The sequence below is a fragment of the Amia ocellicauda genome, chromosome 4 (assembly GCF_036373705.1).
Source record: "Amia ocellicauda isolate fAmiCal2 chromosome 4, fAmiCal2.hap1, whole genome shotgun sequence".
NCBI classification, from domain to species: Eukaryota; Metazoa; Chordata; class Actinopteri; order Amiiformes; family Amiidae; genus Amia; species Amia ocellicauda.
Window position 1 is genome coordinate 14,190,759 of NC_089853.1, and position 276,041 is coordinate 14,466,799.

At 38.3% G+C, this 276,041-nt stretch overlaps 4 protein-coding genes across 8 annotated transcripts in view; 1 reads left to right on the plus strand and 3 right to left on the minus strand.

Annotated features, from left to right (window-relative positions):
• ldlrad3 (low density lipoprotein receptor class A domain containing 3) overlaps window positions 1-18,699 on the minus strand; it is a 129,262-nt gene extending 110,563 nt beyond the window's left edge. The window contains exon 1 of the mRNA XM_066701037.1: window positions 18,479-18,699. Coding sequence (XP_066557134.1) covers window positions 18,479-18,536 — 58 coding nt within the window. The 5' untranslated portion in view covers window positions 18,537-18,699. The remainder of the gene's footprint in view (window positions 1-18,478) is intronic.
• Window positions 18,700-65,331: 46,632 nt separating this feature from the next.
• trim44 (tripartite motif containing 44) lies at window positions 65,332-124,177 on the minus strand. 4 transcript variants are annotated; one of them, XM_066701043.1, is made up of 6 exons: window positions 124,019-124,164; window positions 123,037-123,521; window positions 117,349-117,426; window positions 105,891-106,130; window positions 93,313-93,335; window positions 65,335-67,366 (listed from the first exon to the last, which is right to left on the minus strand). In XM_066701043.1, the coding sequence occupies exons 2-6, from the start codon at window positions 123,514-123,516 to the stop codon at window positions 67,291-67,293; spliced, it is 897 nt and encodes a 298-aa protein (XP_066557140.1). In that variant the 5' UTR covers window positions 123,517-123,521; window positions 124,019-124,164; the 3' UTR covers window positions 65,335-67,290. The 4 variants fall into 4 exon arrangements, with proteins under 4 accessions (XP_066557139.1, XP_066557138.1, XP_066557140.1 ...); XM_066701040.1 differs by having other exon boundaries at window positions 65,336-67,366; window positions 124,009-124,177; XM_066701041.1 differs by having other exon boundaries at window positions 65,334-67,366; window positions 93,313-93,332; window positions 123,037-124,177.
• Window positions 124,178-146,063: 21,886 nt separating this feature from the next.
• On the minus strand, window positions 146,064-152,467 carry fjx1 (four-jointed box kinase 1). Its single transcript, XM_066701045.1, has one exon. It carries the CDS (start codon window positions 152,227-152,229, stop codon window positions 150,898-150,900), a length of 1,332 nt encoding a protein of 443 aa, XP_066557142.1. The 5' UTR covers window positions 152,230-152,467; the 3' UTR covers window positions 146,064-150,897.
• Window positions 152,468-230,861: 78,394 nt separating this feature from the next.
• LOC136747820 (inactive serine protease PAMR1) lies at window positions 230,862-275,560 on the plus strand. 2 transcript variants are annotated; one of them, XM_066701046.1, is made up of 14 exons: window positions 230,862-231,081; window positions 243,873-244,049; window positions 244,610-244,735; window positions 248,089-248,203; window positions 258,207-258,424; window positions 258,780-258,887; window positions 265,144-265,344; window positions 265,718-265,909; window positions 266,653-266,844; window positions 267,409-267,600; window positions 268,267-268,333; window positions 271,159-271,391; window positions 271,990-272,285; window positions 273,805-275,560. In XM_066701046.1, exons 1-14 carry the CDS (start codon window positions 230,967-230,969, stop codon window positions 274,342-274,344), a joined length of 2,772 nt encoding a protein of 923 aa, XP_066557143.1. In that variant the 5' UTR covers window positions 230,862-230,966; the 3' UTR covers window positions 274,345-275,560. The 2 variants fall into 2 exon arrangements, with proteins under 2 accessions (XP_066557143.1, XP_066557144.1); XM_066701047.1 differs by having other exon boundaries at window positions 265,174-265,344.
• Window positions 275,561-276,041: the final 481 nt, after the last annotated feature.

Here is a 276,041-nt window from a genome sequence, read left to right on the forward strand (position 1 = left end):
TGATTTATACCTCTGTAGCACAGCCAACCCCAGCTGCTTTTAAAATTCACTTGCACTTTCCAGTTTTCTATAATAAATGTTCAAAGTTGTACTTCTCAAATATAAATACAGAAATAGCCTATTAGAAGGAAAAGTCTGGATTTGGAATTAAGAATTGTCCTAACTGGAAAAATGTGCAGACGAACAGAGGATGGGGGTTATTGGCTTCACTAAATAGCTAAAGATATAAGTGTTTAAAATGTGTAAGAGCTGAAATTCTGGGAGGGGGGATGGGAGAACCAAGATATTGACTATGACAGGGATTGAGCAATGGAAAAATAAGTAGTGCTTTAAAATGATGGTATAGACTATGCATTAAATGACAACAGAAAATACTTATTGCTTATATGAGGTACATCTCCCAGCAATGTGTGTGTGTGTGTGTGCAAAATTGAGTCTAATATTTGGTTATAAGATTATTTTGAATGTGTGAATGATTCTTTTTTTTTTTTTAAGAAAAAAATACTCAATATTCACATTTTCAGACAGAGTTGTGTCCAATTCCACTCTGTATGTCAAAATGTGTGTAACTGATCCTGCAGTTATCAGAATCTGCACAGGACAGGTTTTGGTAGTCATATTCTTCTGTCCCTTCATCATGTTCTCTGTTACTCTGCTATCTGTGTAATCCCCAGAAAGACAATGGTAAATACTGTCCTGTGCATCATCACACACACCTAGAAGTTTGCTCTGAATGCATCACCATGGCACTATTATGAAGTTAGGCTGAAAGGCTTTTCTTTGTGCATTTCAGGTGGTGAGTGCTAATGTCAAATGAATGTCAAACTTATCTGGCCACAAGGGCCATTCTACTCAATATAAGTAGGTTAATATACTAGTTTAAATTACATGTTGTCTCCAGTGCACAGTTCTTACAATAATGTATGTTTCCTTGTCAGTGGTTTCAATCAATTAAAGGAAACTAATCAACATATTAGCTGATGTATTTGTAAAAGAATAGGCTCAGATCTAGCAGAAGCTGTTTTAGCATTAAGAAATATAATAGTCACAAATCATAATACTGCATTTCAATAGTAAACTAATTTAAATTGCATTTAAATAAGAATGTCTAAAATTCTTAAAAAAAACTAAATTCAATTTTCGATTGTCTGGGAACCTGGCACTTCTATTCTTGCAATTTAGTTATATCTGGCTCAAGGTTAATTTGATTTTTCTTTAGCAATAACAAGAGTTGTTTAAGATAAACACTTTGCCAACATTTCAGCCTGAGATGACCACTGTTATTGCAATAGAAAAATCTAATTACTTCATGCAGATTGTACTGGAATAAGACATTTACTATTTTCACAAACACACACTGTAACATACATTACTGTGCATTAACCAATTCATACAAACCAGCGTAGGCGATCAAAGTAAAGATAGCTGAAGATTGCATTTTTTTAAAATGTGAGATTGCTTACTTGCAATCTCCCCTGTGGATTAATCTCCTTGGTTGTTGGAGGTAAAAAAAATATTGACTGGATAATAGTAGCTGCCGTTGGGAAGACAAATTTAGTGATTTGTAGTTTTTCCGATCAAGAGGATGTTATGACAAGACACATCCACAATAACTCGAGTGAGCTTTCATGCTAAACTTTGACATCCACCATATTTGATACGTTTTCAATTTAACATTTTTAAATGTTGCTAATATGATCTGGGGGAGTGGTGTGCATCTTACTTAAAACACAAAAACATAAAGATGCATAAAAATGTGATTTTAGAACAAGTTGGACCTTTCTTTTAAAAGGGGTTTAATGTAATTTGTATGAATGTAATACTGATGTGTGTCAATAGCTAAATTTCTTATGGTGAGTGCTCAAGATTGCTGATTGGTCAAGTTTGGGAACTGGAATTAACCAATCTTGCACAAATGGTATGATGATTTGCTGAACTTTGGGTTCTTGCACCCAGTTGGCTGGAAGCCCAGAACACTGATAAGATATATACCAGGATAGGTTCTAGATGCCCTAGTACGAGGTCTGCTTAGCAATTATTGATGTGTATTTCATAGGTGAAGTTCTATGACAAATGGTATGTGTTTTATGACTGGAGAGGATTTATAAGATCAGGAAGAGCAACAGATGACTTTGAGATACTTTAGGACTTATCTCCCGGGGCTGTAGCTTTTGCAATTGATTATATTTGTATCTGTTTTCTGCTCACATAGTAAATTGTTGATTACATATTTTTCACTGCGGCTTCCAGACAGTTTTATTCCCTCATACCTTGTTTTGTTGTTAGTGTTTTGGTATTTGTAAATTTGCTACTTCAAAGTAGCTGGTGTCAGGACTGATGTTTTTATGCCCTCAACATGTAACTGTATGATTTGCTTCAACACACTAATACATTTCTCTTGCTGTTATCTGTACTTATTTCTTGTGCCATTTGATTCTATTTTTATTTTCTGTCCCTGTGAACTGTAAATGTCTTTATAAACTCTACAAACATGATAGATAGATATGCACTGTAAAAAAAAAAAATCACTTGGTTTAAAGAAGAATTTCAAGACAGTCCAGGGCATGAATATAATTTTAGAAATGAGTGGGCGGTTCACACAAAAATCAACACGTGGGTCACCTGAGACCATACATTTAATAACAGCCATACTAACACAGTACTGTACTGATGGAAGCTAAAAAGTCTTGATGCATATAACATGTGTACAAATATCAGCAATGTAAAGACAGGTACCACAGTTTCCCCACGGCGGCTTAAACCAGGTAGTAAGCAGGGCCTTTTTCAAAATGTTGTTTAGCTGTCTTGAGATTAAATTATGTATTTATGCATTTGTGGCTGCTTTTACAAGAATAAATACAAAAAATCCTAAAATGTAGGATTATATGAGAATTGTGCTTAATGTGAGGCTCTGAATTTGTTGAACCTATAACTTATAACACAGTAGTTCTTAACCTTCTACAGGCTCACACCCCCTGCAGCGAACCATGGTAACCCCAACTCCCAATCAGGCCAAGGTGTCAATCGGCGGGAAGGGGCTGGTGCTGCCGAGTTGTCGAGGGGGATCGGGGGGGTGCTTATAGCCCCTGGTTAAGAATCCCTGATATAAAAGTATCTTCGGTATGTTGATGACTTCAGTGTAATGCATATTAATTTGGATAAGAAATTAATGTCCCCAAATTAGGGAATATTATTTGAAATTGATGAGAGTGATGCACAACAGTGGTAACTTGCTACAGTGAGGGAAAAAATTATTTGATCCCCTGCTGATTTTGTACGTTTGCCCACTGACAAAGAAATGATCAGTCTATAATTTAAATGGTAGGTGTATTTTAGCAGTGAGAGACAGAATAACAACAAAAAAATCCAGAAAAACGCATTTAAAAAAAGTTATACATTGATTTGCATGTTAATGAGGGAAATAAGTATTTGATCCCCTATCAATCAGCAAGATTTCTGGCTCCCAGGTGTCTTTTATACAGGTAACGAGCTGAGATTAGGAGCACTCTCTTAAAGGGAGTGCTCCTAATCTCAGCTCGTTACCTGTATACAAGACACCTGTCCACAGAAGCAATCAATCAATCAGATTCCAAACTCTCCACCATGGCCAAGACCAAAGAGCTGTCCAAGGATGTCAGGGACTAGATTGTAGACCTACACAATGCTGGAATGGGCTACACGACCATCACCAAGCAGCTTGGTGAGAAGGTGACAACAGTTGGTGCGATTATTCGCAAATGGAAGAAACACAAAATAACTGTCAGTCTCCCTCGGTCTGGGGCTCCATGCAAGATCTCACCTCGTGGAGTTTCAATGATCATGAGAATGGTGAGGAATCAGCCCAGAACTACACGGGAGGATCTTGTTAATGATCTCAAGGCAGCTGGGACCATAGTCACCAAGAAAACAATTGGTAACACACCACGCCGTGAAGGACTGAAATCCTGCAGCGCCGGCAAGGCCCCCCTGCTCAAGAAAGCACATGTACAGGCCCGTCTGAAGTTTGCCAATGAACATCTGAATGATTCAGAGGAGAACTGGGTGAAAGTGTTGTGGTCAGATGAGACCAAAATCAAGCTCTTTGGCATCAACTCAACTCGCCGTATTTGGAGGAGGAGGAATGACCCCAAGAACACCATCCCCACCGTCAAACATGGAGGTGGAAACATTATGCTTTGGGGGTGTTTTTCTGCTAAGGGGACAGGACAACTGCACCGGATCAAAGGGACGATGGACGGGGCCATGTACCATCAAATCTTGGGTGAGAACCTCCTTCCCTCAACCAGGGCATTGAAAATGGGTCGTGGATGGGTATTCCAGCATGACAATGACCCAAAACACACAGCCAAGGCAACAAAGGAGTGGCTCAAGAAGAAGCACATTAAGGTCCTGGAGTGGCCTAGCCAGTCTCCAGACCTTAATCCCATAGAAAATCTGTGGAGGGAGCTGAAGGTTCGAGTTGCCAAACGTCAGCCTCGAAACCTTAATGACTTGGAGACGATCTGCAAAGAGCAGTGGGACAAAATCCCTCCTGAGATGTGTGCAAACCTGGTGGCCAACTACAAGAAACGTCTGACCTCTGTGATTGCCAACAAGGGTTTTGCCACCAAGTACTAAGTCGAAGGGGTCAAATACTTATTTCCCTCATTAACAAGCAAATCAATGTATAACTTTTTTGAAATGCGTTTTTCTGGATTTTTTTGCTGTTATTCTGTCTCTCACTGTTAAAATACACCTACCATTACAATTATAGACTGATCATTTCTTTGTCAGTGGGCAAACGTACAAAATCAGCAGGGGATCAAATACTTTTTTCCCTCACTGTATATATGCGTGTTTTTGGGTCACATTTTGGTCATCCTGCCATAGTGTAACAAAAATGTCCACTATAATTACACTATGGGAGGAATAGAACTAGATGAAGTAACACATGAGAAAGACCTAGGAGTCTACGTGGACTCCTCACTTTCTCCATCCAAACAATGTGGGGAAGCAATAAAAAAGCCAAACACAATGTTAGGGTATATTGTCAAAAGTGTAGAATTGAGAACAAGGGTAGTAATGTTCAGAATGTACAATGCGCTAGTTAGACCTCATCTGGATACTGTGTGCAGTTCTGGGCTCCACACTTCAAGAAAGATATCGCTGCTCTAGAGGCAGTTCAGAGGAGAGCAACCAGACTTATTCCAGGTCTGAAGGGAATGTCCTACTGAGAGACTGAGGGAACTGAACCTTTTCACCCTGGAACAGAGGAGACTGCGTGGGGACTTGATTCAAGTCTTCAAAATCATGAAGGGTATTGACCACATCAAACCAGAGGAGCTTTTCCAGATCAGCAGGGACACACACACCCGGGGACACAAATGGAAATTGAGCTTCAAGGCATTCAAAATGGAAAACAGGAGACACTTCTTCACACAGAGAGTTGTCACAATCTGGAACAAACTACACAGCAATGTGGTAGAAGCTGAAAATTTGGGAACATTTAAAAATAGACTGGATAGGATCCTTGGATCACTTACTTATTAATGGACACCAGACAAGCACCATGGTTCGAATGGCCTCCTCTTGTTTGTAAACTTTCTTATGTTCTTATACTTTGTTACAAAGGCTATCTGCCAATAAATAAATAAATACATAAATAATTATCTGGGAAAATAATGATGTCATGATGAATAATGAAAAGTCATGATGATTGCACATCATATTTTGAATCTAGGATACACTGGTATACTTGTATTAGTATCTCAATCTAATTACAAATGTCCCGTTCCTCCTCACTGTGCAACTCAAGAAGGCTGCTTTCTCCAGCACTAGCATTTCCAAGCTATTTAACACTATTAACAATATTCATGTTTTTCCAATTGGAAGCCATTATTTAGCTAACCTTGCACTCTACTGTTATTAACTGTTTCTAATAAATAGGCCAAGACTCTGCAGCAGTGCAAATGAACACTTATAATCTCTCCTAGAGACAGTCAGTCGGTGCCAGACAGGACCAAACCATATTCATATAAAAGATCCGGTGTGGATTACGTTGCCGAAATGTTTCTGAGATTATGAAATCCGTTCTTTTCAGACTTTCAGGTGTCAGGTAGGTGTCGTGTGCATAAACTTAAAATTAATCTATTTTAATTAACAAATTATTTGTGAATGGGTTTTAGGATTATATGTTGGTGTTTCAATGTCCTTTCCCATTCATTTAATCTAAGGTGTAGGTCAAGGTGCTCCTTGATATATATGTTTATGTATACTTTCGAGGCCATTTTATGTTTTATCCTATTTAAGTATACAAATTATAATTTTATATTTGCTGTGTTGGAGAGGGTCACATTCTGCCCTATAAACTGCAAATCTAAACTGGAGTAAACCATAGCCCTTCCAGAAACAGACACCCATCAATATCATCCAAAGCTTCCTGTTAAATAACCTCCCACCAGCATTTGTTATGGTTGACCCCACAGCCATATATCAAAGAATAGGCTAATTAAAATTAAATGTAGTACTAGTACATATCACGTCCATTTATCATATCTCCTTCCATGGGAATTTTAAAAGGACAAGTAAGTCTTAGTTTCTTCTATTCCATAAAAACATACTATTTTTTAAAAAGAGGGCCAGTTGTGTGGCAGAAAACAGGAAAATAATTTACGAAATATATTCTAATTAAATTGTCTATTCTGCCCAACAGATCAAGAGGGAGGTCTTTCTATCTGTCAAAATAATCCCTTATGTCATTGTTGAGCTGTGTCTTTTTAAAATAGTCAGTTTAATCTGTATTCCTTTACAGAACAAATACATTTTTTTATATATTGTAGAAATGTTTGACCCTTATATTTTTCCTATGTCAAAGTTTTAATATTTTATATATTTTTTAATATTTGGGATATAGGCAAGTTACAACATTTCTAATTATGATGATTCTTAGGCACTTGGCACTCTCTCCATGTGTCTGTATTCAAAGTACATACAACTGGTAGAGCATCATTCAAATCATGGTACTGCTACTTTTCCTGATAAATTGTACAAAAATGATATGCCTTATACAAATTTACTGAAGAATACCTTTCCCAAAAAACTCCTAATTTGTTAAACCATGTGTCAGCATTCTCCAAAAATGTACATTTGTTGTTTCTGTTTACAACTAACTATAACAAAAAACATTGCAATAGAAGAGTCTAGAAACAGTGTAAAGAACTGTATTATAGTCAACAGGACATTGTGAAACACGAAACTGTTCAGTTTGTAGATGTCACTGCAGCACATTAAGTATGTCTGCTGTGCTTCTTTTCTCCTCCATGACACATTACCACCCACATTATAGATATAGTAAATATATAGTCAAGTATTTAAGTAAGGAAATGCATACACTCAGTATTTAAACAGATATGTAGGCCGAATTGTCTTAAATATATTCCTATATCAAATCATTTGCCTGTTGTATTTTCTTTCTAAATTATGCAGAATTCTTTATTATTGTAGGGTTTATTTCAGTATTTTGTAAGAAGCAGCATTAGAAGTTAACATTGGGCCTTGCATAGGCACATAACCCCTAACTTAGGCACATCATCAACATCTGAGGGCCACTGGTGTGGTTTAGTATAAGTTTCAAAAGGTTTGCCATCACATTTTTCCAGGGTACCAACAATTTGCAGGTTACTCCTTCTCAGTCTGTCAGTTATCTCAATCGTTTGTTCAAGTGCTTATTCCTTGTTATGTCTCAGCTGTAGATGGGGTCCCTGTCTTCCTCCTATGGTGCTGGTATTGAATGAAATAAGGATCATCATGAAATATGCACCTAGTGGCCCATATTTCATAGCTGAAAATTGACCCCCTCATGAAATATTTATTATATTCATAGTTTCAGTATGGGATAAATTATTAGTAATTTTGTGTTCTTTCTCCATGCTGCTTACTTCACTTAGACCACCATGTGACACCCCCCAAGTGTGTGTTTGATATTCATAAATGAAGAAAATATACAGCTGTGCCTAGAGAAACAGACTGCCAACTACTGATAAACTGAACATTTATTTGTATTTTATTTTGATGGAGGACATGCGTTCAGACACACTGACCAGGCTCAAACCTTCCTAAGCATCTGACAAAGGATGTAGCCTATACACTGTAAAAGAGCAAAATAGCCCAATACAAACATCTAGGTACTTTGGAAACTTCAAACGTAACACAGTTCTGAGAAAAACTGTGTTATGAACAATCTATTAAATATCTACAAGTTTAATAAAGGCTTAAATTATGGAAATTCAGTATTAACCATACATATTTCAAGACCATGCTGAAAGCAGGATAAATAAATTACGTTTCAAATACTTTTTCGTTTAATGTTTCAATTCCAAACTTTAGAGCAAGCATTTAATTTCTTAATTAGAGGCCATCCCATACACATTTCACATGACAGGCGTGAGGTTTTCTCTTAAACACTCCAAGCTGACCAAACAAGTCTAGGCCAGTGCTGGCTCAATGTCACAAATGCTTCAGCTGCAAAAGCAGACGAAAGTCATTTCACTGACAGCAATTACATTGGCATAAGAATACAGATCCAATATTGTCAAACAAACCCCTATCTCCCACTACTGAAAATAAGTTTTGCAAATATAAATTCAAGGCCTTGATAGGCCTGATCACCCCCATAATAACTGTGGCCTCTCAGTCAACCAATCACATCCATTGGTTATCACATTGGCATAAAAATTGCAGGTCTTCTGGACCCTAATAAGGTCATGAATTAAATCTTCACATATGTATTTTTGTAAGCATTCAAAATTGATAGCTATATAAGCCATAGCTTTAAGTTGAATAATGCTAAATACAAGAAGGCTATCAAGGAAAGCAAAAGACTTATTGCCCTACTGAAGTCTACACTGATATTGTTTGCACAGAAGCCACCCTTATATACCACTTACTGTGCAGGCAATAACTTGGTCTTTACTTATAAACTCAAGAGTCTTTGTTCCTAAATATATTAACATATTTCCTACTTGTTCCTCTTTTTTAAACTCCAAGGTGATAAAAAAGTTTTCAAATAGTCACCCACAGATTCAGAAGTCTCAATCAAACCTGCATTATTGAGTGTAACCACTTGATCTCTCTCAATCCTGCTGAGATAAAGCACAGCTGGATGTGCCAGTTTTGCAAAATCCCCTCTAGAGTGCATCAGGGATTTACCAGTGATTATCCTGGGAAAACCTGAGGGATTGCTGTAAAGTGCTTTACGCTTTTCCTGGCACAGTACGAGAACATGAATCAACCACAGTCAGGTAGCCAACAAATCTTGTTTTTACTACACTACTAATGAACCACACTTTCATTTTAATTGCACATTAGTATATTTAGCATTGCAGATAAAAATGCACTGCCAGTGTAACACTTTATTAGGGCCTGTGTATCCAACTACATTTTGCAGCAGTCTGTTTAAGAAAGCTCGGTCAAGCCATAAATTATGCAATATAAGGTCAGGGAATTATCCAAGAAATATGGAAGCATAAAGATCTGTCTGAAATTGTAAGAGTCTTGATAAGTGGAGTGAAAGAGAAGTAAGTCTTAATGGGAAAAAATAAGATGTGCATTTTCAATATAAATTTTCTTCATATATTTAAAACAAACTCATTATACAAACTCATACAATGGAATGGATTGCTTAAGTATTCACCCCCCAAAGACTTTTAGGCAATGTATTATACAACCCCAATTCCGAAAAAGTTGGGACAGTATGGAAAATGCTAATAAAAACAAAGAGGAGTGATTTGTAATTGTACTTTGACTTGTATTTAAACAAAAAACGTATAAAGACAAGGTATTTTATGTTTTGCCTAATCAACTGCTTAGTTTTTTAAGGTAAACATTTATTTTGAAATTGATGCATGCAACACGTTCCAAAAAAGTTGGGAGGGGCAATTTAGGACTAATAGCGATGTGACAAGTTGAAATAAGAAGGTGATGTGAAACAGATGAGGCAATTGTGTAATCATAGTATATAAGGAGCCTCCAAAAAAGGCCTAGTCCTTCAAGAGCAAAGATGGGTCGAGGCTCGCCAATCTGCCAACAGATGTGTCAGCGAATAATCCAACACTTTGAGAACAACATTCCCCAAAGACAAATCGGTAGGATTTTGGGCATTTCACCTTATACATTGCACAATATAATTAAAAGATTCAAGGAATCCGGTCAAATCTCGGTGCGTAAAGGGCAAGGCCAAAAACCACTTCTGAATGCGCATGATCTCCTATCCCTCAGACGTCACTGTCTTAAAAACTGTCATGAGTCTGTAATGGATATCCTGACAATACTTTGGTAAACCTTTGTCAGTCAACACCATTCGCCGCTGCATCTACAGATGCAAGTTAAGGCTTTACTATGCAAAGCAGAAGCCATACATCAACACTGTCCAGAAGCGCCGTCGACTTCTCTGGGCTCAGTCTCATCTGAGATGGACAGTAGCACAGTGGAATCGTGTTTTGTGGTCCGACGAGTCAACATTTCAAATAGTTTTTGGACAAAACAGCCGTCGTGTTCTCCAGGCCAAAGAGGAAAAGGACCATCCAAGCTGTTATCAGTGTTAGGTCCAAAAGCCAGCGTCTGTCATGGTATAGGGGTGTGTCAGTGCCCATGGCATGGGTAACTTGCACATCTGTGAGGGCACCATTAATGCAGATATGTACACATTTTGGAGCAACATATGCTGCCATCCAGACGTCGTCTTTTCCAGGGATGTCCCTGCAATTTACAGCAGAACAACGCCAAACCACATTCTGCCCGGATTACAATCGCATGGTTGCGTGGGAAGAGTGTGCGGGTGCTAGCATGGCCTGCCTGCAGTCCTGACCTGTCTCCGATTGAGAATGTGTGGTGCATTATGAAGCGCAAAATAAGGCAACGAAGGCCCCGTACAGTTGCGCAGCTGAAGAAATGCATAATGGATGAATGGGGGAAATTCCGCTTGCTAAACTTAATCAACTGGTGTCTTCAGTGCCCAAACCCTTAATAAGTGTTATTAAAAGAAAAGGTGATGTTACACAGTGGTAAACAGTCGACTGTCCCAGCTTTTTTGGAGTGTGTTGCAGTCATTAGATTTTAAATTAGTGTATATGTTCAAAAATAAATTCAATTCAAAAAGTAGAACATCAAATAATGTGTTTTCAATATAGTACAGGGTGAATTGAATTTTCAAATTACTCTTTTTGTTTGTTTTTTTGCATTTTCCATACTGTCCCAAATTTTTCGGAATTGGGGTTGTATAATGGTGATGTTCTATTATCTTTTTTTAATTAACTACAAATAAAAAACTGAAGTCTTGATTGCATACGTATTCACCCCTTTTGTATGAGACACTTAAATACGCTGTGTTGCAGCCAATTGCCTTCTGAAGTCACATAGTTAGTTGAAAAGATTCCACCTGTGTACAATTAAAGTTTCACATGATCTCAGATTAAATACACCTGTTTCTGGAAGGCCCCAGAATATGTCAGAGAGCATATGCAAACAACCACATCATGAAGACCAAGGAGTTTTTAAAACAAGTGATAGAGAAAGTTATGGAAAATCACCAGTCAGGGTTGGGCTATAAAAAAAATATCCCAAACTTTAAAAATCCTCCAGAGCACATTATAACAAAATGGAAAAAACACAACCACACCTCTGCCTAGAGCAGGCGGTCCACCAAAACCGAGCGACCAGGCAAGGAGGTCGGTGGTGAGAGAAGCCACCTAGAGGCCAATGGTAACTCTGAAGGATGGGAGAAACTGTCCATATGTCAACTATTACCCAGGTGCTCCTTAAAGCTGGGCTATATGGAAGAGTGGTGCAGAGAAAGCCATTAATGAAAATCTATCAGGATTGAGGGCAAGATGGATGGAGTCAAATATAGGAAAATCCTAGAGAAAAACCTGCTGCAGTGTGCAAGAGACCTTGGACTGGGGTGGAGGTCCACCTTTCATCAAGACAACACTCAGCCAAGGCTACACTGGGGTGGTATAAAAACAAGAAGCTGAGTGTCCTAGAATGGCCCAGTCAAAGTCTAGACCTTGAAAGGTTGCTGTTAACCAAATGGTGCCCACATAACTTGAGAGAGCTTGAGCAATTTTGCCAAGAAGAAAGGGCACACATTACAGGAACCAGATGTGTAAAGCTGGTACAGACTTACCCCAAAATACTTGACGCTGTAATTGCTGTAATTAAGGTGGTTCTACCAAGTATTGGTTTTGGGAAGGGGGGGGGGGGGTGTAATGTATGTGGGGTTCATCACAGGGAGAAAATCCCAATTAAATCAGTTTTCATTCCAGATTGTAACATAACAAAATGTGAAAAAGTCCTTGTGGGGTGAATACTTATGCAATCTACTGTATATTGCAAAGAAATGAACAATATTTGTCACATCTGGATGTAGAAATATCAAGCAGAGCTTTCAAAAAGTGATAGGCTGCCATCAAATCAAAAGCACTATCTTTTGACTTGTCTGTGTGACAATCTTTTCTATTGTTTGTTTGTTTATTTGTTTTTTAAGGTCACTTTTGTTTGTTTTGGTGTTTTGTTATGCTTTTCTATCAGATCTGGGAAACCGTACACCTTCAAATATTCTCCATTTCCTCCCATATTTCATGTTATTTTTTTATTTGAATAGAAACAAGTTGCCAACAATAATGTGCAGGTGCATCTTAACATGAGGTTAAAGAGAAATAATTGGCTATCTATGGTTCTAGACTTGCATTTGAAAAAAAAATCACATTCACATCATGATCCCTTCCTAAAAAAAAAGTAATAAACAATTCTACAGTATTTGAAAGTCGGACCCTTAATTTCTTGAAGTCAAAATCAACAGCAACAGTTCACATGAACCAGTTGGAAAAAATGTAATCCACTGACAATCAGAACATTTTTTTTCTTTTGCCTTGAAGTTAGAAAGTACAATGAAAAAAGCTTTTGAAAGTTTACCTGCTAGTATTATGATATGTGGTTAACTTCCTCATATGAAAATTCTAGAAACTCATCTCGCTTTGAAAACGTATCTGTATATTATAAATAACAATCAATTCGTCACACATTAAAATATGTTTGACTAAAAATGACTAATCATTAATGGCAGATGATGAATGACAAGTTATTGAAATAAACATTGAAGTAATTTATAAATATCTAAATGTGGAACTCGAATTATACGGTTGGTGGTGAATGGAAGTCATATAACATTCTAGGGAAGAAACAGAAAGCCTAGGTCTTTGAAGTTTAGACACTACATGGTCACCATGTAGGTTTACAGTAAGTGAAAACTACTGTTACAGGACAATAAATATGAGCTTGTTCTTGTTTGTAATGTTTCAGAGTGCTCTATTGTTTTGTAAACTCAGAGGAGACTGCTCTCAGTACACACATTGTACATTACCGGCTCCAACTTCAGAGTTGGATTTTCAGAGCACTCAATTTAAAAATGGCTGATAATTAACAGCTAGCTTTGGTGAATGATGCTATGAAGATTAAGAACTTCAATACACCATTATTATTCCCCTTTAATGCATTATATTAAATTGTAGACTACATTAATTAATACGTGATTAGCATACAGAAATATTTTAATTATTGCCAATACTACTTAACCAGCCTGATACTACTGTCTCAGAGGCAGCTGCTAATTGTTTCCTGCTATGGCATTCAGTATGAAAAAACACCCCTGTAATATAAAGTGCTAATCCTGTCCTAAACTGACAATAAGAAAGTTTACAAATGAGAGGAGGCCATTCGACCCATCGTGCTAGTTTGGTGTCCATTAAAAAGTAAGCGAAGTGATCCAAGGATACTATGCAGTCTATTTTTGAATGTTCCCAAATTTTTTGCTTCAACCACATCGGTGGGTAGTTTGTTCCAGACTGTGACAACTTATCCGTTTTTTCTTTTGTAAAAACCTCTGGGAAATACTAATTTAGAATATTTGCCACATCTTGTTCATTTTCCAAGATACTTCCATGTTTACCCTTTATTTGTTTCACTTCCTCCTTTATTGTCCTCTTGCTGTTGTAGTATTGAAAAAAGCTCTTTTTATTAGTTTTAGCTCCAAGAGCTATGTTTCTTTCTATTTCCCTTTTTGCTTTCCTGATCCCCTTCTTAAGATCTCTTTGCAGTAACACATTCTTTGTATTTTGTTTTGTCCCTATCCCTTTTGTATGCGCTATACAACATTTTCTTTCTCTTCATATTTTTTGGCATACTTCTATTAAACCATTTTGGCCAATGTTTTTTGGTCCTTAAGTTGATACGTTTTGGGACAAATTTCTCCTGAACCTCAAGTAGTATATTCTTAAAATATACCCATCCATTTTCAACTGAATCTGTATCCAGTGTGCTCCAGTCTATCTCTTCTAAGTATTGCCTCATACCTTCAAGGTTTGCTATTCTAAAATTGTAGACCATTGTTTTAGACTTGGTCCTTGTTTTTTGAAAGAATGCCTCAAAGCTAACCATGTTGTGATCACAATTTGCCATTGGTTCTCCAACTAGTGTCCCTCTGACTGTATCTTGGTCATTTGAAAAGATCAAGTCAATGTATGCATGCTCTCTGGTTGGTTCCTTGACAAATTGAGTTAGAAAGCAGTCATTTAACATCTCAATCATTTCTAATTCTGCTTCTGTAATCCCAACTGGGCTTTCCCAGTCTATGTTTGGGAAATTGAAATCCTGCATTATAACACCCACATCCTTGCTACATGCAGTCCTGATTACATTGTACAATGCAACATCTTTCTGGATATCTGAACTCCTACCACTAATCCTTCAGATCTTTTATTCAAACGTTTAATCTACAAAGACTCTGTTTCGTTACTAGGATCTAATTTTAGTTCTTCTGCCTCAATGTCATTTCTGGCATGCTAATGCTAATAATGCTACCCCACCCCCTCTTCGATTTTGCCTGTCTCTCCTAAACTGTGTGTATCCTTCCAACTTGTATTCATCCCCATCATTTTCTGTAAGCCATGTTTCTGTCACTCCTACAACATCATAGTCACACGCCAGCACTGTGGCTTCCAAGTCTAACATCTTGTTCCTTATACTCCTGGCATTGAGGTACAAACATTTCAGGACTTTCCTACTAGCAGTTTCCCTTTGTTTTCTTTCCATGTATTTGTGTAGAATTTATCTGTATTTGTATTTAATATCAAAACTCAAAGCTGTTTTAGATCAGTCAAAAAACCAAATAAAAAAATTACATGTTGCTCCAAAAGCTGCCTGACAAATAAATCTCTTATTATTTGTTGTTTCTGTCAGTGGTAACTCCAGTAGCAAAAAGCCTGAAACACTACAATAATATAAATCTCACATTTCTGTAAACCAAAAGACAATCTCCAGCTTTGTATTTGTATGTAAGGGAAAATGTTGTTTTGAAAGTTTAAGTTAAAAAAAGAAACTACAAGTTGTTAACAATTCGGCCTACACACACAGGGCTTGATTTAAATAGCATTATCAGAATCTAAAAACAGTGGTTAGTTCCAAATATGTGCCTTTGCTTGATTATTATTTTTTACAGTGTAATTTTCCATTTTATAGCCGGCTAAGATATTTGAAAAATCAAACGCCACCACCAAACTGAAACCCAACGAAAGCCCATCATAACTCAATGGCTCGCTGTTCCACTTAAGAGTCAGAAGACCTCTAAGTAAACTGCTAATCAGAACTCGATATTCAGTGTTGATGTTGCCCACATATTACAACAATGTATACAATCCTTCTGCACCATAGGCATTTACACATATCTATGGTCTGCACTAGAAACTGATGAGAGCAAAAAAGAGACAGAATCGCTGGGAGTCTCCTGGGCTTTGGAACAAAATGGTTAGATAGAGGATCTTTGATAGGGTTCTGATATTGTTTCCCTACATCCCCTGACTGCTGCATGTGCAGTTGTGAGATTTGCATGTTCATGACTTCTTGCCAGACAGTGTACGCTTGTGTGTTAAGAAATTTGCTTCACGTCAATCTTTACTGCATAAAAAAACTTAAATTATTCGCAGTGTTTTACACAGTTTAAATATAAATCATGCACGTTTTGTCATTTGAAAATAAAGCTACATTGTGATATTTATTCAAATCCATTTTAAATTGAAGATTTCTCATTGCAGACCCAATATGTCTCTTTGTAAAACACATTTATCAGAAATATAATCAAACAGGTTTAGCACAACAGCTGATTAGAAGAGATATGCTTGGCCTGTCCATTAATGCAGTATAAATCAAGCATGCTGTAAGTGAATTGCAACAGCACCATTCCCATGAAGAGACCCCATTGACCAATTGTTTCTGCCTTGGCTGGTATGAATAGTTTCCTGCATGTTATTCAACTGAAAATGATTATAATGAAGCTGACTTCAAACAAGGACATGCCTTAAAATACTGAAATGGAACTTATTTTAACTGCCATGATAACTATGATAACTTCAATTTGTAAGTTTTCAATTTATAATGAAGAAAGATCTTTCAAGATACAGACAGGACTGTGATTAAATTCAAAGAGTTAACCCATTGCAATTTCGATACATTTGCTGAACTGAATCCTTTGACAATTTAGGGGTATGTAAAATGGAAAATAGCAACACCAGGGAAATAATACAAAAATAAGAAGCTGTATGAATTAAATGTTTCCTATGACATTAAATGATATTCCAAGAAAGATATTACAAACCTTGCAATCTGTATTATTAGATTAATATGTTGGAAGATTTTGTTCCAATTATAAATGGCTGTTGTTTTATTCAGTCACAAACAATGTCCAGTGCAGGGGATATTTTCTTAATTGAAAGTTTTGGCTAATTAAGACAATTAGCTATTGTCACTCTCGCCAAAAAGACACCTGAGCAGTATAAGATTCAATTACTTTGAGCTGGGGATAGCTTTTTTTTTATAGAACTGACTATAAAGGAGCAGAAAAAGGGATACAGGTTGATTCCCAAACTCTATTACACCTGCCTCAAAATGACCGCAAAGGAAATGACTGACCGACTGACGGGAACCTAGATTTATAATGTTTTAGTCACTTACTAAGCATATCCCTAAGGTACACATCTTTTAAGACATTTACAAGAAAACAGTTGTTTTTTAGTGGAAAGTGGATAAATTATACCCATGTGCAAAAATGCATAATACTACCGCCTAACCTTTTCCACAATTCTGTATGAAGAGAGAATTTGTCTGAAATCTTATACAAAAGCCTTTCATTGTTAATGAAAAAATATGTGTACATTTTCAAATTGAAAGGCAGATCACCAGAGTATTATCTGAGGTCTGTACAAGTATAGGTGGCACTGGTAAACACACCGAAACAAGCTTAAAATGAAAGCTAAAGAATTAGCAGTGTATCAGAATGGTGTTCGACCAGTCTGTTTAAATACTCGTCTGCAACAGGCAGATAAGTGGTTCTTTCATTCACAATATTTGAACATGGATGAAGTAGATTAAAATACTGCACTGCTGTAAAGGGTAATTAAAATCGGACATTTCTGTTCTAAATATAGCCACTTTTAAACTCTGAATTTAACCAGTGTCAGGCCTGTGACCTTCAGTAGGTTTTGAGCATGCAGACTCTGACAGACGTGTAATGCAGTTCTAATAGTTAGTATTAACGCTGAACTAGATCTAACTCAAGATGTATTTTTTCTAAACCTAAAATAGTATGGGATTAATCATTTCCTAAAAATGATTAAAATGATAAAAATCTTAAAAAGCAGGGGTAATGTGTTAAAAATTGCATTGGTGCCAAATATATTTTTGGACAGTTGTAACAACAACAACACAAATAATCGACGAAATAGCCCATGCCACCAAAATGTCCCCGGCGAGGCAGGGCGTGTGTTGTGTGTGAAGTGAGTATGGAGCGCAATCATGATTGGTTGGCAGCTCAGATGCTCGAATGTCGCATCGCACACAAGCGCGCCTGTCAGCGACACATTGTAATGCAACGGACACTCGCACACACACGTGTAATGTATACTTTCCCTTCCCCCGGGGGGACTTGTTGGCAGGTCGGGGACAGATTGAGTTGTCACCGATCTGTCCTGTCAACAATATATTTCCCTCCTCCGCCCCTACTGTTCTCTACTCTTCGACACACCACATACTATAGCCTACTCTATTGGGGCTGAAGAAGTACATGGTTTTCACACATATAACGGGGAACACATGTTCTGTGCACTTTTATTTTACATTTTAAGATTACAGGTTACTCCGATCTACGATCATAAAGAAGTCAGGAACTTACAACGAACGAGTGTAGTTTTCAAAAGCACCATCTAAACAATGAACAAAAAAGGGTCCTGTCTTGTAGCGTTATGGATAATGGATACAATGTAAAGCTCAAATAGAAATACACATATATACACACACATAAACCACGCCGTACTTTTTTCCCCTTTAAGCACTAAACGATACCATGCATGTGTTCTTTTCAAAGGACGGCGGCGCCTTTAAAGGGTCTTTGCCTTACCGACCGAGCCGGAGCCGGAGCCCGAGCCCGAACCCAGGAGCAGATACCAGATCCACATCCTCCCCGCCGGCCTGCTTCTGATCCGCCTCGCCGCGGGCCTACACTGGGGGTAGCCACTGTCCGATCCCCCGGCTCTGTGTGTATTTTACCCTTCGTTTGAAACTTTGCAAGTTTGGTGTATGGAAGCAGCGAGTCTCTCTGGGATAGACGACCGGAATCAGGGACAGCGGGGGGGGGGGGGCACTGAGATCGGGTTCGCATTCAGAGAGAGAGGCGGAGACTGGGGGGAGTAGGATGGGATCCAGCCCCAGAAAGGCCTGGCAGTGCATTTGGGGACAGACTGTGGAAATTGACTAGAGTAATAAGGAACAATGCAGGCACAATCAGACAGTAGGATTTGAAATAAGGGTCTTTGTAAAAAGTAAAAAAGCCACCCCAAGGGCATGCTATAGTCTTCTGTTGTTTCAGGGGCCTCTTAGTAAGAAAACACATCCAACAACAAACAATTAAGACTATAGAGGCTACATGTTTAAATGCCCTTGAGAAAGGCTTGATTACTGGGTATGTGATATTTAGCCTACACACAATGTGCAGCATTCGGGGTGAATGCAGGTGAGGCTTTTTTTTTATCCTCACATCGGCCTGACAATGTTTAGTATTGGTTTGCATAGATCTTTATTTAGCTGAATTTACAATACAATATATTATAGTGGTGAATTACATAAAGAAAATGCAATTAAAGTGTTATTACTATTGTATGTGCCTTAACACACACCGCTCTTTAAATCATTCAGATCACTCCCACACAAAGAAGTGAGTTTTTGGAGGCTTCATCTATGGTTACAACTGGTATACTTTGATGTATATGTTATACCCCTTTAATACTCAATTTTGACCACTTTCACCCACTTCACGGCCCCTAATATGTTAAATAATTTAGCCAATGGTTTTCACTTGCAATCAGAGCTGTGTCACACCCCCCAATAGTCTTGCCAAAAGTAAAGAGTTTAGCTTTTTTCATAATATGCTATGTTTAATTTATTCTGAATAAACCTGCTCAGAATGTCTTGAATATTATTTAGTGCTTTGAACCCCCTCAGATTGTACCCTTGAGAACAGCCTTGCTTGCAACATAACAATCAGTAGCCAAAAGATAGGCAACTCAGTTGATTGGACCTTTTTATCAACATTTAGTTGTGTAAATGGAAGACACTGTTTTAACAAAACTAAAAAAAAAAACATAATATTGTGTCAACAGGCATATCATTAGTATGATTTGAAACATTACTCCATCCTGTCTAAAATAAAGTATTTAATAATGTTCCCAACTTATCATCTGATGGATATCACTCAATATTTCATAACAAATACACAGATTGACATCATCAGGTACTTATGTGAGTGGACTTGGGATGGGAGGTAACAGGACAGGAATTCTTAATGCTTTGTTTCCATAGACAACAAACTCTAGTGTGCTTGAATGCACTTGTGTCGGCCTGAATTCTAACTGATGGAAATCTCAAGTTGGTACACACAGCAGAGTTTAAATGATTTGCATATACTCATATTTTCATGTGCCTAACAATTATGCATCAGATGTGTGTGGGTTCAAATGAGATAGTGTGAGAAAAAACAGCACTTATTCATACATTATAAAAAAAGGTTGCATTGCCATGTAAATTGTCAAATTCATTCACAATACTAATGTGTTTAAATAAAATGCACTTTGAAATATGCACTTACATTTTGATTAAAACTTGATCCCAAAATCTTCTTCCTTCAACTTCTTACTATGATGATGATGATTACAATTATTAAGTAAGTTGGAAAATACCTCCATCCAAAGTGGCATGCATTGTTTAACAAACAGTAACATACAATGCTCTTTCGATATATATATAATTAAACCAGTAACAAGACTATACAAAATAATTTACACCCTACAACTAAGGTATAATAGAAGATTTGAATAATCTAAACAGATGCTTCTTAAAACGGTGTCAAAAGATTGTGGTTCAAATGCCTGTGAGCTGCTAACTACATCTAAAACATGATGAACAGTCATTGTGATCGAACAATCTGCATGCTATTCTTCCTGATTCCCTTCAATTATTGTTTTGGATAGCAGATATGTTACCATTGTGTATTCATGTGTTTGTTTGCCAAAGCTCAAAACTCTCTATTCAATGTTTACACATGAGTGCGTGCAAGTTGAAAAGCTTAGCTAAAGGTGCACTTTTAAGTGTCATTCAACAAATCAGAGAATGGAAGGCAACTGCAAAGTTTATGTTAAACAAATGTAATAATGTTTTCCAGAAGGATTAATATGTATTGCTATCAAGATCCCTTTGCCATTGATTATTTTGGACAGATATTTGTCATCATCACAAAAATATAGAAGTATGTACATTTTCACATTGGTATTAAAATTGAATAACTTTTCTTGAAAACAAAAGTATATATTAAATAAAACATTATTTACTAATTAGTTGATTATGTAGTGTTTCTTTGATCATATTCTAGAGATCTATGTTTAATATTTAATAAAAGCCACCACTGAAGACATGTGTCTTTCACTGCCAGAATACTGTTGTTTTACATAATACTAGGGGGAACAACCCCACCACCCTAAAACAACTTTAATGATTTCTCCCTCTCCTATCTCTATGCACAATACTTCAGAAATAGTAAGCAAACAAAAAATATATTTTTAAGAGGCAGATCACACTTGTGTGAGAAAAAAATTGAGAAAGGGGGAGAACTTAGCATGATACTTTAAACAAACTACACAATTTGAATAATAATTGAATAATTTGAATTATATCTACAACAAGCTTTAAAAGTCACCAACATACCAGGGTTATTGAAGCAGAAAATATCTATAGTTCCAAGTAACTCACTTAGCTTTATTTAATTTTATGAAGGTATTGGCACAGACAACACCATTCTCAGATCAATATTTACTGTATTCACTTGCATTTCTCTTGACTTCCATTTATTTATTTATCTATTTGTTTGTTAATTTATTTATGAGATGATCACTTCCAATTTCTTTTCTTCCTGGATTTGTGATGTATAGAATATCAGTTAGGTCTGATGAATGTAGCAAAATAGCCATAATTGCTCTTAATTACAATGGGCTGTTTTATAATTAGCCTGTAACTGTTCTGAGTATTGCTTCATTATTCTTCATATGAGCTTCCTTGGAGGGCAGTGATTGACAGCATGAGGTTTCTGAATTAATACCATGGGGGTAAGAGGGGAACAATATGCCCACATTTTCAGTGAAGTAGTAATCCCATGTGAAAATGTGTTCTGACTGTTATTTCCTTATGTAAACACTAATGTTAAAAGGGAATACATTGGGTATGCTACTGTATGCCCATCTGTACTTTGCATAAGCGTAGGCTTTTATATGCATATACAAGGATAAAATATCAAGATTGTCAGGAAATCTAATAAGGAAAAACGCATCAACTGTTCCCAATCCTGTCAGTATCTGGATCATATTTAGCAGATATCATATGTATGTACTGTATACATCTGTTACAAATCTCACACATTTAATCCATTACAGTTTTGTTTTTCAATACATTCATTTGTGAAATTAATTAACTGAATATTGTGGAGATATATCACTTAGGTATTACACAACCTCCCAGGACCTATTATGCTAGTGGGGCAGGAGAAGGCCAAGAAATAGTTGACAGACCTGCTGCTCAATTCCCTAGCTGATTAGCATCAGGAATCCTTCCGAGAAACATCATCTAAAAACCATAATGATATTGTAGCGTGTCAGGGGGTACGCCTTCATCTGGTACTACATGGTGGTGTTATAGGGCGTACCGTACTGTATGTGATTAGTCCTGTTGGGGACTAGTTCCTCTTGCATAATGGTGTAGGAATACGCCATATGCAACAGGAGTGCAAGGACACTGTGCATGTGATTGTGGGAGGGTCCCTGCTAAATTGAGTCCCTATCATGCTTCAGTTATGTTTTGTAATTGGTTAATTGGGTTTGATCACGTAGGGTGAACGAACAGGGATAGGTGAACTACCGGCAGGGGGGTTGGACCTGCCGGTGAAAACGTATAGTCGGGGATATGTAGTGTACTGTTCGTTTTAGAGAGTCGGTGCCCCGGTGTGTGTGAGGAGCTGACCCGTGCTGTGGTGGTCGTGTGCCCTGCAGCATAGCTGTTAGTTAAATAAACCCTTTTTGTTTTGAGCAACACAACTGGAGTAGTCTGTGACTCATTACCCCGCCAAAATCCTTTAATATGTTTACACACCATCAACAATATTTTGAAAACCATTTGAGAAACAACACTTAAGCAAAGCATTAAACAACCAATAATGAGACTCTTGGAAATCACCTGTAACTGTATCAATTTAAACAAAATCCTAAGTCAAACAAAATGTCACACAATAAATGTGTGCTTGTTGAGGACATCCTATATTGTAAATGTTTTTATGTATGTAAATCACTTTTTTCAGGGTCTTTTCTATGAAAACAACATAATCTTTCCTTTGATTTGCTTCATGTTGTCTCCAGCAATGTGGGTGTTCCCCTGACTCTCCATGGAAACACAAAAGACTACAGGGTAAATATTTATTTGGGCCAGTCAAGATATCCTGAAAGAAAATAAAGCACACACTTAGTATTTATGAATCAAAACATTTTTTTCCCCATATACAGTAATTATTGTTTAAATGGAAAACAATACACAATGTATAGCAAAACTAAAAATAAATAATCATAACAAATGTTTGTTGATATCAAAAGAAGTTGCATTATTGTGATATTTTTAAAAACTGTGTATTGCCACTATTGACAGAATGTAATGGTTAACAGTTCTATGCATCTTACAATGTGATTATATACCACATCAAAAAAGCAAGGCGTTTAATACAGGGTTTAAATTAGAATAATGCTGAAAACTTTGACCTCACACTAATAGGACACTGCTGGAATGAACTGTAACTTTGATCAGGAATCAAATTATTTCATTGCATGAGAATCATGGCACACTATTCTGCTGGATCATCCATCAAAATGATGCCAAAAGTGGCCAAAAGTGGCCCAGCCCTCATTTTGAACAACCGTCTTAGAATTTTGTCTGTTGTCCCATTACTTCTAAAATATTAATGGAATATAGTGTATACATTCAAAATGTGTGATATATGCCACTATAATAATTTTAACAAAAAAACAATTTAATTAAATATCCAATTTGTGACATAACTAGAGGTATGTAAGGATGATGTGGATCTGTCATATTCTTAACCAGGTGTTCCTACACATAAACGGTTTAGATACAAGAGTAAAAAATTGGGTAAATTGCCGACATGTAACAAATGTATGTATTTGTGTATTATTATTTTCTGTCAATTAATTTTAATGCTACGTAAACAGAAGGCTTTAGGCTGCAATTAGCCTTTTCACATGTGACAAATGTCTTTTATGTAATTGTTGCCAGACAAATAGCCTCATTAAAACTAATTAAACTCTAATGTGAAGGTTGTTATTGAATTAATCTGTAAAGAAATGCAATTATAGCCTAACACTGGAAAATTACAGTTTTTCTCAATTGCTAATACACATTTCTTGAATTTGTACTATGTTTTCTCAAAACCCTAAACACACGTCTTGATACTCACACCGTTTTGGCCAAACCCTTGACTTTTGACCCAAAAGTAAACATTGTGGTCAAAACCATATTATCTGTAGTAGAAACAAAACTTTGCATTCAAATTACACACAAAACCATAAATATACGATCACCTTCTGAATATCCTTTACACACTGCTGGGAGGAATTGAGAAAACGTTTATAAAAAGGTTTTCATGAACCAATAACTATAACGTGTCCCTGAATTTCAGATATGTTCCACTCCATGAGTTTGATACAATGTGAATCATACAATCACACAAATACTACAATTGTCCTTCTTACAGGATGTTTACTTTCCATTCAAACATTCTACAGTACAGTACTATAATAGCTTGTTGAACACTTGTCACTGTAGTGGTCACAGCAATGTGCTGTAAGTCACCCAACACAAATTCGTCAAAATGGAATTTGCAGAAAACAAAGAAGGCTAATAAATCAAGGAAAGAAACAGCATTTTCACCTAGGTAAGAGGGGTAGAGTATGCTGCAGTACTGTAATAGCAATAACAGTTCATTCTGGGTCAGCATCCTGTCTCCAATCAGGGTCAGGCCAGTTATTTTCATCAACATTACAGGCTATCTTTTCCCTAGCCAAACAATGGGCGAGAAATGCCCTGGAATGCCTGAGCCATCCCTGACAGGACTTCACAGCAGTGTCCCACAAGCTTCCTCCATGGCTTAGAGAAGGTTGTTCTGTACATAGGGATATCTGTCATAGACCTTCCACCGCCATCCTGAGAAGAACTCCTCTTGGATTGAGGATAGGGGAGTATGGTGGGAGGAACACATTTGTGAATCTTGGATCATTCATGAACCAGTTCCGGACCAGAACAGCATAGTGGAAACATACATTGTCCCAAAAAACATCATAACAAGGCTGCACATCTCTCTGGGCATGTGGAAAAGAGCTTCCCATAGGCCATCCAGAAATGTCAGAAGACGTTGAGTGTTTTATGGGCCAAGAGTAGCATGGCGGTGAGGAATCCATGGTTGCTGATGGCTGCACAAAGTGTAACATTACCCCCACACTGGCCAGGGACGTCCACGAGAGCACGTTGGCCAATAATGTTGTGCCCTTTTTGTCTTCACTTTGTGAGGTTGAATCCTGCCTCATTCACAAAGATGAACTCATGCAAGGTGTCACTGGCATCAAGCTGGAATATTGTCTGTATGAGATTTGATTACATTACAGTTCAATACAGCCAATCCAGTATTGTTACAGTAAGACAAGAAAACTATATCACAACATGTGAGTTATCTGTAGCCACGGTACAATAGTTGATATTTCCTCTCAAATGGAACCCAGTACACTTGTTTCATGCGCATATGGTTGCACCGAAGGATGCGATAAATTGTTGAAATACTGACTCTATATTTTGGAAAATGTCATTGTCTTCAATAATTCTTGCCTGGCGTTTGAGGTTGTTTACCACAACCATGTTCACGATGACGTTGACTTGGGCCTCAGAAAAAATGCTTGGTCTACCACCAACAACTGGATGTCTTTCAATTCTGCAAACAAACAGCAGTGTTTGACATTGTCACACATTATTGACAATATGAATCCTCAACTTCATGTCATTTTCTTGTATTGTCTGCTTCTGCTACTGTAATGCATATAGTTTCATGGTATGTATGGTACAGAAAAGTACAACTTCATAGTATGGTACCTGTTTTCATCCCTGAAAGTCCGGACAATCGTTGCAACACTGAAATGGCTCAGGTTTGGCTGTACACTCAGCCCAGCTTCCCTCATTGTCATACCATGTACAACAACATGGTCCACTACAGTAACATGGATCTGATTTGAGATTGTTGTTCTTCTTCCTCTTCCTCTTCCTCTGCCTCTCCCTTGTCCACCTCCTCTCATTTTTACCATTCCTCTGCCTCGTTCTCTGATGTTTGCATTAATGATTCCGAAACACAGGTGAGCTTACCTGTTGCCCTTTTAATACATTCCAATCTCCTGATTGCTTGTTGAGTATTTTTGGTCGTTAGTGCTTACACATGGACAATTGTTTGTTAAGGGTGTTTCAATTGCGCTGGTTTGAGTTTACTTATTGAACAGCAGTGTTCTCTGAATGACAACATGGTGACAATTGTGTCAGTAAGAGGTGTGTTTAGATTTTTGCAAAGAAGTGTGAATGGACCAGAGAAATGTGTCAAAAAAGGTAAATAGTGTTTATAGACTGGGGTACATGGTCTTTCTGCTGGGAACTGGCAAAATGGTTTTGTGAGGCTTACACTACCAATTTTTGTGTGTTAGGAATCGAGAAAAACTGTAAACTGTGTATAGCTGATATGACTAGAACTGCTAAGCAAAAATAAGCAAACTTAAATGAATGCCCTACAATCTATGAATCCTATCAATGGAGACAAGTGCTGCAAGGCATTCACTGCTGTCATAAAACCTACAAATTCTGTCTCTTTCCCCTGTTTCAGGAAGGATTCTTGTCATGTACACAGTCTGTTGCTTTATTTGCAGATAAATTCAGTGTGCTTGCATCTCAGTCTCAGCAAGACCTTCTTGTTATTTGAATAACTGATGTGCTTTTGGTTTTGAAACTTGTTATGAAATTTCAGGTCCTACTGGAATTTCTCTTTTGTTTGAAGTGGTCGTATCTATCATTTCAGTGCTTACTTGTTGCACATAGTCGGAAATGTAGGAAGAGTATTTTTCTCTTCTTGTTGCTGGCAAAATTAACTTAAACACAAATTCAAAGGATGTATGCAGTGGATATAATTTTGTACTTGAAGAATTAATTTTGTGTAACACCACCATCATACTGTAATCTCCAATCACAATGTTCTTGAGCAGATCAAGACTGAGCACTTAAATTCATTAAAATACAGAGTTGTTCATGTTTTAGCTGATTTAACCAGATTGATATACCTGAATAGTTATTTCAGCATTTTGGTTAAACTTGAAAACTCCCAGAATTAGTAGAAAACATGTACACTGGTCTGCTTTAAACACTGTAAAATAATATGGCGATTCTGATGGTAAACTGAATTACGTGTATCAGAATGATGGCATTGTAGCTGTAAGATTCTACTATAATTTCTGTTTAGAGAATTAACTTAAGACAAGAACTTTAGATACAGCCCACATAATAATTTCACTTTTTAAGGTGGCATTGTCATTTTCTTTTCTGTTTATTCTACCTGAAGTTATTCATGCAAATCGTCATAATAATAATAATAACAATAATGGAATGGACAAATATGTCCCAATATGTTTTTCTACTTCTGAATTTGTCTGCTAATTATAAGTATATGCTCTACAGCTTAAATGTATTTTATAGTTGATTTTCTGATTTGGTCAAAATATTATTTAGTTACATGTTGTGGGAATAATACTGAATTAAACTTATTAGTAACAAAAGCAGGCTAATTAATGTTGGACAAAAAAGGCATTCTGTTATTCAAAATGCAGAAACACACACTAGTTGTAGAATGACTAAATTAGATTATTGTTAATAATTGCTCCATAGATGGCTTATTGATAAGCTATATCGGCCACTTGGGGATGGAGGACTGAACTACAGTTTAAAAAACTGGTTAGGAAAAACACACGGATAACACTGGTTAGGAATTAATACATTATCAAAAAGCACATAATATTTATCAACTGTACTACATATCTGTAGTACAAATGTAGGCAAATGGTACTTAACTGGGAGAAAGTGGAAACATACATCTGTTACAAAATAATTCAGCATGTCAAAGGGTATGAATTCAATCTAACACTATATAAAGTGATTTGAAGCCAGCAATGCATTATTAGTCTTGTTGGGTACTAATTCCCCTTACATACTGGAATACTCTGAATGCAACAGGAGCACTGGGGCATATCATGTTATAATTGAGGCAAGTTCCCATGAGAATGTCTACTCTATTTTTAAATGATTAGTTTTATTATGTGTTGTTGTTGTTGTTGTTAATGATTTATACACTGTATATAACCATTCACTTCTCAGATGCAAATATTTATCTCAGATTTACCAAGGTCTTTTAATCTGCCAAGGATTAAATACTAAAATATTTAGAGTGTTCTCTGCAGCTTCTGTGAAAAATCAACCATTTGACAAATTATAAAAACGTAACATGAATTTGGATTTCAGTCTTAAATGTCCTGAGGTGTTTTAATACATTCCTAACTGCCATTTTTTTAATAGAGAATAGTGACTCTGCTGCCCCATATGCCTATTTCTAACATGATTTTCAGAAGCTGTTCTTATTTTTAGATATTTTTGTCTGCATACTCAATTAAAAGTAACGTTAGACAGAATTAAAGAGAATAGTTCAGGACACATATAATAATACATGTACAACCTAAACAAATGAGTGTACCATTAAAATGGCTAGCTAGATAGCCATAATGTATATAAATATGGTTAAACCATTAGCTATCTACTATAATATGTTGGTTAAAATGTTGAATGTGTTTTCCCTGTGTTTGGAATGTCCCTAAACATTCCTGAATAATGCATTTTTTTTAATCAGCATTTTTTAGTCTTTATTTTCATCAAAGTAGACTCTTAGAAACTTTCTTTATTGGAGTGTGGGCTTAAGCACAAATATCATAACTAAGGTCAGCTAGCGATTGCTCACTTTCAGCAGCAGCAGCAGCATTCTTGCTCAACACTGTGCATTAATATGTTCACTCAGTTTAAATATACCTAAACTAAGAAAGCAAAATGTGGTCTTATCAGAAGACGTGACCTGACACTTGTCGACATTGTTATTTTAAAGAGTTCTACTTTCTGATGTCAAATAATAGTATAAGAAATGACATGTACTAGCCAAAACCAACTGACTGCCAAAGCTGTGCAAACAATTGCTGTTTTTTTTCTTTTTCTGAATAATAGAAGCCTTCTCTCTTGTTTTTCTTTTGTTTTTTAGAGCAAATTATTTCACCACACACTTATTCTTATAAAAGAGGCCATCTCACCATGGCATGTAGGGGACTAGTTTGGGAAAGTCTTTGATCATGTTAGCAGCACAATTGTGATGTAGAGAGGAATTAACAGCTCATTACTTCCTTCTTGTTCAAGGCTCCAGTGCTATGAATTGCCCTGATACACAGTCTGGGTGGCTTAGGATGGTACAAAGACTCCTTCAATTACAGATTACAGTTTTAAATTATTTTTCCCTGGTCCTGACCAGCTAGCACAACCTTTGCTCACTACAACATTTAACAGTTGAAATGGCATGTGCGCCAACAGTGCAAAGAAGTTGATTAGGTTTCTAGGTTTATTAAACAATTTTAATATTTAGTGCTGCAAGCTAAGAGAGAATATACTAGGCAAGAAAAGCTTAACATGCAATCATCTCCGGTGTTGAACTGAATTTAAACAAAATTTAAACAAAATATAAACTATAAGCAGACTACTAATATAATGTTTATGATAACAAGTTAACGGTTGAAGCAAATCACACATCAAGCTTTCACACATCAATTGTATATTTTGTCATTACAGTCACAAAGTGTTCTGTTAATCCCTTCAACTAATTTCTTTTGATGGATTTTGTTTTTCACAACCAATCTTGTGTGATAGGACTAGATGTTCCTCTGAAAAAAGGATGAAGCAGACAGGTGATGGTAAACTATGACTGGAAAAAAAGTCAGTTGTCAGCAGTCGCACCTTATGCAGTTTATTTAAGTATTTATATAAATATATGAGTTTAATTCTGAGGTTTAAACGTTTTTCTTTCAATTTTTTCATCCAGTTAAAAGTCTCACAGAACATGTTTTGTGGAAATGGGGTGTAATTAACAGATTTTTGTAACAGTAGGATACACAAGTGTGAAATTAATGTGCATTTGACCGATTAATCCTCACAAAATAAATTAATGATTGTAGTCGCAAAAGAAAGCCATTATATTTGAAACAAATTATGACGTCAATTAAGGTGGCTGCAAAGCTTGAGAGAGATATAATCTTAAGCTTCACACTCATTTTGCCCCTTCTATCATTTCCATAATTTAATTAACTGTCATGTCTCCTACCTGTATGGTGTTATGAAGCATACCATTAGAGCAATCATTTAATATGATACTACAATTAAAATCTCTATGCATCTTCAGTACAAATAAATCAATATTAAAACTTCATTGTTCTATTTCAGGAGACATAAGAACATAAGAAAGTTTACAAACGAGAGGAGGCCATTCGCCCCATTGTGCTCGTTTGGTGTCCATTAATAACTAAGTGATCCAAGGATCCTATCCAGTCTATTTTTAAATGTTCCCAAATTTTCAGGTTGCTCTCCTCTGAACTGCCTCTAGAACAGCGATATCTTTCTTGAAGTGTGGAGCCCAGAACTGTACACAGTATCCAGATGAGCTCTAACTAGTGCATTGTACAGTCTGAACATTACTGCCCTTGTTCTCAATTCTACACTTTTGACAATATACCCTAACATTGTGTTTGGCTTTTTTATTGCTTCCCCACATTGTTTGGATGGAGAAAGTGAGGAGTCCACGTAGACTCCTAGGTCTTTCTCATGTGTTACTTCATCTAGTTCTATTCCTCCCATAGTGTAATTATAGTGGACATTTTTGTTACACTATGGCAGGATGACCAAAATGTGACCCAAAAACACGCATATATACAGTGAGGGAAAAAAGTATTTGATCCCCTGCTGATTTTGTACGTTTGCCCACTGACAAAGAAATGATCAGTCTATAATTGTAATTGTACAGTCTGAACATTACTGCCCTTGTTTTAAATGGTACACTTTTGAAAATAAAATTGTTTGCCTTTTTTATTGCTACCCCACATTGTTTGGATGTAGAAAGTGAGGAGTCCACATCTTTCTCATGCGTTACTTCATCTAGTTCTATTCCTCCCATAGTGTAATTATAGTGGACATTTGTGTTACCTGCATGTAATACCTTGCACTCGTCCACATTGAATTTAATCTGCCAGGTGTCGGCCCACAACTGAATATTATCTAAGTCCCTTTGAATAACCTGTGCTGCCGAGATTGTATCTGCTGAGCCACCTATTTTGGGATCATCTGCAAATTTGACAAGTTTGCCAACTATCCCAGAGTCCAGATCACTAATAAAAACCCTCTTCCCTACACCAAGATTTCAACCATGTTCTTAAACTTTCTAATCTCTGCCTGTCTCCCTGGCCATGCATTTGATACTGGAAGTATTTAGGAGAAAACTACTGTGGAGGTTCTGCTCTTTAGTTTCTTTCCTAACTCTTTAAATTTGTCTTGCAGAACCTCTGCCCTGCCTTTTCCTATGTCATTGGTTCCAATGTGGACCATGACCAGTGGATTCCCCCCAGCTTTGGCCAGTAGCCCGTCTACTAGTTCAGGGAGATCTGCAACCTGAGCACCAGGCAGGCAAGATACCATGCGGGTCTCCTAATCACTAGAATTAGTGTGATCACTGTGTGATCTATGCCTCTAAGATGCGAGTCTCCTACTACAACTACCTCTCTGTTCTGCGGGGGAGTGGGCACCATGGTGCTCTGGTGCTCAACTGCCCTCCCATCACCATCCTGAGCTGTCGCTGTCCAACTCAGTGTCCAGCATTTGGAACCTGTTGGGCATTTCTAGCTCATTGGATGTCTGTAAGGGTTGTGTGTTCCCTTTTCTGTGGTTACAACCTACTGCAACCCAGCAGTTCAATATGCTGTCCTGTTCTAAGGTCTCAACTCTCCTAGGTTTGGCGTGCACACCATCTATCTCATGGGCTGATTGACCAATTCTTCTATATCCCTAATACAGCGCAGATCAACAAACTGAGCTTCAAGATCACAGACCTTGATCTCTAGGATTTCAACATGCCAACAACGTTCACAAATTAAATCTTGGATGAGTTAATCCAGGAAGTCGATCATTCTGCAAACCTGACACTGTAGTGGCCACATGCTTCTAAATGTTACAGTTTTTCAGTCTCTTGGTTCCTGTTCCCCAGTCAACTGCTTAACTTCTTGTGACTGTGAAACAGCACAGCTCTTTCTCAACAGCTGCTCTAAGTAGCTTTTGTCTACCTGCCTCCAATCCAACTAACTGGCTCCACCTGGAACAAAATTCCTGATCGTCGTCGACTAAATCACCTTTCTACAACCTGTTTACTTTCACCAACTCAGCAGCTGAACTGATTTGACTTCAATTAAGGTAAACGACAGACAAGATTAACTTCAATTAGAGCAATGTTAAAACAAAATGAGGAATGCTAAGACTGGTCTGAAACGAGGAAAACAACAAGATGGCTGCCTCTCACCTTTACTCTCCTGTGTCTGTTTGTGGCAACTTGTAAATACTTCTAGATATTTGTTTTTGCTACTTATCATGGGGTCGGTCCTAGCCACCACTTGCAGGAATGCAGATTGTACAACCAGCTGTTGAAATAACATTATTGCTTTGCCCAAATATTTGAGTAACAGTGAAACAAAATTTAAATGTATCATTATTGCTATTTTCTATGAAAGTTTATGTTTTGTCAAGTAAATATATATTGAGATTGTAATGGTGCGGCATATATGAAACACAACTGTAGCAGGATTTTATATATATCTTACATACAGGATTCTCCAGTTAAAAATACATTAGTCATATACTGGATTTTAAATATTAGGTCAATGTTCAGACTAAATAAAATTGCTCCAAATTAAGGGTCTGAATATATGTAACATAATTTTATGATTCATGTTGTTTAATAAATATTGTTAAATCAACTCTACTTATTGAGTAATATCATTTCACACTGATTAAACTGTATCGGTTCCAGACAGAGATTGTGTAAACTCTACCACTCCATAGAAATCAATGTCCAATCAACTGGAATCTATAACTCCCTTTACCACGCTGAATCAGAGTTCAACAAACTGAAAATATATCTGACCATCCATCCATTTTCAAAATCGTAAAAATATATAAATAAGTTTAATTTATTAAAGAAAATTATTCACCAAATAAAGTTTTTTCCAAATAAATGGTGTGAATATGTAACATGGCGAGGGCACTGACCAACTACACCACCCTGTTGATTTGTTTAAAGGGTCAGAGTCCCCTAAATCCACTTCTGCAATACCTTCCCCTGGATCTTTTAACCAGTTAAGTGGGCACAGAAATGTAATTTTTAAGTCTTTATTTTCACAAAACAATATATTTAAAAGAGGCATTCAGGTAAATACAATCAAGCAAGTGCAGAAGAGAGCAGAAAAATAAACTAGACTCTAGACTAAAATATGTTCTTTTGCATGTTTCATTAAAATACACCCTTTCTTTATAACACCACCAGTCATATATATTATTTTCCTATTTAAACGTCTACTTTGTCTTAATGTCTTCATTTCAGTCTCTCCTCATTTCCCTCACTCCTGCACTGCACCTCACACACACAATCACTCCAGGATGGCCATTCTGCAATAAACAAAAAAAAAACAAAAAAAAAACAGGAGTTTTATACTAAAGGAAAAATATGTTCCCAATTATCCAATTCATCAATTAAAATGCTATCAATCAAGTGTAAAATGCTAGTTAGAACAGACTGGGGATGTTGAGGGTGTGTAAAAGGCTTTGAATAGTTGTTTCTAGGCAACACTCCTCCAGCTGAAGGTGTGTTCAGTGAAAACTAGAGCTCAAACACAAAAGGTGCCAGAAATTACTCAATAAACGTAAAAACAAACACCAATGTAAAATAAATCAACCAATATGTCAAAAACATGCCTAAGAGTGAACAACAAATACAACAGATATAATATATATATAAAAACAAGGAAATACAAGTGATAAGGAAATTAAACCCTAACTAATTGAGCATAGTCCCCTCCCATGTCAATAGCAACATATCTCATTAATGGACACATGAATCATTGTATCCTTTCCTTGTTGTTAGAGTTCCACAACAGCTTTTGCAACTGCTTGTATTTGATAATTTTCAAAAGGTTCTTCAGGAAAGAGTGCCAATCTCTGCACTTGACAATTGATTGTGAAGAGAGACCTTTTGTGAAAATCCACTGCGATGGTTCTCGAAATGTGTTTGTTCAAGCACAGTGAACACCCACATAGAGTTAGACCTTCTTAAACTGCCAGTTTGGAATTTAATCAACTGAAAGGGGTTCTATGTGTGCACAAGCAGAACTGCCCTTCCACTAACCTTACTACATTTTGACCTTTCCAAATGGTTTGTGTTGTATCTCAGGGGTCAGTTTGTGAGAATGTTCTTATCTTTATAATACATGCTTTTAAAAAACTGTGGCTGATTTTAAAACAAAGGGACACATGACCCCAAAAAAGCCATCAGTATGGGTTGGACTTGTTCATGTTTAAACTAATACATCATAATAATGAGGGGTATGCACACTTTTAATGTCCTTGACCCCCTGTTGCATATTGATGTGAGTGATCCAAAAGAAGAGGAATAATTAACAAGTATTGAATAAAACAATTTTTGTTATTAAAGTGGTTTTCAGTTTAAACTGACATACAGTATTGAATTGTGTGTGTGAGAAGGCTTTGTTCCAATGGTTTTCATTATTTGTGCGTTTGAGTTCAGGATTGTTTTCTCCTTTCATCCTTTCATCTCCAACAGGAGATGTTCATGTGCAGTTCATTGCCCCCCTCTCTTTGCCATCTCACCCTTGTGCTCTGTTGTTTGATAAACTTCTCCCTCCTCTCTCTGCTTTGTCTGACTCATCTACCCTGATCACAAAATGTATACTATCTTTTTTGTAATATCTTGCTCTCCCAACATAGTGTGGGCATTCTTTTTCCAAGTGATAATTTACTGTTAGGTTACAGCCTGACAGCAACCCAATCTATTAGAGTGAGTACAGAACAAGGATGGGTTCAATGCACTGTTGGAGAGTATCATATTGAATGCGATGAACTAAAGTCCTCTACCTGTCCTTGTCTTGTGTGTAAGCCTGTTTCCAGGGTAACTCAGAAGCAATAAAAATCTCATGGAGTGAGGCCTTCACAGATATGACTGCTGTGAAATTTCAAGGGCAAAAAGTCCCAGCAGTTAAAAACCTTATTAGTTGGGTTTTATGTGACCAACCTTCTAATGCTGCATTTCATTCCTCCTGGTGCAAGGTGGTCATTTAGACTGGTTATTTAAACAACATTAATGATTAATAATCTCCTGATTCCTTTAATCATCTCAATTATTCGTTCTATTAAAATGTATTGGCGCATTGATTAAGCATCAGCATCTATGGACATTTATTTAGTCATGCATTATAATAATACATCGTATTTTATTTTTTGTATAGAATGTGTAAATAAATAATAGAAATGTTTCAGTTTACTACTTGTCCTGTTTCTGAGTCCCCTACTAGATGCATGCTCTTAAACCCAATTCAGGAAACCAGAGGAACTGGTGGCCACCAAGTGCTACCAAGTGTTATTGAAACCCGCCCCCTGACTCAAATTAAACGCTTCAGACTGGAGTTTAAGATGATTCATATGATTAAAAACGAATTATTCATCCACGAACTGCTATGCCCAGAAATGGAAAACTGGTAAATGAAGTTGGTGTTGCAAGATATTTCATTTCTAGCTGTCAGGGGTGTAAAGTAACGAAGTACAAATACTTCATTCCTGTACTTAAGTACGTTTTTCGACTATTTGTACTTTACTTTTACTCCACTACATTTATGAACAAAATAATGTACTTTTTACTACCTCCACTACATTTCCCACAGACGACTCCATTACTGTTACTCACTTCCAGCAGTATGTCATTAATAGCCTCGCTAAGAGACCTGCGCCTGTTAGTGATGAGAGCAGGGCTCGATCCCCCGTCTCGCCGTGACCCGAAGACCCCCAAAGTGTTACAATATAAATATTAAACTGACTATAGGCTTCATTCTGCAATTCCATAACACCATTCATACGTCAGTCACACATTTTACCATTTGGGGGAAAAACCAACGTATTTTGATTGGCCTTCACACAGTAGAAAGGCGGGGTCAATTTGACCATTTAGATTTGCTTTCAAAGTAGTATGCCCACAACGAAAAAAAAAAAAGTTTCACCGCGCAGCTGCATGAAAAAAAATCTAACGGTAATAATGGTTATGCAAAATGAATAGTTTAGCAGAGCTCACAATTGCGTGGAAAAACAGCCACGTGCCGGTGAGTTTGACGAGTATGGGAGAAACAGACGGACACGGACACCCGCTCAAGCACACGCCCAGAGGTGAGGATTGATCTGACAGCGCATGCGTACCTCCGTCCGAGCGGCAGTGTACCGGTAAGTCGTGTACTGCAGTGTAGACGTCTTCACGGGTCCACAAATGTGCGCCCGAAAACGAAGAGACCCGGAAATGTGCTATCCGGAACCGACCCAGACCCGTCTATTATTTGAAATATGGACCCGGACCCGGCCGGGACACACAGACCCAATTGAACCCGATCGGCACAGATCCCACAGCTAATCGCTATTAACAAGTTAATTCACAAGTTGTGAAAATAAAACTTTGTGGTTACCTAATGCAACGTTAGTAGCCGTCTCTCCTGTACTGGACCGTGACGCACACAGTCCCGGGACCCGAAGAACAAGAATGGGAATGGGAAACAGGCACAGTATACGCATGCGCCCCATACCAAAGAGCGTGGACAATGAGAAGTAATGAGCTCCATCAATATCCATTACTGCATCATTGTACATTAAAAGACAAAATCCATTAAAAAGACAATGTGTGGGTGAACATCACAGCATCTTTACTTTAATGACAGCTGTCCATAAAAGATACAGAATTAATAAATATGCATAATTAAATGTGATTATTATTTTACATATTAACTTTATTATTCACTTTATGATATAAATGGTACAATTGTATGTGAGAAAAGGTCCCAAAATCATGTCCATGGTGATGTTTACACTTTATATAAAACAAACCCAGTCTCCTGCACCACACTGCAATAGATTACATTATATCAAATGTGATCACTACAGAAGTACATATTTTATATTGTTTATTTTGTTTTGTGTTTTATTATACAACTCTTTGGGATATGTGTGTGTGTGTGTGTGTGTGTGTGTGTGTGTGTGTGTGTGTGTGTGTGTGTGAACAGTGAGTTTGCTAAGAAAACTCAAAATAGGCTCTTATATAAATCCCCTAATGTTACCCTTTGTTAATATTGATTACAAATTAAAGTAATTTCCAGATATTTGCCTAAATAACATTTATTTTTGTTGGACGTGGTTATCTTATACTTTGATAATTTATGGAAAATAAAATGTTGGATTAAAACATCAAATGAATCTCAGTGTTCACACACAGACACACACAATTTAATTTTACTTTTGGTACTTGAGTACTCTTGAAAGTAGCTACTTTTTTACTTTTACTCAAGTACTGTTTGAATCGGAGACTTTACTTTTACTAGAGTAAGTCTGTGATAGAATATGACTTCTGACTACTTTTTACATCTCTGCTAGCTGCACAACTTTGGTAAGGGTCTCTTCCTATTGTAAACAGAAGGTTGCATATTTTCATCTAGCTTGTAGCATTACCCTAACTTGCATGTCTTTGGACAGTGGGAGGAAACCAGAGTGCCTGGAGAAAAACCCACACAGACACAGGGAAAACATGCAAACTCCACACAGACAGGCCCCCAAGCTGGGACTCAAACCCGGGCCCCTGGAATTGTGAGGTAGTAGCACTAACCACCATGCCACCCTCTAGTAAACCCAAATATGCTATACTGTGAAAGCTGTAATACATGGTGCCTTAAAAATAAAAAAGCATAAAAACCTATGAATAGTGTTATTAAAACTATATATACAGTACACCAATCAGACATAACATTATGACCACCTGCCTAATATTGTGTAGGTCCCCCTTTTACCGCCAAAACAGCCCTGACCTGTCGTGGCATGGACTCCACTCTGAAGGTGTGCTGTGGTATCTGGCACCAAGACATTAGCAGCAGATCCTTTAAGTCCTGTAAGTTGCGAGGTGGGGCCTCCATGAATCAGACTTGTTTGTCCAGCACATCCCACAGATGCTTGATTGGATTGAGATCTGGGGAATTTGGAGGTCAAGTCAACACCTTGAACTCATTGTTGTGTTCCTCAAACCATTCCTAAACCATTTTTGCTTTGTGGCAGGGCGCATTATCCTGCTGAAAGAGGCCAATGCCATCAGGGAATACCGTTTCCATGAAAGGGTGTTCATGGTCTGCAACAATGCTTAGGTAGGTGGTACGTGTCAAAGTAACATCCACATGAATGGCAGGACCCAAGGTTTCCCAGCAGAACATTGCCCAAAGCATCACACTGCCTCCGCCAGCTAGCCTTCTTCCCATAGTGCATCCCGGTGCCATGTGTTCTCCAGGTAAGTGACGTACACGCACCCGGCCACCCACGTGATGTAAAAGAAAACGTGATTCATCAGACCAGGCCACCTTCTTCCATTGCTCCGTGGTCCAGTTCTGATGCTCAAGTGCCCATTGTAGGCGCTTTCGGCAGTGGACAGGGGTCAGCATGGGCACCCTGACTGGTCTGCGGCTACACAAACTGCGATGCACTGTGTGTTCTGACACCTTTCTATCAGAACCAGCATTAACTTTTTCAGCAATTTGAGCTACAGTAGCTTGTCTGTTGCATTGGACCACACGGGCCAGCCTTCACTCCCCACGTGCATCAGTGAGCCTTGGCTGACCATGACCCTGTCGCCGGTTCACCGCTTTTCCTTCCTTGGACCACTTTTGATAGGTACTGACCACTGCAGACCGGGAACACCCCACAAGAGCTGCAGTTTTGGAGATGCTCTGACCCAATCGTCTAGCCATCACAATTTGTCCCTTGTCAAAGTCGCTCAGATCCTTATGCTTGCCCATTTTTCCTGCTTCTAACATATCAACTTTGAGGACAAAATGTTCACTTGCTGCCTAATATATCCCACCCACTGACAGGTGTCATGATAACGAGATTATCAGTGTTATTCACTTCACCTGTCTGTGGTCATAATGTTATGGCTGATCGGTGTATATACTACATAATACATAATTTGCAGTGCCTTTTCTTTTCCAGTTCCACAGAACTATCATGAGCTATATTTTGAAAAAATAAAGTGAAAATGAAATTGCGGGGCAGATGCTGAAGATACAGAAAAGATTACAATAGTATTAAACTGATTATAAAATAACTGCATTAGTGGAATATCTTTTTATTTTACAGTTATAGTTCGACTCATATTTCAAAACATAAGTTTAACCACATTATAATGTGAAACAGGTGTTTGATTTTCATCTTCCCTTACTTTAAAATAGTTATCTTAAAAAAAAAACATGGGGAAAGATGGACAGACATATTTCCAATACAAAATTTGTCTAGTTTAATGCATTTTCTGTTTGTTGAGATCACACCAAAAAAACTAAAACCTGCTGTATTTCCCACTCATGCAATCTAAACCATTGTCTCCCAGGCTCTCATATAGCTACAGTCACAGTCACTTATTAGTACTCAACTCAAAAGCTTGTGTCTCTGTGCCTATACTCAGTCTATGAACACATGAACAATGTAAAACATGTTGTCATGACTATTATCAGCTGTTGTACATTGTACAGCAGTAGCAGAAAGGTGGGGGTTGGTTAGATTATTATTTGAGCACAATCACACTTGAAATATGTATGAAACCACCTTTCCCCCACCAAAACATTTGAATCTTAATGTTCTCTCTTGGGAATATTTCTTCTTGTTCTGTTATGCTGTCTGGGAAACACTTGAACACAAACCTCTCAATCATGCATGTTCTGAAAGAAGTTAGATCAGTGAATTTGTGTTAGACTATTTTGTGAGACACGTACTCATACACACCTGAATTATTCAGGGATCACATTTTACCTCAATGAATTAGAGCCAATAAAATGAAAGGTTGGGAATGCAACCGTGATTATCTGAAAAAGGAAGCACTGCCCAAGGGGGAGGGTTTTCTGCACACTTCCGTAGGAACCCGATCGAAAACTTCACTCTATCAAATCTGCCATTGGCCCCTGCGCACGTCACTCAGAACAGGTCCCTTCCCACTTCCTGTTCTATAAAATGTGACGTCTGCGCAGGTTCATTCTCTTTTGCTGGGAGCTAGGACTCCCATGAGACCTTGCAACCCTTAGGCAGTGCTTTCTTTTTCAGATAAGTCGGAAGCACTGCCCAAGGGGGAGGGGTTACTGTATAACAAAACTGTTGCAAGAGAGGAGACAGTGAGCCTGCCCTGAGGCGACCGCTAGGGCCACCCAGAATCGAGGACTGCAGTCACGCTCTTACTGGGAACTGTCTAGAATCAGCACATACAAAGCCGGGCTACAGAGGTTAACTCTTACACCCTCCGCGTACAATAGCAAGGCCGGCTGCTCTACTAGTGCAGCTAGGAGCGAGGCCATAATCTACTTGCACAATATCTGGCACGGGCAATCAAGCAACTTGTGTGGCCTCTGTGCCTTATCATGGCAGGGGACTCCTGATCCAACAGGAGCGGGGTCACAGACCCACTGAAACACAACATAATACACAGCCAGCTAGTCAACAGAGTAGCCGAGCTGAAAACCAACAATATATATCACGTGGCAGCAGGAACATTCATGCTGCCTCCGCACAGCACAGGAGCATCCTATTCAACTGAACAGTACAGAGCGGAGAGCTCCACTGTGCTAACAACTTAAAATGTCGTACAAACAAACTATATACACCACAGGGCACAGGAACCAACTCATGCACCACCCGTGGAACACAGGAGCAGTTGATGCCTGCTGATTAGACCAGCTAACACAGGGCAACATTACCTCTACTGTGCTGACAAATTAACTATATAAGGAACTGGTCCCATCACATCCAACATGTAGAACCAGACAAAAGTAATGGCAAAGCCCAAGCTGCAGCTGCACAAATGTCTGTCAAGGGGGCACCTTGAAAAAAGGGCCCACGATGTGGCAATGGCTGGAGTCGAGTGAGTCACCAAGTGTTCAGGCACCAGGGTCTCGGTGGACTAGTAGGCCTTGGTAATAGTGCCCACAATCCAATGCAAGAGGCGCTGCTTTGAAAGCGCCTGGCCCTGTGTCTGCGCTCCATAGGACACAAACAATTGGTCCGAGTGCCGAATGTCCCTAGTGCGGTCCAAATAGCACCTGAGGGCCCGCACAGGGCAGAGCAGGTGAAGCCGACTCTCTTCCTCCGAAGCGAAGGGAGGAGGATGAAAAGCCATCAACTCAATAGTCCAGTTGACATGGAATGGAGACAGCACTTTTGGGAGTAACGCAGGGTTAGGCCATAGCATGACCCTGGAGCCATCTCCTGCAAAACGGATACATGATGGATGTACCATCAGGCCGTGTAACTCGCTCACGAATTTTGCAGAGGTGATTTCCGGCAAAAATTCAGTCTAAAGTGGCACTATCTTCAAGGGTGAAGGGGTGAGAGGAGGCCGTTGCTGTCAAGCTCCCGTCAGAAACTGCGCAGCCTGGAAATGAGACCCAGGGGCTTGACATCAATCTGGATATTGTGGAGATGGCTGCCAGATACACTTCGAGCGTGGAGGGGGACTTACCCTGGTCCAACAGCTCTTGTTAAAATTGTAATATGACCCCAATTGGGCAATTAATTGAGTCGTGACTGCCGTCTTGACACCAGGTGCTAAATGTCCGCCAGCAGTAGGAATACTGCAACCTCGTAGAGGGAGCTCTCTCCGACTGACAGGCCCAAGGCAATCAAACACTCCTGCTCAGGGGCCAGGCCCAGAGCTGGAGGAGGCCCGGATTGGGTTGCCAAAGCATGCCCTGCACCTGGGACAACAAGTCCACTCTCACTGAGAGCTGCCAAGGCTCTCTGTTGAGGAAAGCGATCAGGTCTGCAAACCAGAATCTGCAAGGCCACCGTGGGGCTATCAGCAGAACTGTCACTCGTTCTCTCCTGACCATTTCCAGGACCACCGGGAGAAGGGGGAACGTGTAAAGGAGAAGGCGCGGCCATGTGTAGGCTAACGCGTCGATCCCTAGGGTTCCTGAGTGGTCTTAGACGGAGAGACCGGGGCTCCGGGTGCGCAGTAGCGAACACAGAATTTGCAGTCAAATCTGTGGGTGTTGGTGCCCAGACAGACGGTGCAGAGGACCTCCCCACTCCAGGCCACAAGTGGCGCGATGGCGGGGGCGAGAGGAGCTCATTGCAGAGCGTACACGCGCATGAACCAGGAACTCTGCAGTGGGGGCGCCGGGGGGCACACAACAACTGAAGCGCCGCCGCAACAAATGGAGCTCCTAGCGGGACTCGCTACTGTAAGCACGTCTCCACTCAGCGATGTTGATGGACATGGAGGCACTACAACACCAACCAGACGCAACCTTGCTGTTGCCGGACAGAACACTGTATCCAAACACCAGGTGTAGGATACAATCGCCACGTAGGTGTGACGGGGGGCTCCTGGGGGGTAGAGATAAACGCCCCCCATTAGAGCCACCTCACATCACTAAACCTCCCGACCATGCCAACTCTATTTTTATTAATGTGAGGGCAGGGACCTCACTAACACCCCCTCTTTATAAGCCCACCATCCATGTATCCCAGTAGTGCACCACAACTGTTAGACCCTGAAGTCAATTAGACCCCCAATAAGTTAAAATCACCGTCACTACACCGTCAGGCCAAAGAACACACAAATCTTTACATTGAAAGGAAAAATAAGAAACAAATTTGTAACACAGATATAACTCATTAAAACGGTCCATTAGTCCAAATCTTAATCGGGTGTCCCATTTCAGACCAAAAAGGACTTCTTCTTTAAACACTGAACCCCAGTCTTAACCCGGAGACATCCCAGTCCTCCGACTGTCCAGTTGGTTCCCCAGCACCTTTAAATCCCCCTCTCATCTCAGAGACAGCGGAAGAATACATGGCCGGCCGGCTGGACCACCTCACAGCTGCCTCCTATAAGGAACCAGCCCACCCCCAGGCTCCTACAGCCGCAGGCTTAAGAATCGGATTAGCTATCAATATTAACTAATACAAACAGATAGAGACACACACACACTATTAAAACTGTGGCGAACAACACAGCCGTGAAGCCAACAAACCAAAAAACAGTGATGATAAAAATAATAAAGTCTAGTGCACAGACAACACACAGAGAGCTCACGTTCTTGGTTCCAGCGAAATGACAAAAGAGGACGAACCTGCCACAGACGTCACTTTTTATAGAACAGGAAGTGGGAAGGGACCTGTTCTGAGTAACATGCGCAGGGGCCAATGGCAGCTTTGATAGAGTGATGTTTTTGATCGGCAGTGCTTCCGACTTGAAAGATAACTGTGACAGCAGGTATTTTATTGTCTATGCTGTGGCCAAAAAGGTGCAGCTCTCAAGGCTGACAGTAGCTCCACTGTAAAAGCTTCCACTCAGAGCACAGGTTGATCCCTATAGTTCAGACATTGCTGTTTACATCTTATGTCTCTCCTGCATTTGTTGAACCAGATAACCAAATTAATTTACAATTGATGATATCTTTCAAGTCCCAAAGGGACTATAGGACATTGCTGCACACAAGGAGGTGGGCTGAAAACTCATGACAAGACTAATAATTGGATTGTCACTGAGATGAGCCCTCCCCCTTAGCTCTGTTCATCCAGACAACACACAGACTGCTCTTCTTTTGCTCTTCAAACTCTGAGAACATGCTTGGAAGTACAGATTTTCTCTGCATTGCTATTTATCTCCATCAAAAAAGTTGCCACTCTCCTATAGGACTGGAAAGCTAGCGGCTATCCCTTTCCTGGCTGTAAGTAGAGTATTTTAGTGTTTTATCATTATTATTATTATTATTATTATTATTATTATTATTATTATTATTATTATTATTTTATTCTGTGCTGTGCTGTGGAACAGGGCTCTGTCTCCATAGCTTTCTTGTTCAGTTTTGGTTTCTCCTTCGCTTTACTGTCTATTATTGTTTTAGAAATATAATAATAATAATAATAATAATAATAATAATAATAATAATAATAATGTAATTAAATTCTATTGTTTTTGTTTATGTTGATGCTGTTAACCCCCTTTTCTTTGTTTATTTCTTCATAGCTACTGGTTTTGAGACACTACAAGTTTTCCCAGCTGACTGCGCATCATTGTACTCGATTAGCAGTGCATTGAAACCTACTGTATTCCTTGGATTCCTTGCATCTCAATGCAGGTTTTATCAAACAAAATTAAATCTGCATTGACGTTCTACTTTTATAAGTACATCTCAGTCTGTATTGTGGCCTTCCATGGCCTCCTGTTCCACAGCGGTATACATATGACGTAATACACATGTAAAATCCATTTGTCATCCATCACCCAGGGGGAAAGGCACAGAACTCACAAATGAAAAGAGACAATGATGACCTTCATAAATCAGGCAATGTATACAAAACATAGTTAAAATATACCACTTACCACTATTGGGGCAATAATTAAGAAGTTCAAAAAAGTGGAACAGTGGTAAACCTGCCTGGTAGAGGATGCAAGTCCATCTTGCCCCCATGCACAGTGAGGAAGGTGTTGCAGGAGTTTAAGTAGAATTCAAGGGCCACAGTTGGAGAATCACAGAAATTGCTTGCATTTTGTGGTGTGGAATTAGAAGTGTTGCCTTTCACACATAACTGAAGTTGTAACATGCCAATTAACAAGGACAAGAGTTGGCAATACAATGTGTGAATAACAGAATGCATAAATTATTTCTAAGTGTCTGTGAAGATATACTCTTTGATGACGAGAGCATTAATATATTTGGAAAACTAATACGAATAGGTGAGGATCTGGATAACATTTGGTGTCTACACTTTGTGGAGAAAACGTGGATGTATACTGAACAGAACTAAAATGTGTTGGTCCCATGTTTCATGAGCTGAAATTAAATTTCCCAGAAATATTGCTGTGATGAACGGTAGCTCCCATCATTACCCAACTGGAAATAATGAGCGTATATTGTGCTATGGTCTTATCTATAAAACATGTAAACACTGTCTGTTATTGCTAGCCTATTCATAATCCCTCTTTTTGTCTGATATTTTTAATTAGGTATTTAAGAGCATAAACAAATGATAATGTCCAGCATTGTTTACCCCCTGTTTTCTTTTTTCTTAATACCAGTAATGCAATCTATACTAACAATCATTGTGTCTTCCTGTATGTATCATTGAGGTGTGTGACGATCCAACTTGATGAATTTGGGAACTGGCTGTTACACAGGTTTGAAGTTAAAAGAAAAGTACCCATAGCTTACCTATCCCTTTACTCTCCAGGTTTATGCTTCTGTTTCTAATCTGGGGAGAAGCTGAAATTGCACTCTATAGCCAGGGCACAGCGTCTCCGCCCTGCTAAAGAACGTTCCAGTTGTACTATGGTACGTTAAAGTGTAAAGGGGTTTATAATTACAATAGGTAAACCCTGATTTTTAACTAATAGACTGTAACAAAAGTAATGTTATATAATTTATATATGTAAATTCAATTTGGAACTGTGGGAAAGGGTGATTACTGTTTATGATTAGTTCAATTAAAGTGTTATTTTCTTTGTTGTCTGTAACCTATCATTTTGATTTGTTCCATCAAGGGAATGGTGGGTATATAAAGCCCAGAGTTCAGAGCAGAGGGGAGGCATTTAGTAATGGAGACTCTCATACAGGAGGTTGTATGCATCTGCTGAGTTTTGATTAACTGTTTACTCCAATGGTTATTACCAAAGAGTAGAGTACATTTTTGATTACAATTAGTATTGTTTTTTGCTTTTGTTTATTTATTTTTTTGTTATGTTTGTACCTGATGCCTTGCTGGCTATATTCCAATAAACAGTTCTTGGTTTTTGGATTGACTGCCAACCTTGTCTTTTTGAATGATTACTCTACCAACTTGGCTGCTCAACCACATTGAGTGAAGATTTAATTGACCGAGGAACGTGTTTAATGTTCAGTAGGAAGTTGTTTCTTCAGAATTCCATACATAGCATAGAATGTTCATTTAGAACAATGTATAGAATTGTTCAGTACGTCCAACCAGCATTAGAACCGCAAGACCACTACACCAGCCCAGGACATCCACATCCAGCTTCTTCATCTGCAGGATCATCTGAGACCAGCCACCTGGACAGCTGATGAAACTGTGGGTTTGCATAACCAACGTATTTCTGCACAAACAGTCTGAAACTGTCTCAGGGAAGCTGAGCATCCTCATCATCCTCACCAGGGTCTTGATATGACTGCATCTCTGGTGTACAGTCCTGCAGTCAGCATGACAATTGCACACTCCCTCGAAACTTTAAACTTGAGATCCATAGATTAGGGCCTAATGAATATATTTCAGTTAACTGATTTCTTTATATGAACGTAACAGTAAAATCTTTGAAATTGTTGCATATTGCGTTTATATTTTTATATGGTATATCAACTAAGTGAATTACTTCTTAATTATTTAATGTAATGGCTTAAATAGGTAATATATTATAATGTATTGTTTATTTCCAATTTAAAGTGCTACTTTGCTTTATCTCACAATATTATTTCATATATATAAGAGCTGTATTCCTGTGCCACAGGGGAGGAGAGAGGGATAAGGTGACGTGGCTGAAACTGGGAGACACTAGCTGGGTGAAGTTCTGTCTACCCTCCGAGAGAGGGCTTATATCTTCTGACCACTTCCTATGCAGGCATTATGTACCTCCCGTTATGTATAATAAAAACTGCAAAAAGATATAGCAATTCTCTCTCTCAATCTCTAACCTCTGTGCAGATTATTCAGACATGCCCCATATATAGTAATATCTATGTGTGTACTGCTGGAGTTCCTAGTACAGTGTTTGGTAAATTCCAACAGCTATTTACATAGGTCTGCTTGTTTCCCCAAGAGAAATGTTAATAAAAAAAATAAATATTACAACAAACAACACAGCATCCTTACATAGGATTCTCAGTCTTATTATTAAGATTTTTTCATTCTTTATTTTTTTTATTTCAAAGATCCCCAGCACCCTTTTGGATGGTGGCAAAGATTAATCGACTAACTAAGTACTTACTGGTTTGTGTTTGCTAATCAAAACTTGTATCAAAAAACAATTTCAAATGTTCTATTTGTGCTCTCTAGCTGCTGATATTTTATGTGATAACATTTAATTTATTTCCAATTAAAAACAGTGTTGCTTGATCTCACAATATTATGCCATATATACAGACCTGTATTTCTGTATTGCAGGCTAATCTTCAAACAACATAAAACCATGAAAACAAAAAACAAACAAAAAAAAGGAGAGGGGGAGGGGTTGGCCAGGTGTCAGGGGGGATGGTGGAGCAAAATTTGGGAATGGGCAGAGGGTCAGGCTGCAGAGGAGGATGAATGGAGGGATCATAAATCTCCCCTCCCATTCGCTGAAATATGCTCCCTTAGGAACTGAACATTATGTTCTATTGTAATTGTGTATAAAAGTCAATTTCAGACATGAAGGTAATTGCCACATACTCTGCTATCCTCTTCAATGAAAACAGCATGTATTGGTTTTAAAACAGACAAATCTAAATGTATCCATGCTAGTTCTGTACTCATTATAAGCTACTCTCTGATTTATTCTCCTTAAAAGAAATATAAGGTTCCATTATTCATCAGCATTATTACTATACTGCAGTATACCCCCAAATGGAACACTTACTTTTTTATAATATGAATATAGTTATGACAGTATGTTGTAAGTGTATTTAAAACGGCTTCATCTAGTATAGGGGACACAGTGCCAAGGCAAGGCATACCCTGGATGTGCCTACAGTCCATTGCAGGGCAGTGCTACCACACAAACACACACCACGCTCACATGACTACAGGGCAATTTAGAGTAGCCAATCAATCGAAGATGTACGTCTTTGGGATATGGAAGGAAACTGGAGCATCCGGAGAAAATCCACTAAGCCAAGGGAGAACATGCAAATTCCACCACTGACACAAAATGCCGAAATTGAATTTGGGTCCCAGGAGCTGTGAGGTAGCAGTGCTGATGTTGCAGTTGTTGCTAGCAAAGCCAACGCAATTGACCAAGGGAACGTCTAAATCACTGTAAAACATTTACTATGGAACAAGCTTATTTACAAAACCAAAATATGCATTAGTAACCATAGTTAGCTTGCTATGTATTATATCTGAACATATTAAATTAATAATTTGTATGAAAATAGCTAACACTGACCTTAGTAGCTAAACATAAATGTATATTTTCACTGTTGGGATGTCTATAATTGCTAAAGTGTAGCTAACAATCTGTTCAAGTCACCTCAGTGTTTTGTTCAACATGGCAAAGGTGGCATCGCTAGTACCAACATTGAACACCGGCATGTCCAGAATGTGACTGGCTGCTCCATCCTTACCCAAACACTCAAAGAAGATCTTTTGTTGTCTCAATGTTAATCTGATTTGCCAATCTTAAATGTACTGCATTTCTCTACCACTGATTTGGTACATTTTCCTTATTTACCTTGTTTCAGCTTAATTTCTGTTCTTTGTAACAGGCTTACAAATAGCTGTGTTACTGTTACTGTTACTGAATTTCATCTTCATTCACTCTTTGGTCAACACACATCCTGTTGGTTAAACATACCATTGCTGTGTTAATAATCTATTTGTATACATCTAAAAAAAACAACAACAACATTGAATATGTAAAATGATTAAAACTTCCATTTGTTATTTTTGTTCTGTTTTTGTATGATTTAGTTTTTTCTTATGTGTGTTGTTTCTTTAGTGTGGGTTGTTAGAATTTGCTTATGCAGTGAATAGCCTGAGCTACAAGTTCAATAGGATTACAAATGGGAATCTGTTCAGAATCGACTACTCCGGTTAAACTACCCCTCTTCTTATTCCAGAAGCCCATGCTTTCTTTCTCTTGATACTTTCAAATGATGAAGGTCTGTCCCTGGGGATATTTATAATGCAGGTTGCTTTTTCATTTTTTTGATAAAAATGAAGATCAGCTTGTGAGGAAATTACTTGTGCTCAGCGGTTTGATATGTGGATTCAAGTGTGCACTGTGCCTCTGGGTGATTTTTATCTCAGAGAAAGAGAGAGAGAGAGAAAAGACGCTTTATGGGATCAAGTTGCAGAAGCCATGCAGAAATGATCAATGCATTTGTAAATGGAGTAGGGATTTGTTGGAGCAGCAGTGTGACTAGTTTTTAAATTGGAGAGAATCGGGTCTCCTGTTACAGAGGGGAGAGAAAGACACATGGAGGTGGGGGGGACGGGACGTGAAGAGGAATTCACATCGGCGTATTTTTTTTCAGTGTGTGAAGAAACACCTTATCCCTCCTTTAAAAATATTCAGCGAGGTACATCATCTTATTCTCTTGTACAATATGAAACGCCAGACCAAACAGTCCACAGTTGCTGAGGAAGAAGGGTCTGGTGTCATGTGAGTCAGAAGTATTTTAGCATCCAAAGCTGAAAGTGGGTCATAGTTCTTTGTCACTAGCATCTGTCAAAGTGTCAGAGAGATTCAGAAATACTATCCATGGTGAAAATAACTATCTCCTTACACCTTACAATGGAGACACACAGCTGAGGAAATGCAACTGAGGAACTTATTTTGTTTTCTGCAAGAGACAGTTACTCTTCAATCTAACAAGATCTTATTTGGAAAGAGAACAAAAGATGGCAGTAATCACAACCGCTTGTATCCCTGTCACGTTCCTAATTTAAACACAGACACACAAAGCAATTAATTTCTGTCAATATAATCATTTAGATTTTCTGCTTAACCTCAAGTGACTAATGGCAGTAATTGAATATGTGAATATTAAATCTGAGCTCCTTCACAGTAGTTTAGGATTTCCTGGTGTGAAAGAGGTTATCTTAGTCATGTTTTGTATACCATGACTTTCTGGCAATCTTGTTCCATGCAGAGCTAAGTAATACACAAGGTTTCTTATTATAATATGAGTACATGAGGAGATGAGAGTAATAGAAAAAGAGGGCAAAATGACAATAAAGATTTTGAGTTCATAAGTTCATATACAGCTACAGAGTCTGTGAATTTGATATTAAACATTCTTTACTTATGAAGCATTTTGTCAGCAAAAACCCTCAGAGGAGGTAGACTCTGCTCCTCATGAGACATTAAAGTATAAAATGCAAAAATACAAAATAAATTAAAACAAATTAAAACAAGGGCCACCACAATGCCATTATTCATCATCACTAGTTTACATCTATATGCATGAGTAATATAATACAAAAATAGAATGTATGCAAAATACAATACTGTATTCTAGGATGTATAAAAGTGTATCAGAATAAATGTCTGAGTTGAAGTGACAACAAAAGGTTGCCTTTGAATGCTGGACAAAATGACAAATAACAAATATAACATAATTGATATTATAGCCAGAGTGATAATACTAATAATACAGTGACAGAATTGAGAGATTCGTTTGATGAATAGAACTGGAATGTAATTGACTCAAAGAATCACATTGAAATATGTGCAGAATGAAAAATGAAGAAGGCATGAATTTCCTAAAAGTTGATATAGTAGTATTGTAAATATAAAATGAAATACAAAGCAGTAGATCATTCCATCATTTCCACAAATCACTTAATCCGGGTCAGGGTTGTGGAGCCTAGAAGGCACAGGGCGAAAGGCAGGATACACCCTGGACGGTATCAGATCTTTCTTAAAATGTTCAACAGCACATAAGTCACACTGGGTAATTCTGTGTGCTTTTATTGGGTGCATTATTTGCAAGTATTTATTTGAGCTAACACATGCAACAGTATACACCAGGTATTCTGTGCATTGATGGGTATTATAATTTATTAATTTATAATTTATTTTATCTTGTAATTTTTCTCTTGAGACCTCAGACATTTATCACCAGAAAAATTGTAAGACACAGAAAACAAAGGGCTGAAATTTAATAAGATTGAAAGTTATAAATGCTTACAAGATGTAATTTTAGTTTTGACAGAGGATTTTGTTTATATTAATATTCCCCTGTGAATAAAACTATAATCCCAAACTATATGCATTTTTTAACAAATATCTTATAAATGCAGGAGCAATTCATAAAGAAGGTCAATTGAAGGGAATATCTACCCCCAGTTGCCGATTTATAAACATAAGAAACATAGGAAAGTTTTCAAACAAGAGGAGGCCATTCGACCCATCATGCTTGTTTGGTGTCCATTAATATCTAAGTGATCCAAGGATCCTATCCAATCTGGTTTTAAATGTTCCCAAATTTTCAGCTTCAACCACATCGCTAGGGAGTTTGTTCCAGATTGTGACTACTCTCTGTGTGAAGAAGTGTCTCCTGTTTACCGTCTTGAATGCCTTGAAGCCCAATTTTCTTTTGTGTCCCCGGGTGCATGTGTCCCTGCTGATCTGGAAAAGCTCCTCTGGTTTGATGTGGTCAATGCCCTTCATGATTTTGAAGACTTGAATCAAGTCCCCACGTAGTCTCCTCTGTTCCAGGGTGAAAAGGTTCAGTTCCCTCAGTCTCTCAGTAGGACATTCCCTTCAGACCTGGAATAAGTCTGGTTGCTCTCCTCTGAACTGCCTCTAGAGCAGCAATATCTTTCTTGAAGTGTGGAGCCCAGAACTGTACACAGTATCCAGATGAGGTCTAACTAGTGCATTGTACAGTCTGAACATTACTGCCCTTGTTCTCAGTTCTGCACTTTTGACAATATACCCTAGCATTGTGTTTGCCTTTTTTATTGCTTCCCCACATTGTTTGGATGGAGAAAGTGAGGAGTCCACATAGACTCCTAGGTCTTTCTCATGCGTTACTTCATCTAGTTCTATTCCTCCCATAGTGTAATTATAGTGGACATTTTTATTACCTGCATGTAATACCTTGCACTTGTCCACATTGAATTTCATCTGCCAGGTGTCGGCCCACAACTGAATGTTATCTAAGTCCCTTTGAATAGCCTGTGCTGCAGAGATTGTATCTACCTATTTTAGAATCATCTGCAAATTTGACAGTTTGCTAACTATCCCAGAGTCCAGATCATTAATAAGAAAAACTATTAATTTGCACAAGAAAAACTAATAAAGATGCCTGACGGTGTATCTGTCACTGTGTGGAAGTTACTCCACTTGGACGTAAAACTAGTATGCAAGCACGACTACGCCATTATCCACAGGCGCTAGGACCTGCTGAGAGGTGGTCAATTTCCCAAATATGTCTGGTCTACACAAACTACCTCTTAACTCTCCCTTTGATTTGGGTTCTTTAAATTGGGGGTTAACAAGCCAGGAACACACCACAGATCACACAGGACAGTACCATTAATCAAATGTATTACAAAGATGTGTCAAAATCAGGCAGACTTCTTTAAACTAAAACACAAATAAAAGATTAAATACCAAAAAAAATATATATATTAAAGTTCTTGCAGGGACTGTTGGTCTCTTCAGGCAGCACCAGGAGCTGGAATGGGGCAGGCAATAGTCCACTTGTCCTAACAAAGTAAAAAGAGGGGTGGGGACAAACAAATCCAGCTTCTGCTCTCGTCCGGGGTTGATGATCCAAAGAAACCAGTGTCCATGTACAGTCCCAAGAATAAAATGGCCAAATTAAAAGGAAATAAAAACTCTAATTAAAAACTAAAAACCCAATGCCTTGTACTTTAAACAGTCCATTTGTGGCTAAAAAATACTAATAAGTCCACCAAATAGATCCCGAATAAAACTCATGCATATCAGTGATGTGAAGGGGGAAAAAGCAAAGTAAACATACATGACTTTAATAATAATAATAATAATAATAATAATAATAATAATAATAATAATAATAATAATAATAATAATAATAATAGTGATAATAAGGAAGATTTATAATGAATAAGTGAGAAAAAACAAAGCAAAAAAATAAATAAAAATAGGCTAACACGCATTATTCAATGTCCCGCTGGTGACATATCTGCAGTTACTGAAGTCTACATACTGATGTTGTGCTGATTTTGTTTATTATTTAGAGACTATTGAATACCTCAGAACTAAAAGTAATATTAGTCAATACATTTAATCTGCACTCTGAATTATCATTGGGACAGGTCATTGTGAAATTGTTAAACACATCTGACGTTAATTTTAATAATGTGGCTAGATTTGACTCTGATATTGCCAGTTACATGATCAGGAAATACAATGACATTCTTAAAGATATTATACCAAATTCAATAAATTTGACTTGCCCACATAATAGCCCTTACCAGCAATATCTGGTAAAATAATTTTCCAAAAGCAGACAAACGAGTTGCAATATATTTACACATTGTAGAAAACTACATTTTCAAGTCCACCTGACAGAAGCAATCCAACAAGATGACTATATTTTACCCACAAAGTTGCCTCCTGAGCCATGTATAACACAATGGAGCACTTGGTATTCTACTGCTGAATATCATACCAAATACATCCAATTTAATGCCGGCTTTGTTGAAAATTGCTTACAGATGTGCAGTTTAAAATGAGTTTGCATTAAAGCTGTAGAATTATTTCCCAATTTAACATGGAAGGCTAAAATATATTTGTCAGTGTTTACCAATGCTGTAGATAAAAATAAGTGTTTCTATTTATGGACATATTTTTACAGAACAATGTCAGTCTGTGACAGAAGGCAGGGGACATTTTCATTAATGATTTAAAGGCTGAGACATAAGGGGAATCTCTTACATAGGCTGGAATATCATTCCACAGTTTCAGGGCCCTATAACTGAATGCTCTGCCATTTGTCAAATTTGTCATGTATGGCTGCTATTATTATTATTCTGGGCAAAAGACAGGATTTTGTTTTAGGATTAGTTTTAGTTTTAGTTAATTTAGTTAATATAGTTTGATTAATTTGTATTTCGTTTTGTTATGGTAGGGTTTTAGTCATAGGTGGAGTTAGACATATTTTTTTGGGGGGCGGGAGGGGGATGATCATGAATTGTTGACTGTAGGGTGGAGAATCACACGCTGTATCACATTGTAATTGTAATTGTAACACATTTTTAAGAACATATCCAATAGATTACAATGCTTCAAATAATTGAGCATCATACAGTGGGTCAAGGTACATACAAATACCAGTCAATTTGGTAAAATACCGGCCAGGTGGAAAAAATAGGCAGATGGCTTATTTTTATCTTCACTTCTTGCGATGTGTATAATTTAATTTTCTATGCAATCACACTACCCCCCCACCCCACCCCACCCCACCCAGTAGACTCACACGCCACCTGGATTAGTTTTAATATATGTAGGTCTATCTTCTAAATTTACAGTTTGTTAGTATAGTTACAGTGTACAGTGTTGGAGTGTACAGCTATGGTTTATATTAATTATTTAATTACCCTTAATTTTTATTTTATTTTAGCTTAATTTTACATATTTACCAGCTATATTACCAACAGCATAACAATAAATTATTAAGTAAATAAAACTGACCAAAAATATTGCATCCAAAACAGGAATCTCTCATAATGTTGCATCACTCTATGAAAATACCATGAAACCTGTTGGGACTGAGGTGCGGAAGCAGAGTTGGGTTCCAGTTTGCTTTGCCCCTAAGATTAGAAATTGCAGGTGAATAAAATGTATTAATTTATTTTTAATCTTAATTGTAAACTACTGAAAAGACATTCATAAACATATCCAGCAAAGCCCCCCCATGCCCAAACTATGCCCATGGCTTTCCTGAGTCTTTTAATCAACCCAGTTTTATAATAAAGGTGTTTTAGTATATTTTCCCTTCTTGCCCCATGTGAGTTGTGAATAAAATTACTTGCTCTTACCTAAACTTCTCCTGTGTACATGATGGTTATCCAAGAGACCGTGGTCCAAGCCTCAGTGGGGAACTGTAGAGGGTGGTGTGAGTTTCCCCTCCTCATTAAAATATTAAGGTGGCGTAGTCGGGCATAGGTGTCACATATCACCCGTGACATTAAGCCTATACTATTGCATGCCATTTCCTTTTTAAATACACATACTTTTATTTTGTGCTAATAAAACGTGAGTCAGTGCTTTGTTTTTACTGTTTTAATCATTCCATTAACATTGAATTGCACTGGCACATTATTTTGGATATTATTATTATTATTATTATTATTATTATTATTATTATTATTATTATTATTACTTTATATGACAATTAATATTAACATTAAAATAGAGTTATTTACTGGTCAAGGTGTTTGTTCTTCAAATGGCAAAAGTTGTTGAATGATGTTCTGGGATGTTCATTTAGCATATAGTAGAATGGCAAGACGCAGACTGCTTGTTTCTCTCCCTGTCTACTCTGTAGAAATTTCAACAACATCTGTTTTTGACTTGTTGTCCATGTTTCCACGGCAGTTGTGGAAATCACTTTTCCCTCGCATTTAAGGCTTCATCCTTATTAATATTACTTCTTTTATCTCTATTTTTGGGAGATGGGTGGTGGGGGAGAATGGTGGGAAAGACAGGGTTCAATCCTCCCCCAAACCTTAATTCTGAAGGGGAAACCAAATAATGTGTTAGTAATGCGATCTATGTAATTCATTGTATTGAATCTCGTCTGCCATCTTTCCACACATTTTCAAAATTCTGTACTAAAGCTGTATAATTTTGTCAAACAGCACATACTTATCTACCAACAGGTTCCTTTCATATGTGTAACCATTAAGTTAAGGCAGAGTTTGTCAAACAATGATTTCATCTCATATGTTACATTTACATCTTCCACAAATTCTACAACTGCTAATTTGAGGCCATGGTTACTGCTGTGCCACATCATGACATCAGGAAACATGGCTAGCAACAGGGTGGCCACCCTGAGATTTGCAACAGATTTTTGTCTGTTGCAAAAGAAAAAAACATTTAATGAACAAAGCTCTCCAGTAAATCCATGATCATATAAAGCTTTCAGAAATGCAACTTGAATCTTTTATTTTTGAAAACAGAGCCTCATGTTACATTATGCAATGGTATGAAACAAATTTCCTAACACCTTTGGCAACTCTGAGAAGCTCCTTATTTAGAACTGCAGTTGAACAAATTATCACAGCTGCTAAATGTAATCCAGGTATTGACGAACTTCTGAAGAGCGAAAAATCTATAGGAAAATTGGTGTTGAGATTAAGACTTTTTAATTGACCTACTAACTAAAAAGTAGATGGAGTAACTGATTGAAATAAAATGAGTGAAGCTGATGATGTTTTTTAATCAAATTGTAATAATGTGGTAGCAATGAAATGCTATTACCAGTTTATATTTATTTATTTATTTCTAAATCTATAGGCCAAAACCATGGATAAGATAGTAAATCTGCAATAACAACTTAGAAAACAGACTAATCATCTTTTCTTCACAGGTAAGAATCTTTTTGGGCGATTTTCTATCTTAAAATGCTAATACCCTTATTGTGTTTATGCCCAAGCATAATCAGATCAAAAGTCTACACATAAATTTGAATTATTGAATTATGTACCTGTCACTTCTATACTTTACTGAAGGTAGTATATATACCAGTGTTCCTTAAATATGTCCCCACAGTGGTCTCTGTATAAAACATGCACTATGTGTTACATAATTAGTATTAACAAGGCAGTAAAACATCAATAAGACAAATAAAGAAAATGCTTGAATGTATCTCTATAGAAGTACTTACATGATATTAATAATAGTCATACAGAAACAGTGAGTGCAGTTATGGTAATTCCAAGGCTGGCAGAGACAGAGCAGAGAGATATTAGAGATAATAAGTAATTATCTGTAAAATCTATTATAATTGTAGTACTTCTTAACTCTGTCCCACCCCATGTGTTTGCAAAATCTTGAAAATTTAAGAATGACACTAATAAAATTACATCACAGGTATTCCAAATAGTATGTTCAATGTCAAGCTTAAAGTCATTGTAAGCCAGGCAGTTGTTAGCTAAACCAATTATAGCACATCATTACTTCAATTCCGTAGCAGTGCCAAAAGGAGAGAAAGTATAATGTTTTCGGAAGGACAGAAGTTGTTTGCCCCTGCACTCATAAGAGAGCATTATTCAATCAATCACTCAATTTTCATGGAATATAGACCTTTACACTGTTGCCAGAGTGCTTTGCAGGTTCAAAAAAAAACTTCACAGGTTATTAACTTAATGGTCTTTTAAAGAAGTGTGCTGAATTAATATTCTATTTTAAACAGTGCTTCACTAAGGATGTCCCACCAATCCAGGGGAATGAAATGTGTCAGTTTAACCAAGCCTGCTTTTCTATTTATATTTCCTATCATACATAAGGAAAGAGGCAATGACTCATATTTAGTCACTCTTAGGATGTAATTTCTTAGTTAATTTACAAAATAAATAATATCCATTTTATTCAATTTGAGTAAACAAAATAATTTGTATTTAGCACTTATTGTGGTGCAGTGCAAGGTGCAACACAAAATGGCCACCATGAAGGGCACTGCATCTCCCAGAAACCCTGGGGGCTGAATCAGTAGTCCTCTTGTTTATTAAGAGATTGTTTTATCTTGCTGAGATTTATTCAGTCTGCCATAATGTTACACCCGGTGGGGATGACAGTGCTGGGCTTGTGAAACAGGATACCGTGAAAGGCTTGTGAATGTATTATATATTATAAATAATCAGGCAAAATCTAAATAAAAACCTAGCTCCTTTTCAAGCCTCATTGCATATTTACACAGGTCCTTTGCTAAGTATAAATACTAATAAAAGAGACAAACACATACAACAAACCATTCCCAATCACAATCCTTAATCCCAGTCCCAGTCAATGTGCACATCTCTTTTTCATTGTCTTCATTTTCTTCTCCTCACCTCCTCATATACTCCTCGTCAGCCTCAAACTCCTCCAACATATAGGTTCTTCTCCACACGTAAAGCTATGCTGACTTCCATGCTTTATGCAGGACCTGTTAGTCAGCTGCTTCTGATTGACCAGAATCCTGCAATTCATCCACTAGGGCTTCTGGCAACATGGCAACTTTTCCGCCCCTCCTGGCACTGTGTCACATTATATATAATGTTAAACCCAGGTACAGAAATTAAGTCTTCAAGCACAGAGGATAATGTATTTATTTAACATGTCTAGCCTGGAAGCTCTCCACCTGAGAGGAGTCTCTCTGAACAGCAAAAGTTAAGCAGGATCAGTCACATGTTTCCAAGGTCTCTGGTTGTCTTCATAGGGGACAGTGTGGGATGCAGAAACTGTTAATCAATTAATACCATGTTGATGTATTATTAAATGTAAATGTTGACATTTTATTAATACATTACATTATCGTCACTTAGCAGACACCCTTATCCACTTAGCAGAGTACCCTTATGTACTCATTTAACAGCTGGGTATTTTAGTGGAGCAATCTAAGTGAAGCACCTTACTCAAGGGTATAACAGCACTGCCCTACCCGGGATTTGAACCAACAACCTTCCAGATATGAATCCAGAGCCACTACCACTACCACTACCAATATATAAAACATTATACAGTTTATACAAATTAATACCGGCTCTTCATATAATATATACAATACTATGCAAAAAGTTTTAGGCAGGTGTGAAAAAATGCTGTAAAGTAAGAAGGCTTTCAAAAATAGACATGTTAATAGATTATATTTATCAATTAACTAAATGCAAAGTGGGTGAACAGAAGATAAATCTAAATCAAATCCATATTTGGTGTGACCACCCTTTGCCTTCAATACAGCATCAATTCATCTAGGTACACTTGCACAAAGTTAGGGATTTTGTAGTCATATAGTCAGGTGTATGATTAAACAATTATACCAAACAGGTGCTCATGATCATCAATTCAATATGTAGGTTGAAACACAATAATTAACTGAAACAGAAACAGCTGTGTAGGAGGAATAAAACTGGGTGAGGAACAACCAAACTCACCTAACAAGGTGAGGCTGCTGAAGATAGTTTACTGTCAAAAGTCATACACCATGGCAAGACTGAGCACAGCAACAAGACACAAGGTAGTTATACTGCATCAGCAAGCTGTCTCCCAGGCAGACAGGGGTTTCCAGATGTGCTGTCCAAGCTCTTTTGAAGAAGCACAAAGAAACTGGCAACATTGAGGACCATAGACGCAGTGGTCGGCCAAGGAAACTTACTGCAGCAGATAAAAGACACATCATGCTTACTTCCCTTCGCAATCGGAAGATGTCCAGCAGTGCCATCAACTCAGAATTGGCAGAAAACAGTGGGACCCTGGTACACCCATCTACTGTCTGGAGAAGTCTGCTCAAAAATGGCCTTCAGAAGAAGTTGAGTTCAAGAACTAAAACAATACATAAATATCTTCTATATTTAATACACCAATTTTATTCTAGAACACTGATTCAAGTTTTTTTTTGTTTTTTTTGTATCTGTTCAGCTGATTTTTATTGTGTTGAGTTTCATATAAATGTCATTCAGAGCCTTCCGTTAATCATGATGATTGGTATACATTCTCATGTATTATACCACACACTATACTCCACACTGTTAAGTAAAGTTTTTATTGCGAAGAAAATATATATATTAAAAATACAAAATTCAAATATCATAACTGGGTAAGTATCCACCCCTTAATACTTGATGGAAGCACCTTTGGCAGCAAAGCTGTGATTCGATTGCTCTCTACCAACTTTGGACATCTAGATTTGGCAATATTTAACCATTCTTCTTTACAAAACTATTCAAGCTGTGTCAATTTCCTTGGGTAGTGTTAATCTACAGCAATTTTCAACTTATGTCACAAATTTCCAATTGGATTGATGTTTGGGCTCTGACTGGGGCACTCAAGGACATTTAGCTTTTTGTTCCTTAGCCACTCCAGTATAGATTTGGCTGTGTGCTTCGGGTCGTTGTCACGCCGAAAGGTAAACATCTGTCCCAGTTCCAGCAGCAGACTTTCTTCAAGGACTTTTCTATAGTTTGCTCCATTAATTTACCCATCTATTTCCCCAGTCCCTGCTGATGAGAAATATCCCCATAACATGATGCTGCTACCACCATGCATCACAGTAGGCATGGCGTTCTTTAGTTGATGCTCTGTGTTGGGTAACATAACGCTTTGCATTTAAGTCTAAAACTTGCGAAAGTATTCACCCCCCTTGGCATTTTTCCTATTTTGTTGCATTACAACCTGTAATTGAAATGGATTTTAATTTGGATTTCATGTAATTGACATACACAAAATAGTCCAAATTGGTGAAGTGAAATTAAAAATAACTTGTTTAAAAAAAAATCTAAAAAATAAAACCTGGAAAAGTGGTGTGTGCATATGTATTCACCCCCTTTGCTATGAAGCCCCTAAATAAGATTAATACAATTACGTTCAGAAGTCACATAATTAGTTACCTGTTAGCACCTGTGTGCACATGATCTCAGTATATATACACTCGTTCTGAAAGGCCCCAGAGTCTGCAACACCACTGAGCAAGGGGCACCACCAAGCAAGCGGCACCATGAAGACCAAGGAGCTCTCCAAACAGGTCAGGGACAACGTTGTGGAGAAGTACAGATCAGGGTTGGGTTATAAAAAATATCCAAAACTTTGAACATCCCATGGAGCACCATTAAATCCATTATTAAAAAATGGAAAGAATATGGCACCATAACAAACCTGCCAAGAGAGGGCCATCCACCAAAACTCATGGTCAAGGCAAGGAGGGCATTAATCAGAGAGGCAACAAAGAGACTAAAGCTAACCTTGAAGGAGCTGCAAAGCTCCGCAACAGAGATTGGAATATCTGTCCATAGGACCACTTTAAGCTGTACACTCTCAGAGCTGGGCTTTACGGAAGAGTGACCAGAAAAAAGCCATTGCTTAAAGAAACAAATAAGCAGACACATTTGCTGTTTGCCAAAAGGCATGTGGGAGAGTCCTCAAGCATATAGAAGGTACTCTGGTCAGATGAGACTAAAATTGAGCTTTCAAGGAAAACGCTATGTCTGGGACTTGCAGCTGTAATTGCTACAGAAGGTGGCTCTACAAGTATTGATTTTGGGGGGGTGACTAGTTATGCACGCTCAAGTTTTCTTGCTATTTCTTGTTTGTTTCACAATAAAAATATTTTGCATCTTCAAAGTGGTAGGCATGTTGTGTAAATCAAATGACACAAATCCCCCAAAAAATCAATTTTAATTCCAGGTTGTAAGGCAACAAAATAGGAAAAATGCCAAGGGGGGTGAATACTTGTAATTTTTTCATACCACAAAACTTTTTGCCGCATGGCTACACAATCTCCTGAGTATTTGCAATATATAAAAATATGTTTAAAAATGTGTGCCCTTTCATCAGGGCCGGCACTACCTATAGGCAGAGTAGGCAATTGCCTAGGGCCTCGGGCTTGGAGGCTGGGCCTCCATAACCGTAACATCCCTATACGCAAGTGTAACAGGGCTCATTCGTGTCATAATGTGCTCGTTACAAAGTGATGTAACCCCTCGGTAAAAGTAGTACAGTGTTAATCCTCCTGTGGTAGGAGGCCCAGCCTGTTAGCGTAGAGGGCTTACCACTGTACTACACCGGAGCCGCTGCGGTGCGGAGCACCGGTGTTGTGCGGCTCAAATCCCAGGTGGGGAATCCTGACCCACATCGGCCACACCAGTCCACCAATCAAGAGGGGGGCCTCCTACAAAAAATTTGCCTAGGGCCTCCAAATGTCTAGAACTGGCCCTGCCTTTCATATTATAAAAGGTTATTCAGCTGACCAATGCAAGCATATGCAAGTGAGCCCTGTACACTCTGAGAAATGGTCAGAAAAAGTCTGCAGCTCAGGCTACAAAGACCCTACATACACGAGTCCGCGATCTGCCCCATTTTTTTCGGCAATCCTAAAATAATGGGTCAGAGTGTAAAAGGTTAACATTGAATATGTGTGTATGTCTACATATCTCTGTAGGACACCGTAAATCTAGAACACCTGATTTTTTTAACAAATACATTAAATAACGTTGTTTTTTTTTGTATGTATCATAAAAAAAAAGTCTAACTCTTCCCCCCACTATGAGACTTGGACATTTAAAATACATACCGAATCAAAGATTTTATTGTAACGGCCACCAGGGGGCCAGAGCCTCCCAGGCCCTTAGTATGCACACCGCGCGCAAGGGCTGCTGGGGGACAGCCCGCTGGACATTGGAGTGGACAGTGTGGGGTGTTTGGGGTCTGGGGATGTTTGTTTGTGTGTTGCATTTTGTTCCCCTGTCTCCTCCCACTGTGTGTGTCCCTCTGCCTGATGTTCTGTTCCCTCCCCCTTAGTGCACTCATCTGGGCTGGAAACAGCCCTCCCCACCTTTCGTGTCTTAGTCAGGTCTTTCTACTGCCAGTTCCTGCCTTGCTAAAGGCGGGGTGCAAGTGCATGTAAGTCAATAGGGCCAAGAGCGAGGTCTACCTCTCCAGGGCATGGCCTGTCGGCCGGGGCTCGCCGACCGTGCTCCCTGTGAAGCCGTCCATCAAGGTTCTGGGGATCACGATCGACGGGACCAACACGGGCACCCGGAGCTGGGAGGAAGCTTTATATAAAGTCCAAAGAAAGATCCACGGCTGGAGCACAAGGACCTTGACGATGGCTGGTAAGGTGCTGGTCGTAAAGGCCATCCTCTTCCCAATACTTCTCTACGTAGGTATGAACTTCCCCCCAGACAAAGTCATCGCAAAACTAGACAAGAATTATATTTCGGTTTGTCTGGGGGAGCAAAATGGAGAGGCTGAAAAGAGTGCAGATGGTGAATGGTACCCTGGATGGAGGCAGGGGGGTCCCGGACGTTGTGCGGCTGATAAAGGCACAGGGGCTGGCCTACGTGGTCAAGAACATCCAGGCTGCTGGCAAGAAAGTGAGTTTTATGAACCGCTTTTATTTTGCCAGCAGCCTGAGACCATTCGGCCTCTGTGCCATGGATAACACCAGGCCGCACTCGTGGGATCCCCCGCCATTCTACAGGGCGCTCCATAGTAGGCCTCCATAAAGTCATGCTGGCCTCCTGGGATTATAAGACCATCTGTAGCCCGATGAGATCTACCCAGGAGACCAGCCGGATAGAAGATTTCCCTCCCGAAACCTGCCGGTTTATCTGGGCTAACGCTACGCACGTTTGCCTCACAAATACGCAGAAAGATGTCTCCTGGATGGCTGTGAGTCAGTGTCTCCCCACCGTAGTGTTCATGCACAGAAGTGGCCTGGCCCCTTATGACATATCCCCCTACAAGGCTTGCCTGGGGAAGGAGACGCAGGCTCACATCTTTAGGGATTGCCCCTCCGCCTGCAGGGTCTGCGTTCCTCCACAGGTTTGCCGTTCCTGTATGGGCGACCACCCAGCAGATCCTGTATGGACCAGCCAGGGGATTGACATCTTCCATCCTGAGGTGCTGGTGGCGTGTCGTCTGCGCAGTGAAACAGGCCCTGTGGGAGGGACGGAACATCTGCTTATTCAACAAGCAGGAGCTGGACCCAATTGTCATCGCGCAGAGGGGCATGGTACTAATTAGGGACAATGTCAATCTGGAGGTCCATCAGAGGGGCAAGGAGGAAGCCTTTAAGAACTGGCAAATACAATATCTGGGGGAGCTCAGGATCCCGTGATGGGACCCACCTCCGGGGACGGCCATCTCCCCCTGCTGGAGCCTGAGTCCAAGATCTTTTTTATTTTATAGTTTTATTTGTTTTTTGCTTTGTCCTGTGCATTTTCAGTTATTTTCAATGTATTTGACCCTTTTGTTGGTTTGCAGTTTTGCTTTAATCACAAGTTTGTTTTATTGTTTTATGCACTTGTTTATTTGAGTTCATGTATTCTGTTTACGTTAATCACTTAAGATTTTAACATTTTTAAGTGATTTTAGAATATTGATTTTAACAAATTTTAAATCACGAGTATTAAAATTTGTTTTGAATGTTTTTATCTGTATTGTAAAATACTTTACCAAATAAAAAATAGTAGCATATAAGAAATAAAGAGCATTGGATTGTTTAATGTTGTCAGTCTTGTGTTTCTGAACCCTAGCCTGACAGTGAAGTTTGAAAACTGTTACAATATGGTTTGTGCAAAAAAAAACTATTGGCTGTCATACTACAATTGAGTTAAGGATAAAGTAGAGTGGAACTGTGCAATTAAATGAATGTCAGATATTTTACCAGAGTCAGAGTCTTATTAGGATAAATCACAGTGATAACAATGGCCCTGCTCTTCCTCCGATTATAGTATGTGGCTTTACAAATTTGTATATATGTATATATATAAATATATAATTAGTAAAATTGACCGTGGAAATGGTCTCTTAGATTTGTATTTAATGCTGATAATGTTAAGAAACATAAATAAACATTACAGAGAAATTGAAAAACAGACCAACTAAGCTATAATCTTTATAATCTGGGGTTTCAAAGAATCATTATATATATATATATATATATAAGCCAATATTGAGGCAAATTAAATGGTAAGATGTGATCTGCAAAATTGTTGTTGAAGTTTTTATAGTCATTTATCTTTTATTGTATTCCAAAACCAGCTCAGCACTGTCTGGTTTCAAGTAGTGACGAATCTTTATCAAGGAGTTGAAATGCACCCTGTAGTTTCTCACCTTCTGCTGCTATATATGTGTTCCACAGTGCTGACAGCTCCATGCAGAGAGTAGATGCATTACTGACAGTGAGAAATAGAGAGTGGTGTCAAGGCTGTAAATGAATCACATTCCTTCCATTTTTATCAAGCACTCTAGCTTTTTCCAATAAATATTACTCTCTTAGTTTGTAAATCTTGTTTCAAAGGTGTAATATGTTTTGTCAAAATAACCTGATAACAAAAAATGTAGAAATGGTAGAAAATGTGTCTGTATAATGTAATCTGGTTAATTTGGTATGATTCATGGTGGTAATTTATATTTTTCTATGTAATAAATATGAGTTGCTGGGCAGCACTAATTGCAGCAAGATATTTTATGTTTATTTACTACATTAAGCATTTGTATTAATTAATTGTGTGTGAAAGCTCTTGCTTCTGAAATGAGAATCAAAGTGGGATCGATTCAAGGTCCTAACTGAAACAGACCAGGGATTTAGTCTGACCTAATTTTAATGTGGCATAATGTATGGAAGATAGGTAGAAAAGCTTGTGAGAATGGTGCTTGCGGGAACAATTAACTGCATCAGGTAAGGAGAAGGTGAATTTATTTATTTATTACGTAATTTCTATTGTCAAAACATTGAATCTGTGGAAACATTAAGTTCACATTAAAATGTTAATTAACTGATGAACGTGGGCATAGGGAGGTAAGGTCAAGAGACTGAGGGCTCAGATTAGTTTAATGTATAATGCAATGTATTATTTATAACACAGTTTTGCTGTCCAAAATGTATAATGTCTTCAGGATCAACAGCGTATTGATAATCTAAATGGATATACTAATAGTCTTTGTTTGGCAACTGGGGTTTATTCAGACCTTCGAGTTTTGTAATTCACATCTGTCCAAGCAACAGCAATCTCTGACATTTACTTGGTGCCTTTGGGACTGGACAGTGTTTCATTGACAGGTGATATTTGAGTGTGGTTGTTTCCATTTCAGAATGACAAAGTAAAAATGTATTTGCTATGTGGATGTTTGTGTGTATACAGTTCTGCTGGGTTATTTAAGGGCCATAGTTTCAGTCTATAATTAGTGATTCTAAATTCTGTAGCAGCAATTGGATGATAATTCCACCAAAAATTTCAGTTGAGTGTTTTTTCCCTCCATTTTATTATACACATAAAAATGAACATCAGTTTAAACTCTATGCCCAACAACAAAGTACATAAAAAAGCACAGACAACCTGAATAAAACATACAAATTGAATATTATTGCCGTAAAAAAAAGGAAATGCAAACATAAAGACAGGTAGTATACCATATCAAGTCCTGGTACTTTAAGAATGAAAACATTACAACTACAAAAACATTGCTTTGAGAGACAGTACATCATTACTTTACCTTTCATTAACACATATAGTCTATTGCAAATAAAATATAAATTACATAATTATGCCCAATGATGCAAGAAGTGAAAATATTAAACAAAAGAGGAGTGCCATTATCCAGTGTACTTTGTACTATATAAGAAACCCAGAATATGTACATGATTTGTGGTTTGAAATTAATGATTCCTTCGGTGTCAATGATCTTCCCAATTGGCACTGAAATATTGAATATATATATATATATATATATATATATATATATATATATATATATATAAATCAGAAGACTTTATACAACTTCAGAGCCACAAACCACAGACAAAAACCAGGCAGTATTTTACCTTTAATTTAATGAAATGTGGATGCACAGAACTCTTTCATGTGCATGCCAGAATACAATACCAGAACTCCCTATCAATGTTTTTTTAACACTTTTCTTCCATCTCAATCCTAATGTCTGACAACCAACAAATGGAGACCAATGTTATGTGGAAGTGAAGTCTAAGAAAGGTTGGGGGTGTGTTTTTTTGTTTTTGTTTTTGTTTGTGGAAAAAGATCTACAAGAAGTTGAAGCAGACAGTGACAGAACTGGCTGAAAGAGAGAGCTGGAATTTTCATTTCTACAAGAAATGCTGTACATCCGTATACACCTTAATTGTAACTGAACTGTGGGCAGGATTAAATCAAAAATGTTCATGCTGCGAGTCACTCGCAGAAGCATTAGCAGCATGTCTGCGAATGGATCTAGCACTGCTAAACTATCGTGGTATTAAGGGCCGGATTAAATCAAAACTTTGACCCACCCGCTAATAGAAAACTACAGAATAAGTTTGCTACTAATCCCTTTTCAATTGTTTCAATTTCTGACAGTAATAGAGATTTCAGGTTACATTTAGAAATCATAAATCATTAAAAATATAAAATTCTTCAGCACATAAGAACTATTTAAAATACTTAAAACAATTACTGGTTAAGGATTTAATGATGAAACTGAGAGCTCAGTTGCTAAAGAAACCTTATGCCACTGGAGTTACGAATACCTGAAATGGCAAAGCCTGCTGCAGAAAACACAGGCTCGGTAATATCACGTGGTAGATTACAGTGTCTTTGCTGCTAGAGGAAATGGTGCTGGTAGGGCATACTCAGTCCTTGCAGTGATCTACAAAACAAGGCAAGGAGAGCAGAGACTGAGGAGGTCTAGGGCAGAGGTGGGCAGGGGCTTGTGTTCATTCATCAAGGGGCATGACCGTTGAATGCACTGGCACTGCCACCTGTGTTATCTCCTGGAGGGTCTTGTCTTGGCTCAGGTCTGAGGAAGAAAGAGAAATGCTTGTGAGTTCTGGTGATCTATACATTCAAAGAAACATGAGTTGTGTAAGATATATATATATATATATATATATATATATATATTATTATAAGATCCATTATTATAATATTCATGTTCATATATTATGTTATTTTATTACTGAAGTAATCTTCAGTCCTCAAGGCCATCATTCTTGCTAGATTCCTCTACAATCACAGTGAAGTGATGTAATTCAAAGTTATATCATAGAAAAGCATGGGGAGGTATAATAAATTATGAGATAAACCATGGCAATGTACAAGCATGATGTAACCGAGGGGAAACTGTGAAATTACAATTTAAATTTACTGTGGAAAACTCTAATGCGAATCATATACTAGACAGTATACTTCAGTTGCAATTCAGAACACTAGGATGGGGTGGAGTGGTCCTTGGAGAAATAATCTTGTATTGTTGAATTTCTGACATTTACAACTGGACTGTCTTTGCCAGTAAAAATATATAATGTAAAATAACTATTGTGTTAATATAATTACTTAAACTGTATTACTTCAAATCAAGTGTGCCTGTTTTGGGAAATGAGGTCATAAACATGTATCTAACTAGATTCTGCGGTAGTGTGATCACTGTATCTTTGGGCAAGCTACATAGTCACATTTCTTTCATGAATAATGATTGAGTCCTACATATATTATAATGAGGTTAGTCCTCAAAAAAAAGAAAAAATACAGCTAAATGTACAATTTCTGTGTTTTTACGGTGAAATTTACATTCAGAAAAATTAAAGATCTCTGTATTTGCAAAACACATTTCCAACCTTCAACCCCAGCAAACAACTCCTAATTACTGTTGTTTATTACAGTGTGTATTTGCCACTATGAGATTTCTGCCCTATGGTTACAAATAAACTATTTATATTCAGACATCCTGGGTAAGCATTAGGACATATAAATGCTATAATTTATTTATTCACCCAGCAATAAGGAGGCCACTACATCATGACAGAGCAGAAATTTCAGAGTTCCGTAGATTCACTGTTCGAGTAAAAAATAAAGCTAATAAATCCTGAATAAATCCGTATCCATAGCAAATAAAACTTCAGTTTCAGAATGGTAATGATCTTTCTCCACAGCAAATCTCAGGATCATGACTTTTTAAAATATAGCCTGTATATTATTTTATATGTGTGGTTATGCCATTGTGAGTGTAGTCATTTGTTTAATATATGTGTATGTGGCTTGCTGCTATTATGTACTAATTTCACTTTATTTATTTTTATGTTTGTTTGTTTATTTATATAATAAAGTGATTTACTATATAATAGTTTAACACAGGCCTTTAATACTGATGATACTTATACATGTAAAGTGTTAGCTAAATTTGTCTTTTTGATTTTCTGAAAGTTATTTGTGCATTTTCTTTTTAAACTGAGAAAACTCAAAAGATTGAAAACTGAACTAATGTTTAATTTGTATGTAAAAGTATCTGTCCATTAAGCAATTTAAATGTGTTATTTAGTAGAACACTTACATATGTCATCCTGTTGCTTCTCAGTAAAGTTTCGGTAATAAACTAATTATACCATTTACTGACCAGCATAGGATGTTGTCCTTCCCGTATCCAGGAAGGTTGAATATAAATAAGTCTATTCACAATGCTATAAAACAATAAAAAAAAATCCCCTTGTTGGTAATAATCCTATAAACTGAAATAAAAGAAATCAAAAAAGGGCTAGGTTATGGTAAGACATTATAACAAAAAATATATTAAATATACCTCCCCATTAAAATCAGAAATATTTTGATATCTGATATACATATAGAAAATCATAAAAACAATTGATAGATCTTAATAAAATCAATATTGATCCTTGTTGTAACATGCAATGAATAAGCCTTTTAGTCTTTTGAAATAATACTTTGTTTTTATCTGAAAAAGGCAGCATGATAAATGCAATTTTCAATCACCCAGCCTGATTCCATGGACCCCTAACACTTGTGAAATTGTTAATACACAACTCAATATGTGCAACGATGATGTCATTTTGAAATACAGACTGCAGGAGATACATTGAAGGTAGACCTGGGCAGGGAGTGACACACTATAATTGGAGCTGAGCGGAATCTTAGATGAGCAGAATATTTCTTATCTATGTTGAATTCTCATGTAATGTAATTATAATGTCAGTATAATTTAATTACAAAGTACAATGTAATGTATTGCACCATATGAAATCCTTTTGTATTTCTAGTACGCCATAGTAAATGGATTGCCAACTCCAGTTCTCTAATGCTACAGGTTGTTTTCCTTCCACCTCTTAATCTCTTAAATAAGTCCTGTATTTACTTAACTGGCCTACATTATCACTAAGTATTCAATGTGTAAAGATCTACGGACATTGATCATTATAAAACTTCCAAGAGTTCTAGGACTGTGATTGGACATCCCTGCTATATTACAGTATCAAGCCTGCACTGGTCATTATATCCTGTGATTTACTGGGTCTCCACATCAGTACTGTACAGACCCATCTATACCGATAAGCACAAAGCCAGCAAAGGACCAGTCCCTTGACGCAGGGGGTTTGTGCATTAAGTCTATAGAAGTGATGTTACCATACCAGACTTACATCCACAGTGAGCCATGTTATACTTGAGCTGAGCACAGCGCATAACACATATCTACTGACACCTGTTCAGAAGCATTTTCTGTATCATATGATCTAAACATCTGATTTTACATCTAGTTTTACACTTCATGGCATAAGGAAATTTGGCCTTTGTTTAAATTAATATAATGTGATGCACACGGAGTACACATTTTTTTAATTATTATTAAGTATCATCTTAGATTATTGTATATACATTTAGAGTAAAATAAAATAAAATAAGAAAATTATTAGGTTACGTATGCTGATTTGAGGGGCACAAGGCCGCAGAGGTCACCGACGATGGGCTCACAGAGAGCTGAAGACAAAGCTCCCGCTCCTGGACAGCAGGAGGAGCTCCGACTATATGGGATCTCAGGGATCTCTAGCCAAACAGTGTCGGAGGTAGCAAACTTTGAATCTCGCTTACTCCAGTCAAAGCCTGCCTGGCGTGGTGCAGAGGACATGAGTGTCTGCTGGAGGCAGCTTGCTTTGGCATGCCTTATACCCCTCAGCGGTGGATGGCCACACCAATAATACATACAGAGTCTACATGTGTGTATATATATATATATATATATACACTCAACTAAAGGATTATTAGGAACACCATACTAATACTGTGTTTGACCCCCTTTCGCCTTCAGAACTGCCTTAATTCTACGTGGCATTGATTCAACAAGGTGCTGAAAGCATTCTTTAGAAATGTTGGCCCATATTGATAGGATAGCATCTTGCAGTTGATGGAGATTTGTGGGATGCACATCCAGGGCACGAAGCTCCCATTCCACCACATCCCAAAGATGCTCTATTGGGTTGAGATCTGGTGACTGTGGGGGCCAGTTTAGTACAGTGAACTCATTGTCATGTTCAAGAAACCAATTTGAAATGATTCGACCTTTGTGACATGGTGCATTATCCTGCTGGAAGTAGCCATCAGAGGATGGGTACATGGTGGTCATAAAGGGATGGACATGGTCAGAAACAATGCTCAGGTAGGCCGTGGCATTTAAACGATGCCCAATTGGCACTAAGGGGCCTAAAGTGTGCCAAGAAAACATCCCCCACACCATTACACCACCACCAGCAGCCTGCACAGTGGTAACAAGGCATGATGGATCCATGTTCTCATTCTGTTTACGCCAAATTCTGACTCTACCATCTGAATGTCTCAACAGAAATCGAGACTCATCAGACCAGGCAACATTTTTCCAGTCTTCAACTGTCCAATTTTGGTGAGCTTGTGCAAATTGTAGCCTCTTTTTCCTATTTGTAGTGGAGATGAGTGGTACCCGGTGGGGTCTTCTGCTGTTGTAGCCCATCCGCCTCAAGGTTGTACGTGTTGTGGCTTCACAAATGCTTTGCTGCATACCTCGGTTGTAACGAGTGGTTATTTCAGTCAAAGTTGCTCTTCTATCAGCTTGAATCAGTCGGCCCATTCTCCTCTGACCTCTAGCATCAACAAGGCATTTGCGCCCACAGGACTGCCGCATACTGGATGTTTTTCCTTTTTCACACCATTCTTTGTAAACCCTAGAAATGGTTGTGCGTGAAAATCCCAGTAACTGAGCAGATTGTGAAATACTCAGACCGGCCCGTCTGGCACCAACAACCATGCCACGCTCAAAATTGCTTAAATCACCTTTCTTTCCCATTCAGACATTCAGTTTGGAGTTCAGGAGATTGTCTTGACCAGGACCACACCCCTAAATGCATTGAAGCAACTGCCATGTGATTGGTTGGTTAGATAATTGCATTAATGAGAAATTGAACAGGTGTTCCTAATAATCCTTTAGGTGAGTGTATATATAGATAGATAGATGGATGGATAGATAAGCAATAATATATGTATGTTTGTAGATATTATGCTACACTATTAGGCTTCCAATGGGTGTTAGCACTGAGTTTTTCATCATTGATGACATTTGCATCAAGTGTCAGACCAGAATCGAGCATCAGGTGACCCTGGGAACTGTGTTAATTCAGGTGCACCGAACCCAGTGTCAAAGAGGCTGTAATATCACACTAAGTGGAGGCAAGATGAACCTGACAGGGGAAGAGGTAATGTCTTAGCACCCTGCTGAAAGGAAGTAAGCAAGACTATACCCTCAGCCATAGTGTATAGTTAATGAGGACAGTCAGGGAGAGAGTCATTTGCTTGCCTAGGTTGCAATCAAGCAATCAAGACAAGCGGCATCTCAACTCTCTCGTTGCTGTGGAAGGAAAAATGTGGAAAAACAGCAGAGCTAAACAACACAAACACAAATAAATAATAATAATCTAAGAGAGATATTGTGTAATGTGTGTTAACAAAGAGATGGTAACGAAAGAAAACAAAACTTAATAAGAAAAGCTATGGAGACAGAGTCTTACACTGTAGCAAATTATAGGCTAATATTAAGAAATATAACAACACCATAAGCAACCGGGAGAGGGGCAGCCTCCAACTCTCCAGTCTTAAAGACAGTGACCAGTAAAAAGCAATCAAGTTTTCAAAAAGAGATTCAGTAGGCAAAACAGTACTCCTGTGTCTTCCCAGAGGGTGAATCGCAAAAGAGAAAGTCTATGTGTGGGTGTGTGGGTGTGTGTGTGTCAGTGTGCTGTCTAGTTGCACTGTGGCAAGGGTCTGACAACATACTGAGGCCTATCAGCAGCTTTGTTATGAGCTCCCAGCACTACCCATCGCATGCAGCAATGTCCCATAGTCCCTATGGGAGCTATTTTGAACATAAAAGATAACTGAGGTGTTATGGTATAGATACAGAGGCACCTGGTATAGAAATACTGGAGCCACAGTATTGACATTTCTCCAAAGAAATATCAACCTCAGGCTTATGAAGGCAGGGTATATCAATGCATGAAAACGAGGAAAGTGGATTCCTTGGATTTTAAAATATGTGAGATACCACACCAAACCCACTACCACAACAAGAAGAACATTTAGAAAGGGAAATGTTGCATCTTTGTATTTGGCTGAACTTACTATGATTTGCTTACTGGCACTAGTTGAAGATGAGAGATGTATAATTGTATTTAAAAAACAAGGAGGCCGGTCATTATAAACCAGGCTTAAAAAAAAATATCGAGCAATGTGTGAAAAAAAAAAAAAAATATATATATATATATATATATATATATATATATATATATATATATAATTAAAACATCCCAGTAAGACCAATTCTAGGCTCTCCACCCAGTCATATGACAATACATTATGCATTTCTTGCCTTTTATTTTACACAATATCAATATAAGTTGGCAATGCCTGTCAGTTTTATCAGCCACCAGATGCTATTCCTCCGTTTTTCTCATTTGAATTCATGTGTGTCATTACTTTAAAGTGTTGCTGCCGCCTATTTGGAGCCTGCAGCTGGCAAATGAAGTCCCCTACAATCCCTGGTTATTTTGTTAAGCTTAGATGGCTTTTTCATAATCACTATGAAACTCACCTCAACTCAAGCTGCCTTTCTAACCCTCTATATTTTAAAATCAGCCTCCATCTCCCCTAACTGTAAAAATAAATGGCAACTCATTAAATATTTAAATAGATAATAAAGAGTATTCTCTCAAGGTCTGGTGGCCAGTACTAAATGGGAAATTAATCAGCATCCATGCCAGGGAAGGCAGTAAAACGGCACATTACAACCTGACCTAAAATACATGACCTAAAATCTCAAGGTATGTAATGTCAAGGCTATATAATTTACCTGTTTGCCTGCATCTTTATTATCTTCTGCTGTGGTTACTTATTTTCAACCAAAAAAATAATTTTGAAGAATCTGACTGGTTCAATTAGTAAATCCCTCTGCTTGAATCAAAGGATGAGCCCCATTGCTGATTTGAATCTGGGCTTTGCATAGCCATCTGTGCTGCATGCAATTGGTCAAGACAAGCTCAGATCAAACGAGCTTAAGTTGTTCCATGGTAAACACATTTAGCTATTGCTAAAGTTGCATTAACAAAAATTAATACTATTTGTTAATATTAATATTGCTTGTTGTTTTCAGTATTTGCTTTTACAAAAGGAAGCACAATACAACAATCCCACAATACCTCTGGAACCTGCAACAGCAGTCGAAGAACTTATGACATTTTTTTATGAACTTTTTTTTTTTTGCATAAAACTCAGAAATTGAGGATGGCGAGACCTGACCACCTTGGCAGTGCAAACTGTTGTCAGAGGATGTATTTTTTTGCACACATCTGTCCTGCATTCATATAGGAGTCCCAGAGATGATTTTAGCTGTATGACTCATGATTCTAAAAATAATAATTTATCCACAATACGAAGTAAAAAATACAATCTGGCATACAGCTATAATTACCACTATTTCTATTGAAAAGAATATCAAAAAAGCACAGAAAGTGACTTATATTTTGAAATAATGCAGTTTTTAAATGAGATTTGTTGCAAAAAATAAAGAAGCCACTAATGAGCAATGCCCATCTAAACAACCGAATAACATCTGTCCTACATTAGTATAAAGAATGATGTTTGCACGGTTGTTTTAAATTGCCAACAAACAAAATAATTTTAATTGAATTGCAAAACTCCATGTACATCTAGTCTTGATGAGATGTTGTGTGTTTAACAGTTGTTCAAAATATTTTTTACAATTCCTGCATAACATTTGCTGCTAGTAAATTCTCTGTGTTAAGGAGTCATTACATTTAATTTAGTTAACCATTAATCCTTAATGAATGTCTTAACACATCTGAAAAAATATTTTCACCTGATTCTTGTACTTTATACCCGCATCACTACACTAATTTACATTTATAAAGCATTTCACAGGAGAGGCACAATGATGAGGATCAATGCATCTTGAAATGTTAATTAGCTGTGGGTATTGTAATCAAGACTCAAACCAAACTAAAAAAGATACATCACAACCGTGATTACTAATGTATCGTGAAATAAAATGCTGTATTTATCCAGCGCTTTTCTTGCTGGTGCGCAAAGAGCTTTTCAAACATTTTAAACTGAGATTTTTTTTTATATACAGTTCATAGACATTATATACATTCATTGTACTGTCCTTTGTCTTGTACAACTAAATGTCATCTGATTATCCTAGTTGCCTGTTTTGTCAGATTTTATTCAAAGAGAGATTAATATTCTTCAGTTTGGAAGATGTATAATCCTTTACACAGAATATAATTGTATTGAGACACTTACTTTTAGCTGCTTTTGAGCTGCTTGGTATAGCAACTGACACACAGGAATGGTATACAAAAGCCCATCACTTAAATTCTCTAAATTGTGCTACACCCACATCAAGTATTGTCGAAACAGATTTGATAGATGAGCTATTCAATAATTTCAACAGCACACTATGCTTTACTCTAGACACAGTAACACCAATAAGAACTAGATAGAATAATGAAACACAAAATAATAATAGTCAACATAGTTTAATAACCAAACTTGCTTAAACTAGATTGCCATAAATGTTAGCGTACAGTAAAAGTCTTCTTCATGGCATGGAATGGTAGTGTTCTAAGATACTAGCAAGCCCTATCCTCGGCTAGGTCTGCCTACAATTCTTAAGACGCAAAAGAAAATTCCTGACTTTGGATTAAACACTATAGCTAAACTAACCAATCAGCAGATAGAGTTCTCAGTTCTCCCACTATCACCTGTGACAACTTTTAATATTATTTTAGCAGCAAAGTCATGGAAAGCCACTACCTGTGCAGTAGACCCCATACCTACTTAACTGCTAAAGGAATTTCTGCCATTAATTTCCCACCAAATACTTAATATTACTAACACCTCTTTGTGCTGAGGCTATGTTCTTGAGAGTTTCAATGTTGCTGTAGTTAAACCACTACTTAAAAAACCCAATGCCGAACCAAATTTACAAAAAAAATATATCTAAATTCTCCCCTTCCTGTGAAAGGCAAATTGCAACACAATTTCATAGCTTTCTTAACGCTAATAACATTTATGAAAAAAAATCAATTAGGTTTTCACTCAGGCCACAATACTGAAATGGGCCTATTGAAAGTAATAAATTATGTGTTTTAGTCATCTGATCTTCCAGCCTACATAAAAATGCCCCCTCTGTCTGAGCTTTAAAATCACAGCTGAAGACTCATTTTTTAATCTCTCTGTTTTCCTAGTCCTCAAAACCTGTAGTGCTGCCAGTGTTCCATGCACTTGTTAAGCACAATTATGCACAATTTACTGTCATCTCCTTCATCTCACCATCAGTCCACTGATTACAATCTCTTGTCGTGTCTTCCAACCACAGACGAGGCACCTCCCCCCCAAAGGCTGATGAGGTACCTCTCCCCACGTACAGATGAGGCACCTCCCTCCAGAGGACCAATAGGCCATCCGAGAGGAAAGACCAAAAACAGCAATACTATATAAGGACTTTCTGATTTTCATGCTGTTACATTACTTGCAGGGGAGGCAACCATTAGGATTAGACCTTAAACCGTAGACCACCAGAGATTATTTTTTTCTTGTAAAAGTCTGTCATTCTAAAGGAGTTTTCATTTTTCTCTCCTCTGTGCCTAGTGGTTCACTTTTACATGTTGTATTAATCATAATCTTGTATTGTTGTTTTAATCTGTGAAGCACTCTGTGAAATGCACAAAGCCAAATTAAAAAATCATGGAATTGATTGATTTATAATATATATATATATATATATATATATATATATATATATATATATATATATATATTGTATTGTATTTACAATATATATTATTGTATTGTACAACAATGTAATTATATCTGACAAGAAATGTATGTTTTGTTTTATTAGAAATTATACCTTATTCTTATTCTGTATACAGAAACAGTAATACATGTTTAATTAAAGCAGTTCTACAAATTTACATAGATGCAGTTTGGATTTTTAACAAATAATTTGTTGAGGTTTAAGATTCATTCTAAACTGAAAAATCTAAATTGAAATATCTTCAATGTCTACTATAATGGGAATGCCAAATTAAATAAAAACATACCTACCAGTACATATTCAGATTAATCTTGCATTGTTTTATTATAAACAAAATAACCTGACCAATCAGGAGGAAATACACAAGAAAATAATCCATTATGTTAAGGATTCATTTTAGAGTTACAGGGAAAAAAACGCTTTTGTACGAATGCATCAGTCCAACAACCATTTCATGATGTGGCAGTAGGTGGCAGCACTAGGACCAAGTATCTGAACACTAAAAACGTATCACGCAAGCTAAGGAAATTCATATAATGACGGGAACAATCATTCTGGAAGTAAGAAAACAGCATACCTTGCATAACTAATATTTTTAATAATAATTTAAGATTAAATTAACATACATTATACTAAGGTACAGCATAGCAGACACAGATATAGCATGATACCCATGATAGCAGATATATGACTTTTAACACTGTAATAGGAATATGAATCAGTAATTTCTCAGTCTGCAATTTGTTGTCCTTCAGGTTCAAATGAGGCAGCCGAAGTTAAAAATGTGAGGTGAGCCAAGACTGGAATAAAAACAGGCCAAGGGAAGGCTTGCAGTTCTACTCAAGATCCACGTTGGTGAATATATATATAAAAAAAATCACAGCACTGACTACCATCAGATCATCAATCTCTGCTTTCACTGGGACACATATTGTGTTCATTTGAATTCCCTGTGATGGGGTTCGTAAACAGCTGGCTCAGATCCAGGACACGTCACCAGCCAGATTGTTGTCACAGAGAGCACAGCCTGACTGCCTAGCAAAGCCCTGCTGAAATGCCAGCATCCTTCTTCTCGCTCCATTAAAGATGTTACCAGAGTGCCAGAACAAGTGGCAATACTTTGCTACAATAGAGATCCTGGGGTAGATAAAAAATCATTTAAAAATATGAGTGGTAAAGCAATATGAGCCATAGAATTTACAATGTATGCGATTGTTCGAAAATGCCAAAATCGCCATATAAACCACTTGAAGAAAAAAAATACATTACCCATTTTCAGGTAAATACATACATTTCTCTAAATTCTTGATTAGTTTACATTTGTAAGTGATACAAAAATCAAACTAAAATCTTCAGGAAATATTTATCGGGAGGATGATCATGTCAGAGTCTTTATTATTCCTACCCTGATGGGGATTCGGCCTTGAACTGAATTGTATTCACAGTAACAATTTTGCCTTTTACAGGTACAGGAAATCAAGTGTGTGCTAGAGATGTGCAATTTCACCAGACAATTTGCCTTCCTGATAGTGCTGACAGCTAATACTGGAAAACTTTGATAACAGGTTGATGCATCACCCGTTGTTTCATTTAATCATATCAGCCTGTACTATCTCCATGTATGCTGAGACAGGCCTAAAACACAGCCTTGGAAGAAGTCTGCGTGCACTTCTGTTTGTGCAACTACTTATTTAAGTGATTCAGTTTTCTATTTTTCTATTTTTGTTTCATTCTGAAATATATTAATTAGTGGTCATGTAATGGGGTGATAACACAAATGTCTTTTATCTCGAAGGTAAGGTTTGTGCTACTGGAATAACATAATATCATACTATTTTGCTGGTGTAGTTAAACCCTAACCTGTAAGCATTCTGAAATCTAAAAAATATTACGTGGCCTACCCAATCTAATCCAAAGCTCTAAATCCTATAACGGACACATATAAACACCAACAGAGCCAGACACAGTGACAATGCATACATTTCTTGGATATACTCCAAACACTATGCATGTTACAGTTTAAATGTGGTCTTGCTTATTAACCTAATATTTCAGCAGAATAAGAAAATATATAAAATATATAAGTGCCCATTCTGTGATGTTAAAGGGCATGTATTAAATGTGATTTTGGTTCTTCCTGTTATCAGAATACATGTTTTTGCCTGGGACCTTTTCAATTCTAGATGTGATTCAGTGGGAAGTGATGTTCAGTGGCAATGAGCAGCATGAGCACTAGACATCTTCACAAAGGCCTATCTCTCAGGATACTTTTTCAGAATTATTCATTATTAAAAATTGAACAGTACAGAATCTTTCCATTTAAAAACTGATATATGGAAACCATTGGGACTCCTGATAGGTAGTGTTATTTTACAGAAGCCCATGGGATTTATATCAGCCCTTTAACACTTGAATTGACTAACACCTAACAGCAAATACATTGGTTTGTAAACATGCATTATCTGCTTCTTAGGGGCTTCATGATGATCCTCAAAAAAAAAACAGAAAAAAAAAACATTACCAACAAGTGTGCAAAAGGAATGATCACTGCTCTATATCCTAACTCAAAGGGAAATAACAAGCCTGAGTTAATCATACAATTGACTGTTAAAGTCACTTTTCACTGCCACTTTCCTGTCAATTCAAGCTTGAAGACTCCTTCTGTTACCCCTCACTTTACCAGCTACTGCACTCTCAATGGATTTTCAGTTTTTCCACTGACTCCAAGTGTCTATCACAGCTTAAGATATTTTATGAAATATATATTAAGTCGATGTTTTTTCTCAGTTATTTAAAAATAATATATATAGTACCAAAAAGCAATAGTTTTATTTAAATTTTTTCCTCTGGGGGATTGTATTGTAATGCAAACAAAGGCTTATCAACTATTGTTCTTCTGAGTCTTCACTAGCAATTAATTTAAAACAATTTTTTATTTTAAATAAAGGTTTACATAAAAAGGTGTTTACATTTGATTTATTATAAGGCATTTATAGCCTCAAACGCGTGTGATAAAACATGTCAGATTAACTTTAGGTGCATCAAAAAAACAGTTACAAATGAATTTAGGTGTAAATAATCTTGAAATAATAACTATAATTTGGGGCCTTTGTTTTATGTGACCTGCTTTCTAAGGCTGCATTTCATTCCTCCCTGCACAAGGTGGCAATGTAGTCTACTTAATTAAACCGCTTGTTGATCAATAATCTCAAGATTTCTTTAATCATGTCAATTAGTCTTTCTATTAAGGCACATTTGGCAAGACATAGCAGCTATGGACATTTATTTAAAGAGGCATCCCTTTACTACTAATATATCTCCAATACTATGTCTTAGAATATGTAAATACATTATTTAATTTTTTTAATTTATTGGTGGGGATACATACTGTCAGATATTGACATTGTGCTGTCAAAACTTGGTCATATGAAGATACACTTCTTGCAGCGTCTACAGAATTGGTAACAATTGACAAATAACTTTTATCCTTTTGTGTTAAATTGGGAAATAATTCTACAGCTTTAATGCAAACTAAGTATTAACTTTGAACACCTGTAAGTCAATTTCAACAGTTTTTGTAACATTACAGTGTTTAATTAATGTACATTTAATTTTCCAAGAAACCTTGCATACAAGAAATGTATTTTGAGTCATATTCAGCAGAAGAATACCAAGTGCCCAGTGTTTGATTTGGCTCAGGTGGCAACTTTATGGGTAAAGTATAGCCTTCCTGTTGGATTGCTTCTGTCAGGTGGTCTTTGGAATGTAGTTTTCTGCAGTATATCAATATCTGTAATAAATTGCAACCAGCTTTACCCAGATATTGCTGGAATGGGCTACTATGTGGGCATTATAAGTCAAATGTATTGAATTTGGTAGTAAACCTCCAAGAATGTAATTGTATGCCTTTATTATGTAACTGGCATTAGATGGAGATAAATCCAGTCACATAAAAAATAACTTTGCTTTAATGAGTTTTAAAATTTCACAATGCCCTGTACCACCAGTAATTCACATAGTGCAGATTAACTGTATTGGCTAATATTACTTTCAGTTTGGGGTTATTCAATAATCCTTTGAGAACAAATGAAATCGAAAAACATGCTGATATTTTGCATCTGCAGACAATGTCAGACACCTTTACCAGTTGTACAATTTTCATCGTGTGCAAATCTGCAATTTGGGGTAGTTGCCTTTTTGGTTCACCTGCTGTCGAAATTGTTCCTGCATTTATCACGTTTGTTCAGAAGTGCACATAGTTTGGAATTATCATTTTTTAAGAGGAATATTAACACAAACAAATGCCTCTGAAAAATGAAAATAACATAATTTTGGCATTCATAACTTTCTTCCCCTTATTTTATTATTGGAGAAGGTTGATTAATATCCATCAATCTCAGCCTTTTGTTTTCTGTTTTTTTGGGTGATAAATGTTGATCTGTTGACTTTTGAGTTCTGCAAAATAAAGTCATCGGTGTACAACAGGTGTAGATTGTTGTGTGTATGAAATGCAATGAAATGCCTTTTGATTGTGATGTTTTGGACTACATGTTTAAGTATATCGATGTTTATTTTTATGCATGAATTTATTCAGTTACCATATACATGAATAATAATTATTTTCTATTTTTCTAATTGGTCAAAGTGCAATTTGGGGCATTTGGGGCATTGCAGTTAAATTACAATTGAAAAATACACATAAAACACAGGACCCTAATTATGATTTAATTAGATGGAATACATTAACAAAAGGGACTTCACTGCAACCTTTGTTTATTTGTTTAGGATAATGGATAATAGCAATAGTTGTGGAATATGCTGTATAATTCTATATCACATGACTTTCCTTGAAGGACATTCAGCTAGGTATTGACACAGTGCGGGCTTTGTTGGCTAAGATGTAATGAGATCGGGTTGGAAGATGACATAAGAATAGGCAGACAAATATGTGGCGGCATGTTTATTTGTTCAGGCATCAAGTACAAATACATAAGCCTACCGCTTAATAATACCATGCCATCAGGACATAACCCTCTATCCCTGACCCATATAACTGCAGTTTCAGACCATTACCCGATATTAAAACAGAAATTAGTATCCAGCACACTCAAATCGAGAATAATCCACAGGAATTAAAAACAATACAAAACAGTTGGAGTACAAGAATATACAGTACTGATTATTTAACTGAATGCCTTCTATAATGCTCGAGAGATACTGTAATGTTTTTTATTTTTGTTTCTCTTTTCTCTAGTGTAATATTACAAAATATTTAATTACAAATAGTATTCAGTAATGCTACATTCCAAACCAAAGATTATTTTGTCAAGCAGTAAAAAAAATATATATATATATATATATATATATATATATATATATATATATATATATATATATATATATATAATATGACACTTTCTTCTAATCAGAAATGTAACTGCTATGATGGGTTTGTAGTTTGTTATTAGCGGGTGGGTCAACGTTTTGATTTTTATCTGGCACTTGATTTAATCCAGCCCTTAATCCCAGCCAATGTGTGTTAGCTGGGAAGTGGACGGTGAATAAAAGATTTACATTGATCTGTTATTCACCCAAAACTTTGATCCACCCGCTAATCGAAAATTACAGAACTGTAATCAGTTGCGGCTTCATTTTTAGTAAGATGTTTGTAGTTTGCTATTAGTGGGTGGGTCAAAGTTTTGATTTAATCCGGCCCTTAGTCTTGCACATTTAATTGGAAGTTTTGACCTCTGAATTATGTGCTATTACTTCACCTAAACAGAATCTGGCACTGTATTTTCAACTTCCCCTTATTCGTATTCCCCAATTAGGACTTCCATTATGTGTGTTTTGTAAGGTTAAGGGTATCTAATGTGAAATAAATTATAATACAATTTAGCTCCTTATATATCAGAGATCTCCCATTTCTCCCAATTATTTCCTTACCCAGGGCAATAACATTTATATGGATAGGAAGGTGAGTGCTAGGGCTTTTTTTCTTTCAATCATTCAAACCTTTCAAGAAGAGATAGGGCAAATTATACTCTGTAGGCAATGGTTTGAATTACCAAAAAGTCTACATCTCTCTTTTTCACGCATCTCATTTCACAGCATTTCCTATTAATAAACACATATGTTAATAACATAAAATGATAACAGTATTTGATCCCCTGCAGATTTTGTACGTTTGCCCACTGACAAAGAAATGATTAGTCTATAATTTTAATGGTAGGTGTATTTTAACAGTGAGAGACAGAATAACAACAAAAAAATCCAGAAAAACGCATTTCAAAAAAGTTATAAATTGATTTGCATGTTAATGAGGGAAATAAGTATTTGACCCCTTCGACTTAGTACTTGGTGGCAAAACCCTTGTTGGCAATCAGAGGTCAGACATTTCTTGTAGTTGGCCACCAGGTTTGCACACATCTCAGGAGGGATTTTGTCCCACTCCTCTTTGCAGATCCTCTCCAAGTCATTAAGGTTTCGAGGCTGACGTTTGGCAACTCGAAGCTTCAGCTCCCTCCACAGATTTTCTATGGGATTAAGGTCTGGAGACTGGCTAGGCCACTCCAGGACCTTAATGTGCTTCTTCTTGAGCCACTCCTTTGTTGCCTTGGCTGTGTGTTTTGGGTCATTTTCATGCTGGAATACCCATCCACGACCCATTTTCAATGCCCTGGCTGAGGGAAGGAGGTTCTCACCCAAGATTTGACAGTACATGGCCCTGTCCATTGTTCTTTCTTGAGCAGGGGGACCTTGCGGGCGCTGCAGGATTTCAGTCCTTTCACGGCATAGCGTGTTACCAATTGTTTTCTTGGTGACTATGGTCCCAGCTGCCTTGAGATCATTAACAAGATCCTCCCATGTAGTTCTGGGCTGATTCCTCACCGTTCTCATGATCATTGAAACTCCACGAGGTGAGATCTTGTATGGAGCCCCAGACCGAGGGAGACTGACAGTTATTTTGTGTTTCTTCCATTTGCGAATAATCACACCAACTGTTGTCACCATCTCACCAAGCTGCTTGGCGATGGTCTTGTAGCCCATTCCAGCCTTGTGTACGTCTACAATCTTGTCCCTGACATCCTTGGACAGCTCTTTGGTCTTGGCCATGGTGGAGAGTTTGGAATCTGATTGATTGATTGCTTCTGTGGACAGGTGTCTTTTATACAGGTAACGAGATGAGATTAGGAGCACTCACTTTTACCTGTATAAAAGACACCTGGGATCCAGAAATCTTGCTGATTGATAGGGGATCAAATACTTATTTCCCTCATTAACATGCAAATCAATTTATAACTTTTTTGAAATGCATTTTTCTGGATTTTTTTGTTGTTATTCTGTCTCTCACTGTTAAAATACACCTACCATTTAAATTATAGACTGATCATTTGTTTGTCAGTGGGCAAACGTACAAAATCAGCAGGGGATCAAATACTTTTTTCCCTCACTCTATGTTAAGACCAAATGACTTCCTTCTCACTGATTATGAATAATATATATATATATATATATATATATATATATATATATATATATATATATATATATATATTTCCTTCTTCTGTTCGTTTTTTCATTCCTCTCTTTACGTCTAATGCTTGGTACCAATCTTTTTTTCAACTGCTATTAAATGAAAACCAGATGGGTTGAAGGAATTGCTAGCAGGAAATACAAACAATGATTATTTCACAAGAAATCAGATGTGAGGAATTGAGAGAACTATTTTAATTTAGCAGGTGCTGGGAGAAAGAGACAGGGAGAGGGAGGTGTTTGTCAGGGACAGGGGAACTTCATAAGTGTGTGTGTATGTGTATAATTAAAGTCATTTATATCATCTTTGTCTTTCTATTTTTTTACTTGGTACTTAAACCGTATTTTATTTTATTTTTTGGTTAATTGATTCTCCATTAAACAAAATGGTCTGTTAAAAGGATAAGATATTACATTATTCTTAAAAGACTATGAATGTGAGGATTGTAAACAGATCAGTGTATTTGTGTTGGTCAGGTCATACACAATTATTATGCAGTGAATGTGTGAGTACTGTGTAATTTTGCTTCCTTCTCCCATGCCTTCATGTACCATATGAATACACAGGAAATAATTAATCTCAGAGAACTGCAGTTTATATATATAAAAAAAAAAAAAAAACTGAAAAAACACCACTGACCCTATGTTCTTTTATATATAATTATTTTCAGAATTTAAACTCCTTGGCTTTCAGAAATAACGGGCAGGATTAAATCAAAAAGGTTCGTGATGGCAGTCGCTGGCAGAAGCATTAGCGCATGTCTGCGAACGGAAATCGCGCTGTTAAACTATCGTGGTATTAAATCTGACCGATCTGTGTCGCAAAAAGACCTTCTGACAGCTCCTTTCTTGCAAAATGCGAGAGAATAAAACACAACTTTCACACAGCCGCTACTAGAAACCTACACCACTGAAAATATCTGCGAGAAAACACCCTGAAAAGACTCTCGCAGGTCCCCTAGTTTTAGACACTGCGGAGTTGTCTAAAGCCTCTCGCGGTTAAGGCACAGGTTTGCGCAGGCGCTGGCGGGGGCAGAATTAAATAAAACATGTTTGTAAAGTGCAAGCGGAAGAGTTGCAGGAGGGAATCTCGCAGCTCAGCTCCTCACTGAATTACATGTAAAATGTATGAGTACAGTTCTGTAGTTTTCTATTAGTGGGAGGGTCAAAGTTTTGATTTAATCAATCCGGCCCTTTATTAAAGTTCTGTAGGGTTAAGTGAACTAATTGCAAATGGAAATGAAAAGGCAATCACATTTTATAAGACCTGATAGTATAAAAACAGAAAAAACATACTTTGTATAATTTTATTTATATTTTCAGTTAATAAGCTTTAAAATGTTTGACAGTCCTGGTATAAGAGTCTAAAGAACATGTTCTGGGTCCTTCCAAATGCAGTAAAGGGAATAGTTTTTCCTGTTTAAAATCAGATTTTCTCAATTAACTCAGTAAAATTCCTTTTCAATGTATCTGGCTCATTAACTGTGTGTGTATTAGAGTTACAGAACATTCTGTACTGTTTCCAGCTAATTATGCCCTTGTTAGCAATTGGAGTCTTATGTGTATCCCAGAATTCTCCTTCAAGCTGCATCTTTATAGGTTTTGACTTTTTTATTGAAACAGGCTGCATCATAAATCATCTGAGGATTGTTATTCTCCTCCGTTCCATAGATTGCATCAAAGACTACATAAACACATGCTTGTGTTTTGTCATTCCACTCTAAGTGTCACTGGGACTGTTTTTTTTTTTTTTTTTTTTTTGGTGGTCCCTGTACAGCTCTGTCCCAATAAGTGTATCAGCAGGAACCATAATGAGAACATCGCTATCACTATCACATTCTCGCTTTGAATGGACTGAGTGTAAAATACTTTTTTTTTAATCTTAGACCAAATAAACCAAAAAAGAAAAATGTTAATCTTCTTTAATCTCATGGTACATGTCTCTGGCTATGTATGTGTAGACAAGAAAATACAATTCTTCAATACGAAACAAAAACTAGAGACATTCTTTTTTTTTCATTGAACAAAATCTTTGCAACACCAAAATCAAAACCATGCAACCTTATTTAACTCTGCCACAGTAAGTGCTTTTTAACTAATTTAATTTATTTGTGCAGTTGATATCACTCCAGTGCTGAAATTGAATACAAGTTATGTAGCCTCTGAAAGAAATAGGATGTTTGCTTGTTTTCATCTGTGAAGCCTCTCAGCAAGGCTGTTCAAACATATTTTCAACCAAATTAGTTTAATGGGGCTAGATGTCTCCTCTCATTTGTAATCTTTGGGCCAGATTAAATCAAAACTTTGACCCACCAAACTACAGACTTATACTGAGTTGCGGCTGCATATTTAGTAAAATGCCACTTTCTTCTAATCATAAATGTAACTGCTATGATGTACAGTTCTGTAGTTTGCTATTAGTGGGTGGGACAAAGTTTTGATTTAATCTGCCCCTAAGTGTCACTGTAAACATGACATTGTAGTTTTTTAAGCTTCAGCTTGAACACATCATATTATTAAACTGAAAATGTGTAATTTAAAAGCTTACTCAAATAAGCCAAATTTAGCTTTAAGGACTAAGGGTCGGATTAAGGCTGGGATTAAATAAAAAATTTGACCCACCCGCTAATAGAAAACTACAGAACTGTACTCAGTTGCGGATTCATTTTTAGTAAGATGACACTTTCTTCTAATCATAATTGTAACCGCTATGAAGTATAGGTTTGTAGTTTGCTATTAGAAGGTGGGTCAAAGTTTTGATTTGATCCAGCCCCAAGTACAGCTTGCAAGTCATTGGTTACACAGTCCTGACCTCCAGGGTTTTACCAAGATGTGTTTTATTTTAAAAAGTTTGGTCTCTTTTCTATGATTGTTTGTACATTAAAGGAAAATATTTAATCAGCAATGTCCTGTAAAAAAGTCCTGTGGTTTACATGGTAGTCCATTCTCTGAAAATGAAAACCTGTCACCATCTGGATGAAGGGTGATAAGGTTATCAATTGAAGCTTAATCCTGCAATCTTTCTTGAAATACAACGTGCCTCTTGGGGTTCCACATTAATAACTGAACTATTAAAGGCCTGCTTTGGTGTGGCCCATAAGTCCACAAGGGACAATATTTCCATCTAGGAGCATGTTAATATTTAATTGCTGGAATGCCACTCCACAACTGCCTTGCTGCCTCAGCTCTAAGACATAACTCTTTTATATCCCCACCCCCACGTCCCCAATCCTATCTGACTGACCCTTTCAAGGACATGCTGATATAGCAAATGCAAGTGTGACAGCACCATCAGCTTCTAGGCCATGGTAAGAGAACATAAGAGGCTGCCAGAAGCTGAAAAATAATCAGATGTTAATGGCCTTGTGCCACCCACGGAGGTCAACCCTCTTTGCTTTCAGGTGTTGAACACCACAACCCATCCCAAATATCCTAAAATCTCCAGAAATAACTGTAGTAGAAAAGTACTAGAAGTGGGTGGAGGCTCCCAGTCTCTACAGAAATAGTAACTTAACTAAATTCATAATGCTATGACCTTCAGGAAAAGTCTCTTATTGTGACAAATGTATATGTCTAATCTGTATTAACCATTGAGGCTTCCATAGAGAGTAATACGTATTTCACATGTTGGTATACATGTAGTTAGTATTCAATTTAAAAATAAATAAAGTTGTGAAAGATTCCTGGCCAGTTTTGTTTTATTAAAACAATGAAACTATATAATATTTGCTTAATTGGAATCAACTGTATGACGATAGAACAGTTACTTGATGTCAGGGCATGCAAACCATCACAACATTAAAGCACGTATAACTTCTGAGGACTTTGTTTATCAGTATGTGCTGCCTCTGCTTTAATATCCTGTAACTTTAAAAAGTGTAGCCAAGCTAGCGTAGTACAGTTCAGGTCATGCTGCAATAGGTCCTGTCCTGTCTCAAATTGACACAGGGATTATGGAGCTATAATACCCAAGGTATTTTACATTCTTACTGCATGACCTACTTGAAAACCCACCACACACCACTGCTATCTCAGCATATAAAATAAAATTATAATTCAAAAAGCTTTTAGTATCTGCATTGCCATATACTTCTAAAATAGGGAGGGGAGGGGGGTATTCTAAAGATCATGTAGCAGGGTTTGTAAAAATGCACTGTTATATATTACTTTTTTGGTTACCTCCCTGACTTTTTCTTCCACGTGCTGTGAAGTTATTTTTTTTAGAACTGTACCATACTCAATATGATAGGCCACATTTGTGCAAGGGTTTGTTATTCAGACTATTATCTATTTTTAAAGGGGAAAACATACAGAGAGTGTGAATAGTTGCAACTAAAACTCTCTTAATTTTATAACAATGCTGAAAAAATAAAAACAAAAAGTGTTTAATACATATTGTCCATTAAACTATAATTAAATGACAGTTATATATTTTCAGATATATTTCATTTTCTTTCATCTGATTCAGATGAAAGAAAAGAGTAACAATTCCTTTTGACTGAACTGATTTTTAGAGTGGCAGTCGATTTATTGATTCACTTAATTAAAATTGTAATACAGATCAGACAAAACAACTTAGATTGTACATACAAGATCATTGCTTTACCCAGTACACATATCCTCCAACAATGCTCAAAAAGCCTGGCAATCTTAATGTTAGATAGGTATGTAATGTAATAAGCCCCTCAGAAAAGCTCCCTAAAGTGATAAACAGTGAAATATAATAAGTTGTAATGAGAAAGCAGCTCAGGAGGCATTCTGTAATGAATTCACTGTGATGTCCATACAGTGTCGGCACAATAAACATCAGGCACTTTATAATAATTAGAGTGCCAGACTCGGGGAGACATTATCTTATTATTCAGGCAAAAACAAAGAGAACCCGGGATCACAGGGCACAAGGACCAGCTAGAATGACTCTCCTGGAGTTTAATTATTGAGACTTGTGTGACAAAGAGGAAATCTGAGTGGACAAGCCTGTTCTACAGTGTAATCAAGGAGCTCTGTGAACCATAGTGTTTCTAAGGGCCCTTAGAATAACATATTTCAAAGATTTTGTCAGCATGGAGAACTAAATAAAAGGGTTCTTAATAAAGAAAATGTGTGTTAGCTTTATATGAATAGGAGGGAAGAAAGCCATTGTTGGTTACCATCACCATCAGCCTATATCAATCCACTGCTGGATGAAGGCTGTCAGGATCTGAGCAGAGCACAGGGGACCCAAGTGCAGACTCACTAACAGAAGTGTACCAAGACAAACTATCAAAAAGGGGCAAATCCAGAGAACAAAGAGATAACAGTCCAGGGGTCAATTGAACGTGCAAACAGACAAAACCAGGGAATCCAAGAGAGTAGTCAAAGGGGCAAAAATACAGAAGTCAGAACACAGGTAAACTAGGAATATAAGGCTCAGAGATGTCTATCCAGGATAAGGCAAAACTTCGCAATTAGTGAAGGAGACAAGGGTAGATTTATACTGGGGCAGAGGGAGGCTAGAGAAATAGGTTGGGAGTGATGCACCAATGAAGGGGAGAGAGAAGAAATAAGTACAAATGATGGTTAGGAATGTTGAAAGGGTGAATGAAACGTGTCAGTATTCAGGTGAGGATGACCTCTGGAAGCGAGTAGGGGAATATATATATATATATATATATATATATATATATATATATATATATATACATTTTACATATTTATTTTGCTTTCCTACATAACACATATACTTTTTACATTTCCAAAATCTTATTACAAATCTTCTGTCACATTCTCATCAAAAACCATCATCATAAAATGATTCTATCCTGACAGAACCTATTTTTTTATAGTCTGTTTTTAATTCTTAAGAAACTCAAGATTTTTTCACATTTCCAAAGAAAACAGAAATCAAACTTCCTGTATGGTGGAAAGGGAGAAATCACTGTCAATATTAAACACAAGTCTTTCCATTCTGTTTCCTCACAAAGATCATGGACAGCCACAAGCAATGTGGTGCCTAAGAAACCACACCATTGATCTCTTCAATGCTGGATCCCACTGCCTCCTAGATTAAAGGACTTTCTCAACCAGTCTAATCATTTTAATGAAGTACAAAAAAAGCATAAATCAATATCTTTTGTGTGGAGAATGCAACAGGAATTGGTTGGAAAGAAATCCATATCCTAAAGCTTGAAATGCATTGTTTTCTTTTCTTTCTCTCTTTTTTTGTTAATCTCTTGAATATATAGCTCAAAATTTATAACGTGTTTATCTGTTTGGTATCTCTCTGTCTATATATCCAAAACATTAAATGGTGCCCAGTTTAGCAGCATACCTGCAATTATAAGATTAGATGCAGACGATAATAGACTTAATATTGTTTTGTTTCCTGAAATAATTCCACACAAGTATGTGTTATGGGTAGTGGGGGCAGAGAGGGTCATTCAATAATGCAGTGTACTCCCCACTATAGAGGATATTGGGATGAGATGGGAGGATTAAGCTTTCAGCCTTGTAATCATTTTCCTGTATGTGATTACCACAAGCAATTGAAAGCTCCCCCTCCCTCACTTAAATGGGGAGGGAATGACGCATGGAATGGCTGGAGAGGACAAATATTTGTTGCATGTATCGTTTTCACCATTTTCATCAAATTCTTGATTTCTGGCACAAATAAAGTGTTGCATTCCATGCATTCATATATCAGCATATCAGTGATTTTAATTTGGTTATGCTAAAGTGTTACTGTGCAAATTCTGTTGGATCCTTATTCCTACTGATAACAGCCTCATATATGGATTGTGTTTTCAGGAGGGCTACTATGCTTTGAATGATGTTGAGACCCATGTTCTAGCAATAAATGTATGTACAAAGTGTATATTGTTATGTATATACACCGATCAGCCATAACATTATGACCACCTGCCTAATATTGTGTAGGTCCTCCTTTTGCCGCCAAAACAGGCATGGACTCCAATAGACCTCTGAAGGTGTGCTGTGGTATCTGGCACCAAGACATTAGCAGCAGATCCTTTAAGTCCTGTAAGTTGCGAGGTGGGTCTCCATGGATCAGATTTGTTTGTCCAGCACATCCCACAGATGCTGAATTGGATTGAGATCTAGGGAATTTGGAGCCCAAGTCAACACCTTGAACTCATGATTCATCAGACCAGGCCACCTTCTTCCATTGCTCCATGATCCAGTTCTGATGCTCATGTACCCATTGTAGGCGCTTTCGGCAGTGGACAGGGGTCAGCATGGGCACCCTGACTGGTCTGCGGCTACACAGCCCCATACGCAACAAACTGTGATGCACTGTGTGTTTTGACACCTTTCTATCAGAACCAGCATTAACTTTTTCAGCAATTTGAGCTGCAGTAGCTTGTCTGTTGGATTGGACCACACGGGCCAGCCTTCGCTCCCCATGTGCATCAATGAGCCTTGGCCATCCATGACCCTGTCGCCAGTTCAGCGCTTTTCCTTCCTTGGACCACTTTTGATAGGTACTGACCACTGCAGACTGGGAACACCCCACAAGAGCTGCAGTTTTGGAGATGCTCTGACCCAATCGTCTAGCCATCACAAGTTGGCCCTTGTCAAAGTCGCTCAGATCCTTATGCTTGCCCATTTTTCCTGCTTCTAACACATCAACTTTGAGGACAAAATGTTCACTTTCTGCCTAATATATCCCACCCACTGACAGGTGCCATGATAATGAGATTATCAATGTTATTCACTTCACCTGTCAGTGGTCATAAAGTTATGGCTGATCGGTGTATGTTTTAATACTAATAATATTGTGGCTATGGTCAGAAAAAATAGTTGCTGTTGATGTTCCCTACTCCCTGAACTCTCACGTTTTTCTGTTTGAAATTAGGCTTTAGTTTTACAGAAAAGGACTGGTGATCTCATTCACACAATCTGTAACTGCATTGCTGTGCAGCATAGCAATGTCCTAAAGTAACTCACTAATATTGGTACTTAGTACTGCTCCATAGTAAAATAATTATTCTTAACATTTGTGCAGTCATGTCTCTGCAGTGAGCCAAAATGTGTCACCTAAGACTAATCCAATATCCTTTGTATCATTAACATTGAAATAGTACATTGCATTAAAAATGATCTAAGACATAGTAACAGGCAGTAGTCAAATTATATGAAATCTGTTTTAAATTAAGAAATAAATTATACCATTAAAGTACACACCATAATTTTAAAAAATGGTCCATCATCAGAAAAGCTGAATGGTTAAAAAAGGTAAGCTGCCCATTGTTACTGCTATTACAGCCTTCCCAAAGCTATTAGCAGTACCAGAAGATCAATGACCACATTTTTCTGTCTACAAAAAAGTATTCTTGCTTTGCCTTTTATAACAAATCTCATTGAAATCCTCCTGTATTTCACACAATGTTTTTTTTTTTCTGAAAAAGCATGACTTTTTCATTTCTGTGGATATAAAGGGGACTTCACGGTCAGGTATTACAAACAACAAGTCTTGTGGGTTGTGAGAAACTCTGAGTCCTTTGAAAGCTTTGTTGTAAACACCTGATTTGACATAGGAGGTCCTCACCCACGGCAGCTGTAATCCCTTTGGACAGGGATGTGAAGCACACTAATTGCCTGCCTGAATGTCCTACATGATATGCATTCAATTAGAGATGATATTACAGCTGAAAAACATGCACAGGTGGAAACATGGACTGCTACATCGATGAAGGTCAGATATAGATAAATGAAGATATTTACTGACATACATAAATAAGTCACATATAGTACATACATGTGCAGTGATACTATAATATAGAGATTGGACAGTCATTTATATTAATATTGGGATAAAGTTGGCCACCTTGTTTAGCATTTTGAACATCAGAATAGACATAGTAAACTGTCTGATACAGAGTCTATTCTCCAGCCTTTCTATGTAAATGAAGTGTCTATGCCAAGTACTTTCTGATTGAAAGGAAACTGATATCCAGTTACAGTCTAACAGAAGTGAAGAAATATATGTATGTATGTATGTATGTATGTATGTATGTATGTATGTATGTATGTATGTATTTATTTATTTATTTATTTTTCCTTACCTTGGATTGGCCTCTTTCTCCTTCTGAAAAAAATGAAAACCTTTTTTAAACATATGCACATCTGAAGGTGTGCAAATAAGAGTATTGAGCAAGCAGGGTATTGTATATAGGTAGAACCAGGAGACACACTTAAATTCTATTAATAAGATACTTCATGTAAAACATTCTGGGCCATATTAATAAAATATGTATCATTATACTAAGTTTACAACTTTTTGTCTTAATAGGAAAACACAATGTGTGGTAAATCTTCCAGAATGCTATTATGAGAGTACCTATGGGAAGTTTAAATGTTTACTTCTGAGGAAAACAGGTTGGGGTTATAAGAATTAATTTCAAAGAGATTTTTTCTTTTTAAGTATCTACATAATGCTTTAAAACCTACATATCACCATGGAAACATGAAACAATGACATGAAACTGATTTTTAAATCCATTGTTGTAATTATGTTATGTTAAAAATGTTATGGTTATTTGGGAATTTAGGGGAGTTGGTGACAATTTGATCATTATAAAGGTGTTTCTTTGTGTGGATTTTGGATGCAACAAAAACTGAGAGGTGGAAATGTTAACAGCATAAGTAATGCACCAATGAATTATTGAAAGGACAGTAATGGTGTGCAGTCTACTTATTTGTGCTTTATATAGAATATTATGACAACACACCTTGTTAATTCTTTGAGTGAGTGCCTGCAGTACATTTTGGATTATGTTATGAATAAGAGAATGACACACTTACTAATTTAAAGTATTTAGTGTTGAAAGAAGGTAGCACAGAATAAATTAATGGAACTAAAAAATGAATTGAGTTCATGACAAAAAACAAAACAAACAAAACAAAAATAACAAAAAAACAAACAGTCTGCAAAAATACAGAACTTCAACCCAGATAAAGACTTGATCCCTATTTCTATAGAAAAGTACAGAATGTCATAATGTGTGTTTATTAAAGTGCACATTTTTGGTTATATCTACTGGCTGAGCTGCTGGTGTGGATACGTTTTCAATTTAGACCCCAAAGATATGTAGCGATGGCAATGTGTTAAGGTCCACATATCACTAACAGGGTGAGGGGGAGGGTGAAGGGTAGAGAGGGCACAATAGGGGGAAGCAAGAATGGGGTGGGAAAGGAATGTCCACTGCCAGAGTGACAGATACTGTGCCTGATTGGGGCCGTGATGCGAGCGCCTGGTGCACTGGGGCCATGGAAACAGAAAATGGGACTGAGGGTGCAGGCTTGGACTGGGTCAAGCCTGTGCCTCACCACGCACCAATGCAGGGTCCAGAGGAATGGTGGGTGGGACAACGGAGGTGGAAAAAATTCCAGTTGGACGTAACAGGTAGAGTGAACAAGGTGGCACTGATGTATCATGGAAGACCTGGGCCTACCTGCAGGAGAGGTGAACCTGGATGGTGTCCAGTCTGTGGTCAACCTGCGGGAGTGACAGTATGGGGAACTACGGGGCGGCAGTGGGTCTGACTGCTCGTACTCAGGATTGCGCCTCTTGAAAACAACATATAATCAGGAAGGAAATGCAAACAATTAATCAATCTAGGGTGTGTTTTCGTGCTAGGACCAGGTCATGAGGCTGTATGGTGTGTTTTGCGGTGTGGTCACTGGACCCAGCGGTCACAGATAATTTGAACCAGTGAACCCAGTATGAGACCTGGCTCTCGGTTCATTGTCACATAACGAGAGGCATTGTGTGGGGTGTTGACATATACTGTAACAAAGTTAAATCAACTAAAAAAAGAATGACATTACATTATGTCTATAACTATGTCCATAAAAAAAAGTCTGGGTGTGCAGTTCTGCAATTGATTGATTACTCAAAACAACTTATTTTATTTTTCATTTTTTTAAGTTTAACATTACTGCATTAAATCGAATTAAATAACTCGAAACAAAGTACAGTCAGTGTACACTGTAATGCAGTCTCATAACACGTTTGCCTGTATAGAGATATTATATTTTGCATGTATTTTTTGGTATATAACTTCTGACATATGTGTGACAATAGTTACATTACATATGTCACCAACCTGTTGGTTCATGAATAACACTCAGAATTGCTGCGACCACATTATTTTCAACTTCCGCCATTTCAAAACGACCTGGTCTATTTTTAATTACAGTCACAAGATCTTGGTCAAAGGTAGCCTACTGTGTTTGCGTGTGGTCAGAATGCCAAAATGTACCCCTATTCTGATTGGTTATGTCAGTTAGCTGACGTACTCCATCAACAACGCGAGGATGTGATGTGTCATTTGCTGGCATTAGTTTTAAAGCTCCATTCACACAGACACATTGCGAGGAAATGCCTGGTGTCGAAATGCAGGCATAAACCCATTCACACAGACAAATTGCCACCAAAAAGCCAACATTTGTTTCAGTGTAAATTTGAGTCTTAGATTGGGCTGTGTAAAATAATATTGTTGATTTTAGATACAACGTTAGAGACATCACAAATGAGAAGTATTTCATATTTAGCTTGTGTGGTCAGAATTAGTTTGGATTCAAACTGCTGTCTCAGGCCTGGTCCACAACAAACCCGTTGAAAGTGTCCAACCACATGATACAGGGGTTTTAATGATGTTAAAAATCTAGGAAATTACTATCACCATAACAGACCATAACCCAGGCCCGGCCTAGCAATGACAATCACCACACGACATCATAAAGATTGGGGATTAGGCTAAATGAGGTTTACAAACTGCAATGCAAGAACAGTAAACAGAAGGAAAGGTGCAGTACTGGGACCTTTAAAAACAGATAACCAGCACACTTAAACTGCTTTCTTTGTTAATTGTTTTCGTCTGTGTCTCACTAAAGATAACACCATGCACAGCCTGAACAAAAGGAGCCTTATTAGTGTTAGAATCTCATTTCCCACATATTTTCATTCAGCCTCTAATGGTTCCACTTGACCTATTTTTGGCACTGCTGCTTTTGTAGGCTGCTGATGTGATGTTGCAGTTTGCCTTGTCTCAATTGTGTAACCTGTTATCAGGTTCAAAGTTACTTAACCACAATAGTCCCACTGTGCCACAGCAATAGTTCAAATACAGAAAAATTATGGCTTCATGTACAAGGAAGTGTATTATTTTATTATTATTATTAATAATAATACCTGCCAAAATACAAAATCTGCTTTGTCGTATTGCGCTGCAGTCTGGTTTGTTCTGTGGCTGCATTTGTTTTAGCAAAAAACGTGATACAAGGCAATTACAAACTGCTCTAAGCATTAAATTGCATTGAGGACCCATCCAGCTTCTGCAAACTCTATTGATTCAATGACAGATCTGTGGATTAGACTTCAGAATATTAGGTAATATGTTTTAAAAATAAATCTTGAGAGTTCAAGTTCTTCAGTAAATTGATTCACAAATATTTCTTGGCAGTATATTGATTTTTAAAACTGTGAATACCTCCTGTTGTGGAGCCTGTGTTATCTTGACATCTCATAAATATCAATACAATTTTCCCACATAGTTTGCATTATTAGTCTACTGCCTCAGTGCCTAGAGGTAGGAAAGTTTTAGCTTTGCTATTTACCAACAAAATTACAGACTAAGGGCTTGATTAAATAAAAAATGTCTGTGCTGCAAATTGCTGAGAATGCAGTTAATTATTCATGAATACTCTCCGACCTCTACTATTATTAATGTAAGGTAATATACTGAGTGTTGAATATAATATTCATTGCTTTGTGTGATAATAATCAATGATAATAATCAATGTATGTGCACACATTTATAGAGAGAGCAACACATTTTGATATTCTTTATGAGAGTGATCCACATTTGTGTGTATATTTGTATACATATTTAGTTTAACCTGTACCATAATATTCACTAATCTTTCCAGGTGTCTGATTGATTATGATGTATAAAAATAAATCAAGCTGTAATATTTTGTCAATAAAATATTATATGAAGTAAAACACTAGTGTTATGGTCTGCAATCCATATTTGTGTTATTGCACATGATATGCATAGCACTGCCAACTATTCAAGCATGGAAGATGTCAGTTTTAGAAATACCAACCTCTTCACTCGCTTTGTACTGAAATTCCGACATCATGGCTAAAGGGGAGAGAAACCTGTTGATGCACACTAAATAAAACCATGACAAACCAAACAAAATTAGTCTGTTTGATTGCTGTGAGGACGTGCTGCTCTCAGGGCCTAGACATCAGATCCTACATATCAAAAATGACATTCAAAGAAAACAGAACTTCTGCAGAACCTTCTTGACAGTTATAAAAAGTAGGTGAGAACACCACTGATACAATGTATCTTGTTGCCTTACATAATGCTTTGTCACAAACAGGTTTTCTGTTTCCTTTATTCAGCCTCTTTATGAGAGACTGAGAAAGAGGGAAAAAGTATTTTTGATGAGCACTAATGAATCATTGACTGGGATTAAGAAGAAATTGTTTAGATTTAACATATTGCATTCATTTTCAGGTTGCACGGTACACATTTTGTGTATCGTCGTATCATATTTGATAATACAATAATTGTAAACGGCTAAACTTTATATCTTTGATACATCTTGCATTGCCCAGGCTTTTAACACACGTTAAATAGGCTATAAACAGCTCTAAATATATATTAGTAAACAGCACTGAATACCTTACATAGATACACCCTGAAATGCTAAGGGAGTAACAAATAAAAACAACCACTGGAGAAGGCATCTCACTGACCCTTGAAGGCAGCATTATTGACATGTATTATTAATAAGTATTATAATTACAAATACATAGGTAACACTTGTATTATGTTGCTATGCACTGTGATAATCTTTGATGTTTTCCTAGAGACTAGTAGTTGTTTTAATAAACCATATTGAAGTAGTAGTGTGGAGTAGTGGTCAGGTCTCTGGATTCAGGTCTCTGGAGGGCTGTGAGTTCAATCGCAGGTGAGGACACTGCTGTTGTACCCTTGAGCAAGGTACTTTACCTAGATTGCTCCAGTAAATGCCCAACTGTGTAAATGTGAAAAAAAAAGGTATTTTGTAACAATTATAAGTCACCCTGGATAAGGGTGTCTGCTAAAAAATTGAATAATAAAATCTGACTCTAAGGGAGTGATTTTTTGAATATTTCTTCTGTGTGGAGAGTGGAGAATTGGTTAGCCGATTTGGCTAGGCTGGGAATGGAGCTGTGGCGGACAGGATTTTTTGGGGGTGTTGTTACTGTTGTGGTTTTGCTTCATTGTTGTTTGTGTAAGTGGGTTTAGTCACAAGATATCAAGATTAAAGTCTTATGATTCTATTATCAATATGAATCATTGATATACACATGGGGTTGGTACAAGGCACGAAATTGAAAAAAATAAGATTTTCTCAAATTGAGTGGTCAGTGTCTTTTATTCCTGGTTGGCAACTCTGGGTTGACATTGTGTCCATTGTCTGAATATATGCTAAACTTTAGCTCCTTGACACTTTTTCCTTGCAAGTTGCTGCTTTTGATTAGTAAAATGAAGAGCTATAATTCTTATACTGCACTTTGTACTTTGTTTCACTGTATTTCTTCTTGGCAAAAATAACATCTCTCATGCTACACTCTCTGCCAGCTATGATTCCTAAAACTGCTACAATTCCTAAAATCTTTCCAAATTAAAAATGCACATCCATAAAGGATGGTTTATCACATTGTTTTTAATGTGAAAGTACCCACATAGATGTGCTGCATTGTTTTTTTCCCATTTAGCAAATTTGATGAGCTATTTTAAAGCACTATTAGTATATTTAGAACATTTTTAAAAACGTCCACAAATAGCTCTAGAAACTACAAATAAAACAGCAATACAGCTGACAGCCACAATACAATGTGTTTCTATATTTCTCTGCAGTGCCTGCTTGAGGATAAGAAGAAATTACTGTTTCATTACCATCATCCCTTGATCTTTTGATTACTTCTGTCTGAACCTAACACCAGTGAAATGAGTCCTAATGTAAACCGGGGGCTAAACTGCAAACACAGAACTCATTTACTTTGTAATTGGACTTGAACCTAAGTCTCTCATGGGCAAAAGCTTGAAAGACTAGGAAACTAACGCACTGTGACACACACTAATAATGTCTCCTTTAATAGACTAGCACTGGTTAGAGTATAAATGGACTAAATGTATTATATCTTTTTGAAAAGGGCATCAAGGAACATTAATACAAACACAAGTTTTTATTATGGGGGCACATCAGGTTTTATTAAATGGGCCAAGATTGTAATAAAAGGGTAATTAATGGTCCAGACCAACAATGTACAACATACAGCGCTGGCATTGATAAGCCAGGAAGTAGAAAAGATGTAGTTGTGATGGCCTTTTCGGAAAGTCTCAGTGCATGCAGAAATGATCTAAAATTGAAATAAATATTTAAAAAAAACCTAAATTATATTAAGGAGAAGATAGGAAACAAAACTAATTTCAACCACAACCAGAAAAAATTGGAATCTCTTTTCAAGATATGGCTATATATACATAGTTCATAATACATAATTCACACAATCTGATGAACATGAAGATGAACATGTTGAGTAAAGCCACTATGATAGATAACGCCAACATCTGACAAAAACATTCAATAGGACTACTATACATTGTTAAGACTAGTCCCTCTGTAATTGTTTCTTAGTTATTACTTTCTTACTGCCTTTTTCTGGCCTCATATTTTCAGTCACTGTAGGGATTAATTTGCCAGCCTATCAATTCTCAGACTTTATTTGCAGTACTGTACAGCCACTGAAATTAAAACATGCACTGTGAGTCTCCAAGAAGTTTAAATATCTCTGCTTCACTTTTATTTTACATTTTAGTTTTTTAATTACAGAATAATGTAAATAACAAATATACACAACACTAGTGTGCATTACAATGTGTTACTTTATATTTCACAGAACAATTTAGCAGGTGACTGTATATACTTTCCCCACACTTGATGTAGTGAATATGCATGAGGCATTATGGGTCCTAGAACTTAAGGTATAGCAGGAATTCACTTATATGAGAACAGATTTATTTAGTACCAATAACACCTTAAAAAGAGACTCACATCTAAGACCAGATACAATCATGGATTATACTAAGTAGTGGGAATAGTCTCTTTTCTTTATAATTTACTTCTATACATTTTCTGTTAAAACAGACTGTAACAGGAGGAAACCAGAGAGTGGTTGGATGACAAGGCAAGGAGGCACCATATCTTTAACCATAAGATAAACAGCACAGGCAAAAATCTTAAAATGCAGGTGACGAAAATATGCATTTGGACAATGATTTTACTGAACTTCTAAAGCTCTAAAGAATCCCAAACAGAACTAATAGCCAAAGTATTTCAAGTTTCTTTTTGGGGACAATCATGAAGACAATCATCAAATGTTGTGTATTCATATTATGCTCAGTCAGTCAGTGAAATTTGTAGATCTGACCTGCATTCAAATGTATGCAGACCCCAAGAAAGACCGTTTAGTATTAAATATGACCTCAATGGTGATCTGCTACATTACTCCTAAACTAGTTGCCCATTCAAAGAACCTCTGGTGTTGTTCAAGCTGCCAATTGTAACGAGACCGTAGTCCTGAATCCTAGCTGGGGTCTGAATCACTATGTGAAAAGAGCTGGTGATATCAGGTAGTGATTTAAAACCTCATTCAGGGGCGTATACAAGATTTTCATTTAGAGTCTGGGGGCCCTCCCCCTAAAAAATGCTGAGAGTGCAAATTAGAGCATTTCTGAGACTCGAACAATTCAAACTATGCATTTTTGTTAAGGATTTTTGACCTTACCTCTTCTATTAGATGGATCAAAATCACAGATTGTTTTAAAAAAAATATGCCTTTACTATGCCATTTGCAGCGTAGCATAGCAACGAAATATTTGCTCCCATATTCATAACCTTGTACTGTAGGGCAGATGATCCACAAAAATAAAAACTTAATAAAAACTATCTACACAAATCACAAATTACAAACTTGCACCCTATCATAGTTTATTTTATTATCAGAAACCATGTTCTTTTTAAATAAAATAGGATATAAATTTGTAATTTGTGATTCATGGGTAGGTGAAAGTTTTGATCTGTTTTTGATTTGGATTAATCTTGTCAGTGTTTTTTCGTTTCTCAAGTGAGAGTTTCAAATCTGGTCTGTATTTAATTATATATGTTCAGTCTTATCTGCGGACTGAGTCACTTAAAACTAGATTGGGAACCATTGCATCACACTATTGTGTGCATACTGTTTTTTAAGAACACCTGCAGATTGATGGTCTAAATATTTCCATAATCATGGATATATTAAGACTATGATAAAAAATAACAGAGAGGCTAACCTTTCTCATCTTTTTTCTTTAAACATTTACTTACATTAAATTTCCTCTGGCCTGTTCTAGGTCATGGCATATAACTCACTGACATGACTTGCATGGGCCAGAAAAGAAATTACTTCCATTCAATTAGAAAGTTAATTAAGTCCTAGAAAGAACAGATATTTTCTCATCAAGTGCATTTTCTATACAAGAACAATGTCCATTAAAGCAATTTCTAACCACCTTGAAAGGCATCTGTATTTGCAAAAGCTTATTGATAAAGTGAATGTTGATTCCTTCAATTGCTTTTAAAACCCCTGAACATACTATACCAATGAGGAACATATTGTTTAGTTGAATATATTCTATCACTTTTGTTTGTACTACGGTGATCAACTTATGTTCTTATGTTCTTATGTTCTTAACTTTTCAGGGGTGAAATTTACATGATTTGTGTTTAGCTAATCTGTTTTGATTATTTTGATTATTTTTGTTTTGTAAACTACCTAACTTTCAATAAAAGAGCTTCTCAAAATGTATGTTCAGGAAGTCTACATAGGAAATTAATGTTACCTAATGTTTTGTTTCCTACTTATAAAGCTATGTGAAGATAAGGTATTGGAACACTGATATACATATAACTGTCACTTTCTCTCATTCATATTTCAGATGTGTGCTGACAGTCTCTCTTTGGCATTTGCATAGTTTATCACTATGTCAGTTTGGCCCATCTTTCTTGTCTGTTTGTTTACTAAGTAGCTAATCAATCTCAGAATTTCATGTTGTTTTTTTACAAACTAACACATCACATCATTTGAAGCAATGTTTGAAATTCTTGCCCTAAATACACCTAGGCCTGAACTAAAACAAACCTTTGGCGAACCTGACATTTGAAAATTACAATTCCTGCGTCACAGAATGTTTCCTTCTAACTTTTTTAAACCTACCATCAAGTAATGTGTTTTGTATAATTGTTTGGGCCAATGATTTATATGGTTTGAGTCTAGGTCCTTTGGTTGTATATTCAGATTTTTTATTTATTTTTTATGTGTGTAAGTATGTGACTAGGATTGGTCACATACACACACAGTTCCTTTCAGGTCAATTTTTGAAAACTTTGAACTTTTTTCAGATAAAATCATACTTATAAATTAGTAAGCTGTGATCAGTTTGAACTTAATTCAAATTGAAATGTATCTGTTGGCCCTGGCAGTCAAAAACATGAAAATGACTGAAAACAACTTCCGTGCCAACTAATATCCAACTGAATTTATGAAATAACATTTGTGCATAATGCTTTCCCAAGGTATACCACACGATTGTACATCATGGTAGTATGGGTGTATGTTTTTTGTTTTACAATATGCAATACAATCTTCATGCCACACAGAAAAAGAGTATACAGAGTATAACATGTTAAAAAGTACAATGTGAATGAAACATGAAATACCATAGTTACTAGTACACAAGCACATATTATGTATTGCACTTGTTAGGTGCTATTGTTCCTGCTGCTTTGATGATCGTGTTGATCCATTCAACACATATGCACCAGAAGTTCACTTCCATACACAAAAGTGTGTATAGGCTGTGAACAATTATGTTTTTATCATTAAAAGTAAACAGCCATGGGCAGAAACTAACACCTGCACTATGTATGATCGGGATCCCATTTTGTCGTCTCAAAAGCCACATGTTGAACAGAAATGTATAGTTTATTAATAGTATGATTAGTCTATTATTTGTGATATTGACATCAGCTGAAGTCAACACTATATGAATGACAGCTTTAAAACTTTATATCCAAACAGATTATGTAAATTGTATATTTAACATTTGAAAAGTGTGCAGATAACCTTTAAATGAACCTATTCCAATACATTTTTTATAAACAGCAGTTAGAAACTGCTCCTTAATAATAATTGAGGCAATTAACAATCAACTAGGTAATTAATGATCTGGTTTTAAAAGCCTATAAAGGAAAGCATTAGGAAAGTCTGGTATTCTGGCACCCAGAATATTGTTACCATACAGATAATCTTCTAATTTAAGTCTAATATACATTTATATAATTTAACATATAAATAGTAAGACTAATTGGGTCTGTAGTTACTGAGTTCTTGTGGAGAACTATTACATTAGCAATTTTCCAATCAGTGGTTACAAATCTTGTCTATTGAAAGTTAATATGTAATGGTCTATGAATAGCATACCTAATTTCTTTAAATGCAACTGGAAAAATACAAGTAACTGATTTGTTTTTGTTTGAAATATTCCTGGTTTAAGTAACCCTTCAGCCTGAGCAAAGTATAAGGTATTTAATATTTCAGAGTAAGCTTGTCATCTTAACTCAAACAAACATTTTCAAACCCAAACCCTCTTCAAATGTTTAAAAGGGGACTTACAAATCAGCTTAATATTGCATACAGCCTTCATAGAATAGTAATAATATCAGCTAACACTATAAATAGAAAGAACAGTTGTTATAAACGTCCCTTGCAGTGCTACAAAGTTAAAATTCAAATCATGCCTGGACCAAATTGTACCCCCCCCCCCCCCCAGCGAGTTGGTGAACATTTTAAACGGGTCTCAGTATAGTTGCTGATGATCATGTCTGCAATCTTTATCATTGCAGACCTCAAACAATAGGGACTGGCAATGTAAAGTGGTACATTGCAAAACTTGACCTTGGTCTTGTATACTACATATGATTACATTGTGCTTTACACACTGTCATTACTCACTAACAACAATATTACTGGTATGCAACACAAATGTGGAGCATAGCATGAGTTAAACTACTGGGATCTGCATATAGGCCTAATCAACAAAGCTAACATATCGAAATGTATTTATGTATTCAAATAATACTGATGAGATTTGTAAAATACACTATATTTGCTAAAAGGTTGACTGCCTGCCTTAGTTTGTGTTAAAATAATTGATTATGTGGCATTAATAAAGCAGACAGTGAACACCAGGGTTAAAGGCTGTGGGGAATGAGGAAGTGGTAGAGACCAGATGAGATACACAGGAGAAGAATGGTCAGGGAAAGGACATCCCAAACCAGGCAGATGTTCTTAAGTCTATGAGAGGAGTACATTGTGTTTGTTTGAAACATCTGTTTTCTGAATGCATGTCTTCACATATTATATTGAATACTTAGTGTTGCTGGGTATATACTGTTACATAACAACGGTTACACTTATTTGGTATGGCTATTGAATAAAATGCAAAATGGTAGTGTAGTTGGATGTCTACAGGCATTGACTGTGCTGGATCTAATCATTAATTCTACTCATTTATCAATCATGAGTCACAGGAATAACATCCTACATACAGTAAAACTGTTTAATCAGTCATACTTTTACAATTGCTGTAGCCTTCAGCTCACTGTTAACTGCATGTTTGTCACTGTTGTCAGGTACAATAATTACAAGTGGCCGCATAATAGATTAAGGGTTGTGCTAGGCAGGTACGCATAGAGATTGTAATAATGATTCTCAAGCATTGTACTTCTGCTGGAGTAGCTCTAGGCTGTTTCTACAATGATATGTAGAGTTAGACATTGACTCTTTAATAGTTTCAGGCAGATGTGTGTGTTGATTGATGCTATGACATTATTCAGAGACATGTACAGTTCACAATTACAGCATTCACACTGATGAAGAGAACTATACAGATGTCTGTGATTTTTGGTAGAATCATGTTCTTGTTGTGTTGGTCAATCATTACTGTATTGTTCAAGGAGGGCTATATTTGTTATTTCTGGCTTCTCAGAATGTGTTTTACCTCAGTCTACTCAATCTCTGGGGCTGGGACAGATTTGTGTCTGATTGGATAAATCTGTAGCTCTTGACACACAGTACTGTCCAAGTGTTATACCATGTCATACCATATTTAGGTAAACTATTTAGCACCTATTTAAATAACTTGATTCCTGAATAGGATGCAACAAAATGAATTACAATGCACAATACCCAACTGGTCTAAATCAATCGATCACTACTACCAGTCAGGCAGCATGTGCATGTGCTCTGATCCACTAAACAGAGCAGTCCACAGCAGATTAAAGGATCAATGTTTATTGTATTACTATTATTCACTTCAGATTATTGTCAGACTGGTCAGGAAGTGTACAGGATAATAAAATGAATGTTATGCTAGCATTGGGGAAAGCACTCAGCCTTCAGGCATGGACATTACTAATAAACCTGCCCATGGTGTTTTCTTCAATTAGTTGTTGTTGAATAACGGGGGCTCACCAGTGGGTTTGCATCTTCTCCGTGGTCTAAGGCACCAAGCTGCTTCGTGATGGAGGCCATCTCTTCCTGCAATTTCTCAGTGTGAACAGTGATCTCTGCAATCTTCTCGGCTGCCTGGGCTGTCAGAAAGGCCTCCTTCAGGTCCACCAAGTGCAGAGTGCGCCGCTCCTCTTGCCGCACAAGCTGATGTAGCTCATCAAACTGCTTGTTAACATAGGCCTCTAGGTCTTCTGTTCCCATCTGAGAAACAAAGGGGAGAAGTGTTACTGTGGTGAAATGTTCTGCTGGACAAATGTGCCAAAGTGGTCCTGCTCCTCTCTTGCCAAGAAAAAGTGAAAAACAATCACTGTTGCTGATATGCAAGACTGTTAACAAAATCCTAATGTATTCCAGAGTTTCCATGCCCTGCTGGCACAGAAAAAGAGAAGCAGCACTGGTAAAGAAATTGTGAAATGCGTTGGGCTTTATTTTACAGTTTTGACACATCCCAAATCTGTGCTTATTCTGAGCTTGTGCCTAAAAGGAGGCTGAGCCACATTGATATAAAGTCGAATGCTTCTATGCTGAAACTGAGTTCATCAACAATTTGCTAATGTAGATGCATCTAGAAAAAACGTGCTTACTTTGCAACATAAGTATTAATATGTGAAGTAGGCATGTCGGCATGTATGCATGTAGGCATGTGAGTCAATAACCCATACCCCCTACTGGGATCATTTTATCATCCTTACCCTTTCATCAAAGATATCAAAAGCTAATGCCCCTATGTGGCAGTGTATACCTAGTTTACTACAATAAAGCAATTGATGCACTTGAGCAAAGATTATTTTGCTTTTACTTCAAAAATGGCTGACAGGAAATCAATAAAATTAAACTTCAACAACTGTCTTATGTTGAAATGCTTGCGTTTGCATTACTGTGTATTCATAGTTTTTCTGATGAAGGTAAATATTTTTCCAACACTAAGCAGCAGCTAAAATGAACAAGTCATAATACAATTTGTAATGGGAAATTTGCAGGGTAAGGTATTTTTCCAAATAAAAGAGCAAAATATTAAACCAAATATTTGTATTGCAAAAAAATAAAAAAATAAAAATAAGTGCTACAAAAAGAAACAACTGAATGGCTTGTGTTTTGTTTGTTGTTGAGGCAGTTTGTATTGGCAAATATACATTAAATGAATACATATATATTTTTAATGGATTCTCATTCATAAATGTATTCAGATTATTTTACCAGTTACTCATTAGATTACAATAAGTGTTCAATGAATTAATCATACAAAAATTTTGAACAATAGGTTCTCCCTATCAAATAGTGTGGAATGCCCTCAAATTTAGTGTGTTGACACTGTTGGCAATGTCAATGTATTGTCCTAGCCTTTCTTCCAGCACGCAAAGGTACTAAATCTGTTCTTAATCCTAAATGCTAGCTATATTCAGAATACACTGTCCTTAAATCACAGTATTTCACAGAAGCTGTTTCCCTTAAAAAAATGTATTGTTTTATACATCTGTTTCACATTTGATTATTTTTATTTATTTATTTATACCACATATCTCATTTAAAGAAAATAAAACAGTGCATTGGAATGTTTGCTTTTGTAGGCTGATATGAACAGTGAACCTGAAATGACACAAATGTGCTGGAAACAGTGTTCGAATTGAGGGGGGGCTGGGGGGGTCCGAGACCCCATAAGAGCGAGAACTTTGAACTTGGGGGGTCCCGGCCCGATATTTCATTGAATAAAAATATAATGTTTAGTCAAAATGAATGCCCAGACACAATACGACTATGTCGGCTTCTTCCAATTCTCATCACTGTTCCAGATTCGATTTTTTTTTTCTTCAGTGACATTCTTAACACGCGCACGTGGGGAGCACGTCAATTCGTCCCTGTCATGGACCCATGTGGGTTCGCAAACTTGCAGTTTTGTGAATCAGTTTACACTGTTTTAATCTTACCTATCTGACAATTGTAGGTAGCTATGCTAACGTTACTCTGAAAAATGCAGTAAACTTCATCATTCTGAATTAAATTATTCAAGTTATTAATTTCTTCTCATTATGATTGAAGATATGTATTATCATTGTAATGGTTGTTATATTAAAGAGAGATTATACGAGATTCATTAACGTATTTATGTATGTCTTTTCTTGAAGGATAATGTCATTACAAAGAAGATAAAACTTATTTTTTTGGCAACACACGCCCCCCCCCCCCACCACCACATAAGCTCTAGTCTAACCCAATTTGAAAACTGGCTGAAACATGTGAAAGTCTGTGGATGCAATACCCTTATTGGAATTTTGCTTTTATTTGTTCAAACAAATGCATCATATCACTGTGCAGCTTTTATACAAAAAAACTCCTAGCTGCGTAATGGTATTGAACTAATGGAAAATATTGTGTTTGCTGTAATTGTGTACATAGTATTTTGGATTCAACCCACTTGAAATGCATTGAGAAAATGTTTTTGTTTTCCTTATAAAGGACCTACTTAGGTACAGTTGATTTAAATATAGCACCTCAGTAACTATTAAGGCCAGATTAAATTCACTGGCATTATAATAGGACACCCAACTTCCTCATCAAGCGTATGAGCCCTGGTGTCCTGTTCCTCACCATTTCATGCTCTGACGGAGCAGAGTCAAAAGGCGGATTCTTGCATACATGAAAAAACTTTTATCTTTTATTTGAATTCTCTAAACTACAGTCAATAGAAGTAACAGGTAATTTGCATACTACTTCAGCAAGAAACCACTAAATTCTCTCCCTCTCTCTCTTTCTCTTTCCTCTACAAAAGCCCTAAACTCAGCAGCACAGCAGGTGATTTTTTATGTGATTTTTCTCAGTGCAAGGTGTAAATGCAAGAATATGAGCAGATGAAGGATTTGCCTACTGGCTATGGTCCTCGTGGATTAATTTCTCAAATTGAGGCAAGTTTTAACTGGAAAAACAGTTTGTTTGCCTCTCTTATCTCTGAACTAGAATGCCAGTAAACAACCCCCTCCAGCTCCCCCCTCCTCACAATGACAGATGGAGCCTGCCTTGAGCTTCTCCACCCCCCACCCCCACCCCCAACATTTTCTCTTGTCCCCACTTCTGAACGATGCACCTGTCAGAATAATTGGAAGCAATGACGCATTCCAATCTTAATTTACACTCGTGTAACTACAGGTCTCCGACACAGTCATCAGGCTGCTTCATTTACATTTTCTATGACCCATGTAGTAACAGAGAAAACTGAAGAATGCCGACAGTATCACATAGCTGTTTCCTGAACCTGGGGTGAGCAAGATGGAGAGAGGGAAACAGATGTAAAATAGTGGTAGAGAACAGATTGAACAACAGATGAGATAGAGTAGCCAGGAAAATTGTTATAAAAATATAATAAATAGACAATTGTATTTATTAATAGTTTGGGATACCAAATAAATTGCAAACCAATATGGATTCTGTTTAGTGGAATCCTTCCAAAATATACATCTTATCTTAAAGTCAGAGGCATGGGCTTAGGTCCGGATTAAATGAAATTTTTGACCCACCCGCTAATAGAAAACTACAGAACTATACTCAGTTGCGGCTTCATTTTCAGTAAGATGACACTTTCTTCTAATCATAAATGTAACCGCTATGATGTACAGGTTTGTAGTTTGCTACTAGCGGGTGGGTCAAAGTTTTGATTTAATCTGGCCCTTAGGCATAAACTGATTATGGGTTTCAGTTATCTGCAACATTGCTATATTGCTAAGTATTTATTGTATGTTCCTTACCTGGAGTTTACCACCCATAACAGTTCCATTCAAATATTAAGGTATTGCATATGTTCCCTGCAGGGCAAACTTATGAACATAATTTTACTGTAAAAATCGTTGATCGTACTTCAATATAAAATAATTAATGTTTTATATAAATGTGATTTGTTTTTCTTTATGGCTTTCAGTATAGTACACCATCTGTACCCACTGTGCTAATATGTGGGGGTGGCCAGCTGGGGCTGAAGAGTGTCAAAAATAAAGATGTGTTTAGTTGTTACATAACTGTGTTTGATTGCTGATAGCATGTCTTACCAAAAAACTAAACAAAACAAAACAAAAAACAAGAAATTATGTCCTAGGCTGCAGCATTTTTCAGTCCTGGTTGACTGCACACCCTGGGTCATAATTATAAAACTTTTATCGCTATGTTAAGATAAATCCATGTTTTTCCTAATGAGCAAAAGAACATGAAGAAGTGGGGAAATGTCACAAACAACTTCCAGAGTTTTAATTTTAGTTAACAAAAGTAAACTAAATACTTATGGGTATTTGTCTTTCATGTTTAGAAAAGGAATTATATATTTTACATGATTCTAAAGTATAATACATATGTGCATCTGTATCTTCTAATTTTGGTTCTGACTGAATTCCTAATTTCAGTGTACCTGGTTACACCTGTTTTATAACGTATCTTTTCAATAGACATATAGCTATAAAAACAATAGCTACAAACTCTATTTGTTTCTAAGCAGACTCCAACTCTAACCCTGCATCAAGTGCTGTTTGTAAGACCTGTTAATTCCTGTCTGTCACCCAGCACTTGATATTGGGTTATCAACCATACCTGGATTTTGAAAAACTGAAGGACGGTATCAAGAAAGGACCAATCAGGTACAAACTTCAATAAAAAAACATCAATTAGTAATTAGGAACTCAGTCAGAACAAAACCTCAGTCAACTCAGTCAACACAAAGTTTACAGAAATCGATTACATTGATTGATGAGTCAAAGCTTTTTTTATCTAGACTGGGCTTTAGTCTAGATAAATCTAGAATCCAGAGAAAAATATACTCATTATTTGTATATATAAAAAATTAAATACATTAAAATGTTATTTGGGACCTCTGTAACTAGATATGATGAAGTAGAACAACCTTATTCTAAACATGATGTTCCAAATAAATCTCATGCGGCACATCCATTTCAGAGTGAAAGAAGGATCAACCTGATTCAATCAGGATGAAACACTGGGAAGTAGTCAGAGACATTTACTTAGGATGAAAAAACACATGACACAAAAAGACAAACATGGAAGTAATAAAGAAACCCCAAAGAATGTTTAAGAGCTCCTAATTTAAACTCCTCTGATGCTTACTGACCTGAGTGTTTTTCCCTTTATAGGAAAAAAATAATGTATTAATGGCACTTTGAAGTGCACAGCTTTGCACATTTCCCCTGGTGATTGGCGTCTACTAATTAATAAGTTTCCTGAGAATTCTGCTAATTACTGCAACATGATTATTTGCCTGACAACACTAGTGATTCAAGGCTTCACATTGTATAGTATTCAGCAGAGAGAATGTTTTTTTTAAGAACATAAAAAAACCTAAATCTGAAACAAAATTAAAAATAGTCTAATTGACTAAGCTATTCACACACTTTTTCTGAGTCTTCAAGCTGGGGGATGGTAAGTGGGGCTTAGTCCCAGGTAGTCCCAGAAATTATGTTTTTTAATTATATTTTATGATTATTGTAGAAAGTATTACTTGTGCAATATTATGCAGGAGTGCTGATATACACACCTGGACATTTTAATAGTGCCATATTGGACAGTTGGAATCACTTAGAGAGGTGCAGTTAATTTGTAGGGCCAGTAAAACTGAGCAGCTCCTGTGCAACACGAGATTGTAATGAATCAGCATCATCTCATAACAGGTTCATCTTAGGGTGTAGTTTGATTCCAGAAAAAGCTATCCGTACAGGTAATGTTTAGAAATGTAACACCTGCTTGGTAACTTTGACAGCATAGTGAAAAATAAAGAGTCAGATTGTCCTGATCATGCAAAATAGATCCATCGTGACACACAGAATGAAACTGAAAACAAATAAGTGAGGCAGTGAAGGCAGCAGACCACTTTGCTTTGCTGGTAGATGAGCACAAAGAAGGAACAGATCGGGAAGAAGAAACAAATCTCTCTTGTTGTTTGCTGCAAAGAATTTGTACATGTTACCCCAGCAGAAAGTCTAGATGCTGACACTCTTCTAGAAAATAATCAACATACATTAAGCAAATGCAATATTGATCAAAGAGCATCCACAGGGCACTGTTATGATGTGATCAATGTATGGTCTGGTTGCAAATAAGGTGTTCATTAGAAGTTTTGCAAAGACGTCCCACACAGTTTATGTACACTGTAAAGCTCCTCAACACAACTAGTTGACCATGTTTGCAATGCACAAACAACTGGTTCAGAAGTTATTTTTGTTCTGGATGCATAGTAAGCAAATTGTTCATGCAAAAACAGAAGGAACTTGAGACCACCAAAGGGCCAGTTGAACTGAAAAAACTATTGGATACATGATGGACTTCCTTATTGGCAATACAGAAAGAACTGCCTGCCTCACATGCAAATCTAACAGAAATCACCAAGTAGTCAAACGTTCATAGAGTAACTGAAACAAAGGCACTGAACACTCAAGAATGGCAATCATTTACACTGAACCTCACTATGCCAGAGAGTCTTTTCCATCTGAAAAAAACAATGTCTGGTCATCTACAGTATCCTGAGATGCAGGGTGTGTCTATAATTAATCTTGCTCACTGTGTCATATCTGCCGTTAAAGATAAATGCAACAAGGAAAGATGGGAAGACATAAGAAGCTGAGCATATGACCTATGTGCACTGGCTGGGATCAATACTGCAGAATATTCAGGTGAGGGAAAGACCACAAAGCCACCACTGCTTTTACCAAGTTATACACAACTTGGTCAATGACCTGAATGAGTGCTTTTCACCTGACATTCTGAAAGGTTTGTTCATACTTAATCCAAAACACAAGTCCGAACTGAAACTAAACCAATAGATTAATTGTATTTGCCAAGCCAGTCCATACACCATACATACCACACATGTGTTTGTTAAATAAAAATATATACAATATGATTGTCTATGTAGTATTAACTGAAAAATCTATGCCTTTATATATCCTCAGATGTCTTGGCGCTACCAAAGCAGTCAAAGTCAGTAGGTCATCAATTAACTTGCTGATTGACGCTAGTGTGAAAAGACTGTGCCAAATAAATAAATACATACATACACAGTATGTATTATTTTGCCACAATTTATCCTCCATATTTTAAAAATGTAATTGGCAGTTAGTGACTGTCATCCCATATTACATTCACCCCTAGAAATAGTAGGCCAGTAGAAGGTCTATGGATTTACTTTACTTGTCATGTTAGGTTTTAATTTGAACGCCTTTACAGGCTCAGTTAGCTGAGTTTTGCATGATTCTTGTAGTGTTTCATATTGCTTTTTGTTGGTCTGTTTTCTTCTTTAGTGCAAGCAGTTAATTAAAATATGTATTACAGCCCTTTTACAGTATTAACTTTGTGTAATGTTTCTTTGTTTTTTCTATGAAATTATGTTACGTTGGCAAACTTCCTTAGATGAAGCTTAAAACCCATGTATACATTTTTGTTCTCCATTATAACATGAAATCTGTTTATTGTTATAAATGTGATATTGTTTAAACATATATGCACCACCAACAAGATGTATAGGGTAGCTTCCACAATTGAATCTTTAGCCCACCTTAGCCCCCCTGCTGACCATCTAGCACTGTCCCTGCCTCAAAGACAGACTGATGCTTTTAGCATGAAGAACAAATGCTATTGTTTCTAATAATCATTGCATCCTACTGGTGATGCTTTTAATAATACATTCCAGAGGCTAAATTCTATTTTCAGTGTTTTATTCAAACTGTAAACAGAGGCAATTATGCTGATCACCTAAGTCCTGTTTTTTCCCCTTCTAGCTTTTATTGTAATCCCCTAAAAATAAATAGAATGCATTCTGCTGATGCAATTATAAAAATAATTTGTATAATATAAAAATTATAAAAATAGCCCTATGGATATTTACAAATATGGATGGAATCCTAAAAAATGAAAAATAACATATCTTGTAGTTAATGTTTTAAATAAAGGTAGAGGATAGTTATTGTTATATGTTATTCCTATTTTAAAACATAATTCTGCATGTTTAAGGACTGCAGTCATGAGAGCGGCAGAACACAATCATATCTGAATTGGAGAAACAGAGCTCCAACGGGGCTCAAATATGAGCTGGGGGCTGCCTGGGCCAAACTAACAAATCAAACATCAAGAAAAGAAGGTGGCATTGTATGTTTTAAAAAATATGTTAATTTTACAGTTGTACAATTGTTAACATAATAATAATGTATAACAATTATATAGTTATAATTGATCATTTTTAGCAAGTATTCTATTAGATTTAGATTACATTTCAAATCCATTCATAAATATATAATTAAATCTAACCAGGACCAGTAGAATTTATTTTAAGTTATAAACTGCCTTATGGCAAAAATGCACTCTTAAAAATCACCTTATTTGAGGATTACCTGTATGTATACATATGCAACAGTCAGTCATGATCGACCAACATCCCACCCAATTCTGTCCCCAAAAATCTGCCAATTAAATTTTATTCTACCTTTAAATTTAAATGGTTATAAATGTTTTAGTCACATAGCAGAGGTGTAATATAAAATATTGATAAAGATTAAAAAAGGAGTACTGGTATAATATACAACAAATACATTGAAATACCAGATTTTAAATGCTTAATATTGAAGATTATTTTTCTCAGACTTTATGAAAACCCATACTGAACAATGATCAGATTGTCTGTGCAATCCTTTATGTTTACCTCCCTGTACAACACATTGTGTAGATTTGTTGACTGACTGATTGAAGAGCCCTGACACTTTCTGATACACAAGAGTTTGGGTGTTGTAAAAATAATAAAATAAATATCATCTTGCCAAACAATCATATCTTGCTTTTCTTCAAAACTGTAACAATAAATTCTTGACAAGATAATTACTTTTTTAACAAATTACCCATTTGTATTACAACGCTCCATTTAAAAGGATTTCCGTTAATAATTTTACTGACTCTGATACTGTCCAAGCAGGGATCTCAAAGTAGAACCAGCTGAAACTGAAGAAATTAAGTCAGGAAGACCTTTAGTTTAATTTGAACTAAAGGTCTAAGGCTTTAGTGAAATTATATTTTTCACTATAATCATGTGCAGGGACATAGGTATATAGGTTTCAGAACGGGATTAAAAGGTATTAACTCATCTTTACATAACAGGTTTCTTGTCATATCCTGGTAACGCTAGCCATAATATTAACATTTATCTATTATACATGGAGAATTTGTAAGGATCATATTAACTGAATTAATCTAAATAAATGATTACTTCTACTACATACACCGTTATCAGCCATAACATTATGACCCCCTGCCTAATATTGTGTAGGTCCCCCTTTTGCCACCAAAACAGCCCTGACCCGTCGTGGCATGGACTCCACTAGACCTCTGAAGGTGTGCTGTGGTATCTGGCACCAAGACGTTAGCAGCAGATCCTTTAAGTCCTGTAAGTTGCGAGGTGGGGCCTCCATGGATCGGACTTGTTTGTCCAGCACATCCCACAGATGCTCGATTGGATTGAGATCTGGGGAATTTGGAGGCCAAGTCAACATCTTGAACTCATGATTTATCAGACCAGGCCACCTAATTCCATTGCTCCGTGGTCCAGTTCTGATGCTCATGTACCCATTGTAGGCGCTTTCGGCAGTGGACAGGGGTCAACATGGGCACCCTGACTGGTCTGCAGCTACGCAGCCCTATACGCAACAAACTGCGATGCACTGTGTGTTCTGACACCTTTCTATCAGAACCAGCATTAACTTTTTCAGCAATTTGAGCTACAGTAGCTTGTCTGTTGGATTGGACCACACGGGCCAGCCTTCGCTCCCCATGTGCATCAATGAGCCTTGGCAGCCCATGACCCTGTTGCCGGTTCACCGCTTTTCCTTCCTTGGACCACTTTTGATAGGTACTGACCACTGCAGACCGGGAACACCCTACAAGAGTTGCAGATTTGGAGATGCTCTGACCCAGTCGTCTAGCCATCACAATTTGGCCCTTGTCAAAGTCGCTCAGATCCTTACGCTTGCCCATTTTTCCTGCTTCTAAGACATCAACTTTGAGGACAAAATGTTCACTTGCTGCCTAATATATCCCACACACTGACTGTCAGTGGTCATAATGTTAGGCTGATCGGTGTACACTCACCTAAAGGATTATTAGGAACACCATACTAATACTGTGTTTGACCCCCTTTCGCCTTCAGAACTGCCTTAATTCTACGTGGCATTGATTCAACAAGGTGCTGAAAGCATTCTTTAGAAATGTTGGCCCATATTGATAGGATAGCATCTTGCAGTTGATGGAGATTTGTGGGATGCACATCCAGGGCACGAAGCTCCCGTTCCACCACATCCCAAAGATGCTGTATTGGGTTGAGATCTGGTGACTGTGGGGGCCAGTTTAGTACAGTGAACTTATTTTCATGTTCAAGAAACCAATTTGAAATGATTCGACCTTTGTGACATGGTGCATTATCCTGCTGGAAGTAGCCATCAGAGGATGGGTACATGGTGGTCATAAAGGGATGGACATGGTCAGAAACAATGCTCAGGTAGGCCGTGGCATTTAAACGATGCCCAATTGGCACTAAGGGGCCTAAAGTGTGCCAAGAAAACATCCCCCACACCATTACACCACCACCACCAGCCTGCACAGTGGTAACAAGGCATGATGGATCCATGTTCTCATTCTGTTTACGCCAAATTCTGACTCTACCATCTGAATGTCTCAACAGAAATCGAGACTCATCAGACCAGGCAACATTTTTACAGTCTTCAACTGTCCAATTTTGGTGAGCTTGTGCAAATTGTAGCCTCTTTTTCCTATTTGTAGTGGAGATGAGTGGTACCCGGTGGGGTCTTCTGCTGTTGTAGCCCATCTGCCTCAAGGTTGTACGTGTTGTGGATTCACAAATGCTTTGCTGCATACCTCGGTTGTAACAAGTGGTTATTTCAGTCAAAGTTGCTCTTCTATCAGCTTGAATCAGTCGGCCCATTCTCCTCTGACCTCTAGCATCAACAAGGCATTTTCACCCACAGGACTGCCGCATACTGGATGTTTTTCCCTTTTCACACCATTCTTTGTAAACCCTAGAAATGGTTGTGCGTGAAAATCCCAGTAACTGAGCAGATTGTGAAATACTCAGACCGGCCCGTCTGGCACCAACAACCATGCCACGCTCAAAATTGCTTAAATCACCTTTCTTTCCCATTCAGACATTCAGTTTGGAGTTCAGGAGATTGTCTTGACCAGGACCACACCCCTAAATGCATTGAAGCAACTGCCATGTGATTGGTTGGTTAGATAATTGCATTAATGAGAAATTGAACAGGTGTTCCTAATAATCCTTTAGGTGAGTGTATATTACTAACTACATTTTTTGTATTTATGTATGTATGTATTCATTTTTATGTACTTTTTATTGTTTCCCCAAAGACAACTATTGACTTACATTGGGACAGCTCCATTTTGTCTTTAACCTCTCTGCCACCTCCACAGTCCGTCCCAGGATGTCCACTGGCTCCTTATTCTGCAGATAACATAATTAATGCAAAATGTGATTAGTAAAGATCAGGAGTTGTAGAACAGAGTCATTTATTCACCTTGAAATTACATTTGTGATCACAACCGACCTATTTGGGATTTTGAAGTTTGCTTTTTGATCCAAGTACTTTTGGCCATTTTGATTGGGGATCATCAATCTATCATTGATCCCATGTTCTCCTGTCAAACATTATTTAAATGCTCTGTTAATATATTATATAATATAAGCAGACTTTGCTTTAGAAAAGTCTGAAATTGGTGTCATTTGAAAAAAATAACTAAAACAGTATATTCTCACTGTCACTCATTCAAATAGAGCTTTCATTATGCTTTTTTGGATAGGAATAAAATATCAGTAGAATATGTTGTGTGTGTGTGTTTTGGTAATGGCATATGGATACAAAGAACTTGAGTGTGGCATCAGTTTCTGTGCATATTGAAATTAAATCCAAACAGTGAACAATTCAGAAGTTAACAACATACCTAATGTATCCTAAAATCAAGGACATTATCCTATATGATTCTTGTATCTTAAATCACTTTGGAGACAGATGGTTGTGAAACTTTCTCTCTCAAAACAACCAAAATAAACTTTTTCTCTATATGTGGGTGTATGTAAATATAAACAAATAAATAAATAAATAAACTGCTGCTGATTATATGTTTGTGTTTGTATGTGTGTGTGTGTGTGTGTGTGTGTGTGTGTGTGTGTGGCTTAGCAATCTGTTCCTACACTTGCACCTGCACTGCCGTTAAACATTTTTTTACTTACAAATCATAGAGCAAATCATATCTTATAAAACTCTCTATAAATCATCCAGGCCTACTTTTTTTTAACTCAGTAGTACAATTATTATAATTATTAAAAAATGTATGTTTTATTCTTCTCAGTCTACATTTTCTTTTAGTGAAATATGCTTATGCATATTGCTAATAGCTCCTTTCAAAAAGTACTAGAGAATGTGAGCTTTTTTCTTTCATTCTTTGATACGTGTACAGAGAATGAGTGCAATTAAAATACATGATACATTCACAAACATGTTTATTTTGCTTTGTTTCCTAACTACAGCAATTATTTCTTGACAAGATAATTACCTCACCCAACTCAACCGAAGATTATTACACTCCCTCCCCTAAAAGGGTTTTCTGTTGATGATATCCTATTAACACTGCTAATGGCCATGCTAACACAATATATAAGAGAAAAACAGGATTTTTGTTAGGTAGAAGCACAATGCGGGGAATATCAGTGCTGCACACACTTTCATGAATGTGTTCAGTTCAAAATGTATTGTAATGGATTAAACAGAATGTGCTCAGGGTTTACAAACTAAATCTTATAATACTAAGATTTATATAAATTCAAAGATCTATACAAATAATAATAATGTATTCTAAGATAAAATAAATAAAATTTAGAGTTAAAATGACCATCTACGATAATTTTTTTCTCTCCCCATTCAATTAAAAAATGGCAAAATAAATATACTATATACCAAAAATGTATATACCATATGGCAAAGTAATTAAGTAAGGGTAGTTCAAAAAGAAAATTAATTTAACCAGCAACTACTGCACAATGCACAAGCCAAAAGCAAGATCTATGCCACATGACTTTGATATACAGACGTACTTAAATTTGTTTGTACCCCTCCACAAAAAACGAAGAATGCACAATTTCCTCTGAAATAACTTGAAACTGACTTGAAAATAACTCGAAAAAGTAATTGGCATCCACCATTGTTTATTCCATATTTAATAGAAATCAGACTTTGCTTTTGATTTTGTTTTTCAACAAAATATTGTAAATAATAAAACAAATGAAAATGGCATGGACAAAAATGATGGGACCCTAAACCTAATATTTTGTTGCACAACCTTTAGAGGCAATCACTGCAATCAAACGTTTTCTGTAGCTCCCAATGAGATTTCTGCACTTGTTAACAGGTAGTCTGGCCCACTCTTCTTGAGCAAACTTCTCCAGCTGTCTCAGGTTTGATGGGTGCCTTCTCCAGACTGCAAGTCTCAGCTCTTTCCATAAATGTTTGATAGGATTCAGATCAGGACTCATAGAAGGCCACTTCAGAACAGTCCAAAGTTTTGTTCTTATCCATTCTTGGTTGCTTTTAGCTGTGTTTTTGTTCATTATCCTGTTGGAGGACCCATGACCTGGGACTGAGACAGAGCTTTCTGACACTGGGCAGTATGTTTCACTCCAGAATGCCTTGATAATCTTGAGATTTCATTGTGCCCTGCACAGATTCAAGGCACCCTGTGCCAGGCGCAGCAAAGCAGCCCCAAAACATAACCGAGCCTCCTCCATGTTTCACTGTAGGTATGGTGTTATTTTATTTGAAAGCTTAATTTTTTCATCTGTGAACATGTGATGTGACTTGCCAAAAAGCTCTAGTTTTTACTCATCTGTCCAAAGGACATTCTCCCAGAAGGATTGTGGCTTGTTAATATCCAGTCTGGCTTTTTTATGTTTTTCTTTCAAAAGTGGGGTCCTCCTGGGTCTTCTTCCATGGAGGCCACTTTCGCTCAAAAAGCAACGGATGGTGCAATTAGAAACTGACGTACCTTTACCTTGGAGTTCAGCTTGTATCTTTTTGGCAGTTATCCTTGGTTCTTTTTCTGCCATTCGCACTATCCTTCTGTTCAATCTGGGGTTGATTTTCCTCTTGCGGCTGCGCCCAGGGAGGTTGGCTACAGTTCTATGGACCTTGAACTTCTTAATAATATTTGCAACTGTTGTAACAGGAACATCAAGCTGCTTGGAGATGGTCTTGTAGCCTTTACCTTTACCATGCTCATCTATTATTTTCTTTCTGATTGATCTCCTCAGACAACTCTGTCCTTTGCTTTCTCTGGTCCATATTCAGTGTGGTGCACACAATGATACTAAACGGCATAGTGACTACTTTCCTGCATTTAAATAGGCTGAATGTCTGATTACAAGATTGGAGATGTGTGATACTAATTAAAGAAACTAATTAGTTTGGAATATCACTATAATCCAATTATTTATTATATTTTCTAAGGCGTACCAACAAATGTGTTCAGGCCATTTTAGAATATCTTTGTAGAATGAGCACTAATTCATCTCTTTTCACAGCTTCTTTGCTTTATTCTATGACATACCAAAGGCATGCAAGTATACATGATGCAATAGCTTTAAATTTAATCACTTTTCAGGTGGAATGAAGTATTATTTCAATGAGCTGTAAGGGTACCAACAAATATGAGCACGTCTGTATATCAATTGCACTTGATATATGGTGTATTTATTTTGCAATATGATATGGTATATATTGTATCAATTTTGATATATAATATTAATTTTGGTATATGACAGATGTACTTTGCCATATGATATATCCATTTTGATATATGACATATACACTTTGTTATATGGTATATCCATTTGTGGCATATGTTATATTTATTTTGCTTTTTGAAATTGAACAGCCTCTCATGCAAGTCATCTCTGTGATGAATGTGAGATTCTCTACACCTGCACCCAGCATCTCCTCATTGCATGCTTTGGTTTCTCATACCATTTATATGCTCAGATCCTCTTATCACCCCTCTGACCCACACAATCCCTTTATGTATCACTATGTGCATATATTCTATCTCCTCCTGCCAGTCCTCTCATCAACTTCAACTCAGCCTCTCTAAATCTATGTTCCTTTTCTTCTCCTCATCCTCCATTTCCTCTGTTCTCTCCTATCCCCATTTGTTTCTAATCTACCACACTTTCTCCCTCCTCCTCAGCTAAAAATCTTGCAGACACATCAGAACCCTGCCTTTCAAACTCCTAGCATATTTGTACTCTTACATACACCTGCTGATTCGTCCTAAGCAACCTATAATTAAACACACTTTTCCTAACCAACTGCTCCACACAACTCCTTGTCCAGGCACTTTGTATATTAAGATGCTTTGGTACCCACTGTTATACAAAGTAATTATGATATGTCGGTGCAGTCTCATAAGAACCAATGCTACTGTGCATGGACTGATACCAACAACCCAGAGCGGTCATTCTTTCTGATTTCAGTATTGTCTTAGACATCTAAGAAGTAGAAGAAAGGTAAAGGACGTTTTCCAAATTTAGAGTAGAAAATGTTAAAATGTGATGAATAATTCTTGCCAGTGTAAAATAAGTCTCAATAATTTAGTCTGCTTAGCATTTCCAGTTGTGATTTTGCGATGTGATGTGCATGTTTTTATCCATTTATGTAGCCTATACCTGATGAGACAAAGGGGGTTTAACACATCACCAATAAGGTTTGGGTTCAAAAATCAATGCCAACACATAATAGAGAAGAGTAACAAAAAACATGCTCGGTTGCATTTTCAATCATAATATTTTATATTTTTTTTTTACCAATCTGATGAGATAAATTAATGAATTACATTAAAAAATCCAACACTCTGAGGACTGTATATTATACACAACACTTGGCCTTCCCGAACAAGAAAGATTCCAATATAAGGGGTACATCACAGTGCTTTTGGGTGTATGTTAGTAAACTTAAGGACCTCATATCAGGACATGCTGTTGGTACATCCAAGAGAATTATATGGCTCATAGCAGACTGCACCGTCAGGACTGATTATGTTGGGATTGTGGCATTATGAAGATGTTTTTTAACAGTAATATTATGTAATTATTAAATACAGCCACAGCATATATATATATATATATATATATATATATATTTTTTTTTATGTAGTCTAGATACCCTTTACCCTTTCATATTTTTGTTGTTTGTTTTCTTTCGTTTACCTCCAACATTCCACAATAATCTACAGAATATATCCTTCACATTGCATATATATCACAAACTGTGATCTGAAAAATCAGCTGATCCAACCCTGTTATGTGGAGCTGCAAATGTCTATAATCAAGTGTATAGACATTTTCATTTTTAAACGTTTTCTTTTGAATTACATATAAACATCAAATTGACTACAGTAGTCAGAGAAAACCAAGTAAGTAACCAAGTAATTCTTGTTTTTCATTAATTTTTATTTATTTATTTATTTATTTATTTATTTATGTTGATTTATGTTGTTAGAATTTTACATTTTTTTGTATTATTTGGAATGGAATTCAGATTTTTTTTAAATAATATTTCCTTTTAAAGTAATAACATCCACGTGTGTTGAAGTTAAAAACAACAAAAAAGTACATGGTAGAATAATATCAAATTTCTTCCCACACTGCTGTTAGTAACTGATCTCAGTAAGCTCACAGTATCTACACAACAAAACCATGCTAATTTTACATGGCTTATTACTTCCAACCACAATTAGATGGTTAAGAGAACAGCTTTCCAGACTGTTTAGGGAATGTTGGTAGGGCTTAGGAGATGAGTGTTACATTTTAAGTAAAAAAAAAATGGTTTGGACAGTTGTTTATAAATAAGAAGTTTATAAATCATTTCCGAAGTTGACTATGCTCATTTATCGGGGAGCACACATAAACGTATGAAAATATATTTTTTAATGGAAACAACAGCTTTACACTGTTGCCCTTAGAGTTATGAAGATATTGCGCCTTGCTTGGCAAGAGGGGGACACTCACTCTTTGCCACATGTACGCCTCCCTCAGGGTTATGATCTCATGCTCCCGATGGGCCCCCTGCACAGCGCACACCACGCAGATAATCTTTTCATCCAGCTTGCAGTACAGTGTCCCCTCCTGGCCATGCTCCTTACAGCGTAGCCTCTCCACTGTCACGCTTTCTCTCACTTTGCCATTCTCTGGGATCCCAGGGGCCAGCCCTGCCCCACCTCCCGCAGCTCCCTCTTCTGGACTGCCACTCCTCTCTATCGATCCTTCGTCCCCAGGGCTGGCGTTATTTGTCCTCTGGGCTTCTTCATCTCCATATGGCTCTAGGTTGTGACGGGTGCTCTTGTGGTGTTTTTCGGCGTGGATGTCACAGAAGGCAAAGTTGCAAGAGTGGCATATTTTGGCAGCTGGCAGCGCCTCGTCTGGCTCACAGGCGTCACATGTCCCATCATTCTGCAGCTCTTCCTGCTCTGGCTCCTCCCAGGAATCCATTGGGCCTTGAGGAAAGGATTCAGGCAGCCTTTTGAAAAACGTGAAACTGTAATCCTGAAACCTGTTCTGCAGATTAGCACATTTTCCACAGTTGCAGGTTTCTCAAGTTTATCGGTCTCTAGCAGCCTGCTTACATTTTTGTGCATCTATTGACTCTACTTTCTCTCAGCAAATCAGCCCCCTTCCTGCTGCTGTGTTCACCTGGTAAATGTAGAACTGCTTTAGTGCATACACACAAGCATACAGGCATGCATACAGCTTCTCTCACTTTCGCTTTGCCTCATGCAACACAGTATTAAGCTTTGCTCTTGGTGGATACTTTTCTCTTTCTTTTTTGCCTGCTCTCTTTGTTTTACTTTTCTCCCCTCCCCCACTGCTCAGCTGGAGAAATGGGCTTAGAGCAGTGACTGCTGCTCTCAGCCTGACTGGCTGCCTCCCAGCCTGTCTCAAACAGCTCTCATTATTAGGCCTTCAGCTCAATAACTCCCCCACCTCAGCCTACCAGTCACTAGATCCTCTCCTGTTTTTCCTGGTGTTTCTGTGCAGCAACCTGTATTTTTTGCATGATGAAGGAGGACTTCTGTGGAGAGGAAAAAGCTGAGAACAGTCTGAGAAACCTGCACAGCTGCACTCACTGAAGTACTTTCACTTTAAAAGCTACATTCACTTCCTTATTGTTTTTTTTTTACTTCCTGGTTCAGCAAGTATGAGGAAAAACAAATGCAGGTGGGAATGAAACTGTTTAATAACAAACTACTAAGACCAACCCACAGACAACTGACAATGAAATACATCTAGTAGGCCAGAGTAACGTATTATCAATGTAATAAAGCAATCACAATGCACAGATATTTAGTTTCCTGTTGTAAATGTCTGAAATATCACATATTTATGCAGCCTATCAATGAATAATGCCAATTATCATTATAGTGTAACATTTACAAATAAAATGCCTCTGCATTTTGAAGTGTACTTCACAAAAAATCATAATACAAAATATGTTATATATGCTTGCAAAATATTATTGTGCTTAATATGTATTGAAATGCAAGAAATCGACTATACAGTTTTGCATACAATTTTATTGTGCAGCAATTACAAAAAGTAATATTTCAACAACAGGGTAATGTTCAGGGTAATATGTTTTTGAAACATTTTTGTCACAACATTGTGCCAGAACTAAATGTGCTTTAAATAACAGTGAACAAGTATACAATTATAACAATAAAGGTTTAAACTGTACTACATGTTTGTACAATCTAATTTAAATACTCTAGGCAAGAATGTCATCCAAGTTTAAACATGTAGCAAAAAAAGTTTTAGCAATGAATTTAAAACATGTTAAATACACCTGTCACTAGGAGGTCCTGCGGTTTGTTACATTTTCAATCAGAAACTACATAATGAAGATCGAGGAACATTCAAAGCAAATCCAGTATAAGGTTTTTCAAAAGCAATAATTAGGAAGGATATAAGGACAATTCCAAGGCATTGGATATCCCCCAGAGAACAGTAAAGTCCATTATTAAGAAATGGAGAGACTATAGCAAAACTGTGAATCTGTCTAGAACAGACCATCCTCAAAAACTGGTTGACAAGGCCACTAGTCAGATAGACCACTAAGATGCCTGTGGCAACTCAAAAGAGTTATGGTCTTCCATGGCTGAGCTGGGAGACACTGTGTGAAGAGTATAATTAATCGAGAGAGATGCATGGTCAATCAAAAGGAATTGAATACGAGCAGCTGCACGGAAGATGTCCAGGAGAAGCAATTTCGAGAACAGTCAGAGAAGTTACAAAGTACAGGCGCTTTTATGCAGACCAGACAGGAGAGAAAGATAACAGGGCCCCCATGTCTATTCTATCCCGTGATGAGTGGAAGTTTGGTTTCTGCCTGAAAACTGGTAAACAAAACCCATATATGGTTGAACCTGGGTAAAATGAATGTTTAATATAAGGGGGGTTGTATGATGTATCAAGCCCAAATTTGCTGATGAAAACTGGTTGTTATCAGACACTGTTCTTCAAGTTTCAGGGTTGAACTATAGCACACTACCTCATTTACACAGACACACGGGAAAGAAATGCAGTTCTTCACTGTGTATATGGCAACAATAGCCCAGATGTTCCTGTAAGGGAGAGCTCTAAGGGAGACCATAGAATCTTCTTCCACTTAGTCTCAGTCTCACACACATGCCTTCTGGCTTCTCTAGCTGAGATTTGATGCAGGTTTTTTTCAACCGTGGCAATGTTTGCACCTCCCCTGTCATGGTTTAATGCTACTGTACACTGCGATTTCTCCTTTTCATCCTTGGCCCCTGAGTGGCAGAACGACCTTCCCAAAGAGTTCAGGACAGCAGAGTCCCTGACCACCTTCTGTCGACAACTTAAGACACATATTTTGAGATTGTACCTGTAATGTTGTAGTTTATTCCCCTGTGTTGCTTAGCTCTCCTGTACATTTGCACTTTATATAACATTTTCATCATTTTACTTGCTTTTATATTGCTAGTACTAGTGTTGTTTATTTTGATTTCCCCAATGTCCCCTTCCTCTTAGCTCTTAACTACGAACTTCACATCTTTTCTGCATTTGGTAGCTATTACAATCTAGGATGTAGGACTTGTATTTTGTATTAAACTGTATATTTCATGTATGCACTTGTGTAATTTTGAACTTGTAATTGTATTATGTTTTGATCTGTAATTTTAAACTGTATTATTACACTTTTGTAATGCTCTTATATTTTGTAAGTCACCCTGGATAAGGGCATCTGCAAATAAATAAATAAATAAATAAACAAATAAATAAATAAATATTAATAATCCCTGACGCTGCTCAGTTTCCTTGGTGCTTTCAACTCTTCCATAGACTTCAGTGAATCTCACCATACACCTACAGGTTCTCAGGTCAGTTTGTGTTATATATACATATACACTACTAACACACATGCCACCCAACACCAAAGCACACACATCCCTCAATTGAAGGCCAAACATACCAACTATATGTATCCCTTACAAATTACACAGATAGCATCAGATTTTTTTTATGCAAGGTCAGTTCTTACAATGTGTAGATATTGGGAAACATAATGAAGAGGTTTATGTTGTTCATTATGGAAGAACATGCTCATCAGCCAGTTTAATTGTTTTAATAAGGGTAAACAGGGTTGCTCTTTTGATATTTAGCATACATTCCTTATCTCATACAGAGCTGTACCCATTTAATGTCTGCTGTTTCAGCAACTACTGCTGACTTGCAGGGTCAAAGTGTAAATAAGATGTAAATGAACAAGCTCTTTTTCCTTTTTAAAATCAATAAGTGCAGCAGGGAAATAAATAAATAAACAAATAATTAAATGTCTTCTGTTACTGGTGGTTTGGAGGTTGTGAGGGGCAGCTGGTGTAGTGTTTGCCAATAGGTTTGACCTCATGGATCTTAGGAAAAAGGATTCAAATTTAGGAGTCATTATAAACAGAGGGATGGTTCACAAGATTCAAAGGAAAAAGATAAAGTTACAAAGAAAGATGGGCAGAAGGGCACTACTACTATGCTGTGTAAAAGTATATGTTTGTTATTATAGATACAAATGTAACTCTAAACCTGAAAGCCATATTCCCTATTTGCTTTATATTCCACAACATTAATCTATTCTATCAATTGTAGTAGGTCTGTATGATGTTACACTTACTGATCAAATGCATTTTCATGGATTTTCAAAGACTCAATCTGTAAAGGGATCAAAATCACATTTGCTAGTATTTTAAAACGTCATTGTTGGAGAGAGGGAAAAATATACTGTATATATTTTCAAGCCATGCAATATTCATACTGAGAAGAATTTGCCAAAAATATTTGTGCAGTTAAACCCATGTAATAGTAATTTATTGGAACTAATATTACAAATCAGTGTTGCATAGTTTGTGTTGTTTTTTTTTTTTTTTACAAAATTACACTATTTTACTAATTAAATTTGCAATATTTAAGGACGATATTAAGCAGTGAGCCACTGGTACAGAATTTGATATCTGTCACCTGCTACAGCAACTGTAGAGAGTTAAGAAACTAAAATATATCTGTTCTGCTTTGGCAACCAAAGTGCAAAATAACAAAGACTGCAAAATGAAAATGGATTTCGATTTGACACTAAGAAGGTTTCTTTATGATGGGTGTAGGGGGGATATTTAAAAAGCATTGCTGATCTATTTGATGTGGACCTATTCTAGCTCAGCTCTTGAATCAGTTATTCACCTGAAATGTATTATGCATAGTGGAATTATGAAGAGAAAATGGCTGAGAGGGAACAATGCTGTTTTAGTTTTGTCTTTATTGCCATGCGGAGCTGACAGGTCAATAATCAATCAACACTTGCCAGACTACTTCTTAACTGCAAGACCTGCTGGGCTGATTATATAACCTTTTGTTTCTTACTTTTAAGTGAAATCAGTAAAACTTATATCATTAAGAACACTTTGGATTGCATTTTGATTATTATTTTTTATGATACAGTGGATATTGTATTTAACTGTGCTTGAAATCATTGTTTTAATCTGACAGGCACATTGGTCTGATGTTTTATAAACAAATAAAGCAGACAGCATTTCAAGGGGAAGGAGAGACTGGATTCTGTAATGAGACAAAGTCCTGAAGTGTGTCAAAAACCAACTGCAAATTGAAGAGTCAGGAGGAATGGGGGAAAGGGTGTCTTTAATGACAGAACATTCAATACACCACTTTCTGCTCTTGCAGAGAATGATTTGTGATGTTCATAAAACATTATTCTTCCATAGCTGTGATGGACGGGTGCACTTCAACAGTTGCAGATGGTTGAAAGGATTGATTTTAAGTAATCCCAGGCAGTTATCCATTTGTAACTCCATAATTGCCACAGAGAGTGTACTGTTGTTGCTGTCTGATGGAGAGGACATCGCAGAGGAAGCTGCAAAAATGAAGGTGTCCTAGTGTATGCACAGTAGTTGTTTTTCAGTCCTTCTTCTAGTTTTAACAAGAAGACAATAAGTTGTAGTGGAGTGCAGTGAAGTGAACATTGAGTGCATGGTTTGGAGACTTTATCCACAGAAAAATGAAACCATTCAAGATGAGAGTCCCCAGGGGTCATTGGAATTTCATTAGAAAAAGGTTACATGTGGGTTGGTGATATGGTAGGTGGGAGGTGTTTGAAGTGAAAACCCAGTTATATTATTTTGTAGCTTTAGGATAAACTGTCAAGAACATAATGGTTGCAGGGAATTACTGACCTGCAGTTTCACCTGAATATAAAAATTTAGGAAGGTCCTTATGGGGCGCCAAATGTTAAACAGCACACACTTTTTTAGTATGTCTTTTTTTCAAACATTTAATTAAAATCTTGTGTTTTCTTCCAGATTTAGTAAATACTTAAGCCGTTTTTTCCACATTTATAAAGATTTTGTTTTTTAAATAAATAAATAAATAAATGCTTAATCTTTGTTTTTGAAAAATAAATATTTATCGTTTGATTAAATATTTAACTAAATCCTAAATCCCTGAGTCACAAAATAAATGTATAGCTTTTACGTAAATATTTAGTCTAACTATAAATGTTAAGTATAAATGTAAATGTTAAATATAAATATAAATATAAATGTTAAATATAAATGTTAAAGCTAACATGCTAATATAGTCCCACCCCTCTAGTGCCGGTCAGCCTCTCACAGCAGTGGGCAGGGCATGATCCCTTACTTAAATGGTGGTAGTGTAGTGTGACAGCGAGTCCAATATATAATTTGTTCTGTTATTAAGAAAAGAGAGAGCCTGTCCGCACACTGCATTGAAAATTAATCAAAGTCAGACATTTTGTGTGCACTGTTTTACATTTGGTGCCCCATAGGTCCTAGTAAAAAATAGATTTGTGTAATATTCTGATTTAAAATATGTTGAAGGTTGAAGTGTTCTTACTTGTATTGATTGATTTTAGTTTAGCGTAGTAAGTCCCCTGACTGAATTATTCCTTTGCTTGATGGCGGCCTGTAAATATAATCTCATGATCCAATCTTAATCCACACCCCACAATTTTGTTAATCAGCTTTTTGAGGTTTAAAGACCAAAACATGTTTGATTTCTAACCGATTACATTGGCCTCAGCTTAACACGTTCCAGATAACTGGGAGAGTTCCACGCTAGATGATATGCTGAATATGACTGAAGTATTTTGGATGTGTCTAGCAGTCCTTCAGTCTTTGAATCTGCCTCTAATCAGCCTTAGCATATTGTAAACCCCATTGTATCTGTCATTACCAATCCCTGGGCACTAATGTACAACCAGTTATTTCCTATGAGGTTCTGCAAACTGAACCTCTCTTTTATTAGCGAAGCAGGCAGGCAGAACAAAACAAGTGAGTTCTCTTTACTTTATCCCCTGTAGGAACATCAGCTTGGTTTCTGAGGTTTTGGCTGTTGTGTGTGCATTATTGTGTGTCAGTGTTCATGTGGAACCCCAAAATATTTTTTAAGTAATCTATCAGCCTAATGCATGCAAATTGAGTTGTATCAGTTGGTAAGCTGATTAGAATATACCCAATTACAGGGCAGATCACCTTCTGTGACTCTTTGACCTATAATTATGAAGATCCTTTAAAAGGTTCCTGCTTGACTTCCATCATTAATCTGTTTAGAAAAGCATGTTTTTATTCAATTGTGAAAACTTTCACATTCCTATGTTAGAATCCTCTTTTTACTTCTCTAAGAAATGTTTTCATATACAGTACATACACTAAGAGGACTGAAAATAAATCCAGTGTTGTTGAAGTTAATAATGAATGGTTTGCAGTTGTTCTTATTATGAAGCAGTATTTTCTTTTATTTTCGGTATATAATACATATACCTATATCCATTTACAAAAAGAGAAAAGAAAACCATATGTGTTCATCATGTTGATTTTTTTTTTTTTGGTTGTTGTTCAAATATTCATTGACCAATTATTTTCCACCTTCTTTTTGGAATAGACAAATACCATTCAATCTGATTTACCACTGCAGTCACTTCCCAGGCTAGGGAAGATGAAGACAACACCCATCTTCTGAGAAATGTATGTAGACGCCCATCTGCTCTTTCTTTTACATTTCTTTTGAAATGTACTGAAAAGTACAAATGGAGCACTAGAGATTTAGCTAACCACAAAATCAATGCAGGTATTACTAATAAAATTCAGTCTAACAGCTGCACTGGTGCATATTAAGGCAAGGATTTCCCAGCCAGCTATGCATTACCTGACCCTGGCTGTGCTCAGACAAGTATGCCCAGCCATAGGGAGTTACTAGTAACATCTGCAACATGCACTCTGAGAATAGAATGGAGCACTCAGCAACCTCACCACAAAATAATTGTTGATAAAATGCAATAACCATTAGCCATTTGAGTTTAGAAAGGGCAAGACTTAAAAACATTGATCTATTTAGTACTCAAAATGGTTTAAGGCAGGGGATTTGGACATGCATTTTTAGGAAATAATAAGTGATATAATACAAACAAATTGAGGACCACACTGCAAAGGAATGAATATCAGTAAAAAAAGTTAAATAAATCCCTTCCAAAACAATGATTTATAGACCACAGTGCCAGTGCATTTCAGACTCCACTGGTGGCTACCAGCAGTACTGACAATTTTTTACACTTATCTGGCTTGCTGTGAAAACATTTTTTTTTTTTTACTTTTTGCCTTATTCCTTTGAAGTGTGTGTGTCTCCGTTTCTGTTGTTCTGTGTATCAATTACTAAGAGTTTGTACGCAGGCATTATTACTTTTTGAATGATATGAGGGTTGCCAAAAAAATCTCTCTTTCTGAATCACAGGTAGGATAAACAACATTTCATTAACTGGGGCTAACAGTTGTAAATAAATATTTTTTCTATAAAGGTTGAATTCCATTTTGAGTTTAGAATACTGCAAAATACAAATACAAAATTAAGACTACATGAATTATCATTCCAACATATATATATATATATATATATATATATATATATATATATATATATATATATATATATATATATATATATATATGTATATATATATATATATATATTGTCAGACAGTGCTGTAGCTGTATTCCACATCAATGTCCAATACTAACTTCTAAAACAATTACCAGAGAGCCTGTGGAAACATTGTACAAACTCAGCAGTTCATTGAGCAAACATTCGTTGGTCAAAAAATGCAGATTTAATGAAAGAAAGCTTCTTATTTATTTAGCTGACTGCGCACATGTGCATTTTCCAGTTGAGCTTCATCTATTGATAAGACAAAACTACTCTGGGCAAAATATTATCAGATTATGCAGCAAGAGAAGCAAACACACATTTTGCAACTAACAGTTGCCCTTGGAATTGCATAAGAGGAGAAAGTGTGACAATACAAAAGGAAGACTAAAATAGCAATTTAGAATTTGTGTAGATGTGTTGTTGAAAACAATAATACTATAGTTGTATCTGTTTTTGTTTTCTTTTTCAAAATAGGTAACATTACATTGTTCTTAATAAAGTAAAAATCTTGCAAATAACGTGTTTTTTTCTTAGTTGAAATAAACTATAGCCACACACAGTTGACTCATCTTTACCATGTTGTAGAGGCTGGAATAACCTGTAAAAAAATGAGGGTTCTACAAAATTCATGACACTGAACATCAGTTATAATGCCCAAATTATTTGATTTTAGGTCAAATATTAATCATATTAATATTAAGAAAATTGAATTGCCTTCCCATGTGATTCAGCAAGGTACTCTCTGACCCATATATTTTAGTTAAAGATTACAGTCCCCATTAACAATAGGATGTACGCAGTAAGTGCATTTATCCATATGCATAATAACTACATAATTCCAATATGTTCTGGGTTCCTCATTTTTATATGGCCAATTGGGGCACTGTACTGTATGTACAAACACAGGCTTGTAACAGTTATTCATTACAAGACGTCAAAACTGAATGACATTGTTTTCTCCCTCTTTTATACCAGACAGTTGATATAAAAGACAAAGATTAACATCTTCATCTGTCACCAGTTTATAAAAGTGACTCATACGGTTTCTACTAACTTTCCAAAATTTTCATTGTAGTTTATCCAGTGTAGTGCCTGGGTTATAACCAAGGCATTTTATAACTATGCAGTATGATAATATAATGCAAATCAGGGCTGAAGGGAAAGGCAGAAAAACTCAGCTTACCAGCTTTTTTGAACAAGAAAGACATCCACATAAAGTACAATTGTTTAAATTGAACATTTAAACTAAATCATGTATTTATTTAACCTTAGTAGGGTTACAGACAATCACGTTAAGCAGTCATTATTAATTTGGAACATAGTAAATATAATGCATAAGTAAAATTGTACCTATCTGGATTAATGCATGACTGGATGGATGGATAAGACAAAACAGATAAGATAGGAATTAATCTACAGAAGTAATATTTACTGTATTCCGTAGTCAAAAAGGAAAATGCAAAACCATTTAATGAGTTAGTTCTAGGCATGTATTAATACATAGCAGATATCACATACAACAACCTGCCCTGTACTGTGTTTATGAAGAGGTGCCATTTGATATTGAGACCTCTACATGTATTCTGATAAGGAACAGGTTATTGAAGTCTTACATAAAATACAGAGCTTGCAGAGCTTAGCATGAAAGGGGGAAGTGATATGCTTCAAGAGGCTACCAATGGCCCACTAGGTTTATGTAAAACCATTTGAGTGAAGCCTGGTTTATCAGGCTGTTATCACTTAGCTGTCTGTTAAGAAAAGAAATCACAAAAGGCCTGCTAGGCCTCTGAGAGAGACAACACAGTCTCACTTGGCTGCTTCTTTCCAGTCCAGAGACAGAGAATATGATCTTAAAACCTTATTCAACACTACCAACACTGAGGGATATCAGTGCTGGGTTACTGAAAAACACGTAAACAGAGTTAAATCAGTTTTAAAGCTGAAGGATGGTTTGCCATTTAGGTTGGTTAATTAAGTTGACTACCCTGCTTTTATTTTAAACATCTATTTTATTCATAGATAAGAAAGTATACACACCATTTTATAAAGTGTTACAACAAGCATTTGCTTACTTGTATAAATTCTGAAATGTACTGTTTGTTATCATTAAGGGCAGAGTTTTCATATATATAATTAATATTTATAGTTCTATTCACCAAAATATCAATCACAAAGGTTGAAACTACGTCAATCAAGTGAGCTTGTCAACCTTTATTGAGTGTGTAAAAAGTGAGCTATACAATTTTTCTGGGAACATTCATGTTTACATAAATTATACTGATCTTAAATCTAGTTTTCAGACATAAAACTGAGGAAATATCTTATATTAGGTATGTTATTTCTAAGCAAGAAAACAAAAAATCTAGAAATAATATGACAATATTTTGTCTCTAAAACAATTTACATTAAAATACATTGTCAATTTTTCAGTTACTGCACACAATCAACAAAAGCACAGTAAAACACAATTCTGACATAACTAATAGTTGTGTTATATTAAATAAGAATAAGTGATTCAAATGAATATATCAACACTAGTTGTAGCTGTAAGAATAGTTTTAATATAATATGTGGGGGATACTGTATATGCAAGTTTTTTCATTAAGTGATGTAAACAATACAGTGACTCTTATCTGTGTGCTGGAATGGGGATGGCCTTGATTTAAACCTCAGAAGAACAGTCTGCTTTGAAGTCATCATCCGCCATCTATAAATCTTATCTCTCATCAGCCAGCACAACATTGACGTATGGGAATGTCGGGTGAGGATCTGAGAAGTAAATCACAGGAACACCTGGACACTGGAGGGGGTCTGGTGGTGAAAGGGATCAGAAATGCCTTTGAAACCCAAGCCTGGGCACTTGATGACAGAGGAGGGAATCCCTGTGTCAGATTGATTAGCTTTGACACTTGGCTTGCTCGTTTGATCAGGACAGAGAAGCTAACTCTTGCTTACACATGGCAAGTCATTTTTGTAGAAAGGGAAAATTGAAAAAGCCTTATAAAAACAGGCAGGTCGAATCCTGCCCTTACTGTCTACACTGTGTCACGCATTCCATTATGCAAACTGATAACCATCTGTTTTCATCTGGCATCAAAGCACCTACCCATGATATCACAGACATGAAAAGTTTGAAGTCATTGAAATCAGTCACACTGATACTGGTTTACTGGAGTAAATGTATAGTATATAACCCAGCTACTGACTCCAGTCTCTTATTTACAGTCCCTTTTTATAGAATTTTGCCTATTTTTAACAAAACCATTTTAGTTTTCTGGATGGTTTCCTGATTTGTCCTTGCACTCTGATCATTGCATTACTAATTACCACCCTGAATTAAGCCTAAGAAAATAAAGGACTATCCTGCACAAAACATACACTGAGATTGTTTTATAAAGATCAGTCTCACTGTTAAGACACAAGTGAAAAATCTGTTATTGTTCAGTATAGATTACCTTAATTTGACAAACATTTCTAATATTAACAATTTTAGAAAAAAAAACATATAATTTAAATCAAACCTAATCTCTTTACTTTGTTCCAGTGACGCTTAAACATATCTTTATAACCAATGCAAACTGAAAAAATAGATAGCTTCATTAAATTGCCTCACCAAGAATATGAACATTGAGAGATTTGTTCAATTTGTCTTCTTGTTTTAACAGCTTCTCTCACAGTGAAAAAAAGTGAACCATTAAAATAATTAAGCTTTCAGTCTTCTGCTTATAGGTGGATTTCTGTAATTTGTACTGACTAGTAATTTCCCTGCCTCTCTAACAGTAATATTCACATACCTCGACAACTGCACAAAAGCTAAGGACATTTTATGATAAGAACAGGCTGCTCAGACTGCCACTTTCCTACACATTAGGTGACTCTGTGTATTAGAATTCCCAGCTGTGTACTATTCATGTATCATATTTTTTTATGTCAATGAGTGCTTTACCAACATACATATGTAACAGGGCTCAATGTGTACATGAGCTCGTTACAGGTGATATAATCCCTCTGTAAAAATCAGTGATAAACCTCCCATATTGGGATACTTGTTCTTTCGGCATAACAGGCTTATCGCTCTATAGGGTAGAGCTATGTGGTGTGGCTGTTTGAATCCTGAGTAGGGAAGGTCCGACCCACACGCTACACATAGATTAAAGAATAATTTAGAGGCAATTGGAAATTTAGTATGTAGTGCCAAAACATATTGGCCTCTCTTTATAAATATACAATATTATATTATTATCAAGACAAGTCTCACTGTGCTGGAAATGGCTTCAGTAGAAGGTCATGTGCTACAGAGTTGTCAAAATCTGGAACAAACTCCAGCAATGTGGTTGAAGCTGAAAATTTGGTGGGAACATTTAAAAATATACTGGATAGATACTTGGATCACTTAGTTATTAATTAGGACACCAAACGAGCACGATGGGTCAAATGGCCTCCTCTCATTTGTAATTTTTCTTATGTTCTTATTTTCTTTTTTATGTTCTAGGTTGTTCCGTCTTTAAAACTGTAATTATGTACTTTACTTTTACCTTCGCTGCCAGTAAGTGTTGTGATTTTAAAGATAATCTTATCATTCCAGCATGGTAATGAATGGGATTTTATGGTGTGGATCTGAATATCTGCCAACAGTATCTGTGTCATTGGCAAAGCTTGGAGTGTAACACAGTTTCAAGGGGAAAATGTTGAAAACATGTAATGGCCAGTTCAGAATACTGACTTCGATTGCAAAGGAGACCTTTGGGATGAAACGGACTGACAAATCTAAAGAGAAATGGCAGAAACTAGCGGAATTGCTGTATTGGAAATATGATGCAGACATCTATATAAAAAAATAGAATTTATTAAGGTAAATTAAAGTCTACACTCTACTAACACTATATATTGTAACCAAGAGTCTTGGAGGTACTCCAATAATTTTTTAGTAAATTAATGTGTATATACAAGGATCAGCCATAACATTATGACCACTGACAGGTGAAGTGAATACACTGATAATCTCATTATCATGGCACCTGTCAGTGGGTGGGATATATTAGGCAGCAAGTGAACATTTTGTCCTCAAAGTTGATGTGTTAGAAGCAGGAAAAATGGGCAAGAGTAAGGATCTGAGCGACTTTGACAAGGGCCAAATTGTGATGGCTAGACAACTGGGTCAGAGCATCTCCAAAACTGCAGCTCTTGTGGGGTGTTCCCGGTCTGCAGTGGTCAGTACCTATCAAAAGTGGTCCAAGGAAGGAAAAGCAGTGAACCGGCAACAGGGTCATGGGCAGCCAAGGCTCATTGATGCACGTGGGGAGCGAAGGCTGGCCAGTGTGGTCCAATCCAACAGACAAGCTACTGTAGCTCAAATTGCTGAAAAAGTGAATGCTGGTTCTGATAGAAAGGTGTCAGAACACACAGTGCATCGCAGTTTGTTGCGTATGGGGCTGCGTAGCCGAAGACCAGCCAGGGTGTCCATGCTGACCCCTGTCCACTGCTGAAAGTGCCTACAATGGGCACGAGAGCATCAGAACTGGACCACGGAGCAATGGAAAAAGGTGGCCTGGTCTGATGAATCATGAGTTCAAGGTGTTGACTTGGCCTCCAAATTCCCCAGATCTCAATCCAATCGAGCATCTGTGGGATGTGCTGGACAAACAAGTCCGATCCATGGAGGCCCCACCTCGCAACTTACAGGACTTAAAGGATCTGCTTAAGTATCTGCTTAAAGGTGGTCATAATGTTATGGCTGATCGGTGTATATCGGTATGGGACTATTTAGACATTCTAAAATAAATAGATTTTAGCATGATCTTGAAAAATTGAAATTGTATTATCCTTAATTTTATGATTTCTACCCGAATATTTATAACAACAATTCTCAAATATTACCATCACTGGTAAAACGCCTATTGGGTGTCAGGTCCTAATAACTTAAGTGTTTTCAAATGATGGTGTATCTGCTAACGAAAAAAATCCCTGTTATTATTAATCTTATTTCTTCAAATATCTTCCATCTCTTGAGAGTCTTGAGATTGAGAGTCATCCTCTCAATCACTGAATCACTGAGGATGTATCAAGATTAATATTTTATCAAACTTGCAGTGAAAAGGAAAATTAAAGTGAACAGTTCACAAAGATATAACCAACATTCTGTAATGAAGAACATTGTAAATTTCAAGCACTTTCTAATTAAAGTCTTGCATTATGTTAATTGGACTGCAATTTTTTTTTTCACAACATATAGTTTGTTTTGTGAGTCTGTATTTAAAAAACACACATTTATTTTTAATTAAACCATGTTGTCTAATGACAATTAACAAACTTATTGTGCCGATTTGTACAACATAGTCTATTATTATTATTTTTTTACAAAACTTGATACTTCGACTTCAGCAGTAATTTTGATGTAGACTCCTGTTGACAGCTTAATATGACTTCAAATTTTTGGCATTCTCGCTGTCTTCTGCTCATGTTACTGCTTGTCTTTAACTTGCCCCAGCTTGCTTAAAAACACACTGTAAAGTTACCTGCAGTATAATGCCAGTGTGATAACAGCTTCTTGAGGAATAATTATTACTAAGAATAGTTACTAGCCAGACATAATTATTGACTGTGACTTATGTTTTCATATAGTAGTAGTAGTAGTAGTAGTCATAATAATAAAACACTTGATATCTGATAGAAAGATTACTGGATAAAATGCGTTAGAGCCTTATGAATAAGTCAGCTTTGTCTGTGGAGGATAAAGTTTAAAAAGTGTGATACACTCAAGAATTTCACCTCAAAGCATTATATTTTACATTATCATACTACAAATCATTAAGTATTTAAATAACACTTTAGCACTAAAGCCAATATCTGTTGAAAGAAAATAAATTATATGGTCAAACTTTAAAATATGATGGTGTGATTACTCATGAATTAATATATGCATACCACAGCATTATCACATGAATATGTCATGCATCTCATCTGAGTTCTGTTGTTAATCACATCTATAACATGGTTAGGGTTAGGGATAATGTGCTCAAACATTAGGGTTAGCGTGGTTGAGGAGGGGTAGGGTCCACATCTTTTATTTTAGGTTGTCCAGTCAAGGTGGGGAAAATAACTCCTGCGTAAGACCCTGGCAAAGCTGACCTGAGTATAGTAATCCGTCTCCAACCATGTATTTGCCAAGTGCAGAATTCATGTGTACTTGGTTTTCCATTTGTATACCAATTTGGCAACTGCAGCATATAGATGAGCTTTCTTTCATGGAAACATATAATGTATCCGCATTTGCTTCACGCCATCTTGTGTATTGTTCTGGGCTCCCAACTTGTCAGCATCTCCCCCTTCCAGCAAATATCTTGCTTGTCTTTGTTCCTCTTGCTCTGTGTTAACATAGTGTAATTTAGATTTTGCAGTAATATTTTTGAAATCATGTCCCCTAGATGTGCGTTTTCATGTAACAACTGTGGCTAGCGAGGGATTACTATATTTCATTTTGTGTGTAAATGGTGTCTTTTGGTGTTTATTAGGGGGAAGGGGGTTCATATCTTCCCTCCACTGACTTCCACTATAGTGTTTAAATATAATAAATGGCTTGGCACTGTGCTCCAAATGAGATCAGCTGATCTTGAGCATTATTCCCTTAATTATTTGTTGAAATTGGTACTTAAGCAGAATGAAGTTGGAAGTGATAGATTAGCACAAGAAGACTAGGTATTGTTTAATTAAATCCTGAATATACTGGTGTAGCAGTGCTCAGTCAATTTTTTTCATTGTGCTGAACAAATACTCTTTACCACATACTGTGTAAAAAAGCAAGTAAACGTCTTGCTTGGATTTGTAAAAAAAATAGTTTTATCCATCCATTTTCAAAACCGCTTATCCATGTGGGTTGCAGGGGACGCCGGAGCTGATCCCGGCAAGCATAGGGCGCAAGGCAGGAATGCACCCAGGATGGGACAACAGTCCATCACTGGGCACACACACAGGGCAATTTGAGTATGGCCAATTAACCTAACCTGCATGTCTTTGGATGGTGGGAGGAAACCAGAGTACCTGGAGGAAACCCACACAGACACGGGGAGAATATGCAAACTCCACACAGACAGACACCCTAAGCCAAGACTCAAACCCAGGGCCCCTGGAGCTGTGAGGCAGCAGCGCTAACCACCGTGCCACCCAAAATAGTTTTAGTGTTCTAAAAATAAACAACATGTACCTTTAATAATTAGGCTATTTTTACTGTGAGGGTTTAAACATAGATAAATGCATTTTTTGTTTGTGTGTGCATATTTTCGTATGCGTGTGTTTTATGTCCTGTTTTGAACAGGACCCATCTCCCAGTTAAAACAAATCTCCTGGTTGATTGGTGATTATAGAGTTTATGGGTGGGGAGAGGGGAGATATATTCATTATAGTCTATATAGGGATCAAGTTAATTTCCTAATATGATGGAGATATTGGATACCAAACCCATAGGCAACTACAAAAAACAGGTGATTAGTATTATCAGTAGTAGTTGTAGTAGTAGTAGTAGGAATAGTAGTACATCTCTCCCATAAAGTACAACATTATAGTGTTAACGTCACTCAGGACTGAAAAATTGACAATAGGTGAAGCGACGCACCTGGTACGATGTGCTGGTGTGTCCTGGGCTTTAGGGTTCTGGTGGCAGGGGAGCTCACGCTGACTGAAATTCAAGAAATCACTGCAGCCTCTTGTTTATCAGCCTTGCTAGTAAGCATGAACTCAAAGACCAGAGGTTAAACCCAATTGTTTTAAATTTGTGCATTTGTGCTTTAGATAAAAATAACATCACTCTATCGATGCTCTCTTACTTACTAATCAATGTGTCAGGGTTTAAAAGTGAAAACAAAATTGATGATACTTTAAATGAAAATGGGGACATGCTATCATAATTCTCAAGACTACTGTCTGCAATAATTGTCTGGACTGAGATATTACTAAGTGACCATATTAGTATCCTTTGTGAAACTGTCCAGTACCTTGGCCAGGAAAATACTGAGTCAATGCTGTGGTTATGGAAAATAATCAGGGCTTAATTAAGGTGCCAGTCAGTACAGGTATAATCAGTTGGGGACAAGAACTAAACAACACACAGTGTTAGAAGGTGAAGCAATTGAATTGATTGCAGTAAAGAGAATAATACACTTGAATGCATCACAAACCTGGCATAACTGCTCTGTAGTGTGTTTAACCCTTTAAATGTTTGTAATTTTCAGTATAATACTTGTCCATGTCCAAATTGAAAAACCAGTACATTCATTATTTCAATGCAGCTAATTAATTTGAATAAAAACAAATATTGTGGTTAAAGCATAACATTGGGGGAGTTTACATGCAGTGTTTTTAACTCGTGACGTGATAATGCGGCCACATAGTAGGACAGGGTCAATCACACCTTACACCTTTTTTGTAATTTTCCTGCAAAAACATCACTGTACAAAGCTGTACATAGAGCTAATTTACCTATTAATTCACTTTTTTCCCTGTTGCATGACGTTGGGTAAATTCATTCCAAGTGCAAATATTTTAAACCATGTAAACCCCGAGAGGATCATTTCTTCTTTGACTCAATATTGTAAACTCCGCCATCGAAACCCTTTGTAAATGCTGTAGCTTTAATATATATTTTGACAACTAGCGTACAAACAACCAATTGAGACACTTTATTTAGGATTATCATATAATCCCCTGTACACTTTAAACCACCTTATGTTTTATTGATTTCAGAATGTAAGTGTAAATGCAGATTTGTTATAACACACAAACATAATATATTAAAGTCCATCTTCTACTGTATATGCCCCTACCGACCCCCTCCTCCTCTCTCCTCTCCACACCCACCACCGCTCTCACCCACAATCATCCTTCTCCTGCCCTCCTTCTCTCCCTCCCTCCTCTTTCCTCCCATCCCTTCCTTCTCAAACCATCAATCTTACAACCCCCGACAAAACAGATTAGACATGTTACAATAAACAAAACAAAAATAAACAGATTCATTTATTTATATGTTACACTCAGTTTACGCATTATAACAATAACACCCCTCAAAAAATAATGCAAAAAGCATGTGTACAATGTCTCTATATCATGGTAATCAACAACGCCCCCCAAACTCTATTTATTTATACAAATAAATAAATAAATACATACATACATACATACATAAATAAACATCTGCACTTTTAAATTACAGTTTGAATGGCTGTGAAATATAACCATCCTGTTCAAAATAAAACAATAGTCTGGGTTTACCTTTCTCCTCTTCCAGATCACTGCTGGACAGTTATTTGTCTGACTCTTTTCAAACTGCCTAACTGATGCAAATTGGTTAACCCTGAGCCAGATTGTTTGGCTAGGCACTGATTCAGTTCAGATATGCCAGTGGAAATAAGTAAAAATGGACACTAGATATTGTTAGCCAACACATATCACTTTTTTTTAAATATATGTAATACAAACTGTAAGAGATGAGGATGAAATTTGCCCTATCTTGTTTGGTTGGTTTAATTAAAGGTACACAGAGAGTCAGCTTCAATTACATGGCTGGGTAATTGGGTAGTTGTTTCAATGTTGAGCTAGCAGTCATTAATGTTGACTTTTTCCTTGAACAAGACTTTGAATACCTGAATTAAATCATTGCTGGGCCCTTTTTTAATTTTCCTTCAAGACAAAGTACTATACCATTTCTCGACCTTGAATTGTCTCTAGAATGGTGGTTTAACATGCAACATGTTAAATTCAACAAAATATTTTAGGTGACATTGTACTAGTGCATTGTACAATTGTAATATTATTCCCTTTGCTTACAATTAATTTCCTTTTTTCTACTACACTGTTACTAAATATACAAGACTCTAGAGCAGAAGGTTAGAAATCTACATTTAATTAATATTCTAGTCCTATACCCTAGCCCAGAAAAAACAATAATCAGATATCAAATAGTCAGAGGGTTAAATTTCTACTGGCTAACCTAAGACAGTATAGGTGCACATATGAATGTACACTCATATATTGGTGTTGGCTGTGGGTGGGTTTTTATGGGTTTTAATTATTTGTTTAGGGCTAATAGCTAAAACTCCAACCCTAGTCAACACCAATATTTGAAGCTAGGTCCAATCAGCTACCCATCCTTTTAAGACAAATCTAATTTTATGGTTGAAAATATTGATGTAAATATCGAAGAGCTGTGGCATAGAATAGGTGCATGTAGTTCTTGTAGTTCTCTACTAAAGATTATGCCACAGCTAGAAGTTTTCTTTCTTCATCATCTCTCTTTTCCACATTTCATTTTGGTACAACATGAAATCAGAATGGATTTATACAGGAGTTTTTGCCACAGATCAATACAGAAAATGTCCATAATGTCAAAGTGAAAAATATAATCTGCAAATTGTTCTAAACTAGTTACAAATACAAAACAAAAAATACCTGAATGCATAAGCAACACCCCCTTTGCTATGACACACCTGATTGAGCTGTGGTGAAACCAATTGTCTTTAGAAATCATGTAATTATATGGAGTCCACCTCTGTGCAATTCCCACAGTCCCACAGTTGGTTGGTACAATTCCTAACAAAAACTACATCATGAAGACAAAGGGACATTCAATGCAAATCCTTAATAAGTTTCTTCAAAAGCAGCAATCAGGGGTAGGATATGAGAACATGTCCAAGGCATCGAATATCCCCTGGAGCACAGTAAAGTAAAGTCCATTATTTAAAAAATGGAGAGAAAATTTCACAACTGCGAATCTGCCTAGATCAGGCCGTCCTCAAAAACTGAGTATCCAGCGAGAAGGAACTAGTCAGGGAGGCCACCAAGAGTCCTACAGCAACTCTAAAGGAGTTACAGTCTTCCATGGCTGAGCTGGGAGACACTGGGCATACTGCAACAATACCCAGGTACTTCACAAAAGTGGCATTTCCGGGAAAGAAAAAAACTCACATCAAATCTCGGCTAGAGTTTGCCAGAAGGCATGTGGGAGACTCTGAGACCAAGTGGAAGAAGATTCTATGGTCTGATGAGACCAAAATAGAGCTATGCTATGGGGATGCTTCTCTGCATCAGGGCCTAGAAACCTTTTAAAGATAGAGGGCAAAATGGATGCAGCAAAGTACAGAGAAATCTTGGAAGAAGTCTGCAAAGAGGTCTGGGACTTGGGAGAAGATTCATCTTCCAGCAGGAGAATGACCCCAAACAATCCCATTGAGAATATGTGAAAAGAGTTGAAAATTGCTGTTCACCAAAGGTCCCCATTCAATGTGATGGAGCTTGAGCAATAGTGCAACGAAGAATGTGCAGAAATTGCTGTGTCCAGATGTGCAACGCTGGTAGAGACTTATCCACATAGACTCATGGCCGTAATTGCTACCAAAGTTGCCTCTACCAAATATTGACTGAAGGGGTGATTAATTATGCATTCAGGTATTTTCTGTTTTGTATTTGTAATTAATTTAGAACAATATGCAGATTATATTTTTCACTTTGACATTATGGACATTTTCTGTGTTGATCAGTGGCAAAAAATCCTGATTATATCCATTCTGATTTAATGTGGAAAATTAAATGTGGAAAAGTCCAAGGGGGATGAATACGTTTGAGAGCCACTGTATATGTATCATACTTTTACTTTAATGGTATGCAATGCCACTGTTGCTTTGCAAATAAATCTTGCACATTACTTAAACAAGATCAGCCTTTTCTAAATGCAAAATTACTTTCCTTTAGAATTTTTATCAAATGGATAATTTTACTCTAATTGATATTTAACTCAAATTGATATTTCTATAAACTTGATAAACATAAATAGAGTAGTTACCTGCCCCATTTTGTCCCTTTTTGTGAATGGTTATAACATAAGAAAGTTTCAAACTATTGGTATAACAAGTATAACTGGAAAAAGGCCCTGAACATTGATACATTGAAAGCTATGTTCCTGTAATACTCCTGTAATATGTTAATATGTTCACATTATTCAATACTGTGGTTTTGGTTTTTTGTTCCTTTAAGAAATTCCATGTGGAGCTATGTCTGTCTTTATATAATTTCATAACTTGGATGTGGATTTCCCAAAGTTCCCTTTACTTACTAAGTTTCCTGATTTATAGGAGAAAAAAGTTTTAACAAAATAAAAAAGACTAAAATCCAGGAAATGGAATGTAGCATATAGTTAAATAAGCTTTCAAAAACCAGCCTTGTGCATTTTAGTATTCCACAGGTTCTAAGACTCAGTGTTTTGATGTTATGGATGAGTCGTTTTAAAAAACGCAGTATCTGCAAAGAATACTGATGTAATATTCATATTCACAATGCTCCTAGTATCACTGATGAGCAACAGCAGGCAACACATTATAGACTCTTACCTGAGTTAAACTGGAGAAGATTAAACGTTTCTGTGTTTATTCCAGATGCTGATAATGATGCTGTGAAATGATCAGGCAAATGGGGAATTAAGGTACACTGGCATCTGCATAAATTTGTGAATATTTGAAAAACTACAGAGGCGCATTAAGAGCAGTTATTACAGTAAGTAAATAGAACTATAGGAGATCCGTATCCAAATTATGAAATGATGGATAAAATACACAGAAATAGCTCCTAATGGGGTTTCTGAAAGGAACAAAGTGTAGCCTTTGATGATTCAAAGAAGCTTTCTGAGGATTCTAATTTCATATTTATTCTGCCTTGTCATTTACACAAAATTACAAAGTAAGTCTCCTGTAAAAAATGCATGGCAATTCGCCTGTTGACAGAAAGGAAAATTGCTGCCCCATATATCATTAGACACATTATATGCTTTTGCATGGATGAAATAGATTTCAATTAGTCTTTCATTTACAATGGTTTGAGGACACAATCATATTTAATGTAAAATGTTTTAAAAAAATGTAATGCCAAAAATCGAATTGTACTGTAACGTATGTAAAAACACATGGCTAAAAACAGGTGTGTTGTAATTGAAATTATGTTGTTTCATATTTTACCTGCACATTTTTGGATTTTGGATTTGCTACAGGCAAAATCGTTCCTTCCAAAAATGAAAAAAATAATACCCCACAATGTTTTACATATTTTGGGCCAAAGGTGTCTAAATTGTTGAAGTCGGGTAAGTATTATTTTATTTATTTATTTTTCACTGTTGAATAAAATCTAGGGGACAGATTAAATCAAATCTTTGACCCACCCGCTAATACAAAACTACAGAACTGTACTCAGTTGCGGCTTTATTTTGAGTAAGATGGTACTTTCTTCTAATCATAAATGTAACCACTATGATGTACAGGTTTGTGGTTTGCTATTAGCTGGTGGGTCAATGTTTTGATTTAATCCGGCCCTAGATCTAAGTGAAAATGTAGTATGTTATGTTTTTCATGTATGTATGTATGTATGTATGTATATATCCTGGGTGAATAAAAATATACAGAAAATAAGTTTTGTTAAACCACTTTACACTGTGTTTTGCACACAAATCTTAGATACTTTGATTTAACTTGTTTCATTTCACAATTAAAGCATTTTTATGAATATTACATTTATCTTTATTGATATCTTCTAATTGGTACAACTGTATAAACAAAGAAAATAATATAAACTGTACATGTGCTTTAAAAAAAACATAAAGTGCTTGTTTATTTTTTTAACCAGAACAACTGATGACATTGATGACATACAGCAGATAATTTGACATAAAAAAAACAATAGTTAGTTATGAAACAATAATCAATTTTCACAAAAAAATAAAATAATATTCAACTAAGTGGAATGAGGGAGGACATAAAGTGTGTGGATTTAGTTGGGTAAAAGCAGGTTGTTAGGTAAAAAAGATACCTGATTTATCTTTAGAAACATTATTAAATTTCCATTACAGTCCAAAACTGGTAGGAGGTTCAACTCATGTGGGTTCAACTCAACTGAAAAAATCTGTCACATTCTTAATTTCAGTAAAACACTGTGCCAAGCATCTTATCAGTGAAAGACAGCCAACACTAGATTTTGCCTTAGATGTGATCTTCCAAATGACAAAAAAAAATTTGAAAACGTTTCTGAAATTAAGCTTTTATATTTTGTTTTACCCAGACAAGTAAAAGTAATTGAATAAGTATTGACTGTTGTTTCTTGGAACATTTTACATTGTTGGCATTGAGGTCAAAGCCAAGCTTTGTATAGTGTATATTTGTCTTATTAAAATCTAACTGCATCAATGCAAATGCATGCCATGAACCACAATGTAGCCTTTTCTTAAGTTTACTTCCAGATACAGTTAAAATCAAAATCTTAATGTCTTACAGGTTTTCCAATAAACTTTAAGATGCTCTCCAATATATCAACTATCTTAGATTTAAGATTTTTACCTTCCGGTATACTTTTCAATATTCTGAAACTCTATTTAAGTGTCTGAACTAGAGCACTTCTACCTTGCTTTTTGTATCATCATCATTTTTTGTATTTAAATTTTTTTCTTAAAATACCACCAATAACACCAATTATCTGCAGCAGCAGTAAGACTTAGGGACAGATTACATCAAAACTTTGACCCACCCACTAATAGAAAACTACAAACTTGTTCATCATTTCTGTTACATTTCTGATTAGATGAAAGTGCCATCTTACTAAAAATGAAGCCGCAACAGAGTACAGATCTATAGTTTTCTACTAGCAGGTGGGTCAAAGTTTAGATTTAATCCCAGCCTTAGTAATGTAATCTGTTTTGTACTCCAAGCAAGTTGTAAGTGTTGAAGTTGGGACACATGCATGATTTACATATCTAGAATGCATCCAAAACAGAGTTAAACAATTACACACCACAATAGATCATAGATCCTTCCATTTTACCGTAGTTTTAAGTAACATTTGGTTAGTGATTAAACTTAAAAATGAAACCATAAGAATCTTCTAACCAAACACACAAGTGTTAGAATACAATGCATAATAGTGACGTTTACCAGTACATTCCTAATTAATGTGTTATTCTTTCATTTTATTCCAGTGCTGACCCCAAGATGGAATGAAAACAACACTTGAAAGAGGAAAACAAATTACAGAATACTGTAGAATCAATAAGTTCTTGCTTAACATTTTTACATTACACATTAATGAACCCTTAATCTTTAATAGAAATTTATATTATGAATATTTGTATATACCATGTCACATTTCCCATCAGTGTATCAGTACTATAGAGAAAATTGCACAATTGCTCTGCTTGACTGTTCTGTACATAACATTTATTATTTGATCAATTATCATCATCCACTTCTGAATGGATTTTGTTTTCCTAAGTATGAAATTATAGTGGTGAATCAAAAAATACCACACCCTTTACTTAGGATGGATTTTAATTTCACTTTAAGGCAAAATGTTGTAGCTACAACTACATCACATCTAGAAAGCTGAGTTTGTAGAACTCTTCAGAAATGTTGCAGAATGCAGAGATCCACTTTGTGACTGTGTATGAGATTTGCCAGTCATGCAGTAACTTAGATAAATGTTTAAAAGCAGATGCAAAAAGAACAGTGTTCCAAAAGCTTGTGAAAGTGGCTTTCAATGGGCAGCAGTGCATACAACGGCTGCCTATTTATTTAGCAGACTACGAACTATAGACTGCTACAGTGAAAATTCAGCTAAGTGTAGCTAAGTTGCCTTTCCATGGAATGTACTTTTAATAATGAGATCATTCACGCATAAGAGCTGCTCTCTACACCTACAAGAATGTGAAATATGTCTGTCCAATGTAATAAACAAAGATCTTCTATCTTCTAATTATAAAAATGTGGCTCATTTCTCTTGAGAATGGTAGGTTTTTTTAATCAAGACTTCTTTACACTACAAACTAACCAAACTACACCCCCTAGTCTAGTCACAATAAGAGAAATACATGTTAATTTCCAAATGTGATGTTAAGCTTTAACATATGAATTAGATTTAGTACAAGTTACATATCTGTCTGAGGTTTCCCTTTAATTATTTATAGAGCACAAACACTAAAATTAATGATTCAGAATGTTTTCTCAAGTACATAATTCTAAAAGTAAGAAACGTGTTTCTATAAAAGATTACAAACTCAAGAGGGTTTTATTTCAATAACTCATTTTTGCATATTAACCAAAGATTTATGGTTATGCAAAAATAAAAGAAAACTTTTGTGTAACTGGTCTTTGATTAAACCCCCCTGATGAGTAGGAAAGATGGAGGATGTGTGTCAAATGTTGATTATGGCCTAAAGCTGTAATGTTGTGACCAGATGGGTGAAATACACCCTCTTTTAAGAATAGGATGTAAAATAGAGGAGCAGATATAAGACCTTAAGAGGCTTGGAGGAATGCAAAGCAAAAAACTTAATTATTACTTATTTAAATTAAGGAATGGGAGGTGAAAAATGCAAGTTTCTTTCAGGCAACAAGCAATGAAAACAAAGTGTGTTTAACAGCATATGACTGAATGAGAAGTTAAGCTACAGACTGGCATGTTCATACATGTACATTTAAAAGGATCTGGCTGCAATAAGACTGATTATGATACCAAACAGAAACAGTTTCAACTAAGATTAGACCTTATATAACCTGCGGGGGGACACATAGGCGACAAAAAAAGGGTTTTAACTTTTCATCAAGATACATAACATAACACACCTTTAAAAGTCCTATCATAAATCTCATGTTGTACATGACATTAGCAGGCATACCTTAAACTGCAATCCCCAATAGAATAGAAAGCTGCTTCCTTGTGCTCTGAAAATGACCCACTTTTGCTTGCACAACACACATCCCATATTGATCCCCACCAGGCTTAATATAGGCTCCAATGCAATCATGTCGTTTGCAGGCAACTAGACCTTATCACTTGCTATTTGAAAAACTCTTATTATTCCTTGGATCCAGTACAAATTCACACCGTACACCTTTAAAAAATGCTTTTGCACATAAAGCACTTTTTAGAAAAGTCTGAAATTGCCTACTACAATCATCAGAGGCTGATAATTATAAAGGAGTTGAAAACATGTTGAGAAACCAGATACGTTTAAAGTGAAATAAAATACAGTGACATTATAAGAATGGCTGTTCGCATGCATTCAAATTTGGACCTTGAATAAGGTTTCTATTAGTCCTTATTATAGTACTTATTTCTTGCTTTTACTAATGCATTTTTTTCACTGATTCCCTTTGCTTGGAAAGTGGTTTAAAAAGCTAAATGGAAGAAAGCCTTGCTATGAAACCAGATTGTTTGTAACCTACAAAATGCATAAATTATAGGGGGTAGGTACAAGGTGTTAAATACAACTGGAATATAGGGTATGTAGCTGATCTAGAGCCGAAGACAAAGCCCTGCATGGTAATAAGCAAAGTCATCTTGTGGGGTATTAAGTCCTGTATTAACTGGCAGTGGGCACAATTACATAGGCTGGCATGTTATATTGAAAGCACTAGGTTTGGAGTAGCTCATATAGGTCTATACATTTGACAGAGATAAAAGATATTTGGATGCCTGCATTTCTACATTTTGTTAGAGATGGCTTTTTTTTCTGTGTAAAACAGAAAGTCGACCTATTTAATAACCGTTGTTTTAAGATGCGTGAAATAATGCTAATACATTCCCCACTCCGTTGTGCATAAATCTTTCTTTAAAAATAAAAATAAAAATAAACAATATCTAAATAAGTATCTTTCTAAACACTATAAAGTTGATTTAGTATAAAGTAAAAGTTTGCTAACAGGGATGCCCATTGCAATGTTAACATACACACACCATAATGCATTTTGTTTTTAAATACTTGTACTCACTTTCACAAAATGAAATTCCAGTTTCTACAGAGACCTGAACTATTCTACGTTGTATATATGAATTAAGGCTTCTATACAATCCTGTTTTCAATAAAGATTACCTAAATTGTATTTAATTATTTTGATACAACATAATAAGGCTACTATTGACGCCACGTTAATTCAGAGCATTGTCCTGATTCACCACAATCGCTTTGTTGTAACTGGTTACCCTACAGGCTACTCCATTGCCCAAGGCAGGGCGCTTCTATACACGTCTGAACAATATTCAGCACTGCATCAGAGACAATTCTGCATCTTATGATCAACGTTTCTATTTTTAAGGCTTCTTTCCATGCACAAATCGCTTTTTTCGTTGCATGAACCTACAGCACTACAGTGCCACAGGTATCCTAAAATTAGAAAAGAAACATTAAGCTTTTTTTCATAGAGGTAGCTCACTGAAATATTTAGACAGGAATATAAATTATAAACATAAAACTCGTTAGTTTGTTACAACTGTGTCTCTAAAATAACTTGTTTTCTGTAAGTGGATGGTTGGGGGGTCTAATAAGGTCAAACATTCCCCAGATTATAGCTGGCTGTAGGTTCCCTTACATTTCAGGATGTGTTTGTATAAATGGTCTATTCTGCTTTGTAGGATCCCAGCCTGCTCGTCAGAAAGAAACCCCAATTCTGCAGCCAGAGGCTCGCTGTCTCTGTAGAGATCCAGCAGCCGACTGTGTGCGTCCCGCAGGCGGTGCAGCTCTATGATGTGCTTTGCGGTCCTTCTCCTAAAAAGACACACGGAGGCTAGGAGCGAGTTGTGGTATTTCTCCCACATGTGCAACACCCGATAGCCATGGACCAGCCCTGCCTCGTTGTCTATGAACACCAAGCCGCCCCCCGGAGATCTGTGGAGGTTACTGGTGTCCCTCTCCATCACCCGTGGATCCCACTGCCGGCTAAACAGGTTGCTGACCAGCCTGTCGAAGTTGGCCGTCAGGAAATCAAACAGGACGAGGTCGGTCCACTGCATGAGCTCCAGCACTTCTGCCACAGTCCTGCTCTCCAGATCCTCCCGCCGCGGGTGCAGCCTCCTGCCTTCCTGTCGGAGGGGCGTCGGGGTGATGACGCCCGTCAGGTTGGACACCCATTCGGTGAGAGACACCACAGCGTAATCGGACCAATGCAAGTCCACAATGTCCTCTTCCACCCCGGACCACTGCTCGCCGCCGGGATTCACCTGGGAGAGGGCGAGCGGGGGGAGGTTGGCAATGCCCAGCAAACTGGCCAGATAGTAGGAGAGCGTCTCTCCCTGCACCTGGTCCGCGTTGATGCCATACCTGACACATGCCTTCGTGCCATCAGAGAAGCTAGCCAGGCGGTTAGACGTGCGACCGCAACCCGGTACGAGGGAGACAATCCGAGATGCCCGGGCTTTCTGACTCCAAGCTCGGGCATGGGCTTCACTGAAGCCTATTGGCGACAGTGCCTCCAGGCGCTCACTCCAGAAGATACCATCCTCTACCAGCTCGCTCAGTCCGGCCAGTTCCTCCTTCTCGTTTAAAACGAAATCAGGCTGTCTCCTCTGTTGGACGGTGTCAGCCGGGTGCCCACCGCCACCAGTGTAGTTATTGGCATGATCGTTGTGGGAAAAGGGCGGTCTCTGCGCCGGGGGCAGAGCGAGCAGGGCTCGGAAAGTTTTGGGAGAAAGGTCGGGCAATACAGCCGCCCTCGGGTGGCTGAAGCCGCGCTTGTGCCGATACAACCCGCTTTCCAGGGCGGTCCAGACGTAGAGGACAGACGCACAGGCGCACAGAAACAGCACCGCAAGCGAGTTCGCCAGCAAGAGCCTCATGACCACAGACCACAGCTGTCCTCCCCTGGGCTGCACTTTGAAAATGCGCCCGGCTCCTATCATGCCGTATCAGTAACCAAATGTGGGTCAAAACAGTATTCCAAGTTCCCACCTAAAAAGGCAAGTATCACTGTTCATCGTGCCTCCCGTTGTAATCCCTGTTCCTGGGACTGAGCTGCTCACAAATCACAAATCGAAAGGCTGCGTTTAGCAGACCGTCCTTCGCTCGTCGGTCTTTGTCTCGCCGCGTCCCCGCGCGCAGCTGCGTCCTCCTCTCCCGGCTCGCGGGTCACTTTGGGATGAGTTGCGCTCGAGCTGCGAGGGGCACCAGGCACCGCACCACGTGACTGGAGCGGCATGCGGGGAGGCGGGGCGCGGGGAGAGGGGGGTCCCACCGGCGGGGCTTCTTAAAAGAGCAACACAGCACACTGCGAACTGACAACTTTGCTTGGTGAATAGGAAACATGTACTATCAAGCTAGCCAGACATTTCTCCTGATTTATTTCAGATTGTGAAAACATTTATGAATCCAGAAAAAATACATTAGCAATGTTTGTAAACAACATGTATTCATTTTTGTTTTTAACTATTTTAACCAAAATAAGTATTCTTTATATATATATATATATATATATATATATATATATATATATATACACACACACCAATCAGCCATAACATTATGACCACGTGCCTAATATTGTGTAGGTCCCCCTTTTCGAGGCATGGACTCCACTAGACCTCTGAAGGTGTGCTGTGGTATCTGGCACCAAGACGTTAGCAGCAGATCCTTTAAGTCCTGTAAGTTGCGAAGTGGGGCCTCCATAGATCAGACTTGTTTGTCCAGCACATCCCACAAATGCTGAATTGGATTGAGATCTGGGGAATTTGGAGGCCAAGTCAACACCCTGAACTCGTGATTCATCAGACCAGGCCACCTTCTTCCATTGCTCCGTGGTCCACTTCTGATGCTCACGTGCCCATTGTAGGCGCTTTCGGCAGTGGACAGGGGTCAGCATGGGCACCCTGACTGGTCTGCGGCAACAAACTGGGATGCACTGTGTGTTCTGACACCTTTCTATCAGAACCAGCATTAACTTTTTCAGCAATTTGAGCTACAGTAGCTTGTCTGTTGGATCGGACCACACGGGCCAGCCTTCACTCCCCACGTGCATCAATGAGCCTTGGCCGCCCATGACCCTGTTGCCGGTTCACTGCTTTTCCTTCCTTGGACCACTTTTGATAGGTACTGACCACTGCAGACCGGGAACACCCCACAAGAGCTGCAGTTTTGGAGATGCTCTGACCCAGTCGTCTAGCCATCACAATTTGGCCCTTGTCAAAGTCGCTCAGATCCTTACGCTTGCCCGTTTTTCCTGCTTCTAACACATCAACTTTGAGGACAAAATGTTCACGTGCTGCCTAATATATCCCACCCACTGACAGGTGCCATGATAACGAGATTATCAGTGTTATTCACTTCACCTGTCAGTGGTCATAATGTTATGGCTGATCGTTGTATATACATATTCAATTACTAAAAAATTATTGGAGTACCTCCAAGACTCTTGGTTACAATATATAGTGTTAGTAGAGTGTATACTTTAATTTACCTTAATAAATTCTGTTTTTTTATATAGATGTCTTCAAGATGCTGTGCTATCAGTGGTCATAATGTTATGTCAGTGGTCATAATGTTATGGCTGATCGGTGTGTGTATATATATGTGTATATATAATTCTAAATGTTTCATACAGTATATATAAAAAAAATATTGAAACTTGCTTATTGCAGAGTTTGTATGGTAAATACACACTGCTGTATTACGTAGTTTACATGCATTCTCATTTAGAAGCTATGTGCTTTGTGAATGATACAGTAAATGTAATGTGCAAAATGAGTACATTATTGTTCTAAGCAATTGTATCCATGTAATTAGCAACTATGCATTAAATTAGTCAATTTACCAGTATAAAGGGGATACTACCCTGTCATAGCAGATTAAAATAATCTGTTTCTCTCATAATTAATGTTCTGCTATGGAATTCTGGATAATACTACATGAAAGCAATGATCTATTCACTGCTTCACTGTTCATTCCATAATCTTCAGTATCTATGATTAAGGTAATTGCTTTCTTAATTTTTCATATAAATTATATGAAAATGAAAACGGCTTACATGTAACAAACCTGGAAGTCCTAAACATCATAATTAGTTTCCTTTCATGTAGCTATAATCAATATATAGGATTTATCAAATGACATATGCAAGATTCTACAAACATTTAGTTATGTTATAACATGTAGACATGTCCAAGCACCCTTGATTGAATAAATGCTATGAATTCACACTGACACCTGTTAAAAGCAATTATTCTGCCTCAGTAGACTTTAATACATGAGTTTGGAATTTTTAACATTTTCATCAGACTTACATAGTAACACATGTCTATATTGTTACCTTTCTGTTCAGAAGTTGCAAATATATATATACATTTTAACACACAGCAATCTTACACATCCTAATGTGGCAGTGTATAGCGGAGGAGGGGCTATGGTTGCCTAATCAATCTTGACTACACAACATATTTGATTTACCTGGAGCAAGAGGAGCCCTGATTGACCAAATATAGTAAATTACACTGTCAGCAATTAAATGACATATACATCAGCCCTCAATAAGGCAATTCCCCCACACAAGCCACTTTCAAATAAATGAAAGGTAAGGAGGCATATATTATATCTAAAGAATACAGAATTTATTAAAGAGGGTTTCCCCACACAAATCAAACTAAAACAATGACTTTGCATTACATCTGGCTCCAGTAGATGCAGTACCGATGGGTTCCACTAGGTGGACACAATCTTGACACTGACAGCGGAATACGGAATCAATGCATAGTTACTGTTTAACTATCCTGATGGCTGTAGCAGCAGGAGCGCCAGGGAATCAAGTAAACATATGTAAACTAACGTAATGTAAGTAAATACAAAATAAAAAGGTGTCTTGAACAATTTAACATGCAGAACATGCAGAAATCAAGTGCAAAACCCAAATGAAATTAACCAATACCAGGTATTCTCAACAAACAAATAGAAATATATATATATGCAGAATCATCCGTTATTTACTTACTTACTTTACTTTAATTTTAATATGTGTGCGTTGGTGGGGAATTCGGGATGGAGGTGCAAGTCTTGACATTTTGCTTTATATGTGTAGCTGAAAGCCCATTCCCTTTTGAAATATATACCTATGCTTGTAAGTGATGTTTAGCTATTGCAGGTTTTTGGAATGTGTTTATCAACATAAAGTAAAATAAACAGTGAGCAAAATTAAAAGGTCATGGATTCAATCCCAGATGGGGAACACTGCTTACCCTTGAACAAAAGATTTATCCAGTAAAAACTCAGCTGTATAAATTTGTAATTATATGTAAAACATAGTATGATATACACTCACCTAAAGGATTATTAGGAACACCTGTTCAATTTCTCATTAATGCAATTATCTAACCAACCAATCACATGGCAGTTGCTTCAATGCATTTAGGGGTGTGGTCCTGGTCAAGACAATCTCCTGAACTCCAAACTGAAAGTCTGAATGGGAAAGAAAGGTGATTTAAGCAATTTTGAGCGTGGCATGGTTGTTGGTGCCAGGCGGGCCGGTCTGAGTATTTCACAATCTGCTCAGTTACTGGGATTTTCACGCACAACCATTTCTAGGGTTTACAAAGAATGGTGTGAAAAGGGAAAAACATCCAGTATGCGGCAGTCCTGTGGGCGCAAATGCCTTGTTGATGCTAGAGGTCAGAGGAGAATGGGCCGACTGATTCAAGCTGATAAAAAAGCAACTTTGACTGAAATAACCACTCGTTACAACCGAGGTATGCAGCAAAGCATTTGTGAAGCCACAACACGTACAACCTTGAGGCGGATGGGCTACAACAACAGAAGACCCCACCGGGTACCACTCATCTCCACTACAAATAGGAAAAAGAGGCTACAATTTGCACAAGCTCACCAAAATTGGACAGTTGAAGACTGTAAAAATGTTGCCTGGTCTGATGAGTCTCGATTTCTGTTGAGACATTCAGATGGTAGAGTCAGAATTTGGCGTAAACAGAATGAGAACATGGATCCATCATGCCTTGTTACCACTGTGCAGGCTGGTGGTGGTGGTGTAATGGTGTGGGGGATGTTTTCTTGGCACACTTTAGGCCCCTTAGTGCCAATTGGGCATCGTTTAAATGCCACGGCCTACCTGAGCAATTAGAAATGGAAAAACAATGCACAACTAAAATAAATGTATAGTGACAAGAGCAATAATTTCAGAGGCAAGTAAACCCTGCTTTAGAATGAACAAACAACCCAAAAAAAAGTGATGGAACTTACATTTAGGTAAAAAAAAAACAAATGTAGCTATACTTCACACTTATTGTTCAAACAGGTGTAACATTATTTGGAGCTATGAACACAATCCTAAAAAAATCTAATTTTGGGGATCCTTTAAAAAAACAATTGATTATCATTGTCTTAGCTGCTAGTCTAAAATTTTATTTCAGGTTCTACAATTGATTTGGCCATAGCTCCTACGTATTATTGTTCCTGCTTGCACCCTGCAAAATACATATTTTTAATTTGATGTAATTAACAATAATAGATACAAAATAACAACACCTACAGTGAGGGAAAAAAGTATTTGATCCCCTGCTGATTTTGTACGTTTGCCCACTGACAAAGAAATGATCAGTGTATAATTTTTATGGTAGGTGTATTTTAACAGTGAGAGACAGAATAACAACAAAAAAATCCAGAAAAACGCATTTCAAAAAAGTTATAAATTGATATGCATGTTAATGAGGGAAATAAGTATTTGACCCCTTCGACTTAGTACTTGGTGGCAAAACCCTTGTTGGCAATCACAGAGGTCAAACGTTTCTTGTAGTTGGCCACCAGGTTTGCACACATCTCAGGAGGGATTTTGTCCCACTGCTCTTTGCAGATCCTCTCCAAGTCATTAAGGTTTCGAGGCTGACGTTTGGCAACTCGAACCTTCAGCTCCCTCCACAGATTTTCTATGGGATTAAGGTCTGGAGACTGGCTAGGCCACACCAGGACCTTAATGTGCTTCTTCTTGAGCCACTCCTTTGTTGCCTTGGCTGTGTGTTTTGGGTCATTGTCATGCTGGAATACCCATCCACGACCCATTTTCAATGCCCTGGCTGAGGGAAGGAGGTTCTGACCCAAGATTTGACGGTACATGGCCCTGTCCATCGTCCCTTTGATGCGGTGCAGTTGTCCTGTCTCCTTAGCAGAAAAACACCCCCAAAGAATAATGTTTCCACCAGCATGTTTGACGGTGGGGATGGTGTTCTTGGGGTCATAGGCAGCATTCCTCCTCCTCCAAACACGGCGAGTTGAGTTGATGCCAAAGAGCTCAATTTTGGTCTCATCTGACCACAACACTTTCACCCAGTTCTCCTCTGAATCATTCAGATGTTCATTGGCAAACTTCAGACAGGCCTGTACATGTGCTTTCTTGAGCAGGGGGACCTTGCGGGCGCTGCAGGATTTCAGTCCTTCATGGCGTAGTGTGTTACCAATTGTTTTCTTGGTGACTATGGTCCCAGCTGCCTTGAGATCATTAACAAGATCCTCCCGTGTAGTTCTGGGCTGATTCCTCACCGTTCTCATGATCATTGAAACTCCACGAGGTGAGATCTTGCATGGAGCCCCAGACCGAGGGAGACTGACAGTTATTTTGTGTTTCTTCCATTTGCGAATAATTTCCCCGAGGTGAATTCCACCATCGCAGCATTGGTGTCCTTGCCCCCCCTCTCTGCAACGCCAAGGGACCTGTCCTGTCCTAACAGGCAGTGCAGGGTGACAGAGGTGATGCTCCGCCGAGAATATGTGGCTGGAGCCCAGGCGGCCTGCCTCCGCAATACGGGGTCCCTGCTGGCCCACTACATCACCCAGCTGGTGGAGGCCCTCAGGGGCCCCACAGCCTACTGGGGAGACCTCCTACTGACAGTCATACACCATGGGGCACGTGCGAATGGCCATTCCTTGGCAGCCATTGTGGTGGCATGTCAACTCTGGCTGTCCCAGGCGAGGCGAGTCCCAGATGGATGCCCCCATCTCGACCTGGGTTCATGTTTGGACCTTCCGTGGAGGACATACTGGCACACTCCCTCCAGGAGAGAGAGCAGTCGCTAAAGCTCGCCCTAGTGTTCCCCCAAGCAGCACCTCTGGGCCAGGCCAGCAGAAACCTGCAAGGCTTAGAAGGCCAGCCCCCAGGCAGCAGCAGCCCTGCCCTACTGCTGACCTGCGCCAGGGACTCACCGCCAGGCAGACGCCTACCCAGGCCCACCACGGCACAGCCATGCCAAACGCCAGGAGCCGCGGCAAGAGGACGGGCAGTGGACCCCCACTTCCCGCGCAGCGGCCCTGAAGCGTTCTAGGAGACTCTGGCCCACCCATACATCCCCCAGCAACTCTCCAATTAAGAACATAGAACATAAGAAAGTTTACAAATGAGAGGAGGCCATTCGACCCATCGTGCTTGTTTGGTCTCCATTAATAACTGAGTGATCCAAGAATCCTATCCAGCCTATTTTTAAATTTTCCCAAATTTTCAGCATCTACCACATGCTGGGGAGTTTGTTCCAGATTGTGACTACTCTCGGTGTAAGGAAGTGTCTCCTATTTTCTGTTTTGAATGCCTTGAAGCCCAATTTCCATTTGTTGTCCCCTGGTGTGTGTCTCTGCTGATCTGGAAAAGCTCTTCTGGTTTGATGTGGTCGATGCCCTTCATGATTTTGAAGACTTGGATCAAGTCCCCACGTAGTCTCCTCTGTTCCAGGGTGAAAAGGTTCAGTTCCCTCAGTCTCTCAGTAGGACATTCCCTTCAGACCTGGAATAAGTCTGTTTGCTCTCCTCTGAACTGCCTCTAGAGCAGCGATATCTTTCCTGAAGTGTGAAGCCCAGAACTGTACACAGTATTCTAGATGAGGTCTAACTAACACATTGTACAGTCTGAACATTACTGCCCTTGTTTTAAATTCTACACTTTTGACAACATACCCTATCATACTGTTTGCCTTTTTTATTGCTTCCCCACATTGTTTGGATGGAGAAAGTGATGAGTCCAGGTAGACTCCTAGGTCTACCTGGTGCATTACTTCATCTAGTACTATTCCTCCCATAGTGTAATAATAGTGGACATTTTTGTTACCTGCATGTTTTAATCAATCAATCAATCAATCAATTTTTATTTGTATAGAGCCCTTCGCAGGGTAGCCACAGAGCACTTTACAGACTGGTAAACATACAACAAATGTACAGCAAAATAAAATACATAAATACAATAAAATAAAATATAGGCCTGTAAACATTTTACATGATCTAGAATAAAGTGAGTGAGCATTTAAGTAAATAAACCATTTAGGCACGGATGAGAGAAAAACAAAAAAACTCCTATGGATGGCATGTAGAAGAAAATGAATCTCTGGGGGTCCACGGCTTAGGGCCTAGGCCTAATTGTTGCCTCCCCTCCAGGCAGTATGGTTATTACAGCATCAAGGAGATCAGAAAGTTCTTGATCAGTGCTGCTGGCTGTGCTCTTCCCTCTGGAGGACGCCTCTCGCCGGCCATCAGGGGTGGGGGGGTTGGACCATCAACAGACTTTGGGTTGCGATGGCTCGTCAGACCTTGGGTGTGGATGCCCCATTGACCCTCCGTGGTGAGGTGCCTCTGGGGTGGGTTGTGCCTCATCAGACTTCCATGGTGGGGGACAAGGTGCCTCGTTGGACCCTCAGAGGGGGCTGTTGCTGGAAGACAAGAAGGCAGTCATGCTCAGATACTGGTAATGCAGTGCAGGACATTTCCAAAGACAGTTGTGCAATTGCATGTCCATGGCACACCGTTGGCACTATGGGCTAGAAAAACAGAGACTAAACAGATGATATCCCTTTAGGTGATATCATTCGACGACATTATATTAACTTTCACAGTTACGCAGACGACACACAATTATATCTGTCAGTAAATCCTAACAATACAATATACAATGAAAAAGTCTAGCCCCTCGAACTTTCTCCAAGTGAATGGACACAATGCTGGCTGCCCAGCATGGGGGTCCGCATCCTCAATTATCTAGATGACTGGCTGGTCTGTTCGAACTCCAGGGAGCAGGTTCAAGAGCCACACGAGCCTGATCCTCGACCGCCTCTCCTTCAGGTCAACAGAGAGAAGAGCTGTCTTGTGCCAACTCAGCAGTCAATTCCATTGCCATGCTGTCCACGCTGGTGCCAGAGAGTGTTGCCTCCATACGTGCGTCTCTCCCTCTTCCGGTTGAGAGCCTGCCCCCTTCTAGCGGCTGTGTCCCAAACCCTCCCCCTCGGCCTCCTTCATCTAAGGCCTCTGCAGTGGTGGTTCAGGTCCCATGGGATGCATCCTTGCCGTGACAGAGCATGTCGAGTGACAGTCACTCAAGCATGCTCCGTTGGTGGCAGAGCCCTTAAAATTTAACTCTCTGTGTGTCCTTGGGGCCAATCTGCCACCGAGTGGTTTTGACAACAGACGCCTCCAAGCAGGGTTGGGGAGCTGTCTGCCATGGACAGAGAGTCCGGGGAAGTTGGACTCAACTGGAATTACGAGCTATGCTCCTCGGTCTCCTTCACTTCATGCTGGCCCTTCGGGGCAGTCATGTTTTAGTGCAGACAGACAACACAGCGGTGGTTGCCTACATCAACAGGCAGGGAGGTTTTCGGTTGCACACACTATTCGGCTAGTGCGTGGTCTGCTTCTATGGACGCAGCCTCAGCTGCGCTCCATCAAAGCAGCTCACCTCCCGGGCATCTCCAACACGGTGGCGGACCTCCTCTCTCGGGGAACCCCCCCGTGTCAGAATGGCACCACCAACCGCTAGTGATTCAAGCAGCTTTGAGGTGGACCTCTTCACTTCGGCAGAGTCCACACATTGTCCCCATGGTTCTCCGTTCGGGATCAGTCAGGGAACCTGGGGATGGATGCGCTAGTCCACATGTGGCCACGCGGTCTCCTCTACCCATTCCCACCGTTCCCTCTTTTCCAAGTGGTTCTGGAGAAGATCAGGCAGGAACGAGTGACAGTTCTGCTGGTAGCGCCTCGTTGGCCTGTTAGTGAGGGCAAGTGTGCCTCGCTATGTATATATGTATACAGTCTGTGGCCCCACCCTAGCTATGCTAGATGTGCTGGAGGCCACTGCTGCTGTGTCCAGCGGAAGGCACTTGAGTTGGTTCTTGTTGCCACTCTCTCTTACCAGCACGCTGCCTCCTCCCTTGCGACAGTTTGGTTATACTGTAACCCCTCCCCCTTGGGCAGTGCTTCTAACTCGAAAGATAATGATAGGTTGCGTATGCAACCGTGGTTATCTGAGAAAAGAAGCACTGCCCACGGGTTGCAAGGTCGCCCGGGAGTTCTAGCTCCCGACAAAAAGAGGAAGTCTTTGTGCAGACATCATTGAAAAGCTGAGCACCTTTTATACAAACAGGAAGCGGAAGGGTCCTGTTTGAGTTATGGGCACAAGGGCCAATGGTAGCTTTGATAGACAAATGTCTTCGATACGTTCCAGCGTGCGTGCTGGAAAACCCCTCCCCCTTGGGCAGTGCTTCTTTTCTCAGATAACCACAGTTGCATATGCAACCTATCGAGTGCTGCTAGTTGAACATAAAATGCCTGTGTTGCCACTGATATGAGAGGTGGCCGTACCCCTCTACTTTCAGTTTTTATACAGAACTAAGCCAAACTTTTGGGCTCTGTAATTCACAAGGTTTGAAATACAACATACATTGTATATTTCTGGGGGGAAAAAAAATTCAACCACGAACTGCCATTTCCCCTCAGCAAAGGGAGCGCGCGTGTATTCCAACATTCCATTCTATAATAAGCGATGATGACCGTCAGGTTTGATTGGAATTTTAATGTTGTATTTCTTATTTCCTTGTTTCGTCTTTTTAATTTAAAGTGTCAATGCATGCTCTCTGTTGTTGTTGCATGCGGGATTCATTTGAAGTGTACATTTGTATTATTGCCCATATTATGATGAAAAATGCATGAATGAATATGACAGACAGGAAACGAATAAACTGAATCCTAGTTTCACACTGCCATTTGAAACAATCATGCATGACTCTGGAGATGGCGAGGCTTCAGATACAGGTGCAGGAAGCCCGGAGAGCCATTTGCTTAATTTGCAAAATGTGGATTCTGCAGTTGATGGGATAGGAAAAGAGATGAGGAAAGTGAACGACTTGACCTCAGAATGGAAAGCTTCTGGTAGATGAAAGAGACAGAATAGACACAGAGAGGAAAGAGAGGGGGGTTCGGTTGTATGAAGCTGAGGTGAAGATAGTTAAACTGAAAAAAGAATTGAGAACCGTTTCAGACAAATTAGCCCAGATGATTGTTAGAAATGTCAATAAAAGGATTAGACGCAGAGATTACAAAAATCAAGAAATGCAGAGAGAGGTACTTCAATTTAGGGAGGAGAAAGATCAGATTGCATTGGCTAATGCTAAGTTAGAGCAGAGCATTTAGGTGCTAAAGGAAGAGATGCAGAAGCAGGTGCATAGTAGAAGAAAAGAGACCATGAAACTGAATAACTATAAAAGAAAATCTGCAATGGATGGTGAACAGAACTTAAGTGTGGCAGACAAGGTTAGAGTTAAATGAAGAGGTGCTGTTCTGGCAGGGCGAGTATGAAGAAGTGAAGGGAGAGTTGGACAAGTTCTTAGAGAACAAGACCAAAACATACATGGAAAATAGATACACGGATGCTGTAAGTGAAGTGTATATGGACTTAGTTGCTAATATGGGAATTAGCGCACATATGGCATCTCAGGTTGTTAGAGTAGTTTTTAAAAAACTGTCGTACACAGAAAGACTTCCAGGAGACACTTTCTGCAAATATATAGTCCTGGAAGATAGGAATGTATCACAGGTATGGCACTGCTGGCATCTTTTTTAAGGATGGTACAAGGATGCTTTAAGGACTCAGGGAACAGGCATCAGGCTCTGCTCAGTGTACAATTGAGACTGTCAGAGAAATGGTTCAGGACATAGTCAGAAGTGGGGGATGTGACTTGAATGTACATTTTTGTGAGTGTGAAATTATCATAAAAAATACAAATCTCATGAGGGACAGAGCTGCAACTGAGAAAAAAAATATCAATGTCATTTTGTCTCAGTACAGATCAGATATTCTTCCAGAGATCGTGGAAGACTTTGAACAGCACAGTGAGGCTGATGAGGCTAAACTTAGACTTGTAAATGAGCTTTTCTGTGAATTGCATTTAGTTGATGGTTTGGCCCACCAAGCTGATATAACACTTTTCTATCTGGGAGAGATTCATTTTTGGTGGAGACAAAGCAGGTAGTTTGTGCTTACATTGGGTACACAAAACAATAGGAGAAAGCGGGACAGTAAGATTGATCAGAACTGTATGCAAGGCAGTGCAGGAGAGAGGCTGTGAAAAAAATGGAAAACCAGTGCAATTTGAGACATTTCTGTTAGGCAAGGATACATCTGAATTTGTACCACTGGTACCAAGCAAAGGTAACATAATCAATGTTATGTTTTTCAATTCAGCTGTTTTTTTTACCTGTACTCTGATTTGCTGGAATTCAGTTGAGAAATTCAGCATGAAAACAAATTGGTGGAAGCTGTTTTTGCTGATCTAAATGTTAGACAGTACTTGACAGGATGTAGGGCACTTGGATTAATTTGTAAAATGGTGACAGAGCCTCTTTTGAGAGTTTTGTGAAGGAAGGAGCATATTATTGAGATGAATGACAGGTATCAGGAACTTGTCCGCCAACTGAAGGCATGGCAGTCAGATGGCGAGAGTTTTGTTAAAGGAGATGTTCAATTGTTTGATGATGTAGAAGTGATTGAGAAGTGCACCAAATGAGCACAATGGATCGAATGGCCTCCTCTCATTTGTAAACTTTCTTATATGTTCTTGTGAGTGTGGAGGCTGTCCTTCAGAAACTTACAGAGCAGACAACAGCAGATTATGACAGCATGACTCTGCAGGTAGTGGAGTTCATTGTGGGTAGTCTTGTTAAAGTGTGCTGCAGGATGTTAGCTGATCACCTAGAGCATGGGCGGTATGCTGAGGTATCAGCAGAGCTGCACAGAAAGCTGCAGTCAGCTGCATAAACCAATGCCAGCTGTGAGAGCTATTTTGGGTTTTTTAACTGGTTGATGAGAGAGAAGATGAGAGCCACAGGAAATGCTATTCCTTATTTTGTAATTTTACAAAAAGAGGTCAAATTACATGAAGGTAGAGCTACATTAACTTTAACAAATGTGATGTTTGTTATTCTTCTTTCAGAAAACTCTGAAATAAAGTGTTGATTAAATGAGAAGTTTCCATGGTTGATTTTTATTTTCTGGGAAGAATTTCCTGCCGTTTTTAATGTATTGTAATGAGCACCATTCGTTGTGGTTCCGCCACGCTGTGCAGAAATAACGGAGGAGGCGCAGAATGTAAACCAACAATAACTTTATTTGCGAACAGACTTCTTAAGGCTGGATCCGGACTTCGCTGACTGACTGACTGACTCGGCTCTCTAGCTCTTGTTCTCTCTAACTCTCCAACCCCCGACCCCCAGAAGTAACTAAACACCAAAGTTACATAAGCATCACAGCAACGTAACCTTAAACACATATACACATACCCCACATGACCCCCCCTCCCAGATCGCTACGTATTTGTGATTAATATTTTCTGAACTGTTTGAAATTACATTGTAAGCTATTTACAATCAATGTGTTGTCTATAAAACACTGATAAAACAGTCTTTCACTGTGCCTGCAGTTATTTGTATTAGTACTTGATCACGTTACAGTAATGTGTTGCAAACATATTGCAGTCCTACTAGGAATAGATACGCAGTTTTAACAGGACACGATGATGACCAATAGTAAACCGATTTATTGATCAGTTTAAAAAATGAACTTGCGTTTGCAGTTCACACTACATAACTGAAAGTAAATATGCACTGAATATAATATTACATATCGTCTAATTTAATTTCTATACTGTAGGAACGTTTTATTGTATTGTATAAATCTGTATTTTTGTTGCAATACTAACAACACATCGAATCAATGCTAAAGTCCACGCTTACAGGTGCATGGTCAGCGCATGCTCAGTGTGTGAATGGCGTCCGCTCTGCTGCGACACTGCAATCTGAACACTGAGCAACTGCACAGAGTTGCGTTTCAGCTATGTACTATGATAAATGTGCAGGTTATTAATATTTTTACTTTCATTAAGTTTTAAAACATATTTTTAATGACGCTAGTTAAAGAAAATCCAAGATGGCGGATTTGATAAAAACAAAACAAAACAAAAAAACATGTTTTTGGTGCATAAAAAGACACAATTTAGTGTGTTTGGTATTGCACATCTAAGTTAAACCATAATCTAACCATTTACGTGTACAACAGCTTTAATTATTTTTTAAAAAAATCAATTGACCACCCTAATATAAGGGGGCAGTGGGGGAAAGGTGTGTTAGGTGCTATCGCAAAGAGTGCGGAGCTACTCTCTCCAAAGGCTATTGCTACCTTTATAGAACAAAGTATTAAAGTATGTATAGTTTATGTGTTATTGTAATAGTACATGTGCAGACAGTGCTGGATTTAAAACCTGCGTTACTGCCATATACTGTACAGTGAGGGAAAAAAGTATTTGATCCCCTGCTGATTTTGTATGTTTGCCCACTGACAAAGAAATGATCAGTCTATAATTTTAATGGTAGGTGTATTTTAACAGTGAGAGACAGAATAACAACAAAAAAATCCAGAAAAACGCATTTCAAAAAAGTTATAAATTGATTTGCATGTTAATGAGGGAAATAAGTATTTGACCCCTTCGACTTAGTACTTGGTGGCAAAACCCTTGTTGGCAATCACAGAGGTCAGACGTTTCTTGTAGTTGGCCACCAGGTTTGCACACATCTCAGGAGGGATTTTGTCCCACTCCTCTTTGCAGATCCTCTCCAAATAATTAAGGTTTCGAGGCTGACATTTGGCAACTCGAACCTTCAGCTCCCTCCACAGATTTTCTATGGGATTAAGGTCTGGAGACTGGCTAGGCCACTCCAGGACCTTAATGTGCTTCTTCTTGAGCCACTCCTTTGTTGCCTTGGCTGTGTGTTTTGGGTCATTGTCATGCTGGAATACCCATCCACAACCCATTTTCAATGCCCTGGCTGAGGGAAGGAGGTTCTCACCCAAGATTTGACGGTACATGGCCCCGTCCATCGTCCCTTTGATGCGGTGCAGTTGTCCTGTCCCCTTAGCAGAAAAACACCCCAAAGCATAATGTTTCCACCTCCATGTTTGACGGTGGGGATGGTGTTCTTGGGGTCATTCCTCCTCCTCCAAACACGGTGAGTTGAGTTGATGCCAAAGAGCTTGATTTTGGTCTCATCTGACCACAACACTTTCACCCAGTTCTCCTCTGAATCATTCAGATGTTCATTGGCAAACTTCAGATGGGCCTGTACATGTGCTTTCTTGAGCAGGGGGACCTTGTGGGCGCTACAGGATTTCAGTCCTTTACGGCGTAGTGTGTTACCAATTGTTTTCTTGGTGATTATGGTCCCAGCTGCCTTGAGATCATTAACAAGATCCTCCCATGTAGTTCTGGGCTGATTCCTGTTCTCATGATCATTGAAACTCCACGAGGTGAGATCTTGCATGGAGCCCCAGACTGAGGGAGACTGACAGTTAATTTGTGATTCTTCCATTTGCGAATAATCGCACCAACTGTTGTCACCTTCTCACCAAGCTGCTTGGCGATGGTCTTGTAGCCCATTCCAGCCTTGTGTAGGTCTACAATCTTGTCCCTGACATCCTTGGACAGCTCTTTGGACTTGGCCATGGTGGAGAGTTTGGAATCTGATTGTTTGATTCCTTCTTTGGACAGGTGTCTTTTATACAGGTAACGAGCTGAGATTAGGAGCACTCCCTTTAAGAGAGTGCTCCTAATCTCAGCTTGTTACCTGTATAAAAGCCACCTGGGAGCCAGAAATCTTGCTGATTGATAGGGGATCAAATACTTATTTCCCTCATTAACATGCAAATCAATTTATAACTTTTTTGAAATGTGTTTTTCTGGATTTTTTTGTTGTTATTCTGTCTCTCACTGTTAAAATACACCTACCATTAAAATTATAGACTGATCATTCCTTTGTCAGTGGGCAAACGTACAAAATCAGCAGGGGATCAAATACTTTTTTCCCTCAAAGTATATCACCGTCACCATCAGCCTACATCGATCCACTGTTGAATGAAGGCCTCCCCAAAATGTTTCCACTTGCTTCGACCTACAGGTTCTCTCTTCCATGTCCAGCCTGCAAAGTTTATGATTTCATCTTTCTATCTTTTATGTGGTCATCTTCTAGGTCTCTTGTCATCTTGGTATCCATTCAATAGCTTATTTTGTCCATCTTTGATCTGTTCTTATTGCAATGTGTCTGACCCATGGCCATTTTCACTCTTTACACAATGTCAACTATTTGTTTGTACTCCATTAATTTATTTTTCTATCTCTTCTTGTTATTCCAAGTTATCATTTTTTGATGCTTCTTTGTGTCATCTGCAGTATCTGCATCATTTTTGCACTTAATTATGAGATTATTAATACCAGAGAAGGACCCTCTCTCTTTACACACACACAAAGTTATACATACTGTACAACCCCCAAAGAATACAAACATGGATCAGACTTTCATGATGACACTTCCAAATCCTCCATCACCAGCATGGCCCACACTGTGCCTCAATATTTATCGTATAGTAATGCAAATACATTTCAATATACAATTCCCTGTTTCTTATGCAGACGTATGCAGTGTGTAACAAATGAAGTCAAGAACCTCAGTGTGATATGTTATAATATCTGCATGAACCACAAAAGCAGAGCACAAAATGCACTGAGATTTTAACTCAAATAACTCTGTGAGTTTAATATTTAATGCAATTTTATTAGTCTGCTGTTGCCAGTGTCTAAGAGCTGTAGTCATTCCACATGACCAAGTCCATGGTTTTCAAACTAATTAATATGGTTCAAAACTGCTCAATCATTTTCAGTGAGCAAAAAAAAAAAAAAAAAAAAAAAAACCTGCTACACTGTGAATAAGAACTCTGCTGTTTGATATTATTGTCTTCTCCTGGTTCTCATGCAAATAAATTAATTACTATTGCAATGTGTATTCCTTTGGAACCTATCTATTTTTTTTAACTGAGTTAAAATGATAAATTCTTCAGAAGAAAACATAAATCACAAATTAAACAACAAACTGCCTGACGATTGTTTTGCAAATATCCATCCTTCAGGATTTGCCCTTGAACACCAAATAGATTTAATCACAAAATGTAATGAAGGATATATAGTTCAGAACTCTACAGAACTTTAAATATGTCCATGCTATACCACACACATAAGTCAGATAAAGAATCTACAGATTTGTTTAATACACTGGAATTAGTTTTTTAGTGTGTCACTAATAAATCACATGAGATTCAACAATGTTCAAGCTTAACTAGGGCTGAAGCAAAGCAAGCTGGTACAGGTTTCAGATAATCACTGGTCAAGCCTGGTAAAGGTGCTTATCAATTTTTCCAGCTGTTATTTGATGCCTTTCAATATTTAGTCTACAACAGTGATCAGTCTGTAAGCAAAACTACACAAGTTGCCTGCAGTGTACTGCTTTGTTTTTTCCCAATCTCTTAAGCACAAGAGGGCTTCCACAAGTTGCTAAAGAAAACCTTGGCAAAAGCAGCAGATCTTAAATAAGTAATAGACAACACTTTAAAGGATATGAACAAGAACATTGACATCAAGGAAACAGCTCTGCAAAGAAGGAAACACACATGTTGTTAAAAGTGGCGCAAGTGAGGATGTTAGTAGACTCAACAATTTAATTACAAAATTGTTCTAACTTTGTTTAGACTGGATGTTTTCTGAACTGGACCAGAGGTTCTAAGGTATCAAAGCATTTCTAAGGTAGTTCACACTTGCAAAACTTTCTCCTTAGAGAACTTAAATATGCTAGCAAACTACACATTAGAACTTAAAGCAGAAATTATCTATGCTGAAAGTCTTTTGACTCACAAATAAAGAAAATCACAACATGTGTACCAGCTGTTAAACCCCCTCATTTGTCCAAATGAAAAGAAAGTGCAACATTTTACCCTACAAATCCCAGTGCCTAGCTTCATTCAGTGCTTTAAGATGTCTGAATACCTGTCTGAGAAGCTTAATGGGACATTAGAATAGAGCACCTTGTAATTATTGTACCTTGATTGAGAAAAGTGCCCTGGAATCTACCAGAGAATGTAATCACTAACTACTTTGCCAACATACCTAACAGGAGATACACATGGATGCTTTCAGAAAAATAAAAAAGTAAGCAATTTACAAAATGTGGTTTAATTAAAGCTTGTGTGCAGTTGTGAAAGTAACACACCGGGAAGAAAACAAACTAAAATAACAGACATATCAGACAGGGCAGAATTAAACAGAAGGGTGAATAGTGCACTCCAAAGCACTCATGGATAAGGGTGATCAATGTCAATGGAGTCAAATAGCCCATCCAATGACACCACCTAATGGACAGGAGGAACACAGCATAATCCCACACGTGCCCATAACATATGGTTTCCAGTATTGTACAAAATTATAAAATACATTATTCATATCATAAAATATCAGATCCATTTACTGGTATTAAATAATGGACATAAATTATAATTTAGGAAAATGTGAACAATATGCTAGGTACAGTTCATATGTATAGAAAGCAAACAATCTCCCACAAATGGTTCTGCATTTTTATATGCAGCCACTAGAGGGAGGACCACTGCAAGCAGCAATACTTAGCTTCAGTATTTCTTCATTGCAGCACATTTCCTTGGCTCAGCATGAAACCCCTCCCTGGTTTGAATACTTTTTCTTCATTCTGACACTGTGCTCAGAATGACAGCACCCCTGTTGTTGTTTGTGCTGCTCCATATTGTGGAGAAGAACACTGCCATATGCGCAGAAGCTCCTTTTTGAAACCAGGGAGCTCAGTTACCGGAGAGTGTGTTCAGGTGTGGAAGGGCTGTGGAATGCAGTTGTTATGGCTATGCACTTCTCCAGCTACAGGTGTGCCTGTTAGATGTTGAGGCTTAATAAAACAAAACTTACAGGTAATTAAACAATTCATCAAAAGACACATGGGCACATACAACATAAAGAAAAACAACCCACACACTAAACATTAGAAACTAATTGAAATAAATAATAGAAAGTGAGAATAAGCTAATAAGAATCTCAATGATTAAGGACTAATGAGAGCCTCTAGTCATCTTCTGTGGTCATATATATATATATATATAGTTTTCTGGGGTAGTAATATGTCTTCAGTGAAGCATGATTTACTCAACAATGTGTTGAAGTGTAATGCTCTGTAAGCTGTTGGGCAACGTATTGGATTGTTATAAAACATGCAATTCTGTAAAGGTATCGTATATACAAAATATAATATTGAAAGCAACAAAGAATTTGCAGCTGAAACTCTCCCCATCATCCCAAAGATGTCTGTTTGTGCCTTCCTTTGAAATGGAGGAATGTGATGTGGAATTACAATAACCAGCAAATGCTGGTAATGTTTTGCCGGTTCATAGTGGTAACTGGATGTTAAATTCCAATAATACATATCCATTGTTACTTTTGGAAACCCTTATTATTCTCCTTTTCCCCAAAGGAAAATTAACTGTTGTTGCAAAATAAACTGAACTATGTTTTTCTTTTGGTTTTGAACCTGAAATTATACTTTATCTTTGTGTGAACTCCCTTCAGAGATATTCCCTGAGGATATCTTAAAATATGCTTCTTTTAAAAATACAGGGGGTTTAAAAACATTTGCCCACAGTGGTGGATAGGATGAAAGGGTGAGTGTGATATATGAATGACTCAGAACAGAAGACTGGTATTCAAGTGTATGAATGCTGATGGAAAAAATATGAAATATATATGCATTTTGAATTTAATTAACTTAAGCTTTGAAATACATTCTTTGAACATCAGTTTATTCTTATAAAATCCTGGCCTGATTCCTGAATCACAGAATGTCTGTCCAGCTGTGCTCAACAGATTTAAAACCCTTCAGAATAAGAGACAGTATACAGAATACCTGAAAAATACCCTAAGTTTACGTAAATTAAGTGGAAGTCTTTAATGAAAACCAATCAATTAATCAGTCAATCAATTTCACAGGGTAGCCACGGAGTGCTGTACAAATTGAAAACAGACAAACAGAAAATTAACAAATACATTAACCATAAACAATAAAATAAAATAAAGTAAATCATTAGGCACGGAGCAGAGAAAAACAAAAACTCCTATGGGACGGTAGATCGTTATAGGAGAATATAAATCTCTTGGGGTCCATGGTTTAAGCCTAGGCTTAATAGTTGCCTCCCCTCCAGATGGGGCGGTGGAACAACCGCCCTTGGGTGGCGATGACTTGTTTGCCCTCGGGTTGTGGGTGCACTATCAGTCCTTCGTGGTGGGGTGCCTTATCATCCCTCTGCGGTGGGAGGTGCCTAGTCAGCACTCCAGGTTGTGGGACAAGGTGACTTGTTGGCCTCTCATGCTCTCGGCTATGCTGGAAGAAATTTCTAAAATGTAGAAATGTAGTGCCAATGGAATCTTTAGCTTTTTCGTGGGTGTATCTATCACTATAATGATACAAAATGTCAAATATTTAGGGGGTAAACGATATATGGACTCTGGGATAGTTAGCAAACTTGTCAAATTTGCAGATAATACTAAAATACACTCACCTTAAGGATTATTAGGAACACCATACTAATACTGTGTTTGACCCCCTTTCGCCTTCAGAACTGCCTTAATTCTACGTGGCATTGATTCAACAAGGTGCTGAAAGCATTCTTTATGTTGGCCCATATTGATAGGATAGCATCTTGCAGTTGATGGAGATTTGTGGGATGCACATCCAGGGCACAAAGCTCCCGTTCCACCACATCCCAAAGATGCTCTATTGGGTTGAGATCTGGTGACTGTGGGGGCCAGTTTAGTACAGTGAACTCATTGTCATGTTCAAGAAACCAATTTGAAATGATTCGACCTTTGTGACATGGTGCATTATCCTGCTGGAAGTAGCCATCAGAGGATTGGTACATGGTGGTCATAAAGGGATGGACATGGTCAGAAACAATGCTCAGGTAGGCCATGGCATTTAAACGATGCCCAATTGGCACTAAGGGGCCTAAAGTGTGCCAAGAAAACATCCCCCACACCATTACACCACCACCACCAGCCTGCACAGTGGTAACACGGCATGATGGATCCATGTTCTCATTCTGTTTACGCCAAATTCTGACTCTACCATCTGAATGTCTCAACAGAAATCGAGACTCATCAGACCAGGCAACATTTTTCCAGTCTTCAACTGTCCAGCTTGTGCAAATTGTAGCCTCTTTTTCCTATTTGTAGTGGAGATGAGTGGTACCCGGTGGGGTCTTCTGTTGTTGTAGCCCATCCGCCTCAAGGTTGTACATGTTGTGGCTTCACAAATGCTTTGCTGCATACCTCGGTTGTAACGAGTGGTTATTTCAGTCAAAGTTGCTCTTCTATCAGCTTGAATCAGTCGGCCCATTCTCCTCTGACCTCTAGCATCAACAAGGCATTTTCGCCCACAGGACTGCCGCATACTGGATGTTTTTCCCTTTTCACACCATTCTTTGTAAACCCTAGAAATGGTTGTGCGTGAAAATCCCAGTAACTGAGCAGATTGTGAAATACTCAGACCGGCCTGTCTGGCACCAACAACCATGCCACGCTCAAAATTGCTTAAATCACCTTTCTTTCCCATTCAGACATTCAGTGTGGAGTTCAGGAGATTGTCTTGACCAGGACCACACCCCTAAATGCATTGAAGCAACTGCCATGTGATTGGTTGGTTAGATAATTGCATTAATGAGAAATTGAACAGGTGTTCCTAATAATCCTTTAGGTGAGTGTAGGTGACTCAGCAGATACAATCTTGACAGCACAGGTTATTCAAAGGGACTTAGATAATATTCAGTTGTGGGCCGACACCTGGCAGATGAATTTCAATGTGGACAAGTGCAAGGTATTACAAGCAGGTAACAAAAATGTCCACTATAATTACACTATGGGAGGAATAGAACTTGAAGAAGTAACGCATGAGAAAGACCTAGGAGTCTATGTGGATTCCTCACTCTCCCTATCCAAACAATGTGGGGAAGCAATACAAAAGGCAAACAAAATGCTAGGGTATATTGTCAAATGTGTTTAAAAAGAATTTAAAAAAGGGAAGTAATGTTAAGACAGAACAGTTCAGTAGTTGAGTAATCACCAGAAGGTGGTCAGGGACTCTGCTGTCCTGACTTCAATGTGAAGGTCATTCCACCACTTAGGGGCCAGGGATGAAAAGGAGTGGGCTCTGGAGGAAGTGAAGTCTAGAGCAGGCAAAGTTAGTCTTCTGGCACAGGAAGACCAGAGAAGTCTGGAGGGGATGTAGGGAGAGGTCAGGGTCTCAAGGTAGCTCGGTGCATTCTGGTCAAGAACGGTAGGTGAGGAACTGGATGTGAGCCAAGACCTGGAGCCAGTGGAGGGAGTACTTTGTGCGAATTGCGGCAAATAGAATACCAGACGAGCCGCAGAGTTCTGGATGAGCTGGAGCGGCGGGTAGTAGTTGCAGGCAGGCCGGTCAGGAGGGAGTTGCAGTAGTCCAGGCGGGAGAGGACCAGAGACTGGACGAGCGGCTGAGTTGAGTAGTCGGTGACAAAAGGTCGGATCCGGCATATGTCTGCCAAGAAATAATAATAATAATAATAATAATAATAATAATAATAATAATAATAATAATAATAATAATAATGTTGCTCTGGAAGAATCTGCAGGTGCGTGTCAGTGTGGTGATGTGCTGAGTGTAGGAGAGCACAGAATCGAGGATGACTCCTAGGTTATTAGCAGAAGAAGAGGGAGAGAGTGTCATAGTTGGGGTTTAGGACTGCAACAAATGACTATCTTGATAATCGCTGAATCTGACAATTACTACTACGATTAATCGAATACAAAAATCCTAGCTGTTTTACTCTTCAGTTTGAAAGGTGCTAAACTGTTTTGATAAATAATAAAAAATAACGAAAACACATAAAATTCAGTGTTTACAGGCTTTTCTACATCAAATAGCTTCAACGGCAGTCCAATACTGGACTATGGCGGTAGAATGTTTTTTTTCTGAAATGAGAGAGAGACATGCGTGAAAGAGGAAAAAAGGAGTGTGTATATTCCCTTTCCCACCTTGCATACTGACTGTGAAACAAGTTCAATTTGATCTGACTTTACGTGCGTTAAAAATGCCATCGACCAATAAAACATGCAAGGAAGATGTGGATTGGGGGAAAAGCTTATCATCTGCGTGTCTAATCACGAAGACCTATACAACAGAGCAAATAAATATAGACAAATAATATATGGCAAGCTATTGTGGGGGAGCTGGGCATGAATGATGTCTACTGCCTGGTGTAGCTAGAATTCTACAATGCAATTCTAAACAACAAAAATGTGACTTACATTATTTACAAAGATTTGCATTTTCAAATAAACAGTTTAACGTTGAAACATGCACTCTGCTTTTGTGTCTTGATGGTGAGGTGTAGTGTGTGTGTGATTATAATTTACATCTTTGTAAAAATGATGTTAAAGCACCTTATTTCTTCAGCAGCCCCGTTGCAAACTCAAAACGAAACTCAAACGTTTTTAATTCTTTTTTTTATGTACGATATATAGAGGCTCTAAGAAGTGCCCTACACATGATAGTTTAAAGACATTTCTTAAAAATCACCAATCAGTTAGTTGCAAGTTTTTAAATCCTCTTAGCCTTTGTTCATGATGACACCCTAACCCTAACCCTCCTCAGGAAGTCAGCCACAAACATTCAGAAACCTGATCTAAAGACAACAATCTGGGAAATCTGTGACTGTCCCTGCCCACAGACCCACATGTCATGTATTGTATAAAAGCTGTCCACTTCTGTAGTTCAAAGAAAAAAGTATTTGATCCCCTGCTGATTTTGTACGTTTGCCCACTAACAAATAAATGATCAGTCTATAATTTTAATGGTAGGTGTATTTTAACAGTGAGAGACAGAATAACAACAACAAAAACCAGAAAAACACATTTCAAAAAAGTTATAAATTGATTTGCATGTTAATGAGGGAAATAAGTATTTGACCCCTTTGACTTAGTACTTGGTGGCAAAACCCTTGTTGGCAATCACAGAGGTCAGACGTTTCTTGTAGTTGGCCACCAGGTTTGCACACATCTCAGGAGGGATTTTGTCCCACTCCTCTTTGCAGATCCTCTCCAAATAATTAAGGTTTCGAGGCTGACGTTTGGCAACTCGAACCTTCAGCTCCCTCCACAGATTTTCTATGGGATTAAGGTCTGGAGACTGGCTAGGCCACACCAGGACCTTAATGTGCTTCTTCTTGAGCCACTCCTTTGTTGCCTTGGCTGTGTGTTTTGGGTCATTGTCATGCTGGAATACCCATCCACGACCCATTTTCAATGCCCTGGCTGAGGGAAGGAGGTTCTCACCCAAGATTTGATGGTACATGGCCCCATCCATTGTCCCTTTGATGCGGTGCAGTTGTCCTGTCCCCTTAGCAGAAAAACACCCCCAAAACATAATGTTTCCACCTCCATGTTTGACGGTGGGGATGGTGTTCTTGGGGTCATTCCTCCTCCTCCAAAAACGGCGAGTTGAGTTGATGCCAAAGAGCTTGAATTTGGTCTCATCTGACCACAACACTTTTACCCAGTTCTCCTCTGAATCATTCAGATGTTCATTGGCAAACTTCAGACGGGCCTGTACATGTGCTTTCTTGAGCAGGGGGGCCTTGCGGGCGCTGCAGGATTTCAGTCCTTCACAGCGTAGTGTGTTACCAATTGTTTTCTTGGTGACTATGGTCCCAGCTGCCTTGAGATCATTAACAAGATCCTCTGTTGTCACCTTCTCACCAAGCTGCTTGGCGATGGTCTTGTAGCCCATTCCAGCCTTGTGTAGGTCTACAATCTTGTCCCTGACATCCTTGGACAGCTCTTTGGTCTCGGCCATGGTGGAGAGTTTGGAATCTGATTGATTGATTGCTTCTGTGGACAGGTGTCTTTTATACAGGTAACGAGCTGAGATTAGGAGCACCCAGAAATCTTGCTGATTGATAGGGGATCAAATACTTATTTCCCTCATTAACATGCAAATCAATGTATAACTTTTTTGAAATGCGTTTTTCTGGTTTTTGTTGTTGTTATTCTGTCACTCACTGTTAAAATACACCTACCATTAAAATTATACACTGATCATTTCTTTGTCAGTGGGCAAACATACAAAATCAGCAGGGGATCAAATACTTTTTTCCCTCACTGTATATATATATATATATATATATATATATATATATATATATAATTGATACTGTGTTGGTTATTGCACTCATTCTATCTGATGAATGGTGTGGTGTGGGGGTAGGTACTGCAATCTTTCTTGGCCCCTAGAAGTAATTAAAGTAATAAAACCCTTGTGCATTGCAGAGGGGGGCAGCTCTACTGTTCTACTTGTTCATCAATGTCAACATTTTCATGTAGATTTTTCTTTTACAAAATACATTTAAATATTGCAGATGTATCAAAGTAAAGTGATGGTATTTTCAATAACACAATAAGTATTAATTACTATTGAGTATTCAAAAATATATTTCCAGCATATTCAGCCACCGCCGTGTTAGATAGGACAGGAAGATTAACTGCTCTCAGGGAGTGAAGCAGAGGCTGCGCCCAGAAACAGTGGAGACCCTCTAGCCTGTTGATGTAGGTAACCACCGCTTATAAATACTTATGCATTCAATAATTTTCTGTTCATTAATTTAGATCAATTCGCAGATTCTATTTTTCACTTTGACATTTCTATATTGATCAGTGGCAAAAACTCCTGATTAAATCCATTCTGATTTCATGTTGTCCAAGGGGGGTGAATACTTTTGAGAGCCACTGTAAATGTCACCTGTTCTGATACTGACTACAGTTTTGAAGGTTAGTCCCTTCTGCTGTTGTTTTTGTGTACAGGTTGATTCAATCCTCTGTCTTGAATTATATTGTATTATTGCACTTATATTTTGTAAGTCACCCTGGAAATAATAATAATAATAATAATAATAATAATAATAATAATAATAATAATAATATTTAGGAAACTGAAAATATATCATTAAGAAACATGTATACTCTAATTAACAATATTAATTAAATTAATCACTGTATATGATTTCACATTACTTTCAATTACAAAATTCTATTGGAAAACAGAAATAAAATGTGTATTCTGGAAGATCAATCATATGTATCTATGTTTTTCGTTGACAAACCTATTACAAAATGGTTAAAATGGCCACATTAGGGAAGATGCTTGTAAATATCTCTAAATGTACAAATGTCAAAATATCTTACTGTGGTATTATTCAAAATATTCTTATTATTTTATTATTTGCTTAAAATAATTGTATAACATAATGAAAACATCTCATTCATCAAAATAAAAACACAGCACGTTTATATTAATGCAGTGTAAAATTACATTAGTAATGAATTATATAAGTTGTGGACCTGAGCAGTGTCCCCACAAACATTGTGCCAGATTAAATCAAAACTTTGACCCACTCGCTAATAGCAAATTACAAAATGTACTTACCACAACTGAGTACAGTTCTGTAGTTTTCTATTAGTGGGTGGGTCAAAGTTTTGATTTAATCCAGCCCATTGTCTAAAAACACCCTACTACAAAAGGCTCACCAGAAAAGAGATCATAAAGGCCTTATCAGTATCCCCATCTTTTTCATCCTTGATAAACCATCACTTAAAAACACATTTGTTATGTTTGTTTAATTAACATTTCATTAGGTCATGAAATAAAAGTATTTACATTTCAATACACAACAAATACTCCTCCTCCTGCTACTACTAATAAGTTTTAATAAATATTTGTAATTGTAGATAACATAACTAAATCTATGTTTTATTTTGCAAAAACATTTTTAGTAACGTTTCCAGTAAAATGTACCAGAAAACTTATGTATGTGGAAAACCTTAAAAAAGGTTTCACAGATCTTGTGGTTTGAGGACATAGCTCCCTCCAGTGGTACAAATGCATCATTGCAGGATATGTATATAAAAAGTCATTTATTTGTGATATTTCATTAATGATTAATACATATTATCACTCATTATCAAGTTTCTGTACATACAGGTATTGTAATTTAGTATACATTAATATTGTATTTTCACTTGCCCTTATTTTACTTATTTTAAATTCCGTCTCTTCAGAGATAGTGTCTTCTTTGTAATTTGCAACTTGTAGGGAAGTATTAATCAGTCATTTCAGGAACTTGGAGCAACAGTAGTCAGATGACTGTGGCCCTCTGGGAACTGAGTTTTTAAACCTTGCAAAGTTGGCTTGGCTCTTCATGAAATGAGCTTAATGTACTGGTTGTCTTCCAATTTATGACCTTACTAGAAGACATTTAAATACACTTTAAATAAACAGTCAAGTCTACAAAGCGTTGTAGCAGCAATTATTAGTAGTAACGTTTCCAAATTTGATAGACTATAGTAATAACAGTTAACAGTAAAAAAAAAGTAGTGTGGAGACCAGGGATAACTAAACTGAAAGGACTGCATACATCTTATTTGCAGGTGTGAATGATGTAAACCACGTGAAAGACAACCATTTTCTCCTAAATCCTGACTTTCAAACTATTTTTTTAATGAGCTCCTTCACTGAGATTGGAGGGTTTGTGTTGGAAAGTTAATTCTCCCGAAACAAAAAAAAGTCCTATGGTCACAATCCAGATTTAATGATTTGAATGTAGTAATTTTTACTCTACAGTTGACATCTCACCAAATACATTTGAAAATCTATTTGGGCATGAGTACCCAAAGAAATTATAAAAATAGCCATATGACATTAATAATTCACAGCTTTATAGCAGTTTCATTTATACAACAATGACTTTCTTTATGATGAGTTTAATTCGGCTCAAGCAAAATGTCTTGAGTGGAATTAAAACACACAGAAGCACCATTACTGAGTATTACAACAAAACTCAGAAACGAAGACCGCAACATCACCTCTCATGGCATTACAGCTTGGACTATTACAGCACCTCCCCTTAACAGTGCAGCAACAAATAACCAAGTGTGCAATTACATTATTATTATTATTATTATTATTATTATTATAAATGCCTGCTAGTTTTGTGACAATGTTAGCCACTGCTTACTTGTTTTGTTTAACAGCAGTTGAGTTTGAGCTGACAAGCAATTTTTAAGAAAGTTTAAAGTTTTCTTTATTCCCAAATAAGACAGCATTGACTGCTTTTCTTTTCTACCACTGTGTGATAATGGTATACTTTTACATAAATCATGAATAATGTAAATGCCTCTCTCTTTGCCCCAGTTCTACTATTCTCAGAGGATTATGATCAAGGTGCTCTTGTCCCACCCACCCCCTTCTGTATCTGGTAAGTGCATGTACATGTATATTACAATTCAGTTGTTATTCTGATTATGCCTGAGCTTGGTGTACATTTTTTGTAACTATACAAATTGCACTACCTTTAAACATATATGTGAATGTCCACCAATATGGCTGTTGTTTTATTGTATACAATAACATCAGATACATACCCTAGATCAGTGGTTTTCAAACCGGTCCTGGAGTACCCCCTTTTTGTTCCAACCGAGGTTTTAATTGCTTAATTGAATCCTTACCCTTACCCTAACAAAGCAATATACCATTCAATTAAGTAATTAAGACGTGGGTTGGAACACAAACCAGTAGGGCAGGGGGTACTCCAGGACCGGTTTGAAAACCCCTGCCCTAGATAAATTATACTTTAGGATACTCATACCTCTGGATTTGATAGTGGGGTGAAGAATTGTGGCTGTATGTTTTTTTTACCCATCATCTGTGATATTCAGACCTGCTGAAACATGGTATTTTCAGATGCAGTACAGCAGTAATACTTAAGAGTTTAAAGACAGCAGATACCAAATGTTGGGAGATTTGGTCATTGGTGTCATTTGGTCATTCTCCCTTTATCTTTTTCTGAATTGTTACATGTTACATACTCACAGTTTCACTGCCTTGGACCTCCAGGCCCATGCAATGTTACGATTAAATAGCTTTGTGGTGAATTATGCTTTACCATGGCTTGCCTGGAAAGAAGGAGATATTGGTTTGTCTGGTTCCACTGGGAAGAAAAAGATATTGGTTTGCATGGTACCCATGGGAAAGAGGATTGTTACATGCATGAAAACCTTGATCAGGATTGTATATATAGATTGTACACTTAAAGAGGCCTCTTGAAGAATCACAGATTCAGCAAACAATACCATAGTCTTTGTATGCAATTTATTTGTGTATCTCTGTTTTTATTCTGTAGAACTGCACACTTAATGAATTATTGTCGATTGTCTTTCGCTCCTGCTTCTACACAGTTTTATTTCCCTTCAGTAGTGTCGTGGAGTTATGATGAGTTTATAATAAAGGATATTAAAACACAAAATTATGGAATTTAAAACCTTATTGAAACCACATATGACATTGTTAAAATTTGATAGCACCATCTACATCGGCCGATCCCGCTTCATTTTGTAATTTCACAATTTGCGGATTATAGCACTGCACATATCGGCATGGTCTGAAAGTTGCACCCTACCACTTGCCAAATGCGGTAGGTTAATCTTTAAATTTGATACTGAAAGATAGGCGGGTTTTTCAGATGACAACAATGGAAGATCCTGAGAGTGTGGTTGTTCTCGTAATTTTTTATTTTTTACTAAATGGAAGTGAAAATCAACTGGCCTGGCTACCAAATTGTAAAAGTGTAGCTGCAAAGATATGAATTAAAACATATTCTCAAATGTGACAGAAACAACATATTTAATTTAAATTTAACCCATTTCACTCAGCCCCATTGTTTTCAACCCGCCAGCGGGTTGAGATACATCTAATAATAACTCTGGCATTATTATAGTTAGAAACATAAATTGTAAGAAAATTAAATTGTCATAATTCATAAGTGTGCTATTATTTATCTTGGACAAATAGGTGGTAGTGTTTTTCTAATCATGATCAACAATGCAGAAACTGATTCTGTAATTTGTATGCCTTCGTTTGAGTGGTCCCACATGCTTGTGTCGCTTATAACGGCACGAATTTTGTTGTACAAATCTGAACATTTTCTGCATAGCCTACATTCTTTCAAATGCACATTATTCCTTCATTTATTATGCTATTGTCACCAAACAAATTTAAATTTGAGTGGTATTTCAACACAATTAAAAAGAAAAAAACATTTCCCACAGACTATAATGAAGGGAAAAGGACAAAAAGGTCACAATTGTGAAAACAAAACTGTAGTACTGTATTATTCTGTAATAATAACAAATAGCAGTAGATTAGTTAATATTCAAAAGCCAAAATTCATTACCAGTTCACTCTCTCTGTCTGCCCAATAGGAAGCCACCCGCTTCCCTGTTTTATCAAGGGAGGGAGCCAGTGAGCGAGCAGCAGCGCATCAGTGTAGACCTGGGTCCGAGAAGGGCCAGTGCCGCACAGGGCGGTCCCTCATCGCACCGCATCACAAGGCTGCATCCTGTATTTTATTTATGGAATACAAAACAAATATCCTCATTGTAGCCCCGCTGATATTTTGTCTGTTTAAATAAAGTTACTCTAAATAGTTTGAATAGCTTGTATAGAATACACAGGCACATGTAGTCACAGCCTATCTTGCTCACTGCTGCTAGCGCTGCTCACTGGATAGGTGAAAACAATTCAGAGATTGATGATTGCGTGGTTGAAAGTGAGTAGTTTTGTGCATTGACTGATGTGTGTTGCAGTTTGCCTTAAAAGTAAGTTGTACAACTTATTTATGAATGCTGTCTACAGTCAGTTTGACCAGTCAAATAGTTATTTGTTGTACACAAGGAAGTTATTTAGTTTTTATATATCTACTCGATATAGCATTATAAAGTTATAATTGCTATTCGGGACTAGCAAGTGAGTATAACACGTGTTTGTCTAAGGTAATATTGGACCTGTTTGCACTCGCCTGTATTTTTATTTCATTAGAGATATTTAAGTTATAGTTAGTTAAACTCACTATTGATCACAAGACTGGAGGATATAATCCAGAAAGTGCTCTGGTAGCGCTTTTCCGCTGGTTTGGGAACCGAACGCTGACGTCACTGGATGTGGGCGTTTCCAAGCACGGAGTAGAAGAGAAACACACGACAATAATAATCAGCACCATGGCGCACTGCATCCTTAATTTGCAAGCTTTGCTACTGTCTTTGAAACCCTATTTAACCATCAAAATTAAACTCATTCAGCATCTACACACAGCACAAATACATTGTAAAAAACAAAACGCGAGATCACATGTAGACAAGTATATACGAAAATATAACTATACGAATATGCAAAGATAAGTCAGCCTTTCATTTTTATTTATGCATTAAGGGATTTACACCTATTCGCTATTTCAGACATTTTTACTGTTTTATTGTTAGTTAATTTAGCAACTTACTTAGCACACTCGACACGCCCTGTCTGTAACCAGAAGCGTTACGATGTAGGCTGTGAATATTTAGCATATATTTAGCATTACTACGAGCTATTGTGCAGTTTAACTGCATGTGTCTATTACTGTCTTTGTCTGTATGCAGATATTAAGCGGCCATTAATTGTGCTATTAGCAGTCCTGCGTGGGAGGGAGGGCCATCCTGACCAGCAGCCTTCAGGATCTGCAACTCCCTCCTGGCCGGCCTGCCCGCAACTACTACCCGCCGCTCCAGCTCATCCAGAACTCTGCGGCTCGTCTGGTGTCTCTCTGCCCCGATTCTCACACGCTACTCCACTGCTCCGCTCCCTCCACTGGCTCCCGATACCGGCATGCATTCAGTTCAAGACATTGACCCTCACCAACAGCTGCCTCAACCACACTGCACCAAGTTACCTTCAGACACTCGTCTCTCCATACATCCCCTCCAGACCACTGCGGTCTTCCAGTGCCAGAAGACTAACTCTACCTCCTTTCCACTCTCCTTCCTCCAGAGCCGCTCCTTCTCATCCCTGGCCCCTAAATGGTGGAACGACCTTCCCACCGAAGTCAAAACAGCAGAGTCCTTGACCTCATTCCGGCGCTTACTCAAGACGCATCTGTAAGGATTTTTATATAACATATTCATATACTAACTGTTGGGGATAATTGAGTTTGGTGGGCATAATGATTATTTAACCTACTGTAACCATGTAACTCATTGTATTGTATTCTTATTGTAGGATTAGCCTTTAACAGACGTTGCAGAGTTAACATTGTTAAAATATCTCACTGGAGGAAATGTTGTCGTGGCAAAGGGGGCTGAAATTTGTCATTGTTTCAGAAATAATATCATAAATAACATACTCGCGCATAACTATTTCTGTGAAGGTTTAGACAATTGAACTCATGGCCTTCTTGACTCTATCTTGGAAATGTCAAACCGCAAAACTCCCTATATTTAGATTATATTTTGAGGAACAGCTTAGAGCTAATAATATAAACAATATACATGCTGCTCTTCAGACAAACCAGAAATAAAATCTGTAATCCCACATCATCTACTACTAGGCAAACCGTGCAGCTGTGTCAACTGAAACTCTTGAGTGTGTTATGACTGTTATGAGATCGAACACATTTCATGTCTGCCTAGCAACTAGATCTGTAATATGTTTGTAATATCTGTATGTACCTGCCCCGGAACTCTTGGCAATCAGATTTCTGATATGTATAAAAGTGTGTGTTGTTGCAAAAATAAACTGAAGACAATCGATCTGGCATTGTGTCGGTGACTTTACTTCCTGGGCTCGTAATGCACTGAAGGGTTCCTACTGTTGCTGTGATAAATTTGGGAAGCGATCCACATGTACCTGAAGGGTTTTGACTGGCAGTCAAGTTGTACCTTAACAGCATCTTTTCAGACAGTACTTATAATATTAGTCCTTTTACTTCACAGAGTTGTATTATGCTTCTTGTGTTATTGATTGATTTCCTCCTTGCTCCCTTTCCCGTAGCCCTTGACTGTGACCCTACATCTTGACAGCACTTAGCTTTTACTGTCCAGGATGTATGGCCTCACTTACTGTACTTGCCTGTGTAAATTGGAAGTTGTAAAATGTATTATATTTTGAATTGCTCTGTTTAATGTAAATTGAATTTGTAATGATTGATGCCTTTACTTAACTGTAATTTTGCACTTTTTTTTGCACTTATGTTGTAAGTTGGCCTGGATAAGGGCGTCTGCCAAGAAATAAAAAAAAAAAAAAAATAATAATAATAATAATAATAATAATAATAATAATAATAATAATAATAATTCACCCTGTGCTAAGAAAATTGATTTATTAATAAATTATTAATCATGCGCAAACCATCCAGGGATACATGATTCGTAGGGGCACTGAATTCGGCGTAACACCGCATTTCTGACAGTGTCGGAAGAAACTGCCCGTAAGGACCAGTTAATGACCAGTTCATTAACAATACACATTTCTATCCAATCTATATCATCGCCTTAACTCTCCATCATCATAATATTGCTGTAACATGTCTTTCCTGTCATGGAAGGTGCGCTCAGTTGTCTCTCATTGCTGCCATTTGATAACTCCTAACTAGTTAGTTGACCTGGTGAGACCATATTGTTACTAAAGTGTCTCTCCTCGACAGCCCACTGTTTGCTGCTGATTTCGCTAGTTTTTAATCAAAACTCTCCTCACTGCTCGCGTCTCTACTTGCATTTAAAAAATGGCGGTTGAACTCCAGCAAATAACTTTTTGTGGAGATGACTTTACCCCATCCCTGGCCCCTGACGTCACAGGTTCCTTGGTTTCAGCCAGCAGGTTTGTGGTGCCCGAAAATGCGGCTCCGTGCGGCCAGGAACCAGTTTTTTTGCGGTGGAAAAGCGCGGAACGGTTCCAGATTAAGCAATGGCTCCTTGTCGGTGGAAAAGCGTTATTGACCGGAAAAGCCAGAGTTCATCTGGCTATGAGAGAGGAAGAGAAGCTTCTTTGAACACCCCGCAGCGGTTTTACGCCACTTCGCCGCTGTTTCACCCGGGTGTGCAGCTGAGAGGGGCTGGACTGTGAGTAGCCTACCTGGAGCACCTGTGTTATGTTAAATGAGTACTGCATTTATTTTATTTACTCTGTTGAGTGAAGGGGCCAATTTTTATTTTTTCCGGCCACCACGCACCCAAGCAATGACTCAGGCCTGCAACGGTTGTTTCTTTCTTATTATGAATGTGCGCACAGATTGTGTGTGTGTATGTGTGCGTGCATGGGCCCACTGAAAAACATATTTTATTAATTATATTTGTACTTACAGTAAAAGTGAGACTATTGCCAGCGCTATTGTGAGAATATTGTACTTTCAAATATTTTTATTTATAATTTTATAGTAAAATATTGTTTATTGGCTCCATACATATTGTAATTGTTTATTCTTATTTAGTTTAATTCTTAGTAGGGGTATTTACACCAGAGTACATTTAATTTAAGTGGAGGCACCGCCATTTATTATTTTACATTAATAACAAACACAGGAAGGTTTATTTTTATGTATCTTACCCAGGGCCCCCAGCCTGTATCTAATTTTACGCATAAAATGTATGGTCAGGCATTGCTGCATAATAACCCTTAAGACCTTTAAAAATGGTGGATAATGCTGAGGGTGAAGACAGTATTGATCGCTTTTGCCAGAAAACGCCACGATAAAAGTCACACATTGCAAATAAAACAGCAAAAGAGAGAGAACAAGATTTTCCTGGACAGGTTTTTGAAGATGGCGGTAAACTCTTTTGTAAAACGTGCAATGTTGTTCTGGACCACCAGAGAAAATCTACCATTGCAAACCACCTAATCAAGAATGGCGGTGCAATTCCAGGAGGTTACCAGCTTCAGATCTAACAGATCTAACAGATGTCTACAAAACTGAGAAATAAACTAAAGGATAAGAACGTGTCAGTTCTATTTGATTAAATGACTTACGATAAAGGCTGCTATGTACTTAACATTTTACTCACCCCACTAGTGATAGATGGTACTGGGAAGGTGTCCTCCTATCTTGCTGACACGCACTTCATGCAGAAAACAAACCACAGCACCGTGTCTCCAGCAGTCATTCAGTCTGTGCAAAGTTACGAAATTGCTTACAAAAATGTGGTTGTCTTTGACGCAGATAATGCTGCATATATGAAAAAAGCTTATAAAACAGTACTGTCTGGACTGTTTCCCGATAGCATCCATGTAACATGCCTCGATCATATAATCAACCTAGTGGGGGAAAGTTTTTGGAAGCCATTCGAGGACGTCAATGCAATGGTATGAGCTTTCTCACAAATGTTCTATATAGCAGGGGACAGGAAGATGAGGTACTTAAATTACCTGAGGCAAAAAGTTACCAGTGCAACAATGGCACCAGACCCAGTAGCAACTAGATGGAACAGCTGGTTTGCTGCTGTTCAGTACCATGCAAACCACTTTCAGCACTATCACGGCTTTGTTGAAGAAGAAATGTTTGTGTGTGGCAAATCGGCACCACACTCACTGCAGGAACTTGAAAGAATGCTGTCAGATGAAACCCAATGCTTATTGCTGAAGATTACATTGCATTTCATCAATGAAATGTGCAAGCCAATCATTGAACTAATGGATACATTTGAAAGCCAGAGACCGTGCACTCTCTTTGCTTTTGATAAAATTGAAGAACTGCTGTTTTTCATTGAGACACATATTCAGTTTTTGGAGGAAAACACTCAAAGGTTTCTCAGGGCTGAAGATGTCAACAATTTAACAACTGATCAAAGTAGCAAGTTGGTGCACCTGTTTCATTCAGCTGTAGACAACGTAGCTGAAAAGCTGAAGAAGTACATCAGTGATACTGAGAGTGGGCAGCCCGCAATTAAGTTTTTGAAATGCGTATGGATTTTCAACCCCAGAAGAGTTCCTGTAATGTCTCATGTCAAGGAGGATTATGCTTCAATTCCTGGCTTCAGTGACATTCCAGAAGAGGAGTTTGCTTTGTATACCGGGAAGGTGGCACTCGACATGATCCAGCGCGCTGAACAGTCAGAGGGAATTGACATCGCCATGTTTTGGTCAGCAACATCCGACCAACTCCTGAATATAAAAACATTAGCTTTTAGATACATACATGCTGTAACAAACACAGCTGATGCTGAGTGCAGCAACTTGTTCTCTCTGATCGAAGGCGATCTCTTTTGGAGGACAAACTAAAGCTGGTTTTCCTTTACTTCAATCTTGCAATTTAAAAACACTTCACGACACCATAAAATAATTTTGATTAGTCTTTGATGCTTTGTTTAATTTCTACCTGCTGTTCTATGGTAGTATGAGAAGTATCCAATATAACTGCATATATTTTTTTGTTACATTGCACAGTACTTTTGTTTAATTGTTTGTTTGTTTGTTTATTTTTTGCACTTGTGAGCATCTAATTCACAGCAGGATAATTTTGCTGAAAAGTCATTATTTTCCTTATTTAACAACTGCATTTAGTTTTTTAATTTACACCTAATGGGTCACTTTTTTTCTTCAAGGAATGATAAAGCAGTTGATTCTGTGATACAAATATGCTGTGTGCTATAAAAATACAAAATACCTGTACATATTTCTAAAGAAGGTTAAAATAGTGTTATATTTAATTCAATTTGTAAGCAAATATTACAAAGGATTTAATGTTGCAAAATTTTTCATAATTTTGTATTTTTCCTTGCATAATTTAGTTTTTTCCTGTGCATAATTCCCTGGGGTGTATTTAATGCAGTTAGCATTGTATATAATTTGGGGTTGGGGTGCTACATCATAACAAATAAAATAGGTAATTGCCCTTGTAACAAAAGAAAGATGTAAAACAGAAGTAGGCCGTGACTTAAATAGAGGCCCACCCGCATTAACGGACTGCAGGTGAGCTTCCATATCCATTTAGAGCTTTTGGCTCTCGACTATTGAGACTCCTGCATTCTCCAGGTTTCCTCCAGATGGAGCCATTTCCCCAGAATGTAGTGTCCTTCAAATACACAATATTACAGTATACCTGCAGTGTAATATATATATATATATATATATATATATATATATATATATATATATATATATATATATATATATATATATTACGGCTGCTTCAATTAAACGATTAATCAGGTCTATTAATCAACTAATGAATTGATCGACAATCAATATTTTCTCAATTTAATCGAGCAGAGTGTTTTTTTTCTTCTTCATTATAATAATGACTTAATTATTATTAATAATGTAAACTTAATAATGTCGATTATACGGTTAACACTAGAAGCGCCGATAGCTCTTTGAACGCTGTCGTATAATGGATGTCAAACAATCAGATAAAACTAGTACACATGTATTTAAATGGAAATATTAACATAAAACATTACAATTATTGGTATAAATAACATCAAAGCACTTGTTTTTAAACGCGTCACTGCACAATCAAAACAACGAGACAAGTGTTTATTTGCGGCGTGATTGTCCACTCAATCTGATTACAGTTGAAAGAAGACACTTCTAATGCTATACAATGCATGTGTTTTGCAAGCACATAAAATACTAGACTGTAGGTGAGGTATAGATTGTGACTTGGGCTTGATTTGCGTTTATGCAGCTAAAACGCTGTAGGCATATTTAATGCATATATTTAGGAAAAGTCAAGAACGGGTCTGCACAGTGTATTCAGGAACACAGAGTAACCCAATTAAATCGTTCAAACTGACCATCCCTGCGCTTCTATAGGAAAACTATAGCGTTGGATTCAGAAGTAAATATTGAAGACAAAGTAAAGGTTTTCGGTTTCATTTGGAAGAAATGCTTTTCTTAAAAGTTTACAGTATACTTTGCGAGCAAACACCATTTGCTGTAGCGAGTGTGGAAGGAGAATCCTCTGCCGTGTTGTGGCTAAACGGTATTTGTTTTTGCATTATAATATTGTTTTATTTAGCATAGCTCTGAAGCATTGAGGCCCCATCTCAAACTGTGAATCATTGTCGCTAAAATCTCATGCATTGGGCGGGTGATAAATAATCTGTGCCCCCCACTGTCACGCATTGTCGATAAACTCTCACTCTATGATTTAGTGTGTTGTTTTTATTTTTTAATAATATACATTTCTATTTTATTTTTGCTACCATTGCGTTAAGCATTGTTATAGCCTACTGTAATACCAATGCCTAGTATTTATTAAAGTATTACTGTGTAGCACAACCACTTAAAGACCATTACACTTATTTTAATAAGTGCCTGATTAATCTACCGATTAATCTATTGATTAACTGATCAATTTTTTTAATCGACTGACAGCCTTAATATAAGGTAGGTTTATACTGCACATATTTACTAGACATGTGGTAAGTGGATGAATAGTGGCAAAAGCAGAACAATTTTGGTGCATCAAGGGGTGTGTTTGGCAAAAACTTTATCACACGTGTTTGCTGATGTACACTAAGTGTACACGTTGTGTGGTGTTTACTGACATCACAGAGTTGCACTTCTGTGGAAGTTAAATGGTGGGTTATTGAGCTAGCCACATACCCTTTTTAAAATTGTATTATTATTATTATTTGTTTACAATTTTTTGAACAACCAAGAGAGAAATAGATCAAATTTATTTCATATAGCTACACCAAGGGCAGGATTCAATCAAAAATGTTCGCAAAGTGCGAACGCGAAAAGTCGCGGAAGAGTCGCAGAGGTGATCTGGCAGCTCAGGTCCTCTGAATTACATCTACAATGTGAAGAGCTGCGAGGGGGAAGAGCCTGTGGACGTGAGGGCGTGGCTTCCGGGATGGGCGAGCAGCGCGAGAGGCACAGCGAACCAATCACAGAGTCTGAAACTGAAGAGAAACCGGAGGCAGAAGAGCAGGACGGTCCTGCGAGAAGCAGCTGTTAATTGTAAATCAGCTGTTTCCGCCGCTACGCTGGAGTTTCTATGTGAATGCAATAAATAAGTACAGTGTTAAACCGACTGCTTCAACATATCTACCTGATTGTCCTAGCAGGTGTAACACAGTATTGGGCTGCTCTGACTGTACATAATTTTAATATCACTCGATGCCATCTACTGTAAAAAGCAATAAGTACAAACTTCATGCTCGGTGTCTCAAGGTGCAGTACTGAGAGCAGACGCTGCGTTACAGGCACTCGCCATATCTCTCCAAAGAATGGGTGCACTGTGGCCACACTGACAAAATATGTAATGAAGAAACCAGTGTTCAATGTTTAAACATACATGTTAAATATATGATCATGTTACACAGGTATATTTATACTTGTACCTTTGTCTAAATTGCATTTCCATACATAAATACTCTTTACAGTACACCTTTGTAATATGTCAGTCTGTGTGTGTGTGTGTGTGTGTGTGTGTGATCCGACCGCACAGAGCCTGTTTTGTGTAGTGTGTGTGTGTGTGTGTGTGTGTGTGTGCGTGTGTCAATGTAACGGGTATAGTTATCACTTCCAATTTGTATAATGTGCCTGGGATAAAGGCAAAACGTTGACAACCCCCTAGAAGATTATCTGTTCAGATTATTGAGCTAAGATTATATTTGTTTCCAATCCTAAATGTATCCGCTACGTTGTACAAGTTTGCCTTTAACGGTTTATTTATTTATTTATGTATTTATTTAATGAATCCATGTGCAGTGCACAAACCTCATACACTGTATGTGTTGGCTTGCAAGTTAAGCATCCATATATGCCTGTACATATTCCATAAATATCATCCAGACAACTCCATGCTTTACCTATTCATGTAAATATTAATAATTGCAAATATACTGTATGTTTACGCTATAGCCGCTTTGACAGCAGTGTCACTCCATGCAGTATTCGTCTCTTAAGAGTTGCGTTCAGTTCATTTAGAGAGAGATGCATGAATATTGGAAAGAAAGGATACTTACATGGATTTCTAGGCGGTATCTGGATGTGAGTAACAGTGAATGCTCAACTCGTGAACTGCTGTAATCCTTGTATATTTTAACAACAATATACACTGATCAGCCACAACATTATGACCACCTGCCTAATATTGTGTAGGTCCCCCTATTGCAGCCAAAACAGCTCTGACCCAGTCGAGGCATGGGCTCCACTAGACCTCTGAAGGTGTGCTGTGTTATCTAGCACCAAGACGTTAGCAGCAGATCCTTTAATCCCTGTAAGTTGCGAGATGGGTCCTCCATGGATCGGACTTGTTTGTCCAGCACATCCCACAGATGCTCGATTGGATTGAGATCTGGGGAATTTGGAGGCCAAGTCAACACCTTGAACTCGTGATTCATCAGACCAGGCCACCTTCTTCCATTGCTCCGTGGTCCAGTTCTGATGCTCACATGCCCATTGTAGGTGCTTCTGGCAGTGGACAGGGGTCAGCATGGGCACCCTGACTGGTCTGCGGCTACGCAGCCCCATATGCAACAAACTGCGATGCACTGTGTGTTCTGACACCTTTCTAGCATTAACTTTTTCAGCAATTTGAGCTACAGTAGCTCATCTGTTGGATCGGACCACACGGGCCAGCCTTCACTCCCCACGTACATCAATGAGCCTCGGCCGCCTATGACCCTGTCGCCAGTTCAGCGCTTTTCCTTCCTTGGACCACTTTTGATAGGTACTGACCACTGCAGACCGGGAACACCCCACAAGAGCTGCAGTTTTGGAGATGCTCTGACCTAGTCGTCTAGCCATCACAATTTGGCCCTTGTCAAAGTCGCTCAGATCCTTACGCTTGCCCGTTTTTCCTGCTTCTAACACATCAACTTTGAGGACAAAATGTTCACTTGCTGCCTGATATATCCCACCCACTGACAGGTGCCATGATAATGAGATTATCAGTGTTATTCACTTCACCTGTCAGTGGTCATAATGTTATGGCTGATCAGTGTATATGCTAACCTAATATAAACGGATACTGGCCGGCATTACATTTGCCCTTGTGTTGGATATACATGTCTGGAATAAGTGTTTTCTCATTTTAAAATTGAAAGGAACACAGTCCACCTTTTCTGTTCCGTGTAAAACTTTCAACTAATGCCAAATGTATCATGCATGGAAACACCCCCCTTATATATGATATAGGCTGAATATACTGTACATAATGTTGTAATGAGTATGAGTGAGGATTAATATTTGCTCGATCATAGGCACTACTCCAACAAAAGATGTGTTAAGAAGGAAACCATTTTTAAGACATCAAATAGTTTTCAGAACAACGGACAAAGCAACAGCAGAATAAACTAACGAGTGAATTAAATAAGTCATTAAATAAATATGTAAAAAACATAATCGAAACACTGACACATTGCTGAACAAAACGTATAAAATTACATTCAATAACAAAATTTTCTCTCTGTGCATGAACAATACACAATATATCGTTTATGTGGATGTTGGGTGCAATATCTAATTTGCTCTGAGTACTTTGCACCTGTATTGTAGTTACTATAGCAATAAGCAGTTATTTCCACTGGACACACACGCCGCTAATGCTTCCGCAAGCGACTTGCAGTGCAAACATTTTTGATTGAATCCTGCCCCAACCAAGCTGGTCCTGGAAATGGGGACCATTTTCCCCAAAGTTGAGTTCTTCATTCTTTTCCCTTACACGTGTGTCCATCTGGTTGTGTGGGTATGCTTTTTCTGTCTTCTATTTACCAATCACCAATACACACACTTACAGACTTGTTAGATTCGCTTTCCTCTTAGCTACTCCTTAGGAAGGGTCTGGATTTTGAGTGGGGTGGAGTAGTAACACAATTTTAACAGCAATATCTGGTAATCTTTTACACCTATTGGTGAATGTCCCACAGCCACCACATATGGAAATTGTGTCTTCCTTCTCCTGAGGTCCGACTGTGTATCGGGAGAGAGAGGCTAGAAGATCTCAGTTATCGGTACACTTTTTTATGGTAGAGATCAAAACCAGTGCTGTGATTCCAATCATACAGTAGCCTCTATTGTGCAAATCCGTATTTCTCAGGAGGCTGCTCTGAAGTTGGACTGGACCCCGGGGCTCTCGGATATCATGCCACCTGGAGGGGTTACACCAATAGGACTCTGCACTGAAAATACTTTATACTTTCCTTTCCCAAGACTGTCAGCATTGGCTATCCCAAGAGGAGAAAGGGGGCAGCAGGGAACAACAAACAGCGCAATCTCTAGAGTCCTGTTTCTCCTTCTTCTGAAATCTGATTTCAATCAACCCATTATCTGCATGAATCCAAATAGGAAAAGGCTACTTAGCTTGCAAATCTCCGCTATAATACCCCCAGCTTCCTCAGTTACTATATCCACATCAGTTCAGCTCCAGTTGTCATAACTTGAAACTTCGGCTCCACCAGTTACCACTCCCTTTTTATTCCCAGGAAGTCTCTGTTGAATGGAGTCATCCGACACCCCAATCAGCACAGAAGAGATGATGTGATCAAAAGTAATGAGAACGTCAATAAAAAATAAAAAATAAAAAAGTGAAGAATGTTGAAGATGACAAATCAAAATTGATCAGGAATTTGGTAAACTTCACAGACTTACTTTTATTCATGTTAGACTTGGTCACAATCACAACAGTAAATTCCAGACAGTAAACTTTACTGGACAGTTAATGCCATAACCAAACAAATTTGCAATCACATTTGGATGTGTTGGAGAGTGAAAATATAAACCCTTATGTCTATAACAGTCTTTCTAGCAGTCTCTCTTCAAAATGAGATGTTAATTGAATGCATTTCATGTAGGACATATGAAATCAGATATGATTGAAATGAGCACTTTCTAACATTTTTTATGATCAAATTGCTCATTTCTGGAATGGACCCAGAGCTTCAATGGATGCCTTGTGTGTCTTGATTGGAGGTACACCAAACATAAACTTTGCCTCTTCGTGTAATTAGTTGATAGATGCTTTCTTTATTGAAAGGTACTGCCATGTTTTGTGTGTTCTTAGAAGTCTGAGATGTAAAAATAAAATAAAACCTAAACTGAAAATAAAGATGAATAGAACTGTTAAAATGTACCTCATGAAACTGGGTAAGAAAATAAGTGCTAGGGCAATAGAAGCCCAAAACAAAATGTAAGACTAAACAAAGCTCCCTAAAAATATTGCAAGACTAACTACTAGCTCCAATTGGAGGGGATCAAGTAAAACATATTAAAATAAGAGAAAGAGAGAAGTCGAGAAGTCAGTGCTTATCTCAGTTCTTAGTTCGCACATGTGTCACAATGGTTTATGTGCTGCACCTATTGTGGTAACAGTGGGAAGTGCTTATCACCCCTGGCTAGCAGTTATATGAAAAGGAAAGGAAAGTGTAGACATTTTTTTCAGCCAGTACACAGCCTCTCCATGAATAAGCCCTATGGGCAGTAGTGTGGAGTAGTGGGTAGGGCTCTGGACTCTGGAGTGGAGGTTTGCGGGTTCACGTTGTAACCTTGAGTAAGGAACTTTACCTAGATTGCTCCAGTAAATGCAAATAGGGTCATCGCCTAACAAGTGGAATTAAATACCACACCAAGCAATAACATTAAGAAATTCAAGAAACCTTCCTTTTGCAAATTGGAATGTGTCCCAGCCTGTCAGAAGATCTCATGCAGATCAACAATGCCAACAGACCAATATAATCAATGAGCTCAGTAGACTCAATGTGGACATTGTAGCTGTAAGATATGCTAGTATACCATGGGAGATGCTTTCTGCATGCTAGCCTGTGTCTCCTGACTGCCTATAGTTTGACCATTTCACATCCCTATATGGTATGAACTCATGTAAGCAGCTGGAGTTTGTTGAGTTTTTGTGTTCACCTGATGACCTAAAACCTAGACAGAAAGGGGTGCATTTCCTGAAGTACCTCGCCAACTCAGCAAAACAACTAGCCCGAGAGGCCCATGGTAACACATGATGTTTTGAGCTCATAGTATTGGTGTGTTAATATGATTGGTTGCGTTAAAACCCAAAAGTCTACTATCGAACAATGAAACCAGTAGAAGAATGAGAAGAAGACCAGAGAAAGAGTGTAGAAGACACACCCGGCTGTCTCCTGCTGACCTCATGTGTCTGCGAGTGGTGGAATTTTGACAGAAATGACAGAAGCTTCATATTTCATATTTTAAGAATATAATTAAATTATATAAAAATATATAGGTTGAGAGAGTGGAAGAGGGAAATTTGGCTATGTTTCTCTCAACTGAAGAGCATTTGAACAGCATTGATGTCAAGGACATCATCTGAAGCCATTTGGAGGCTCTCCTGCAGCAATTTGAGAAGTATTTTTATCAGAGTCTGAGCCCTGGCGCTGTGACAGCAAATGGATTCTGCTACATTTCAGTAATAATGCAACAGAGAGGTCAAGTTTAACACATACTGAAGAGGATCAGTTCATTGAGTTATCCACAAACACTGTTCACAGAAACCAAAGAGAGGAGATCATTGATGAATGAGGAAGTGGTTGAAGAGACTGGTTCTGTAATTCTTATTCATATTGTTATATGCTTGTATTTTAAATATGAATCAGGGTTTTCAGAAATCGATGCTCCATTCCTTAATTAAACATCCTATTTGTGCACTACCAAAATAATGTATTATAGTACATGTCTTGGATTAGCGTTTAAAAATTGCTACTTTAAGTGAGGACAGAAGTGGAAATATCACGGGGTTGATGGGGCATAGGCATCAGGGCCCAATGCATCTAGGGGCCCCACAAGGGGATCCACGTTCCACCAGATATATCCATCCATTTTCAAATCCGCTTATCCTAGTGAGGGTTGTGGGGAAGTCAGAGCCGATCCTGGCAGGTGTAGGGCGCAATGCAGGAATACACACAGGACGGGACACCAGGCCATTGCTGGGCAACACACACATGCACACACATACATACATGGCATGGCCAATTAACCTAACCTGCATGTCTTTGGATGGTGGGAGGAAACTGGAGTACCCGGAGGAAACCCACACGGACATGGGGAGAACATGCAAACTCCACACAGACAGGCCCCTGAGCTGAGACTCGAACCCCGCCCCATCTGTGCTTAGAGTTAGTTCCGCTGCTGAGTTAGGGACTGTTATGTAATTTAGTTTTTATTGAGGTCCTATTGTGTGATGGCCCTGATTGTGATTAAACTTAAAAACTACATAAACATGCATACATGATGACCCTTTCACATAACTTATTATTTTGTTCAAATTGTATTACAGCCTTTACACCAGAGTACCCCAAGTCACTCTGATCAACCTGAAAGTACTGATACTGAGGCAAACAATCATAATCTTAAACTACTGTCAGTTTGGGTTGTGGAGATATTGACATAATTTAAATGATTTATTTACAGTAGCTAGTATATATATGTTTTTAAATTGTAGATCATACATTCAAGGAATGTATGTTTTACATAATAATGGCATATTTTAACCATAAAATATTTTATGCAATGATTGTAGTTTATTGAATAATTACAAACTTCCCAAGGGAGGAGGTCATCATAGAGGCAGATGTCTGGTCCTGTTACAGCATACAAACGGTACGATCTTGTGGTTTTCTTAACATCTTTGGCTTTGAGGGGAGAAACAGGAAATCCACACAGTCAAACCCATGGGCAATACATTTGAACCATTTCCCTTATCATAGATTAAACAGAAGTGGAAGCAGAGAGAATAATTTCAATAGGATGTATCTTTAACAACCACCTTGTTGGTTTTGCTAGGCTAGATAAAGCTAATTTGTTGAGTCTGTATACAAACAATTTCTAATGCTAACATCAATATAAAACATATACAGAGTCTTCATCATGTAATCCCAGACAGACTTGATGATGTTGAGATCAGGGCTCTGTGGGGGCCATACAATCACTTCCAGGACTCCTTGTTCTTCTTTACGCTGAAGATAGTTCTTAGTGACTTCGCTGTATGTTTGGGGTCGTTGTCATGCTGCAGAATAAATGTGGGGCCAATCAGATGCCTCCCTGATGGTATTACATGATAAGTATCTGCCTGTACTTCTCAGCATTGAGGAGACCATTCATTCTGACCAAATCCCCAACTCCATTTGCAGAAATGCAGCCCCAAACTTGCAAGGAACCTCCGCCATGTTTCACTGTTGCCTGCAGACACTCATTTGTGTACCGCTCTCCAGCCCTTCAGTGAACAAACTGACAAGTATTTCAAATTTTGATTCATCAGTCCAGAGCACCTACTGCCATTTTTCTGCACCCCAGTTCCTGCGTTTTCGTGCATAATTGAGTCGCTTGGCCTTGTTGCCACATCAGAGGTATGGCTTTTTGGCCGCAAGTCTTCCATGAAAGCCACTTCTGACAAGACTTCTCCGGACAGTAGATGGGTGTACCAGGGTCCCACTGTTTTCTGCCAACTCTGAGCTGATGGCACTGCTGGACATCTTCCGATTGTGAAGGGAAGTAAGCATGATGTGTCTTTCACCTGTGCAGTAAGTTTCCTTGGCCGACCACTGTATCTACGGTCCTCAATGTTGCCCGTTTCTCTGTGCTTCTTCAAAAGAACTTGGACAGCACATCTGGAAACCCGTGTCTGCCTTGAAATTTCTGCATGGAAGAGACCTTGCTGATGCAGGATAAATACCTTGTGTCTTGTTGCTGTGCTCTGTCTTGACATGGTGTATGACTTTTGACAGTAAACTGTCTCAGCAACCTCACCTTGTTAGCTGGGTCTGGCTGTTCCTCACCCAGTTTTATTCCTCCTATACAGCTGTTTCTGTTTCAGTTAATGATTGTGTTTCAACCTACAATTGATGATCATTAGCACCTGTTTGGTATAATTGTTTAATCATACACCTGACTATATGCCTGTAACGTCCTCAAGGACTCAGGGAAAGGATCCAAATGCAGGCTCTGTGTTGATGCAAAAAATCCGACAAGGAAAACGAGAGAGAGTAATCAGGGACAGTCCAGGGTCAGTCGATCGGGCGAACAGGCTAATGTGTAGAAGAGAAGGCTTGAACTGGGTGAAGGAGTGATTAACCAATGGTAAGAGAGGAGGACGAAACAGGTGCACCTGGAAGGAAAGAATGTGGAGAAACTGGTTGAGCTGGATACAGGAAAGGAGAAACACTGGTTTTAGTATTTGGGAGAGGGAGACCTCTGGTGGTGAACTAAGGTAGGATCAAGTGAGACCATGACAATGCCTACAAAATCCCTAACTTTGTGCAAGTGTACCTAGAAGAATTGATGCTGTTTTGAAGGCACAGGGTGGTCACACTAAATATTGATTTGATTTAGATTTTTCTTCTGTTCACTCACTTTGCTTTTAGTTAATTGATAAATATAATCTATTAACATGTCTATTTTTGAAAGCATTCTTACTTTACAGCATTTTTTCACAGCTGCCTAAAACTTTTACACAGTACTGTATAATATGTGTAAACAGCAGGACTGTGGCTCCATCCTAGCTTGTTAGTAAACTGGAGCATCACTGCTGCTGTTCCCAGCTAATGGCACACGAGCTGTTCTCGCTGCCTTGCTGTGTATATAGTTCCTTGGTCAGCAGGTCTGTGGCCCTGTCTGTGGTGCTGTCTGCTCTTTACTGTTCAGTTGAGTAAGATGCTCCGGTGCTGTGCGGAGGCAGCATGAATGTTTCTGCTGCCACGCTGTATATACTGTTGTATTCAGCTCGGCTGCTCTAATTGACTAACCGGCTGTGTATTATTTTGAATTTCAGTGGGTCTGTTTCCCCTCTCCTGCTGGATCAGCATATATTGTGCAAATAGATTACAGCCTCACTCCTAGATGCACTAGTGGAGCAGCCGGCCTTGCTATTGTAAGCGGAGGGCGTAAGAGTTGACCTTTGTAGCCCCGCTTTGTATATGCTGATTCTAGACAGTTCCCGGTAAGAGTGTGACTGTGGTCCTCACTCCTGGACGGCCTAGGTTTGGCCCCAAGGGGCCCCTGGGGCTACTGTCTGGAGTTTTGTTGCAGAGGTCCCTTAGCGGTCGCCTCGGGGCATGCTCCCTTATCAGCTCACTGCCTCCTCCCTTGCAACGATTTTGTTATACAGCAACCCTTCCCCCTTGGGCAGTGCTTCTGACTTGAAAGATGATAGGTTGCGAATTAAACCTGGGTTATCTGAAAAAGGAACCACTGCCCAAGGGTTGCAAGGCTGCACGGAAGTCCTAGCACCTGGCAAAAGAGGAAGAACCTGTGCAGAAAAATGAGAAGCACAAATCTCCCCGAAGTTTGGCATTAGTTTGTGCAGATATCCCTGGAAGCTTAGTAATTTTTTCAGACTGAATGTAGAAGCAAACGGTGGTGTGATCATCATCAACCCAGCTGAGACATGAATATTTAATTAAAGTTGTCGGTCTCATATACAGGAGATGAGGGAATTGTTGAAGTAGTCTGGCTGTGTGTCTGTAGATTTGCTGACAAATCAGCGATACCCAAGATCAGGATGTGTTACATGTGTTGTTTGTTTTGCAAGGTCTAAATGGTGAATCTGACTCAGAACTGAAAGCTGTTCTCTATCAGTGAGGACAACTTTCAGTTCTGAGTCAGGCTGTTGTGAAGTGGAGTGTCTGAATACGTTTAAAGTGGACTTTGATTATATGAGTGCATTTATTTCTGACAATGCGTCCTACATGTCCAAAGTGTACAATCAAAGTGTTTGAGGGATTACTGACAACTCAAAAAACAAAAAATGTGTACACAAAATGTATTTGTTCCTTGCATAGTCCAATTTCTAAATTTTTCATATGTATGATGCTTGCAAACAATTAATGTCAGAGGCCTCTCTGAAACACATCTGCTTCTCTGAAAAGTAACGCCACCCAGAGACAGTTGAGGAATTGCTGACAGTGAGGTTTAGTGCTGCTGGTAGCAGCAAACATGCAGTGGAAAAAAGGTTACTGGATATTGGGCAGACGACGTACTAGATGCTGAAGGTTAGAATTAAGTGTCAGACAGTGGGAAGTTTGTCTTCATTTGACTTCTATGTAAAAAATAAAAAACAAATAGAAATTGTGGATTACCAAGTAAGCAATTAATATTTTATTGCACAATTTACATAATCTATAGCAATATAGATTATTATCTGAGAAAAGAAGCACTGCCCAAGGGGGAGGGGTTTCAGCACGCATTCTCTGGAACGTATCAGAGACATTTGTCTATCAAAGCTGCCATTGGCCCCTCTGCCCATCACTTAAACAGGACCCTTCCACTTCCTATTTGTATAAAAGTATAAAAGACTTCCTCTTTTTGCTGGGAGCTTGAACTCCCGTGCGACCTTGCAACCCTTGGGCAATGGGTTGCAAGACTACACCCGGTGTTCAACACACAGCGGGCTAACCAGGCTGGATAGCCACTGCTGGATAATTAAATTAATGATAATGGAACTATATAGACAGTGGGGCAACAAGAGCCAACTCAAGTGCCTTCCGTTGGACACAGCGCAGTGGCCCTCAGCACAGCTAGCATAACTAGGGTGGGGCCACAAACTGCTGGCAAAGGAACTATATACATAGCGGGGCACAACATACCTTCACTAACAACAGGAGGAGGTGTCCACGGTCAACTTGTCCATTGAGTGGACAAGCTCAGCTGTTTTTCCAATTAACTATATACACTGCGGGATGCTGGAGCCAGTTCATGCACCACACACAGAACACAGGAGCAAGTTATACACTGCCAACCAGCAGCTAGGGGCAACAGATGCTCTACTGATGTCAATAATAAATTAACTATATACACAGCGGGGCACAAGAGTAAACTCAAAAGCCTCCCAGTGAACACAGCAGCAGCGGCCCGCAGCACAGCTAGCATAGCTAAGGAACTATGTACAATGGTGGTGTACAAGTGTAAAAAACACATGTATGCACTCCCGCCTACAGAATGAACTATATACAAGTCACAGTCCGTTAGGAAGGGAAAACGGTTCTGCATTGCTTCTCCAAGCTCGCTCAACAGGGGCAGACAGGGATAGAAAAGCCAGGAGCCAGGAGCCAGTGCCAGATAGGCTACTGAGGCTCAACTGAAGCCAACATTGGATTCCCAATAGAAGGAATCGGTCCCATCACAGCCACACAGATGTCTGCCAGTGGGGTGCCTTAAAAAAGGGCCCACGACGTGGCTACACCTTGAGTGGAGTGGACCACCAGGTGTCCAGGCACCGGGGCTCCAGCCAACTAGTAGGCCATGGTAATGGTGTCCACAATCCAGTGCGAGAGGTGCTGCTTTGAAAGTGCCTGGCCCGGCATAAGTGCTCCATAGGATACAAACGATTGGTCTTTAGTGTGCTCCCAATAGCCTGCAAAGGGCACAACAGGTGTAACCTACTCTCCTCCGAAGAGAAGGGAGGAGGATGGAATACCATCAACTCAATAGGCCTGGAAATGAGACAGAAGGATTAGGCTGCATCGTAACCCTAGAAACATCTCCCAGAAAACGGACATGTGGAGGATGAACGGACAGGGCATGTAACTCGCTCACGCGTTTTGCAGACGTGATTTCCAACAAAACCAAAGTCTTCAGTGACGCTAATCTGAGGTCAACTGATTGCAAGGGCTCAAACGGGGCCTTGGAAAGCACATCTAGCACTACATCAAGGTGCCACACGGGCAGGGAAGGTGTGCGGGATCACCGCAGCCTGCGCGCACCTTTCAGAAACTGTGCAGCCAAAAAATTAGAGCCCAGAAACTCGCCATCAATCCTGACATGACATGAGGAGATGGCGGCCAAATAAACCTTGAGCGTGGATGGGGACTTGCCCTGGTCCAACAGCTCCTGCAGAAATTGCAGAATGGCACCTATATGGCAATTAATTGGGTCATGAGACTTCTCCTGACAGTCCATGAGCGGTAGGAGTACTGCGACCTCGTAGAGGGAGCTCTCGCCGACTGAATAGTAGCCACTACCACATCCGACAGACCCCAAACCGTCAGGCGATCCCGCTCAGGAGCCAAGCCCAGAGCTGGAGCAGGCCCAGGTTGATCAGGTGCCCTGCACTTGAGATAGCAAGTCTGCCCTCAGGGGTAGCTGCCAGGGCTCTCCGTCCAAGACCAGGTCCGCAAACCACAGTCTGCGGGGCCAACAAGGTGCTACCAGCAGAATTGTCACTCATTCCTGCTTGATATTCTCCAGAACCACTGGAAGAAGAGGGAGCATTGGGAATGCATAGAGGAGACCACGTGTGGGCTAGCGCGTCAATCCTCAGGGTCCCTGACTGGTCTGAGATGTAGAACCATAATGGACTCCGCTGAAGTGAAGAGGTCCACCTCTGCCCTGCCATAGCAGCTCCAAAGCTGCTGAATCACTAGCGGGTGGAGGTGCCTTTCTGACACCGGGGGGTCTCCCTGAGAGAGGAGGTCCGCCGCCGTGTTGGAGATGCACAGAAGATGGGCTGCTCTGATGGAGCGCAGCTGAGGCTGCATCCATAGAAGCAGATGATGCACTAGACGATATAGTGTGTGTGACTGGAGACCTCCCCCACCTGTTGATGTAGGCAACCACCACTGTGTTGTCTGTCCGCACAAGAACATGACTGCCCCGAAGGGCCACCATGAAGTGACGGAGACTGAGAAGCACAGCTCGTAATTCCAGGGCGTTGATATGGAGGCTGTCCAACTGCCCCATACTCCCTGTCCATTGCAGACAGCTCCCCAACCTTGCTTAAAGGCGTCTGTTGTCAAGACCACTCGGTGGTAGATTGGCCCCAAGGTTACACCGAGGGTTAAATATGAAGGGCTCCTCCACCAACGGAATGCCTTCCAGCACACCTGAGTGACTGTCACTTGATGTGCTCTGTCGCGGCGAGGATGCATTCCATGGAACCCGAACCACCGCTGCAGAGGTCTTATATGAAGAAGGCAGAGGGGGAGAGTTTGGGACGCAGCCACTAGAAGGCCCTGTAGCCTCTGGCAAAGGGACACCGTGATGCAGGCTCTCAACCGGAAAAGGAAGAGACATGCATTTATGGAGGCAACTGTCTCTGGCACCAGCATGGACAGCATGGCGATGGAATCGAGGGGCAGTACGAAGAACTGCGCCTGCTGGGTTGGCACAAGACAGCTCTTCCCTCTGTTGACCTGAAGGCCCAACTCAGAAAGGCGGTTGAGGATCAGGCTCGTGTGGCTCTGAACCTGCTCCCTGGAGTTCGAACAGACCAGCCAGTTGTCTAGATAATTGAGGATGTGGACCCCCTTTTAATGCATGGGGGCCAACACTGCTTCCATGCACTTGGATAAAAGTGCGAGGAGCTAGAGACAGGCTGAATGGGAGAAAAGCAAACTCGTAGGCTTGGCCTTCAGACCCAGAGGTGCTGCCTGGGGGTACACTCTGGCGAGATGTAGTGACTGCTCTCTCTCCTGGAGGGAGCGTGCCAGCATGCCCTCCACGGAAGGTCAACTGGGTACACAACTGTAGTGAATTGGTGGAAGGAAAGCCCAGTATGTACTGCCAGCCAACCGAAAAACGCAGTTTTCTGGTTTTACATAAACACAGAGGCTCTCTTACACGTCTTAACGAACCAAGGCGATTGGCAAAAAGAGGAAGTCACTGTGCAGATGTCACCTTTCATACAAACAGGAAGTAGAAGGGTCCTGTTTTAGTGACATGCACAGGGGCCAATGGCAGCTTTGATAGACAAATGTCTTTGATACGTTCCAGCGAATGTGTGCTGAAACTCCTCCCCCTTGGGCAATGCTTCTAACTCGAAAGATAACATTGTTTTGTTAACTCTGAATTCGGTATGTTAAGATTATTTGAAGTATAACTCTGCTGCTTCATTTTTTTTATCTGTGTAATGTATCACAGATCTGCACAGGCTTTTCCTCCATTCCACCAGCAGGTTTTCACCCTAAGCCTTCAGTGGAATTTCATCATAGGTCACCATAACCTATTGCCAGTACATGTACAAATACAATCAAGTTACTTATTACTAATAACTATATTAATGGACTTTAATATTCTTAACTCACCAGGCTTCACTTGACCTTAGGATTGTGGCTATCAAATTGTCAGTTTATTCTTCTTCATCATTTTACCACTAAATTGATTAATGTTTCATTTTCAGTTGCTATCAGCTCTTAAAAAGCTGGAGAAACACTGCTTCCCAATTAAGGTAAAGTTTTTTAACCTTAGTAAGAACTTTTTTTATTAAATTACAAGACTACAGAAATGCTTTATTGAGAGGGATCAGAATAGGGCCGGAACGACGCGGCCCTACTCTGACATCGATTACGTAAAAGACGTCGATTTGCGTGGACTGCGTCGATGCGTCACACTGTTTATGTAGATCCCCAATGATGGCGGCTCCAGCTCCTGGGCATGCTGAAAATTATTTTTTTATTTTATTTTATTTTATCCCAAAAAGCTTGAACACGATCATCAAAAGTGTGGGAATTCATTAAACATAGACCTAATAAAATGGTGCTCTGCAACATAAACTACACCTCACCATAAAGACACAAAAGCATAGTGCATGTTTCAACGTTAAGCTATTTATTTTAAAGTGTAAATCTTTGTAAATAATGTAAGTCATGTTGTTGTTTATCTGTGCTTAACCACTTCGTAGAATTCTAGGTACACCAGACGGTAGGTACCTTTCCTGCCCAGCTCCTCCGCGATAACTTGTCATATATTGTCGGTTTATATTTATTTGCTCTGTTGTATGGTTATTCGTGGTTAGACACTCAGATTATAAGCTTTTCCAATACGTCTTCCTCTCGTGTTTCATTGTCCGATGTCATTTTTAACTCACATAATATCAGATTGAATCGAGCTTGTTTCACAGTTAGTGTGCGAGGTGGAAAGCGAATATGAACATACTCGTGTTTTTCTCTTTTCACGCACGTTATGATCGTATGCATCATCCAGTGTGCATGTAAATTTAAATATTGTGCTACTATGCATACTCGTATTGTCTCTCATTTCAGGAAAAAAAATCTACCTTCATAGTCTAGTATTGGACTGTTGTGGAAGCTATTTGATGTAGAAAAGCCTGTAAACACTGAATTTAATGTTTACTTTATTTTTCATTATTTATCAAAAGAGTTTATCACCTTTCAAACCGAAGAGTAAAACAGCTTTGTGTATTGAGATCAATGTAAAAACACCTGTTAATATATACACTATATGCAATAAAGCCCTTTATTTTTTGCACATATGTTTTCTATTGGTTTTATAACTGCCATCTCAAGTTGTTTTAAAGAGAGTGTTACGCAAGATGAGGAAAAACTCAAAACTTTAATAAAACACTTGCATTTAATGCTGGAATTATTTTTATCCAATTAATCGATTAATCAAAGTAGTAATAGACACATTAATTGATTATCAAAATAGTCGTTTGTTGCATCCCTAGATCAGAGACACTGATCCATCTCACGCACAGAATTAGCATAAACATTGACATCGTTTATTACCCCAAGGCTGTGATTCCATGTCCCTTTTCCTTATGGGTGGGGGGGCTGCCAAACAGTACTTCGAAATGAAGCACTCTCTGGTGCTGGCACAGGGTAGCCATTGTGCAGTAGGAGTTCATTCCCACCAGAAATGGCTGTTGAATTTGCTATTCCTGCATCACAGATGGGAAATGCCAATTAGAAATGGCAGTAGAACTTTTATCAAAAAATAGCCAAAAGCCTGAAATGTGTTTGAAATAATAAATAAATAAACCAATTTATTCCAATTTTGTTGGCCCTTATAGTTGCTCCAGTGTAATGGGAGTCATGCTTTAAATTCTGTGGTTTCTATTTATAGATGCTGGCAGTTGGTTTGGAGCCTGTGCTGTGGGTTATTGTTAGTTCTGGCAGAAGCCAACCCCCTGCCCCCCCTTCCTAACTCCTACCCAATTCCCAGGCCGAAGGCCCAGGTCTCAGTGTGCACTCTGTGTAATGTCTGGAAAAAACATACAACATGGAAACTCTGTATCCATGGCAAAGCATTACATAACAAAACAAGCTTTGAGAAGAAAAAGCTGTCTTCACCCATGCTCCTGGCTACCCTCCAGCTTGTGTTTAAAAACAAGGAGGCTGGTTTATTTTATATACATAAATATATATTTGTACGTGTGTACAAAAACACCCATATGAGCTTAATGCAAAACCCTTTTCCAAGGAGAAGAATTTATAGGTTCCAGTACAACAACTTGACACTTAAGTTTTAGACGTAAAATATTACAACCCACTAACATTACACATCAATGCTGTTAGTTCAGATGAGTATGCCATATTATTTGGCCGTAACAGGATTCGGATGGTATTCTTGTGGACTACCACAAATGCCATGTTAAATACCATATTTAAAATATTTTATATTTTATTTATAAGTCAAGCGTTTTATATGCTAGAGAAACAAATACATGCTAGCAAGACATTGTAATCAGATTAAATGAAAAGTATACTAACCACATTTTTTCCTAATTCATCACAGTGACCCAGAGCCCAACCCGACAAACTCCAGTTCATGTTTTTTTGTTGTTGTTGTTTTTTATACAATTCTAGGACTTCAATGGGCTGCAATGAGATACATTTGAAAATTGCCTAGTGAAGACTTTGTGACATTCCTCACGATAAAGGAAAAGCACATCCCTCAGATAGTGTGACTTTAGAGGCAGGGTCAATTGCTGTATCATGTTTAACATCAGTTTAAAATGATATGTTAAATGAAGAAAGAATCATTCTTGGGATGCACAAGTTTTTAGCAATTAAAATACCATTTACCAGGCATAATTTCTCCGGGGTAGAAGCCATGCCAAAACACCAGATGTGAAACAAACAACTGGTACTGTACTATCAGCACCCCACAAGCATATGCAGAACATATTGTTTTGTCAAGACTTCATTTTCAAATAAATAAACTAACAGTATACATACATACTCCCTTACACAGAAGACACACATTCATCAAAAGGCAATTTGCTTTCAAATGTGTTTTTCTAAATGTGCTTTGAAGCCCATTTAAAAAATCAAAACAAAACATAGAACAGCACATCATGTGCTGTACTCCAAAAGCCTATTTCAACATTCAACACAATCACCAAAGTGGCTTACTTATCTGATGAGGATGTCCCTACAATGCTAATGTACTGAAGTTTGTACATAAACAAATACGAAACACCTTGATATTAACAAAGGGTGTTGTTTGTGATGGTAGAGTATACTACCAGTATTTATAGTTTTTTTTAAATTGGGGGGTGGGGGGATACTTGGTCTGAGTAGCAATACAAAATCTCAGAAAATATTTCCACGTTTTGGTAGAAGCAACACACACCCATAGAGAGCTCAAAATGTCAAGATGGAAAACTCTGTTTACAGTGTACTAATACACAATGATTTTACATAATTGGATCTGAACTTCTGTGTGTTTCATAGAACATCAAATAATATATACTGAATTAATTGTTAGGTTGTTCTGAACAAAACAAGTGTATTTGTAAGTTAATCCTTAATTAAGTTAAAACTGAGTCATCTGTGACCATCTGAATGAGACACCCCCGCCCCTGCTGTGCAGACTGCGCGTTTACCCCCCGGGCTCTGAATGACGGCGGGCAACACGGAAACTGTATATCGGATGTGTTTGAGAATGAAACATGCTGGTAGCCAAGAGGATACGCTTTCAAACATTGTGCACATTATAGGAATACAGTGTAACTTCTATGCACAGGAGCTGCACGTAACACTGCAAAATAATGCTTGAGAGGGTGTAGTAACACAGTATATAACTACAGTGTGGTGAATTATTATTACCAGTTTTGTTGTTGTTTACAGCAATTTCAATATACAGGATTATGTTCCTCCCATTTTGAGATTTCTGCTGCCATTGGCATGTCAGTGGCTTCATGTCCATGCAGAGCATTATCAAAAGCTAAGCCACACATTTTGTATTTCTCAGCCAATAATTTCATGGCATTAAACATCAATTCCTTATGCTTTACCAAACAGAAGATAATCAATGCTGATTGTTTGACACAGTTTGATGATAATATTGTCACAATTGAAGCTTGCACTGCACACAGACAATTGGAATTTCTAACTATACTGTGCCACCTGTGCCAGGACTTCTATATTGTAGACAACAAACAACCCAATGTAGGGAATAAAGTATATGCACATGGAATAATTAAGATATTGAAAGGATCTCTGGTTAAATATTCAAGGAGGTAACAATGACATATTAAATGGTCTTTAATAAGGTGGGAGATACTGTAGAGCAATAATAAAAGACAAAGAAAAAAAAACAATATACAGATCTAATGCATCTTTAATGTACACCAACTCCTTGATATTTACTTTCTCCATATTGCATTCCTCAGGACACCGCACAGCTTTCATGCTTCTGCTGCCACCATCATGGACCATGACCTTAGAGTAGGAGACAGCACAAATCAGACCAATGACTAATAAAAAGCACTCAGGTGAGTCTCACTCTGGAAGGAGATAGGACCATTCCTACCATGATCACTGCACGTCTTTACACTCAGTTTTACAGTATCTCTTGGTCAGGATCCATGTCTGGTTTGCTACAGTGCCATGCACGCCACCTCTAGTATTAAAATATAGTGCACTAAGAAGAGTGCTTCAATCTGTAGCAGTTACACTCACACAGGAAAATACGTTCCACTGGTGAGATATGTCCCTTCCTACCATAACTAAAGTGGTTTACTTGTCTCAGGGTAGCTAGGATTTCAGGACCATGTCTGCTTAAGTGGATCAATTAATTTCCCACATTTGGCGTTGACATACATTCTGAAGAAACTGTTGAAGTTATTCAGGCCACACCATTTCTTTAGGTCCTATTTGTTGTATAAATCTGTCTTCAGTGGATCATAAAGATATCCTTAAACTGTATGCTAGTAGTTTTCCTTGTCAGATTCCAGAACTAATTTGGGAAAATATGCAAAACTCATACTAGATGCAACTTTTCCAGCATTCAACATGATGTCACAGCACCTGCACCACTTTCCTCCCCATTGTTTACTGTGTCAGTTTAAGAACTTTAAAGAATCTTAAAAGTACACAGTGAATGAAAAATACCAAAATCATTAAAGGTACCTTAACCTTTTCTTGTATAAGTATATTTTACAGTTTTAGCCCTTTATTCATTTTGACTACAGATACCTTTTAACTCCTCCTTATTCTCAGTAGATTCAGAAAACCAGTGACAGGGAGTTTGCGGTCTAGATGCTCCTTTTTTATTAAATGTATGCATCTTTATTTGGTATAGCGCACCATCACATGTTGTCACAGAGTGTTTTCTCACATTTAAGACAAAGACAGCTGTAATACAATCAATATAAAACATAAAAGCCAATATAACCATTTTGCAAATAGGAGAGAGATAAAAACTCCCTAGGAGAAAAATACATCACTGGAGGAGTTAATTTAATGTGGTTAAAGCAGATCTGCAGTCTGTTTGGGACAGGTTGCATGACTCAACCATCAGGGGTGATCAGGGATGACTCAGGTCTTGTGGTTTAGTATCCTGACGTAGTTAATGATGGGAACTGTTATCCAGGATTCAACATCTCACATCTGTTGGGGGATTTACCCTGGATATGTAGCAGGACTCTTGGGTCTAGGATCTTTGCCATATTTTCATATTTTTCCAGTATTTTCTGCAGTGCTTCTTTCAAGGTGATGGGAAGCACTTTTTATTTTATATTCAATTCTGTAGACATATAATAAATAAACACATTTCTGGAAATACCTTTTTCTCGCTGATTAACACAAATGTGAAGTTTGAAATGTGTGGTTTGTAATTCTGTGAGCTGCCATAGGCATCTGGAGTCAAACTTCCTCTTGAATTACATTACAGTTTGCATAGGGGTAAGTTTACATGCCCCTAATGTTGAGAGAACATGCAGTTGTCTGCCCAAATAATGTATGCTCAACCCCATAGGTGTAAGGGATATGCCCACCACTCCCACCACTGTGCATGCCTCCCCCCAATTCTGAAACGAAACCTATGACCCTGACTGGTTGGACGTTTTTGGAAAAATCCCTATTGATAGATCAATAATGGCTCCAGCACCTTTTATAAACCAACACATATCACTTGGTCAAATCATATGTTGGTGATGACTCACAAGAAATGCGCAATATTTAATGCATTAATTTGATTTAGTTGCATTTTCTGTGCGCTCCACACTTCAAGAAAGATATCGCTGCTCTAGAAGCAGTTCAGAGGAGAGCAACCAGACTTGGACACCCAATGAGCATGATGGGTTGAATGGCCTCCTCTCGTTTGCAAACCTTCTTATGTTTCTTATGTAATGCACTAATGCACAATGGGACATTGATTTTGGGAACAATTCAAGCTTTTTGAAATCCTGTCTTCTGTCAAAATCTACTAAAACAAAGCTCGGTAAGTTGCTATCAGCTTGAGGTGAGGGTATACAGTATAAAGCCCCATTCACACTGAAATGCTGTCAAATTGCCAGCAACATTTGCCTGCTTTTTTCCTGTTGTCCCCCATTCACACAGGCTTTGAATGCCGAAAAATTGCTGGCAAGGATGCATTCACACAGAAAACAGAAATTGCTGGCAAAAGCTCTGTGGCCCTGGGGCCAAGACGCTACAGAAGCCTGTGGAGAACAGACCCGGACCCATATTCTGGACGTGTTTGTACAAGTTCGATCATTTCCCTGTTTAAAGATATGGAAGTAGCAGTAAAATACTCCGAGATGGATATTTAGGAGACGTCACACTACTGTGTTATTGTATATTTTTATATAGGCAATCACCATTCGGCAGCGCAACACTGATTATAATATTCACAAATATAGCAGTCTATTGTTGTGTTCTGTATAACTGCATGCAGTGTTTAAATAGACAGCTGGATTCGTCACTATTCAGACTGTTGTCATACGATTGTGAAAATGAATCGCTTTGCTCGTCAGATCTGTGATCAATGTGAAAGCACCCATGTATTAATTTGTTGTATCAGAAGTAGTCAAATGTGTTAGACTACATGTAGTAACTTTATTGCCATCATTATTATTATTATTTATTTGTTGTCAGACACCCTTATCCAGGGCGACTTATTAATAAGAGCAGTACAAAGTGCAAAACGACAGTACAGTTCAAATCCTAATGCAATTTACAATTTACACACGTGTATAGGAAATATACAGTAAACAATACAATGTAGTCATATTTATTTGTTATTGTACGCGTTATGCTGCCATTTCTTATATGCATTAATCATGTAAAATGTAAATATCCAGTGTTTTATTAATATAAAAGGAACCAAGCTCACTGCTCATTGCAATATGATCTGAGTCCTGAGAAAACACGGAAGTGAATCACGAAAACGAGCGCAAGTGTCGAGCTGAGCAGTTTGTACACAAGACAGTGAGCAGCAGCGCAGTGACTGATACATTGTTTCACAGCAAATGAACCGAACCGATTTTGTTTGAAACACGTTTGCCTGTATAGAGATAATATATTTTGTATTATTTATTGGTACATAACTTCTGACGTGTGACAAAAGTTAGCATTACATACGCCAACCTGTTGGTTCATCAATAACACTAAGAATTGCTGCGACTAAATTATTTTAAACCTCCGCCATTTCTAATAACTCGGTGTGTTTCTCGTCGCGGTCACAAGTTCTTGTTCAAAGGCGGCTGAACCTTGTCGAGCTGTGGTCGCAAAAACGCGCCTCTATTCTGATTGGTTACGTCAGTTAGCTGACGCACTGCGTCCACACGCATGGACTTTATTTTATTGTATAGTGTATCAAAAGTTTTAAAGAATGCAATTGCAAATCATTTTAATAATGGTTAACGTGATTATGCTTAGAATTCAGTTGTGTAATTATCACCCATAATTGTTACATGAATTGAGTACATGTATGAAGTTTGAATGCCCAAAATATGCCCGAATCTGTTAACGGGATCCTGCTTATATCGTGATGTGATGCTTTGGACCCCAGGCACCATGTTATAAAGGGTTTCAGCTGTATTATCATCTGGTCTAGCAACTGAGAACTAGTCTTTTCTATTTTTAATTTCCCAGTTATCACATTGAATTTGTCATCAGTCTGGTCTATCATCACCTGGAATTTGTACTTGCCATTCATTATAGCAAAATTGCAAGCAGATTGAAATGTCCCAGTCTTCAGACAGCTTTTTACTCTTAACAGATTAATGTAATAATCCACAAACATTAGATTTTCTGTAATTCAAATTAAATGTTAAAACTGAGGTTCTTCAGCCAAAATACAAACTTCTTTCAGTTCACTGTTGTCAATACCGTTGTGGCTTCGGGTTCTTGATTGCATGTCTTAATTCAGCTTATGAATAGAGCTTTCCTTGTGTATATGTTATATACTCTAAATTTGTATCTCAACGTTGAGCATTAAGTGGGAAAACCTAGATAAAAAGTTGATAAGTTGATAAAAAAAAAGCATTACAAATTTGTAAGCCTACAGGTAAGTCTTTGTTAATTTATGTACTTATGTGGGAGATAATTAAGCTAATATGAAAACATCAAACCAAAAATGTTGCTGATTGTTTGTAGAGTGAAAAATTGTGAAACAATACAGTAAGTAAAAATGTACTATATGAAGAATTATGCAAGAGGAATCTGTGCATGAAAACAACAACAATGATTTGAATTTAAAATAAATAAATAAAATATCCCAACAATAATAAAACAGATTCCTGAAATAAATTGTCAAACATTTGCTTTTAATTCAGTCCATGTTTGAGAGAACTTTAAGCTTTCCACATCAACACCCTTCTGTCATGGAAGTAGCTATAATTTGATGGATTTGAGTTTGACCACATGTCTCTCCATCTGGAATATTTAAAAAGTCAAGACATTTGCTTCTGTTCCACTGGGAGAGCTTGATTACAGATAGAAAGGCTGTTAGAAAAAATACATAGGGTAGCTCCCTGATAACTGCTTCACTGAAAGCAAATATCTTGTTCAGCATACATGTCTGCACTATCAGTTTCTGTAATTTCTTCAGCTTGTCACAACATGTTTTTAAAAAAGTAGGTGATGCTATCAAGCATAAATCATTTTACTGAGCATGCAAAACAAACTTTAAATAAATGTAATACAAGGGATGATTTGGAAATTATGAGTTGTGGATTGTGTATAATTTAGTATGAAGTATATTGTTTGAAATTATTGTGTCATTTTTTATGGTATGTCTTTCATGTCACACTTCATATTAAACCTTTTAAAAAATTACAGTTTCAACTTTAATTTCAAAGAGTTCATGTCACCTTAATATGGTGTTTGAGACGACATACCTTACACCAGTAGAGATTGGTTTGAATGTCCATATGATTTATGATTCTAAATTTAATCTGACAATGTTAAATTATATCCTGAAGCCTATTATATATAATTCATAAATATATACATTTTAACAACAAGTAAAGAATACTTCCTTTTTAATTCACTCGCATAAAACAATATTTTCCACCTTCCTTTTTAATTCACGCATGCAGGTACAACAGCTATAGAGATCCAGCAGATTACATCACAATCGCCGCAGCCTTACAAGAACAGTCACCCTTTTAGCAGGCAAGCTAATTGGGTTACTTGGAAGGTAGTGTGACAAAATTAGATAGTTGTTGTGCCCTGGGTTGTCACAACAGGTGGTAGCAAGGGAAAGGAGATGTGAAAGGGACATTTTTATACACTACCTAATAGGGCTGGGTGATATAGCCTAAAAATAAAATCTAGATTTTGTCAAATCTCTCTATGTTTTTCTCTAAATAAACTAAACATGACTAAGACATATTCAAACATGTAAGTATTTTATTTATTTAAAACTTACATGTGCCTACATGTGCAATAACATTAGTGTAAGAATAACAAAAGAACAGCGCATTGCGCATACTTTTTGTTTTAAATAAAATTGAAAAAAATACCTCTAGTATGCCATCCCTAAAAAACAAAATCTCTTTCGTGATATGAAATGTCACTGCATCTGTAATTTCCTTCCGGGGCCCCTTCTTGTCATATGGGATAACATTGGAAAATGAAGCAGCTAATGTTAGTAACCTTAATCTAGCAGGGTTTTGGGAGTGGGACAGGAGCTCGCATCTGTATCTCACAGTGCCACACTTTGCTCCCATTCCGCTGCATGTCTCTGTTGCAGGTCCAGCACCTAGGTTTGTTGTGCTGCCACTTTTACTTGTGATAGACTTTCTACACATTTTACAAAGCACAGTGGTTTGCTCGACGTCAGACATTGCAAAACTGAACCACTTCCATATCACTGAGGTGACATTACTGCCTTTTTTCTGAACTATCTCGTCAGCGTTGATTGCTGTCATATTTGTAGTGTGTCTGACTGACTAGCAATGGACCTTATTCACAGTCCCAGTGGAAAACGAGGCTTATTCATAATAAATAACTTTTTATATGCCCAGTACTAATTATTATTATCAAGAGTGTGTAGAGAGTGTTATTTACTCCATTATTCTTTGATTTGGTCTGTAATGACTTGTGTGCTACATGGATGTTCTGTATATTAAATAAGGGCATTAAATTCCTATATGAAAAGCACACTACAATATATTATCTATGTAATCATAATGCCTTAAACATGAATGTGCATATTGACTGTTACAGTCAGTAAAAAAAAAAAAAATATATATATATATATATATGTGTGTGTGTGTGTGTGTGTGTGTGTGTGTGTGTGTGTTGAAAACATAGCTCTCTATGGTGGCTGTGTAGTGATCATTTCAATTCAGGTAACTTTAGATGAGAATGTGTACATTGTTATACAATAATTGAAAATCATTTGTTTCTGCGTGCATGGTATCCAGAAATCTTAGTTAACAAATTCACTTTTAACTGTTCAATGTTTCACTGTGACACCTTTTTGTGCAAGTCATTCACAGACAAATGTTGGATTACTACATGTGTGAATTTATGTGGCCTACTCATGTTGCACTTCAACAGGTTACTGCTTTTGGAGCTATTCTGCGAGACATTTGTTTATTTATCTTTTGGTTGGCCCTCGTGCCTGTATCGTTTGTTTTATTAATAAAAGTCTTGTTTTTGTACCTGCGGTCTGTCTCTGAGCCTCCATTCCTGGCCACCCCACCACATATGGTGCCAGAAGTGGGATAGTGCTTGGAGCAGTACTGCAGGGGTAGTTAAAAATAATAATAATAAAAAAATACAATATGGGAAAGCAGAACAGACAGTGACGGTTGCAAAGGCAGCAACAGCAGCTGTTACCCCCACCTCTGGAGGATCCAGCTAGCCTCTTTCCCTGGTGCTCCTGGTGTGGGGATCTGGACCACCGCTGGCGATCCTGTCCTGATCAGCCACCGGTGGAATGGTGTGTCCGCTGTGAGGTGGACGGCCACAGCTGGGAAGGATGCCCCCACAGTCAAGCCAGAAAAGAACAATGACCACCCTAGGCACCAGTAGCCACCTCTGTACCTCCGCCACGACCAAGTTCTCCATCATCCCGGGAGATTTGGGACTGGTTTGTACACCCCGAGGGCAATTGTTTTGATGACCTTCCCCTAGCCTTCCCCTGTGTCTTTTGTTTTGCTTATTTGTTGTTATTTATTTTTCTTTTGGTTGGCCCTTGTGCCTGTTTCCTTTGTTAGTAAAAGTCTTGTTTTTGTACCTGCAGTTTGTCTCTGAGCCTCCATTCCTGGCCACCCCACCACAGTGTCTTACCAAATAAAAGTCTATTGCATCAAGTTTTGATTACAGTAAATTTGGCAATGATCTCATTAAAATGTACAATATTGGTGTTTGTAAAATTACAGTGGCATGATTGATGGCGTTAGCATATTATTCCAAACAACTTGACCTACAACAAGGTTAGAACATAAGAACAAAAGAAAGTTTACAAATGAGAGGAGGCCATTCGACCCATTGTGGTCGTTTGGTGTCCATTAATAACTAAGTGATCCAAGGATCCTATCCAGTCTATTTTTAAATGTTCCCACATTTTCAGCTTCAACCACATCGCTGGGGAGTTTGTTCCAGATTGTGACAACTCTCTGTGTGAAGAAGTGTCTCCTGTTTTCTGTCTTGAATGCCTTGAAGCCCAATTTCCATTTGTGTCCCCGGGTGTGTGTGTCCCTGCTGATCTGGAAAAGCTCCTCTGGTTTGATGTGGTCTATGCCTTTCATGATTTTGAAGACTTGAATCAAGTCTCCTCTGTTCCAGGGTGAAAAGGTTCAGTTCCCTCAGTCTCTCAGTAGGACATCAACTTCAGACCTGGAATAAGTCTGGTTGCTCTCCTCTGAACTGCCTCTAGAGCAACGATATCTTTCTTGAAGTGTGGAGCACAGAACTGTACACAGTATCCAGATGAGGTCTAACTAGTGCATTGTACAGTCTGAACATTACTGCCCTTGTTTTAAATTCTACACTTTTGACAATATACCCTAGCATTCTGTTTGCCTTTTTTATTGCTGCCCCACATTGTTTGGATGGAGAAAGTGAGGAGTCCACGTAGACTCCTAGGTCTTTCTCATGCGTTACTTCATCTAGTTCTATTCCTCACACAGTGTAATTATAGTGGACATTTTTATTACCTGCACTTGCCCACATTGAATTTCATCTGCCAGGTGTCGGCCCACAACTGAATATTATCTAAGTCCCTTTGAATAGCCTGTGCTGCCGAGATTGTATCTGCTGAGCCACCTATTTTAGTATCATCTGCAAATTTGACAAGTTTGCTAACTGTCCCAGAATCCAGATCATTAATATAGATTAGTAAAAGCAAAGGCCCTAGTACTGATCCCTGTGGAACTCCACTAACAACCTCACTCCAGTTAGAAGCGACTCCTCTAATCGACACCCTCTGTTTCCTAGACATCAACCAGTTCATAATCCATTTACTTACATTACCCTGAATGCCTACAGCTTCCAATTTGAGGATCAGTCTTTGGTGTGGAACCTTATCAAAAGCTTTTTGAAAATCTAAATATATCATATATGCTTTCATGTGATCTACAGCTGCAATTGCATGTTCAAAAAATTCTAATAAATTAGATGTTTCTATCATTTTAATGAGGCCTGTTATTGCAGAAAATGTTTTGATGTCATATAGGCCCTTCAGCAAATTGTATCAAAGTATAATTTAGCTCAGGAATTGCACAGATATTGCTTTTGTGGCCTTGGCACAAGACTGATGGTCTGAATAAAATGTCAGAGTGTAATGTTTCAGATGCTTCAACAGTATGTCCCAAAATATAGTTGATCCAGAAAGACTTTTGCACAGCCAATTTACAACTTCAAAGAATTGCTTTGTTTCAGCTGAGAATTGCATGTTCGAATGAAAGATTACAATTATAAAGGCAGCATTGCATACTATCATAACATTGCCCCCCGCACTCTTCAGTTGTTTTGTCATATTTAGTCAATTGAGTAGCAATTCAGCTTAATGTGATATATCTGTGGAATACATCAACAAACTGTAGTTCTAAGTTGTTTGTCATAACCTCAGCCAAGTTTAAATAATTCATTTGGATTATCTTTAATAAGACAGTGGATGTTAAAGACATGCTGAGTGCAACACATTTAATCAGCCATGACCAGGCCATATTTGGCTCAATGAAAAAAACTATCTATTTATTGTTTGCATATAACCAGTCAGAAAAGCTAGATTCTATGAGGCCAAAAATAAAATCCATACCATCATTCCTTCTCCCTCTTAAACTTATTCTGAAACTGTTTTTCAGTTGTACAGTTGCTCAGAAGCCACATGAGCAACTGATAAGATTTGTGTTCTGACATTCTTAGAGACAACTTATGCCAAATTGAGAAACCCTTAGCCAAAACTCTTGCTGGAGAAACAGAATACAATATATTTTGATTGAGGATACTCTAATGACAGCCTGTTTATCTTTTGAGATCCCACTTTGTAATCATAATTTGCGTGTGTGATTGTCAAATAGTTGTAGCTTCCACGGTTGGTATTGCTGATGACAAGTCGCTTGGAAACCACAATAAACTCTTGTTGTGTACTTTGTTTCTGCATGTTTTTCAGCTGCCTTTTGTGCTCGTCACATTTTAAACAGCCAGATTTATGTTTCAAAAGCATTTTTGGATGCTTTTTAGTCAGACTAATTGGTTGCTAGCCTATTAAATGAACAATGTATTTTTTCTGCTTACAATGGTTACAGCCACTAACAGAAATATTATAATTGTTTATACGTAGTTACACAGGCTATGCCACTGGACACTGAGATATTCAGTTAGCGGTCTTGAGAAGTCTCACAGATATTAGTTTTGTATCTAGTCCCAAATATACATAAGCTGATTATTACTTGTAGTATAAAACACTGGTTAAGGGGAAAGCACATTTGTAAAGGAACATCAAGTCTCATAGGGATCCAGTTTTGCTTGATTGTGGGCCCCTGACAGAGTCTGGGCCCGGTTGCGATTTCCACCATTGGAACCTCTCTGAAACCAGCACCAAAGTGGAGGGATTCAATGACTGTGGGGAGGAGGATCTTGACGAAAAAACGTTGGGTTGCAGATGTAACCTTGGTTATCTGAAATGAATAAACAGTTCCCCAGAGGGGAAATAAACTTTCACCTCGGAAACAATTTAAAAGTTTTATTTCAAAGTCACCAATAGGCCCCCGTATGCAGTCAGTTACTTGGCCTGCCCCTTGCTTCAGCCCAAGTACACTGCATACTGGAGAAACACCCTCTTTGTGTAGGGGGGGGTGGGAGTCCCTGGGGGACAACAGAGGACCCCCCTTCACTGCAGTAACCTCACAATAAAAAACATTAACCTCCCGACTACACCACTCCCATATTTAATTATGGTGTGGGGGGAATCTCATGTCACCCCATTAATGTTCCCAAAGCAGGCTCGTACCCAATGCTTCTGGAAAACCACCTTGGATAGAGAGCAAGGTAAATACAATTTTTATTTGCTCAGTCAGGACAACTCATGTGATAACATGAAAGTTTATCGACAGTGTAACAAGCATATGCATAGACATTGGCATAAGTCTCACATTCAGGGGGTCCCTGCCCGCCATTAATTTTGGCAACGTTTGCTTGCCTGACTGACATGAGCATATTTGAGATGACCCTACCTCACTCAGAACGACAAGCCACCTGAGTGTAAGATCCTTGTCGGTTTCTAGAGCACGTTAGCAAACATAGTGGCCACGTGATACTGAGCTACTGCTCACATAGAACAAGCCGGGACTCCCATGACTCACTTTTCAAGACCACAGTGTCCCTGCTAGGACACGATAGCACGACTGCTATCTGCAGCTCATAGTGAGACCACCAAAGTGAGACTCAATTTGATCGGACCACCTAGACCTGACAGGGATTAACTATGTGTGGTATAGCTCCTAGAGCCTATCATAGTGCCTTGAACATATTGTACATAATAAATCAATAAATAATAAATGTGTGTGCACAAATTTGACTGAACTACCTGGGATACACGGGGGAAATGCAGTAGCCACCACCTGCAATATGCAATACAAAGTTTTAATTTAGAGCCTGCAAGCAATGAAGGAGAGAAACAAAACCTGTGGGGAAAAATAAATCTCTGGAGGTCCCAGGCCTGAAACTACCCACCCTCCAGGCATTATAAAGTAGTCCACAACAATTGGGCAATGATAATATCTTTAATGTTATGGCGTGTATGTATTGTTCATAGGTGGAAGAAGTCCAGTGTCCTAGGATTTTGATGATGTTGCTCAGGGTATGGTGTTGCACAGCTGTTGTAGCAGTGTCCAGCAGAATGTGCTGTGTGTGTATAGGTGAGAGATCACATCTCCATAGCATGTGAGTGAGATGAGCAGTAAACCAGGACCTGAATAAGGACTGCAGAACTGCTTTCAGAAAGAGGCATTCACTCAGTGTGGTACGTGGGTGGATATTGATGTATTGAGTCATGGAAGAATACGGACAAAAATATGTATTAGTGCAAGCAATGGGTACACAATAACCCATTTTGGAAGTGTTAATTTTCGAATATTTTAGATGCAGGGTATACCTGTCAGGATACATTTTTAGATCAGGTAGTGACAAATCTACTCTGTGATTGTTCTTGTTAGTGCAGGTGATGTACTCGCCACACCAGAGAGAAACGTATAAAGCCAATAAGGTGTCTGTTTATCGGTCGAAGCATCTGTTTTGGAGGAGGGTGACGAGTTTTTACAGGTCAGTGAGAGTTAAATGTTTCCTTTTGTTGATGGGAGAGGCTGTGGATTTTTTACAACCTTTGAGAAGCAAACTGATGGAGAGATGGCTAAGGAGAGTTGGGACAGAAGGATTGAGGCACTGGGCATGAAACTGAATACCAGCAACCAGTCTCCAAATGGATAAGGGGCGTTAGTAGTGATGTTCATAACAGTGGATCATGAAAGCAGTGACAACAGAAATATTAAAGGGAACTTTGGGAATCCCTAAGGATGTACAAAAAGTGCTGAATTGGATCCAGGCGAAATCCCAGGCTTGTACCATCGACAGGCTTAGAATTTCATGATTTTAGGGGCAAGGCCACTTGGCCTTAAGGGGATGCCCAATTTGCCAGGGCACCAAGGCCATCGGCCAGGGCACTACAACCAATAAGCTAAATAGCCTATTAAATTGCTTTGGAACCCGAAAAAACTATTTTGTTAAGAAAAACACTAGTACTGTAAAAGATGGATTTAAGAAAGCTTGTGTATGTTTTCCTCAGTGACACAGTGGCTAAGAATTCATAATTGATGGACATAGCCAATCACTGTCTCTTCAAACCACCCTCTCTCTTCCTACTCTTCTACCAACCCCTCTGTGTGTGTGTGTGTGTGTGTGTCAGGGTTGGTAAGACTTAAGTACTTATGTACAAGCACTATTGTTTTTTTTTTTTATAAGGACCATCAATTAAAGCTGACAGTCAAAAAGGCCAAAAAATGTGTCAATGTCCAAATACTTACGGACTGTATTGTTAGCTAGCGTTAGCACACACACTTTGATAATAATTGAACTGATTACATTTGAGTAAGCTAACGTTAGCTAAAACAGAACAACAATGAAACCACCATAACATAACTATAGTGTATATAAGATACTCTTTGCTTACCTTGTTGTTTTTAGAATTTTTTGTTAGCTGATGACGAAAATCAAAGACATGCGCTGTTCCCCGATGTGTCAGACTCAGAGCTACTGCTTTGACCAATATGAATTGGCCAATAAGAATTGAGATATCCAAGTGCCTGCCAGTAACTGGTGCCCATGCCCGTTCAGAGCGCCAGTGACTGGTGCTTCGGAGCCTGTTCAAAGCGCAGCAATTGGAAAGAGCAGTGTGAATTTCATTGGTAGCCAACCGGGAGAATTATATTTTTTACATTCAGTCAAAGGGCACAATGTGCCGCTGGGAAATTCGATTCCTGACTATTGTGCTGACTGGAGATATTTTGTTAGTCTTAGATTTAATCCCATATCAGGGTGTTGTAAGGGGGGCAAGGCAAACCTGATGGTCGGGTGTCTGGGCACAGACGATGAAATTCCTGGAAGCATAATCGAGAAAGGAAATCAGAGATTTTGCAAGCCAGGAATAAACTGAGCATGTAAAAGAAAATGACCAGTGAGGCACGACTAGGTTAGGCATCTTAGAAATTTCATTATATGGGGTGAGGAGGACCAACCTTTGGTATACACTCACCTAAAGGATTATTAGGAACACCTGTTCAATTTCTCATTAATGCAATTATCTAACCAACCTAATGTGCAGTGATGGATGCACCCACTGATTATTTGAGCTAAGACAGAATAAACTGAGGGATCTTGGGGAGATCTGCAAGCTGGCTGTGGAGTTCAAAAGGAAGTGTTAATTGGGGAAGTAATGAAGGAGATGGGAGATTCCCAGCACTTCATTGAGGACCACCCGCTGCTCACAGAGTAGGAACCCAAGCTCTTGGAGTAGCCTCGCAGTGAAAACCAGGTCACTGACACCCTATTGAGGATCAATACTGGTAAAATCCCTGGGATAGATAGTCTGTCAGTAGAGCTTTACAAACCTTTTTGTGTTCAGACTCCTGAGTGTTCAGAGGAAAGACCTGCCTCTGAGCTGTCAGAGGACAGTGATCTCATTGCTTCAAATGAAAGGGTATATATATATATACACTCACCTAAAGGATTATTAGGAACACCATACTAATACTGTGTTTGACCCCCTTTCGCCTTCAGAACTGCCTTAATTCTACGTGGCATTGATTCAACAAGGTGCTGAAAGCATTCTTTAGAAATGTTGGCCCATATTGATAGGATAGCATCTTGCAGTTGATGGAGATTTGTGGGATGCACATCCAGGGCACAAAGCTCCCGTTCCACCACATCCCAAAGATGCTCTATTGGGTTGAGATCTGGTGACTGTGGGGGCCAGTTTAGTACAGTGAACTCATTGTCATGTTCAAGAAACCAATTTGAAATGATTCGACCTTTGGGACATGGTGCATTATCCTGCTGGAAGTAGCCATCAGAGGATGGGTACATGGTGGTCATAAAGGGATGGACATGGTCAGAAACAATGCTCAGGTAGGCCGTGGCATTTAAACGATGCCCAATTGGCACTAAGGGGCCTAAAGTGTGCCAAGAAAACCCCAGTAACTGAGCAGATTGTGAAATACTCAGACCGGCCCGCCTGGCACCAACAACCATGCCACGCTCAAAATTGCTTAAATCACCTTTCTTTCCCATTCAGACATTCAGTTTGGAGTTCAGGAGATTGTCTTGACCAGGACCACACCCCTAAATGCATTGAAGCAACTGCCATGTGATTGGTTGATTAGAAAATTGCATTAATGAGAAATTGAACAGGTGTTCCTAATAATCCTTTAGGTGAGTGTATAATGGTAACAGTTGTTTCGTTGTTGCAGAAAACTTTTATTTTATTTTCCTTTGGAACCCCCAGATCAAACAAGCAATCACGATAGGGTATAGCTAAAAAAAAAACAGAAGATTTCTCAACATAAGAACATAAGAAAGTTTACAAAGTTTGGCCATTCAACCCATCATGCTCATTTGGTGTCCATTAATAACTAAGTGAACCAAGGATCTTATCTAGTCTGATTTTAAATGTTCCCAAATTTTCAGCTTCAACCACATCACTGGGGAATTTGTTCCAGATTGTCACAACTCTCTGTATAAAGTGTCTCCTGTTTTCTGTCTTGAATGTCTTGAAGCCTAATTTCCATTTGTGTCCCCTGGTGCGTGTGTCCCTGCTGATCTGGAAAAGCTCCTCTGGTTTGGTGTGGTTGATGCCTTTGCCGTCTTCCAGTCAGTTGGCACATCCCCTATTCTAAGTGTCATTTGGAATAGCTTAGTTCGAGGCCTATAAATAATTTCCCTCATTTCTTTAAGTACTGTTGAAAATATCCCATCTGGCCCAGGTGATTTGTTTGTTTTTAATTCTGCTAGTCCCTTCAGTACCTCCTCCTCATTTATCCTGATCTCTCTTAGGATTTGACTGGATTGATTGTTAACCTGTGGCATGTTATCATTTTTTTCTTCTGTAAAAACCTCTGTGAAATACTCATTTAGAATATTTGCCACATCTTGTTCGTTTTCCAAGATACTTCAATTTTTGCTCTTTTTTTGGTCCTCAGTTTGCTACGTTTTGGTACAAATTTCTTCTGAGTCTCAAGTAGTATATTCTTAAAATATAACCATCCATTTTCAACTGAATCTGTATCCAGTGTGCTCCAGTCTAACTCTTCTAAGTGCTACCTCATACCTTCAAGGTTTGCTTTTCTAAAATTTTAGACCATTGTTTTAGACTTGGTCCTTGTTTTTTGAAAGAATGCCTCAAAGCTAACCATATTGTGATCACAGTTTGCCATTGGTTCTCTAACTAGTGTCCCTTTGGCTATATTGTGCTCATTTGAAAATATCAAGTCAATGCATACACTCTCCCTGGTTGGTTCCCTGACAAATTGAGTTAGAAAGCAGTCATTTACCATCTCAACCATTTCTATTTCTGCTTCTGTAGTCCCAACTGGGCTTTCTCAGTTTATGTTTGGGAAATTGAAATCCCCCATTATAACAGCCACATCCTTGCTACATGCAGTCCTGATTACACTGTACAATGCAACATCTTTCTGAATATCTGAGTTGGGTGGTCTGTAACACATAATGGTGTAGGGCGATTTGTAAATACCTGTCAGCCATGGCGGTCAGAACTTTGGTTTGGTACCAGGCTTGAGTTTGGGAGGTTGAATTGAAGCAGGGTGAAATATCGCAAATATAGCAAAAGTCTGGTGAAAGATCGAAAGACCAGCATATGGAGCAAGACACAGGATTGTGTTCAGAAAAATGTCTATTAAACTGTTCCAAATCCAGAATGGTCCAATGGTCTTTGGTTAGGTACAAAGCTGCTGTAGATAATTATTTGTGGTAAATAAATAATAATAATCATAAAACAAGGTACCACCAAACCTGAGCGCCAAATCAGAAATGATGGCCAGATACATGTCTAATTCCTGTCTTCTCTTGGGGAAGACGTCACACAAGACATCACAATAGACACTGAAAGCAACGTTAAATTTGGTTACAGTTAAGCATTTTGTCAGATGGGGATCACTGGACTTGAGTAGCATGGACAGATTACTGCAATCAACAAAACGCTTCTCGATGACGTCAGACGACAGTAACATGGAAGATAAACAAACTTCATGAACTGGTGTGATCTGTCTGTGGAGTCTAGCGGCGTCAAATGAGCACAGCAGCAGCAGGCACAATGAACGGAGATCCTGTAGATGGGGCCAGAGCAGAAGTTGACAGTGTGTAAGATTGAAAGATGGTTGAAAAGTGGACAGGCTCCGTAGTATCTGGATAGGTGTTGTGAGATTTCAGAGCTTTAAGCCTGTTGTCAAAACTGAATATCATAGTGTGCATGTCCTTTACTTCCTACCTTAAAGACAGAATTTTTTCTGTAAAGATTGGGAACTTTTTTTCTTCCTCGACATCCATCACCTGTGGGGTACCCCAGGTTCTGTCTTGGGACCTATTTTATTTTTCTTTATATATACTCCCCCTGGGTTCTATTTGTCAGAAACAACATTTTTTACCATCGTTATGCTGATGATACACAGCTGTACCTTCTGTTGAAACCTGGTGATGATAATTTCTTGAAGTCCCTCTTTGATTGCCTTTGATTGAATGCTGGATGGCAAAAAACGTTCTCCAACTAAATGACCTCTGACTCCACCAAAGGTATAGTCCCCAAATGTACATATGCATGCCAAAAATCTTGGTGTCATCTTTGATTCTGCCCTAAAATTTGGCAAACAAATCAATGCTGTTGTTAAGGTAGCTTTTTACAGCTCAGGGACATTGCCAAATTAAAATCTTTCCTCTCTTTCAAGAATCTGAAGATAGTTATACATGCCTTAATCTCTTCCTGTCTTGATTATTGCAACTCTCTGTACATGGGAGTCTGTCAGTCATCCCTGTCTTGCCTGCAGCTAGTTCAAAACGCAGCTACTAGGCTCCTGTCTGGCACCAGGAATGATGGGCAACATTTCCCCAATACTGGCCTCTCTTCACTGGCTACCAGTTAAATGTAGAATTGATTTTAAGGTTTTATTGTTTGTTTTTAAAGCATTTAATGGATTAGCAGCACATTACATTTCTGACCTCCTCAGTCTCCATTACACTTCTAGGCCTCTTAGATCCTCAAACCAAATGCTTTTGATTACCCTATGGTCCCAGTTAAAGTTTAAGGATGATCGTGTTTTCTCTGTTGCTGCCTCAAGGCTATGGAATAGTCTTCCACTGTGCATTTGGTGTTACAATGTCTGTAATGTCGTATGTTATGTCATGTGTATAGCGTTATGTCTTTTTGTGTTCTGTGTTTTATGTACTTATTTTTTATTTGATTTTATTGTAAAGCACTTTGGTTAACATTTGTTGTTTTTAAATGTGTATGCTCTATAAATACATATGGCTTGACTTGACTTAATAGCATCAAGGACAGTACTGGAGTCACCAACCGGAGGGTCTTATGGACTCTCCATTGGAGAAGGGGAAGAAATCCTGGGGACCTTGTTTGGTCATGCAGTTTTGACGTCCTCGTTTTAGGAACAGTTGGAGAAATGGAGGGAACTGGAAGCAGAATGGAAGTGGAAACAGGGGCACTAGGAAAAGTAGGGTGCTGGCAAAACAACTGGGGTGGAGTCAGTGTAAAGCAGAGCTGCTGGCCAGTCACGGGGCATCATCATCCGACTGATGTAAGTGCGTGAAGTTAGTGCTAGCTCAAATAAAATGAAATTAAATAAACATTCCACACGTGAATATAATATAATGTGACAATAAAGCAATGTAAAGCCGATAATGTAAGTATAAATCAAACCAGAATAACACAAGAATAATGATACAGATAATAAACAAAAGCAAACCTAATATATATATATATATATATATAAACTCAATACATTTGCTTAGCTGTATAAGGTTGAAAGAGTGACCCATGAAAGTTGGGGAAAATGTTCCTCAGAGAGACTCAACCTGCTGTGTCCAGCAATGAGTCAAATCAGGCATATATAACGGATGGAGCAGAGCCTGCAACAAGGCCCTGAATTCCACCTACTTATCTATCCTTCAACGGATGTCTGCAGAGACTTAGAAAGGGGCAGTATATTATATACATTTTGAAAATACTTTTTTTAAAATACAGTAGCAGTAAGGTTCTTGTGTTGAAAAGGAAAAAGTGACTTTTCTCCTGTGTGCAGTGTACTTTGGCTGAAGCAGGGGGGCTGACTTGACAGTGACTGACTACACACAGGCATTGGTAACTTTGAAATAAGACTTTTTCAAGTGAATCACCTAACTGTTGAATTGTTTCAACAACTCAGACTAAAAGGTTATAGTCATGAACCTCATACTTCTAATAAAAAACACATGGTTCAGTGTCCCAACCACAGCTACTGACACCTAATGAACTCTTGTCAGGGTTGCTAAGTTACAAGAAGTAAATCCATAGTGTTACACTTTATAAAAACATCTGGCAGTCGAGTATAAAAGCTAAATCTCTCTCTCCTGGTTCATCAAACAGATAAACGGCCTACACATTTCTCAGTGATGATGCCTGTGCTAGTAAAACAAAACAATGACAACAAAATTGAAAACTTGAACAAAGTTTTAGTGAAAGACTTGACTGCTTGTTGAGTGTCTATTGTTTTCAGTCCCAATGCTGCACTTGTGCAGTCTAAAACAGAAATTAAATTATGCACATTATCAGAAAGCATCCTTCAAATAAAATATTGTAATTATTGCTGAAACCTGCACTAACAAAAAGTGAAAGGTCTAAATTTATAAACCTGCTTCCTTATTTAGATTGTTGGCAGTAGCAGGTAAATATAATTGATGTATTTCAAATTTGGGTTGCATAAGTCTTATCATAAAGAAGCAAATTATTAAATGTGTATAGTGTAATGTTATAATGTTATAACATGTTATCATTACATGATTACACATTACATTGCTTGACTGGAATATGTACAAATCATCTGTTCTTGGCCTTAAAGGAATGTCACACAAGGACAGATTAAAATACTATACTATCTTTAGTCCTGCACTGAAGACAACTAGGGCATTAGACTGAAGCATTAAAAAAAGCTAACCTAGGGAACACCTTCAGGGTCAACAATGAAGCAGAGACCACAGGACACTAGTTAAAACTTACACTGTGGTTTTGAGACTGAGGTCAGGGGGCTCTTCATTATACAAAGGGCTTTGGGCATATCTCAAATAAGCAGATTCCCTAGGATGCTTCAAAGAGTGACTGGAGGAGCCATTTACAAGGTTCTCCGATCAATAACCTACAAGTAATCAAACAAGCAAAGATCTTCCACCTTTTTACCTTTGTTCTCCTTTTTCTTATGTGATTGGCTGGGATCCTATGGACATGCTCTTATATTTTGTAAGTCACCCTGGCGTCTACTAAGAAATACATACATAAATTAATATTCATATTATTAATAATAATAATAACATGCCAAATTTGCTCTGTTAATCAAATTCATACCATACCATTGGGGGACAAGAAGGAAACTAGCACTGGACTTGTTTCACCTGGATCTGGCCAGCAAAATAAATAAAAATTGGGTGACCCCACTGTAATTGACCTTCCTCACCACAGCAGAAAACAGATGATCAATTGCATGTATAGTTAACTTGATCCATACTTTAGCCATACTCTCTCTAGAGAAGATTCTGGTGGTATAAAATGTTTTCTAAACATATCCAGATGGAAAAAAATATGATGGATGTTATGTAGAGTTATTTAATTTTGGTGTTATTTTAGTAAGACAAAATATACACAGGGAGTATAACATCAGAAAAACTGAGTCAACACAGAGAGCAGATCAACAGCTTAATATTTCACATAATAAACTATCCAACAACTGGAAAAACAGTGAAGAACTGAAAAGTATGCACAGCATGTATCGCAAGCTCCAAAATTCAGTCAGACTCAGATGAAGTACAACCTTGTTATTTAGTTCCTGATTATTTAGAGGGGAGTAAGGGCTTCCTTTCCACACTGTCTGAATGTCTCAAGCTGCTTGTTGTTTTTCTTATTGTGAATGATACATTTTGATTTATGCAAGCATATGCTATTTTTTATCTTGTCATTCCTCTACATTTTTTGTAGCATATTTCAAAATTTTGACAGATATTTCCATTTCTGAATAGTTCCATTTTGTAATTTTAAAACATTAAACATTTCAAAGGCTTATTCTTTCTGTGCTTGTGAGTGGATCAACCAATAAAGCCATCTGTAAGGAGTTTGAAGATGAGGCCAAGGTTTCCCACTCTGTTTTTATGAAAGAGCAATAAACCAATCATCAACTTTTAGAGTCCCTGGGATCATTGTAGAAATAGCTGTGTTTTGAAAATATACAACCAACCAAACTGGCAGAATGGAGGATTGTTTTCCTTTGTGTTTTGTATGCCATTGTGATGTCTCAGTGACACTACAGCAGCCTAGCCACTTGGTAGCCCACAGAGCATAACATTGCGGGGGGGGGGGGGGTTACCTGAGTATGGTGTATTATTATTTAATGGTTTACTAAATAAATACACAATAGTATTCATATTGTAGATAATAAATTAGATGATATCACCCAGATATTTTTCAACCTAACCATGAGATGAAGCAATGTTTTTACAGCAATGCAAAAAGGTGGATGTTAGTTGCTTATATATCTCATTAATAATTATACCTCATTACACACAAATTGTATATTTATTATAGCAGAATATTTGTTTGTCCTTATCAAACCAATCATTTTGTATATCTGTTAATCAAATTGTTTTGGTATATGTTTTGTATATTGTATTCAAGCATATAAGCAACATTCTTATATCACCAGACAGATCTAGGATAACCACGGAAAACCTGAATCTGTATATTTATTATAACCTGCCACTTCTGGAGCAGTGAGACTCAAGACCATCAGTTACTAAGTATATCAGTGTGAGGAATTGTCAAATGGATTGCAACAAAAGTCAATCTCAACAGTATTTCCAGCAGCAATTAAGATAAATCAGAGAATAATTTAAGGAGAGGAGAGTGGCTTGTGAAGTTTTAACATATGTATTTAGTAGTAAGTATAAAAAAAACATTTTAATTTAGTTTAATTTAGTTATAAGTATATTTTTCATATTTATTTGAATTTAAACTATTTTATTAATATCAATACTATTTTAAATGATACAGTATGAATAGTATTATAAAACAATTTCCAAAATTACCCATATTTAAATTTAGAGCTACCCAAATCAAACCCAGAACTACCTAAAGAAGGTAGAACGACCAGTTTAGGAGCTAACCCTGGTTCTCTCTCTCCACTAAATCTGTTTATTTATAATTTGTATATGCATATTAGAGACACCCTATGAAAACTGACATACAGTTGCAGCTCAATAGCTTTATATGTGATAAGTAGCTATTGGTAAATGAAATTATACCTACACATTTAACACAAAGAAGTCTGTGTTTTGAAATTGAAATACAGCAAAGGGGATCTCCCCAAAATGTATATAAATATAAACTTGAAAGTTTGACTTCTACAGAGTATACATTTCATTTAATTATGTGTTAAACTTGAATATTTTTTTAAGCTTCTTATTGTATAAGACTAGTGGAATAATTTGGTATAGTTTCCAGATGTTTCCCACTGAGTTGCATCTGAGGATCCCCCGGGTATCCCAGGATTGTAGAATGGAACATATTTCTTGAATCTCTTTCATGGCCAGCCGAGGTACAGGGGCTGTTACTTGTGCCTCCAGCTAAAGGCTTAGTTTTATTTTTGTTTTTGTTTTCTTGTTTTGGAGATGACCTCAACAGAGATATTGGTTGTGTCTAGAACAGTGTGAGGAATGGGTTAAGAGAAAGGAGCTTGTTGGAGCCTGGCTTCATTCAAGTGGAGTGACGTCGCGCCTGAAGCTGTTTGAGGGAGTTTTGGAAACTCGTCCGGTACAGAACACCATGTGAGGCTGGTTGTAACTTGAAGCCACTTGGAGATCGGGTCATGTCACAAACAGAACAGGCATTCGCTCCTCAGAAAGTAAACAGAGCTCAAGGCTGAACCATGCTGTCTTCGGGACGCAGACTGGCATCACCACATGAATGGACACACACACTACAAGTGACAAGCTGGAGCACTCTTGTCTTCCTTGTAGCCCAGGTGTCAGCTTTTCCACACGGTAGGAATCTTAACTTCTCCTCTGTCTCCATCCTTTGTGAAACACTGCACACAGCAGCAATACAATGTACATAAATACATCAATATGAAGCACAGTGCGGTTCAGTTTAAATGTCCTGTGATTCTGGGATTACATATTCACTCACTAGTGCTTATAAGCTTTGATGTTTCAGGGTCTTTCCAGCTGATTACTGTATCTCTGTAGTCTGTAGGAATGTGTTTCTCTAAAGTATAACTTAACTTCTGTTTTGCTCATGCTTTTAAAGATGGTCTAATGTGTACAATCAGACTCTCAGTGTGCTTTAGTTAATTAAGGCTAACATGCATTTTACTATTAGGAATATACAATTACACAATTACATGCTGTACCAATTTATAGGCTGTATATTAGGGTGTACTTAGGGTGAACTTAAGAAGTAGAGAACAAGCCAGTATTACCCAGATAAGTGTTCAGCTGGCAGCTCTAAAATGGCAAACAGATTGTTTACCAGGCAATTGTTTATTGAATACCTGGCAGTTTCAAAAGAAAGTCAAGACTTTCTCAATCAAATCAGACAAAGGCATTTGTAATAATGATATTCAGCTTGACTTAGCTGTATTTAAAAATGCTATTATATCCACAATGAAAATGTAATCTAATCACTCGTACTCTATTCTGTAGCAATTTGCATTAACCTAGTTTCTAAGACCAGTGTCATCAGAGAGGTACTTAAGAGCGTGTTGTGTTGTGTTGTGCCCTTCATGTAAGATACTGATAACTTTGTGTATGGAGATAAGCTTTAAAAGAACAACTAAACTGCATCAGATGTGATATAAATTTGTGTGACAGATGTATCAATTATACATTTGTCTGTACATTATTTGTGAACAGTATTAATTTAAAAGTCTGATAAAACTGACAAATCAGCTTCTCCAATAGCCAAAATTGTAAATATCAATAGGTTCAGTTACATGTATACACATGTGGGTTGTATGTATGTTAACATACTGTTTAAATTTTGGTTCTGTGCACTGATATACTACAAGTATAAACATTGTTTAATATTATACAGTACAGCTATCTGACCACTGTATAACCAAGATTAATATATAACAGGTTTAAACTACACCTAAATAAATAATACTTTATATATATATATTAAGATCATATGTAATATTTTGTTACAAGCAGGAAATTCTAAGAAGGTAGCACACAACTGATATGACTTTGCTCTATAAATAGGCCTGCTGGATCAGGTCAGCAATCAATATGTTTGGAACATTTAGGATACAATTAAAATGCCACAAACTAGTTTGCCACTATACAGAGGAGAGTACTGCTTTTCCATTATACTCATCATATTTATGAGAAGCTTTTGAACTCTGGAGGGGTAAAAAAACTCCCACGAGAACCCAAAGGACAGACACATCAACATTGAAACTTAATGAAACTTCTCAAAATGGAACCCAAACATAATATGGATTATCACTGTTTCTATGTATTAAAATCTAATACAATAAATATGTATAACATGAGTGAATTTGTATTGTGGAAGCTTTAGGTGTTCAGAACATTAGACATCAGAACCAGACATTACATTTTAGCATGACATTACCCCCCATGTATAACAGTGTCATACCTTACAATATGTTTAGCTATGAATAAATAAACTCGCTACCAACTATAACCATACCCTGGTCCTCCCATCAGCGTGAAACAGCAGGAACCAAGATTCATCAGACCAGATGTTTTTCCAATCCTTCCTTTCCGGTATTTGTGTTCCTTAGTCCACTGCAACCACAGTTTCTTGTTTTTCGCTGACAGGAGTAAAACTTGATTAGGTCTTCAACTGCCATACCCCATCCATGACAAGGTTCGATGAGTTGTGCATTCTGATGTGCCTTTTTCGGCACCACTCTTATACACAGTTGTTATTTGACTGACAGTACTGTACAGTCTGTTGCTCTGCACAAGTTGTGTCAGGCTCTGTCGGCCTCTTTTGTCAACGAACAGTTTCCAACCATGGACCATCGTTGGCTGGATGTTATTTGGGTAGTGGACCAATCTTGATAAAACCTGTGACACTGTAGTTCGTGAAAACCCAGCAGGGTTGCTGTTTCTGACATACTGACACCAACAACCGTACCCTGTTCAAAGTCAATTTCATTTTTTGTCTTTCCCATTTTCCCTCTGAATTGCACACACATAGGTACCTGCCTACCTGCTATATATAGCATAGTCTGAACACATGATGCTGTTCAAGTGAGACTTATTTTTTCATAATAGGAAAGATATTACAAGAAATTAAAGATGATGTAAACTATTCCTAGCACCACCCTGTAGAATGGGGTCCTGACACAGCTCTTCTAATCCATTGTAGAGCTTTGTTTCAAACAGCCCTTGAATTATTCAACTGATAGTCTGTTCTGTTAAGCAGCTGATTGTGAAAAATGTCCAGTAACGGAAGGAAATAGGAGGGTTATATAATGATTAGCTTTGCTGTTGAAAGAAAACTGATGTTTTGATGATGGAGGACACCCAGTTGATCTATGGAGTTCTGTAATAAGCTACTGCTGGACCAGAACAGAGAGAGCTTTCCAAAACCCTGAGACATTGTCTGTTCCAGAAGCATTAAATCATTCAGTACTGAGGTGCCTCAGCAATTAAAAGACCTGGCTGGAAAATCTGATTACCTAAAGAGCATTTTTTTAGTCATGTGCCTCATATAGAGAAACAGTAGAGTTGATGGAAGACAATGCTGATGTATAAAATAATCCTGTAGATCATAAACCACAAACGCAAGAACACAGAAAATCTACAAATAGTGACACAAACTGAACTTCAAAACAGGTTGTGGATCATACCGGGACAAACATACAAAAAAGACTATTGCAGTCAGCCTCATCAGAGCGCTCTGGAGCCTGGAGCCAGAGCTGAGGTCATGGAGATGCTCCATTCTCTCCCCACTCCATTAAACTCTCCCATATATTAAGTCCACTTTTCTTGAATTACATGCCTGCACCTTGACCACTAGGATTACCCCTTCTGAGATACGAAAATATCGGCCGCCTGGGGGGGTACGCTGGCGAAACCTCAACTGAGTGGGGGTGCTGGAGATTTGATGATGACAACGGCCAATAGATTACATTGTTTAACAAACTGACATCTTTCACAAATACCAGTAAGGGGATCAAAGTACATACAAATGTAGGCCGACAACCCTAATTGCCACATACATCGTTATTGTATGATTTTCTACTGTTTAAATGTTTAATCAGATGTTCATGTTGTTAATATTCTGTTTTGTTCAAACAATTATTTACACAAAGAGTAAAGAGTTAAAATACACCTACCATTAAAATTATAGACTGATCATTTCTTTTTGTCAGTGGGCAAACGCACAAAATCAGCAGGGGATCAAATACTTTTTTCCCTCACGGTATACACTCACCTAAAAGATTATTAGGAACACCTGTTCAATTTCTCATTAATGCAATTATCTAACCAACCAATCACATGGCAGTTGCTTCAATGCATTTAGGGGTGTGGTCCTGGTCAAGACAATCTCCTGAACTCCAAACTGAATGTCTGAATGGGAAAGAAAGGTGATTTAAGCAATTTTGAGCGTGGCATGGTTGTTGGTGCCAGACGGGCCGGTCTGAGTATTTCACAATCTGCTCAGTTACTGGGATTTTCACGCACAACCATTTCTAGGGTTTACAAAGAATGGTGTGAAAAGGGAAAAACATCCAGTATGCGGCAGTCCTGTGGGCGAAAATGCCTTGTTGATGCTAGAGGTCAGAGGAGAATGGGCCGACTGATTCAAGCTGATAGAAGAGCAACTTTGACTGAAATAACCACTCGTTACAACCGAGGTATGCAGCAAAGCATTTGTGAAGCCACAACACGTACAACCTTGAGGCGGATGGGCTACAACAGCAGAAGACCCCACCGGGTACCACTCATCTCCACTACAAATGGCAAAAAGAGGCTACAATTTGCACAAGCTCACCAAAATTGGACAGTTGAAGACTGGAAAAATGTTGCCTGGTCTGATGAGTCTCGATTTCTGTTGAGACATTCAGATGGTAGAGTCAGAATTTGGCGTAAACAGAAAGAGAACATGGATCCATCATGCCTTGTTACCACTGTGCAGGCTGGTGGTGGTGGTGTAATGGTGTGGGGGATGTTTTCTTGGCACACTTTAGGCCCCTTAGTGCCAATTGGGCATCGTTTAAATGCCACGGCCTACCTGAGCATTGTTTCTGACCATGTCCATCCCTTTATGACCACCATGTACCCATCCTCTGATGGCTACTTCCAGCAGGATAATGCACCATGTCACAAAGGTCGAATCATTTCAAATTGGTTTCTTGAACATGACAATGAGTTCACTGTACTAAACTGGCCCCCACAGTCACCAGATCTCAACCCAATAGAGCATCTTTGGGATGTGGTGGAACGGGAGCTTCGTGCCCTGGATGTGCATCCCACAAATCTCCATCAACTGCAAGATGCTATCCTATCAATATGGGCCAACATTTCTAAAGAATGCTTTCAGCACCTTGTTGAATCAATGCCACGTAGAATTAAGGCAGTTCTGAAGGCGAAAGGGGGTCAAACACAGTATTAGTATGGTGTTCCTAATAATCCTTTAGGTGAGTGTATATATATATTTGTACAGATAAAAACTGTTTCCATATGTATTACACTAGTCACTATTTTTACAAACTTAATTATTTTATATTGCACTTTGTTAATGTACTTTTAGATATTGTTTACTATTAAAATGAGACTATAGTCCTTTACAGATGTTGAAGACTTTTTGATTGAGGTAAACATCGAAATAATGGGCATAAATCCAAACTTACCTGGTTTGCATATATTGAGTCAGATAACTTGTACAAGCCAATGCACAGCAGTCATGATCTAAATCTTATCTAATTGTAGGTTATGCAATATCCCATACAATTCCAAAGAAGAAAATGATACTGTATAGAATAATGCAATCAATCCTGCACTGTATGAAGGATACAATTACATGTAGACACCACTGTATCTATTGGTTTATCTGTCGATCTTAATTTAGACAGATACATAGATATAAGCTTTCAAATAAGATTAAGTAATCAATTTTATTATATTTATAGAATACAAAAATCTACTTTGATCTTTCATGTCAGCACACCGACATGCTTCTCAGACCTCTCATTTTTTAAAAGATTAAAATTAACAGTTTTTTTTTTCTTCCATGTTTTCTTGTATCTATGAAAAAGGTGGACAAAATCATTACTTTGTACATCATTGTAGTCCAATGGGCTACCAAATGGTAAACAATGGTAGCCCACCACATATTTGTATAGCTCACAATTTTCATTAATGAACATTTCCAGATACAATTATAAAGTGGTAAGAAGTCTAGAAAAGATATAGACAAGCATGCCAAGTACATAAAATAGTCCATTTTGTTTCAACATTCAACAATCAAACATCTGTAAATTGACAAGTCAAGTTAAACTTTTTTGCCTTATGGCTAGAAGAAAGTACACATGTAAAACAATTTTAAATGTATGTAGAATAAATAAAATACAATACACCTACATCAAGTGAAAATAAAATGTTACACCTAGATAAAAACACGGGTACAGTTTTGTCGATCAAATCTGTTCTTTACATACATTTCTGCCAATATGATGTGAATCAAATAAACAAACCTGTGGGCATACAATATATCTGCTCTGGATGTACCACTTGACCTATAACATTTTTCAGGTAGTTGGCTAGAGCTTTTCAGAGGATCTTATAATCGGTGTAGAGTAATGATATGCACACAGCACAGACATAACATACATCTCACTCTCTCTCTCTTTCTCTCTCTCTCTCTCTCTCTCTGTATATATATATATATATATATATATATCCTTTCATTTGAAGCAATGAGATCACTGTCCTCTGACAGCTCAGAGGCAGGTCTTTCCTCTGAACACTCAGGAGTCTGAACACAAAAAGGTTTGTAAAGCTCTACTGACAGACTATCTATACCAGGGATTTTACCAGTATTGATCCTCAATAGGGTGTCAGTGACCTGGTTTTCACTGAGAGGCTACTCCAAGAGCTTGGGTTCCTACTCTGTGAGCAGCGGGTGGTCCTCAATGAAGTGCTGGGAATCTCCTTCATTACTTCCCCAATTAACACTTCCTTTTGAACTCCACAGCCAGATCTCCCCAAGCTCCCTCAGTTTATTCTGTCTTAGCTCAAATAATCAGTGGGTGCATCCATCACTGCACATTTGTGAAACCATGCTCTCAGCAGCATTGCTTGCACATTTGTTCCCAACAGACCCGATAACCCCCTGCAATAGTTCTGCAGATCAGCTAAGTCGAGCCATTGGGCAGTACACATCTCTCTGGAGATCCATAATCTCTGCCTGCAACACTCTCATGGTTTCATGATCACCTTTTGTGACAATTTTAGTGTACTTCTGACAGAAATATTGAATTTGTATTTTCCCAACATCCCACCATTGCTGCACAGAAGAGAAAGCATATGTCAGTACTTCCACCTCTGCCAAAGATAGTAAACACCTTTTTAAAATGCACATCAGGAACTAAACACAAGTTAAAATGCCAGTGGGAGCTTTCTGCCTTTCCTGGTGTGATCAGCACAGTGGCAGTATCCAAGCTAGAATCAGAGAAACCACTAGGGGTGATAACTGCAGCAGTTTGAAAAGTATAAAACCTGCTGATAACCACTACCATCTTGTCCAGTTGGAGTGCTCAAACCTACACAAAACAAAGACATTTTATTCACAAAACACACTACTACTCCAGGCTGCTTCTCCTGTCTGCACTCTGCTTCTGTTGTCAGTCTTCTGTGTCTGCTGTTATTCTCTCTCCCCTCCTGAACTCTCCTCTACCTGAGACTCCAGTCCATCACTCTCCTCAACAATATGCTCTGCCCCTCTTTCACTCCCTCCGCACCAGTGTCTGCGGCTGTTCCTCTACTAGCAGGGTGGCACAGCTGTGCACCATTCCACGAACTGGTCTGCTTTGCCAGTGCTTCATCCAATTCTTTTTCAAGACAGAATTTAAATATATGACCTTCATTCCCACAACTGATACATTTAATTATGACTTTTGGAATGTGGGTTAAACCAACAGAACATGATTAAACACCCCCAACACAAATAAATCAGGTTATATTTAATAAACACCAGAAAGCCAGAATTGTTCCATTCATTGTAATGTTAAAATCACATTAAAAATAGATGGATAGTCTTCCAAAGTAGTGTGCTCCAATGATCAAAACAGAATTACACAATTTCTCAAGAGAATACATTTTAACACGTTGCTATTTTCTAATGCTGTAGGCTACTATCAGACGTGCATAATGAAATGCATTGTACATCAGTCGTGCAGAAAAAATAACTCAGTAGCTTGTTGAATACTACAGTTACAGCGAAGTGTAAAAAATGAAAAGACTCAAAATGAATGGCCCCCACACTTTTGAAACTATGGATGCCAGGTTCCTGCATCCTCCTAATATTGGTAAGACGGCTGTACAAACAGAAAGAGGCTCCGACAATGAGCTGTTCCTCACAAGCGACGGCTCTTCTGCGTGTCGTGTATAGTCCGGCTGCGATACGGACCCTCTGCGCAAAATCAGCGGCGACGTGGGCAGCCGCACAAAAAATATAAATATGGTGACATTTGCGGATCGGTTTTCTATCGCTCATTTGCACGTCACGTCAATGATATGAGTGACCGTGTGCGACTGCGGCTCAGTCAAGCTTGTCGCAGCGGGCGCCTGACTGCCCGGCCGGGAGGGTCTCCCTCAGAGGGGCGAGTTCCCCACTGGAAACCCGAGGTATCTATCAAATAGTGCACCGCTAACTATGGACAGAACTCCTGCAATTAGTAAAATCAGTCACATTACGAAATCACACCAAATAAACCACAATTCATTCATAATACTGTGAATATATAGTTCACAGACATATTGCTGCATTTTTTCTGGTTTGTGCGAAATCGTTAAGAATAATCTAAAACCAGTCTGCACACCAGCAAGATGAATTGGTTTAGTCTTGACTCTTGGTTGACAGTGTTGGGGGATTGGTAATGGGTAATATCTAAGTGATCTAAGTGATCCTTGGATCACACCAAACGAGCACGATGGGTCGAATGGCCTCCTCTCTTTGTAAACTTTCTAATGTTCTTATTGATGTTCGAGTGGATACGATAATAATCAGGTTCTCTTCGTTATAAGTGTGTTATTCTATTTTTGTATTTGTGTGATATTTAGTTTTATTTGTGTTTATGTTAGCAATAGGGTAATAGTGTAATAATTCGATTATCTTTTGTATTTGTATTTATATACTACAATTTGTTTCTATTTGTCTTTCTTACTTTTTGATATTTATGAGTCTTATTTTTTATATATTTTTATATTTATATAGTTTTAAATGTTATGATTATTTGTGTTTTTCCAACTAATACTAATAATAATAATAATAATAATAATAATAATAATAATAATAATAATAATAATAATAATATTTACAGTTAGTGTAGAATGGTGCTTTTTTGTTGGTTTTGTTGGCAGGGGGGCGCTGAAGCTAGAAGTTCAAGCTAGAACCGCCACTGGGCAAAAAGATTGTCCGAAGACAAATCCTTTTTGACGCAGAGTGGGTAGCTGCTGGACTGAATTATTTCAATACAGTTGGACAGGGGAAGGGTGTGGGATGTGAAATTATGAATTCTAGGAGTGTGTATTAGAAAGTAGGCATTTCTGTTTTACCAAGCTGAAGTGGATGCATGTAATTGGGGTGGTTTACTCACTACATTTTATAATAAATGACAATTAATTATATATTTAGATTTATTGTTCACTATTTATTTTGTGGAAGGGTTACACTTTACTGTTTTAAGGGTGTGAATTTAGCTTTAGCTTCTATCCTCTTCCATCCAAGTGGAGGGGAAGAATTAAAATATGAATCCTATAAAATAGATTTTAAACCACATTACCTCAAAAAGGAAGCCACACATTTATTAGTGACTGTACTCTTGCAAAGTTTAAGAATGTAAAATGAACATAATGTTAATATTCACTGAACCTTTAACTGTACATGAACACCATTGAATGCTATTGAATGTAGCCTATGAACTCTCTCTCTCTCTCTCTCTCTCTCTCTCTCTCTCTCTCTCTCTCTCTCTCTCTCTCCCAATTATAAAGTTATTACTTTAAGTTGAAATAATTGCCCTTTTATTATTTATTGGAACTTCTTCAAATTAAACTCAATGTAAATTTCATGATAAGCTAGCTAGAGATTTACTTACAATGCTAAAGTTATAATGTCAAATTAATTTATAATTGAATCTTGACTCCTGAACTAATTTAGACTAATGTTTTACAGTTGAGACAGACAGTGTCTCAATGTGGTTTGGTAGTCATTACACAAATTGTTGAGGAATGCTGTTTAGAGCTTACAGGAATAGTAATTCAGTCTTGGTACATGCCTGTAATTGACTCCAGCAGTACTGCCTACCAGACAACTCATTGTCCAAGTACATAAAAGTTTAGCTTTCCTTTCCAGGATAACAATGCCTTTTTTTTTTTTTTTTTTTTGGATGTGGATCACTGTGTACATTTTTGTGGTTTATGTAGTTATACAGACCTCTTATCTCTTGGGATTTTATAAAGAGGTCACTATTGATGTCATTCATTGTAAACAGATTTTCAACATTCTGCTGTCTGTGACACATATAGGAAAGACTTCTGTAATGTGATGAACATTTTATATAAACCATTTAAAGCAGTACGATATTCTGTTCCTCCATAAAGTTGTTGCTTTGCTGTTTCTCCATCTTGGTTTTAACTTGTGCAAAGGCATATGTATGTATATCCTTGAGACTTTAACTGCAAATGTCATGATTACAAAATATATAATTTCACCCATTACTAATTGTTGCATACTTTCTAATTTCTAATCATTGTTCATGACTTGATACGTTTCTAAAATTGTCTGAATGTGATTTGTTTTTAAGCACGTTGCTCTATGTGTCTCTGGACAAACAAACACATTACAAAAATGTCACATCATAGTTTGGATGAAGGTATGTATGTAGCAGCTGCAAATGATGAATGCCAGAAAATGATTATAACTAAACTGATAAGTTAAAACATTATTAGCATTTGAAATGGGAAAATATAAATTATAGTGGTTATGTAATCTGTTCAAGAAGGAAATTTGACTTAAATGTATTACATAAATATGATACCAAAAAAATATTTTCACATCTGTAACAATCTTCAGATAAAGTTACATCTAATAAATCTAAGGAGAATTCTAAAATATGTCTTGATTGGCTGATGATGGTCTTAAGCCACTATATGCTTACAGTATAAACAACATGTAAAAGTAAAGGCACAGCAACTAACACTGATCACAATCAGATGCCTGTGGACAAGCCATGAAGAATTCTTAGATTGCTTTATAGTTTCAACCTGTTCCCAAAATCAAAAAGCCTCAAACAAGCTGTGGACAAATTATAGTGCCACCTACTGGACAATCTCTCATATTGTGCATCACCCTTTCTATTTGATTAACTGTACATGGTGCATGGGCATAATATCACCAGTGTCCTTCATATTTATTCATACTCTTGATAAATTGTAACAAGAAAGATGATTAAACAGAACAAAACAAAATTAATATATAGTCCTTTATATCACTAATAAACATCAAGAAATTCCAGGGCAATGGTTATATCCATGTACCTATCTATGCCTCTTCGTGTCTAGCAGATTAACAATCACTTTAAAAAAAAGCTTTTAATTTTCTTCAGTGATTTTCAGTAATCTGTAACTTGACTATCCCCTGACAACATTGTATGTCTCAGGTGTTCCACTGCTTGTTTATACCATAAGTATTTGTGTTCCGGCGATGATGTAATGACATGTTAAATATCACTGATATTAATTGTAGTATAATTTTTTTTATCCGTTAAGGGAGGACTACCCTCATTCACAAAGTATCCATAGTTATTAATCAAATATATCAGAAAAGCTTTAAGGAAATGTTTCAAATAAAATATTGATTATGTTACCATGGAAAAGAAATCATTACAGTTGGTTTGAATATATTATTTCAAAGTTTGTGTTTCAGACATTTCAGCAAAGGGCTTAAAGAAAAACAATATTTTCCACTTAAATGGAATACTAACATTATTAACAGGATTTCCTTATTCCATGGAATCACTTTGGCATGCTCGGATGTGTGGTGAGACAAAATACTTTGAATGCAAAGAGGAAACTTCCTTATAACTATTGGGCAGACTTAAACGTTAGTTTTTCCACTTCTCATGTCTCCTGTAGGCATATATTAACAGCAGTTGCATTTTCTGTGTTATTAAGATAATTATTGTTGCGAAGAATCCTTGTTATTGTTTTGGCAGTGTACTAATGAGTGTTAACTCACATTTCACATTTTCACATTTGTTTGTTTTAGATTTCCAAGGATTACATATGTTACCAAGGTCTTAATTCCCAACATATGCAGGCACTGAAGTAGACTATTTGCTACATAATAAAATTATTAACACATAGCATGAGCCCCCCATAAAAACAATATAATTACAAATCTTTTAATGTCAGCCCAGGTCCACGGAACGTTGATAGCCTAGGACTTCCTAGACTGTCACCAGTTTCTTCAGTGCCTTAGGTTTAACACTATTAATCTAGTAACTCTGTTACTTTAGTATGTCTCACACCCTCATTTCATTCAAACTAATTCCTCTAGTTTCCCATTGCCATGTTATGTTTATCTTATCCACTTTGCTAAAACCTGTCATTATCTACCTTTTTCTTGTCAAAGCTGATTAATCTACTTGTAAGCCAACTTCATGTTTTTAATTATTTACATTTGGTTCTGTGTTTTCATAAATAAGTATGTTTCTTATTTATTTTATTTTTATTCAGACTTCATTACCTGATTACTTTCTAACTGTACTTTAACTCTAAGTGACTTTATAAAATCAGGACTGACTGATTGATACCAAGAAGCGGCACTTCTTAACTCATCTGCCACAAGTTTTGTTGACGGTGGCCGAAGCTGATAATGTGTGGTAAAGGCAACATAAAGCTAGTGAGGTAATTCCAAGGGATATCCCTTAAAGTGAAGTAAAATCATAGACCTTTGGCAGACAAACAGAACAGGATATGGAGTCATCAGGCTATGTAAGGACAAGCTGGAGGAAATACTCCCACAGTTGCCTTAAATACACTTACCTCATTGCTTTCCTTTCATACTAGGTCTCAAAACAAAGGCCATTCCTCTGAATTGCTAAGCTTGTGGGAAAAGACTATGTTATGCAGTTTTTTATTCTCATCAAGAGATTTTTTTTTTTTATCCTTAAATTTAGTTGGTCTGTGAAGGTCATGAAATGATAAACTTCATATGACCAAAATGAATACCACCACTTCTGCTACAACCTATACTAGTATTACTATGTTGGGTTTGATTTTGTGAAGGAACAAAGCATGATTTTTCATTTATATACGGTGCCTAAGGAAAGTCTTCAACCCCTTCAAACTTTTTTGCATGTTGTGTCAGTGCCTCAGTGTTTCATGAATTTAAATTAGGATTTTTAGGGATTTAAGTTGGGGCTATGACTGGGCTACTCAAGGACATTTACTTTTTTGTTCCTTAGCCACTTCAGTGTAGTGTTGGCTGTGTCCTTCAGGTCATTGTCATGCTGAAAAGTGAACTTTTCTGGATATGATCTTTGGTTAAGCCTTATCGTTATGGGTTTCAGGATACACAGTGATCAATGAGAACTGCCCTGGTGCTGAATGGAACATCATGTGTCGGGGATGCTGTGAGTACGACCAGATCCGCTGTAAGTGCCCCAGCCAAGGGGATGTGGTCGGCTATGCTGTTCCATGCTGCCGCAATGCAGAAAATGAGTGTGATCCCTGCATTATCCACCCAGGTAATATAATGAACTGAATCATGCATCTTGTTCTAGCAATGTGTGCCTTTTCACTATAACAGAGCACCTTACTGTATTTGTCACAATACATTTCCAACCATTTCAGAGCCTCCTCTCTCAAGGATTTGAGAATTTGCACTCTCCCCAAACAATCTTAACTTCTTATATTCTTAAGTACTACATTCCTCTATATTCTGTATTGGTCCTGGACGTTTAATTTGCAGCATCATAACAAGTATAATTCCATAATTCATTTGTATCTTACTTCACTTTCACGTTTTTTAAATACATGTATTATCATCCAACTGGTCATATAACATGTCTTTGGGATTTATATTCATTATTATTATCAAAATAGGAAACCATAGCTGATTATAATGTGAGTAATTTGCTTTTTCTGAAGCCTTCCTGATGACTTTACCAGATGTCTTCTAGATTGCAGAGACCTATTATTTTTATACTTCAGGAAGCATGAATATCTAATGGCAGACTTAATATATCATGCAGCTCCTTTAGTTTCTTGACAAAGACAATCTCTCTTTTCCTTTTCCCTTTCCAAGGCTGCAGTATATTTGAAAACTGTAAGCGTTGTCACAATGGGACCTGGGGCATGCAAGATGACTTCTTTGTTAAAGGAAAGTACTGCACTGAGTGTCGTAAGGGCTGGTCTGGAGGAGACTGTATGAGTGAGTATCTTTAGCAGCTTTTCCTTCAAAACCTAGGTGAAGAACCTGAAGCATGATTCTGTTGGTCTGTAAATGGTAATTCAAAATTAGTTCTATTATATTCTCAGTCTTCAGACAATGTTGTTGAATATCTGCTTCTAATGGAGGTTCTAGTATGATTCAATGACACTCTTTTAAATAGTTTCAAAGACAGATTTCCTTAATGGAGAAAGTGTCTGGATATAAATATTTAAAATAATTCAGGACCTTGGATAGCTTTTATTAGATTCAGATATGCAAGAACAGCAAAATCCCAGGGGGTTAGTTCCATGAAAACGAGATGCTCGGTTCAAGATACAGTGCCCTCCAGATTCATCCATACCCTTGAATAAATAAGGACAAAAAACAGCATATGTCCTGCTGAACAATGTCTAAAAATGGTATACTGTAATCTTATTAGCATAATGCAAAGTAATGCTTGTCAAAATTCCAGAAAACAGGAGCATCACATTTATTCACAACTTTAAGTATTCCTTTAAATACAATTCAACAAAAACAAATATACAAAAGCATTCTGTTATTTGGAATTTCAAGAGGCCTGTGAAGGTGTCCTGTTTCCCGGGGGTATAAAGGAGGCAAAAGACATTCAGTAGCAGCAGGCACTATCATAGTTAAGGTCAGAGAGCTCTCCAGAGACTGCTGGCAAATGGTCATTGACCACCACAAGTTGGGGGATGGCCATAAAAGAATCCACAAAAGCTGAATCTACCACATTTCACTGTAGTGTCCATCATTATGAAATTTAAGGCTACTGGTACAGTGGCAACCCTGGAAGGAAGACGACACATGTGTATCTTGCCACCATGGGCACATGAATCCAAACGCAAGAGTTGGAGATCCCCAAGACAAGCTGGCATCTTCAGATTACAAAGTGTCGAAAACTACCATTTAACTTTGCCTACATTAATGAGTGATTCATAGCTGGGATGTAAGGAAGCCTCTTCTGAGGTGAACCACAAACTGTATTTGAATGAAAGTTTAGATTTTTGCACAAGCTCAGTGTTATGTTTTGGTGTAAAAAAAGTGGGGCTCATGTTAAGAAAACACTCATGCCCACAATTAAATATAATGAGGGATCTATTATGTTTTGGGGTTGCTTTGCATCTATGGGTTCTGGAGTCCTTATTAAGATGGAGGGAATCATGGACTGCAACACATATCAGGACATTTTGGCCAAATACATGGTTCCCTCTGCCAATAAGCTCACACTTGGCTGAAAATGGACATTTCAGCATAACAATGATTCAAAGTATACACCAAAATCTAGAAAGAAATGGTTAACTGCATACAAATCAATGTTCACAACAGGCCAACTCAATCTCCAGACCTCAATCCAATAGAACATTTGTGGTTTGAACTGAAGAAGGTAGTTCACATACAGAGACAAAAGGGTTTGAAAGACCTAGAGCAATTCTGCCTGGAGGAATGCTGATAAATCCCCCCTCTGAAGTGCCAGAACCTCATTGAACACTACAGGAGGGATCTTTTCAGTGTAATCCATGCCAGAAGAGGATTTACAATGTACTAACTATAAGGGGTGTGAATAAATGTGACCTCCTGTTTTCTGGAAATTAATTCTTATGACAAATATGACTTTGCTGTGTACAGTGTTAAGATTACAGTATAACTTTCTCAGACTTCTTTCCAGTAGGACATATTATCCAATCCATAAATCTTCCTTTTATAATGTTGTTTTTTATTCCTATTTATTGGATATGAATAGTGGGTGGCATGGTGGCATGGTGGCATGTACTGCTGCCTCACAGCTCCAGCATCCTGGTTTTGAATCTTGGCTTGGGGGCCTGTCTGTGTGGAGTTTGCATATTCTCCCCATGTCCATGTAGGTTTTTTCTGGGCACTCTGTTTTCCTCCCACCATCCAAAAACATGTAAGTTAGGTTAATAGGCCTCACCCTGTAGGCCTGTGCATGTGTGCTGCCCTGTGATGGACTGGCATCCCATCCTGGGTGTATTCCTGCCTTGCACCCTATGCATGATGGGATTGGCTCTGGCTTCCCTGCAACCCTCACCAGGATAAGCAGTTTCAAAAATGGATGGATGGGTATGAGTAAATTTGGAGGGTACTGTAGTTAATTGTCTAGAAATTCTTAAAGTTACAAACTAAAATGGGAAACTACAAACTGAGAAAAAGACAATAACTGTATCAGAGATTGTCTTCAGTTTGACTTTCTTAATTTTATGGAAAACACTGTCTTACTTTCAATATTAAAAACCTTAGTAGACTGTAATATATACACCGATCAGCCATAACATTATGACCACCTGCCTAATATTGTGTAGGTCCCCATTTTGCCGCCAAAACAGCCCTGACCCGTCGTGGCATGGACTCCACTAGACCTCTGAAGGTGTGCTGTGGTATCTGGCACCAAGACGTTAGCAGCAGATCCTTTAAGTCCTGTAAGTTGCGAGGTGGGGCTTCCATGGATCAGACTTGTTTGTCCTGCACATACCTTAGTATGCTAAGCTCCCCAGATGCTCGATTGGATTGAGATCTGGGGAATTTGGAGGCAGAGTCAACACCTTGAACTCGTGATTCATCAGACCAGGCCACCTTCTTCCATTGCTCCGTGGTCCAGTTCTGATGCTCACATGCCCATTGTAGGTGCTTTTGGCAGTGGACAGGGGTCAGCATGGGCACCCTGACTGGTCTGCGACTACGCAGCCCCATACGCAACAAACTGCGATGCACTGTGTGTTCTGACACCTTTCTATCAGAACCAGCATTAACTTTTTCAGCAATTTGAGCTACAGTAGCTCATCTGTTGGATCGGACCACACGGGCCAGCCTTTGCTCCCCACGTGCATCAATGAGCCTTGGCCGCCCATGACCCTGTCGCCGGTTCAGTGCTTTTCCTTCCTTGGACCACTTTTGATAGGTACTGACCACTGCAGTCCGGGAACACCCCACAAGAGCTGCAGTTTTGGAAATGCTCTGACCCAGTCGTCTAGTCATCACAATTTGGCCCTTGTCAAAGTCGGTCAGATCCTTACGCTTGCCCATTTTTCCTGCTTCTAAACACATCAACTTTGAGGACAAAATGTTCACTTGCTGCCTAATATATCCCACCCACTGACAGGTGCCATGATAACGAGATTATCAGTGTTATTCACTTCACCTGTCAGTGGTCATAATGTTATGGCTGATTGGTGTATATATATATATATATATATATATATATATATATATATTACTCTTTGAAAATATGAACCATACAGATGTTCCTGCAAACATATGCCAGGAAGGGGAACCAGTTTGAATTGATTCATAGCTGTATTCCTCCCCTATTCTTTCAGAATGTGGAGGAGTTATCAATGCATCTAGGGGTTACATTGCTATAGAAAGTTACCCCACCAATGCACACTGTGAATGGACACTGCATGTCAACCCTGCCTTCAACATTGAATTAAGGTAGGTACTGACAACTCCAAACTCAGGTCACACAATCTGCTGTGGAAGTTAACTCCCAATATACCTACTCTTGTTAGCAACAAAAAGCTCACAAAACATAAATGTTATTATGCTCTAATTAAAAACTCTATGAGCTCACCTACTTCGAATCTTTATCACACTCAAGATATCTGAAAATAAATATTTGATCCTGATGTTAATCCATTGCAAGAGGATTAGAACAATGAAAAGCTCTTTAGTGTAAGCTAACCTAATAACATGGTGGGATCCTTGTAATAAAATGGCCTAAGAATAATATTAGGCAAAACACAAATGAGTAGATTCCAGAGAATGTTGTCAAAACAATGCAAAATAACAATATAAAGTTATATTTATATACTGACAACACTTGAGTTGTGTCAGTTCAAGTTATCAGCTCCACAATTCTTGTATCACAAACTGGTGGAGGCACCATTCCGAAACCACGGATGTCCAGGAGAGGAGGATAGGCCAGGGAGGTGAACTGCTCTGATGGAGCGGAGCCTTGGCTGCGCCCACAGAAGCAGACAGCATGCTAGACAGTACAGACCTCCTTGCCTGCTGATATAGGCAAACATCGCTGTGTTATCTGTCAAATTGTGAGGGCTCTGCCACCAATGGAGTGCCTTCCAGCACGAGTGACGGCGAGGGTAAATCCTGAGAGACCTGAACCACCACTGCAGCAGCCTCAATTGGAGGAGTCCAAGGGGGAGGGTCTGTGATGCAGCCACTAGGAGGCCCAGCAGCCTCTGGCAAAGGGACACCCTGACACGAGCTCTCAGTCAGAAGAGGGAGAGACACGTGTGTATGGTGGCAACTCTCTCTGGTGCCAACGTGGCGAGCATGGCAATGGAATCGAGGCGCAGTCCGAGGAACTGAGTTGGCGTCAGGTGGCTCTTCTCTCAATTGACCCGGAGGCCCAATTTGGAGAATCTAGAACTAGAACTAGAAGGCGAAGCAGAGAAACTTCCTGTGCACCTGCGCAATGGGGATGTGAAAGTATGCATCTTTCAGATCCACCGTGGTGAACCAGTCGCTGGTATTGGTGTCCTGGGACATGGTGCGCAGGTTGAGCATCTTGAAGCGCAACTCCCTGAGCTGCTGGGGACTTCATGGATTGCTCGCTTCTCCAGGAGTGCGGTGATTTTGACACAAAGCGCCACACACTGCAATGGGTCCCTCACTCGCGCAAGCTGGTGGAGGAGCACCTCATGCGGGTGAGATCAACACCAATCAATAACAATAATAATAAGGTTTAGTGCACATACAAGACACAGAGAGCTCACGTTCTCGGGCCAGCAAAATGGCAAAAGAGGACGAACCTGGGCAGAACCTGGACGTTTTATAGAACAGGAAGTGGGATGGGACGTGTGCAGGGGCCAATGGCAGCTTTGATACAGTGATGTTTTCGATCATGTTCCTCCTTCCCCTCCCCCTTGTAAGAATACACTTGTAATCAGTGCTTAATTTGTGCCGGATCCTGCCGGAACAGGATCCGGGACCTCTCGGGTTTAGAATGTCTGTGTTCCGGTACCTATGTGTGCCGATCCAGTATTCCCCACCCACCCGTTTTCACAGTTTTTGACCGTCACCCACCCCCCCCCCCGCTCTCACAGTAAATAAACGTCAACCCACCCTCATCCCCCACCCTCCTCACAGCTCACTGGTCAAGGTTCAGGGACCTGCGCCTGCCTCCTCACCCCTCCGCTGTCATATACGCTTTGCGTTCCGGCACCTTTACAAATTTACAAATTAAGCACTGCTTGTAATGCTATACAATGCGTGTGTTTTTCAGGCACATGAAAGACTGTAGACAGTAGACAGGATTTGACTGGACAGGTTAACAATCAGTCCAGTCAAATCCCAAGAGAGATCAGGGTAAATGAGGAGGAGGTACTAAAGGGATTAGCAGAATTAAAAACAAACAAATCACCAGGGCAAGATGGTATATTTCCAACAGTACTTAAAGAAATTAGGGAAATTATTCATAGGCCGCTAACTAAAATTGTCCAAAAGACACTTAGAACAGGGGCCAACGTGCCAACTGATTGGAAAACTGCAAATGTCATACCAATCCACAAGAAAGGGGACAAAACTGAGCCAGGAAATTACAGACCAATCAGTCTCACTTGCATCACCTGCAAAATGTTGGAGAAAATGATTTGACAGAAAATAGAGGAGCATCTTAATGAAAACCATATTCTTGGAGATAGTCAACATGGGTTTAGACAAGGCAGATCATGTCTTACTAATTTATTGACATTTTTTGAACACGCAACTACAGCTGTAGATCACGTGAAAGCATATGATATGATATACTTAGATTTTCAAAAAGCTTTTGATAAGGTTCCACACCAAAGACTGATCCTCAAAGCTGTAGTCATTCAGGGTAATTTAAGTAGATGGATTATGAACTGGTTGATGTATAGGAAACAGAGGGTGTTGATTAGAGGAGTTGCTTCTAACTGGAGTGAGGTTGTTAGTTCCACAGGGATCAATACTAGGGCCTTTGCTTTTTCTAATCTATATTAATGATCTGGACACGGGGATAGTTAGCAAACTTGTCAAATTTACAGATAATACTAAAACAGGTGACTCAGCAGATACAATCTCGGCAGCACAGGTTATTCAAAGGTAATAATATTCAATTGTGGGCCGACACCTGGCAGATGAAATTCAATGTGGACAAGTGCAAAGTAATACATGCAGGTAACAAAAATGACCTAGGAGTCTACATGGACTCTTCACTTCCTCCATCAAAACAATGTGGGGAAGCAATAAAAAAGGCAAACAGAATGCTAGGGTATATTGTCAAAAGTGTAGAATTTAAAACAAGGGCAGTAAAGTTCAGACTGTACAATGCACTAGTTAGACCTCATCTGGATACTGTGTACAGTTCTGGGCACCACACTTCAAGAAAGATATCGCTGCTCTAGAGGCAGTTCAGAGGAGAGCAACCAGACTTATTCCAGGTCTGAAAGGAATGTCCTACTAAGAGACTGAGGGTACTTAACCTTTTCACCCTGGAACAGATGAGACTATGTGGGGACTTGATCCAAGTCTTCAAAATCATGAAAGGCATCGACCACATCAAACCAGAGGAGCTTTTCCAGATCAGCAGGGACACATGCACCCGGGGACACAAAAGGAAATTGGGCTTCAAGGCATTCAAAACGGAAAACAGGAGACACTTCTTTACACAATGTCTTGAACTGGATGTGTGCCAGTATCGGGAGCCAGTGGAGGGAGCGGAACAGTGGAGTAGCGTGTGCGAATTGGGGCAGAGAGAATACCAGATGAGCTGCAAAGTTCTGGATGAGCTGGAGGGCGAGTAGTAGTTGCAGGGAGGCCGGCCAGGAGGGAGTTGCAGTAGTCGAGGTGGGAGAGGACCAGTGACTGGACAAGCAGCTGAGTCGAGTAGTCAGTGAGGAAGGGACGGAATCTGTAGGTGCGTGTCAGCGTGGTGACAGCTGGGTGTAGGAGAGCGCAGGATTGAGGGTGACTCCGAGATTTTTAGTGTAAGAAGAAGGAGAGAGTGTGGTGGATTCCAAGGGGATCGAGATGGGGAGGTTAGCAGAAGGTGAGGAAGAGTGGGGGAAAAACAGGAGATCCGATTTGGAGAGGTTGAGCTTGAGGTGGTGTGAGTGCATCCAGGCGGAGATAGCAGACAAGCAGGAAGAGATACGAGAGGGGATGAGAGGGTCAGAAGAGGGAAAAGACAGGAAGATCTGGGCATCATCAGCATAGAAGTGGTAGGAGAAGCCATGGGATGCGATGAGGGGGCCCAGGGAGCAAGTGTAGAGAGAGAACAGGAGCGGGCCCAGGATGGAGCCTTGGGGTAAGCCTGTGAGGAGAGGTTGGGGGGTGGATGAGGAGCCTTGCCATGTCACTTGGTAGGTCCGGTCACTGAGGTAGGAGGAGAACCAGGTGAGAGCAGTCCCAGAGATTCCAAGGTCAGCGAGGCAGGAGAGGAGGATGGAGTGATCGATGGTGTCAAATGCTGCAGAGAGGTCAAAGAGGATGAGGACTGAGGAGAGAGAGGCCGCCCGAGCACAGCTGAGGGAGTCAGTGACAGCCAGGAGAGCCGTCTCAGTGGAGTGAGCTGTGCGGAAGCCGGATTGCAGAGGATCAAGGAGTGAGTGTTGGGACATAAAGTCAGAGAGCTGACGGTGGACCGCCTGCTCGAGAGTCTTTGAGAGGAAGAGGAGTAGGGAGACAGGGCGGTAGTTCTGAGGAGAGGTGGCGTCAAGGGTTGGTTTCTTGAGGAGTGGGATGACAGCAGCTTGTTTAAATATCGAGGGGAAACACTCGAGAGGAGTGAGGAGTTGAGGAGGGAGGAGATGAAGGGAAGAAGATCAGGAGTGGTCGCTTGGAGGAGGCGAGAAGGGAGAGGGTCCAGGGCACACGTTGTTGGTTTGTGACGTCGGAGGAGAGCGGAAACTTCAGCATCTGAGAGAAGTGAGAATAAATAAAAGGAAGCTTGATCGGTGGTAGGTTTGGGTGTGATGGGAGAGGAGGGGGTACTGTTGAAGAGCCTGCGGATGTCTGCAATCTTGGAGGAGAAGAAGGAGGTGAAATCATCAGCAGTGAGAGATGAGGGAGGAGGAGGGGGAGGGGGGCAATAATTTGTTTGTACAAAATCTACTTGTCAGCACAGTGGAGCTCTTCCACTCAATTGAGTTGGATGCTCCTGTGCTGTATGTAGGCGGCATGAATGTTGCTATTGTCACGCGATATACACTCACCTAAAGGATTATTAGGAACACCATACTAATACTGTGTTTGACCCCCTTTCGCCTTCAGAACTGCCTTAATTCATACGTGGCATTGATTCAACAAGGTGCTGAAAGCATTCTTTAGAAATGTTGGCCCATATTGATAGGATAGCATCTTGCAGTTGATGGAGATTTGTGGGATGCACATCCAGGGCACGAAGCTCCCGTTCCACCACATCCCAAAGATGCTCTATTGGGATGAGATCTGGTGACGGTGGGGGCCAGTTCAGTACAGTGAACTCATTGTCATGTTCAAGAAACCAATTTGAAATGATTCGACCTTTGTGACATGGTGCATTATCCTGCTGGAAGTAGCCATCAGAGGATGGGTACATGGTGGTCATAAAGGGATGGACATGGTCAGAAACAATGCTCAGGTAGGCCGTGGCATTTAAACGATGCCCAATTGGCACTAAGGGGCCTAAAGTGTGCCAAGAAAACATCCCCCACACCATTACACCACCACCACCAGCCTGCACAGTGGTAACAAGGCATGATGGATCCATGTTCTCATTCTGTTTACGCCAAATTCTGACTCTACCATCTGAATGTCTCAACAGAAATCGAGACTCATCAGACCAGGCAACATTTTTCCAGTCTTCAACTGTCCAATTTTGGTGAGCTTGTGCAAATTGTAGCCTCTTTTTCCTATGTGTAGTGGAGATGAGTGGTACCCGGTGGGGTCTTCTGCTGTTGTAGCCCATCCGCCTCAAGGTTGTACGTGTTGTGGCTTCACAAATGCTTTGCTGCATACCTCGGTTGTAACGAGTGGTTATTTCAGTCAAAGTTGCTCTTCTATCAGCTTGAATGAGTCGGCCCATTCTCCTCTGACCTCTAGCATCAACAAGGCATTTTCGCCCACAGGACTGCCGCAAACTGGATGTTTTTCCCTTTTCACACCATTCTTTGTAAACCCTAGAAATGGTTGTGCGTAAAAATCCCAGTAACTGAGCAGATTGTGAAATACTCAGACCGGCCCGTCTGGCACCAACAACCATGCCACGCTCAAAATTGCTTAAATCACCTTTCTTTCCCATTCAGACATTCAGTTTGGAGTTCGGGAGATTGTCTTGACCAGGACCACACCCCTAAATGCATTGAAGCAAATGCCATGTGATTGGTTGGTTAGATAATTGCATTAATGAGAAATTGAACAGGTGTTCCTAATAATCCTTTAGGTGAGTGTATATTGTTGTTCATTTGTACAACATTGTAGAGCTAGTGTGGCCTCGCTCCTAGCTGGGGTAGTGGAGCAAGCGGCCAATGTTATGCGAAGAGTGCATGAACAGTTTCCTGCACACCGCAATGTTATGGTTTGATGGTCATGGTAGAGCCTGCTGTTGTCCTGCATTAGCTGCGCTAATAGGTGACAACTGCTCCCGTGTTCGTTGTGGTGCATGATTTGCTTCCTGCACCCCGCGATGTGTTTAGTTGTTATGACAGCACAGTGGAGCTGGATGCTCTGTACCGTTCAGTGAACGTGATTTTCCTGTGCTGCGCGGAGGCAGCATGAATGTTCCTGCTGCCACACTGTGTATACTGTTATGTCCAGCTGTGGCTACTCAGTGACTAGCCAGCTGTGTCTCATTCAGTGGGTCTGTGGCCCCGCTCCTGCTGGATCAGGGGTTTACTGTCACGTTAATGCACGGAAGGCGCACAAGTTGCTTGATGGCCCGCGCCATATATTTATGATATATGGCCTCGCTCCTAGATGCAGTAGTAGAGCAGCCGGCCTTGCTGTTGTAAGTGGAAGGCATAAGAGTTGACATCTGTAGCCCCAATTTGTATATGCTGATTGCAGACTACGGTCCTCGCTCCTGGACAGCCCAGTTTAGCCCCAAGGGGCCTCTATGGCTCCTGTCTGGAGTTGTGTTGCTGAAGCCCCTAGTGGTCACCTCAGGGCAGACTCCCTTATCAGCTCGCTGCCTCCTCCCTTGTGACAGTTTTGTTATACAGTAACCCCTCCCCCTTGGGCAGTGCTTCCGACTTGAAAGATAACGATAGGTTGTGAATGCAACCCCGGTTATCTGAAAAAGGAAACACTGTCCAAGGGTTGCAAGGTTGCGCAGGAGTCCTAGCTTCCAGCAAAAGAGGACGAACCTGCGCTGACGTCACATTTTATAGAACAGGAAGTGGAAGGGACCTGTTCTGAGTGACGTGCGCAGGGGCCAATGGCAGCTTTGTAACGTTTCGATCGGGTTCCTACAGCAGTGCACAGAAACCCCTCCCCCCTTGGGCAGTGCTTCCTTTTTCAGATAACCGGGGTTGCATTTGCAACCTATCATTATCTAATGTTAAAGCATCTGAACTGGGTGTCTGGAAAATTATTATTTTTCTAGTTAAATTAGTCTGGCCAGGCTTTTTAGGATTCAAATGTTTGGCACAGTGTGTTGAACATTTGTAATTAAAAATAAAGAAATAAGAAATAAACTATTACAATTTGAAAATTATTATATGTTCTTTGTACTCAATTTAATGACTCCTAGTGGTCTCCCCAAAAACACATTTAATGTAGGATTTGTTCATTGATCTTCACAAGATTAATTGTAATACAATTTCATATTATATTGTTAAGGAAAACATACTTGTAATTTCATACATATAGTATGTTTCCTCATTAAAAGTAATTCTAGCCACCTGTTCTTTCATGGAATGATTGTATAATTTCACAAATTCTATTTGAGTTGAGTTCATATATGCCTCAGGTAAAATAATGCTATTTGTTTCACACTATAGCAACTGTGACTTGGCAGGTGGGGTTTCTTTGTTCTGTAATGCAAATGGGAATGATCTCATTGGAAAAAATTACATCCTTAATAATTTGATGTTCTTTTAATGCATTTTAAAGGATGTTGAATTCATAAAGTCCATATTAAGCATTGAAAAAACTGCCTGTATACACATTCAATCTATATACAAAATTGGTTTTCACAAAAATATGCATATTAAAAGGAAATTAATAATTTTATAATACATGTATAATTTTAGGCTTAAAATGCTGAATACATTGTCTGGTTAAAACATCTTTAAGTAATATATCAAAGATATACGAGTAAGCCCTTCAATTAATATTTCCATATATTATAAATATGCAGGCATTCTGTATTGGTGGATGGGTCAAAGTTAATTAAATGAATTACATTAAATTAAATAAAACATATTTAAATAAGGTAATTAAATTCAGGATTCAATTTTATTTTAGCAAGATTGATCTTGTTGTCTCTCTGATCATTTTGTCCTTAAGTGTAGGCAGAACATATTAGCAATGATTTATTTATTACATTTCCAGTAGTAACTGCAGGGTTCTCAATGGGGAAAGATTAGATGTATCATCTGACCCAATTATCCTGGGACAACTGATATTTTTAAGCAGGCCACACAGTAACTGACTTTAATCATTATTTTAGACGTTTTTAATCACTTGATAAATGTTTCCTTGGAGAGTTCACTCGCATCCATTTAGCTAACACAGGCTCCTGATTAGCATTCTATGTTACTATGAAGTACTGCAACATACTAAGGAATACAGACTAAATGGCAATAGTAAAACATGTTCAGATTAAGAGCTTTATAATAAAACATTTTATTTTAATAAGGATAAAGTACATTTTGAGTTAAATAGAGCCAGGCAGTATCAGCCAAGCAGAGTCCCACCCCTATGCCTGCAAAGTCTCTCCTCCTCACAGTAGCAGCCTGCCATTCCTTAGTCATTTAGCCAAGCAACCCCTGAAGGGTAATGGTTATGATAATAACTCAACGTTCCCTTTCAAATTGAAAGATAGCCATTACCGAATGGGAAGGCTATACCAGAGCTGTCGGGAAGTCCTGACACCTGATTCAAGTTCCATCCCTTCCATGGCAAGCATAGCAGAGCCTCACAGCACCTGAAGGTATGCCACCTGCAGTATGTGAATTCCCAGGGTAGGGCGCATCCGGTCTGCTACATTCAGGCAGTAGGACCTTGAGAAAGTTAATCGACCAGACCAGGTTGCAGCATTACACAGGTCTTGTGTTCAGGCATAGGAACCCCTGCAGTTTCATAGGTGAGACGGACAGCATCTGCCACCCAGTGGGCCAGTTGTTGTTTTGATACTGCCTGCCCTCTAGTGGTAGACCCATAGCAGACAAAAATCTGGTTGGATCTGTGGACATGTGCAGTGCTTTCCATATTACACTTTAGGGCCCTGACAGGACAAAGTGTGTTCAGTCTGCAGTCCTAATCTGACACATGTGGAGATTACTCCAGTACAACAGGTTGGTTAATGTGAAACGCTGACACAAACTTAGGTAGGAAGGTTGGGTACGTACTCAGAGTGACGCTGTCTTTGCTTCCTGAGAAAATCAAACAGGCCTTATCCACAGACAAGTCATGAATTTCTCCAATTCTCCTTGCTGAAGTTATCGCTACAAGGAAGGCAACCATGGTGAGAGAAAGAGAACCTCAATTGGACCCAGGTCCCACGCTGGAATTATGTCCTTCAGTGGCGGTCTGAGCCGCCTCCCTCCCTTTAGGAACTGGGTCGCCAGGAAGTGAGTCAATTGTATCATGGCACTCTCAGATAGCAACCATATAAACCTTCAGGGTGGATGTCGACTTGCCCTCCTCTATCAAACTTTGTAGGAAGCACAGTATGGTCATCATGGGGCAGGACACTGGGTCCACCTGCCTGGTCAGACACCCGTTCTGGAAGATTGGCCACAGCTTCTCCACCATGCTGTCCGACAGTCCCATTGCCCTTAGACGGAGCATTTCAGGGGCCAAACCCACAGTTGTGGGTTGGGATGCCACAGGAGTCTGTCTGCTTGACTCAGCAAGTTCTTGCTGCAAGGGAACTGTTTTTTTCAGTATAGTTCAGATACATTGCAGACAACTCAAAACATTACTGTATTACACATTTAAATATAATGTGGAACCAGTGCTCTAAATGTAGGTGTTGGAAGATTTATCTGTATCCTGAGTTATATTATTATAATATATATATATATATATATATATATATATATATATATATATATATAATTTCACAATCTCACAATCTTATTCAATACAAATAAAGAGAGAAGATGAGTGAAAAGACAGGGCAATAAAGTGAAATACATAAAGATTAGAAAATACTGGCAGACCCACACATGTATATTTAACAGAGATCTTTCCAGTTTTGTTACTAAGCCAAGCCAGTTTCCTAACTAACTTAATTCTGTTTTATTAGGTTTCTAATGCTCAGCCTGGAGTTTGACTTCAACTGTCGTTATGATTATGTGGAGGTGCGAGATGGAGACGGTGTGGACTCACGTGTGATCGGCCGTTTCTGTGGGAATGAGAGGCCGGCTACCATCAAGAGCTCCGGAAATTCCCTTCATGTTCTCTTCGTATCTGATGGTTATAAAAGCTTTGATGGGTTTTTTGCAATCTTTGAAGAAAACTCAGGTAATTGCAGTGAATTTATTTTGTTTACTTAAAAGAGCCCCTGTCTCTGTGTCAAAATATTTTAAGGGTATTTTATGGGTATTCTTCCCCATGGGGTTAGGCAAGTTGTGCTTTTATTTTATAAGAATTGCTTAGTCATTAAAAATTAGAAAATAAATACATATTATTAACACTGCCACCTGATAACAATGTTAAACACGCAAAAGAATAAGTAAAATATAAAAATGAATGCAAACCTAAATTAATATAAATAGCCATGGAGAATACATTTTCTCTCTGGTATTGCCACCAAAAGACTCTTACCTTGTCAATGTACAGGTTCAGTCTTTCAAAAATGTTTAATATTTTTTCCCAGCCTGCACCTCTTCTCCATGTCTCCATGATGGTACGTGTTTTCTGGACTCTGCAAACTCATTTCGGTGTGCCTGCCTAGCTGGCTATACTGGAAAACAATGTGAAAACAGTGAGTTACATATCTTTATTGTACAATACTGTAATTGTTGACTCCTCATACTAACAAACTGAATAGATAGTAAACAAGAAAGCCCTCAGTATATCGATTTTCTTCAAGGCACAACCTCCAGGTGTAGTTTATCTGCTATTGTTAACTGGAATAAATACCTTGTTCTACTTGTGGCCAATGCAACAACTCACAATATAAATCAATATGAAATTATAACTATTATTTCCCAGCAATGAAACATTGTTATATCGTGAACAGTGCAATATTACCCATCATAATTAAGGGCTATCAATCAAATATCAATGAATAAAGTTGGTAAGGCTTCCAAAGACATGGGCAACTCTCCAAATTCAGGGAGAAAATTGAATGTAAAAAACTAAATTCCCCCCACATTTAATTTCTTATATACTGTACTTCATTGGTAGTGCTAGACCGTATTTAGAGCCTAAAAATCTTACCACGAAAGAATCGAAAAATTAAGAAGTAACTTCGCAAAACACCGTAAAACACCGAAAAAAAACCTGTCAGCACCCTCCCCCCTTGCCCTTACACTGGCACTGTCAGCACACCCTAACCCCCCCCCCCCCCCGACATCGTAAAAAAAAAACCTCAGCCCCAAAGCCCCACTAAAACTTTAAGTCTAGAACCACCCCTGCTGTATTTTAATGAAGGGATCATCCTCTTATTTACCACTCTATCAGTCAAGTAGCTTTTCCCTGCTTCCAGCGTGTCTGCAGATTAAAAGATGCTACACCTCTGGCATATTGTTGGATCTTATAATGTAATTCGCACTACCTGCAGATAGTAGAGGGAGCTGCATCGGTGGCACCTTGAATTTGTCAGTAACTATAATGAATACTACTACACCTTAATATTATAATGATCTAATACCATAGGAGCGAGAAATCCATTTCTTTGCACATCCCTGTTTTAACAGAGACTATAACACAAATAGTAACTTTGGCCATATTAAGAAAGTTTATAAAGGAGAGGAGGCCATTCGACCCATCATGCTCGTTTGGTGTCCATTAGTAACTAAGTGATCCAAGGATCCTATCCAGTCTATTTTTAAATGTTCCCAAATTGTCAGCATCAACCACATCGCTGGGGAGTTTGTTCCAGATTGTGACGACTCTCTGTGTGAAGAAGTGTCTCCTGTTTTCTGTCTTGAATGCCTTGAAGCCCAATTTACATTTGTGTCCCCAGGTTCCAGGGTGAAAATATTCAGTTCCCTCAGTCTCTCAGTAGGACATTCCCTTCAAACTTGGAATAAGTCTGGTTGCTCTCCTCTGAACTGCCTCTAGAGCAGCGATATCTTTCTTTAAGTGTGGAGCCCAGAACTGTCCACAGTATTCTAGATGAGGTCTAACTAGTGCATTGTACAGTCTGAACATTACTGCCCTTGTTTTAAATTCTACACTTTTGACAATATACCCTAATATCCTATTTGCCTTTTTTATTGCTTCCCCACATTGTTTGGAAGGAGAAAGTGAGGAGTCCACATAGACTCCTAGGTCTTTCTCATGCAGTACTTCATCTAGTTCTATTCCTCCCATAGTGTAATTATAGTGGACATGTTTGTTACCTGCTTGTTATACCTTGCACTTTTCCACATTGACTTTCATCTGCCAGGTGTCAGCAACTGAATATTATCTAAGTCCCTTTGAATAGCCTGTTCTGCCGAGATTGTATCTGCTGAGCCACCTATTTTAGTATCATCTGCAAATTTGACAAGTTTGCTAAATATCCCCGAGTCCAGATCATTAATATAGATTCGAAAAAGCAAAGGCCCTAGTACTGATCCCTGTGGAACTCCACTAACAACCTCACTCCAGTTAGAAGCAACTCCTCTTATTGACACCCTCTGTTTCTATACATCAACCAGTTCATAATCCATCTACTTACATTACCCTGAATGCCTACAGCTTCCAATTTGAGGATCAGTCTTTGGTGTAAGTATATCATATCATATGCTTTCACCTGATCTACAGCTGCAGTTGCATGTTAAACAAATTCTAATAAATTAGTAAGACATGATCTGCCTCATCTAAACCCATGCTGACTATCTCCAAGAATATGGTTTTCATTAAGATGCTCCTCTATTTTCTGTCTAATCATTTTCTCCAACATTTTACAAGTGATTAATTCACTTGTAAAATTCAATCATGTCAGTTATGTCATGCTAAAATATTATTATACTATAAATTATTTTATACCTAAATTGATTTGTTTTTGTGACATTATGTTTTTTTTTTTTTTTGTATTTACATTTTATTTCTACACAGTGCTGAGTTTGGCGTGAAGGAATCACAATATTATTATTATTATTATTATTATTATTATTATTATTATTATTATTATTATTATTATTATTATTATTAATGATAGCACCTATAAATAATTTCCCTAATTTCTAAGTACTGTTGGAAATATACCATCTGGCCCAGGTGATTTGTCTGTTTTTAATTCTGCTAGTCCCTTTAGTACCTCCTCCTCATTTATCCTGATCTCTCTTAGGGTTTGACTGGACTGGTTTAAACCTGTGGTATGTCATCTGTTTTTTTCTTCTGTAAAAACCTCTGTGAAATACTCATTTAAAACATTTGCCACATCTTGTTCATTTTCCAAGAAACTTCAATGTTTGCCCTTTATCTGTTTCACTTCCTCTTTTATTGACCTCTTGCTGTTGTAGTATTGAAAAAAGCTCTTTGCATTAGTTTTAGCAGTCATTTACAATCTCAACCATTTCTATTTCTGCTTCTGTACTCCCAACTGGGCTTTCCCAGTCTATGTTTGGAAAATTGAAATCCCCCATTATAACAGCCACATCCTTGCTACATGCAGTCCTGATTACATTGTACAATGCAACATCTTGGGTTGTCTGTAGCACACTCCTACCACTAATCCTCCAGATCGTTTGTTCAAAAGTTTAACCCACAAAGATTCTGTTTCGTTACTGGGATCTAATTTGAGTTCTTCTTCCTCAATGTCATTTCTGACATATAATACTACCCCACCACCTCTTCGATTTTGCCTGTCCCTCCTAAACTGTGTGTATCCTTTCAACTTGTATTCATCCCCATCATTTTCTGTAAGCCATGTTTCTGTCACTCCTACAACATCATAGTCACCCACCAGCACTGTGGCTTCTAGGTCTAACATCTTGTTCTTTATACTCCTGGCATTGAGGTACAAACATTTCAGGACTTTCCTACTAGTAGTTTCCCTTGGTTTTCTTTCCTTAGTGGAACATCTCCCATTGTCAGAGCTCCCTGCCCCCCTGGTCTCTAGTTTAAGAGATTCTCAATTACTCTGTACATGTGTTCCTTATGTTCCTGGGAAGGCTTTTACTATTCACTAGTGTAACATGAGGCTTACTGGCCTGAGGAATAAAAACAGTCAGTGGCGTCTCTGTGTATCATATAAAAGTTTGGATTGCCGGCAATATTTGAGAGTCCTTATTAACTTTCACACATGTACTGTTTAGAAGAGCTCAAGCTCTCCACAATATGACGAAGGCTACTGCCTAGAGCCAGTGGAAAGCACATATTACTAAGAATGGAATATCCAGCAGTGAAATTTAATGACTTGAACAGCCACTTAAAAAATACCAAAGTGGAGAAAGAAAGATCCCTGTGAGTAAAGTTACTGTTGCCTTGCTATAGAGAGGACTCAAGTCTGACTTAAGTCATTATAATGACTTTTAACAGCCCCCATGCTTCACTTCACTTCATTTCAATTCACTATGCTTTGTGCTGACGTCTCACTAGGCATCTGTCTCCAGGCCAAATCAGCTTCCCCAAGTACTCATGGAAACAAAGCCCTTTTTCATGAACATATATGCATGTCTATACTTACTGCAATGTCAGATTGCATTTATATCTTTAAAAAGAAAACAGGTATGGATTCATTACTTAGTACATAATCTTCATTAAGTCAATCATTTTGAATTATAAGACTGCACACATTTCTGTTAATGGCTTACCAATGGCAGGCAAATTTTGATTCAATGTCAGTTATTAAAACATACATTTGATCATATTTAAAACATAAAGATATGACCATCCTCAGTAATTACTTTTGATCCAGTATTAAAGGGTTCCTTAAAAAACTTGGTTGCTAATATTATGGTTTTATACATCTTTACATGTTGCTAATAAGGAACAAGTGTATTGTGTAAGGAAGGGATGTTTTCAGTTTGATAATATATTATATAAGCAAAAGCTTATTGTTATTGTTATTGTTGTTGTTGTTATGTATTGTTATTTCAGGGTTTCAGGAAATGTTGTATCATGTTTTCCCGAATAGCTGAAACACAGTAGAAAAACTAAAGAAGCACCGGAATTGTCTTCCCCGCTGCAACTTGAGTTATTGCATTCAGTGGTGCTTTACCATTAATATCTTATCCATTATTATTATTATTATTATTATTATTATTATTATTATTATTATTATTATTAATAATAATAATAATAATAATAATATTGTGATTCCTTCACCCCAAACTCAGCACTGTGTAGAAATAAAATGTAAATACAAAAAATAAAACATAATGTCACAAAAACAAATCAATTTAGGTAATTTAGGTATAAAATAATTTATAGTATAATAATATTTTAGCACGACATAACTGACATGATTGTCTTGGCTCAGATTTTTATAATTTATACCATTTACCCTAGATGTCATATGAATCAGATTCATCAACGCTATGTCCTTGACCATTTTACACACTGAAACGTGTTTTTTCTTTCTCACTGCCTCCTCTTTTACTGGTCTGTCAAGACACCTAATACTAGATATTAGATTAAGAGCTTATAATAAAATAAAAACCAAAACACAACTTTGGTGCTTATGAGATTGTTTGTACAGTATAGTCACCCTTTTCATATTTTGTATGGAACTGAATATTTCAGCTCTCCCTTGGCTGTTTGTGCATGGAGTCAGGCACTATTTTCATTGTAGTGTGTGGCTACCAGTCATATATTAAGAATAAAATAATAATATTACTGATGAAAATATTGCCCTTGGCAAAGGTTAATATTTTTGCACATAGTTGCACAGCTCTATATACACTTTTACACATATCTCAGAGTGTGCTACAGAACAAAGAACATCTGCAAAACTAGGACTGTGAAGTGGGCATCCAAAAGAACAAACAGAACTGTGTGTTTTGGCAGTGCAGTGTTATGATGAAGTGCCACAGGTGCTTGATCTTAAATGTGTATATAAAAATACAACTTTCCTTAAAAACATTTTAAGAAAGAAAACATCTATTCCAATTATTCCTATAGGCAAACATATTACCCTGCTTCTCACATACAAGTAATATTACAAATGAATAAAGGAAGGCTGCATTAACCTTAAAATAACATTTAAATGCAAATTGCAAATGCAATTCTCCAAAAATGTTCTTTTGGCAAAATGTAGCTTTTAATCTCCCAGAGTTTGATCAATTCAGTTGCTGTATTTTGCCTTTCTCCATATATAATATGTAATCAATAATTAATTAAAGGCAGGCTTTATAATTATGAGGGGCTGTTCAATAAGAAATAACAGAAAATATATATATACCAAAGTGGATATATCATATAGTAGAAACAATATTCATATACAACAACTTCAGCAACTAAAGCTGAAGGAGTTTCAACTGACTGCAATAGGTTGTTTTTTCCTATCCCCACAGAATTTCCCAAATCTTTTCTCAAATGACACGTGCCTTACTACCTGATAAGGACATTATATATACAGTTAGACCATCAGTTACATGGGTTTAAGTTATACTGGGTCAGTTATTCATGCATTACATAATGTGACCAATATTTACACAGTACGTGGTATTGCTCTGGCACATAAAACAGAGGTACATAAGGCAATAGAGCCGATTATTGCCAATAGTGTGTTCACCAATTCAATTGAAATGAATTTAATTTAATTCACCATTAAAACAAGTTAGCACATTTTTTTACTTTTTTGGAAAACAACTCATTGTGTGTCATTGGTGACAAGAATGTGTGATTTAGATAAGGTTGAGAAACATGTTAATCTTTGTAATAATGAAATGACCAGCAGAAAGGATCAGTTGCCAATGGCTCTGCAATTAGAGCTAAAACTTTGTCTATGTAGCTGGGAGTGAAGAAAAAATATGTGACACCAAGCCATTGATTCCATTATTGTGTTTTTTAATATTCTTTTATTAGGAAAAAGGTTATCAAATGTATTGCAGTAATACTTGTCTCATGTGTGTTTAATAAAGTAGATTTTTTTGGAATATCTGAACTGTCAGTGGTGCTGTGCAGGAGCCCCCTGGTGCCAGTCCATGGATCAAAGGAAGGGGATGACCTTCGTTTTGGGGCGCACGTCACCTTCCGCTGTGACACTGGGTTCACTTTAAAGGGTGCCCACAAGGCCACCTGCCAACTGGATGGCAACTGGAGTGCCCCTACTCCTATCTGCGGTAAGAACAACAAGCCACGTGTGGAAAAAGACTATTGAAGAAGAACCTCTGGAACAAAGTTTTCACAATAGACTACTGCTTTCAAATTCTTAATATATTTCTAAAGAAAGAAAACCAAAGGCTACAAAATGTTTCTGGTAACCCTGTCAAATGATTTTCCTTGAATCATTTAGTATTTAGTATGATTTAGTTTGGCATTACAGGAGGATCCCACTTTTGGAATTCCAAACTTAATAAATTACACTACAATGAGATAGCATTGCAAAAGGTTGTGAGAACTTGCCATTTGTTTACAACAATGTAATGCAATATTTACAAAGAGATCACACTGAGTTTATGCACCTTCAAACCCTGTTTATTATCTATGTTCCAGTGCCAGCAGAGAAGCAGTGTGAAGATCTTGGGAAGCCCCTAAATGGCAATTATTTGCTGGTGTATGGTCCGGGAGATGTCCTTATAGCTGTGCAGTACTTCTGTAACACATCCTACACACTGAGAGGCATTTCCCAATTAACATGCCTGCCAAATGGCACCTGGAGTGGCACAAAGCCCCAATGTGTGAAAGGTTTGACCTCTACTCTCAGCTTTGTATTCATAATATCACTACTACTATGAATAATAATAATAATAATAATAATAATAATAATAATAATAATAATAATAATAATAATAATAATTATTATTATTATTATTATTATTATTATTATTATTATTATTATTATTATTGTGTCAAAGGTGTGTCTAACACCGAGCACGATGGTTTGAAGAGCCTCCTCTTGTTTGTAAACGTTATTATATTCTTATGTTCTTATATCAGTTTCTATTTTTTACACAAGAAACACAGTTGGAGAATTAGATCAATACAATCAATATGTTTTATTCTTGGCAGTTTGTACTCTAATGTTAAAAAAAATAATTGTGCTCAATTGCATTCATTATAAAGAATCTACACATCTTTGAGGAACACTTCTATGCATTCAATAATACCTCAGCAACCTTCTAGGAAAAGCTGTAGAAACTACATATTTACAATGAGAAACAATCCCTAATAGATATGTAGAAGAAAACACATATATAGATACACTATCTCTTTTTAATGGTTTGTGCGTTCATAAGTATACTTTTCAGTAGAGCATAAAGGATTTGTTCAAAACATTTTCTGCACCCCCACCTGTTCAACATTGCTTTTATGGGAGCCTCACATTGATTGTAATTGTTGATGCTTGGGGTTTTTACGAAATACAAAATTACTATATAAACTGGACTTTAAAATAACAAGACTTTCCTTGTTCCATTCTTTCTGCTCAGTTCCTCAGAAGACAAAGTGCAGTGAACCAGTAAGGCTCAGCAATGGCTACTATCACTTGACACCAGGTTCAGGAGATAGCCCTGATACTGTGGAGTTCTTCTGTAATAACTCTTATGCTCTGAGTGGAAATGCCAAGAGAAGCTGCCAACAGGATGGGAAATGGAGTGGCAAGCAACCCTATTGTGTCAAAGGTGTGTCTATCACCGAGCATGATGGTTTGAAGAGCCTCCTCTTGTTTGTAAACTTTCTTATTTTCTTATATCAGTTGCTATTTTTTACACAAAAAGAGAGGTGGAGAATTAGATCAATGCAATCAATATTTTGTATTTCTGGCAGTTTGTACTGTAATGTTAAAAAACTGATTTGTGGTCAATTGCATTTATTAATAAGAAACTACACACCTTTAAGGAACATTTCCATGCATATAATAATACCTCAGCAACCTTTTAGGAAAAACTGCAGAAACTACATATTTACAGTGAGTAACAATACCTAGTAGATATGTACAAGAAAACACATATATAGATACACTATTTCTTTTAAATGGTTTGTGCATTCATACGTATACTTTTCAGTAGAGAATAAACGATTTGTTCAAAACATTTTCTGCACCCCCATCTGTTCAACATTGCTTTTATGGGAGCCTCACATTGATTGTAATTGTTGATGCTTGGGGGTTTTAGGAAATACAAAATTACTATATAAACTGGACTTTAAAATAACAAGACTTTCCTTGTTCCATTCTTTCTGCTCAGTTCCTCAGAAGACAAAGTGCAGTGAACCAGTAAGGCTCAGCAATGGCTACTATCACTTGACACCAGGTTCAGGAGATAGCCCTGATACTGTGGAGTTCTTCTGTAATAACTCTTATGCTCTGAGTGGAAATGCCAAGAGAAGCTGCCAACAGGATGGGAAATGGAGTGGCAAGCAACCCTATTGTGTCAAAGGTGTGTCTATCACCGAGCATGATGGTTTGAAGAGCCTCCTCTTGTTTGTAAACTTTCTTATTTTCTTATATCAGTTGCTATTTTTTACAAACAAAAGAGAGGTGGAGAATTAGATCAATGCAATCAATATGTTTTATTCTTGGCAGTTTGTACTTTAATGTTAAAAAACTGATTTGTGGTCAATTGCATTTATTAATAAGAAACTACACACCTTTAAGGAACAGTTCCATGCATACAATAATACCTCAGCAACCTTTTAGGAAAAACTGAAGAAACTACATATTTACAGTGAGTAACAATACCTAGTAGATATGTACAAGAAAACACATATATAGATACACTATTTATTTGTAATGGTTTGTGCATTTATAAGCATACTTTTCAGTAGAGAATAATGTATTTGTTCAAAACATTTTCTGCACTCCCACCTGTTCAACATTGCTTCTATGGGAGTCTCACATTGATTTTAATTGTTGATGCTTGGGGTGGTGGAAGGGGTACAATCTCAAAGCCCATCTCTTCTTGACGATTCATGAAATACCATTATCAAATGTTTTCATCATATGAAGGGTAATGTCATACACCCCATTCTTTAATCACTTAGATGTATCTTAACAATTAAGTTATATAGGGGTTGTTTTAAGCTTAACTTGTCTTTGTTTGTAGCCTGTCGTGAACCCAAGGTGTCAGACTTGGTCAGACAGAAAGTGCTACCTCCACAGGTGCCTTCCAGGTACACCTCATTGTCTATTTCTCTGTGTATGTGCCATCAACTACTAATTGTATAACAGGTCAACTACATGCCAGGTTGTTACATATATATATATATATATATATATATATATATATATATATATATATATATATACACTCACCTAAAGGATTATTAGGAACACCTGTTCAATTTCTCATTAATGCAATTATCTAACCAACCAATCACATGGCAGTTGCTTCAATGCATTTAGGGGTGTGGTCCCGGTCAAGACAATCTCCCGAACTCCAAACTGAATGTCTGAATGGGAAAGAAAGGTGATTTAAGCAATTTTGAGCGTGGCATGGTTGTTGGTGCCAGACGGGCCGGTCTGAGTATTTCACAATCTGCTCAGTTACTGGGATTTTCACGCACAACCATTTCTAGGGTTTACAAAGAATGGTGTGAAAAGGGAAAAACATCCAGTATGCGTCAGTCCTGTGGGCGAAAATGCCTTGTTGATGCTAGAGGTCAGAGGAGAATGGGCCGACTGATTCAAGCTGATAGAAGAGCAACTTTGACTGAAATAACCACTCGTTACAACCGAGGTATGCAGCAAAGCATTTGTGAAGCCACAACACGTACAACCTTGAGGCGGATGGGCTACAACAGCAGAAGACCCCACCAGGTACCACTCATCTCCACTACAAATAGGAAAAAGAGGCTACAATTTGCACAAGCTCACCAAAATTGGACAGTTGAAGACTGGAAAAATGTTGCCTGGTCTGATGAGTCTCGATTTCTGTTGAGACATTCAGATGGTAGAGTCAGAATTTGGCGTAAACAGAATGAGAACATGGATCCATCATGCCTTGTTACCACTGTGCAGGCTGGTGGTGGTGGTGTAATGGTGTGGGGGATGTTTTCTTGGCACACTTTAGGCCCCTTAGTGCCAATTGGGCATCGTTTAAATGCCACGGCCTACCTGAGCATTGTTTCTGACCATGTCCATCCCTTTATGACCACCATGTACCCATCCTCTGATGGCTACTTCCAGCAGGATAATGCACCATGTCACAAAGGTCGAATCATTTCAAATTGGTTTCTTGACCATGACAATGAGTTCACTGTACTAAACTGGCCCCCACAGTCACCAGATCTCAACCCAATAGAGCATCTTTGGGATGTGGTGGAACGGGAGCTTCGTGCCCTGGATGTACATCCCACAAATCTCCATCAACTGCAAGATGCTATCCTATCAATATGGGCCAACATTTCTAAAGAATGCTTTCAGCACCTTGTTGAATCAATGCCACGTAGAATTAAGGCAGTTCTGAAGGCGAAAGGGGGTCAAACACAGTATTAGTATGGTGTTCCTAATAATCATTTGGTTGGGTGAGTGTATATATATATATATATATATATATATATATATATATATATATATAATTTGTACACTATAATAAGGTTTGCATACTTTTTAACAATTACAATTTTAAGTTAAACAAACATTTTGCATGGTGCTAGCAAGAGCAATAATACATAGCACCCCCTTTGGTGGCGAGCTCCCGTGCAATTACAGCCTCAGTCACTATAGGACTCTCCCTCTGCCTGTCATTAAGCCTATCCTCCTCAGTGGTATTGTGCCCCTCAGGCCGGCCTGTACTTTCACATGAATGCAGCCATTCACCAAAGGCATGTAAGCAGCATGAATCTCCACCTTGCTGATCTGTTGCTGAGATCAGTGGCAGGTACCCTGGTGGGCGAATCTCTTGACTCAACCTGCAGCGACCTCCAACATCCAGAGCCAGTAATATTCCAGACCCTGCCAGTGACTGAGCGACTGGTGACATATCCGATTAGATGTGTGGCTGCATCCTGGGCCCTTTTTCATGTTGCCTACCTGTCTGGGGTTCTGTGCTGCAGTGAACTGGGCTATACCACACACAGTTATTAGATTTTACAGACTTGATGTCAGAGGACAGACCTCTTCTATTTGTGCTCCTGAGTTCAGTTTAGTCTCAGGGCCCACTTTAGGGTTTTTGAAACTGGATATGTCTTTGGCTCAGGCCCTTAATGGCACCTGCTCAGAATTTCTGTTTTTTTGTGCACTTGAGTCCGGGTCCTCTGGGTCCCTGATTCTCGATTGAGTGCAGTCTGTCTGTGTGGTCTTTTCTTCTGAACATGTTCCATCTACTTTTTTGTTTATTTGTTTTTTCATAAAACTGTTTACTTGCTTCCAGAAATATAGCTATCATATCATTATATGATATGCTTTAGCTTACTTGATAACTTTCAAATATTCTGCAATTTTCAGGAAACAGTTGATACATTTGTACATAAGTGGGGGTCTTCCAGTTGGCTTGTTTACAGCGTGTGGCTTGAAAAAAAATAGACAGCATCATGGAATATTTTTTTGTAGATCGATAGGGTTGTTCTGTTTATAGAGAACTACAATGAAATATCTGAATATTTACTGCTTGGTATGTTTTTCTGTAATTCCACATTCCTTTTATAGAAGTCCTTAAATCGAGGCACCTGTATAACTTCCAGGCCACAGGTGATTAAGTCAGTTATTTTACAGGCATCTTGGAAGTGTAGTTGTAAGACACATCATGTACACCAGGAGAGGGGGAGAGAAAGAGCTTGGCCAATTCTGTAATGCAGTCAATTTAATCTGACAACATATACAATACAAATGAATGCAACAATATAATTATTTCTTGACACTAGTTTTATAACAAAATCACATCACTTACAAATGGCATAGTCTCACATTTATGTTCAATTGAAGATTATATAAATATTATCTGTGTAGCATCACTTTAAGTTTCTAAATGACAAGGCCTGCTTTCTTTTCTCTGTAGGACGACCCCTGTTCACAAACTCTATGCTTCTTCCAGTATGGGGAAATTCTATGACATGGTCCCCCCAACGAAGGCTCCTCTTGCCTTGGATGTGCTGCCCCCTGGGTATCACCATGTGTACACCAAGCTTCAATATGAGTGTGCCTCCCCTTTCTACCAGCACACAGGCAGTTCCCACCGCACCTGCTTGAAGACTGGCAAGTGGAGTGGGCGCCATGTAACATGCCTCCCAGGTGAGCAACACTATCCAACACACACTTTAGAGATCTCCTATATTACCTGCATAAGTGCTCAGCCACACAAGACAATCCACTGACCAAAAGCTTCATAGCTCTACTCACATCCAGCCCTGAATCCAGGCTGATTCATCTTTAGCGTCTCAGAGTCACCGCTCAGGGAATGTTTTTAGGTAACTTTAGGGCATGTCAGTTGCCATATTCATACATATTCATATTATCAATGAAAAATGTTTGCCCAAGTGACAGATAAAACCATATTCATGCATTTGCAGTGATAACTTTGAATGTTTATTTGAATATTTATCTGTTGCTGCTGATAGTCGGAACTGGAAGATAATTTAAACCAGCTTCTGTGCCAACTATCTGGGACCCTTGAAAAAAAAAGGTCAATTCCATAATGATCGTATTGTCTGTCCTGGATAATGGGTATATAGAGATGTGTGGTTAATTATTCATGGTTATTAAAAATATTAATTCTGCAGAGTGCAAGAGGGTGCAGTACTATGTTGGGGTATCTGTGGCAACAAAAAAATTATTAAACCAAACAGACATAAATAAATAATGTCTTATGTTGTTATTTTCTCCTTTGCAGTCTGTGGTAAGATCTCAGCCTTCAACCAACAGAAGCTCTTGGAAACACGCTGGCCCTGGCATGCAGCTATTTACCGCCGCTCTGTTGAGAGTATGAAAATGGACAGTGTTTCGGAAGACATCTGGCAGCTGATTTGCAGCGGCGCTCTGATTAACCAGCGCAGTGTTGTAGTGGCCGCGCACTGTGTCACTGAACTGGGGAAACTCCATCCGCTCAAGGCTGCAGACATCAGGGTGGTGATGGGCAAACACTACCGCAATGATGCCAAAGAGCCCAAGAGTCTGCAGCATCTCAGAGTAAGAGGCTTAATATCTATAGCTGAGGTTGAAATGTAACATGCCTTCTTACAAATAGTGTGAGAACTTGACAATGGTGGGTGGGAGAAATTGATACAATACCAAACATGAAGAGCAATGTATTTATGTGCACACATGGGGCTGAGGCAAACACATTTCCAGAGTTTGCTACTGGGTGGTTCCACTTCATTGGAGTAAAGAAGTGTAATGCAATCTTGGATAGTGGAATGAATGCTTAAAACATATACTGTTGAGTGTTTTTCTAAAAGAAAACAAGCCGAGAATCTCTTAATTAATGGTTATTTCATTAATATTTGCAAATGTCTTTCTAGTTCAAAAAAGCTTTTTATTGCTTTAACAAAATATGCAGAACTTGACTTTGCTTATCGTTTTATCCTTCCTGTCATTTAGGTTCAGTGGCACACCATGCTAGCAAAATTTGTGAGACGGGTCATGCAAAGCAGGGTACACCTTATGACATACTTTAAGGCTTGTTGAAAATTATCAGATACGTGGTTTGGCAGCCATATTGCCTTATTCAATAAAAACTTCTTCATATAGTACTGTGTAGAGCTCTATCGCCATCTTCTGGATAATTATGGAAATTGAACAGCACAACCTAAATTACACAAACATGCAAAACTACAAATGAATCCTTAAATACCTAACCTGCAGATGCAGCTGGGAATCTTCTTGGAAGTTAATCAGTTTGCATTATTGCTGATATTATATAGCAATGCATTATATTGAGGCTGTTTGAATTATGACCTCATAGCTGTTGTAGATTTATGAATATTTGCATAAGAACTGAAAACACTGCAATGTTAGGGACTCAGATTGAACCAGCATTCACATTACAAGTATAATCCAGAGTGAGATGCATGGTCAATCAATAGGAAGTTATTAAGAGCAGCTGCACAGAAAAGTTCCAAGTGACAATTGTAAGAACAGTGTTAGAAAAGTTATGAAGTACAGGCACTTTTATGCAGAGCACACAGGAGAGGAAGATAACAAGGCCCCCATGTCTGTCTCATGATGACTGGAAGTTCAGTTTCTGCCTGATAACGCATTAGGAACAACCATGTATGGTCAAACCAGGGCAAAACTAAGGTATAATGAATAATTTATATTAGAGGTGCTTGTATGATGCATAAAGCTCAAATTGCTGGTTAAAAATATTTACATTGTCAGACTCTGCTCTTCTGGATATCAGGGATGAACTATAGCACAGTAAGCACAGTAGCACAATAAGACAGTGACCTTTTTCACAGACACACAGGGAAAGACATGCAGTTCTTCACAAGTGAATCACAGAACTCAAAATAGCACACATTGCAGAAGATTGCTTACAACAAAATAAAATGTTTATATATATATATATATATATATTATATATTATATAATAATGAACTCCTTAAAGCAATGTAGTAAACCTGGTATTCCAAAGAGAAAAATGCAAAACTGCAGTGTTTTTTTTATTAAACATGTAATGTTATATACTGTTTTATGTGACTTGTAGGTCTCCACCATCCTTGTTCACCCCAACTACGACCCACTGGTCCTGGATTCGGACTTGGCCATGTTGAAGTTGCTGGACAAAGCTCGGATCAATGAGAAAGTTCTACCTATTTGCCTCCCCAGTGCCCAGGGGGGAGAGATTACAGCCCTCAAGGGCTATGTGATGGGCTGGTCAATCTTGTCTGAGCTCAGTCCCCCTGACAACGAGACCACACGTGTGGGTCCTATTCAGCTGGCAGACGTGGTGGAGTGTGAACACCAGTATGCTCAAAATGGGCTCTCAGTCAGCATCACAGACAACATGTTCTGTGGCAGGGAGCTCCCCCACAGCTTCTCCAATATCTGCCCATCTGATACGGGTGGTATCACAGTCCTGCCTTCATCTTCGACTACACCTGACAGCCAGGGAGACGCTAAGGTTGTGTGGCAGCTTTTGGGGCTGGTGAGCTGGGGCTATGACCGACCCTGCAGCCCACAGCTTTACACGGTCTACACCAGAGCAACCAGTTTCAAGGACTGGATAGAGAAAAACATGAAGTAGGCCTTTCTCTGAGCTTTGGTGCCAAACACTGGACGTCTGCCTTTAAAAGTGAGGCAGCACAGTAGGGTTGTAAATCCTGTCTGAAGACTTCTAATAGGTTGTACATTTCCTGTTTGAGCACAAAGACTTACTGACTTAGTAACTGGGTAATGGGGGTTGACACCACTGCAGAAGTCCCTTCAGGCAAGACTGAGAATCAATTTTGGGAATATTCCTGTACATTTCAATTTTTTTTACCCCCTTTTTTCAATTTGTGCTCTGAGTTTGTATAACTGTGTTGCAGAATGTGCCAAAAAAGGTTTAAACAAAAAGCCCTGCTAACATTGCACTTTTTTTTTTTTTTAATGTATGTGGCATAATACAAATCGTCACCAAAACTGGTAAGAAAAGTCTGAGGATTAATCTGTAACATTCCTCTCCAAAACCACCTTTCACAAGTGGAAACCCTTTAGATAATATGAGGGTTTTCTGACAGTGGTCATATAGTTATAGCATCTGTCTGAAATGTAGGATTTTAATATTTTCTAAACTCTTCAATTCAGTGAAAGTGTACTACAGGTAATAGGGTGGTGAAATCTCTAATTCCAATTTAAAAGAACAATTGCAAGTTGTTGACAGCTGTTTTGATTTTGTCAGTTTTAAAAGTATGTATTCATAACATTCCTTCAAAAGATTCAATTCAAATGTCAAATTAAGTAGAGATTTTTAAAACTCATAACTAATTTATAAAGATGCACATATTAAAGACACAATATTCTTCCTTTTACATAACTGTAATAACAAATAAGTAATAATTATAATACCAGTTGAAATCACATTCCGTATTAAATAAATCAAATTAAAATTGGTATATTTCATTTCAAAATCACTGAAATGTATTATATTTCAGGAAGACCTGTGTGCTCTTATAAAAGCCAATACCAGGCTTTTTGTGCCTGATACCTTATTTTCAGTCCATTTGAAAAGATAAACCTTAGATGTCCAAGTAATTTTAAATATGCTCAGCATCCTCAGGTCTTCAATTTTATCTATATTCCATCCATAACTTTGGCCTTATCACTACTGTGAGGTCATGGTTTTCTTCCTACAAATATTTCCAACATTTGTTTTTTATAAAATAATTTGAGAAAATCAAATACATGCTTTTTAAAATGTTATGTAAATACAATATGTAATGTATTTTTCTTTTAAAATAAAAGATTCATTGTGTTGGGTATATTGTATAAAAAGTATTTCTAATTTATATGGTTCTGTGACAGGCCGCTGTCTGTCACGGCCCGGCTGCTGCTGACGCCGCTGATGAGGTGCTCATGTGCCGCAGCTGTGTTGTCCGCTTCCTCGCTAACAGGCTGCTGACTCACGGCTGCGGGCAATGAGCACCGAGGCGACTGTGACATCAGCGGCAGCTGTGCCCTGTCTATTTAACCCCTCTCCCTCCCCGACGGAGGCATCTAACTATAGAGAAGGAGGACTGAGTCCATACCCCCTGTCTGCGCGGAGCTCCCAGTTTGTGTTTGTGTTTGTGTTTGTGTTTTCCCCACTTGAGAGCCTGAACTGAATAAAGCCCGGACACAATCGGAACCGGAGACTGTCTCTCACTCCCTGTGTTAGTGTCTGGCTTCCACAGGTTCATGTAAATCCCTCTGGCTAAAAACATTTTCATTCTGATGCAAAAAGCTTCCAAAATATCAAACTCG

Coding starts and splice junctions, on each gene's coding strand:
- trim44 (XM_066701043.1), bottom strand. CDS start 123,516: ATGGATTCCTGGGAGGAGCCAGAGCAGGAAGAGCTGCAGAATGATGGG. Junction 117,427..123,036: donor AGGCGTACATGTGGCAAAGA/GTGAGTGTCCCC, acceptor TGTTATCTGCAG/AATAAGGAGCCAGTGGACAT. Junction 106,131..117,348: donor CAAAATGGAGCTGTCCCAAT/GTAAGTCAATAG, acceptor TTTGTTTCTCAG/ATGGGAACAGAAGACCTAGA.
- fjx1 (XM_066701045.1), bottom strand. CDS start 152,229: ATGATAGGAGCCGGGCGCATTTTCAAAGTGCAGCCCAGGGGAGGACAG.
- LOC136747820 (XM_066701046.1), top strand. CDS start 230,967: ATGCTGTCTTCGGGACGCAGACTGGCATCACCACATGAATGGACACAC. Junction 265,910..266,652: donor AAAGCCCCAATGTGTGAAAG/GTTTGACCTCTA, acceptor CTTTCTGCTCAG/TTCCTCAGAAGACAAAGTGC. Junction 268,334..271,158: donor CCTCCACAGGTGCCTTCCAG/GTACACCTCATT, acceptor TTTTCTCTGTAG/GACGACCCCTGTTCACAAAC.